Source organism: Xiphophorus hellerii, chromosome 2 (assembly GCF_003331165.1).
Source record: "Xiphophorus hellerii strain 12219 chromosome 2, Xiphophorus_hellerii-4.1, whole genome shotgun sequence".
NCBI lineage: Eukaryota > Metazoa > Chordata > Actinopteri > Cyprinodontiformes > Poeciliidae > Xiphophorus > Xiphophorus hellerii.
The window spans coordinates 4,718,176-4,935,314 of NC_045673.1; the positions used below are offsets into that span (position 1 = coordinate 4,718,176).

General features: G+C 38.6%; 15 protein-coding genes, 2 long non-coding RNA genes and 2 other non-coding genes across 25 annotated transcripts; 9 read left to right on the forward strand and 10 right to left on the reverse strand.

Moving 5' to 3' along the window:
• Positions 1 to 8,600: 8,600 nt before the first annotated feature.
• c2h15orf40 (chromosome 2 C15orf40 homolog) lies at positions 8,601 to 14,020 on the forward strand. The gene is made up of 4 exons (XM_032549307.1): positions 8,601 to 8,912; positions 11,916 to 12,051; positions 12,130 to 12,257; positions 13,340 to 14,020. Exons 1-4 carry the CDS (start codon positions 8,601 to 8,603, stop codon positions 13,427 to 13,429), a joined length of 666 nt encoding a protein of 221 aa, XP_032405198.1. The 3' UTR covers positions 13,430 to 14,020.
• A 6,267-nt stretch (positions 14,021 to 20,287) lies between these two features.
• On the forward strand, positions 20,288 to 24,317 carry cart2 (cocaine- and amphetamine-regulated transcript 2). The gene is made up of 3 exons (XM_032581107.1): positions 20,288 to 20,532; positions 21,268 to 21,351; positions 23,611 to 24,317. The coding sequence occupies exons 1-3, from the start codon at positions 20,416 to 20,418 to the stop codon at positions 23,716 to 23,718; spliced, it is 309 nt and encodes a 102-aa protein (XP_032436998.1). The 5' UTR covers positions 20,288 to 20,415; the 3' UTR covers positions 23,719 to 24,317.
• Positions 24,318 to 24,621: 304 nt separating this feature from the next.
• Positions 24,622 to 29,204, reverse strand: zgc:114188 (40S ribosomal protein S17-like). The gene is made up of 5 exons (XM_032581106.1): positions 29,123 to 29,204; positions 28,014 to 28,165; positions 27,819 to 27,924; positions 25,714 to 25,779; positions 24,622 to 24,823 (listed from the first exon to the last, which is right to left on the reverse strand). Exons 1-5 carry the CDS (start codon positions 29,123 to 29,125, stop codon positions 24,746 to 24,748), a joined length of 405 nt encoding a protein of 134 aa, XP_032436997.1. The 5' UTR covers positions 29,126 to 29,204; the 3' UTR covers positions 24,622 to 24,745.
• Positions 24,898 to 25,026, reverse strand: LOC116713176 (small nucleolar RNA SNORA71). Its single transcript, XR_004337812.1, has one exon. It is a non-coding gene; the product is annotated as a small nucleolar RNA SNORA71 (small nucleolar RNA).
• LOC116713171 (small nucleolar RNA SNORA71) lies at positions 26,555 to 26,681 on the reverse strand. Its single transcript, XR_004337811.1, has one exon. It is a non-coding gene; the product is annotated as a small nucleolar RNA SNORA71 (small nucleolar RNA).
• A 627-nt stretch (positions 29,205 to 29,831) lies between the features above and the next one.
• sh3gl3b (SH3-domain GRB2-like 3b) lies at positions 29,832 to 39,717 on the reverse strand. Of its 2 annotated transcripts, XM_032581083.1 has the most exons (10): positions 39,178 to 39,717; positions 37,814 to 37,882; positions 36,750 to 36,822; positions 35,729 to 35,872; positions 34,867 to 35,000; positions 34,586 to 34,744; positions 33,571 to 33,674; positions 32,803 to 32,927; positions 32,269 to 32,322; positions 29,832 to 32,081 (listed from the first exon to the last, which is right to left on the reverse strand). In XM_032581083.1, exons 1-10 carry the CDS (start codon positions 39,220 to 39,222, stop codon positions 31,870 to 31,872), a joined length of 1,119 nt encoding a protein of 372 aa, XP_032436974.1. In that variant the 5' UTR covers positions 39,223 to 39,717; the 3' UTR covers positions 29,832 to 31,869. The 2 variants fall into 2 exon arrangements, with proteins under 2 accessions (XP_032436974.1, XP_032436981.1); XM_032581090.1 differs by lacking the exon at positions 39,178 to 39,717 and having other exon boundaries at positions 36,750 to 36,886.
• A 679-nt stretch (positions 39,718 to 40,396) lies between these two features.
• Positions 40,397 to 45,122, forward strand: commd9 (COMM domain containing 9). The gene is made up of 6 exons (XM_032581105.1): positions 40,397 to 40,508; positions 41,520 to 41,636; positions 42,925 to 43,064; positions 43,874 to 43,908; positions 44,553 to 44,656; positions 44,742 to 45,122. Exons 1-6 carry the CDS (start codon positions 40,455 to 40,457, stop codon positions 44,877 to 44,879), a joined length of 588 nt encoding a protein of 195 aa, XP_032436996.1. The 5' UTR covers positions 40,397 to 40,454; the 3' UTR covers positions 44,880 to 45,122.
• On the reverse strand, positions 44,557 to 45,819 carry LOC116731385 (uncharacterized). The gene is made up of 2 exons (XR_004341581.1): positions 45,760 to 45,819; positions 44,557 to 44,691 (listed from the first exon to the last, which is right to left on the reverse strand). It is a non-coding gene; the product is annotated as an uncharacterized LOC116731385 (long non-coding RNA).
• On the forward strand, positions 45,813 to 52,510 carry sycp3 (synaptonemal complex protein 3). The gene is made up of 8 exons (XM_032581103.1): positions 45,813 to 47,482; positions 47,609 to 47,690; positions 47,978 to 48,012; positions 48,342 to 48,459; positions 49,730 to 49,829; positions 50,098 to 50,196; positions 51,116 to 51,220; positions 52,193 to 52,510. Exons 1-8 carry the CDS (start codon positions 47,359 to 47,361, stop codon positions 52,244 to 52,246), a joined length of 717 nt encoding a protein of 238 aa, XP_032436994.1. The 5' UTR covers positions 45,813 to 47,358; the 3' UTR covers positions 52,247 to 52,510.
• Positions 52,511 to 53,929: 1,419 nt separating this feature from the next.
• LOC116731419 (E3 ubiquitin-protein ligase RLIM) lies at positions 53,930 to 61,236 on the forward strand. Its single transcript, XM_032581150.1, is given in 11 exon segments — positions 53,930 to 54,051; positions 54,324 to 54,548; positions 55,361 to 55,418; positions 56,424 to 56,793; positions 57,377 to 57,541; positions 57,544 to 57,641; positions 58,782 to 58,857; positions 59,360 to 59,451; positions 60,212 to 60,330; positions 60,415 to 60,514; positions 61,055 to 61,236. Coding segments are annotated over 10 exon segments (1,284 nt in total). The 5' UTR covers positions 53,930 to 54,051; positions 54,324 to 54,414; the 3' UTR covers positions 61,127 to 61,236.
• Positions 60,530 to 62,886, reverse strand: lyrm5b (LYR motif containing 5b). Of its 2 annotated transcripts, none has more exons than XM_032581192.1 (3): positions 62,720 to 62,886; positions 62,389 to 62,444; positions 60,530 to 61,524 (listed from the first exon to the last, which is right to left on the reverse strand). In XM_032581192.1, the coding sequence occupies exons 2-3, from the start codon at positions 62,434 to 62,436 to the stop codon at positions 61,318 to 61,320; spliced, it is 255 nt and encodes an 84-aa protein (XP_032437083.1). In that variant the 5' UTR covers positions 62,437 to 62,444; positions 62,720 to 62,886; the 3' UTR covers positions 60,530 to 61,317. The 2 variants fall into 2 exon arrangements, with proteins under 2 accessions (XP_032437083.1, XP_032437091.1); XM_032581200.1 differs by having other exon boundaries at positions 62,389 to 62,494.
• A 630-nt stretch (positions 62,887 to 63,516) lies between these two features.
• On the reverse strand, positions 63,517 to 74,554 carry nedd1 (NEDD1 gamma-tubulin ring complex targeting factor). 3 transcript variants are annotated; one of them, XM_032581127.1, is made up of 16 exons: positions 74,435 to 74,554; positions 73,431 to 73,574; positions 71,858 to 71,952; positions 71,367 to 71,483; positions 71,141 to 71,281; positions 69,505 to 69,734; positions 69,204 to 69,405; positions 68,126 to 68,246; positions 67,156 to 67,284; positions 66,739 to 66,795; positions 66,583 to 66,657; positions 65,792 to 65,961; positions 64,971 to 65,145; positions 64,753 to 64,900; positions 64,061 to 64,127; positions 63,517 to 63,955 (listed from the first exon to the last, which is right to left on the reverse strand). In XM_032581127.1, the coding sequence occupies exons 2-16, from the start codon at positions 73,564 to 73,566 to the stop codon at positions 63,851 to 63,853; spliced, it is 1,968 nt and encodes a 655-aa protein (XP_032437018.1). In that variant the 5' UTR covers positions 73,567 to 73,574; positions 74,435 to 74,554; the 3' UTR covers positions 63,517 to 63,850. The 3 variants fall into 3 exon arrangements, with proteins under 3 accessions (XP_032437018.1, XP_032437009.1, XP_032437026.1); XM_032581118.1 differs by having other exon boundaries at positions 67,156 to 67,287; XM_032581135.1 differs by lacking the exons at positions 73,431 to 73,574; positions 74,435 to 74,554 and having other exon boundaries at positions 67,156 to 67,287; positions 71,854 to 71,952.
• A 471-nt stretch (positions 74,555 to 75,025) lies between these two features.
• pclaf (PCNA clamp associated factor) lies at positions 75,026 to 78,216 on the forward strand. The gene is made up of 4 exons (XM_032581181.1): positions 75,026 to 75,190; positions 76,326 to 76,412; positions 76,491 to 76,668; positions 77,982 to 78,216. Exons 1-4 carry the CDS (start codon positions 75,145 to 75,147, stop codon positions 78,022 to 78,024), a joined length of 354 nt encoding a protein of 117 aa, XP_032437072.1. The 5' UTR covers positions 75,026 to 75,144; the 3' UTR covers positions 78,025 to 78,216.
• Positions 78,217 to 78,616: 400 nt separating this feature from the next.
• fcsk (fucose kinase) lies at positions 78,617 to 94,248 on the forward strand. Its single transcript, XM_032581108.1, has 23 exons — positions 78,617 to 78,987; positions 79,802 to 79,953; positions 81,032 to 81,082; positions 81,156 to 81,281; positions 81,364 to 81,436; positions 81,998 to 82,095; positions 82,177 to 82,257; positions 82,339 to 82,458; positions 83,425 to 83,596; positions 83,672 to 83,781; positions 84,021 to 84,122; positions 84,644 to 84,817; positions 85,682 to 85,755; positions 85,867 to 86,222; positions 87,028 to 87,262; positions 87,332 to 87,498; positions 87,769 to 87,996; positions 89,020 to 89,163; positions 90,087 to 90,206; positions 90,276 to 90,463; positions 92,446 to 92,545; positions 92,952 to 93,175; positions 93,797 to 94,248. The coding sequence occupies exons 1-23, from the start codon at positions 78,906 to 78,908 to the stop codon at positions 93,887 to 93,889; spliced, it is 3,270 nt and encodes a 1,089-aa protein (XP_032436999.1). The 5' UTR covers positions 78,617 to 78,905; the 3' UTR covers positions 93,890 to 94,248.
• Positions 94,249 to 94,638: 390 nt separating this feature from the next.
• actr6 (actin related protein 6) lies at positions 94,639 to 101,100 on the reverse strand. 2 transcript variants are annotated; one of them, XM_032581163.1, is made up of 11 exons: positions 100,921 to 101,100; positions 100,047 to 100,164; positions 99,897 to 99,965; positions 99,676 to 99,799; positions 99,212 to 99,347; positions 99,065 to 99,121; positions 97,952 to 98,050; positions 97,786 to 97,864; positions 96,780 to 96,951; positions 95,262 to 95,400; positions 94,639 to 95,015 (listed from the first exon to the last, which is right to left on the reverse strand). In XM_032581163.1, the coding sequence occupies exons 1-11, from the start codon at positions 100,986 to 100,988 to the stop codon at positions 94,886 to 94,888; spliced, it is 1,191 nt and encodes a 396-aa protein (XP_032437054.1). In that variant the 5' UTR covers positions 100,989 to 101,100; the 3' UTR covers positions 94,639 to 94,885. The 2 variants fall into 2 exon arrangements, with proteins under 2 accessions (XP_032437054.1, XP_032437063.1); XM_032581172.1 differs by having other exon boundaries at positions 99,897 to 99,972.
• A 19,463-nt stretch (positions 101,101 to 120,563) lies between these two features.
• Positions 120,564 to 138,192, reverse strand: rbl2 (retinoblastoma-like 2 (p130)). 2 transcript variants are annotated; one of them, XM_032549152.1, is made up of 22 exons: positions 137,879 to 138,192; positions 136,658 to 136,788; positions 136,376 to 136,576; positions 135,467 to 135,531; positions 135,114 to 135,242; positions 132,010 to 132,170; positions 131,555 to 131,619; positions 130,474 to 130,645; positions 130,239 to 130,402; positions 129,440 to 129,552; positions 129,257 to 129,360; positions 127,885 to 128,022; positions 127,191 to 127,349; positions 127,002 to 127,110; positions 125,995 to 126,252; positions 125,213 to 125,397; positions 124,322 to 124,498; positions 123,694 to 123,765; positions 123,493 to 123,583; positions 122,660 to 122,880; positions 121,920 to 122,090; positions 120,564 to 120,969 (listed from the first exon to the last, which is right to left on the reverse strand). In XM_032549152.1, exons 1-22 carry the CDS (start codon positions 138,014 to 138,016, stop codon positions 120,802 to 120,804), a joined length of 3,192 nt encoding a protein of 1,063 aa, XP_032405043.1. In that variant the 5' UTR covers positions 138,017 to 138,192; the 3' UTR covers positions 120,564 to 120,801. The 2 variants fall into 2 exon arrangements, with proteins under 2 accessions (XP_032405043.1, XP_032405033.1); XM_032549142.1 differs by having other exon boundaries at positions 122,660 to 122,883.
• A 12,084-nt stretch (positions 138,193 to 150,276) lies between these two features.
• LOC116729681 (iroquois-class homeodomain protein IRX-5-like) lies at positions 150,277 to 156,577 on the reverse strand. The gene is made up of 3 exons (XM_032578361.1): positions 155,404 to 156,577; positions 154,058 to 154,463; positions 150,277 to 150,947 (listed from the first exon to the last, which is right to left on the reverse strand). The coding sequence occupies exons 1-3, from the start codon at positions 155,602 to 155,604 to the stop codon at positions 150,415 to 150,417; spliced, it is 1,140 nt and encodes a 379-aa protein (XP_032434252.1). The 5' UTR covers positions 155,605 to 156,577; the 3' UTR covers positions 150,277 to 150,414.
• Positions 156,578 to 165,730: 9,153 nt separating this feature from the next.
• Positions 165,731 to 181,322, forward strand: LOC116710951 (uncharacterized). Its single transcript, XR_004337144.1, has 4 exons — positions 165,731 to 165,845; positions 171,088 to 171,270; positions 180,201 to 180,245; positions 180,912 to 181,322. It is a non-coding gene; the product is annotated as an uncharacterized LOC116710951 (long non-coding RNA).
• A 2,187-nt stretch (positions 181,323 to 183,509) lies between these two features.
• LOC116730036 (ankyrin repeat domain-containing protein SOWAHC) lies at positions 183,510 to 202,932 on the forward strand. Its single transcript, XM_032578986.1, has 5 exons — positions 183,510 to 184,609; positions 193,688 to 193,774; positions 198,169 to 198,241; positions 201,975 to 202,070; positions 202,408 to 202,932. Exons 1-5 carry the CDS (start codon positions 184,556 to 184,558, stop codon positions 202,554 to 202,556), a joined length of 459 nt encoding a protein of 152 aa, XP_032434877.1. The 5' UTR covers positions 183,510 to 184,555; the 3' UTR covers positions 202,557 to 202,932.
• Positions 202,933 to 217,139: the final 14,207 nt, after the last annotated feature.

Sequence of the window (217,139 nt, forward strand, 5' to 3'; positions counted from 1 at the left end):
TGAAGCAACCCAAATCGGATTTCTTTTTCTTAATACAACCTGACTCGGATCTTTTCATGCCAGTCTGAACAACACAGATCGGATATTTTTAATGTGACCCAGGCCAGTTGGATATCCGATACATATCTAATCTTCTCAAATATGACCCCCATCTGTACAGCGAGGTCACATTCATCCGACCTGAACGTCACTGATACTCGACAAACGTCCCTATTCTGCGTCCTGATACAAGCAAATGGGAAGAAAAACAACAACTATGGAACCATAATGAGGATTAAGTTGTTAATGTGCTGGCTCCGGTCGGACAACAACTTCAAAATCGTAAAAAATGCTTCACCATTTGCATCCATGATTACTTCCACAAACACTGAGCACTACTGCTACTACTACTTATTTTTTTATATGGCGGTTGGTAAAACGCTGCTGCGACAGACTGGCGACCTGTCCAGGGTGACCCCACCTCTCGCCCAAAACGTTAGCTGGAGATAGACACCAGCACCTCCGGACCCCAGTAGGGACAAGTGTTAGAAAATGAATGAAAATGAATGAATGAATAATAAATAAATAAATAAATAAATAAATAGATGGATGGATGGATGGATGGATGGATGGATGGATGGATGGATGGATGGATGGATGGATGGATGGATGGATGGATGGATGGATGGATGGATGGATGGATGGATGGATGGATGGATGGATGGATGGATGGATGGATGGATGGATGGATGGATGGATGGAAAAACACTGAGCACGCTCTCTATCTGTGACGTTATTGCGCCCTTTACTGCGCATGCTGGATATTTTTAGGTGGTTTGCTGTTCACATATAGGTGGCATATATTTGGAAGTGTGAACAACCACGGCAAAAAAAAAAAAAAATCCGATTTGACAAAAAAATCGGAATGGAGTCACTTCAGGCTGCAGTGTGAACGTAGCCATTTCATCACTTGACTCGAGGCGCCATGATGGACATCAGAATTGATTAACAGAGAAACTTTAATCAGTTTCCCAAGTTGTTTTTCTCAGTTTAGTCGTGGCTTCTACTTGTTCTACTAAAGCTAATTTGTCTGTGAACGTAACACCTTGGAATATTTATAAAAGTTTTAAATAGCTAGCTTAGAAACCGACCTGTACCACAGGAGGGAGGAAGTACAGGAAGTGCAGGTACTTGAGGGGGAAAAGGCCATTTCTTTACCTGAATTTCTTTCAGGTAAAGAAATTGTCGACTTTACCTGAATTCACACCACATGATTTATGTCACTATGTCATAAGTTTCTCCTTACACCGGAGAGGCCTTAAAAACGTACTGAATTCGAGATGCTTTTTTTCTTCATATACGCTAGGCTACATGATGGTGGGCCATTGTCTCCATGGTTACCAATGATTAGACATGTACCTTCTCCATAATGCGATATTTAATATCCTTCTAGTCACACTTAGTTATACAGAATTAGAAAGTTAATCTTCTTACCTTGTAAAAAGTGTTCGCTGTAAATCCGCGGTTACACCGACGGCTGCCGGTCATGATTGCTATCATTCGCCACCTTATCTTTCCTCATTAAAAGTTATACAATAAAATAACACATTTGGTTTGCATCCTTGCCGACCGCGCAGCACCCTGTGACCACTTTGAAAGTGAAATCAACTAAATAAAAGCGATATTAGGCTCCCAGATGTCTGTTTTTAGACAGGATTTACTGACCTTTACAGGTGGAAGCTGCTGCTCCACCTTATGAACCGATTTTAAGGTGATATTTGCTCTTATTAACATCTCTAGAGCAGCAAATTCCCTTTATGGAAAGTAGAAGTGGTTAATGTTTAGAGATTTTAATGTTAAAGTGACTAAAAACAGCCCAGTTTGTCTCCTCAGATCTTTCCTTTTGGAGTTATAGCAGTTTTCTGACCTTGTATGCATCAAATCATATCAAATCTGAAGGTGAAAAATCTCTGAAGTCTACGTTTGGGGTCTGTATCCTATAAGAGTGATTACAGTCAGAGCGAACCCTCCTTCCTAACAGCAGGCCATGTGGAGCCGCTCCGCTGGGCTCATCATGCTGATGCTGTTTTCACCTTCAGGTGGAGGAAAAGGTGTCAAAAAGGAGGAACAGGCTTATTATTAAAAATTAAAAACAAATCAATGCAGGGTGAGAAAGAAACACTACATGAATGAAAAACAAGAACGAAAGACTGAACAGCGTACAGTAAATTCACAGCAAAATAAAAATACCCAGTTATTAAATAATAGCATACTCAGATATAAAAAAATATAACAGTGAAGTAATTTAGTGAAAAAATGTCTAAGAAGTGCATATATCAAAAAGCTAGCTAGTTATCTAGACAGATGGATAACTAGGTTCAATATATACTAATTTCTGAGATTGTTGGAAGCAGTGATATTACTGCTGGGTGGAAGGATCTGTTCTAACACTCATTAGTGCACTTAGGATACATCTAGGACTAATGAGGATCACTTAAGGAACCAAACGTAGTGATTTTAACTATTTAAAATATGTTTTATTATTATTATTATTTACTTATTACTCAAAAATTGAATCCACACCCTGGACATTAAAATTCCGTGATCCAGATTTGATCCTGGAAAAGGTTAAAGTTCATCATACAGTTTGGTTCACTGACCTCCCCTCTAGTAAAAGCAGTTGGTTTGGACCAGCTGACCCTAATCCTTTCACTCCCATCGGAGGGAATCTCTCTGCGGTCAGACTACCAACTGCGGACATTCAAACACACAACCAGGCGATGGGGAACATCCATAATCCCAGCGCCACACTTCAGCAGGGATTACACGGCGAATCGCTGCTCTTGTGTCACATGTGACCTCACAGGATTTCAGTTGTAAACCTCAGTGTCACTGCAGGTCAGAGGGATGCAACTCCACTCCTCGAGTGCAACTGTTGATTGCCTACCTGCTCCGGCGCACCTGAATCAAAAAGGCTGAATTACCTCTTTGGCATGTAAGTGAGTTTGCAAAGACTTGGTCATTAACCATTAATTTGATTCATCCAAAAGCTGCAGGACAGTGGCACTCAAGGACTGGAGATACAGATACTCCTGACATCATTAAAGGTGACCCTCTATGCTTCCTTGAACAACCTAGGATAGAGCTATGATCTTTAAAAAACGTTTTTTGGGGCGTGCCGTGGTGGTGTAGGGGTTAGCGCGACCCGTATTTGGAGGCCTTGAGTCCTCGACGCGGCCGTCGCGGGTTCGACTCCCGGACCCGACGACATTTCCCGCATGTCTTCCCCCCTCTCCTTCCCTGTTTCCTGTCAGCCCACTATCACATAAGGGACACTAGAGCCCACAAAAGACCCCCTGGAGGGGTAAAAAAAAAAAAAAACGTTTTTTGCACAAAGTCATTCTTAGGTTTGGCCATTTCTGCCTACTTTAAACACCTTCCAGCTGTTTTAGGGCGTCTTGTCCCTTTAAATCCAAATAAGCTGCTGCTGTCCCCCAACTCTACGTTTACACTCCCATGTGAAAATGGCTGGAAATTATACAACCATACATCTTTGAAAAGCATTAGTAGAGCCTCCTGCACATTCAACAAGAATGCAGCAAGTAGTCTCTGGATGATAAGTCAACAACAAAACACTTGTCTTTTCCAGCAGCCATTGTACAGCGCACACAGCAGTAAAACCAGCTGACCAAACATACTGGAGTTCTGCTGGGGTTGCTAGGTAACAGGCAATGTCTGCTGATTTGTGATGTTATATTCTGTAGGCTTTTGAAACGGCTCATTTTCCGTACACCAAAAAAAAACATGATTTTATTCCCAAAAAACAGCTGGGTGGGTTTTTTTTTTTAGAAGCAGTTGAAACCGAAACTGAAGTATAAAACGTATAAAATGAAGTTTGCATAACTGGTCCTTTTAAATTATGTCTGAACACATAAACACTCTCTCATTATCACAGGGAATGCAGATGCTTTACTTTTCTGTTGTATCCGCAGCTGAACCGAAAGCTTCCAGGCTCCTATAGTTAATTAGTGAAGCTTAATTAGTGAGCTAAAAAAAAACTGAGTTTCTTGACTTTAGCAACAGCCTTAATCCATGACTCTGGACATTAGTTCTTGTCATGGATCCAGAAAGCTGGAATTTCTCAGACTGATCTCCCTGATTTGGCTTGTCTCAGCACATTAGATTGGATTGGACCGGTCCGCCAAGCGATTCTGCAGCCCGAGCAGACGGCAGCGAACGCTGATCAATGAGCAGGATGCTGATTAAAATACAACCCCTCCCTTTTTCTGCTGGAACAATCCCGGCTGGCTGCTTTCCTTCGGCCTTCGGATCATGCATCAGGTCTCCCCTCAACCAGGGGAACCACACAGAAAACCAGAATTCAAGTACAAGTTTGCTCACATTTTGTTATTCTTCATCTGAATTCTGTTATTTTACTTTTTCTTGGTCTAAATGGGCAGAAATTGAGCAGATATTCTAATAAAAACATAAAAGTGCTTGATGTGAACTTGTATCTGTTTGCTTGAACCCTCCTCTGGTGCCAAACATCACTTTCTTGCAGATGGATCATAAAACCCACATTTACCGTCCTCTTTCTTTCCTCTCACAGCCACTTTCCTCCCCTCCTCCGCCTTCATCTTTTCTTCTGATTACGCCCCCCGTCTGTTTCCTCTCCATGCATTATAAATCAGGCCGAGCCCAAACAGCGCTCTCTGCAGCCCCCCGTCCTGTCGGCTCACTCCTCAGAAAACTCAGGCATTAATTGAGGAGTGCAGATTCAGAGAAGCGGGATTCCTTTAAAACAATCCATGACGTGTTAAAAATCCTTTTAGCCTAACTGCAGATTAAAAGAGATTGCTGCACAAACCCAAACTAGTTTCTTAAAGGTAAAGTATCACCTGACTGCAGTTTTGAAAGCACAAATTAAAGAGATGGCATAAAAAAAATGGAGCAAATGGGAAGACTGTGAAACTCAGAAGATCCTATTTTATTTTTAGTGACCAACCTTAATAAAACATGGCCACGCTCTAATAATAGTTTCTGTGTTTTTAATTATTTGTTTGCATTTCTTACTATTTATTTATTTTTGTATTATTATATTTTTCATCCCGATCGTTTTAACGGTTGTTTTTGTGACTACATGCTTTGTAAAATTTGCTTTCTTGGGAATCAAGAAAGGCAAAAAAATAGAGCCAGGCTATTAATTCAAGCTTGAATAATTAATGCAATGATAATAAAGCTGTTTGAAAACCAAGAACAACCCTCAGTCTTTGGTAAAAAGCCAACAAAACTCAAGGTTTTTAAGAACTTTACGTTCTTAAAATCAAAATATTTTATTTTATACATATATCTGCTGAAGTTATTTATTATTAGTAGTATATGTATTATTTTATTTGATATTATGATTAAATTAGATTTTTATGTGAAGCACTTATTTTTTATTTATTTTAAATAAAGATCTGTATTATTTTTAAATGCATTTATTTCGTTCACATATGATATAAACAAAAGTGTTGAATGAAAAAAGCTGTAAGAAAATAATTCTTACATATTTATTCCTTCATGGATGTGACCACAAATTGCAACCACTTTAATAAAACGTACAATTTTTTACCAAACTCTGCTTTGTCTGCAAATGTAAAAGAAGATTACAAAAAAAAGATTTAAATCAAAAACAAATATATATATGGATATATTTAGAAGTAAAGTAAAATCATGAGTTAGCATTTCCAATTTTTATGTAACTGTCTAAGCTTTAACTGGTTTTAAATTATTTTAACACTTTCCTATGAACAGCAACTGTTTTTAGTACGAACAACATGGCTCTCTGCCCATTTATTTATCATAAATTTAGATTTGGAAGTTTCTCAAAATGCACCAAGGAAGAAAATATACAGACAAGAGCCAAAAAACACCAAAAGAACATTCATTATCTATTGAAAAGAGTGACATTTTTTACATTAAATTGTTTTATCACCCCTTAAAAAGCTTCTGGAAATAAGATTTTTTTAAATCATATAATAAAATTTGTGTCTCTTACTGAGCAAATGATTCATAGAAATCCATTCAAAGTCCACAGAAAGTGCAGCTACTTCAATTCTAATATCGGCCATCTATAAACATCTCAAGCTGCTGTTACTGCCTGCAGATTAGTGAGAATGGAGCCTAAAAATGGCCCTGACAGTCGGCATTATTTGTGTTTTAGTACAGATGTGGAGCAGCAGAACAGCTGTTCTTTATTCCACGCAAATGAGCAAAAACGCCACGTTACGTAACAGCTGGAAGACGCATCTTAAAAACACGTTTGGTTTCTCCTGATGCATCACTGCAGCGAGTTCCAAGGAAAGAACTTCATCCAAACTAAATGTGGATTTAAAGCAGCCGAACGCGGCAGTTCCCAAAGAAAAATTAAATATTAATATTTAAATGAGTGAGAGCCGCAGAGCGGGGATGAAAAATGACAGAGAGGTCGATTACTTGCCTTGTTTTAGTGCAGGACGGGGAGAAGAGGATTTCCCTCAGTTTCCTCCCTCTGCTCCTGCCTGGATGAAGGAGATCCCAATGCATCGATGGAGAGAGAAGCAGGAGGAGGAGGAGGAGGAAGAGGAGAGGGAGGCATTTCTGTCCTGATGCAGTCTAGACAAGGTCTGAATACTTATCAGCTCCCTGGGTTTCCTGCTCGCTCCACCTCATTCTGCACAGCAGCGCAGCTTTAAACCAGCTGCTTCTGAGAATTCATTATAATCTCTTATTTATTCAAGCTACCTGCAGACAAAGTTTGATATTTTGAGGAATATTTAAATGCCATTCTGGACCCGACCTTGAGGGATGCTCAGTCAGTGCCTCAACCAAACCAATTTTTAATGTGATTTTAAAAGAACTTTTAGAAGAAATTCATATTTTTAAAAGGGATCTATTATACAAAAATCACATTTTTATACTTCCGTTTGGGTCTCAGATGCTTCTAAAAACAGCCCAAGTGCTTAAAAATAAACAAAATCTCCCACCCGGTTTTTTGGCAATAAGCTAATATTTTTTAGTTTCTGGAAAATGAGTCATTTCAAAAACCTGCAGGTACTGCACCATTACCTAGCATATTTATAAAAAATACTAGTTCCACTGGCAAATTATTTCACTTACAACAAAACATTTTTCCCATGTTATGAGTGAAAGAATCTAACAACAGAACCTATGCTTTTTAAAATCCATATTAATGAATTATTGACTTAAGACAAGCTTCTGTGTCTTGCTGAAAAGTTATTTGTAAATTAGTTTTGTTTTATTTCAAGTGAACTAAGATATTTGCACTTGAAACTAGACCAAAAATACTTGGTAAGATTTTGTGTTTTTACAGTGTGGGAGAACTGAGCTCATCACGAGGTTTGCAAAGGTCAAAGCTCGTTGATTAAAAGCATCTAGGCTCACATTTAGATGTATTATAGCATGGTGAATTATCAATCAATCAGCTCACAGACTTTTGTAAAAGCAAAATGTGAAGGAATCTTCGTCTTCTTGAGTTAGCGATGCTTACCTCCAAGAGAGGCAGGAAGTTCGTCTTTAACATGGCCTCTCATGCAGAAACTGCTGCTTAGCTGCAGAGGTCAGGATGTCAACGATGATCTAAAATGCAATACAAATAGTAAAATACAATATTTATTAGAATGTGAAGTAGACAGGAAATCGCATTTGATCAGATTTCAAGCAAAAATCTGGAAGATTTTCTGTTTTATGTCAAATTAATAAGTCGGGAAAGTCTGAGTTATACAATTACTCTTCCTTATGCTTTAATAGGATAAACTGCTTTTATATCATAGTAAAGTTAAAAGTCAGGGGGAGGGAAGATTAAAGTCATTTTCCTGAAAGGTTTTCAAATTTCACTTTTGAAGCAGTTTCCTTTTTGTCCACAAGGCGTTGCTAAAACTCAAGACATGTACAGCCTGATTCAGAGAACATCGATGATTAAAGTTACTAAATAAAACGGAGTTTACTAGTTTATTTAATGTTCAATAAATGAGAACATTTACTAAATAAATGGGAGAGATCTGTGGTCTTTTACACAGACTTATATCTTGTTAGAGAACAGAAAAACCCAGGAGCAAACTTAAAAACTAAACAAACGTAAATCAAATCAGTCAAAAAGAAGAAACATTTCAAGGAGAATAAGACCAGCTAAATGATAAACAGATAAAAATCAACCAGTTCCTGAATCTGAAAGACAAACTAAATATGAAAAAAAGATTTGAGAGACCAGAAAAGAATGAACAGGAAGAATAACACAATCTGACAAACAAAGATTCAGGTTGTAGATTATTCTGAACAAGAAAAAATGTTGGTTTGATTATCAAAACCAAAATGCTTCTCCGCAGGTTTAAACGTTTTCCTAAACCGCTCTGACATAGTGCTGCAAAATAAGTGAGGAAGATGAAGAAACTGTTAACAAAAGCTTCATTTTATCCAATATTTACTGGTCAGAAAAAGATTCAGGCTTCAAGAAACTCATAAATCTTTGTAGAATAAACGGCAGATCCTTATTTCTTACATAATCTAATATTTAATATCCAAACTATCTTTAAATCTGTTATAATGTATTTGTATGTTAGCATCTAGTTTAGATAAACTAGATGTTACTTACACCTTTGGTTCGGTTACAAACCGAAACGGTTCTGGGCTGGCATCTATCCGGATCTCCTCCCAGAGCGAGCCTGTTCAGTTCTCCTCCAGTCCAGCAGAGGGCGCTACGCGAAGAGGCTCTCGGTCTCCTGGAGGAGATGTTTCCCCGGTTCGGCGGTGGTTTGATTAGGTGTTTCAAGCAGATTCGGTTCGAACCTCTAACCGGTGTTCCTGCAGCTGACTTCGTCGCGGTGTTTAGCTGCTCATCTTGGTCCACCCGCCGGTCCTCCAGAACCACAGCGATGCCCCGGAAGCAGAAAGAGGTTAGTCAGAATCTGAGTCTGAACTTCAAGCGTGGATGGTCCGGTGTTTCTGTCAGGATCTTTAACTGATCCTCGTTTAATTCCCCATTGTCATTAAAGGGTTATTTAACCATTTTCGTTGAATCCGAACCGAATCTGATTAAGCATGAACTGTGCCTTTCTACGCCGAATGAACAGAAAAGATGCTTGCAGCTCCATGTTGCATTCAAATGCACCTCCTGCAGTAGAAAGCTATTCTAATTATTAAATATGTGTTTTAAAATGAGACACTGCGCGTTTCAGTGGCGTAGGAAGATGCAAAGACATAAATAAAATAAAAATAACTGTCCAGCACCCCTCCTTCCTATTCATCTGAAACTAAAGCGTGCACATTTTAACTCTAGCTCAACCAGACTCCCACAGACTACTTCCAGTTGTTTAACACACACACACAGCATATATGCAGTGATAAATGTGTCACTCCAGCAGAATCAGCACAAGTTCTACTTAGATGTTGCAGTCAAGACCCAGTAACTGCATTACTTTACTACATACTAACCAATGCACATGCACTGTCTGCACCAGAGGTGGGGACTCGAGTCACATGACTTGGACTCGAGTCAGACTCGAGTCGTTAAAATCACGACTTGAGACTTGACTTGAAAAAATGCTCAAAGACTCGGACTTGACTTTGACTTTCATGCCATTGACTTGGGACTTGACTCGACTTGAAGCTGTTTACTTGAAAAGACTTGATATTTTTTTACTCAAAGTCTTAAAATTTAAAACACATTATTTATAAAGTGGCGTCATTAATTAATGTCACTCATTCCGTATCAATATGCGCAGACCGTCACTATGTTTTTCCTCTCTCCTTATGTATGTATGTGTACGTAGCTGCAGCACAACCAATCAAATTAACAGGATTCGGACGTTTAAAAAAACGCGGCAAAGCTACAGAGCTCAGGAACGAAATACGAAATAACCGCTCGAATATGCTTCCGCGAGTAATTTCTTTAGGCTACGTAGGTTATGAACTTTCGACTAAAAAACGAACTGCAACTTGTAAAACATGCAAGAAGAGAATATCGGATGGAGATGCCACGACGTCCAACTTTGTCCGGCATTTGAAGCTTCACAAAGATCGGTAGGTGGCACTTTTCTTTTGCTGTAAGATAGTTGACTCTAGCTAACTTCGTGTTAGCATGTGTACTCCGGGTTAAATTGGTGATGATTTACCATAAATCCGGTCCTTCAAATGCCTCCACAAATAATGTGCACCGTGTTAGCTCAGGAAGCCGGTGGATAGTGAGCGGGGCTCCGGAACAGAAAGCAGATTCTGGACCTGAACACAGGGAACAGAGTCTCTCTGTCCCATCATGATGATGAGCCGGGTCTAGTATCATCTAAGGATGGTTGGTGTATTTGAAGACATCTACGTTGGAAAATTATATTGACAATATATTGTTTACTGCAGTCAGTGCATTAAGTCAACTGTTTTTGACTTAATGCACTGACCGGCGTGACTGTCACATGTCGCACAGAACCCATTTCCAAGTAGTATAGCTTTGCTGGGAAAAAAAAAAAAAAAGACCAAATACAGTGACTGTCCCAAATAAATTTTGTGTTTAGAATATCTGTCCCATATTTACGGAGGACTGAAACTAACATACTTAGAAATAAAAGCAGAAAAATAAATGCACCAGACCTTCCTGAGTTTACTTGTGATAACTTCATTTATACTTATTTCATTTTTTGAAAACTATGATTGTTGTAGTGTTGATGTTTATTTATGAATAGAAGGAGTAAACTGAAGTCAAATGTAATTCATGAAAGGCTGTAATTTATTTTCTGACATCTGTTTACTTCTGACAGATTTGAAGAATACCAGATGAATAAGAGGATCACAAATGAACCTCAAATACATATTTTAAAAAGAACAAATGGTCTAATATTTGAATTTTATGTATAATTGCAAATTATTAAAAAAAAATAAAAAAAAACGACTCGAAATGACTTGAAATTAAAGATTCCTGACTTGAGACTTGACTCGACTTTGCCTGTCTTTACTTGAGACTTGACTCGGACTTGAGGACAGAGACTTGAGACTTACTTGAGACTTGCAACACAGTGACTTGGTCACACCTCTGGTCTGCACTGATGAAAATTTCCTCTTTTTATGCAAATGATCAAACTAATGACAGCCTCACATGTTTCCTGACTAATCAATATTAAATAATCTGAGTAAAAAATAATAATAAAGATTCTAAAATGGTATGACACACAGATAAATTAAAATTCAACAAGCTAACCAAAACAAGAGAAAATAAAACAAATGTAGCCAAAAGAAGTTAGGCTAATATGTAGAAAATCAAAATAAACTAAAATAAGCTAAGATGGGACAAACTATACAAAGGTATGGTAAACTGCATTAAGATCAGCTAAAGTACACCAAGCTAATGGCAGGATAAAAACAAAGAAATGCTTAGCTGCATAACTTCCGATATAGGAAGATAAAATAAGCTACACTAAGACAAATGAAGTTAAAATGAAAACAAATAAACTATGATAATGTAAGCTACAGTGAATAAGCTAAACCACACAACACTAATAAGGAAAACAAGTGACTCAAAATATGGGATGCTAGAATAAGGTAGCATATGCTAAGCTATAATAAGATAATGAAAAATTAATTATGCAGAGCTAACCTTAAGCAAGTTAAAGTATAACAAATGTACATAAAACATATTAAGCTACATTATCGGAGGCTTAAATGCAAACTGAACTAAAAGATAAGTTGGGCGAATGTTATGGTATTAAGGTATTCCAAAATAAGCTTAAATTCTCGAGGATAATCAAGACTAAAATAGTCTTTAATTTACATTAAAAATTAAACTGTGCTTCAGGAGGATGAGATCAATTTAACGACACAAAGAAAAGCCAATCCAGTCACACAGTGAGGGTATTACCAACGTGGTGATCGATATAATAAAACTATCCAGTAACCTCTGTGCTGTTAAACAGATGAAAGGACAGGTGAAGGCGGCTGTAGGTGGAACCGCAGAGACACCGGATTCTGGTCCGGTAACCCGTGACAAGAGCGGATCGGTATCCATCACAGTGCACGCGAAGCCGGGCTCCAAACACAGCAGCATCACAGGTCGGCCTCACGTTGCATTAAACATTTTATCTGTTGTTACTAAAACAGAGCTCACACTTTGTTCTGCCTCTCTTCCAGATGTTTCCACTCAGGCTGTTGGCGTCTCCATTGCAGCACCACCTACAGACGGAGAAGCAAACACAGAGCTTGTCCGCTACCTTGCAGAAGTCCTGGAGCTGAAGAAGAGCCAAATTTCACTGGACAAGGTTTCTGAAACTCCTACATCTGTTTTTGTTTTAATGTGTTTATTCAGCAATCATTGGAGTCTAACATTTCAAGGGATACGAGTGAACAAAAACACTTCAAAAGATTACAGGACAGATTAAAAACTAATGGTGGGACTCAACTGAGTCATTAATTAATTTACATTTTTGCAGCTAAACTATTGAACAGACATGAGTTCAGCAACAAATATATTTACCTTTGTCAATCTGTTTAAGTTAATCAACTTTTAATTAAAAACATTATGCCAAAAAAACAAACATTTAATTTAAAACATCCTTTTTATTGCTAAACTATTGGAAAAAAAATGTATATATGAACTCAAAATATAGATTTTTATTATTTAAGTTATTCAACCGTCAGATCGGTGTAACGTACTTTTATACTTCACCTCAAAACCCATTCAGTTTTGAAGTGTTTCAGGAATGCCTGATTATTCATGTAACTTTCTTTTAAAAAAATAAATAAAAAAAAACATGTTTATAAATGTGGACGCCAACATTGGCGTTGGGGGCGGCTCTGCTGCTGCTACATGGTTAGCATAAATGCTACTTTAGGCTTGAATAGCTTTGCTGATAGGCTAACTACTTTTAGCATAACTTCAACACAACAAAAGTATTTTCCAGCGTCACATCAGATATTTTTTGAAGCAGAAATTTACCCTTACTGGTCCAAAAAAAGCTGCTTTATCTTCCATTACTGTTCGCAGATTCCGCTTGTGCGTCAGATTTACGGGTGTACCAGAAACACGCAGCAAAGGTTCCGGCTCGGGACTTTTGCATTAAAAGAAAAAATACAAACAACAAATGTGATTAATTGAGTTAATTTTTTTAATTCGTTAAAGTCACAGCCATATTTAAAACGTAAAGACATATAGATACAGTTAGGAGTTTATCTTCATAAAATTCAGCATAACTAATATTTACTGGATAGCTTTTCAGTCAGCAGCTCCTTAAGCTACAGTTAATGCCTTGTCATTTGGATTAACTCTTTTTTCCTTGTTTAGATTTTTTCTTTTTAACTTGTGAATTTTATTCTAATGGATCAACAACATTTCACCCTGTAGGGTTCTAGATCCAGAGACAAAGTCATCAAGGTGGACTCCTCGTTGGATCCAGAGGAGGTGCTAAAGAGGCTCCGGCAGGCAGCCGGCTGATCGGCAAAGACTGGGTGGAAGAAGGGTTTTAGTTATTTTCTGAACAGTCAGATGGACCAGTAATGGATCTGTGGGACTGGAACTTCTCCCACATTGAGATCAATATCATCTTTCCATCCTTCAATTTTCTAAATAACAGATTCTTCCGAGGATGGAGCTGGAAAAACATGAAGTGAGAAGAAAAAACGACTTGAAAACTACTGTCAGGTCTCTGAAGTGGCAACATGACGCTGGTTAGAGCTTTTCCACAGAGTCATGTGGAAAGGGTTGTGTGTAATCATGGAAAACAGGTGGATTTCCATCCTTAAAAACAGAACCTATTATACAAAGTTCACATTTCTGTACTTCCGTTTGGATCTCTGATGCTTCTAAAAATGCCCAGATGTTTTTTGGTAATAAGTTCATATATTTTGGTGTCTAGAAAATGAGCCATTTTCAAAAACTTTCTGAATGCAACATCTCAAATCAGCAGGCACTGACCTTCACCTAGTGACCCCTAGTTCCAGCAGAGTTCTGCCCATCACCTAGCAACCCAAGCTGAGCTCCAGTATGAAATAAGTCATTTTCAAATAAAGACTTAACTGAGCTCCAGGTTCATGACTTATTTTTGTTGTAAGATTTTAAGTTTTTTAATCACTTGCGTGCTTCAAAACTTAATTCTGAAGGTTATTAGGTCTGACACATGATAGCTTTTACAAATCCAATCCAGTAGGTGGCGGTAATGCACTGCTAGTATACAACCAAAGAAAATCCTCAACCAGCACCTTTCACTGCTTTTTAAAATTTCTGTTCACATTATAAAAGGTAAGTTTTGTTGGAAAATAGACCTATTTTAATTTATAAATAATGTAAGTGTGAAATAAAATTCCTTTAGATTACTTCAAACTCCAGTTGTTTGATTTATTTTAAGTTTAAGCTACAGCAAATTGATTATATAACTAAATAAATATAAATTTTTTAAAACATTAAATGTATCTTTCTGTTCTTTCACAAACTCAATTAATTCTGTTTTACTGAATATATTCACATATTTGCTTTGACATGATTTCCAATTGACATAGCTTTGTGTTTTATTAATTCTAAATACTAATATGCTAATTAAAAGTAGTTGAACCTATTTATCTGGCACCAGGTTAATTCCTTACAGGAAATTGTGGTTGTTTTGAAGCAATTTGATTAGCTGACAGATTTTAGCTTTGTGCTACTTTGACAGCATCTCCACTTTCATCAAATTGGAGAAATCCCTGGATTTTTGTAATATTTTTGTTTTTTCATATTATTTCCAATTAATATTGGTAGCCTTCACTGTACCAAGGCATACATGCAACATCCTGGAATATAAAGGCATCTGTTTTTCTCCAGATAGATACTTTTATACTAGGAATGCACCATCCCTGTTTTCCACTTCCGACACCTAATGTTTAGTATTGGCCAATACTGATCTAATACAGAAAAACAATCCTGAATTTCATAAATGTCTTCAATTACAAAATTTGATGACTCTGCACCAGTACAGCACACTTAAATACACAGATAGCTTCACAAGTTTGGTCAAGCGTACAAAAACAGCACGACTTTAATTTGTCTGGTCAAACTGACAAAAATAAACTGCAACAAATCTTCTTTCAAATGGTTCAGAAAGTGCAATTAGGAATTATAAATATGATGTAAAATAAATAAAGCATCAAGTGGAGCACAAAGCATAGAATTGGACTGAATAGATTGGCCCATATGGCTGAGGCACATTGGCACTGATACCCAATATAGATTTTTTTCAATATTGATACTCAAGCATTAATATCAGATCTGTGCATCTCTACTAATGTTCAGATTTTCTATAATTTCTCTGCAAAACTATTTTTAAAGGATGTTAATAAGCAAATTTTAAAAAAGGAATGCTGCCTGCCAACACAGCTGTGGTTTATTTCTGGTTCTTCAAATTCACTGTTGTAAAATCCAGACGACTAAATGCTGCAACTAAAGGCGTTTCAGAAACATTTTTTGTTTAAAGTTGTGAACGCTTATGCAACCATGTTATTATAGCTTTCTAATTACTTATACATTCCTTCAGTGAGTTTCAGCTGAACAGCAGACATGCCTAGATGAAACCTTCACTAAGTGACTGCAGAGATGATCCACGGTCCAGCAGCAGCCGATGAGGAGCTTCTGAGCACATAAGCTTCTGAATCCTTTACATTTGGGAGGAAAAATGTTTGTTCAGTCATTTGAGGCTTAGCGCAGAGTCTGAAACCCTTCGTCACCCTGACAGTCGCAGACGTAAAGCAGCTGATCCTGGATCAGCAGAGGAAGACAGACACTGAGGAAAAACTAACTCTGAGGTGGTTCTTATGTAATCCTGCAGCTTCCTAAACCAAGCAGAAAGTTTGTTTGCAGAGCTGGCTGCAGAAAGAAAGTCAGCAGACCTTTGATATTCGGTCCTTATCTGCTAGGCCTTTCATGTCGCGCTATCTGAAGCCTTTTAGTTTGAACAGGAACAATCTGAGCCTCATTACTGCTTCACTAATTCACAGCTCTCTGATTCAGAGGCTGATGACTTGATGCTGATCAGACATGCCTGCAACGAGGAGGCGTTCAAGTCCTCGGAAACCCCAGGAGTCCCGGAGAAGCCAAAGTTAAACCCTCTGCAGCGTCTGATGAACATTTCTCCATGTAACGCTTCTTTTTAAACTCTTATGAAACATGGAATCATCACATGTTGTAGGAGTTTGTAGTAGTTTATTTATGCAGCACCATATTATAAGACTGCAAGATCAAATTCATATCTATGCATCAAACTCCATAAAGATTCAAACTCATTAATTTTCTGCTACACACTGCAAAAACACAAGATCGTACCAAATGTGTTTGTCTACTTTCTTGGGCAAATATCAATTGAAATATAATTTCAAGTAAATTAGCAAAATATAGGACTTTGAAGTAAATAATTACTGAATTTGGATTTTTAAAAAGTGCCAGTTCCACTGGCAGATTATTCAGACATTTTTCTGGAGATGCAAATCTTTAAGTGTCGAGCGATTCGATTCAGAAACGATCTTTCTACTCAAATGGTCTGGAGATTTTGCTTAAATTATGTGACTGACAAGAAAATACAGTGATTTAGCAAATCCAGAGGATTTGGATGAAACTACTACAAACAGTAAATAAGTTGGCCACATGTCTTTCAAAAAGCAGTTTACAAAAAATGCTCTAATTTACCAGCATTTTACGGCGCTTGTGAAATTTAACTGAAATGGTTTCATGTCTGGTGTAGGATGTGACCTTTTAAACTCTACAGGTTTATAAGCCAGGATTTTTGAAAACCTTGAAGTTTCTCCAAACTGATGGGTCACTGGTTAAATGCAATTAAAAGATAGCAAGAGGTTATTAGCTGCCCATGCAGATAGGACTGAATGAGACGATTAGGATGAAAATGAGGAAGTTGATCAGTAAGCGCCGACAGTCTGATGGATTTAGATAATGTTAGAATGTTTCAAACTTTAAATTTCACTCAAGGAAAACTGCAAGTTTGATTTCCAACATTTTCCATGTGAAAAGAACATAATGGGCTCAAAAACTGTTATGGTGCCAGTTTGTCAGAATTGTGAAGTTAAATAACCTAAGCTTGAACCCTTTCCAGATTGTGCCAAAATAGATTTCAGTCAAACAGATCAGCTCTGCAGGATGGAGCCAAAATGCACCAGTTTAAGTTTCCATTTTGGATTTAACTCTGACCAAGAATTTGTCCCAGAACTGATTTAACACTGAACTTGATTTTCCAGTTAAAGTCCCCATTAAGATCAGCCTGTGTTCCAAGCTGGACCTGTAAGTGCAAAGGGTTTAACTGGAATATCCAGTTTTGAGGCATGCAATGAAACCCAAAACATCCGGATCAATTTGTACTCAGATTAAAGTAAAAACAATTGAAAGATTTAAAGTGTGGAAGTCGATAGCATACAGGAATGTCTAAGACCTCAAAACCCAACTGATGTTCAACTAAGGCAGACTTTTATCTGCCTTAGTTCCCCAGCAGATAAAAATTCACCAAGAGTGATAGCAGGCATTTAAGAATTTGTTTAATGTTTTGACACGTTGTGGGAGGCGTCGCTTAAAATTTCCATTTCATTTGCATTAAGTTGTGCTGCAGACAATAATTTTGCTTCGTTACCAAATTTGCATCATTTCGTAATATGACTAATGCAACGTTGGTACTTTACTTTCAAGGCACGTTCGCATTAAAGTGCCATTTCTCAAATGACACTTCATGAGAACAGTCAGGCATTCATAAAGACTCCTTCACATCCATGAGAGGAGTTTTGTCAATCTTATGCACACCCCATCAGAGTGTTATCGAATGAGTACTAATTTTAGTTAGGATATTTTAACAAATTCCCAAGCACCTTCCTAAGAACATCACTGACAAAACTCTAATTTTTCTCACCTTTTCCAAACCACAAGGCCATAACACAAAGGAGCCGGCTCCACAGAAACACGCTGAATGTTCAGCTGAATGTTAAACCTCAATCTGCAGGAGCCACAGCTGTGGCTCATCACCTCTAATTTCAGCAAATACCACAGCAATATTACGACCAACTACTTAAAGGAGGGGTAAAGCACTAATAAGTAGTTTGCTAACCACCATTATATAACACAAGAAGAAGACGAAGAAGAAGAGTATTTTCAATTTAGGTTCACATATTTTTTATATTTTTATGAATGCGTGTAAAACATGAACTAAATATTTTGGGGGAAGAGAAAGAGGAAATAGAGAAAAAATATTTGGCCAAAATATTTAAAAAGAGTATTTTCTGAAAAGTCATATTATTCTCACTTATACAGTAGGACTGGTTTAAATCTCATTGTTTCTTTTTTGTGGGTTTGTTGGCATCTGACAGACAAAAGGGAGATTTTACATTCCTTCTTTCAACACCTCTCCTTCGGGAGAAAAGTGTGTAACAGGGTTTTATTTTAATAATATTATAGATCTGAAGCTTGTCGAAATTTATTCATTAATTCTTGCTGCTCTTGATGGTTGGTGGTTACCATAGCAACCAGTAACGGACAGCTCCTTCCCCTTTTTCTGTTGACGTCCGTACCTGCAGCATTCATTAGGATCAACTCTGTGTTTTCTTTACAAAAATTATAGTTTGACATTTTAAATTTGAATTTAATCACTGTATGTAACTTTTCCATGGTTTGTGCATTATTTTACTTTTGTCATAATGTGTTTTGCAATTTAACTGTTTAATTTTACAGTTACCTTGAACTGTTCATACTTCTCATCTGACACAATTTCACACTTCGGGGAACTTTGCATCTGACAGCCATCTTGGTTGGTAACTGTAACTAACTGTCATTTCGGTTACAATGGAATTGCTATGACAACAATAAAAAAGTCACAAGCTTAGAATTAGCTTTCGTCTGGGTCGTATCTAACTTATAAACAATATTAACATTTTATTTTTTCCTTATACTTTCTTTTTGTTGGTCTCAAAGCCATGGTTCATCTATGCTTTGTACTGCACTTGCCTACCAACATGGCGGTTCAGTGGAGCGGATCACTGAACCGCTCTGTTGCTCTGTAGCTTATTTAGGGCTATTTATTGTATTTTATTTAATGCATGGCAGAAACTGCTGGACAGATGTTGATTTTCTGTCTTATTTGAATAAACACAGTGAATCTGAAAGTGTCTGTCGTGAAGTCAAACTGGACTTGAGATAAACAAAGAAACGTTGCAAATGCACAACTTATCTAGAAGTTAAGTTAAATTTTGAATGTTTTTGTCCTGTAAAGCTAATTGTCGTCACGCTGTGACAGTGATGAATGAGGTGCGATCAACAGACTGACACATCCTCCAGTTTCTGGTTTGTTTACGGTGTGAGAGGCGAGGATTTTCAGATGCAGCTCCTCTGACTGTCAGAAGGGTTTAAGTTGTGTTCAGATGAATGGCGCCGACAGTAATACCTTTATCCCAGCAAACTGATGGGAAATATAAATAGAAGTGCTGCAGCCAGAAAGTGACTGGCACGTCGTCTCTTACACTGTTTCAAAGTTTGTTATATAAGGAGGGAGTTGAATATGTTTGTTTCATCGCAGAAAGTGTCTGAGAAGTAATGTGTGTAAATTTCTCAAAGCTGACTGGTTCATCCGTAAACAAGCTGCTTCTTCAGAGGATCAGTCTGATGCTAATCAGGGAGGAAAACATGTTGCTGCACCAAAGATATCAGCTTTTTTTTTCCATTTGTGTGCAGCAGCTATGAACAATTAGTTTTCCCTGACTGATGCAAATTAAGTTAATTAATTTGAAACAAATTAAAAGCATTCACAATTATTAGAAGCATTTTAGGACAGACATTAACTTCTGCACAGCTCCCATTAGCAGCATGTGAACTTTGATTAGGTCTTTGCAACACCTGGGTTATTTTCTTTTATCTTAGTTTGTGATTCTTTTTACCTTAAACTGTATTTCCCCACTGTGGGACAGTAAATTATAGTTCTATTCTTTTCTGTTCTGCTCTAAGTGCTTATTCCTGTCCATCTTGGTATTGCTGTGTCACACAACCACCTGACTCTGCAAGCTTGTCACATCATTTATAAGTGAAATAATCCTAAGGATTATATCTGGATTTCTGTCTTTCTGGAGAATATCTACACCCAGATTATTTCCCTGAAGCTCATCTTCATTCTGTTTCTTCTCCTGTATTTTCTACTGAGAGGTTTTCTAATAAAAAAAACAACTAGTGCTTAGATTTAGGCACAAGTCAAAGTGTTTGATTTAATGCAACAAAAACAACACAAAAAAACGGCCTCTGCGTCACGTCGATGACGTCATCAGGGGGTCCAAAGATGCCCCGCGGTGCGGAGCGCGCGGCATTCAGTGCGTGAGACACCAGGTAGAGGAAGGTGAAGTCAACTCGCGATCTGACCTTAAACTTTCCCGCACTTTGCTTGTTTGTTTGTTTGCTTGTTTATTTGTTGTTTTGTCGGCATGTGGGCGCGTGCTGTGTTGTGCGCGGCGCTACTGTCGGTTCTGTGTCCGGCCGGCTCGACGGAAGCCGAGAGGGACGAGAGAGAAGTGCAGGACTACAGCAACTCCAACAGACTGGTGAGCCCCTCCTAAAAACTAGATGCATTAAAACAAAACTTAAGAGACGCATATAGAAGTTTAATCTCTTTAAAATTAAATCTCAGCATTTGCATAGACTAATATTATACATTTTAAAACTATATAAATTGCCTTTTTATAGTCATTTTTAGATTATATTATTATATTTTATGTCTCAAAACTATAAAAAATATTTTTCTTTGACTAATAATTCTTTATTGATAGGAAATAAGATAAGCATCTCTCAAAAGATTATGTACATTAACGAAAAAGGACTATAGAATTAAAATAGTTTTAATAATTTGCTTTTATTAATGTTTTGCTCCCTACACAGATTATCTACATGGGCCACTTCTTTATAAAATATTATTTTTACTTCCAATCATAAGAATTTTGTATGTATTAATTAATGTTTTATTTTTTAATGATGGTTCTATTTGTTTAAATTTCTTAAATTCTTAATTTAAAAAGCAAAAAGCATTGACATATATTTTAAAATGCATTAAATAAATAAATTAAAGTATTTAAAGAGCAAGTGTAATAGTAAACATTTAAATTGTATTTATTTGGAAATATGTTTAAATTTCTTTCAAATACGTTATAAACTGGAGAATAATAAAATTTTATTTTATGACTCCAAGAAAGAAGTATCTTTCTAATCAAAAACTCTTCTGAGCCAAGTATTTATTGCCTTAATGCTTCTGCAGTTTCACTTTTCTTGTCTTTTCTTGTCAGCTCGGAGCGCTGCATGAAGTTCTGGAGAAGCTGCAGACAAAGAGGATCAATCCCTGGGAGAAGAAATACGGACAGGTTCCTTCTGTGAGTCTCTGCAGATCCTTTTTCTCAACTTGAAAAATATTCAGAAATTTTCAGTGTACAACTAAAACTGAGACATTGTTGACAAAAGAATCCAGAACATCGCATCAGATTTATTATTAAAAGCAATCTGGGGGAAAAAAACAACAAAATTGTTTCAACCAGTTGCAATGGCGCAATTTTGCCAGTAGATGGCGTAAAAGCAGAATTTTACAATTAAAACCAATAATATTAGGTTTAAATAGTGTTGTGTTTTTATGAATATATCAGTCACTTTCATGAAGGCAAAATTATTTGAATAATTATTTAATACCTCAGGTTATGTCCAGGTTTCCCTGCTCTGTTTACTTCTAATGTGTAAAGTTATAGACTTTATGTGTTAAAGCTGCACATGATCAGCATAAATATTATTAATTTTTGTCTTTTAATGAGAATCGTTCTTTTTCCAAAGCGGAATGACTGCATAACATAGCAATATTTTTTAAAGACAAAAGCTGAGTGCACAATTTATGGATTTGATCAAATCCAGTCGGTGTTAAAATTATCCAAACTTTCGCTAGCTAATAAAATAGCTTCATTCTGGGTGGATATTTGACCTCTGCTCTTGGTGTGATGGTTAGAGTTCACCTAAACTAGTTAATTAACCGTAATTCATCAGTTTTCAACAGAGTTGAGTGCTTCAGGAAGCTAACACTTAAGCTAAATGTTAGCTCTACTTTATTCAGTCTTAAGCCAGCTTGGGATCATTGCCTTGTTGCAACATCCACCTCTGTCCAAGGTTGAACTAACTGTAGATTAGAGGTCAGGTGAAGACTTTGCACTATGAAATGCACCAGTACCATTGGTAGTGAAACAGACCCACAGGATGATGCAGCCACCAGGTGGCTTGAGGTTCTTAGGTTCGAGTATAATCAGCTCAAATTTTTGTCTCGTCAGACCCTAAAACTTTCCCCCTGAAGTCATCAAGCTTGACCAACTGGACAGCAGAAAGCTTTGAATTTAGAGCAGATACTACTAATTGTGCCATTCAATCTGATTTATGCTATTAATTTTTTTCATCTGTAACGTAAGTGTTTGAGCTCCATGCAAAAAATGGACACTGGTGTTCCAGTTGTTTTCAGACTTGGCCATCCTGTCCAAATTCCCAAGTATTATATAAAACAACCTGAAATTGATTTAAAATTGGCTACAAAAATATTCTCAATTCATCTAATCAACAGTTCTCCCTCTGCGGTATTCATTAAGTTCCTTGGACCATCTGATTGTTAACATTGCGAAACAAAATGGCCGACCCCGTTCAGAACAGGGTTTCTTCAGGTTTCACCAAGTCAATTTTAAACCTTTTTAAGACCATTACAAATGAAATCTAACACCTATATAACTACTGAAATATTCAAGAGAAATGTTTTATAACGGTAGTGCCAGGTTTTTAGCACAGAATGCACCTAGCAACATGTGAGTTGGCAACAGAAGTGGTCTAATGGGGAAGACAAACGTTGTTTAGCCGACTGCCAATAGATTTACATCAGAGATACAATAAAGTACAGAAGCGTATTGATGTCACGGAGGAAGATACTTTTTGAACACTATTAAACAATATAATTATCACGTTACAACGTAACTGCGTTCGAAAAAGTATTTTCCTCCGTTACAGCAAAAGCCAGCTAGCTAGCAGCTAGTTAGCGGAAGCCTGAAACACAAAACGTAATGAAAATGATTGCAGGTGACTTAAACTTTCGCCTGACAGAAAAGTTGCACAATAAAAAAAAATTACATATTATGCGAGATTAAATAGTCCTGCTATGACAAAATTTTAAAATTGTGATTATTTAAGGTCAACTTATATTTGTCTAATAAATGTAAGATATTTTAAGGTCTTAATTTTAGATACAGGAATTTAAGACACCCTGCAAAAAATAAACGGTAACGATGTTTTTCCCTTATCGAACCACTACGGTTTTTCTCTGACCAACATCAGCTTATACCAAAGTTAATGTAGATATATTAACTTTGGTATATTGCGCATCCTTAATGTGGATTAGATTTTTAAGAAATCCCCCCAAACTCAAACTTGAGCACCTAATTCTTGTCTTCTAAAATAATTTCAGTTGAATGCTTTATTATTCCACCGTGAAAAATGAATGTCTTACATTCCCTCTGATCATTAGTGCTCACATCTGTATGATAAATCAGATACATCAACTGTCATTATTCAGGTGTTCAACACGCGACCTGACTCTTTATTTCTTCTTCTGTGTTCAGTGTGACCTCGGGGAGCACTGCGCCATCAGGAAAGGATCTCGGATCGGGAAGATGTGCGATTGTCCCAGAGGAGCTTTCTGCAACTTCTTCCTGCTGAAGTGCTTATGAGCCAAAACACGTCATCAAGAGTGTGTTGTAAAGCTGTAAATTTTCCATTAGAAAGACAAACATCCAGGCTGCATGTAAGGAGCCTTCAGTGTGGAATCAATGTGTGTTGTGCATTAAAGATGTTTTTGCTTTAAACTGAAACTCTGCTTCATTTTATAATCCACATGAACTGGATAAAAATAGAAATTTAACTGGTTATTAGGGCTGGGCGATATGGTTTCAAAATAAACTGATTTTTACATACCAGATGCATTTTTTTCCTCACTTGTTTTAATAAGACAGAAAATATTTTCAAAAGTTAAGTATTTCTATCAAATAGTATCTGTAAAACGTATACCAAAGTGTAACTTTACAAGATTCTCAATATTCCTCATTTTAATTTTTTTATTTTTCATGTTGGAGTTTTTGTAAAATTACACTTTATTCTAATACTACATCTTTATTCTCATGTTATTTCAACTGTATTTTTGAAAATTTTTGTAACTTTTTTTCTTGTAATTAAAAAAAAATAATTGTAGCCTGGCCCTGATATTCTGTTGTAAAGTTAACCTGAATTCAAAGTCCAAACAGAAGTTGTAATAAACGCTTGTGAAACAAGATGGCGGTTCTGGGCGTGTTGACATCGCTGAACTACGGAAACCCCGAGGAGTTCATTGGTGAAAAAACAAGATTTAATCTTCAAAAGATAAAAGTACAATCAATAAAATCAATTTATCACCCACCCAGCCTTACTGGCTACATTAAAAAACAAACAAGTTTGGTTAAAAGTTTTAATAAAACATACTGAATAAGAAGATTTATTTGTCATTGTCATCGACAGATTACAACGAGATTGGGATTTGCTCTGTATATGTATAGAATATAGCTGAAGACGTCAATTCGAAGATCTTAGAAGTGACAGGATTCGAACTCCATCTAAATTTATTCCAGTGAAACATAATTTAACACATCAGAAATCAGAAGTCCCGCACAGCCAAGGCTTTTTTTGTCCCAAACGGATTTTATTAGGAATAAAGTTTACAGACGTCTAGACCCCTCGGGGCTGCTTGAAGTTCATGCCGACAGGTGGCTGGGTGACCTGCAGGTTGGACAGACTGCCGAAGTCCTGCAGGAAGACAGAGAGAAGACGTGGACACGTGTGAGAAATGGACAGGTGAGCGGTTTTCCTGGGACAGGATTTGTCAGAGAGCGTCAGGGTCTGACAGGAACGAGTGATCCTTCAAACACGGGAAAGCTCTCTGTTTGATCTGCCTGTAGTAATAAATGACAGCAGCTACGAAGACGCTGCCACCACCTTTCGATACAGGCGGACAAAACAAACACAAATTCACTAGACGTAATCTGCTCCTAATCTCATTTTAGATCATTACTGAACCACATTTGCAGCTGAAATCAGAAGAGACAAACACATTTTCTCAAGAGATGCAACAAACCGATATTAATATCTGTACCGGTTCGATATTGGACAAAAATTCTAGATTGGATATTGATGAGTTATAAGGGCGGATATATTCAGTCTAATTCTATGCTTTGTGCTCTGAGCGACATAATGCTTTATTTATTTTATAGTCGAGGATTAATTAAGTTTCTCTTCCTTAATCTCACAACTTCAGCCTTTCTGAATGCGTCTAACTGGGAGCTAACTGGATCCAGTAGGTTTTTCCCAGTCAAAAACAAGAGAAAATCTGTTCTCTCTATAACCACGGCAACAGCCATTAGACAACCAGTAATAAAACATCCGGGGTCGTTATCTCCAAGCGGACTTCACAGAATGTTCTCCGAGGTTCTGATGTCTGATCCAAACCCTCGACTTTCCGTCTGCGACGTCGCTAATGAGCGCAGAAACGACCAGACGATCGCTCAGCGCCGCCAAACGCCAACTTCTTACAGAGGCACCTTTAATCTTCTGGGAGTTTTTTTTAAATTTTATTTCCTTTTAACTCATCCGGTCCAGAACCAACAGAGATCCAGGAAAGGACGAGCGTGGAAACTTACCAGCAGCTTCAGCATCTCCTTGGTGTCGGGGTCAACCTCGATGAGCTCCTGGTCCAGAGCAGACACCTGCACAGGTAAACGGAAAGCAGATGGTCACAACGCAGATCTGCAGGATCTGAAGCCTTAAAACCGGCGATAAACAGTGAAACGCTTCACACAGGGCTGAAACGATTAATCGTGATTAACTAATTATTTAAAAATCGTCAACTAATTTGTTAATTGATAAATCATTAACTGGATTTTACAATTCAACAATTGACAAAAAACTAAATATTCAGAGCATAAATTAAGCCAAAACTGTTCAAAAATGTAAACAATTTGCATTTAAAAAGAAAAAAAAAATCATTTTCTGTAAATATGGTCTATCCAGAGCTTTCAAGCTGAAGTTTTATTTTCGCAATTCTGTAAAAATGTACATGTATATAAAAAAATCTATTAAGCACCTTTTGCTATCCAATTATTACTTGGTTAATTTAATTAATCGATAAATAACAGATCATCTCTACAGTACTGATATTAATTCAAGCAGAAAGGTCTGAGATGTCAGAAGTATTTTTTAACTGCAGATGCATCCTTTGTTACAAGTAATAAAGTATTTACTGAAGTAATGCTGTGAAAATGTTTATTTTTTTCATTTAAAATAGGAATTTATTTGCGTATTTTAATGCATTTCTAGGATATATACATAAAAGTTACGTAGTTAAAAAAATATGCAGAATATTAATTTTTAAAATCCGATTAATCGTGGTGATTAAATAATCATTAGTTTCATTATTTAAAATCCTCAGAAAGTAAAAATGCCGCATTTCTCAGCAGTTTTAAACGTTGATAGTTAAAATGTTGTCTGGAAGCGCCAGGGTTCAAGAGGAACAGGAAGTCCTTCAAACACGGGAAATGCTCCCAGGTTTATGTACCTGTAGTATCAATGACCTGGCAACAAACACGCCATGATCACTTTCGATACAGGAGCCCCTTGTCAGCAGGAGCAGAAATACCAGACAGAAACCAGCAGGATAAATATAAAGGAATGGATTTACAGGGAATCAGGCCGACATTAAACAGAACTTCAGGAAAAGGCTCCACTGTTTATGTTGATACAAAGTTTTATTTCACAAAGAGTGAAAAGTTTTAATGACAGGATGCAAATACAGTCTTTTTTGTTTTTTAAATAAAACGTGTTTGGGCCAAACTCTGAACTAAAAACTACAAATTATCTGCAAGTCGAGATTTTTCATGCAAAATAGTCCAGACTTTTACAATTCTCAGTCCTTTACATATATTAATAAAATAAAACACTGAAGTTTTCTCCATTGACTTGTGGAAAACATTTCTACAAAAATGACAAGACATCTAAAACAGGGATGCGGAAAAGAAAAACATAAGATTGAAGGAAAGAAAGAATAGAGAAAGGAAGGAAAGTAGTAGATGCTAAAGGAGGGAAAGTAAGAACATGAAAGACGGAATGAGTTTCAAAAAGAAGGGAGGGGACAAAGGACAAAAGGCATGGAGGTAAGACAGAAGGAGAAAACAGAGTAAAGGAAAGGAGGACACAAGGAAGGAAGTAAAAGGACAAGGAAGAAGGAAGGGAAAGAAATAAATGACAGAAGGACGTAAAGACGAGCCATGAGGGAACAAGAAAGAAAGGAGACAAGGAAGGAAGGAAAGGACGCAAATTCCCCCCTAATTATCCAGAACTGGAATACACAGAAATCAAATTTCACACTTTTCCAAACCAATTTTAAAAACAAAGCAAAGTTCACAATGTTTTTTCTTCAATATGAAATAAAACTATGGCCTTGTTCTTCTCCATTTTGTTATGAAAATAATTTTAGAAAACTAACTTAGACAACAGGACAGAGATTTCAGTCTGGAAACTCTTGATGTCTTTCCATACATTCAGACTTTTTCTGTCATATTAACTAATGGAAGATACTGAAAGCAAACAGTCTACAAGATTTTTAAAAAGTTGTAAAATCAGCAGGTCAAATCCAAGTCCAGACATTTCAAATGTAGACTTCTATCAGTGAAAAAAAAATCCAGAACAGCTCCAACAAAAACAAAACGCCCGAATCACCAGCGACATTTCTAACGATGCATTCACTGACCTCTGGAACGTAGTTGTCCCTCCTCTCTCTCTCCTCCTCCTGCAGCTTGATGGAGATTCCTCTGACGGGACCGCGTTGGATCCTCTTCATCAGATGTGTCACATACCTGCAGGAGCAAACATACTCTGGTTTTTAGCTCCTCCTGTCCGCCGCCGCGCTGCGATCTGACCGTCGTGCTACGATCCGCTGACTCACCCGGCAATCTTGTTGCGGAGCTTCTTGCTCGGGATGATGGCGATCTCCTCACACACCCTCTTGTTGGTGTGGAAGTCGTTTCCCAGCCGGGTGTAGTATTTCTCGATGATGACCCTGGCGGCCTTTTTCACCGTCTTGGTCCTGACTCGTCCCTGCAGGTGCAAAGATTTCAGATTCGGTGATTAGGAAGACATGTTGGAAAACACTCCTGCGTTATTCCTTCACATTTTTAATTAAATGCATGTTCAGGTCACTAAAGAGTAACAGAACCAGCACATCATGTAGTATTCTCAGAATCAGTTGACCTCAGAACATTTCTCCCTGCAGACTATAGATAATAATACTGCCCCCTACAGGTTAAACTGTTGGCACAAAGCATGATGGGAGCATCTCTTCCTGGTACTTCAATCAATCCGAAATAATGCTTCCGAGTTTCTAATCCAGTTTGTTTCTAGATTTTTTTTTAATGACAGCATGTTATTCCGCCTTTTAAACGTCATAAACTCTGTAATTTTCAAAAAATTAGCTGCATGTAAACCGTATCTTGCTGTAATCTGCAAGGTTGCATCAGGAAAACCATAAAAAAGCTCAGTTTTAAGTAAAACAGCTTCAAATCTTCAAATAAATTTCTGACAGCTTTAATACCAGTGCAGTACCTTTTATCTAACCTGACAAGATATAGGACGTTTAAACACGGCACGTTTTATACTTTTTCACGTGAAACCAGGAGACTTCCTCCGCAGCACAGCTCCAGGTCTGATCCGCCCTCCGGCTACTCTGTCCGGGGTACCGAGTCCACTGTCTCCGCGGCAGACCGAAACACTCCCGCAACTTTGATTTAACCACATTACGAGCCGGTGTTAAACACAAAAGTAAGAACCTGATACCTGCGGCCTCGTCTACGTCTGAACCCGAGGCTCATTCAGACTAACGTCGGCTAGGTTTAACTGACAATAATCTGCTTAAATTATATAATCTAATGTCAATAATGCGGTGAATCGCAAGCTTCAGCATTCCGGCGTTTATCAATATGACTATCAGGATGAATAAAGAGATAAAACGGAAGGATTGACGTGGATAAAACAGAAAGACGTGAAATTATCACCCACCATGTTGGATCGGCCTGGTAGAAGAGACCGAGAAGACTTCCGGTGGAAGTTTAAAACCGACGGAGGTTTAACTGCAGTGACACCCTATGGCTAAAAGCTGAAACTACAAAAACAAAAGCGATATAACCCTTAAAAATATTAAATCACACTTCAGAGTGATTTAATTTCAATCAGTGGTACTTTTAGTATGAAGAAGAAAATTCCCTACTGTAGGAAATAAAATATTATTTTCAAACAAATCATGATCAGGTATTCTAATATCTAGAATTCTTACAGGACTTCACATAAAAAATAACCCTTTTTATCAATTAGGCAGTCCTTCAGTTTGATCCCTTCTCCCATGAAATATGCAAAACCCTTAATACTGCAAAGCCAGAATGTAAATTAGATGATTTGAGGGGCTTTCACTTACTTGTTTGGCATTTATAAAATAATTAGGCAGGTTTGTTAGTATCAGGGAATGCTATAGTATTACAATGATTCCAGTGCACATATACCTTGATGTTCCTGTGCAAGTGGCAAACTGTATGTCATTTTTTATCCAGAAAGTACCTTGTTTTTCTGCTTAAATGGTAATAATGATTGTAGTTTGGCTACAACCATTGTCCTATTTTCCTTATCAATTTCTAACAGTTTACTGTTTAGATTTATGAGGAACTCTTTCAAAGTACAAAAAACATATGAATAAAAATGCACCACAATAATCCGATAGTCATGTGATCTCATTTATTTAGTGTAAAATAAATCTACAAAACATGTACACAACAATACTGCTTATTATATTAGCCAACATACATTCAGTAGCTTTCTATTAAAGGGAAAGTCCAACATTTCAGCGACTATACTCAGGATTATTGCATGATTTACAGTTTCTGGCTCAAAGTGATCATTTGGACCTTATTCAGTGTTTAAATGAAAATAAAATAATTGAACAGATCTGAGATTTAGTTTCCTTTACAATAAACCAAACCACATATTTCCCTGATTTTGGCCTCTGCAGAACTCAACAGTTTTTAAACCTCATGCATTGTTCTTGTAATGTGTGCTTTTACCTTTATAACACCTTATTGGAAGTCACACAAATTAAACAAAAAAAGCGTAGCAATTCATCTAGATAATGTGACAGCAATGGAGTCTAAGTATAAAACAGAGAGAAAATACAAGAAAAACAGAACTCATTAAACATTGTTTGTTTGATTTTTTGGAAAAATACATGCAAATAACACAAAATGGACCAATAAGAGTTATGTTTGAAGGGCTCATTGGGATTTTTCAGTGATTCGACTTCCTAAGAGCAAAAGTTGATTTATTTACTTTACAAACCATTCTTTAGTTGGTTTTGTCCAACTGCTTCCTCCATTTAGGCTTTACTGTTGGTCTAATTCTATCAGGATTTCCCTGAGCTCTCCTTGAAAGAGCCCCACTCTTGCTGCTTTGAGTTTTCAGAAGGAAAAATAAAGCCATCAGATGTACTGATTTACCGGTAGCCATCAGTGTAAGTACTAAAAGAAAGACTGTTGGCAGTTTCTTTGCTATGAACCTCATGGGTGCGTTTTAATACAGTACCAAGACAGAAAGACATCAGCATGATTTTAGAGAAACAACTGCTGCTGCCCATGAAAGAGTTACGAGGTCATCTACAGATTATTTACAGATTAAAGTCAATCATTCTACATGGAGAAAGATTGATCAAAACAAAAAGCTGCCCATCTTTTAAGAAGTGGAAAACCCACCAAATTCATCATAAGGACCAGGATCTGGCCACCTTGCAGTTACCAAGGCAACCATTAACTCCTCCGTATACAAAGGTGTGTGAAGCCACCTGTCCAACAACTGAAGTTTGGTCATCAACATGGAAATAACTTCAAACACAGCAGCAAATCTAAGACAGCATCAATGTGTAGGTCTGGCCTACTCAAAGCCCAGACCTCAACTTGATTGAAATGCTGTGATGAGACCTTCAAAGAAGTACAGGAAAGTAAAAAAAAATCCTGCTGAAAGCTTTTCCTGCTGGATGTGGCTCTACCAGCTGATGGATCCTGTGGTGAACTAAGTGTTTCACACATAGTTTCTAAATTTTTGCTCACTTTTTTGATCGTTTTTTTTTTTTGTTTGAGCTACTTTTGACCCACTGTAGGCCAAACTATACTTACCAAGTATTTTTTTGTCAAGTTTCTAGCTCGAAAATCTTAGTACACTTGCAAGTAACAATATAGATGAAAAAGAACTTGTTCCACTGGCATTTTTTTCAATTAAAAACTTGTTATAAGTTGAATAATCTGCCAGTGGAACTAGTACTCTTTCATCAACATTTATTTAAAATAAGCTCCTATATCTTGGTAAAAAGTTACTTGTGGGTTGTCTTATTTCAAGTGTACTAGGATATTTGCACTAGAAACTAGATCAAACAATATTTGGTAAGAAGAAGAGTGTTTTCAGTGTAAGAGATAAAACCTTGGTACTTGTAGAAGTTGTACCTCTGAAGACCAAAAGCTGAGCATTAAGTCAGGTTCAGTGGGAACTCAACAGACTATGTGAAGCTTTTTTTTCTTTGTGTTTTCATAAACTAAGATTTATAAAAAAAAAGAACAAAAACGCAGTGAGAAGGATTCTCCTGAAGGCACCCGTCGACCCTGTTTCTCTTTATAACTGATTCACTTATAGAAAAGTGCAAACAGAAGCGTCAGAACTTGCATATTATCAGAAGTCGGACCCGACATCCAGCTCCAGAGTTCGATGAGACGTTGTCACGGTAACGGTAGAGGCACCAGCACCTCCACGTAGCTGATGGGTAGAAGCCCGGATCGCTCCCCGAGCGTTCCCTCGTACCAGTCGCCGTCAACCTGGCCGGTGAGGATGATGACCTCTCCCTCGCTGAAGTCCAGCTCGTCGTCGCGTTTTGACGTGAAGGAGAAAATCGCCCGGCAACACGGCTGATTCAGGAGCAGCTTACAGTCAGCTGAGAGGAAATCAGAGGGAAAAAGAGAGAAAAATGCAGTTAAACTTCAGATGTTTTGATCGCTGATGCTGGACTCAGGTTGAAAACTCTGAAACTTCTTAGACAAAAAAATAAGATGAGTGGAAGACGCTGGAATCTCACTGGGGTAACTGGTCTCTGCTAAAACAGCCAGAAGATGTTTTCTCACCAAAGTTGGAGATGAAGCTGTCTGGGCTGGATGTTATCGCCGAGCTCTCTTCTCCTGAGACCAGATTAGATGAAAACAAAAGTAAGTTTTACAAGACATTTGCAGATCAGCCTTAAAGGCCAGTATTATGCGTTTTCCAAGCACATAGAATGATTTTATAGCTCACCTAAGTCCTATAAAACTGCGACCTTCAGTTGTTATTCACTCCACACCATTGTTTTTTTATTTGTGGCAAAACATTTAACTGCTGCTGCGCCAGTTACTCAACAGGTTGTTGCTAGGTAACCAAAGAATGAGTGAGTTGCTAGGTAACCAAAGAATGAGTGAGTTGCTAGGTAACCAAAGAGTGCTTTGTAATTCCCCCAGAATTTGTGTCATTCTGGATCAAACAGCTCAGTGAAATTATTGATGATGTTGTTCCAGAACCTGAACCAGAACCTGAGTAATTGATGTTTTGTTTTTGTTCAGGTTCAGAAAGTTGACCTCTAAACACCTTTAAAAAGGTTCAACATGGAGGAAGTATCTGGAACAGACCTGAGGACCGAGGAGCCGCAGCTGACAGCTGGTGGTAAAACCCGACAGTACTGCTGGGGTCGGCTCCGACAGGAATCTTCTCGGATCTGAAGTGGAGCGCTGGTTTGTTACTGGCAGCAGTCAACCTGATGTAAGGGAGAGGTCAAAGGTTATGTGGAGACAGATTTAACACTTTAATTCTGATGGTTCTGATAATTAAACGTGGAAGAGGATATCAATAAACATTTGGTTTTGTCTCACTACTATAGAAACGCATCGATCCAATATCAATATCTGTATCGGAAACGAAAATGAAAACAATTCTAGATTGGCATTGGTGACGATGTATCCAATCCATAAGGGCAGATCATGCTTCATGATTTCTCTTACACTATATTTAAAATTTGTAATTACACTTTCTCAACCATTTGAAAGAAAGTTTGTAGCAGTTTATTTTTACATGTTTGACCAAAGTAGCCAACTTGTTGTTTTTGTCTGTTTCAGTTTCTTTTATTATTTATTTTACATTGGCTGGTTTACTCCCAATTGCTCTGACTGAACAAATTAAAGTTGATTTGTTTTTACACGTTTGACCAAACTTGTGAAGTTATTTGTGTTTTTAAGTCTGTTGTTATTCAGTACATTTATGTCTGGTTTTTTTTAAAAAAGAAATGTTTGAAGTCACTGTTTCTCTCAATCACATCGGTATCAACTGATACCAAACCTCAGATATCGGTATTGCAAGTGAAAAATGTGGACCAGTGCATTCCTACATGAAGCCAAACTCACCTGGCCTGCAGGTCGCTTTGCAGGTCCAGCAACATGCGTTGGGCGTTGCGGTGGAAATCGAGCAGGGAGGCGATCAGAGCAGCCAGCGGGCGGATCAGATCCACCTGCAGGAGAAACACCAGAGCGGATCGGTAGCACCGCTTCCTGACTCCATGCATGAATCAAGTCCAACTCATCATTTCTAAGGATTTTCTCCTTTGAGTCATCTCTGCTAATCAGACAGACAAACTGATTTTCTTTCCTAGTTTGATGTGGACATTTGGGACATTCTCAATGTTTTCAATAATTGGAGCACATGTGAAGAAATGCAACTAATGATTATTTTATTTATTTAAATTAATTTTATTTTGTTGCCCTTTGAGATCTAAAGATATAAATGGCATTATAAATAAAACCCATTATTACTATTATTGTTATTATTATTATTTATATTATTGTAACTGACTGAATCCTTCTGCATGATCTTTTTTGTCTAAATTGAATTGACTAAGGCTTTAAGAGCTTATAATGTGGTTACAATTGGTGAAAATGGGGCGTGCTGTGGTGGCGCAGGGTTTGGAGGCCTTAGTCCTCGACGCGGACGTTGTGGGTTCGACTCCCAGTCCCGGCGACCTTTGCCGCATGTTCTCTCCTCGCCCTCTTTCCTGTCTGCCTACTGTCGCAAAAAATACGCGCCAGTAGCGCCGCAAAAACTCTTCGGAGAAAAAATAAATAAAAAATTGGTGAAAATAAATTTTCATGAAGGATTGGAGCGTTTCAAATTCCTACTCGATAAAACCTTTTTTAAATTTTATTTTGAAAATTAGAGAAGAATCAAAATGGCTGGACATTTTGGGGGATTTAAAGTGCAGAAAAGACCTGGTTTGTCTTTCCGGAAACCAGGTCATGAAGATTTTTTTTTTTTTGGTAATTAGTCCCAAACTTTCTTTAGACTTGTCTTACGGTTTCCTACAGTACAGGTTGAACAAAATGAAACAGAAATAGTAAAAGAATAAACATCTGGTTTCCAACTCACATCACTGTCCAGCAGGACAAACATGCTCTTCTCTGCCAACTCTTTGGACGTCATAAACTTATCCCACGCCAGCCGAACACTTTCCGTTGACACTTTTCCTCTTCGTCTCTTCTTATAGTCAAAATCGAGCCGTTGGCCGTTCACCTTCTTTAGCTGGTACTGAGGAACCAATCAAACAAGCTTCAGACCTCCTGCTGGTCTAGATTCTAGCACCAATAACAAATGAGTTCATATAATTCAGTTCGAAAAAAGATTCGAGGTGGGATTTAGTGGCGGCTCACCTTGATCTGCTTCATTTCTGACTGCTGCAGCCCCTGCAGAGGGTCAATGAACGTCCGCTTGATGCCGACGTCCAGAACGTCTTTGGCCTGGCCGACCTTCTGCAGAGCTCCGCCCACATCCGTCAGAGCGCCGCCTGATCAGGAGGCGAGGAAGAGGACAACCGCAGAAAAACAGCAGGAGAGTCAGGACTAGCAGAGTTCACACACAACAAATCTGCAGGTGCCCCATTAACAGAGTTTGGTACTAACTAGTTACATTAACCTGTGTAACTTTTTTGAAAATATTTACTTTTAGGAATATTTCTACTAAGCTGTACTTTTTACCTTTACTTCAGTAATTTTATTATGAAGTATCTCTACTCTTACTTGAGTAAAATTTCTAACTTTTTACCCACTGAATAAAAAAAAACATGTTTTAACCAAAAATTAATCAGACATAGACACACACCTGCAGTTTTTGTAAAAGTTTCATTTTCAGTTTTTGTATTGAAAGAAACTGATTTGGAAACATTTATATATATAAGTAATAAAAAAAAATAAAATAAATTAGGCCAGAGAAAATGTCATTTTGGTCCTTAAAATACCAAAATTTCCACTGAACTTTATGTTTTGGTCCGTCTGATGATGTAATTTTTAAATATTAAATGATTGATAATTTGATCAATTACTTAGTACTTGAGTAGACTTTTTACCAAATACTTTTTTACTCTTGAGTAATTTCTTGGATGGTTACCTTTTACTTTTACTTAACCACTACTTCATATATGTTGAAGTAGTGCTACCCTTACTTGAGTACAATTTTTAGGTACTCTATCCACATGTGCTCATTAATTTGTTTAAATTTATTTTAATTTGTGTGTACCAAATTCAGAAGCCGGTCCGAGCTCCTGGCCGTAGAACAACATGCACTTCCCCAGCATTCCCTCCGTCTGCGGGTATCCCACCGTCCGCGCCTGTCCTCGGATCCTGGACACTGTGCTGAGCATGCTCAGTTTAGCTCTGTAGGCTGCAGACACAAAGACACATTTCAATTTACATTTTTATTCATTTTAATTTGTCTCATCAATTTCATTTCTGACCGCAAGACTTTCAAGAAAAAGAAGTTTTGCCACTGAGGATAAGGGTGGGCTTTATTGTGCATTTTAGCGATATAAATCCCACTTTTTTAAATAAGTGACATCCTGAAGAAGCTTATTATTTCAAATGGGAATATTTTCCCAAGAATTATATTTCTGTATGTGGCTTTGTAAATGTCATGCAATGTAGTTACATTTCTCCATTAAATTCCTCCATATTCCTTCAAATCTGAAGTATAATTAGTAATATTCTGATCTATGGAGAAACATCCAAATTTCTTCTGATCCTTCAATAATAAACTTTTTTCTCACACATTTTTGGTGCTAATTTGGAGATTTTCTGCTTTTCATGCATAGAGACTTGGACCGAAATCATTATTCAGCTTGGCTTTCATATTGAAATTATGAAATTTATTCCTCATGTCTACACCTCACAACCTTCCAAATATTAACTTTTTTTAAGCTAATTTCTGTCAGAATCTGTAATAAGCAGAACTTTGTCTTTTTAATTAGGGATGCACAACATTTATGCATCAACATTGGTATTTATTGATGATGTGTTTGGACAGTGTAGGAGAAGAAATGGGTGATTTTTCTCCACTTTGAAAGGATAGAAAAATATATAAAATATCAATTGAATATCAGTAGGTATCACTAATTAGTCATAATATCAATATGAAATACTGATATTGGCTAAGATTTTTCATATTGGTGCATCTCCATTATTCATGTAATTATGTAAAAATGTGTTACAGGTTCTGTTTTGGTTCAGATGTTGGTTGGACTGTGAGTTAAATCATCTGGTACCTGGGTTTGGCTGGAGTAGCTCTGTGGTTCTGGACATCAGCTCACCCAGAAGAACATTCATCACTGCGACAGTCTGATGAAAAACACACAGAGGGAAGAAGTTCAATCGGGTTTTTATCTTCAATCTCTGAGGTACACTGCAAAAACACCAAATTACACCACGCATTTTTGGTCTAGTTTCCATTGCAAATATCTTGGTAAACTTGAAATAAGAAAAAAACTAACTTAAAACTAACTTTTTAGGAGATATGAGATATTAAGATATGAGCTTGTTTTAGATCAATTAGTCAATTGATTTTAAAAACGGTACTAGTTCCACTGGCAGATTCACCTATAATATGGAAAAAATGTCTGCCAGTTGACCCATCCATTCATTTTCTGTACATGGATGGTCAGGAGGGGTGCTGGTGCCTCTCCAGCTACGTTCCGGGCGAGAGGCGGGCTCACCTTGGACAGGTCGCCAGCCTGTCGCAGGGCAACACAGAAACAGACAGAACAAACAACCATGCACACACACACTCACACCCAAGGAGAATTTAGAGAGACCAATTAACCTAAAAGTTATGTTTTTGGATTGTGGGAGGAAGCCAGAGTACCCAGAGAGAACCCACGCATGCACAAAGAGAACATGCAAACTCCATGCAGAAAGACCCCAGGCTGGGAATCGAACCCAGGACCTTCTTGCTGCAAGGCAACAGCTCTACCAACTGCGCCACTGTGCAGCCCTTCTAGTTGACCCAGTACTTTTTAATCAATATTAAGAAATTACTGGCGTAAAATAAGATCTCCTATATCTTGCTGAAAAGTTACTTGAAAGCTAGTTTTGTATTATTTCATGTATACTAAGATATTTACACTAGGAGCTACACAAAGAATAAGATTAGTAAGACGTGTGTTTTTACAGTGAAGGCTTTCAGGGTTAATGGTTCGTGTAACATGACCATGTAAATATACTTTACTGCTGTTCTTTTGTTTGCTTTTGTGCTAAATTTATTTTCTTTGTATATATTTTTTTTAATTATTTTATTACACTTTGCTCAATAAAGACAAACTCAAACATTCACCTTCTCCATCTTCAGGAAATCTTCATCCAGTCTGGTTCCCTCAGCTCCCATCAGGCGCTCGTTCAAAAGCTGCCAACAGAAATCAGGTTAAAACACATCAGAGCTCCAGAAAACTAGTCAGTTTTCAGAAATCAATCAAAAACTAAATTCCTGAAACTTTCATTCTCTGAAAGTCCCGAAAGATGGAAAATCTTCTCAAATTTAGATTGATAACTGCTCCAGCTTGACACAAACTGTATGAACTACTGCATTGTAAAGCGTTTGATCACTCAGCTTTGAACTGATCCAGATAAACTGGAAATGGCAGTCTGATGAAGCCAACAGAACCACATTCCTTCAACTAGGGCTACATAGGGCTACAGTTTTCTTGTCGAGCGTCGATTAACGATCTTTAAAAAGGCTGACTGGCCAATGCCAATTTTTTTGTCTGAAATGTTGTTAAATATAGCAAGAAAATCGCTGAGTTGGTAACAGTGGGGGTGACTGTTGTTAACTGCAAACGTGCAGACATGACCTGTCTGTCAGTCAAACCTCTCCCACTGCAGAGCAGAAGAGGAGAGCGGCTGATTTTTAGAGGTAGAAAAGATCAACTTCACATGGAAGTATCACCGATCTTCCAAAATTAAGAAAAGCTGCGCCAATAAATCGGCTGGCCGATAAATCGCTGCACCGCAACACTCAACACCTCAGCTGCATCAAGAAAATTTGTCCACAAAGGTTATGGACAGAATTGGTGACAAAAGGCAACTTTGTCACCAGAAACAAGCATGACTTACTTATTTGAAGCATTGAAGGATAAATTAAGAAAAGAAGAGGAAGAAGTATAAACAGAGTGCCCATTAAAGTGTTTATCTCAGACTTTTGTTCACATTTTTTGTTAGAATTTGGAAAACTTTTAAGTTTTTAATATCTTATTTATTTCAGGAGTAAATCTGCAACTTACAAGAGCCACTGTGACATTGAAGCTCAGGAGAATTTTTTTTTACTTGTAGTCAGATTGTGATATTTTAGTGACAAAGTTCACAGGAAAAGTTTGCATGGCCTTGTTAAATCAAAATCAGAGCTTAAAATAATCTTTCCCTCCACCTTTTGGAGCGGATAAACGCATAATCTCTTTCTGATAATTAATGTTTAACCTATAATTACAACCCTAACAAAGTGCAAAGTGCAGCCTGCATCATACTCTGATGTACCGGGAATAAAAACCTTAATAAACATAAACAAGGCGGACCCTCATCCTGCATCTTTCCTGGGGAGATCGGTACCAGGCCCTGTGTCGCAGTGGAGCCTCGAAACACGACGGCCTACATCTTGAATCTCCACTCGTTTTAACCTGGTTCTGTTCGGCTCGGTTCGGCTCTTACCTGGCTGGCTTTGTGGAACTGCTTCTTCATTCCGGAGACGGACATCTTGACGGCTCCAAGCGGCGGACCTGCTGCTGCTACCGCCGGGGTCCGGACAGCCTTCAGCCCGTCTACGATGCTTTATCCCCCCGCAGGGAGTTTCTGCAGGGACCTGCCCACACCTCCGCAACCACAACGAGGTCAGGACCGGAAATTTGGACCGGAAACAACTCCGTTTAACACTTCCTACCACGAAGAAGTGGACAGAAAAAGTTCTGCAGCTTGTAACAGTCTATTTAATTTCATTTTGTATGCTGTAGTTTGAAGTTTGCCAGATGTTTCATATTTATTATTTTTTCTGTGTCAAATCTGTTTACTTGCTTTTCATTTAAAGTTAGCCAATCTTTCCAATAATTTATCTTGCTGATCTTCTATTAAACTTCAATTATTTCATAAATCAGCTTAAAACAACTACATAATTTATGTATTTTATAAAGCACAGTAGGTGTGATTAGTTTGATTTTCAATTTCCTGTCCTTGTGCATGAAAAATGAGATAACATCATATAATATAATGAAATTATATAAAATAACCTATGACATAGTAGGATTCAAAATAATATAATAAAACATAATATTTTACAACTTTTTCTCACTTGTTTTTTTTTGTCTTTCAGTCCAAATAAAGTTATTAAAATCAGCAAAAAACTGTACTGAATTAGATATTACATAGTAATATTATACTTCTTATAATAACATAGAATTACTTTTATATCCTTAATTATGTTATTATTTTTTATTATGGTATTTATGTTGTGTTGTTTTTAATTTGTTTATCAGAGGTCTGTCAATAAAGTTTGATAAAGTTCGCATTTTATTGAAATATTGTCGAGCTTAATCTTTTTTCTGCCTAATATGCTTAACATTAGTTATTTTAATAGACGTTTTAATTTTGTTTTATTTTTAGGTTTAATTTGTATTTTTTTATTATTATTATTATTGTCTGTTGTTTTGACCAAAATTATTTTTGGTAAGTCAATGTATAATTTTTGTTGAAATTATTAGTATAATTACAAAATAAACTGTAAAATGTGGGATGTAACACATGGACATTTGCATCCACACCAGTTGTGGTTAATAGTTTTATTGATTTGTTTTTTATATTTTATTTAATTAATTTTCTTTCTCTGCTAAACGAGATGTTTTCCTGATTCTTAGTTGACCTACATCTTGGTTAAAACTTCATTTCCCATCAGTCATAGCGCCAGCGTTGCGTCACATGACTCTTCTCTTGTCAACATGGCTGCTGCGCTAAACAGTGAAGATTTCACCAACTTGCAGCTCCTTCTAAAGGTAATGAACGTTGTTTTTGATTGTTTTTAACTGAGACTTGATGGAAAACGTGTAATTGTCTTCTGAGTATTTTAGAAAACATGGTTAAAATAGGTATATCGGTTATCTGCTTACTTTAATCTGCTCTAAGCACTTTATCTGCGGTTTTTTGTATTGAAAACAAGACTTGTTTTTATGAGGAGGGTTATTTCACAAAACCAGGATAGCGGATTAACCCTGGATTTTCCGGTTGAATTAAGCCTCGACTCGGTTTCATAAACGCAGTAGCTCATACGTTACCATGGCGATTTATCCTCTTCAGCTAGCCTGTTGAAGAAGCTAGCTGAAACGTTGGAACTTCATTTGTTCATTCAGATCGATCATATTTAAAACATATTCTTATTTACGTCATAAACATACCTTGTGCCTCTATCAAGAAGCTTGTTTTTAACAAGATGCATTTTAAGCTCTTTTACAAGTTATCTTGTCTTTAGATTTCCGGTAAGCTCCATTTGCGGTAACAGTTAACAGGAAGTTGTCCCTTCAACATAAAAGCATGGCAACTCAAGCAGGAAGTTAAATATAAGTAAAATTATTTAAGGATCTTAGTCATTAGTACATGTTCATTTTTACATTGTATTTTTACTAGGTACTGAAAATTGTTCTTATGTTGAACCTTGACCTATTGTCATGTTAGTTCTTTATAAATATTGATAAGATGTGGAACAAAAACAGAGTAACATGAATAAATTTGCTGTCGTTTTAATATTTACTACTTCTGTTCATTTTTTATTTCAAATTTTTTCATTTGAGCAAATGACGGTATGTATATGATGTTTTTAAGTTTTGTAGCTGCACCCCCTGATACTGGTTTGGTCTTTCAGAAACAGGTAAAGCCACAACCAACTGATCACCTTATGTCAAGGCTGGTTTTATCTCACCTCCTGGATTTCTGAATTGTGGTTTTAGTGAAAGAGTCCTTTGAAGGCCATGTTTATTTTCTGATTATTTTCTTTTGTGTGTGTGTTTCAGGCTCCATCTAAAGACGCAGTGAGAGATGTCTGTGTTCAGAGCCACAGAACCCCGAACTGGAGGCTGACAGAAAACACTGCAGCCACCTTCAGCATCCCTGCAGCACAAGCAGCTCAGGTAACACGCACATGCCCGCACACACACACACACACACCCACGCACACACGCACACACAACATGCAGTTTACTCAGCTGCACTGTAAGAATTGAAGTTAGCAGTAGCATTAATAGCATTAATAGTGCATTAACTGCTCTATAAATTAATAAGGATGGTTGCTTTTAATGTTTTAATTAATTGTTAATATGTTATAATTGAACTTAATTAGTTATTTTTGCTTGAGATTTTTAGATCCACATCCATCATCTCTTATATCGTAGTTTGCACACTAATAGGCCTGCCTCCATAACAAATTTTACTGGAGAAGAAATTGTCCCAGAAATTATCGTGTTTATTGATAATCTAATTTTTAGACCATTTTCAATTAGCATAATAATATTAAAGGCAAGTACTCCCTCTGGAAGATCAGTGGTGAAGAACATTTAACACTGGAAATTAAAATCATGTAAAATATCCAAAATAAATAAAACAATGTAAACAACAATAGTTAAAATGAATTATGAAGTGTCTATAGCTGAAATTGTGTTTTAAAAAATGTTCATTATTCACTTTAGACAAGGAAAACAGCCAAATGAGTTAGGCACAAAAAAAAAGGAAAAATGAAAATACTTGGAGTCAAACGATTTTCAAAATGACGGCTTTTCACCAATATTAAAGGGGAACATCTCTTTAACAATTGTTGTCCGAATGGAAATTATCAAGCTAATTTTGACTTGAAGTGACTTTTATTAAACTAGCAGAGAATTTTTAACAATCAGTGTCCAGATTTCTCCACTCATTCATTTTTGTCTTTGTGCTCCACCAGGTCCATTAACCAGTTTCAGGACCCAACCAGAACCCCTAAGTGTAAATTACCTTGAGAAATAATGAGATGTGGTTCTATATAAAAGCAGGCTTTAATGCCGAAAAATGATAAAATGTTACAAGCCATACATGTCATACAAACAGAACAGAGTTACATTCACCGTCGCATCGCTGGGCCACATTTAGCTCACCTTATGGATGAAACCAAGTGAGGCAAAGACTGTAGCGCATGTTTAGCTTTTTATTCTTTTCTGCAATCTGTACCCTCCAAGGGTTGTCTAATCAGTTTCAGTCTGTTTATGTTTGCCTGGCGACAGTCATACAAAAACACGGTTGTGTAAGCTGTGGCGTGTGCATGTCAGCAGATTAAAAAGGCGGCTAAAAGAGATAGAGAAAAAGATAGAATCTACAACAATAGAAAAATGTAAACATAATTTAATTTGGATTTTTAATCTGAATCTGCGCCATCCATCTGTCGTTTAGCTGGTCCAGTCCCTCCACACTCTGTCTCACCACGTCCTCTTCTACAACCTGACGTCTCCGGATCAGATCCTTGCAGTTTTCCCAGAGTCTTTCCACTCCAATCTGAAGAACCTAATCACTAAGATCCTGCTGGAGAACAGGTCAGACTTACTGAAACTTTAAGAAGTATACAAACTGATTTGATTATTTTCCAAGTCTGATAAGGATGAGAAAAAAAATGTCATTTGATTATTTTTAGACTTTTTTTCCATTTCCATATCCTATTTTTCTAAAACACAAAACTCTGACAATCGTTTCAAGTAAATATAGTGGTTTTCACATTGATTTATATTAATTTGACGTGCTTGCATTTGCTAAATCACTCAGTATCCATATTTTGGATTTTGTGTTACTTAATTAATGTACGCTGATTTACAAGGTCTTTGTAGATTACTTTAAATTCAGGTTTAACTTGAATTTAAAGAAATCCAATTTTTAAATTAGGTCAAAATGCCATTTTTAATTAATTCAATATAATTAATTAAAACTGATTTGAGTTAGTTCAGATACAAAAAAAGCAGTAAAAATGATTCTGTCACAGTCAAAAGCATTTTTGTTGTTGTGTTGTTTCTTGTTTTTTGATAAAGCAACAGAAAATGTAACTAAATTTTCAGAATGTTATAAAGGTGTTGTAAAGGTTTGGCACAATGAGAAAGTGTGGGATAAAAGCAAACAAGGTTATGAAATGCACAAATTTTGATACAACCCTAAAAAATCTCATCCTACTGCAAAAACTAACATCGAAAAATGTGAGTTTTTTGGCATGTTTCCTTTGAGCAAATTTATTTTTGAAATGTCAAATTGCACAATTCCAAGGTTAATGGAAATGCAGTTAGTGTCTCAGACATCTCGGTTATCTTCGACTGATCAGGAATTAAATTTTTGGTTGACATCGAGTTTGTTTTTTCAGTCCGGCGTGGAGGACAGAAGCTCTCAGCCATCAGGGTGAGTAAACACCATGCTTTTCTTTTCCGTCTTTGTGAGGACAAACACTTCAGGAAATGTTCTGGCGCTTGTTTATTTAACCTTTCATTAGAAGCAGCAGTGTTACCTCTAATTTAAGGTTCAGTAAATGACTGCTTGTGTTCAGAAGTGGGTAGAGTACCCAAAAACTGTACTCTCTTAAAAGTAGCACTACTTAAACATATTTTCACTAAAGTAAAAGTAAAAAGTAACTGTCCAAGAAATTACTCAAGAGTAAAAAAGTATTTGGTAAAATGTCCACTTAAGTATTGAATAACTGATCAAAACAATCATTTAATATTAAAAAATTACATCATCAGACGGAACAAAAATAATTCATGGAAATCACTCAGTATTTTTCAAATCAGTTTCTGTCAATATAAAAGTTATTTTAAAAAACTGCTGGTGTGTCTGGTGAATTTTTGATTAAAACATGCTTGTTTTTCATTCAGCGGGTAGAAAATCCAGAAACTTTACTCAAGTAAAAGTAGACACTTCATAATAAAATCACTCAAATAAAAGTAAAACAAACAGCATAGCAAAAATACTCATAAAAGTAAATTTTTTCCAAGTAGTTCCTCAAGTAAATGTAACTAGTTACTACCAAACGCTGCCCTTGTTTTCAGTCTCCCTCCCTCAGCTGAAGGAACTGGACTGGAGAGTGGACCTGGTGACCGGTTCTGACTCGGTCAGTCGGATGGCGGTGCCGACCTGCCTGGTCCAGCTGAAGGTGAGAACCTGACCTCTGGAGAGGTCGTGACCTTCCTGATGACGCAATACATGAAAATGAATCTCGATATGCAAAACCTTTTCAGATGGAGGATCCGTGTCCATCAACAGGCGGGGAGCCGGTTTCCACGGTTACAGTGGAGCTGAGCAGGGAGTCACTGGACACTATACTGGACGGACTGGGACGGATCAGGGACCAACTGGCTGTGGTGGCAGGGAAGTGAGAACAAGGACTCCAGATTTCATCCATAAATGGTTTACACTTTAAAATGTGCATAAAGTTCTACATTTTCATCAAAAACCTGGTGGGGTCTCATTTATCCGGCGATTGGAAAGTTGAACTTTTTAACACGTGTTGAATATGATAATGTTTATACATTTAATATTAATTATTCTACTCAACCCTCATTTATGTGTAAAAGTATTGTTTCCATTTCTACTAAAATAAACTGATCAGTCAGATTCTATTTCGTGGTGCATCTTTTCTATTCTTTCCTATTTTAATCCATCTTGATGCAGTTTAGGTTTCACTGAACTGCATCAGGTTCAGGGATGCAGTTCCCTGAACCTGATGCAGATGCAGGGATAGTTTAAATGTATAGTCTAAACTATACATTTAAACTAAATGTATAGTTTACTATATGTAAACTATACATTTACGTATAGTAAATGTATAGTTTATATATATAGTAAACTATACATTTAAACTAAATGTATAGTTTACTATATGTAAACTATACATTTACGTATAGTAAATGTATAGTTTATATATATAGTAAACTATACATTTAAACTATAGGCCTAGTCCACACCTAGCTCCGTGTGGACTAGGCCTGGATTTTCACAAGACAATAAAAATTCAAACTGAATTAAAAATACTTTATTGATCCCAAAGGAAAATCAAATAATGCAGCAATGCGAAAACACTTCGTGGTACAGGGCTTATTTAAAGCTTATTCAGATCCAGAGTAGTTCATTTTCTAACCTGCAGTCCTACATTTGCCTTAACATTTGTTCAACACAATATACGTTTAACCTAACGTTAAAGTAATTTAAGACAATAATGCTAGAGAATTTTATAAAATAAAGCAGAACTCAACTTACTTTCACCTTTTGGTCGATCGCGGTGAGCAGCAAGCAGATAGCTCAGCTCCAGCAGAAACAAACACAGGTTGGCTTATGAAAACGTGCTGCTCAGCAAGAGTGCTGCTGATTGGTTAGTTTATGGTCACATGCAGCCTTAGCCAATCAGAGTTTGGCTAAACTCTTAGCCAATCAGGTGGCTCGGGTTCATGTCCCGCCACCTACTGTACATTATCGTGTGACCTCACAGCCTCAGAACGAAAAGCTTTTAAAGATAAAAGTTAAAAATAATAATTGCATCAATTAAACAATGATACTGAAAATGTAAAACAATTGATAAAATTCATTAAAATGTAATGTTAAAAATCACATACACAATAAATAAGTAGTGTACATAATAAAAGAAATATGTGTTCATATATGAAAAAATACTCGTGCACCTGTTTTGGATGTTTAAACCATAATTCTCAAATGAATTTCCAAATTCTTCATTCAAGTTAACAGTATTAAAGTCAATTCGTTTAGCTATGATTCAGCTATGATAAATTATCCAGCTATTATTCTAAAAGGACCGTCTTTCATTATAAATAGCTGAGACTTTACAGAAAATTTAATAAGAAGTAGATGACAAACTCTTCAATATTCTTTTTTTCTATCTTGAGAGGAAACCATTTATTAAAAAATAATATATCTCTTTAAAGAAAATCAGAATCAAATATCTTCTTTCCACTTCCTTAAAAAGTAAAATAAATTAATGTCAAATGTATGTATGTTTAACCTTATTAGAACTTTTTGCAAAAGAAAATAAAAATAGATACCAACTCTAGTGTGCTTTGAGACAACATTTCTATTGCAAGTTCGATGTTTTTGTAAGGATTTTCAAAATTGGATCTTGTATTAGAAATATTTTCAACATTTTAATATGATAAAGGTTGGTCTTCTATGAAACGACTGTAGTAACAATTTAATCCTTCTGGCTATTTTCATTCACAAGTGCCATTTTTTAAAAAAATTCAAGATTTAAAAGTAAAATTACTTTATTTTACGAAGCACTTGATAAACGTTGCTTCGACACAAAAGCGCAATCTTTATACAAATATTTTAAAAACTCAATTAAGGTTTGAAATTCACTCTTACCATGGTAATATTTTCTGTTTATTTTTCCCCATTGTTTGTTTTGTATTTTAATAGACTGCTGTTATTTAGGTAATTTTCTTTTTTGTAGAGAATGCCTAATCTTTAATAAAGATAAAAACAAACAGGAGAAGATAGCAGCTCCCCCCGCTGGACGAAATGCGTACAGCACCTGGTATTTCCATCCGGGTTCCCGTACAGTGCGTGGTGCGCGCTCCCCTCTGAAGGCCCTGTTGTGGCGGGAAAATCGATAAGAGTTGAAGCTAGATACGTTGCTTAAGTTTATGTTAGTTTACTTCGCTTTGTTTGCTCATAAACATCAATCTGAAGAGATTATAAAGTTCCGTCTAATATAATTTTATAATTCAGCTCCTTAGTAAACTCTTAACTCGACATTAGACTATTTTTTGTTGACGCTTAGCATTAGCATTTTTTCGTTAACATTTCGTTGTCTTTTTTTTTTTTAGCAGTCAGAGGTTTTCAAAAATGGCAGCAAGAAAACAAATGAAGAAAAAGGTACTAGAAGAGAAAACAGAGAAAAATGTTTATGATTTTCCCGCAGGAGACGATAAAAAGGAGCTCAGCGGCTCAGAGGATGATATCAGGGAAGGTAAGGTAGCTGATTTCTGAAGATGGCGTCTTTTTTCACAGCTCTGAAAATTTACCAGTGCGTAAGATCAAAATGGGAGAAAATTAAACCTTTCACACGTTTTTTAAACCCCTTTTTTGTTCCAAGATGAAACGCCAATTCTGGACAAGCTGTCAAAGAAAAGGCCTGCACCTGATTTTGATGAGGAGGGAACAGCATGTGCCGTGGGGTATATATCTCTTACATTATTCCTCTTCGCATATAAACTTTAGGTATTTAAAAATGATTGGTATCACATTTTATTTCTTTAAAAACAGTGTGAAGTGACAATATCAATAAATGATTACATAGATTCTCAAGACAGCAAATATTTCATATTATTAGTGTCTGACAAAGAAAAAAAAACCTAATTAGATTCAGTTCAATAGAGTTTCCAGCATTTATGCTGAATAATTGTACATGCTGAGTGTTTTCACTGGTTCATTTGACTTTCCCCCCTCCTTTTTACTTGTTTAGAAATGAAGTCCAGTCTATGTTGGAGAAATTTGGAGGTAAGCAGTTGGGTTTTTGGTCATTTCTTGTTTACATTGATTAGATACCCTAAACTGGAGGGTTGTCCAGGTATCCGTCTGAGTATTTTGCTTAAAAATACTCAGGTTCATTTTCCTAAATGGGTCACAGAGAACAAACAACTGAGACTGTGTTGTAAAATCCATTTTTTTGCCCTTGTGTTACTTTGTCATGTGTCTTTCTTTTTGTCTTAATCAAGTTTAACTTCTGTTGTAGAATGGAGCTGCAGCTTTGTTAGTGCATTATGGCTTAGATAGAAACACTTTGTGACTGAATAAAAATGCTTCTCTGTCTTTTTCTTTACTTGTAGCTGATATAAGTAAAGTGATGCAGGCCAAGAAGAAACGCCTGGAGTGTCTGACAAAAAATTACATGAAGGGAAGCCAGCACAAGCTGGAGCAGCTGTGGACCAACTACCATGGACAGAGGTTCTTCTTTCTGTAACTTTAAGAAAACTCAGAGAAGAACTGCAGAAGCACCAACTGCTTCTCACCGAGTAGTTCTCCAGACCTGCTGATAGGTCTTTTAAAGATGTTCTCTTTTTTTTTCTGTTAGATGATCTTACAATGATTTATTAACATTCAGCTCCAGGTTCTGATGTGTCTTTTTTTCCATTTTGGATTTATACTTTGAGATTAGAATAATTATTGACCCAAATAATTCATATATCAGCAATTGTAGGACAAAATATTCATTGGAAACTAACCAGCTGCAAGAAGTTTTACGAAACAACAGCAAAAACCCAAATAAAAACACAAAGGGACTTGTAGAAAGACTGGAGAACTGTTCATAGAGGCTGCAAGAAATAGGAAGAAAAGATGAACTGAATCAGGAATTTACTTTACATCTAAAGTATAAATATGTTAAAGCAGTGAAAACATGAATTTATATTAAAGTTAGAATAGCTGTTGTGCTTTTTTCCAGATCTGTTTGTGTATTCGGGTGCAACTAACGATTATTTTACTAATCAATTATTCTGTTAATTAATCGGATGAAAAATAATGAGCACATTCTGCAGATTTGTCATTAAGCTACTTAAGCTTTTTTCAGATATTAAGAACACATCAAAAGATAAAAATAAACTAGTACATTTTTTCTTAAATAAGCAAATCAATATTTTATTAACTAAAATACAGCAACGTATCATTCCTTTAGTTTATGTTTGATCACTTGTAGCAAAGGATGCATCTGCAACTAAAAAAATACTTCTAACATCAAAATCTGAAAATCTGCTCTGTCTGCTTGACCTAACATCAATACAGTGTAGGGCTGATCTAGTGATTAGGTTATGGATCAATTGATTAATAATTGGATATCAAAAAGAACATGTTTTGTACAGTTTTGGCTTAATTACTGTTCTGAGTATGTTGTTCTTTCTGCAAATTGCCTTTTAAGTCTCTATTCTCCAGTTAACGATTAATCAATTACTAAATTAGTTGATGATTATTTCAATAATCGATTAATCTGATTAATTGTTTCAGCCCTAGTTAGTATTGATGAGTTGATGTGGATCAGGTGACTAGTACTTGCCACTCTGAATATTTTTTTTTCAGAGAATGATCTTTTTGAGTCTTTATGCTCCAATTAACAATTAATTGATCACTAAATTAGTTGATGATTATTTCAATAATTGATTAATCACAATTAATTGTTTCAACCCAACTTTATATGTTCTATTATATTGTATTTTCTGTAAAGGAAGAAGATGACCCAGCAGTACCATCAGCAGGTTTCTTCTGCGCTGCAGATGTGGGAGGTTGAAGCTCAGCGAACCGAGGAGCAGGAGGAGAAACTCAATGTCAGTTTATCCGCTTTATCTACATTATGCCGCACTACAGACTGCAAAAACACGATGTGACCAGTGTTTGCATTGACTTTTTTCATTGCAAGAAGGATGGTGTGACGGTTGTTTTCTGTTAGCTTTCTTGATCTGTGAGCATTTTGTGTTTACTGACTGCACAGATATTTTAAAAAGTCCCAGATACCATTCACAGCAAGTACCAAAGATGGTTTGATTCAACAAAAACACGATGTTGATGGTTATTCTTTGTCCTTTGTGTTCACAGAATTTGTTTCGGCAGCAGCTGAAAGTCCTGCAGCAGGCCCGAGTCGTTCAGAACCAGAAGCTGAAAGCCGTCAGAGAGCTGTATGAGCAGTTCATGAAGGTGAGCCAATCTATACTTACTGAGTGATTCCTAATTCAATGATGTCATCTTTCTTGCTACATGTGACTGGATTTTAACATTCGCTTGAATTATTACATTAAAAACCCTTTAACTGTGCCGTCTTTTAGAGAGGTCAGCTCAAAAATGACTATGACTGTAATTTAGTAATTAAGCAACTGTGACAATTAATCATATAAACATTTGGCATATTTAGCCTTTTTCTGTACAATATTAGAAATGCATTAAAAGACTCAAACAAATAATTCAATAAATTTTTTTGAACAAGCAATTTTGTTGCCTAAAATGCAATAACTCAGCATTATATTTTTGTAGTGTCTGCAGCTAAAATATACTTATAACATCAAAATGTGAAAAGCTCAGTTCTTTCTGCTTGACTTAACTTCAACGCAGTGTACAGCTGATTTAAAAAAAAATATTTTTCAGAATAACCAATCAATAATTGAATAGAAAAAGGTGCTTTATAGGAGTTTTTTTTTAACTGAATGAATGAATTTGAACTGTGTACTGAATTACTTGATGATTACTTCAATAATCATCATAATTTGTTAATTTGGTTGTTTCAGCCTAAAAAAAATGTTATACCCAAAATTAATTCAATATATTTAAGGACGTACCAGGTAAGTGTGGGAATGTGGTGTTGGAGTATTTCACATGGTCCCCAGAAGTCAAAAAAAGACAAAACCAGTCAGAAATAACAACACTTAAATTACTGATATTCAATATATAGCAGGTTGTTGACTTATGGACGGTAGTTTAACACATTGTTATTGTGTGACAGGACTGAACGTGCAGTTGCAGAAAGAAAATATTCTGATTTATTGAGAAAATATTTATATTTTAGTCGTGACATCTTGTTTAAGTGAAACAATAACCTGAAGTTTTTGCTGTTTCCCTCCAGAACATGGAGGACATGGAGAAAAACCACGAGATGTTCCTGCAAGGAACGCAGCAGGAACTGAGGAAGGAGATGGCCACCCTGCAGAAGAAGATTCTCATGGACACGGTGAGATTTAGGCTGCATTCATACCCAGTCTGTTTTAATCAAACTCAAGTTTGTTTGTCTAGAAAGTCCAGTTTGTTTTGTAGAGGTGTGAATACGCAACCAAACTCTGATTCGGTCTATAAAAAGGAATCCCCGTCCGTCTACAAACCTTGATCTCGGTTCAGTTGAAGTGAACTCTGGTGTGGTTTGAATGCCTATGTGAACGCCAAGCAGACCACAAACCGCTCCAAAAGAAGGAATCAGACTATAGCACAGAGCATTCTGGGTAAATATAACCAAAACAAACGCAAGCGTCTAGGAGGAGAAATGCCTCGTGGAGAAATCCTACATTTCTTGAAGAAGGAAGCTGCGCTCAGTGTGTTTTTCAGAGGTTTTTGTGTCGTTTCCTTCAGTGGTTCTTGGAGCAGCGCCACCACAAGTGTGGAGGGGAACAGATTTTTCAAATTAAATGTAACAAATGTTGCAACTTTTGTCCCCAATCAGGTGTGATTAACACACTACAGTTTCATATGCGCAAATATACTGGGCAAAATATTACAACTTCTGGCACCTACCAGGTGACCAGGTGTGACCAGATCCCAGAACAACTTGGATGCATTTCTAAGTTTCTCAGGATTTCTTGGTTTGGCCTCAGAATCGGCATATTTGATGTCACTCCAACAGGTTTCTGTTGGATTAAGATCCAGGGTTTGGGCTGGTCACTTCTTAACTTTCATCTTGTAGGTCTGGAGCCATGGTGGTGATTACTTACCTGCTTGTTTGGGATATCATCAGGTTCAAACTTCAGTTTTAAGGTCATATTCTTTTCCAGCACAAAGCAAAATGGCCGTCTGGTAGACAATCTGTACCAAAAACAATTGTTGTTAGTGTGGACTGTTTTATTTTCCTTTTCGTGTGTGTTGAGGGTTGTAAATCAAATAAGATGCTTTCTCCGTTCGGTTTCTGACGACATATTGTCATGTGTTTCCACAGCAACAGCAGGAGATGGCCACAGTCCGCAAGTCGCTACAGTCCATGCTCTTCTAACCTGCTGTTACCATGGCGACTGTTCCAGCGTTTGAGTTTGTTGTTCCTTAATGCAGCAACATTTCGGTTACTGAACCACATTGATGTTTATTTTAAAAAATTCAGATTTTTAAAAGATGATGCAGTTTGTTTCAGCCGCTCTCACTCTGCTTTGTTTTTATCGCCAGCAGGTGGCGCTGTGTTTATATCTGAAGTCACTTTATAAAGATGAGCTCTGTTGAGTGCCTGTTAAATCTAACAATAAAAATTGAATGTTTAAGTGTTTTTGATGCTTTTGTTTTTAATAGCATTTGATTTGTCACCAGAGTAAAAAAATAAATCTATATTTCTAGTTATTTGAGATCCAGAAGTGTCTGAAAAGTCCCTACAGGGAGAGGCTCACTGAGGTCGGCCATTTTGTAAGGAACACCAGTGTCAGTCAGACACAACAGACCAACCTCAGCTTAGTGAACCCACCTGTGTGGAGTCATATATGTGCTGTTCAATATTTTATAGCTTTATCTTTGACATTTTTCATTAAAAATTACTTATTTATTGATTTTCTTTACAGTGGAGAAAATGCTAAAATTGACCATTCTTGCAATACTTTCAATTTTGGATAAATGTATCAGGTTATGCCTCTGGATGTGACGGTTTCCCTCCATTCTTCCTGCTAAGTTGTTCCATCTCTGTCAGGTTTCATGGGGATCCGCTATGAACAGGTCTGGGCTTTGACTAGTCCACTCCAAAACATACACCTTGTAGTTTTTAAACAATTTCTGTGTCGCTTAAGCTGGATGCTTCAGGTAATTGTCCTGTTGGAAGTTAAATATTTACTCCAGTCATATTGCCTTCTATCTTTAGTAGTACCAGAATAAAGTAATAATCATACGGGATTAAAGTCAAATTCAGGTGACAACCATTCCACTCATTGTGAGACTACTGGCACCAGTTGGCTGGACCTTTGTTGAATTAGGTCAATCATTTTAAAAAAGGTGAATATTGTATGCAATTACTTATTGTATGTTAAATATGTCTATCAGTTGTCACTATTTTATAGCAACCAGGCTTCATTTGACATTTAAGATACTTTTGTAATTTCTTTTACCAAAAAAACAAATTTTATTGATCAAAAGCATATCAGCATGTCATTCCGAATTTAAGCTCCACAATTCTTCAACAAACAAAAGCGCATTCATGTTGTCTGGTGTAAAAAAAAAAATTATAAATTAGATCATTTTGTGTCTCAAACTCCAGGCCTCGAGGGCCGCTGGCCTACAGTTTTTAGATGTGCCACAGGTACAAAACGCTGGAATGAAATGGCTTAATTACCTCCTTGTGTAGATCAGTTCTGCGAGCCTTAATGACCTAATTATTCTGTTCAGGTGTGGTGCAGCAAAGGCACATCTAAAAGTTGCAGGACTGCGGCCCTCGAGGACTGGAGTTTGAGACCCCTGGAAACGCTGAAAATGAATCAAGAACATTAAATACAAAAAAAGATTTTAAAAAAATGCAGTTGCTTTTCATACCAAAGGGAATTTTTTTGTCTTAAACTTTTGAGAAAAAATAATTGGGTCCTTTGTTTCAGTCTGAATTCGGTGGGATCTTTACTAATAAATAAATCTATAAATTTCTTTCTTCTTTCTTATGTGTCATATTGAAACCGACAGTCTTTTATTGTGAAGGGGGATTTTTCGGTACTTTCTCCATAGAGTGCTACCGGAAGTAGCTCACCTTATTTTGAAAAGGACTTTCTGTTGTGAGCTAAGCGGCGGTTCTCTGGCTGTATGTCCGTTAAGAAACCGAAAAGAAGGCAGACATTGAAGGTAAACTCGTTTTTAATCTTATCATGTTTCCCGCTCTAGCGAAGGCAGTGAAGTTTAATTAATCTCTGATGCTTTAATTGTCTTGTTTGTCTTTAAAACGCTTATTAATTAGCCTGTTGCAGCTAACTGAGCTAGCTATCACTGAAACTACTCTCAATTTAAAATGAATTATTTTCTCTGTTTTTAAAACAAATTTCACTGCAATATTTGAGGTATCAGTACGGCAGGTATTTCGGGTTTTATACCGGTTTAAATCTGGTTGTCTGCTACAGGCGACCTGCTCTTTATCCTCGTCTCCATGCCGTTGATATGAGACTGAACCGCAGGTGATTGGTCAGTTTGGAGACAGGTTTGTGAAACGCGATGGCTGAGAGGTTCCCTGCCAGCCCTGGTTCTTCAGAACCGGACAGTCCCGGAGGTCTGAACCGAGGATGTCTGCTGGACCCCACAGAGGCCCTGTTCAGTGATCTGTCCGTCATTGTTCCAGAAACCCCCAGGTTCAGACACACGGTTGTTTTTGTTTCACTAAACATGGGGATCCGCTATGAACAGGTCTGGGCTTTGACCTGTTCATAGCTTTAGACCAGAGTCGGTTCGGTTTGTTGATTCTGGGTCACAAATTTTAGTTTAGTTCAGAGTTTTGTCCATTTTGTCAACAGACAGCTGTCACAAAATATACACTGCTTACTTTTTTGAGTCTAATCTGTTAAAATTTAAAGATGGCACAGTCTGACAGATGGAATATGGAAAGTAGATGTGGGCGATACAGACTCAGAATTTTATCGCGATATTGTGTGGTACTATTGTGATAATGAAAATGATTTAAAAATGCTATTTATTACTTACTTCTTTTAGGTAACAGTATGTCTGACACAAATATATGTGCCCCAAACCCAAATATTGTTCTTTCAAAACAATCCCATTTGAAACTGGGTCCTTCAGGAGACCTTCTATTTTTATTTTTTTTTTTAATAGTGTGATTTTATATTACTGAGCTGCACAAAGTAACTGCATTTAGTCATATTTTAAAATTTACTGATATTTTTCATGGTCTTGTGAAACAAACAGTGGGCGGAGAAAATGCCAAATGTAGCATTTCCAATCAATCTGTAAGTGTTTTGTTTCTTAAGGTTGATAACTGAAATTCGTCATAACATCGATTTTTATCATAAGAAATTTTTCACGATAAATGATAACAATAAATGCTCAAACATGAGTTTTCCTCCATGTTGGTCAGTTTTAGACTGCAACTGAAGGCCACAGAAATGTGAAGCTCACAGCTATTTGGTTCTGACTCTTTTTCTTTCAGCCCACAGCTCGGCAAACGGAGGAGACACCGCCGTACCACGGAGGATCTTTCCAGCCCCGTGAGTCCCGTTCTGGCTGAACATGATGTTTTATCACAATATTTGCAGTGATATTATGATGGTCATGGAAGTGACAAAAACTATTAATTACATCTTTTTAGGTAACTGTATGGCTAACACAACAAACACAAATACTTCTGTTGAAAAACATTCCTTTTGTGATACGCGTCTTTAGGACACCAGTCATGTAAATAAGTGTGATTTGTATCACTAACCTGCTCACACATTTTCAAATTTATTGGTATTTATAAAAGAAAATGTTGAGAAAATAGAAACACTAACATTTCTAACAATATGGACATTTTTTGGGGGGGGAGGACAGGAGGTTATGCATCATAATTAAAAATGATGCATAAAACAATAAATCAAAATTCTTATTATGATAACAAATTTGTCATGATAAATGATTTGTATAGCACATTTCAGTAACAAGGCAGTTCAAAGTGCTTTACATCATAAAAACACCAAAAATATAAAATATTTGAAACAATTGAAACTTTACATTTTGCTAAATGCCATCATTACACATCAAAATGTTCATTTATGTTTCATTTATTATGTTTCAAAAGCAACTCTAACCAGGTGGGCTTTTAGTTTTGATTTAAAGGAACTAAATGTTTCGGCTGTTTTGCAGTTTTCTGGAAGTTTGTTCCAGATTTGTGGTGCATAGAAGCTGAATGCTGCTTCTCCATGTTTGGTTCTGGTTCTGGTCTTCTAGTTCCAGAACTAGAAGACCTGAGAGGTTCTGGAAGGTTGCTATGACAACAGCAGATCTTTAATGTGTTGTGGTGCTGAGCCGTTCAGTGATTTATAAACTAACAACAGTATTTTAAAGTCTATCCTCTGAGCTGCAGGGAGCCTGTGTAGAACTGGGTGATGTGCTCCATCTTCCTGGTTTTAGTCAGAACAGCAGCAGCAGCGTTCTGGATCAGCTGATTAGTTTTTTAAGCAGACCTGTGAAGAAGAATGATAAATGCTCAGTCAGCGTTCTCTCTCTTTGTTTAGGGACCTCAGGTGGCGGCCGGCGGCTCTGCAGGACCAGAGAAGTCCATGGGGGGCGGCGAAGGTTTTTCACGTAAATTTAAGCGCCGGCGACTGGTCGACCCGAGCGTCGGCTTCGTTCCAGCGTCATCTCTCAGGAGTTTTCCTCCGGGCGGCTGGCTGGAAGCCCCGTCCTCCTCATCCTCCTCGTCTTCGTCGTCTTCCTCCTCCTCCGTCTCCTACCTCACTCCAGAGTCAGTCCTCAGGTCAAAACGTATCGATGCATCAGCTTCGGCGTTTACCCCTGCAGCAGCTTCCTCATCCAGCTCGCTGTCCTTCCTCACCGATGAGGAGAGGAAATGGCTGAACGAAGGACAAGGAGACGCCACTCTAGGTCAGGACACAGCGGAGCTCAGCGATGGGGCTTAGAAATAAAACCCTCATGTATTCGTACCAGATTTAATCAATTTATTTTTTCTCACTTTCTTTTCTAAAATATATGACAAAAAATATGTTCAAAAAATGGCTTTTATTTTAGTAATCCCTTCTATGAGAAGCATTAGGGAGTTTTAGAGTCTTAAAAAAAAGATAATTTTCTGAAAGAACAAAAATATTCAGAGCAGAAATTAAGCCAAAACTGTACAAAAAATATTTGCATTTAATTGTTCCTACGGCTGGACAATAAATCAGTTTATTGAATTTTTGGATTTTGAAGATTAATTTTTTTGCAAATCTGGATTTTCTTTCCACCAATGCACTCATTTAGTTTCCATAGTTTAGCGTCAAACACGATGGCCGCCCTGTGCTGATATCATTCTGAACTATGGAAACCAAAGAGGCGCATTGGTGGAAAAAAATCCAGATTTTCCAAATATTAAAATTTCAAAAATCCAATAAATCAATAAGATCGATTTGTCTCCCGGTCATAGATCACAGTTTGGACATTACGTAGCTTCATCTGTCTGTTTGTGCTGCAGACATGGTGGAGCAGATCGTCATCAGCGACGACGAGGAGGCGACGGTTCGCTCGTTACAGATGAAGGAAGACGAGGCGCTGGCGCGGAGCCTGCAGGTGGGACTAACTTCCTGCTGCAGACTCAGCAGCTCACCTGAACAGGTGGAACCAACTTTCTGTTTTGGTTTTGTTTGTTTCAGGCTCAGTTCGACCAAGAGGGGTCGTTCAGCACACATTATCATCACAGCCATCATCATCATCTTCATCATCAGCACAGTCCGCAAAGGGTGAGGAGAACAATTTATCAAAAATAAAATGTCTGCATATTTAAACCTGATTTATTTATTTAGTGTTGGTTGTAGAGCAGGGGTGTGCAATGTGCGGCCCGGGGCCGTTTGTGGCCGTTGGACTGATTTTGTGCGGCCTCCGACTGCAGTTCAAAGATGATGCACTTATAGTTGACGCGGATGGAGACTTTTTTTATTGGTAATTAACTTTTTTATTGGTCGTATTTAACAATGGAAAATGTTAAATACGTCATCAAGTATTGGTATTTTTATAACCAACATTTTATAATAAGTGGAATAGAGTCTATCCGGAGACTTTGTCAACTTTGTAGCGTCCAGATCAGCTTTTATTTATGTTATTAAACTTTACTAAATGTTGCGAGTGTTTTGAAAGGAAGTGACACAAATCCTGTTCTTATAACTGAAAATAAAAATTTGTCCAACCGACTTCAAAAAAATTTGGAAACTAGATGTTTCTTTCAATACAGCAAATGTGCAAAAGAAATGTAACACATACGTGGTAAAACAGAAAATTTTTAATTTCAGAGTCAGAGTTTCCCCCAGTGTATTATAAGCCTGGCGGGCAATCAGGCTTTTTGTGCCCCCTGCCAGGCTTAGTGTTTATTTACTTTAAATACAGTACAGACCAAAAGTTTGGACACACAGTTGTGTCCAAACTTTTGGTCTGTACTGTATTTCTTTATACACCACTAACAGTGACAGCAAAGATGGATTAAGTTGGGTTTATATATAACAAGACATCTGTAATCTTTAGCAGACAATTATCTATTTAAAAATCTGATGGCATGTGATTATACAAACATAATTTATAGAAAAACTAGTTTTGTTTAGGTCAGTGCTGTATTTCCTTTGCTGTTTGTTTTATTGTTAACTTTTAACATGTTTCAACAAATAGTTTTAACCTGAAATATATTCTGCTTATTAATGCAGTGATGACCAAAGTGGAGCGTTAGTCGAGTTTATCTTTACAGGCAAAATATCAGTGAATATTAATGTGACAAGTTTCATATTTACTGAACTGTTACTTTTGGTCCAGTTGGATCTTTGACACTCAGCTCCTGCTGTTTGGTTTAACCCGGTTCTGGTTCTGGTGTTGACGGTGCTTCTCTCTGTGTGCAGTGTTTATCCTACATGCAGCCCAGCTGGATGTCTCAGGTGTTGGCCGCCGTCTCTCCTCTAGTTGGATTCGAAGATGGTATGATCAGAAAGTTGTTGGACTAATTTCCGCTTTGTTTACATCATTAGCTGCGTTTCCATTACAAATGAGCGCAAGATTTTGTTGATATTCTGCTAAAGTAAAAAAAACCAACAAAACACCACAATTTTGCTATTGCTTTGTTTCCATTTAATTAGAAATGCAATAAAATAACATGTTAATAAGCTTGTTTACACAATAAGTCATTAACAAACATGCAAGGTTTACATCTTAAATGCTAAATGTGTGTTTTTTGTACAGTTTTGTCTTAATTACAGCTCTGAGTGTGTTATTTCAGTAATGATCTATTTTAGAGTCTGTACACTTCAATTAACAATTAAGTACTACATTAGTTGACTATTTCAATAATTGATTAATTTGATAAATCGTTTCAGGACACTGAAACGTTTTGAAAGTAATCATATTACACGTCATAGAGATGATATAAACTAGCATTTGATTTGTTTATTTTTTAACCAATGCACCTGGTGTGTTTCCATAGATCTGATTGGTCAGCACAGGCGGCGTGGGCGGGGCCGAAGGAGGAGCCGGTTACCCAACTACGCAGAAGATCTTCAGGGGAACGACTACGAGGTGAGAAAACGACGTCGTCTCCGAACCTCAGACGGCGTTTTTTTGTCTTTCTGTAAAGTTCCAGAAGGTTTCCCCCAGAGCAGGGAGCCATGGAAACTAGAGGTGTGCCGATCGATCGGACGATTTCCGTGAAAAATGTATAATCGGTGATCACCGATCACGGTCTCTTGTTGCCGATCACCAAAACAAATCACATTTATCTCACTTCGCAGCCACAGCTAATCTCTTCTTTCCTTCACACTGCTGAGGCGCGCAGCAACAAATCCTGTCGTGTGGAACTTTAACGCTCTGAGACTGAATGGGACGTTTGCGTGTTGCAGCGGAAAATTACCTCAGTCTGAGGGTAATTTTTGTTAAAATGCATCAACAAAGCAAATCTAATGTGATATTTAAAAAACAAGCACTTGACGGAGTTTGGCTGCGTCGAGGCTTAATGCAGGAACAAAAGAACATCCGGAGCGGCCAGATAGCAGGTAAAGCAACGCACAACTACCAACACTCACCTGGATTAGCATCACAATCAGAAAGCTAAAAAAAATGACCCGAAAAATAATGAAAGTCTTCAAGCTGGCGGTTCTGCTCTCGCTCTTGGACCACTGCTACACGCTACTAGTAGTAATGTTTCAGATCAGCCTCATGAATGATCGGTATCGGAATCAGCAGCAAAAAACCTGATCGGAGCATCCCTAATGGAAACGCCTGGTTTCCGTGGTAACCGGAGTAAGCGGTCTCAGTCTGGATTCCTTTCTTTTCCTCTCAGGCTCTCCTGGAGTTCGAAGAGCGGCAGGGCGCCGTTGTGTCAAAGAAAATGAGTCGCAGGGAAATCCAGAGGTTTCCAACCAAAACCTTCTGCTCTGCGACCAACAGCGGGAACACCCAGTGAGTCCAGAACCCGGTCTGGGCCAACTCGACCCGATCTCAACCGGAAGATTTGACCCGCCTCTCTGTTTGACCCGTCCGCAGGTGCCAGATATGTTTCTGCGAATATGCTGACAAGGAGAAGCTGAGGATGCTGCCCTGTTTCCATGACTACCACGTCCAATGCATCGACAGATGGTTAAAGGTACAGGCACAGAGAAAACCAACATCCAAGTTTTTATTGTCAAGTTGCTAAATTATCTCCAAACTCTTAAAATATATGATGTGTAACGGTTATTTTAGTAATCAATTATTTTATCAACTGTAATGACGATTAATTGCACATTCTCCAGAGTTTTCATTTTAACACTTGAGCCTTTTTTTATACAATATTATAAATGCATTAGAAAGTGTGAATAAACAATTCAGTTTTGAGTTGAAGCAGCAGTCACTTGCACTCAATGATTTTGACCAATTTTGCAAAAAATGTCAGTACAATCAGAGAAAATGTGGAGATTTGTTGGTTTTGTGTGAATTTTGCAGATTTATGAAAAACTGGATGAACTTATTGATGTAATCTGGAGTCTAGAGGGCCACATAAAAAGCTACGGTGGGCCAGATTTGGCCCCTGGGCCTTGAGTTTTGACGCATATGCTTTAGATAAACCCTGCTGATTTTCTGACAGAGTGAGATGTCTGTCTGTGATGAACATCTCTGTATTAACCTGCCTGTTTCCTCCTGACAGGACAACACCACCTGTCCGATCTGCAGGGCCAACCTGGCTGATGAAGACTCTCTAGCGCCCCCTACGCTGTGACCAGAAACTCCTCCCCGTTTTGTAAAGAATAACAGATCAACTTGATTATTTTTCGACTTTCATTCCCATTGTGTTTTTTTTTTTTATATTAAACTCTGCAGGGTCAGTTGAAGCTGCTGCTGTTTGATCTGTTCTTCAATAAAAATGTTTCTATTTTCTTTATTTTCTATGTGAGTCTTTGCAGAGCGTCTTCACTCCTCGTAGTAACGCTTCTTCATCGCCCGGTACTTCCTCAGGTAGTAGAGCGCCTCCAGCTCCCGCGCCACGTACTCCCCCCGGGCGATCATGGCCTTGATCTGCTCCGGGTCCTGGACCGACTTGTTCTTAATAAACGCCGCTCTCAGACGGTCCCTGAAGTAGTCGCTGCCTTTCGGGTATTCCCGGCCGAGGTAGAGGAGCTGAAGAGGAAGATTGGTGAATTAAATTTAAAGGGGACCCATCACGCAAAATTCATATTTTGCATGTTTTTGTACTTCCATTCTGGTCTCAACTACTTCTAAAAACGCCCAGCTGTTTTTGGCAATAAGTTAATTTTTTTTGATGTCTGGAAATTGAGCCATTAAAAAAAAAAAATAAAAATCTAGCAACCCTAGCAAAACTCTGCTCGGTACCTAGCAACCCCAGCTTAGTTCCAGCATGTTTGGTCAGCTGGTTTTACCGCTGTATGCACTGTACAATGGCTGCTGGAAAAGATAAGTGCTTTGTTTCTGACTTACCATCCACAAACTACTTGCTAAATTCTTGTTGGCTGCGCAGGAGGCTCTATTTCTGCTTTTCAAAGATGTACGGCTGTATAACTGTTTATCTGTTTTCAGCCATTTTCACATGTCGGTGCAAAACGCTTAGTTAGCCGTGTAGCCAGCAGCAACTTATTTGGATTTAAATTTACAAGAGCTCTAAACCAGCTCAAAATAAGCAGACTAACGAGACCTAACATGTTCAAAGTAGCATATCGGGTCACCTGTAAACTGCTTTTATCTTTGTGTTGTCTCAGGTTGTTTTTATTAGAACTAGAATAAGAAGTCATATGCTTGATGATCATGAGAAAACAGTTGAAGTGCAACAGAACCGTCACATTTGGACCTCTGATTCACTCTGAGCTTATTTGATGTCCTAACATGTTCACAGATGTGACTCTAAACTCCCCATTTATCAGAGGAATAGAATCACAGGAACCCATTGGATGTTCTGCTGCTTCACCTTAGTGACTTCACTGATAATCTGTCAACTGGTTGGTTAATAATTAGGAACTGAAAACCCACGTTCTTGTAGAGCCGAACCACCTCAGGCCGCAGAGGGTTTGCCATCATCCAAAGAGCTGCGAAACAAAACAGCGTGAATATATCTGAAGCTTCTGTTGACGAACAGCTGAAATGGACCAGAAAATAAGTCAATATTTTTGCATTTCTACACATTTTTTCTGCATAGTAGTGAGACAGAATTCGGTTCGCTCGGATTACATGTAAAAGGATAATTTTGTACTACAGTGAAGGTTAAACGGCTCTTCCAGCAGGAAGTTCACAGTTGGACTCAGGATAGTTACAAAATGACAACTAACTCCCCTCTGTCCAGTTAAAACCAGCAGCTTCTCACCTGTCCAGGTGACCTCCGGACTCTCCGGTGAACCGAAGGCGAAACCTGGAAAATGGTTCGGTTCGGCCTCAGTTTGCAACAGTTTGTGTGGAAAATAAATTTGGAGCGAACCGCTCAGACAGGCTGATTTAAAGACCAAACTTTTTTCTGTAAGCCTGAACCTTGAAAACGAGAGTAAACAACCAACCAAAGAGTAGCGAACATCAAGATGGTAACCTCCTGAAACGGACACAAAAAGGCCGACGACGATAAAACTGACAGTTTAGAATCAAAGAGCCGCGAAGGTTGGATGGTAATCTTCCAAACACTGACAAAACGTCTAAAAATCTAAATATGGCGAACGTGAAGCTGATAAAGCGTAATAAGGGTAACTAATTACATTACCTTCTTCGAGTAGTTTTAGTAGTTATACCATACGTTTTAATTTTTCTTGAGTAGTGTTTTAAAGTATGTAGTGCTAGGACTCAATTACATTTTTTAACCGAAATTAATCGCATGAAAATCCAGACGTTCAGGACAATGAATGGTAATCCTCCAAACTCTGACCAAAACTGAAATTGAATTGAAATAAAAGCGTTAAATGTACACTTCTGATTCTGAATATTAATAAACACATATCAGATTCTCATTATTGTGGCATTTAACAAATACAAATAACATTGGTAATTCTAACTGACCTAAAACAAGAGAAGTTTGCTTTAATTTAACTTCAGAGAGGAAAAACAGTTGGATGTCTTGGTTCGGTGTATGTAAACTCCTAGTTTTAGTTCATTACAAGTGATATATGACTCTCCAGATTGTTTTTAAATAAGAGTCAATTTATTTGAGGTTCATATTAAGAAACTTCCTAACAAATTTAATTTGTAGTGAAAAACAGCTTCTCTTTTACAATTCTCTATTTTTCACCCAAGATGTTCCTTGATAAAAACACAAACACAGACGAACCGCTCACAATTTCATGCATCAACAGACAAAATATTAAATTACAACAACATAACACGTTGAGTCAAAATGCTTGTTTCTGTCGGTCATTTGCTGAATTTGATGCAGACAAACAGAACAACCAGTTTGGGATAAAGGCACTGCAGCCTGTCAGACGAGACTCGGGGCTAAAGACTCGATGGCAGCGGCTCAGTAGTTCGCTCTGAGCCGGCGGTTTTCCTCCCGCAGCTTCTCGATCTCCTCCACCAGAGACTCGTTGACAGAATATTTCTCGATCAGACCGTGGATCTCCGTCTGGAACACAACATGTCAAACAAACGTCACCGGTTTTAGCTAAATAAAAGGACCAAATTGTACGTAAATCCTGAAGTCCTCAGAATGAAAAACAGAAGTTTTTACCAGCTGGATGTAAAACTGCCGGATCATTTCCACCTGCAGGTTGAGGATGTCCTTGTGACAGGCAGTCCTAATGACAGAGGGGAAAAAACAACCTTTAAATTCAGCATTTCCCAGTTTTCTGTTCAGGTGAGGAAGCTTTTCAACTAATGTTGGTCAAAGTGAGGAGCGGGGGCCATTTACGGCTCCTGGACTGATTTATTTGCAGCCCTCTAACCACAATTCAAGAAAAAATTAGGACAAAACTACGACTTTTAAATGAAAATCTACTAACAAAAATGTTAGATGCAACATAAAGCAATCAACTTTTCCAAACTTTCTGGTTTCCTTCTGTTGTCATGGCGACTAGGACCATATCTACTCATTGACTTAAACTCTAAAGTAAACCTTGGTGAACCACAGTCTGCTTTTAATTGCTGCGTTAAGACTTGGCTAAATACAGCAGGTGTTTTCAGATGGGGACTGAACTAGATTCTGCTTTTATTGCTGAGAACAGAAAATATTTCTCAGGATTCTTCAAAAATAACTGGATGCCTTTCATTAAAGAAGGAAAACATGCAACAATTTTGTATCTACAACCCCATTCCTACAAAAAATGTGTTTAAGATAGTTAATTTATTTAAAATATGTTGTTTTTTTAATCTTAGTTTGGCCCGCTAATAGTTTCGAGTCCAAATGATAAAACGTTTGGACACCTGAACTCCTCCAGCGTTTCGTGGATCATGTTCTGGATGAAGTGGATCTGCAGGGACGTGAGCGGAGCGGCGCCGTCCTGTCCGACCACGTCTGCGATGTTCTGGGACAGAGACGAGCACGCCGCTGCCATTGCAGCTGAACCTGAAGCTTAACGCAGAAATCAGGGTATTAGAAACAGACCCAGACTGATGCCGTAACCATGGAAACCAAGCTGTACCTGCTGCGGCGGCAGGTGAGTTGTAACTGAGCTGAGTCTGAATGCCGTTGGTTCTACGAAGGTTCGGTTCTGGAGTGAAAATAGGCGGCACCGCCTGACTCTGATTGGCCTGCTGGGTTGTGGTGGGCGGAGTCTGAGGCCTCTCTTCCTGGCTGGAGCCGCTGCTCCTCTCAGGCTGAAACAAGAGGGGTCAGAGGTCAGACCTTTGCTTCAGACTAGAGTCTATCAAAGTGTGGGGCCACCAGGGGGCGTCTCAGAAAGTTGGAGAGAAAATGAGAATAAACATGCAAAAAAAAAAAAAACTTTTATTTTTAAATTTATCATAATTTTTGTTTTTCAATAACATTTTCAAAATAAAAGTTAAAATAATTATTTCTGATGCTCATTTTCTGATTGGCTGCCAGCAAAATTAATTGCTAGTTTTGCTCCTCAAACTAACGTAGAAATCAAAAAACGGAAAAGATTCAGACAAGAAAGAGACCAGAAGAATTGGAAGAATAAAATAAAATCTTATGTATCTAATGTGAAATATTACATGTTTTCTTTTAATCAAAAAAGGGAATTGCATTGAAGAATTGTATTATTTGGTAATAAAGTCATAATATATTATCTCATGATCAAATTTTCCGTCAGAGAACACATGACCATCTAAAAATCAGCATTTATGCTAAATTAATGTAATAATTATTGAATAATGAATAAAAACACTATAAAAGCTGATGTTTGTTTACATTTTGTAGCGTTTTTCCTTGTTGAGGAAAAAGTTTTGCAATCCTCCTACTTCAGTCAGCAGCAGCGATACGAGCCCCTGACTAACTGACCTTCCTGTCAGACGGCTCAATGGCGGCGGCGGCGGCGTTGGTCGGCTCCTCCTCTTTGATCGTCTGCGGGGACTGGAAGACGGACAGCGGGCTGTAGGACCGGCCCCCGGCGGCACTCCGGTGGGTCCCCAGAGGCGTCCGGCGCTGTGAGCCGCCACCCGACTGAGAGTCTGACAGCAGCCAGAGAGGTCATCGCCATGGCAACAAACACAAAGTTAAAATGAGATCAATGATTTCCTTTCTGATTATTAATATTTATTATTATAATGAGGGCAGCTTTGTTTACAAACACTTTATAATCAATTTAGTGGTTTTTATTTCTGTTCCAGTGTGGAGAGTTTATTAAAAAAAATTTAGTTTATTGGTGTTTTTGAGAGGGAAAACTTACACTATTTGCCATTATCATTTGAAAATCATCACAATAATTACTGAGACAATTTATCGTCCAGTAAAATTTGTTTTCGTGACACAACAACGAACAGCGGTGTGAAAAAGTGCCACTTCCTGACTTCTTTTGTGCTTATTTTTCAGATTTAAATGTTTAAAAACTTCAAACCAATTTAAATATTAGTTAAAAGAAACAAAAGTTTTTAAACAGAGGTGTTTATTGTATAACGTGTTGTCATTGGCTCGATGTTCTTAAACCCTTAAATGTGACAAATATGCAAAAAACAGGAAATCAAGAAATTTTTTCACATCACTGTAGATTTATCGCCATGGCAACAGGCAAACACATGTAGATGAATCTGCTAAAAATCGCATCAGAACAGGATTTTCAGTAAAACTCTGACCTTCTCTGACCGGAGAGAAGATGTCCAGGCTGGCCCGTCCCACCAGCTCCTGACCTTCGCCCTCCAAACCGGTAACTATGGAAACACAGACAAGGCGTTAATCCAGAACCAGACGATTTATGAGGAGGTGGAAGGAAGTGACGTGTTCTGCGGTACCCTGTGATCTTCCAAAGGCAGCGTCTCCTCCAACCCCCTGAGTCCCCGGGTCTGGACCTGCAGCAGCAGCAGAGAAACCAAATTAAACACATCTGTCTGCAGCTGGGATGGAGCATAAAAATTTAGATTTAAAAGTTAAACAGAGAAAGAAAATGTGAAACAGCTTCATAACTACTAGCAGCAGAACAAACCACTATTGTGCTGTGATGACCCTTTAACATACTGATAATGAAAATTGTAAAATTTTCCCAAATTTACAAAACATAAGTTCAGTAAAGGTTTGAGTCGCCCTCTGCTGGCCGTTGCATAGAAGGCTATCTTAATAAAGTTCCGTACTGATTTCATATTTTCTGTTTTATTAAAGTAAATCTAAGTTCAGGAAAAAAAATTTAATTTATAAAACTTAGATTTTTGGACCTTCACGAGTAGGAGAGAAGATGTCCAGACTGTTCCGTCCCACGATCCCGAACTTCTCCCCTTGAGGACGTTGCTCTGCCCCCTGCTGGCCTTCACCCTCACGACACATCACCTCCGCACTGGCGCCCCCTGCTGGACAGAACACTCCAATCACTGTCTGGATTTCCTCCACAGAACAGGGTGACACGTTTCAAATGGGAAAACCCTCACAGAACCAGAACTTTCCAAACAAGTGTTTTGAGAAGCGTTAAATTTCTCAAGACTGCCCTCTGTTGAGGTTGCATTAATAGTTTTTATTTTGTACCCTAATTGCCATTTTTTAAGCATTTTGCTCATTGTTATACCTTTTATTTCTTTGGTTTATTCTTCTGTTTGTTATGCTGAACAGGATTCAAGATAAATCCCATTCAAACAAACAGGAGCTTAAAATTTGAGAAAAGAAAATTCCAACACAAATCTGATGTTCAGGTTGGAAACATCATTTAAAGAGTTTTGAGCCTTAACATTTGTTTTTAAAAATGGCAGTAGATCAAATTCCTGTGAAAATTATTGGAGTAAAATTTCAAGTTTTTTATTCCTTCAGTTCAGAAATGATTGGACTTTATTCCAGTAAGAGACGAAAAACAGGAAACTTTAACACACAGATTGTTTATTTTTCCACTTCGTCCAGACGCAGAAAATGGTCTCCAGTTAAAATTGGATTATTATTTTATGTATTGAATAGAGTTGCTTATAGTTTTGTTATATTTTTCTAAAACAAATCTTTGCAGCAGAGTCTGCAGACACGCTCAAAAGAAAACAATCATAATCAAACCTCATTGAATTTGCTTAACAAATGATTTATATACTTTTTTAAATTTAAAGAGGGAAAAACAGTTTTAACTTCTTACTCACATGAACCCCTCTAACTGAAGCGTTTAGGTCAGACAGCAGGGAAGCACCTAAACTGTGAAGGACAGTTGTGGGTTACCTGTGCAGGTGACCTGTCTCTGGGGGGCGGGGCCTGTGCTGGGGGCGGGGTCAGGCTGGCTGCCCAGTTTGGAACTGGATCTCTTTGAACTGGAAATCTTGGCAGACCCAAGTTTACTGGACTGAAGCAGGACAGAGAGAAAGAATCAGGTCATGAGTGTAAATGTTTTCACGTTAAATAAATGTCATCTCAGATTCGTCAACTAGGGATGCAAGTTGGCGATTAATGAGTTAATTGACTGACTTGATCAGGAGCCATTTTCTTAAAAACTTGAGTTTTCTCTTACAACTGAATTTCCATAACATGAAGGGCTACATTTTTTGTTACAGGCTAAATTTAAAAAAGAGAAAACATCAATAAATTTAGACGTTATTTTGAGTCAGTTGTAATAAATACTGACTGCATGAACAGAAGCATGTTTTTCCTCACATTATTAAAATTAGACAAATTTATAAAATATAACAAAACGGGAACCTTTTGGGTTGAATAGAAAAATAATATGTGAAACACTTGAAACGGAGATACGTTAATAAATAAATACCGTCTGTAGTTGCTTTGAAAGAAAGTTAAAACTTCCCTCCATGAAGTAGATTAACTCAGGAAAGTCTTAAAAATGATTGGTATCATGTTTTTTTCGATCATGTTATAATTTTCCTGTGTTTCTCTCATCAAGTCCTCCTGGCCTCCGTAGCACATCAGTAAATTTTAGGACATTATCGCTGCTCCGTTAAGTATCTCGGCCGAATGAGCGACATTAAAATGAAACTTAACTTATCGAGTGGTTATATTTAGAACTGAGCCTCATAAAGTGAATTTCTATCCCACACCGGACTCTATTTGGACCGTTTTTCTTTCCAGTTCTTGTTTGGCCGCCATCTTTGTTTCTGTATCAAAGGATCTGCGTATTACGTGTGAGCAGCGGCGCCCTCTGCTGGATGGCGGCCAAACAAATCAAATAAGGCCTAATCAGACATTTTCATTGGAACCAATTTTAATCTAATAAAACATTAATCGACAATTTATTGTAAGTTGATTAATTGTTTGCATCCCTACTCTGATAATCCAGGTTTTACTGCACCTTGTGTCTGCTGGCGTTACTCTGGAAGCGCAGGCAGGTGACGGAGGTTTTGTGGGCCACTGTGATTCTGGTGGGGCTGCTGGAGTTCCTCAGGTCGTACTGGTAGATTTTCCCCTGAGTGGACCCGACCACCAGGCCGGTGCCATCCAGCGCGAAGTCCACCGAGGTCAGAGGGCCGTCCACACGGATCGCCCGCAGGATTCTGCAGGGCGATCAATTCAACATAGACATGTTTCAGATCTTATTGCGTCAGCGTGAAATATCAGAACTGGACCGATGCCTCAAAGCGAGCAGAACTCACAGCTTGCTGGCCGTGTCGTAGCAGACGATCTTCTTATCGAGGCCGACGCTGACGACGAGCAGGTCGCTGGTCGGGGAGAAAGCCAAACCCGAGCCGGGCGCCTTGTGGGCGCCGTCGAACACCTGCAGCTCCCTCTGAGTGTTGGCGTCCCACAGCACCATGGTGCCGCTGTCAGACACGCTTCCCAGCAGCGAGCGCTTCACCGTGGACAGCCGCAGGTCGTGGATGGGCTGGAGAGGAAGAATAGGGAAGGGTGGGCATTTATTGTATAGTTTATTATTTATCGTTATAAATTATGTATCAAGATAAGATTTTTTATTTATCGTTTTCACAATATATTCCAATTAATGACATTTAAAATCCACAAAACTGTCCGTATATTGTTGGAATTGCTATTTTCTCTGCCGATGGTTAAAGAGATCAATAAATTAAAAAATATGATTAAATGCTATGTGGAGTTTAGTGGCACAAATCACACTTCTTTATGTGACTGGTGTCCTAAAGAAGCCCATTATAAATGTGAAAGTTTATCAAGAGCATTGCTCATGTTGGCTATGAATGGTGTGCAAATCTAATTTTACTTGTGATTAGGGCTGCAACTAACAATTATTTTAGGAGGCGTCCAGGAGGCATCCTGACCAGATGCCCGAGCCTCAACTGGCTCCTCTTGATGTGAAGGAGCAGCGGCTCTACTCTGAGTCCCTCCCGGATGACTGAGCGTCTCACCCTATCTCTAAGGGAGAGCCCAGCCACCCTACGGAGAAAACCCATTTCGGCCGCTTGTATCCGCGATCTCGTTCTTTCGGTCATGACCCAAAGCTCATGACCATAGATGAGGGTGGGAACGTAGATCGACCGGTAAATCGAGAGCTTTGCTTTTTGGCTCAGCTCTCTCTTCACCACGACGGACCGGTACAGCGCCCGCTTGACGGCAGACGCTGCGCCAATCCGCCTGTCGACCTCCCGCTCCCTTCTTCCCCCATTCGTGAACAAGATCCCGAGATACTTAAACTCCACCACTTGGGGCAGGACACCCCCCCCGACCCGGAGAAGGCACTCTACCCTTTTCCGGCTCAAGACCATGGCCTCGGATTTGGAGGCACTGATCCTCATCCTGGCCGCTTCACACTGGGCTGCGAACCGCTCCAGCGAGAGCTGTAGATCATGACCTGATGAAGCCAAAAGAACCACATCGTCCGCAAAAAGCAGAGATGAGATCCTAAGGCCACCAAATCGGATCCCCTCAACACCTTGGCTGCGCCTAGAAATTCTGTCCATGAAAGTGATGAACAGAATAGGTGACAAAGGGCAACCCTGGCGGAGTCCAACTCTCACCGGAAACGAGCCCAACTTACTGCCGGCAATGCGGACCAGACTCTGAAGAACCCTTTCTCCTGATATTTGAAAGTGAATATGACAGCTAGACTATCCTTCAGGAAAATATTTTCCTGAACTTTAAATCAGGAAAATGTCAGTTATTGTTTTGTTTTTTATCTTAAATGCAAAATGTATACATTTTTGTACAGTTTTGGCTTAATTAATAGTTAGCTTAATAGTTGATGATTATTTGAATAATTGTTTAATCACAATTAATAATTACTTGTGATTGAATTCAAACTCCTAATATCTCTCTCACCTGGTTGCTGCCGTGGCCGAAGGCTCTGCTGGACAGGTTGGTGGTCAGGCTGTGCAGGACCAGGTCGCCGCTGGTGGAGCCAGAGACGATGCAGCTGTCGTTAGCGTTGAAGGACACGCAGGTGACCTCTTCTTTGTGGTCCTGAGAGACAGAAACAGGAAGCATCAGCAGCTCAGACTCCCAGCTGGTGGGTCGGGTGGGTTTCTGTGCGGTCAGGTCTTCTTACTTTGAGGGAGCGGTGCAGCCTCTTGCTCTTCAGGTCCCACATGTGGACGCAGTGGTCCAGACCGCCACTGATCAGAAACTGAGATGAGGAACTCAGACACACCCGGGTCTGTTTTTTCTGCATCAGAAACAAGAATGTGGAAAAAATGTGAACAAAAAACTTATAATAATCACACTAAACATTTTAAACTGCTGACAGCGTTTCCCACAGTGTTTGATAAGCCTGGCGGACCACCAGGCTTGACTTGCGCCCCCACCAGGCTAGATAAAAAACACTTGAATTAGGATGAAACCACTGATATTTATGTTAATTGTGCTTTTATGTTTGCCTTTTTTAATGTTTTATTTTTTAGTTGGTGTTAGATGTTTTTTACCCAAAAACGCGTTGGGCCGCTGGCTGACAGCCCTGGCGCCCCCTACCGGCAGGCTCAGTGATTTTTCTTCTGGTTTTAAATTTAGCTCAAAGATGAAACAACCAGAGAGAGGACTCACCCCATCAGCCAGTTCAACCACTGGAACAGGAGCCGACTTGAGGCTGGAAACCACCAGCTTGTCTCCGCTGCTGCTGGCGCTCACCAGGTACTGGTCTGAGGGAACTGGGTCAAGGATGGAGACGTTTTTAACTTGGTCGGCTAAGAATAAAAATAAAACACTGAAGTAAAAAAAAAAAAACATTAATATGAGGAGCAACACTGGTTCTGGCTTCCTCCCACATTTCGAAAACACAACTGTTAGATTCTCTCATTTGTGACAGTGTGTGTGTTCGTTTTGTCCTGTGATGGACTAGCAACCTCTCCAGAGTGTATAAGATTTATATGCTTTCCAGTCATATAATCCCATTTTACAGCACAATCAAGTAACTATGTTGCCTTCTGTTCTTAATAAAAATGCTGCATATCAAATCTGCCTTAAATTAAATTTGACTTTGTCACTTAAAGCCTTAAAATTGGGCCTCTGTCTCTTTAAAGACTTCTGCTCTTTCTGAAACTCTGCCTTCAGGAAATAAGCACAACATCGAACCTCTACTGACCCTTCAGCATAATTTTTACCAGCATTTCACTGAGAAGAGGCTCATATAAAGAGCTCAGCAATGTGCAGTTCAACCAGGTGTTTGCTAATTGCTGCAGGCTAGTCTGAAGGAGCCGAGTTGCAGGGGAGGGTTGCTCTGTGAAGCTCTGAAGCTTTTAAAATGCAGCTCAGGGGAGGAGCTGCACCTGGAATGAGGGGCTAGATCCACCCAGACGTTTTGTACAGTTGCCATGGAAATTAAAGGACTTCCCAAACATTCACAGAAGACTTAAAGCAACACTCCAGATTTGTTTTGGATGAGGGAATAACATTACAACATGATGTAAAGCTAAAAAAAGTTGATTTTACATTAATAGTGTCCCTTTAAAACAGGGGTGGGCAACTCCAGGCCTCGAGGGCCAGAGTCCCGCAACCTTTACATGCGTCTCTACTTCAACACACCTGAATCTAACAATGAGGTCATTAGCAGGACTGTGGAGAACCTGACTGCACTTACGAGGTGATTCAACAATTTGATTGAAGCGTGTTGAACCCGAAGACATCTAAGAGTTGCAGGACACCAGCCCTCGATTGCCCACCCCTGCTTTAAAGAGAAGTAGCAAAAGCAAATGAGCCGGATCAGCAATGTTTGTCAACAACTGATGGTATCAACCCGGACATGTTAGTGTGGAATATAATCTATGCTGGACGGATATTGAGCTGTCATACAATCTTCAGTCAGAGGCCTCTTCAGGCTCGTTGAGAGACTGACTGCTACTGGAGCTCCTTCCTGCCCACAGCATCACCATCCACAATGCATCTTTGAGGAAACTTGGATGATACACGTTTCGACAATATTTAACTTCCCTTTGGGATAAACAAACTATTAATTCCAATGCTTTTGATGTGTTGCTGCAAATTTAATTTAAAAAATAAATGAATAAAATTTGAATAAATATATATGAGGAGATAGAAACACTTTCCCCCCCCCCCTTGAAGCGTTAGATTATCCATTTTCTACCATCCAGATCTCAGCTGCAACCATTCATCAGGATACTGTTGGAGCTCCAGCAGGCCTGAGCTACGGGATGGCTGCCGCTGTGGGGGTTAAACTGCTCCAGGGTCGCCATGGAAACCGCATCCCAGATCTTCACACAGTCTCCGGTTGACACCAGGCGCGTCACCTCCTCCATGGCAGCAGCTGGAGGTTAAAACAAACACACCTCAATGTGGTTACAAATCAAAAAACCCATGAACTTTCCACATTAAAAACTAATCCTGCATCTGAGGTGGTAACATATTACAGAAAGGTTTGGATGGGGTAATTTACAGCAAATATAGCGGCAACAATTTTAGAAATCATGACGTTCAGAAGTTGAACTATAATCCTCACTTGTACCTAAAGCAGCCGAGTCTCTGAAGAGCAAAGATGAACAGCGGATCTCTTTGACAACAGATGTGCACATTCATCACTGAATTCATTAAAAACAGAGTTTCTGGAGAACTTCTCCGTTTTTTTCTCTATTGAGCAGAATTTCATGTCTAAAACTCCCCAAAAACGTTGAAAAGCTGGAAAATAAATTCATTGAAAGTTTAAATTGAAACCACTCATAAGTCTTTTTATGTATTGTCTTTTATGTATGCTTTATTTAAAGCATGTTTATTTTGTAAGCACTCTAAGTCACTCTGTGTATGAATGGTGTATTATAATCAGGTTTTATTGTAGTTTCCAGATTCTTTGTGAGGATATAAAAACTCAGGTGTTTTTTGTTGTTGTTTGTATCACAATCAAACTAAATTTGCTGACAAAATCATTTAAATGCTAGCAAATATAAGAAATCTCCCCGCAGCAAACATCAGTTTTTTTTAACCATTACACTAAAAGTTTGTTGGTTAACATTGACCAACCTGACCAACCCAGCTACAACTAGTCAACGTTAACTAGCTAACGTCTGTGAGCTACTGGAGGTTTAAAGTTCCCGAGAAGCCAGAAAAGTGCCGTGAACAACATGAAAGTTTTCCGGAATCTTAAAGGATTTTGGATAAGAAAGTTATACAAACCCTGTAAGTAAAGAGGATCCGCAAAAACTGATGAATATGTTTAGTTTTCGATCCTCCTGCAGCCGCTAACCGCCACTACGGAACACCAGGAGGTATAAAACACACAACAGGCGCCTGTCTCAGCTGCAGTAACACGTCAGCGAGGCCGCCATCTTGGAAGGGGAAACTACACCGAACGCGCAGACCCTCCAGTCCATCGGAAGATGACATTTTTTAAATTAAATATATGTCCTCCTTCCATTTCATCTTTCCGTAATCATTTACATGCTGTTAGGATGGTCTTTATTTCTAAACAGAACTTTTGGTCACGTAAGATTTGTAAGTTTTATATGGAATAAATGTTTGTCGTCGTGGTAGTTCACCTGTTAACCAAACTATTTGCATTTCTGTGTGCAAATAGTTTGTAAAAGAAAGCACCACAAAGATAGTGTATAGATACAGCGAAGATTGACATAAGGCTGTTTGGTGTGAGAGAAAAAAAACGTTTAAAGAACTATTTCTACCGCTTAGACTCTAAGAGCTGCTGTAGCACATCTCCACCGCTAGGGCGCAGACTCGCGTCATGTTGAATCTTAATGTTCCATTAACGGAAGAGAAGAATAAATCTCCCGCCCCATCCGCAGATGGGTTTAAACGGAGGCGGGACGTTTTTCTTTACTTGCTGTAATTTCATCTGAATTATCGATTTACTGTACAGGGTCGCCGCCAACATGGTGAGGACTAAAGCCGACAGTGTTCCTGCATCATACAGAAAAGGTAAAAGTAACGACATTTATTTAAATTCTACCAAGGCATGTTTTTTTATTTCGTATTGTTTAAAAATCTTGATTTTTGTATTGAATCTGGTGACCTGGAATCTGTCAGACACGCTTCATAAACCGACATAAAGAAGACGTCTTATATTTTTTTAGATTAAGTTTGTACTAGATGTATTTTATTTCCTCCCACATGTGATTAGTGTAACTCTCAATGAGTTAAATCATCGGCTGGTGATGCATCTTTAAACAACCTCCCGCCAACAGGACACCGGTTCCGCACTTTTCGACTCATACTGAATAAAACATATTAAAACACTTTAAAGGTCGTTGTAGATGTAAAAGAATGTTTATTACAACAGATTCGGACTTATCTGACACCTTGTCAGCTGACAAAAATGTTTATCTTGTTTCGTTTTCAGCTTTGTGCCAAACTGGCGCCAGTTTTTAGCGCCTAAGAGCGTCTCTGTGTGAATGTTCCACCAAACTCCATTCAGAAGTTTCATAATTACATCTGTTCACGCTAATAACAAGAGATAGATTAATGATGAAATATGATGAACTCGATATTTCTATTTTATTAAATGTTTTTGCAAATTCGGCGTAGAAGTAAATCACATTTTCACTTCTTTAGTATGTTTAAGCTGTATAATTTGATCAGTACCTTTTATAAATGCCGATATTTACAGAGCTGTTGCGCATAAATGCTCAGGCTTTAGTTATGGTTACATTTTTCACAAAAGTATGGAAATTGCTTGAAGGATTTTCCTGGTCTGGAACTATAGAAACAAGAAATTAAATGATGGAAAAGCAACTATGTTACCTTATATTTGAGTGAAACGTAACTCTTAGTTCTTCGGTTAATTGGTTAATAATCACCAGTTTTTGGATGCACTTCAGTAATGCAGATTCTGTACCAAGAATCTAGTAAATATTCTTGAAAGTTAGAAAATGCACAAACGTGCTGATGAAATCCTAAAAATATCTAAATGGTTTAAAATATTTCAATTTTCTAGAATACAAACGTATCCGTTTGCACTTTTTGCATCATAATCAAGACAAATACATGAGTCGGTTCTTCTAAGTGTGTGTTTCTCTCTCTCTCTCTCATCAGTCTGTTGCATCTTATTTTCCAGCTGTTGCGGCGTCTGCGCCTCGTAAGTCACTGGGGTCCAGTTTGGCCAACGCGTCGTCGTCGTCCAGCGGCCACTCGTCCACTCTGGGTGAGTCCAAGTTCACCCACAGTCACAGCTGAACGCCGACTGTACATGATGCAACTGACACTGAAGTTTGTTCCACAGCAAAGAACAAATACGCCGGCGGGAACGCCGTGTGTCCCCGCCCGACCCCCACCTGGCAGAAAGGCATTGGGGATTTCTTCGGCGGGCCGCCCAGAAAGCCCGAGAAGGAGAACCAGAAACCCACAGAATCTGATGAAGAAGAGGCCGGCGGCAGCGGCATGTCAAAGGCCAGCAGGAAGTATGTTTGATGAAACCGCAGATTGACATCTGGTCAGATTTCTGAGAGTTGGCAGTTAAAGACGATGTTGAATTGACTCTGATTTTATCCTGATTGTTTAAAAACAGTAAGATGTGATATAAGTGCAGTTAGAGGCGTGTTTGATATCGACTACAGATTTTAACACTTTGACACTAAACTGCAGAGCTTTTTTGTAAAGTTTGAGCATTCATTTATTCATTTGAGATGTTTACTTCAGGTAAAATGGTTTGTGCGCTCCAGGGTTCATACAGGTGATTGAAATCCTTGAAAATGCTTGCATTTCAATTTGGTGTTTGGAAGGAGCTTTTTAAAAATCGTCCATAAAACTACAATCAGTGCAACCCTAAAACCTAAAACTAGACATCATCTACAGTTGAGTAGACATGTTTATGCATCTAATAAAAAGCCAAACCTTTTCTGTTTCTGTCTGAAGTTAAATCGCAGTAAACTTATCCTGTTTTAGGCCAGGTAGAATTACCAAAACTATATGCGAGACATACAATTTTCTTCTATTTTAGTTACTGCAGAAAGTCAGATGCCATCACAAGATGTTATTAATAACAGTAATAAATGATATAATAGTGAATTGAATCTATTTTTTTTAGTTCAATTGTATTATTTTTATCTCAAATGTGTGGTGGGAAACTTAAACTGCTTAAATGTAATTTTAATAAAAGTACAAACCCTTGTGTTAATCAGGTTTGATTTGATGAGGATTGTGTTTTTGTTTGGATTCCAACTGTTTTATTTATATTTTTAAAAAAAAAAGCTTTAACCTCTGCTATGAGTTGGGATGCACAATATAGTGCTGTTAACATCGGTAAAGGCAGATGTTAGAGATTTTTTGACACATCTGTCATTCAGATAGGTAAAATTGGGCCGATATTTATTTATTTTGGGCCTGTGTTTATTTTGGTTTTTTCCCATTTTATATTGATGCAACCCAGGATTTTGGATTTTTAAAGCAGAAGCAATGTCAGTGATGTGGTCACTTTTTTCACTGAGAAATCTGTGAATTAGTCTGGAAAGCCTCAACTTCTGGATGTTTTTTTAATTATTTTTTTCCCCTAATTTCCTTTATGAGCAAATGTTCTTTTTCCACACGTTTTTCTAACATGTGGGGGAAAAAAGATTATTTTTCTTTATTTGTAGCCTTGATCTCCATCTTTCCAGCACATTTGATTATTCTCTTTTCAGATGATTGTGGAATCTTTCTCACAGAGTGAAACTCTCCAGCAGGTGGGTTTTGGTCTCGTTCTCAGTTTAATCTCATACGTCTTTGTTTTGTTCAGGTCCAGACCTCTGCCTGCCGAGGATGAGGAGGAAGATGACTGAGAACGCCTGACGTCTCTACCCAGGAGGGAATTTTAATGTACATCTGTATATAAATCCTACTGAATTTTGTTGTATAGCTCATCAAACATTAATTGTTTTTACTGTTTATTTTTACGTCCTGCAGTCAGGATTATGATTTGTGGCTTGACTTCTGCTCAGCTGTTTTCTATTAAAGATTAACTGAATGTCTGATCAGTAGTCTCAAATTTTTACGAATGTGGGATTTTCTCAGACATGCCGGATAATCTGTGGACCTAATCCAGATTGACACGTTTGTCTGTTCAGTTCTTGGGCTTGATTCCAGAAGAATAACCTGAAATCAAGTGAGATTTTAGGTTGCTTATGCTATTAAAGATGCTTTAATTTTTTTTTTCACTTAATATCCATTATAAACTAGTCAAAGTGTGAAAAGAAGCTGTTTTGTGTGCAGAATTTAATTAAATGACTAGATTATCCTGCAAATACAAAACTTTAAGGAAATAGATGTCTCATTAATTTGATTAAATTTTCCCCATTAAGCAGAACTGAAGGCGCTTTTTTTACTTTGATACACCGCCCCAACAGATGGGCGGGTAGTAGAAAACAAACGCCTACGGAAGCCCGCGCAGTCATATTATTCCGATAAACATGGGCAAGGGTTAAACAGACGCCATGGATTAGATTTATACGCTTTTAAAGACTAACTACATTTCAAAAAATATCTAAAAATGAACGAGTTTAATGCTGACAGGTTTTGGTTTTACTTTATTCCGCCTGAAGATCCTCTAACCCGCCCCGCTTTTGCTAGTTTCGTTAACTAGTCGCTGATGCTCGTTCGTGCGCAGTATTAGTAGTTAAACCAGTCAAACAACTTCTGTTGTGTCCATTTTAACCGGGGGAAGATGTCGCAGAACGGCGACTTTCCGTGGACGGTGGTCGTCCTCTCCTGCCAACACAAAGACAGCGTGTACGCTTTCCAGAGAGGTGAGAAGCATCTGTTCAATTTACGATCTAAAAGGAATCTTACTGTGCAGTTGCATCAGTCGGCCTGAGGGTGTCGCTGATGTACGGAATGAATTACAGTGAGAAGAATCAGCTTTATTCAAGAAATTTGACTTGGGTTCCACTTTCAATGAAGACATTTTAAATCTGACTATATATAAAAATATATATTATTTTGTTAATCGTAACGATGTGATGGTTTTACAAAAGACAAAGACGAGATTAAATTAGTGCCAAGGGTGAAACTAGAGCGTCACTCTAGTTTGAGGTATTTTTTAGTTAGTTATTAAGTGATTGAATTAAAATAGTAAGCCAAATAAGATAAACTTTTTTTACAACTTTAACTGTGATTAACTACAGCGAGTTTTTATTTATACAGTCAACAAATATAATCCCAATTTTTGGATTAATTGGTTAATGTTTGTTCAATGGGAGATTTTTTTATGTACAGAATTTAAGCCAGGTGAAGCTAAGACTATACCACTTGAGTTCTGGGTAGAACATATTTACGAAGACTTTCTTAGTCCTAAAGGCAAAATGTGTATATTTTTTTTATACAGTTTTTACTAAATTACTGCTCTAAAAATGTTTTTTCTTACTGGACAATGCCATTTTTTAGTCTGTACTCCAGTTAACGATTAATCGGCTATTAAATTAGTTGTTGATTACTTCAATAATCACGTTAAACTGATTTAACTTTTTCAGCGCTAATACAAAGTAAAATGATAAAGCAGATGCATTAACTAATTCACAGTATCCAGAGGGTTTCCAATATTTTGTGCTCTTGTGTGTGAAGAGTTGGAGTTGCGGCAGAAACGCGGCACCTTAGCTGGGGATGCGTTGCTTCTGACCGTGAGGGACCGCCAGGAGCCGCTGGGCAGCGGAGGGGCGACGCTGAACGCCTTGCTGGTCGCTGCTGAACACCTGAGCAGCAGAGCTGGATACACGGTGAGTCACAGCTAGCTTAGCTTCATAGAGAGTCCCAACTCTCGACTAGTTAGAAACGATGGCTAACGTTTGCCTGTGACGCGCCAGTTCGATGTTAGCTTACCGGAAATTGCCGACTTTGTAAATAAATAGCCACTCCCCACTGTAAATAGAGAACTGCTAAGCTAGGACAAGATGGCAGTTAATGTTAATTCAATATTTGGAAGTTTGGCCACCACGCACTGAGCGGCTATGTTCACGTCTCCGCTGCTATTGTTAAAACTACAGAGACTACAATTCTAACGCGCCGCAGGAAATCGACGTCATCGTCACGACTTCTTCTGCTCACTGATTGGCCCAATAGAAATTATACCGGAGAAATACATTTCAATGGAAGAAAACCGAGACGGGGCGACGAAAAAAGGAGGGATAGATTTCCGCCAAAAAAAAAACTCAGAAATTTTGAGATTAGTCTCAGACGTTTTGTAGAAAAAACAAGAAAATTTCTGAGCTCCAAAAGTTGAAATAGCTACAAAATTTTCTTTGTAGCAGATTAATCTAAACATTTTTCCATTAAAAAAACATGGAAATTTCCGAATTTTAAAAGTAAAATTTTTTTAGGAAAAATAAGTCGAAAATTTTTCACTCTAACTCCGAAATTTCCAAGTTTTCTTTGGAGAAAATTTATGAGTATACGCTGTCCTTTTTTTTTTTTTTATCTACAATGACCCTATAAGCAGTCATAATGGCCATGTATAAAATCATAAGTAAAAACATTACACTTAAAATAATGTAAAATGTATTATTTTAGCATAAAATAAGCACAAAAATTAAAATATATTTCATGTATTATAAGTGTACATAAAGTTGTTCCATTTTAGCACATAAAAGTAAATGAACTTTAAATTAAATTTTAATTGTATTGAAATTCAGCTAAAGTACAAAACAAATTGTTTCAAAATAGAGCTTTTACTATAATATCTCAAATATATTTAGTATATTAGATTTTAGAAAACTTAAGTGTAAATATTTTTCAAATTTTTTCCAAAAACTTGTTATTGGAGCTAATCTGCCTCCTTTATTTTTTGTTTGTTTGCAGGTGGTGACCGCCGACGTCCTGGATGACGCTCACATCCTCATCCTGCACACAGTGAGTCCAGAACTGAGTTCGGTTCTGTTCTGGTGTTTCCTTGCTGTAGATTTTAATTTTTTTCCTCTCCCAGGGTCGGGATTTTCCCTGGAGCTCCTGTAGCCGAGCCTTCTGTTGGCTTCCCGAAGAGAAACCCGGGCAGAAGGTCCAGGCGCCGGTTTGTGTTCTGGATCTGCTGCTGGACCGGCTCAGCACCCAGGTCTGCTCAGTGAAACAGAAGAATCAGAAACAGACTGGTACTGCAGAGTTCTGTACCATCATTCATCCTGTTTGGCTTTCAGATCTGTCCGGGTTCTCCTCCTGGAGTTTGGGTCTGCAGCACCGACATGATCCTCTCCGTCCCGACACACTGTGGTGAGTTTGTCTTCACTGACGCTGCAGAATCTGGTTCTGATCCAGATTAGGCCTGTCACAATAATGAATTTTGCTAAACAATAAATTGTCCCAGAAATTATTGCAACATTTTGTTGTTTTGAGACCATTTTCAAGTAATATAACAGTAATAGCATAGTAATAATAACACATTCTCAAAGATCAGTAAGCTTTAAATTCCAATCAACATTTATCACTGGAACTGGAAGACATTTTAAATATCCAAAATAGATCAACGAAACAACAGAAACAACAAGTAATATAAATTATGAAGTCTCTGTAAACAAAATTGTCCTTCAAGTAAAGAGCTAGTTGAGACTGAAGCACCAGACTAAACACTTTGATCATCCAGTTTTTTTAAAAAAGAAAAATAATTAATCATGCAAATTAAAATTATTACGTTTGTTTTAACTTATCATGCGATTAATTGATTTATTGGTTATTGTAACAGACCTTGGCTGGATCAGGAAAAAGTCACAGTTTATAATTTGTTCAGTTGCATCAGTCACCAGTTTTCTGATGGTTAAATGATTTTGTGATCAGTTTTATCCTGGGAAGGGTTCTCTGGAGTTCGGGTTCTGGCGGTACCGGGCGATGTCTTGTACGCAGCCGATCATGGAGTCTACCTGAGCGACTCGCAGGTGCCCACCATGTGGAAACCTTCTGTGTGATTTCTCTGGCTGCTGGGGTCAGCTGATGATGTCAGGGGTCGTTGTCTCCAGGGTCGGGTCCGCGACATTATCTACAGAGGAACCAGGGAGGAGATCCAACGAGCCCTGATGCCTGATGGGAAAGTCCCGCTGGTGCGTCCTCGAATGTTTATAGACGCACCACCATAGGCAGCAGCAGCAGCAACTTAAACAAATCCTGTGAAATCCCTGCAGGTGTCAGGCCCGGTCTTCTTCTGCAGGTCCGTCTCAGAGAAGCTGCTGCAGACTCACGTCAGTCCTCCCCTGGACGGCTGCACCTACCTGGGCGTGGACTCTGGAGCTCCACCCCTCCAGGTAGCTTCCTTCATCAGATCACATCATTAACTGAAAATGATTTAAGCGTTTCATATCAGTAGATATCGATAACTGTAGATTCATTTTTGGTTTTAATGATCTGGAATACTGCCAAACTGATGTCCTGACCAGTTGAGTGAATTGGAGTTACTCAACAAAACTCCAGTTTAGAAGCTGAGTAATCATTATTTGGTTACCTAGCGACATACTTTAGTTTCCTAGCAACAACTTGTTGAGTAACTTGCGCAGCAGCAGGTAAAGGTTTCGCCACCGGGCCTCATAAATGTTTAAAAATTAAACAAAGGCATGGAGTGAAAACTATGGATGAAACGGGAAAAGTCACAGCGCAAGTTTGGCAGTTTTTCAGGTATTTAAAAAAAACAACTAATAAATAATTGTCCAAAATAATGCTTTTTTGTTGTTTTTAAAATCTATTGTTTGGTTGTTGTTTTTTTAAAACAAACAACAAATCAATAATTTTCGACATTATGTTTAAAAATTAAACAAAGGCATGAAGTGAGTTCACTCCATGCCTTTGTTTAGGTTTAAAGTAGTTATGAGGCACAATATCAATAATTATTGATATTTGTTTTGTTTTAAATATCTGAAATACTGGCACCATGACATTTCCTGTTTTATCCAGTTTTTACTCCATGCCTTTAATTTTTAAGCAGTTATTAGGCACAGTGGCAAAACCTTAAACTGCTGCTGCACAGTTTACTCATCAAGTTGTTGCTAGGTATCCAAAGAATAAGTGAGTTGCTAGGTAACCAAAGAGTGAGTGAGAAGTTGATGCCACCACTTTGCTTAGCGACATGGTGACAGTTTCAACAAATATTCTGCAACTTTAAGTTGTTGACTAATAATCTATTAATTAATGATGTTCAGCTGATTATTGGCTCAAATTAAAGCTTGAATGTTAACAGATTTTTTTGTTTGAAAACAGCTTTCCGTCTCTGTCCACAGATCTCCCTCTTCTTGGACTTGTTGAAGTGTCTCTGCTCAGATCTGACCCAGGATCAGTTTGTGAATGAGGGGAGAGCAGGCTGCAGTCCCACAGACGGTCTCCAGGGGGCGACAGTGAGGGCAGGCAGGGCGGAGCTGTGGAGGATCCTGAGAGGAGCTCCGCTCTCACTGGGTCAGCATCAGATGTTGCTTAAATCTGCAGGTAGCTGGTCTGAGTTTAAACATATCCTGTTTGTCGTTCTCACAGTGTACGTCCCCGGCGGTCGCTATGACTACCTGACTCTGTCCGGGAAGCAGCATGTCGACCGTCTGACCTCTGATTGGACGGTTGGAAACACTCTGTCTCACATTCAGGTGGCACATCTCACTCTTCTTCATCAACATCATCCACAATTAAAACTGAATTGAAAGCAGGTCTAGATCATACCAAAAGGGCCAACAACTGATCCCTGCGGGACACCACCAGACTTTAAACAAAGAAAATCATTTCTTCAAATCATTTGAAGAAATGATTTGTTGAATTTTAGAAAAATCACTAATAATTCATATTGATCATGATGGCGGCTCATAGTTTTAATCTGCTTTAATCCCTCCAGAATGAGAACCTGCTCAGTGAAGGAGCTCGGATCATCAACAGCATTCTGGATGGAGACGTTGCCGTGGCGACCCGGGCAGTGGTGCAACACTGCCACCTACAGGTCAGAAAGAGTCTTAACTCAGTCTTTTCAAGGAAACACTGGGTGGAAATACAATGTGAAGTGGAAAAACTGGACAAAAAATTTAATAATTACCCCCAAAAAGTGAGAAATATGGTCTCAGAATCAGTAGTTTTTTTTATAGATCTGTAAATAACAAGCACAGATCTTTGATCTTGCAATTTCTGACAACTTTATTGAAACTTTACTCTCATCTGAAGATATCTGTAAATATTTTACATCTTTGAATGACATGCTGATATTGTAGTGTTCAAATTTGCAAGATAAAAACAACAATAAGAGACAAGATCCAAGATATTAAAGGTCACCTTGAACAGGTTGGATAGGCCTATGGCTCCATGTCAAGCAAATTGGCATTTACCTCCTAAGTGATGCTGAAATTATTTTTATATTAAAACGCAGTAAATTAAAAAGTAAATCAGTGAATCTGAATGTGAAACTAATTAATTTGAATACAGCAGGTTTGTCTTGTGGTTCATATTCTATCCTCTGGCGTCCCTCAGGGTCCTCTGGACGTCCCGTCTGGTTGTTTGCTCTCAGGTGTAGACGTCTCGGCGTCAGCTTGCCTCAGGCGGCTCACTCTCAGCAGTGACATCATCATCCAGGGACATCGGATTCAGCTGGGGGAGCTGAAGCTAAACATGTACACGGTGACCGGCTCTCACGACGACCTGCAGGTAAAAACGCAGCAGGTCTGTTTCATCTGAAGCCCTCAGGTGATTCTCATGGTTGTCATGGAGACACTGTGATGCTGAGGGAAGCAGACCGTGGCTTAGTTTTTTATAAACTTAACTTAAGGAAAGTAAACTCTTTCTTTCAGAAGCCCAGGGGGTTTCAAGTCTATATTCATGTCTATATTCACAATGAATGTTCTTAAAGGGCCAGAATATATTGATTAAACACATTAACAAACTGCTGAATAAATATCTGTCTCTGAATTTGATAAGCACTTCATTAAATTAAATAATATTGAACATCATTTCACACTGATAAGTCCCTCCACATTTCATGACTGTTTTCTTTTGTTGTTTTTTTTTAGCTAATAGACTCACTGATTTTGTGGAGTTAATTTGGAAATATTTACATGATATTTGCACTTATGTATGATGGTAAATGTAACTTTTTGTTACTTTCAATTTTGACCATGGACTATTGCCATCAATAGAGGCTAAAGGCAGCAATTAGTAAAAATAAGAAATACTGCCACCTGCAGGTGGGAGTTATCATCACTTTGCAAAAATGCAAAAAAAAAAAAAAAAAAAAACAGAAAAAAAAGAAAAATTGCAATAAACTCAGAATTATGCATTTGTGAGAAAAAGTGCAGAGATCTGTCGATGTAATTTGCCAATATTCAGATAAAAAATGCTTTAATTTGATTGATACCCAGCTGTTATAATGAAGGTCATAGATAGATAGATAGATAGATAGATAGATAGATAGATAGATAGATAGATAGATAGATAGATAGATAGATAGATAGATCATGTGCTTTACATGACCACAGTCTTCCTCCTCCATCTTCTTCTCCTCCTCCCCCTCAGGTTCCCTTTAATGACAGCGGCGCCTCCTTCCTCAACCAGACCTGGACTGTTTTCTTCAGCTCCTCAGGAATAAAGTAAGATCCAAATCTTTCCACTCTGATTTTGTTTTATGTCTTTTTCTTTATAAACAACAGATTATCCCTGTATGTTGTTTTATTCGTTTTCTCCTCCTCTCTCCTCCTCAGGCCGGAGGAGCTGTGGGTGAAAGGAGAACATTGCTCCCTCCTGGAGGCTCGACTTTTCCCGGTCCTCCACCCCAGAGGGGGCACTGTGGGCCTTGAGGAAGGAGTGGGCTGGCTGCTGGGGGGTCCAGGCTGCCTGCAGAGGTGGAGGGAGGCGTGGAGAGTCTCCCTGAGGGAGGTGCTGTCACTCACCCATCAGGAGGCGGAGCTCCAGTGGAGGGAGGAGCTGCTGTTCCTGGCAGGGAGGAGGAGAACCGCTGACGCCCTGCGGAGTCGCACCGACGTCTGTCTGCTGCCTTGCTTCAGGGCGGCAGTGCAGGGAGGGCAGCAGGGGGCGCTACTGGAGACTCTGGACAGCAGTGAGTTACAAGCTGCTTTCATGATACGAGGCAGTCTGCCATTTTGTTTTCACACCTGATAGTGCAGTAGATTTGGTTCGATTTGGGACCAAAACTGCAACATTTGTTACGTTTTCAGCTGCTGCGGTTCTTTTTCACACTGTCAAACAATCCAAACTCTCAGAAAAACCTGTTCCCCTGTGTAGAGGTTTTTTCACCTCTGGATTTTTTAAATTGACGCCTACATGAAAGCCCACTGGTCATCAGATGTTTAAATGGGCTTTACTGAAGAACTGTAGTTTACAACGGTGCATATATCATGAAGCAGTTTCTGAAAACACAGAAATAAGAAATAAAAAAAGAAGTTCTGACTTACTACTGTAATAAAGTAAATCTAAAAATTAATACAAGTGAGTAAATAGACCTAAGCATCAGCATTAATTCCCTCTATCAAAAGTGCTGTTTAAATTTGAATAATGCAGAATAGTACCTGGAGTCATAAAAACACTTGTTTAGTATTTTTAACCAATAAATCCTAAGGTAGTTTTAATCCTAAATCACAACCATATTAACAGTAAAAACAGACATTAAAAAACTCTAGAAGTATATTAAGCAACGCTGTCAGAAGTGATAATTAACATCCACCTATTTATGTCACATGACTAATATCTTTACTCACATCATCAATGACTGCCGCACCGCTCTAAACAGTAAACAGATCAGTTTATAGTTCCCTCATTACGTCACCGCTGTGCTAACCCTAAAACACTAACCAAGCCATTTTTACGTCAGAAGAGGATCAAGTGAATAAAACGTTGTGTTTTAGTTGCTGCTGGAAGTGTCGAGTCGGGGGCGGAGCCGGGAGCACAGGTGGGCGTGGCTGCCCGCTGTCTCTCCTGTATCGCTGACGTTCTGGTGTGCATGGCCAGGGGTAAAGGGGGCCTGAGGAGCGGTCCAGCTGCTAACGAAGCCTGGAGCTCCGCCTACTTCCTGTTGGAGGAGGGAAACTTGAGGGGAGGAGTTTATGCTCTTGCTGCACAGCGGCAGCTCTGGCTGAGCAGGTTAGCGTCTCGCTGTCTTTTTCCACTGCTTGTTGAATCAGTTTTGACCTTCTTTACTGCCCCCTGCAGGCCAGACCTGCTTGTACGGGCGGCTCGGCACTACGAGGGCGCCGGCCAGGTGCTGCTGCGGCAGGCTGTGATGTCATCCCAGAGATTCATCTCCATTGGACAGGGGGAAGCCCCGCCTATCGGGGAGTGGCAGGAAGTAGAGTGTTCAGCCAGACTGGACCTGGCAGGTGAGGAACAGGTGTAACTTTTCTGTTAAAGGTGACCTATTATGTTTCCTTGAACAGGTTAGGATAAGTTTATGTCCTATACAAAACATATTTATGACAGTTTTTTGAAACCGTTCTTAGACGCAGAGATTTTAGTCTGGTCGGTTCTGCTTATTTTGAGCTCCTTTCAAAATGAGCTGGGGATTTTTAGCAGCAGCATAAAAGGCCGCCTTTAAATCACACGTTGTGGAAACCATTTTCAGCTTTTGAGCTACAGTGTTTGTGTTTCAGGGGGCTGGAGTGACACGCCACCGATCGCCTTCGAGCACGGTGGGTCGGTGACGAACGTCGCTGTGAAGGTCGACGGGAAACGTCCAATCGGAGCCAGAGCCCGTCGCATTGTGAAACCCCACATCCTGTTGGTCAGCTGCAGCGGTGGGCCGGGCAGCGGGGCGTCCACAGAGATAGTGTGTGAGAGCCTGGATGATCTGAGGGACTACAGCCAGCCTCACGCTCCGGGTACAACACCATCAGGGTTCCTGAAGAATGATATTTAAGATCTGTATCACGACAGAAATGTACAAAACAAAATGTTGTATTTTTTATAATCGTAGTGTTAAACATTTTTGCACTGAATTAATGTTGCATTGAGCTAACTGGTAATAAATATACACTTATCATAGGTGCAAAATGCTAGCTAGTTAGCTACAGTTTCACAAAAATTTACTATACTACTTTGACATATTTTAATTCAAGTAAAAGTAAAAAGAAATTACTCAAGTAAGGGTAAAAAAGTATTTGGTAAAACCTCTACTCAAGTACTGAGCAACTGATCAAAACATCAATCATTTAGTATTTAAAAATTACATTATGAGATGGACCAAAACATAAAGTTATGTGTTGAAATGTTGGCATTTTAAATACAAATAACATAATTGCAAAATAACAAAATCAGGGAAAAGCAAAAAAAAAAAAAAAGACATGCTCCAAATCAGTTTCTTTCAACAAAAGAAAATTATGAAACTTTAACAAATCCTGCAGGTGTGTCTGTGTACGTTAAATTTTTGGTTCAATCATGTTTGTTTTTCATTCAGTGGGTTTAAAATCCAGAAATTTTACTCAAGAGCATAAAAAAATTACTCAAGTAAAAGTAAAAAGTTCAGCGTAGTAAAAAAATACTCTTAAAGCTACATTTTTCCCCCCAAAAACAATTACTCAAGTAAATGTAACTAGTTATTACCCAACTCTGCTAGCTAGCAAGAATATGTTAGCAGCTAGTTAGCGTTAGCCTCAACTACTTTGAGTCACAGAAAGCAACTAGTCAGCGTTTGCCTGACAGAAAAATCCCACAAGAAGAGCAAACTACTGGTACTACTGGTACTGGTACAAACTACTGGTACTTCTCTCGTGAGAAACTGGTGTTGCTACCATAAAATTTAATACCTTTGATTAACATATTTTAGGCCAACTTAATTTTTTTCTAACAAATATAAGGCATCTTAATGCCACTGAATACTCATTGTTGAGGTGTTTGTGTTGCAGGAGCTCTGTTGAAGGCAGTCTGTGTGTGCAGTGGTCTGGTGTCTCTGTCCTCCCAGCATCCTCTGGGGCAACAGCTGATGCAGAGCTGGGGTGGAGGAGTGGAGCTGCACAGCTGGTCGGACCTGCCGACCGGATCCGGTCTGGGTGAGCAATGCTAAAACACGTCGGGCGGAGCAGCTGCCACATAAAACCTGAGGTGACCTGTTATGCTTCCTTGAACGGTTAGTACAGGTCTGTGATCTATACGAAACATTTTCTCACAAAATCGTTCTTAGATTCTGAGATTTTAGTCTGGTCAGTTCTGCCCATTTTGAGCTCCTTTCAGAATAAACTCAATGTTTACACTCGCACATGAAAATGGTGGCAAACAGATTAATTATACAACCGTACATCTTTGAAAAGCAGAAGTCGAGCCTAAAGTACAATCAACAAGAATGCAGCAGGTGGTTTCTGGATCATAAGTCATCATCAAAACACTCATCTTTTTCAGCAGCCATTGTACAGCGCATACAATGGTAAAACCAGCTGACCAAATATGCTGAGCTCAGGTTGGGTGCTAGGTAACAAGCTGGGCTGGGGTTGCTAGGTAACAGCCCACATCCCCTCCAATGTGACTTAATAGCAGGAGGATTTTGAATTCATGTTCAATTCAAATTCAAAAATACTTTATTGATCCCAAAGAGAAATTAAATGTTGCTGTAATTTATATTAATTCAAAAGTTAGTTATTGTAGATAATGATGGCTGTGGGAAGGAAAGATCTACAGTAGCAGTCCGTATTACAGTGAATTTGAAGAAGCCTCTGACCGAAGACACTCTGTTTTTAGAAAAACATGAAAAAACAGGAATGCAAATACTCATTGTCCAGATGCCAACAAACTTAAATTATTACCAAAAAATGGCTGCTCATTTAGTTGTTTTTAGTTTTTAAGTGTTTTGTCTGTTTTTAGAAGCAGTTGAGACCCAAATGGAAGCAAAAAAATACCCAAAATGTGAATTTATCATAATAGGTCCCCTTTAATGCTTTGGTAAACCTGCAGGTGATGAAATAGTGTCAATTTCCTGCAGGTACCAGCAGCATCCTGGCGGGGGCGCTGTTGGCAGCAGTCTACAGATGTACAGGCCGGACGTACGACACCGACTCCCTGATCCATGCGGTCCTGTACCTGGAGCAGATTCTCACCACAGGTCCCCGTCTCCCTCCGCTCTGATATCCTTCCTCTTCATCTCTCTAATCACTTCCTGCTGCTCCACCAGGTGGCGGCTGGCAGGACCAGGTGGGCGGTCTGGTGGGCGGAGTCAAGGTGGGTCGTTCCAGAGCATCTCTCCCCCTGCAGGTGGAGGTGGAGCGTCTGAGTCCTCCGCAGGAGTTCCTGATATCTCTGGAGCAGCACCTCCTGCTGGTCTACACCGGAAAGACGCGTCTGGCTCGAAACCTGCTGCAGGTCAGCGGAGAAGGACCTCGCTGCAGCAAACAGAAAGGGGCAGACCGCTGTCAGTCTCATACCTTATTTGGAAATGGGACCATTGCACTCCAGAAGTGAAGGGGGCGCTATTTCCTATATTATCCACGACCTCCTGTTTTTATTTTCTTTTGAAATCTGTGACATATATTCATCTTTAGGAAAGAGTTTAACTCTCAACATTTATTTGAACTTCTCTCTCTTATTTACTTCAGCGCAGCTCACAGTTTTTAAACTTCTGTAGCTTTCTGTGTACTTCTAAATCTGCTCCTCAGTTGCATCTTTTCGGGCCTGATACTGCCTCTAGTGGCGTGGGGGTGGTAACACAATTAATATAATTACAATACTAAATCAGAATACCACAAAGTCTTTATTATTTATTATTAATTTTGGCGTTACTGGAACTGTAAAAGATAAAGTCCCAGAAAAACACCATACATTTTCATTTCCTTTAGGAAGTAGAGCTAATTAAATGAGATAAACAAAACCTGAAAGGGATTCCAGTTTCACTCGATGGCCAACCTGTTGAAACTGTGGTAAATGTTAAATACTTTGGGTCATTCCTGGACAGTCAGCTCAGTTTTGCTGAAAACACTATCTATATTTTTAAGAAAAGTTTTCAGAGACCCTTTTTAGAAGACCCAGTGATCTTGGGGTCACCCAACTAGAAGTTGTGTACAACCTTTAGTTAGGTAAAGGTTGTTGAGTTAAAATGTTAAAACTTAACATTTTAACTTGAGTTCCAACTCATGACTAGTTTTAACTGTTGAGGGTTTTAACTTTTCATCTTTTCAGCTGGTTTGGTCACATGAACTGCAGACTAACAAACAATCTTATTCTTATCCAAACTAAATGATAGCATTTATCTATAGCATCCAAAGTGTTTTACTCGATGCATATTGTGATTCTATGAATGAGTTTTATTTTATCGTTTTAGAGTCGAAGAAAAATTTCCACCTTGGAAGATTAAATAGTTCAACCATATTTTTTCCTATATATAAGACTCTACCAACAAAAAGTCTCAGAATAAGATGGCACAGTAAAAATAAAAATGTGAATGAATCCTTGTATCTGTTTAACAACCCTGGTTATTCGTCTGTGAACCTAATTAATTTGTTCGTTATTGACTTTTGCTCAATTCTTATGTATACATTTTAAATGGTATTTTTATTATAGTTGATCATGTTTTTCATGTCTTATTTCTTCTGTTCCTCCTATAATTGATGGAGATATATAGATATTATTTATAATGTATAAAGGTATTGTTTATGTCACCTAATTAGCTTTACATCCTTAAGAAAATTGAAAAATATGGTGTTTTAGAAGATAATTTATCTTTTATGTTGCCAATAATGGCAAAATTAATAGTAAATAAAGACTTTGTGGTATTCTCGTTTAGTGACGTAATTATATTAGTTGTGTTACCACCCCCACGCCACTAGAGGCAGCAGATTTAGAAGTACAACCAAAGCTATGAAATTTGTTAAAAACTGTGAGCTGCGCTGAAGTAAATAAAGAGAAGTTCAAATACATGCTGAGAGTGAAACTCCTTCCTAAACGTGAAGATGTCACAGATTTCAAAAGAAAATAAAAACAGGAGACCGCGGATAATATAGTAAATAGCACCCAGTTCAGTGGGAAGAAGTGCAAATGGGCATGATTGACAGCGCTAAGACCCACCTCCTGGCTCTGATTGGTTGTTTCTAGTTAGCACTGGGAGAAGCCAGAGGAGATCATCTTTCACAAAATGGTGACAGTTTCAACAAATATATAAAAATTATATTTCTTATAAAAGACACATACTGCAGTTTTAGTGGCAGGGCCTGTAATTAATTACTTAATCAAAAATCATATAGTGACAAAATAAGCAATTTTTCAATTCAAAATTGGACCCCAATTTTGGACCCCGTTTGGGTCCAGTCTGCTTCAAAATGGCGCTCGCTGTGTGTGTGTGTTCTGTACAGGATGTGGTCCGCAGCTGGTACAGCCGACTTCCGGCGATGGTTGAGAACGCCCAGCAGCTGGTGTCCAACTCTGAGGAATGCGCCAAATCCTGTTCAGAAGGTGAATTTCAGGAAATGCGTAATCCAAGTACACATTCATCTCAGTCAGTCAAGTTTTTGTATAGCATATTTCAGCAAGAAGGCATTTCAAAGTGATTTACTTTATAAAAACACAAAAATACAAAGTCATAGAAGAAACCACAGTGAACGATTGAATTTAATTTTTTGTCATGGGGCCCCTGAACACATGGATGAGTTTCTCTAGATAATACTGGGACATTAATCCTCTAGTCCTGGAAATGGTCTTCAGGTGATAAAAGCCGACTTTGTGAATGTCTTAATATTCACATGCCAGAACCTTCTGGCTCTGAAGGTTCAGGCCAGATCGTTCCTCTTTAGGTCCAAAGATAATAAACTAAACTAAGTCATTAAATGACTCAACCTGGTTGGTAATGCTTCCCTCCCAGGTTCTCTGCCCCGGCTGGGTCGGTGTTTGGACCGCTCGTGGCAGCAGAAGAAGCTGATGGCTCCAGGATGCGAGCCGGCCTCCGTCAGAACCATGATGGAAGCTCTGAGGCCGCTGGTTCTGGGTCAGAGCCTGGCAGGAGCCGGAGGCGGCGGCTTCCTGTACCTGCTGACCAAGGAGCCCCGACAGCAGGAGGCGGTTCTGAAGACCCTCAGGAACACGCCGGTGAGACGTCTGCAGACATACACAACCGGGCTGAAATAAAGGTCATACAAGCAAAGGTGATTTTTTGTTAAAAATCACTCATCAGTAGCAGAGTCCAAACATCCCGATTACAGTGAGCCTCAGAGCTTCAGTAGCCCTTCGGTCCTGGATGGTTAGGATGTTTCTCAGGATGGGGAAACACTGGCGGCTGGAGGACAACTGGTTCTGTTGGGGTGAAACTGGCCGGTTGCTGAGGGGAACCAGCTGCTGTCACAGAGGCTCAAATCAGTAAGATGCTCACTCTGATAAAATAACAGAAATGTTAAAAGATTCTGGGTATTTTAAGCGTTTTAAGACATAGAGAGTATTTATTCTGTTTAACAGATGTAAGCGTCAAACTTTTAATCCGTGAGTTTGAGAACCTCCTGGTTGGAAACTGGAGCTTGAGTTGAAATATAAAAGGAGTTTGTTTGTCTCCAAACAGGACTGACCACCAACTGGTTGCAGTTTTAATGAGTACAGATCAAGATTCTGATTTTAATTTGTCCTTTGTATCTCTTTTGTCTCCCTCCACTCCTGCATTATTCATTGATTTTTCCCTGATCTTAACTTTGGGTCCACCTCCTCATTTCTGTGTTTCAGGGTTTGGGAGATTTCAGCGTTCACTCAGTGGAGCTGGACATGGAGGGAATCGCAATCCGGCCGCCGTCCGTCACACAACCGGCAGAAAAATGAAGATTTTTCGCTCAATTTGGCATCACTTAAAATAATGACTCTTATTTTTGATTTCATTCAGACTCTTTACAGTCTGTCATGGATGGTAGATTTGTTGGAATTGAAACAATCATTGATTGTCCTCACCTGTTGAAACTAACTGAACATTAGCATTTCATTATATAAATAACTTTTTTTTGCATATTTTAGAGGTCTATTTGCTCCAAATGATTGAAAAAATACTAATACCACCCACAGTTTTCACTTTTTCAATATTTACTTTAGCACCTTTAAAAGGAATGCATTAAGTTTGGGTTGTTTTCTCATATTATTCTGTTTTCTCAGGATTTTTGCTCCTAATAAAAGAAAATTAAACAATGTGTTGGTTTCATATTTGTAAGCTACACCAAATCTTAAACATAATTTTGCTGAGACGTAGCTTCAAACCATGACCAGACCGCCGTCATCTGAGAAGAAATTACAACGTCTTTGTATTTAGTGAACAATTACAAGATTCCCCAAAGGATGATAATTTAAATTCCAGGGTCAAGACTTTGTTTTTTTTCTTTATTATTCAGAGATCTCACTGTTTGTCTTCCACATAAATCATAAAAAAGGAACCAAAGTTTAAAAAAAGACTATCAGAGTCTGGATGACAGTAAGGATGTTTACCAAAAAAAAAAAAATACATAAAACAACAAAGAGGAAGATTTACTGAAGTCTTTATCAGGTAGAAAGCGTCCAAAAATCTAAATAAAACAGACGTCCTGTTGATTTGTGAAGTCACTTTATAACCCAAATCGTTGGTTAATACACTCAGCAGATAGCAGTACAAAACGGATTGAAAAAGGAAAACAGGAGACAGTTTGTATTTTTTAATTAGTCAGTAAATAAAAACATTTTTGGAAATGTGTGCATCCGCCCCTCTTCTGATGCAGTGAAATGTGTTTGAAATCCGTCTGAAGATGGTTTCCGTCGCTGATCAGAGACGACCTCCGTCTGAAAATCAGTTTTTACTCAAATATCAAACTTCTCCTCACAGACGATGTGTCCGTTCTCTTCGTAGTCCTCCCGCATCACCACCATCTCGTCGTAGTCCGGACTGTGAGCCAGCAGCTTCCCTCCTTCCCAGGAATAACAGACGGGACTGGAGAACAGGAACACAGCCACAGACTTTAGGATCAGAACCAAAGACGCTCAGCAGATGGTTCCATGATTCACACTCTTGAGTTCCTCCACTTTTTTCCACTTTACCCCCAATTCCAACTCCAATCCAACCCTAATTTCTGTTTTGAACTTTGTACCTGGACCTTATTTGTTAGGTTTTAATGGCAGCTCAGCATTATAAGCCTCGTTCTGTTCGGACCTTCTGGAAAACTCTGAGGCGTCTTACTTTTCAGGCAGGAACACGTTCACTGGCAGGTGGGCGGGGACAAGCGACCGAAGCTCCGCCTCCAAACGCTCTCTAAAACCAGGAAACAGTGAGTTTCCTCCAGTCAGGACGATGTTCTGGTAGAAGTGGGGGTGCATCTCTAACAAACAAATCAATCAATCAATCAATCAATCAAGTTTATCTGTACAGCACATTTCAGCAACACGGCAGTTCAAAATGCTTTACATCACAGGTGTCAAACTCCAGACCTCCAGGGCCGCAGTCCTGCAGTTCTTAGATGTGCCACAGGTACAAAACACTGGAATGAAATGGCTTAATTACCTCCTCCTTGTGTAGATCAGTTCTCCAGAGCCTTAATGACCTAATTATTCTGTTCAGGTGTGGCGCAGCAGAGACACATCTAAAAGTTGCAGGACAGCGGGCCTGGAGGTCTGGAGTTTGACGCCCCTGCTTTACATCATAAACATCATCTAGTCAACATTTTTAAAGTCATCAATACAGATAACATATCGGTCAGCGGTCCAGTGATTATGTTTCTAAAACAACTCTAACCAGGTGGGATTTAAGTCTAGATTTAAAGGAACTCATTGTTTCGGCTGTTTTGCAGTTTTCTGGAGGTTTCTTCCAGATTTGTGGTGCATAGAAGCTGAATGCTGCTTCTCTAGATCTGTGGTGTGCAAATGGGTGGTAAAATAGGTCAGAATCCCAAAGTGGAAAGTATTCAGTAGTCATATTGTTTTTCCAACTTAAAACATAAAATAATTTTCTTGTGAATTTTGCAATATTTTGAATGAAATAAAGTGATTTTTTTCTCTTTGTTTTAATAAAAGGTGGAAAGTTTTTAAACTTTTTTGTAATTTTTTTTCTCACTTTTTTGGTCTAGAAAATCTTTTAGTTTATTTATCAGCTACAAAAACGACAAATAATAAATCCTTCTATAAACCAGATCTAATGATGGATGAGCTCTGGTCTTTTTTTATTAAGTCGCTGGATGTTTATAACTCTGCTTAATATGAAACTAAAATTAAAAGAAATATCTTTCCACACTTTCCATTAAAGAAAGTATTTTACCTCCGTTTAGTTTTGTCTGCTCTAGGGATTTGTTTTGTTTGCGAGTTAAAATTTACTAAAATTTTATTGATATACTTTGTACCGTATTTTTTATATATATTGCTAATAATCAATAAAAATACATTTGGCATTTAAATTAGTCACTGAATGAAAGAATGAAATTCAAACAAATAACAAAAGAAAAGACCAAATTGGTAAGATTTTGAACTGCAGTTGGGGGCCACACAAAATTGTTCCAAGGGCCACAAATGGCCCCCAGGCCACACTTTGGACACCCCTGCTCTAGATATTGCAAATCTTTTAATCCTGGAAATGTTCTTCAGGTGATTAAAGGCTGACTTTGTAACCGTCTTTATGTGACTCTGGAGGTTCACAGACACGTTTATGTTAAAGTTTAACTGGATTTGAATTTATTTTCAGATCTGACATCGAATTTGAACCACAAACCTTCTGGCAGCGACTGGACCGAGTCAGCGATGGTCTCCGGGATTCCCATCTCCTGGATACCGATGTCCGACGGATGGAAGAGCATCTCGGGGACCGCGAACCGCTCGTTGGCCAACTGCAGTGTCTGCTCGCCTGTCTTGTACTTTCCGCTGAAGACCATTTCCTCCCGCGGCTGCAGGGCGGAGAAAACGTGGAATCAGACCTGAACTGCTCTCACAGAAACATCAGAACTCCCCACAGAGAGAAAAGAACCAAAACCAACTGGTTTAAAGGAAAGACAGGTCCAAACAATTTGTTCTTGCTATCAAAATACATTAGAAATTTTAAACATTTCTACATTTTAAAGTAGAGGAATCCTAGATTTTTAGATCAGCTCAAAGAGGATGAAATGTGGCAGTTTGCTGCCCTGAGTCAAAACAGAAATGTATGGAGCTAAATTGGGGCCATAAAGTTTGCTTAAAATTTATTTTTCTTTAAACTGAAAAATAAGTTTGAAATTGAAAAAAACAAAGTTCAAAACTACTTTTTAGAATCAAAGTTTTCTTCAGTTTCTAATATTTTCTCTGAAGACAAGGCTTCATAACTGACAAAAATATTTCCCGCTGTTGCATTCAGGAACCGTGGGAAATGGAAATGTCTTTAAAACATTATCGATATTCTGTTCATGTGTTTTGAAAATTAAATGTAATAAAAACTGAATTAAAAAAATACTTTTTAAATCTTTTTTTTCAATTTCAAATATATATTTTTTTCAGTTTTTAAATCTGAAACTGAAATTTTCAGTTTCAAAGGGATTTAAGTCATTTTTAAATTTTTTGGCCTCAGGCTTTCTAAATTCAGGTATGAAATCATTTGTCTGACAACTGAAGCTTGGTTCCAACTGGTTCACCAACAGAGCAAAAAATCTACAACAAAATGACTAAAAAAAATTAAGAAATCAAGTGAAAAAGGTCATTCTTATAAAATACTTAAAAAATATTAGGATGTTTCTGGAGATCAGTCTCACCTTACAGAAACCTTTTTTGATGGCGCTGAAATCTGGGAGAACGTAATCCCTCATTACAGTATTTTCTTCCCCTTTCATCCTGAAAAACAGAACAACAGAAAGTGAGACGGATCGAGACATTACAGGTTTTTCCAGTAAAATGTGGAGCAGCATCGCTGTGCCTCACTGTGCGATCTCCATGTCCTTGTAGAACTGCTGAGAGACGTAGCAAACGTCTTCCTTCACCTGGTTGATCACATACGTTTCATCCATCACGTGTAACTGACTGCAAAATTAAGAGAACACACATGACTATGGAGATCATAGGGGCCGAAAAGTTCATTCATGGCCTAAATTTAGCTCCATACTATTGAGCTAAAATTAGCTCAATACAGAGGAGATAAAATGTAGTAATCTTTCTTTTTTAAACTGGAACAAAATGATATGAAATTGAAAGAATAGTTTGGAACTTTGGACGTTTGAAACTGAAAACAACTGTTGAATTTCAAAAGTAGTTTTGAAGTTTTTTGTTTCTAAATTTTTTTTGTTAAAAAAAAATGCAACAAACTTTACGGCACCAATTTGACTCCATACATTTTTGTAGTGTAATGTGTAATTTTTCAAAACCAATTCAATAGTTTCGCCCACTCCATCTCATCTGGGTCCCTCCTCCAATCCAAATATGGAAAGATATTTGTAAATTAAGAACAACATCTTGAATCTGAAAAGTACTTTTGAACATTTTTTGTTTCAAAATTTTTCAGTTTCGTACATTTGGTGCCAATCTAGTGCCATACTTTTTCTATTCTGTCATCATTTTTCCAAACCAGTTCCACAGCAGTTTTGAACCTTTTTCAGTTTTTTTTAGTGTAAAAATATTTTTGCGATTTCAAATCCTTTTTTTTTTTTACAGTTAAATTTTTTTCAGTTAATTTTTCTTTACAATTTTATACCCTTTTATTTTAACCAACTTTATGGTGCCAATTTAGCTCCATTTTTTTGTCATTGCATGTTGTCATATTTCAAAACTAATTCCACGGTAGTTTTGAACTTTTTTTCAGTGTTTCTATGTAAAAATAACTTTTCAGCTTCAGATCTTTTTTTGCAGTTTAGATTTTTTTTTCCATTTCAAATATATATATATATATATATATATTTTCAACTTTATATCTTTTGTTTCCCAACCTCAAAAGTTATTTACTTATTTATTGTGTTTTACAGATTTCTGACCCCAATTTAGCGCCATACTTAACACTTAATCAACACAAAGAGTTGCTGCTGTAAGAATCCCTCTCCGTACCGATATGAGATTATCTCCTTCAAGTGATTTGTGAGCAGTTTCCCTCCCACATTGATCCTGAAAGGTGAAACAAAGAAACAAGCTCCTGTTAGCGCCCCCTGGTGCTGCTCTCCGTGTCATTTCCTCTAAAGGTTGCTGCTCTCTGACCTGCGGATGCCCTCCTTCAGCTTCTTACTGCGGCAGTAGGGGACAATGTGGGTGAAGGAGAATCCCGAGTCGACTACCAGGCAGCAGAGCTCCGATGGCTTCGTGGTGAAGTAGCGATGAGCGCCGAGCGACCCGGCTGGAGGACAGCAAGGAGTTTTTAGCCAAAATGTTACACATACAAACCATAAAACAACTAAATTAGAAAGAATATGTAATTTTGATCACAACCATCAGAATAACAAGCTGCTAGGCTTTTTAACAAATACTTTTTCACTCTTACTTGAGTAATTTCTTGGACTTTTTTACTTTTACTTAAGTAAAAATACATTAAAGCAGTTCTACTCCTACTTAAGTGCAATTTTTGGGTACTCTACCCTCCACTGTCAATGATTAATCAATTACTATATTAGTTGACGATCATTTCAATAATCGATTATAGCGACCGGCCTCTGCCTGAGACTCACCGTTGATCCGCAGAGCCGACTGGAACTGGTATTCCTCAAACAGGATCTCGTTCATGGACTCCTGAATGGAGGAGAAGTTGAAGTACGGCTCTGTGATGATGATGCTCGTGTCTGGAAACTCCACCTGCTCAGAGAAAACACTCTCAGCTACAGCTTCTAAAAAACAGAAATCATTCAGAGATTTTCTCTGTGTGGGTGAAAACAAAGCAGCATAAACAAACCTTAAACATCTCCTTTCCAAACAGGTGATCCCACACTTTCCTCTGGACATCCCAGTTGACCAAGTAACCCTGCAGACTCAGAGAACATATTACCTCCATTTTGATATTTTTTTTCTGAGTAGCGGCAGATATTTTCAGATTTATGCTCACCTTCTGAAAGGGCAGGATGTAAAAGAGACCTGAGGGATCTTTGATCTCATCCAGCTGGTTGGCTGTGAAAGTTTTTAATCTGGATGTCTTCGAGCGAAACTGACAGTTTGGGATTACGCTGAGAGGAAGGGAAAGAAGTCAGGATTATAACTGCTACATGAAACAAACATCCTTTTTATTACTTAGAAATCTGATGAAGCAAAGATCACATGCAGGGTTTATCAGGGCTACATGCTTGAGTTACTTTTATTCAATATGTAAAGTTCAGGTAATGAAGTAGAATGTCATCTCTATGTTGATGATTGACATCCTTTTAGATCTGGGTCACCACATGACCACAGATATTCCTCCAGATTAATTCTTTATTCAGTTTTAATTCAATTCCATTTATTTAGGTAGCACCAACTGACAACAAATGTACTTTACAGAAAAATCATTTCAACTGAATTGATCCTAGTTAACAAACAGGACAGCATGCTCTTGTTAGTTGAGTTTAGGTCTGGGCTTTGACTAGGCCCTTCTAACAACCGTTCCATGGTAGCTCTGAATGGATGTTCAGGGCTGTTCTCTAAAAAACGGAATGAAACTGACTTTAATTTGTTTTTATTTTCATTCATTTACCCAAGGCTAAAATTACGATTCGGACATTCCCAGAAGTAGTTGAACTTAACATTTCAACTACTTAACATTTGATTAATGATTATTGTACATAAGGATTTTCGATCTGTTTAAAAACATCGTAAAGCGCTGGGCAGACACGTTTATTCAATAACGGAGTATAATAATAATTTCCTGCATTTTATACCGCCATAATCACTTATTACAGGTTACACTCGCCCATAGGGAATGTTTTGGTTTGTAGCCATGTGCTCACCTGACTTTGTCCTGACTGTAACCGATCTTCGCCCAGTAAGCTCCGTTATCCAGAACCAGCGTAGCCATCCCGGAGCCTTTGATTCAATAAATCATCACTTTATTTTTATTTATCCCCCAATTTACTAACCGCGACGCATTTTGGGATCTCCGCTAAAAAACAAGTCCGGAAGGAAACACGACTCTCTGTTGGTTCCACTTCTCTATTTTTCTGCAGCATGATCTTTTTTTCCCCACCGGAGGCGCAAATGGTTGAGGCACTCGATTCATTGCCTAAGTTACATTAATAAATATTACTTAGGCTTTATTTGTTGTTGTTTTTTTTTACCTTGCTTGAATATGATTGACGCTGGACAAGTTGTTCTGTGTTGCCCCGAAATTCCATCTCGGGGCAACACAGAACCATGAGCACACCTAATGCTCTATCTCAACAATAAGTGTAATAATAATCACCAAAAAAAAAAACACGGGAAATATTAGGGTCAGCTAAATTGTTGTTGCGGGACCTAAATAGGACCCCACGAACTGACTCTGTTGTCATGGTTACCTAGAGACGGACACTACGCAGCCGCAGTGAGCTGCTATCAACCCGCGTCTTTTTAAAATGGCCACCCGATAAAACACCGTCCTTAAAGTAAAACCTCTGGCAAAAATACAGACGGTGGTGGGAAAACACAGGCTAAACAATCACAGTGACGTTTAATAGGGACATTAAAATAAATGTGTCGGTGACATTTAGTGGCACCCAGTGGGTTTGATATCAGACAGAATGGATCACGAGAGGAACCGCAGACCCATCAGAACCTAAAGAACCAGACATCAGTCTCTTCATCCCTCAATCATTTCCTGAGACCGTAAAATTATATAGATGGCCATTTAAAGAACAAATCATACAAATAAATTAATAGTAAATAAATAAATGTTGAGAAGAGAACATTAAAAACGTTTGTTAGGATTGTGTAGGAAAAACGTTGATATCTTTTATAAATACAGTGTTTTGTAGTCAATATTTCACCATTTTATTCATGTGGGTTGCCAGTTTGGATCAGGTTTCCTATCAAGCTATAAGAATGATAGAAAACATGCTAACAAAAAGCCTCAGACCTGCAGCCCACAGGCGGTTTGAGACACAGGCTAACAGAAGAGGCTCTTTGGCTCACTTGTACAAGTTTATGTCCGGGGTTGGGGGGATGGGGATGAGATGTTCGCATCCACCTCAAAAATATGTAATTGCGCCCCTGTCGAGGGCATGACTTTTTTTTTTTAATCACTCCGCAAGGGGTCTTTTTGTGGGCTCTGGTGTCCCTTTTTCAAAGTAGGCTGACAGGAAAGGGGGGAAGACATGCGGTAAACGTCGTCGGGTCCGGGAGTCGAACCCGCGACAGCCTCGTCGAGGCCACGTTGCCTCTGAATGTGGGTCTACATGCTCAAGATTGTTGTTTTGCTCCATGCTAAAAAGCCTGTGCACTCATGGCAGACTCAGTTGTGGTGAACCAGTTATAACACAGCAGAGAACACAAACATGATTGACAACACTAAAACCCTCCTCCTGGCTCTGATTGGTTGTTTCTAACCGGGAGCTGTGAATTTCTGTAGATGCCAGGTGGACCACAAGGAGGCAGCAAAGGAACTGTGACACTATGGTGACAGTTTTAACAATAAGTAAATACTTTTGGTCCACTTTATTTTGCTTTTCTTGTCTGCTGGGCAGAACACTGGCTGTCCAGTAGATGGCAGTGTATCAGACATAGGAGCTTGTTTTAAGTCAGTAATTAAGTCCTGACATAACTAATATAGATTAGTTATGTCCAATAATTATTTACTTAAAACAACTTCCTGTAATCTTGCTGAAAACTTATGTGTAAGTTAGTTTTGTTTTTTTCAAGTGCACTAAGATATTTTCACAAGTAACTAGACAGAAATACATGGTAAGCTTCTTTTTCAGTTGCTACACACAAGAAAACCTGTCTTATTGGCAAATTTGAAAAAAAACAAACTAAAATTATATCAGTTTGTGTTTTGTCTGATGCAAGGGTAGTGGGTTGAGAAAAAAAAATACACCCCCTATTTTTTCAATCAGAATTGGTCTTGTCTTTTGTCCGTTTTTTTTCTTCTGTATATAGACGTGTTTGTTGTGAGCATGTATCTTCTTGCCAGTGGGGGCGCTCTCGTGCCGCTGTGGGTCTAACGAGGAGAACGAGTTTCCTGGCTCTGCGCATGCGCGGCTCAGAATAAACGCGCTCTGCCAGAGTAACTTTTGAGCTCGCTTACTCTGTGATCCACAGGTAGGATGAAAGGCAACTTGCATAAGCCATTTAAAATGTTTTGTACATACATAAAGATTAGTTTTGGAGTCTATTGTATAACTTAGATGTGTAATTTGCACAGTTTTATATGACCGTTTGTCTGTGTCAGCATATATCTTGCTTTTCGTTGTTGGAGCCTTGGGAGTTTGAAATTTATTTATATCGCTTGATCAGTCAACATGGTGTTTATATTTGGGTAGCATTATAATATTTTTATTTCTCATAAAAGTGTATTTATTTGTCTCTTGATCTCCTTTGTAGCCGCTGTGACGGTTGCAACTGCCAACGTTCAAACAGTTGTAACTGACAAACGTTGGTGTTTGCTGTGTGTTGTAGATGGAGTGTTTTGTTCAGTTTGGTTATGTTAATTTAGTTAATTTGTTTTGCTATTATCCTATTTGAGGATTTTATTTTATTTTATTTCTTTGTGGAAACTCCGGATGTTGTTGACTGAATTTGAATTGTATTGTAATTGTATTTATTTAATTCAGAATAAACGAGCTCTGCCAGAGTAACTTTGTTTCAACTCGCTTCCTCTGTGATCCACAGATATTGGTCGCACAGGATTCAGTGCCTGTGCACCACTTGGTACTGGCTCAGATTCCCCTAGGTCTGGTGCCAGTAACACAATAAGAATAAATATAATAGGATTTATTTTCTTTTCACTTCTTATTTAGGAAATATTTTTGTGCTGTTGCAATAGCAGCATCCATTTTAATTCACAGCTGCTATGGCTGCCGAAGCAGGTGTCAATCACAGCGGGCCAACTCACCCAAAGCCTCGAGTGGCTGGAACTCATTAGAAAAAGCTGACCGTGTTTTGGTGCTGTCATAGTTTGTTCATCCAGAGACCCAATATGAGACATTCCTCGGGGCGGAGAGAGGTTAATCAGAGGTTAATCTGTGTAAATCGGCAGTAGCCATGTTTGGAGGCATTTTATGTAGTTTCTACAAGTGTGTGTCCATAATACAATATATTTTGTGTTTTAGAAAGATAATTTGTGTATTTTGTAACTCTGAACATTTTTTGTTTTCTCACTTTGTAAAAGCTATGGTTAAACTAAGCTAAGTTTTCGGTTAAACTAGTGATTTTTATCATGTTGCTATCTTTTACCTTAATTAACATTACAAGTAACTGAAACACAAGACTGGAGTAATGGGAAGAATGTTACCCAATATGGCTTAGGCTTAGTAAAGCCTTTTGGGTGTAGAAGACAAGAATGTGACTAATATGTTATGTAGCCTGTTAATATGATGTATACTTTGGATTGTAATTTGTATTATGTTTGTTTACTTTGTTTTGTAGAACCACACACACATACTCAAACCCTCCTAAATCTACCAAGATTTACCTAAATCTGCCAATTAAAGAACCAGACAATGTTCTGTCCTTGTCACTTTGGTCATTAAATTTCAATGACAATTTTATTTATTCTTAATAGGAAATGTTAAGCACAAAGTATTTTTCTTATAATTTTAATTTCATTGTGAGCAGAGCTATAGACATCTATAGACATTTTTGACTCAAACTCATGTATTTGTTTTATTTTAGAACATTTATGATTTTTTTTCTAGCAACTTTTGGACTTTTCAAATTCAGCGATTTTGAAAAGTCATGTTTTGTTATCTTGCATCCTGCATCCAGGCACTGTGGCATTTTGATTCATCTTAGTTTCTTCTCTTATTTTGAAAAACTGAAGGCATGTGGAGACAGATTTGTTAGCACACCTGGTGAAGACGTGTAAAAAGCCACTTTATGTGTTGGAATCAACCAGTCGTTTATTGCAGCAGCAACGTCTCACTCTGCACTGCAAAAACTTCTTACCAAGTATTTTTGTTTAGGTTCTAGTGCAAATATCTTAGTTTTATCTTATTTCAAGTGCACCAACTTACAAGTAACAGAGGCGGGTCCTTACGCGGAGGCAGGTCCTGACTCGGAGCCCGGTCCTGACTCGGAGGCAGGTCCTGACTCTGAGCCCGGTCCTGACTCGGAGGCAGGTCCTGACTCGGAGCCTGGTCCTGACTCGGAGACAGGTCCTGACTCTGAGCCCGGTCCTGACTCGGAGGCAGGTCCTGACTCTGAGCCCGGTCCGGACTCGGAGGCAGGTCCTGACTCTGAGACAGGTCCTGACTCGGAGCCTGGTCCTGACTCGGAGCCTGGTCCTGACTCGGAGCCTGGTCCCGACTCTGAGGCAGGTCCTGACTCTGAGACAGGTCCTGACTCTGAGGCAGGTCCTGACTCTGAGACAGGTCCTGACTCTGAGGCAGGTCCCGACTCGGAGCCTGGTCCTGACTCAGAGACAGGTCCTGACTCGGAGGCAGGACGAGGCTCAATGTTTGGTTCCCTCTGAGACGGTTTTTGCCTCTGATAATCATCTGAATCCTCTGAATCGTCTCCACAACAGACAACATATTGAAAGCCCTTCCATGCTTTTCTAAGATAGTCTTTGCGAAGGTTAACTTTCCTGGGACGTGCCAGGGTTCTTCTGAAACATTGTATGACCTTGTAAATAACTATTGGGTTGTCACTTCTTGTCATTTTGAATAGCAGTTCTCGAACTACATCATCATTGCCACAGAGAAGTTGAAAAATGTCTTGGCAGTGTTTCCTTTCCATCTCGTCAAAAAAACAAAATCGATGTCCATTACTGCTTCCCAGAGTCTTGGAGCAAGCTTTCTTTGGACCGGTTCTGTGTGCTTCCTTTTGTAATGTCCATAACTTGATCTATAACTAGACTTGTAAATCAATCTCCAAAGAATTTTTTGTACCTTATATCTTCTTTCTTCTTCGGTGCCACGTTTGAAACCCATCTTCTTGGCATCCCTCAAAAACTCTTCAGGGTTCATGTCTGCCTTAGTATAATCCTCACTCAGGCACTTTTCATCCGAGTACAAGTCCTCTGTAGGGAAAAAAGTCTTAATGAACTTTTCCTTTGTAAATGCAAACCTTTTCTTTGGAGGAACAGGATTCTCCAGGTGACATTTGAAATTTTCCACAATAACTTCATGTCCCTCTGGGTAATCAAGTAGTGCAATGAAATGCAGCCCAGAAGCAAAGTGGAAAGAATCACTAGCAATACTTTGAAAAATTCGTTCACTGAGTTCTTCCAACACCTCAGAGAGCACGTCCACATTTAACTCTCCGGTTCTTTTCAAAAGCAAGAGCAAAATTCTCCTATGTTCTTTCTGAAATATTTCCTTGACAAGATGCAGAGTTGGTCCGTCCGCAGATTTTTTGATCACTTTCCAAAGCAGTTGGCTGAGAAAATCTTTCTTCCTGTAATCGGAGCTTCTTGGACAAGGATGGACTCTTCTGGAGAAGGTTTTTTTGATTTTCGTCCAGAAAGAGTCCTTAGGTCTCAAATTAACCTGACTCTGTGCGCTTTCTTCAGTCATCTTTGTTGAGGTGAGGTAAGACCAAATGAATTTTGTTTACTGACCAGAGAATTAGCTGATCAGCTGGTCGTGTCACGGATCCTATGACATCACAGAGTCATCCTTAGAAGGTCCTCCTGACACAGACATCATTTGAAGTCATGCTGATGACATCATTGTCAGCAGCATGGCAACTGTTGCTAGGGGTAATAATAGCACGCAGTGAGCATTATTATGAAATAAAAGAGAATCTGTGGGCACTAAATCATTATTCCCACAAGTCTGAACTGGAAGTGATCCGCTGGAACCATTGGTCCCTCCACTTTACCGCCCGACCCATTTTTATTTGTTATTTGGGTTCTATCTCCTAACAGGTATAGGGCAAGTGTCAATGGGACCACTACATCCAACCAGTTACTCAGCAAATCCACCACTTTAACCCAGAAGAGTTTGACCATTTTGTAGTCCAATATTCAGTGTAAAACTTTTCATCTGCTCCCCTGCAGGAATCCGCTGCTAATGAACTGTAGATGTTTGCTCGGTTCGGTTTGATCGCAGTCACGAGGTCATATTTATATATTTTTCTGTATATTTTACAAAGTGCTTCTCTGCCACCTAGTCATCCAGGCGAAGTCGTGAAAATGTATATTTTCTCATGGTGACTCACTAGTCTCAACACCTTAGGCGCTTTCAACGCCACGCAGGCGCACAGCAGATCGGACAGCGACACCAATCGAGTCTATCAACGTCAGCTCAGGTCCTGGGAGTAGATCTAATTTTTAATACAGATTTTATAGTTAGAGGAACTTAAAACAAAAATTCAGCATCAATGTAAAATTCCAAATATATTGAAGGGGTCATGAAATGTTTTTTTAAAAATTTACTACCAAGTCAAATTGTATTGGTTACCTTTTACTACCTGGTCTTAATTTGAGCTAATTTAATTTACTACCTTTTACCCAGAAACCCTGTTACATGAGGCAAGAAGCTTCTGACCCACTGTAAAAGTTTATAAACCATTGATCTACTTTAACACGCCTGATTAGCGCACCATTCTGTCCTAACATGCATCAAATTTAACGCTGGCGGAAACACAAGCTAAAATGAAACAAAACCAAAATAAAAAAAGAAACAAAGGAGTAAAGCGATGTTGGGGAGGTCGGGGGATCTGTAAATAGAGTTTTTTATCCCCCTCGCCCCCTCTTACTATTTTCCCATAAATATTCCCCCAGTCCAACAGTCATGTCTCCCCCCAACCCCCGTGCCCTCTCGTCCCCTGGTGGTCAAACCCAAAATTACAGATGTCTAGGCCTGTCGCGATAAACGATAAATCAATTAATTGTATGATAAATTAAAACGATCGACGTCATTTTAATTATCGGCATTATCTTCTCTTCTGACCTTTTTCTCTTTCTGTTAATGACACTGAATGAAAAAAGGCTCAACTCCAGTGCTCTCCACTGACTCCTCCCTTCCTCATTTCCTTAATGTAAAGCCCAGCGCACACGACACGATCTTAGAGCTGTCGGCCGATTGTCGGCCCATTTTCAAAACCTGACAGACCACACATTAGCCGACAGAAATCCTAGGTATAACGGTTCGATCGGGTTCGTTCCTGCAGTGTGGTGTCCAACAATGGGAACAAAATAATGGCTACAAGTTCAGTTAACTAATTTTAAAACCAGGCATTAATCAATGCTTTACTACAATCTACCTGCAATGCATGTGGCTAGTGTCAGCGTAAAGTCCTGACCAAATGAAAATCATTATAACCTATTTACGTCACGTTAACGAAGAACAGCTGAAAAGTTACCGGGTTTATCAACTGCGGTAGCAATTTCGCTCCAACTCCTCCCCTTGTCATTTCTATATTCTTTGCATGTTGAATAAACATTAATGTTGTTTCCACGTATCATCTCCGATGTCCCCTGGACTTCGGGTTGCGTCGTGTCAGCTGTTTGGGATTCCCCTCCGTAATTTCCCCTCAGAAAACACTGAGGAGAATCCGCGCTTTCTGATTGGCTACCTGTCACATTCAACAGGCTGCGTTAAGATCCCAGTCGGAGAAAAACCTCTGATTTGGATCGGAGCGGCAACGACGATCTACCGTAACACACCACATAATCTTAGGAAGAAAAACGTTCTAAGATTGTTGTAAGGGGAAAAATAGGAGCAAAAAATCATGTAGTGTGAACTATTGCATCAGGTAGTCGATGTGCCCATCTTCTCTATTTAAATCTAATTATTACTGAAGGGCAACATAATATACAGACTTCATAATCTGCACTCTTTTGGTTGAATGCAGTATTTATTTCCACTTTGGCTTTATGTTGTTTAGTTTTTTTTCCAGTACATTTTTTGTTAATGGAGACTGAGAATCCATTTTATTTTTGGTTGTTTTGTTTATTTTGCTTATCAGTTCCAGTGTTTAATGTTCTTTTGAAAATAAAGTGTATCTATCTTTGGCAAGAAATCGCATGCATTATTAAGTCATTTTCAGTGTAAAAAGGTCTTCAAACAATATTATCGTTTATCGCAATAATTTTTGAGACAATTAATCGTTCAGCTAAATTTGCTATCGTGACAGGCCTAGGTTATATTAAACAATTGAATTTAATTTACTTGACAAATTGTGCTCTACTCCTTCCCCTTTGTCTTTAAAAAAAAAAATTCAACAGCCATGTTGTAGCAACACCAAAGCACTTTGTCAGAGGAACCTAATAAACATTTTAAATAACCATAAAAATAAATATCAATCATGTTCTAAATAAATTATATTAATAAAATCATATTCACATTGAAACTTTATCGTCTTTTTACTTACCATGTCTTATTTCAAAGTAGAGGAGAAATCCGATAAGCAACGTTCACAGTCTTGTTGAAAATGGAGGCTTGTGAAGAGGGGCGTGGCTTCTTCCAAGTTTGGTCTTTAACCCAACCACTGACCCAACACAGGTATTCAAGCTGTAGAGTTCCAGTACATTTCTGACCCAACTCTTGAGTTATGAATTTTGACCCAAGATTTGGTCAAACTAACCCAACCTATGACCCAACAGCTTCTACCCAGAAATTGGGTTATGAAAATAACCAGCATTTTTTACTGTGTACTAAAACATGTCAGGAGCTCATTATTGGACCAAAATAATCCACTGAAATGCAAAATCTCCAAAGCGCTGATCATTTATTGACTGGGGTTTTTTTCATCAAAAACGGATATCGGGCTACAAGATTCAAGTTTTAGCTAATAATTGGTGTTTTCCATGAAGTTGTGATTAATGAGACCAAATACATGAGTATATATATAAACATAAATATATATATGTGTGAAAATTTTAAATGTACTTAGTCATGTAGTCAGGAAAACTTCTGTTACCTTGTTTTTGCACTGGACCTGTTGGACGTGTTGTATACTGTTCCCCTTTCTGCTTTGAGATGATCTCTCTCCTAATTTGCATTTGATGTAAGTCAGTGATGACAGTGATACAACAATAAATATCTTGAAGTAAGCTTTGTGCTGCTTGTCTTTTCTTCTTTTATACGTTGCACCAGAAGAACAAATGTTTTTCTGATACGGTTAGAAATTCCACAAATCACAATTTCAGCTAAAACTCAAAATAAACCACACCAGCGTTCTCTGGCATTGGGTTCTGCTGTCTGACGGCCACATTTACCATGGCTGCTGAAGGTTTTTGTTGTTCACAGGTTGTCCCGAGGGTCACTGACAAAGACACGCATTTTTGCACACATACTTAAGATCAATTTCTATCTGTTGTATCCCACTAGCCTGGAAAAAACCAGTTCCTTGATTTACGCTTTGCTTCATACACGGGGTCTAGACCCTCGGCTACTGAGAAATGATTGTCTAATGGAGGTGTGAACTTCAAGTTTCAAAGAGTTAGATTACGATACCCGATTGCTAGCGTTTGGCCGTGACGTATAAAATGTGCCAGCTCAATCATGAAGCCTACCGGAAAATGCAAACCATCCAAAATAGAAATGCCAAGCCAAATGGCATCTTTACAAGGAATAAAATGTCTTGAACATTCTTCTTGGTCTGACTTTAATTTCTCAATGCTAGGAGAAATGGCCAACACAGACTGAAAGACTTTGTTCACTGCAGAGTCAGCGAACAAAGCTACAAGCAGATTATAACACTAAAGGAGCCCAGAAAATCGATATCATCGTTCACAACTTCACCTTCTGTTCGCCGATTGGCCTGGTTGAAATCCTACTGGAGAAACCCAGGTCAATGGGAGAAATCTTAGACAGAGTACTGAAGGGAGATGAGAATCAAGCTGAATTGCATGGAAAGGCATTTGCCCAGCTAGTCTTTCACATTAGGCTGATGGGGTAACAGGTCCAGAAAGGAACCACAGACATCCCTCCCAGGTCAGACTAGACACATAGACCATCTTCATCAGTCCCTTTTAAATCCTGCATCGTATTCAAAAACAATCTAAATATTATTAATAATAATGTCACCAAAAGCTGCTAATGCTGGTCATCTGACAGAGACATAAGAGAGAAGCTACTATTCTTTTAAAAACAGATATAAACATTTATTTACCAGTTTGTTTAATAGTTAAAATACAAGAAAAGTGAAAAACCACCAGACTCATAACCAGTTTACAGGAGAGCATAGAAATGTACTTATTTATCTCCTTCCCGGCTATCAGCAATGTGGGCTGCTGTTGGTGTCAAGCTCTCAATTACACAGAAAAAGCTGGAAGACATTACATTCTGTCTATTACTTACATTTCCGCACCATACAGAACAAATGTGTTCGAGTGGGTTGTTTACAACCCATCAAATATGGAGCGGCAGCATAATTTCTTTGGGATCATTCTTTATTCTATATTTAGAATATATATCTGTCTTTTGCAAAGATTTTTAAAATGGAAAAGCTCTTAATAGCCACCATGTTTTTTCCCTTGTCTTTTGGCATCGGATACTTGATAACGACTGGAGTGAGAAAAGTTGTCAACACACTATTTCCTGGTGTTGAATTTGATACGAGTCACTCTGAAGACGAGAGCATGGACTATGATGTTTAACTTTTTAATGCTTCTCTGGCTGGAAAGCAAAATTCACAGCATGGAGAAAACTCAGAGCAAACAGAGTTTTCAGAAGAGGATACACTTGAAGAAACTTCCCCAGCTGGGGAAATTTGTGGTGAAAAGACAGTTGAGTCTAAAGAGTCAACCTCTGCTTTAACAAAAGCAGCTTTAGAAGACTGGACCCATGAAGAGAAATCTGTCCCAGGGAACAATTTCTCTGTGCCCAAAGAAGAAACTTCCCTGGCTGGGGAAGTTTACAGTGAAAAGAAGCAAACTTCAGAGGTTGAGTCCAAAGACTCAACCGCTGATCTAACGAAAGCGCCATTAAAAGACATGACCCATGTCGTAAGAGACAATTACCGCAAATCTCCCAAGGTCCAAAGACCTATCTTACCCGGTTGCAACATTTGCAACGAGGTGGAAAGACGTCGCGCAGAAATGAGAAAACGTTCGCGCAGACGTCACACAGAAAAATCTTGTTGCACCGCATTTTGAATGACACCATGTTACATCTGTCACGCTCCTCCTGATTTCGTCTTGGTCCAGTCTGTTGTCCAGATGAACACCGAGGTGTTCATATTGTTCAACAACCATCACTTCTTCTCCCATCTATAAACTCAACCTCTGCTTTAACAAAAGCAGCTTTAGAAGACTGGACCCATGAAGAGAAATCTGTCCCAGGGAACAATTTCTCTGATCCCAAAGAAGAAATTTCCCCGGCTGGGGAAGTTTACAGTGGAAATAAGCAAACTTCAGAGGTTGAGTCCAAAGACTCAACCTCTTTAACTAAAGCAGAGGTTGAGTTTTTAGATGGGAGAAGAAGTGATGGTTGTTGAACAATATGAACACCTCAATGTTCGTCTGGACAACAGACTGGACCAAGATAGGTCTTTGGACCTTGGGAGATTTGATGGAAATTGCGTTTGATTTAATCTTGTTCCTCCTGAAATCAGCAATCATCTCCTTTGTTCTCTGGTGCTCAACCTCTGCTTTGTGATTGCACTGTTGCCTCGCAGCAAATAAAGTTTTAGGTTTGAATCCCGGCCTGGTTCTTTATGCATGGGGTTTGCATGTTCTCCATGTGCATTAATGGGTTCTCTCCGGGTGCTCCGGCTTCCTCCCACAGTATAAAAAGACTTTGTGCACACTAGATAATAAATGGATGATGGAATTTTTTTTTTAAATTAAATTACATTTTATTAAGTTGTTTTTCCAATTAAATTCTTGATTAATATGGGTTGTTGCTATGTTGTTGTACGGTGTTTTAAGATCTTGATCAATGTTCACTTTTTTTTAACTTTGAGCCCCTGCCCCTCCAAAGGTCTCTGCACGGCCCTGGTCTGCACCTGTTTATATCTATATTCAGAGTGATAGCTGCAGCATGAACCATGATATGCTAACTTTTGGGAGTCATGACAGAAAAAAACACCCCCTAATGTTTTATCCTACAGTCGCAAGCGTAAACAGGCGACGTTTGCTCTACTCTGCTGGTACTTTAACTAGAAATGTGCTTTAATTGGGAAAGACTCATGTCTTCCTTATGTAACCCACAAGAAAGGTTACTTTAAATTCACCTGATAATAATAAATGGCAGATAAATTAATTTACTTCAATGACTAATACCAATTCTATACAATTACAAAGAAAGTTGGGCTGAATCAGAAGATTTTAAATTCTAGGGAGCTTGGGTGTGAGTAACAACAGGCTCACAGGCTATTCTTTATTTGTTTATAAGAAAGAATAGAATTTAATATAATAACAATTGTGGATCCAAATTTATAAACAAATCAAAATTGCGCGCTTTTTAAAGAGAAAATAAAATAAAATACAGTCTTTTCCAATGTGTCCGTCAATTCAATGTTTCACAGCTAGTGACCAGTCGGTCACTGTCTACCGGTTCTCTTGATTGTCTGGACTGGGGCTCGCCATCCAAGTTCAGATGAGGATGATCATCGGGTCTCTGGGCACCACAGGCCAAAAATTGCACCATAACATGGAAAAAATAAAGACCTGACCTGGAACAAGGCCAAAGTAAAACATCTTAGGATATAAAATGCCAATATCAATAAAGTTTAAGCTATAATTAAAGAGATCTTTCATACTTTCTCAGGTTTTTTCATGTTGTACAATATCCAAGTCATCAGAATACAATGTTATCAACACATCAGCAAAACTAAAAGAAAATTAGCTTATATGTGGTAAAGGAAAATAATAATAATAATATATTTCAATCTAAAAGTGCCAATGAAGAACATCTACAACACTAGAAGTTCCCTGCAATGCTAACGGAAAAGCACTGACAAAGCAGTTAACTGTTGAAATACCAGAACATGTACTAATAGAAAACAAGTACATCTACACAGAGAAAAATACAACACCCACAATAATAATAATACAAAATCTTACAATAAAAAATAATTTTTAATAAATTTGATCAGATATTACGTATTTTAGCTCATTTTCACCGAGTTTACTGAGCCAACTGCCGAGCGCGTGCGGTGACTCACCGATGCTACCAACGGCTTTTTCCGGGCTTCAGTCGCTCACAAAGGAAAACCCTCCGAGATCTAACAAAAACGGATTTACTATTTTGAATTATATATTTTGCGAATTTATATTAATATTGTTTTTCTTGCCGATTTCCAGATTCATCAAATTTCGACAAGCTCTTCACGGAAACAACCGTCACCTGTTAGCTCTCAAGCGTGTCTGTCGCGTTCCGAGTAGTGATGTGTCGGTCGCGAACGATCCGGCTCTAAGAGCCGGCTCTTTGAAGTGAACGATTGGAACCGGCTCCACAATGGGAGCCGTTTTAGGATCCTATTTGGGAGCCGGGTTTTTTTCTACAGTATATCGCTGTCTCTCCGCCTCCCTGTCGTTGTGCTTGTGCTCTGCAAGTGCCAGAGCCGATAGTTTTTCCCCACATCGTTTTTTTTTTTGTCCTGCGGTGCCTCGCTGTCTCTCCTCCCCCTTCTCCCTCTCCTTGCTCATTTTGCTCTTCTGCCAGTGCTAGAGCTGAGAGTTTTTTCCCTCGGTCGGTCCACTGCCCTCATGTCAAGCGTGTGCTCCACACATCTGACCAATCACACACAGTTTCAATTAATAATGTGGCGGGAAAACACTGAAAGAAAAGTTTATCTCCACTTTTTTTGTGGAAACGGCAGGCAATTGGCCAAGCTGTATAGCGTTCGTCGGCAGGTGTTTATGTACAGACTCTCACTCAGCGGTCAAGAAGCACAGAAAGAAGGGGATCAGTGTGAGAACTGAATAGGTGAAAATAAATAAGTGACAGAAAACAGAGCAAGATTTAGACTCATTTTAATGCTACATCAAGCTCCAGGGCAGAGTGCAGACTGTGCAAAGTCAGCATTTCCTATCGTGCAGGCTGACAAACAACCTGCACAGGCACATGCGGACATCACACGCATCGGTATTGCTATAGCATTGTTATGCGGCATTTTTACTCATCATAAGTGCTTAACAATGTCAATAATGAAACAAAATATTATAAAATTAGGTTTAAGCTATTAATTAATTAATAATGTCAAAAATATATATGGGGAGCCGTTTGAGAGCCGAAAGAGCCGGCTCTCCACAGTAAGAGCCATTAGAGCCGCATCTCGAAAAGGAGCCGAAAATCCCATCACTATTCCTCAGGTTTGACATAGATTGCTTCGACGTGGACAAGTTCTTGATAGCCGGCAAACACTTCTTGCACTGCACGGTTAAATTTGAGCCGTTTTCACATATGTAAATGAAATGCTCCTTATATTTCCAGTGCTGGAAGGCTGTCATTTTTGATGCGCTGCTTGAGCTGAAATGGAACCGTCCGCTCGCTTCCTGTTCCTCCAGGAGGCTCCGCCAGCACAGGATGGAGCATCAGTGGCATTGCGGCTGGTAAATATGATAGAGACAAGGAGCCGCAGCGGGAAACGGCGATATAGGGCGCAAAGCAATAAAAATATCATTACATATTTCACAAAGGTTTTTGTTCTTATTTTTTTAAAAATGTAACTAAATTTGTAATTCTTAATATTTTCGGAAGTAACTGTAACTGAATTACATATTTTCTCATTGTAACTGTAACTGAATTAGTTACTCTTTTTTTGTAATTAAATTACGTAACGTCGTTACATGTAATCCGTTACTACCCAACACTGCTTACAACCTTCTGGTCACAAGACGACCACTCTACCCACTGAGCCACAGTCGCACTAAAAAAGCCACTGCATGATCCTTTTGCTAATCTTCTTTAAAATACAGATTTAAACAGTTTAAAAGCTACAATTCAGTGCAATTTAATATAAAAAGTGAGTAGAAACGGTAAACTAAAGGACAAACCATAAAAGCACAAGTACAGTGGAAATAAACAGAAATCATTACTATCAAAAGAAGAAATTTTAACTCTTAAATCAATACGTTGCTATAAAAATTGAGCCCAGTGTTGCTGCGGCGCTAAAACAGCGAAGGGAAAAGTGCTAACGTACGGCTAATTCAATTAATTTTAAAGTTTAACAATAAAGCTGCACATGTTTGGGGTTTCTTCAAATCTTTGGGGGCAATTTGCAGTGACCAACTGACCTGACCTACATGTTTTAGGAGATGTGGGGGGAACCGGAGCACCCGGAGAAAACCCATTCAAACACGGGGAGAACATGCAAACTCCACACAGATGGTCTCTGTGAAGACGCAGCGCTAACCGCTGCACCACCGTGCTGCCCACGTTTTTTCCAATTGGGTTGGGAAGGGATCTATTTTCTAGTTTGTCAATGGGGGATAAAACTTTAACGTTTTAAAATTTAAATTTGACGGAGCGTGGCCTGGCGCCCCGTACACAGAGGCTACAACCTCCGTGAGTTTGATTCCTCTTTTCCTCTCTTGCTCGTCTTTCTCCTTCTCTGAAAATCAAAATCCAGGACATTAGACATGTTCTTGACTGTCTTCACTCTTTAGTTTTGTCTTTTTTGGCTTCTGCCATCGCAGAGTCTTCCGTACTCTTTTCCAAAATGAAAATTTAGATCTTTTCTTCTTACCGTCCTGCATGGCTTTAATTTCCGGATTGTCCAAATCCTCCAGGACGGTTTCTCCAGCGATCTCTGTCTCTTTTGTGGATTCCGGATCCGTGGAAGAACCTGATAAAGTTTCTCCTGAGATTTTCTCCTCTGAATCAACCTCTTGACTAAAGATTTTAACCGGGTCCACTTGGCTCTGTGAATCTTCCTCCTCTTGGGAATCTGTGATGTCTTTTTCTTGTATATCTTCTTCCTCAGGTCTCAGAGTGTCGAGCAGCAGGAGATCCTCTTTCGCTCTTTCCAAATCGTTTTTCACACTCCTGATCTCCTGCTGGTATTTCTCTGCTTGCTGTTTAAATGCAGTGACTTCATTTTTATACCGACAGTTGAGCTCTTGGTACAAACCGTTGACCTTCTCCAGCTCAGCCTGGGCACTGCTTTCCTTGTCTTGAAGGAATTTAATTTCTGTTGCTGCGTTTTGTTGGAGGACGGCAAACTCAGCTCTCATTGTGTCCAGACTCGCCTTGTCCTTCTCTGATTTCTCTAGATGTGCTTTTCTCTCTTGCTGTATTTGCTTCTGGTAGGTTTCAACCTGCTGCTTTAAATCCATATTGTCTGTTTGAAACCTACCTTTTAGCTCCTTGTGCGAAACATGAACCTGATCCAATTTCTTTAGCATCTGCTTCTCTCTCTTTCTCAGAATTATGATTTCTCTTCCCATTTTCTGGAAGAGCTCCTCCTTCTCAGCTCTCAGGTTGTTGACTAGCTTCAGACTCTCTTTCTATGTTGGCGTCTTTCTCACGTTTCACCTCCTGCCTCACCAGAGAAATATCTGCTTCATATTTACAGTGCAGCTCCTTGTAGGAAGTCTGGAGTTGGTCCAGTTCTTCTTGGACAGCCTCAGTTTTCTTTCTCTCAGCCTGTATTCCAGTTACAAATGCTTCCCGGCTGAGGAGGTGGGCCACCTTTAACTCCTCAAACTCTTGCTGCAAGGTCTTCTCCTTCATGTTTTTCACACTGTTATAAAATTTGGAAGCAATGTCTGCAGCGTAAAGTTCTGCTGGATCACTGGACATCTCTTCCCTCTCTTCTCTCTCTAGTCTCTCCAGTTCCCTCTGTGCCTCTTCGGCCTCGTTGATAAGAGTTTCTCTGAGAGCTTCCTGCTGTTTTAGTCTGAGTTCCATCTCTTCCAGTTTGGCCTCCAGCTCGGCCGGGTTTTGGTCGTCTTCTAACCTCCCCTTGCAACAAGACTTCAAATCCTCAAAGTCTTGTTGCAAAGGCTTCTCCTTCATGTCTTTCACATTGTTATGAACCTTGGAAGCAGTGACTGCAGCGTAAAGTTCTGCTGGTTCACTGGACATCTCTTCTCTCTCTAGTTCTCTCTTTGCCTCTTTGACCTCATTAATAAATCTTTCTCTGAGATCTTCCTGCTGTTTTAGCCGGAGTTCCATCTCTTCCAGCTCCGCCTCCAGGTCGGCCATGTTTTGGTTGTCTTCTGACCTAGCGCTCTCCATTTCCAGACTGGAGTCCAGTCTGTGGGTTTCCTCATCTAAGATATCCAGATGTCCATACCTTACTGTACCATCCCAACATTTGTACAGTGTTCCTCTTCAATTCGCACCTGTATAGTCCTATCTACAGTGGCTCTGCACATAAATGCATTTCCCTAGGGGTAATTTATTTATTCTGCTGCACATATCTATCAACCATCTTTCCTTACCCTAGCTGTGAATAACTGCATTTTATCTCTAAATACTGCATGCTGTACAATCTGCACACGTTGCACTTGATTAGATGCCAAACTGCATTTCATTACTTCATACATGTGCAATGACAATGAAGTGCTCTAGTTTAGTAATAAATAAGCAAAGTAAGACTTTTACATCACATTTTATTTTTCTTGATTTTTTCTTTCTAATTTTACTTGCTTGTAAAATTAAACACGGCACAATACAGTGCATCAAGAATTAAGATGGACGATGGGTCCCGAGTATCAGATGGACTAAACGTGCCTTTCAGAAGAACGCCTGGATGCTTCCTCTGAAAAGAGGGAGAGAAAAAAGATAGAAGAAAAATATACTATAATTAATAATTATATGTTCAAAGTAGCATTAATTGGGGCCTGCCCATAGCAATGCATAAGGAGAGTAGTGACTGACTTGCGAAGCAAGTTATAAAATTCCACAAGCTAATGACTACTATTTAGCTAAGCTTAGCATTGATGCTAATTTCTAGCATCAGAACCCTGGGTCCAAACCGACGGGCACACTTTGGCAGGCCCCGTTAAATTTCTTCAGGAATTTTCTAGTTTACTTTACGTTCATCATGAAAACCATAACACTAGCACATTGCATACAATGTCTCATGGGAAAGAATAGATTCCAACGTTTGTCATGCATCAACACCAAACAGTCAAATATTCGTAAAACAATACGCTTCGTCTATCAGTGAGTTGCACTTACCTCTAAATGTTTCCTCACTGAGCAAAATCTCAGCACAGCAGCTGAAAGGGGCGGGACAATCAACCTCATTGGCTGATGTGAAATCAGACTGTGCCAGCTATTGGTTGTTTAACCCGTCACTAACAGTGATCACTAAAGGCATATTTCACAGCTTTTAAAGATTTTTTTTTTAGCACTTTTAACCTATATTTATGAACATATTTATTAACTTATTTTTTAACTTTGCTACTTTTTAACTCTTAATTTTTACTTGTGTTTTTAACACTGGGTTACACTTAGACCTGGTATTAACTCGCATTCTGACTGATCTAATTATAAGAAAATCACCATAACAATTAAATTCCACAGGTCTGCTGATGTTTCTGAAATACTGCAGAAACTTTAAATCAATTATTATTATTATTGCAACATCAGCTTGGCCATCAGTAATCAGAGTTGGATTTATATGCTGTTAGCTTAATTGCTGAAACAAAGAATGACTATGTGGAAAATAAAATGGCTGCTGTTAAATACAGTAGAGAATCTGTGATGCTGTGGGCCCACGTCATATCATGAAGTCTTTGATATATCAGGACATGTTAAGTAGTTACATAAAAATCTGGTGGAGTCAGGTGGGTTGGAACTTTTTATTGAACTATTTTTTGTTGAACACTTCAAAAAACTTGCAGTATCTAAAAGAAGGTACTTACTTTACATCACCTCCTTTAAATAGTTTTTCTTCTCTTATGTACAGAATATTTACATAATCTTTCTCACACTTAGCGGAGGTGATGGTAAGCTGGTTACACAGACAAAAAGATGTAAGCAGAAACTAAATCTCGAGTTATACTTAATGCAGAAAATAGTTTGTTCTACCTGTAAACTTTAAGTTACATAGAACAACATGATATTATGCTATTGTTGCTAATGATCTAGTAACGGATGTCTAATAAAATGAAATGAAAAAGAAATGAAGAAAAGATAAATGGATGGAACATGGATATAAACTGGTGTTCTTCACTCAGACAAATTAATACATGTTCAAATGGTTTTAATACATAATTTAAAATAAAACAAACTAAAAAGAAAGATGTTTTTACAAATATTATTTACAAAAAATCCAGACCAAAACAAATGAAGTAGTTCAGATGGACAAGGTTCATTATGAAGTTTGCTTTTACAGAAAAACGTATCTGTGGCAGTCAGTAATAATCATCCATCCATCCATTTTCTGTACACCCTCGTCCCTAGTGGGGTCGGGAGGTGCTGGCCTATCTCCGGCTAACGTTCCGGGCGAGAGGCGGGGTCACCCTGGACAGGTCACCAGTCTGTCGCAGGGCAGCACAGAGACAGACAGGACAAACAACCATGAACACACACACACACACACACACACCTAGGGAGAATTTAGAAAGACCAATGAACCTAACAGTCATGTTTTATTATTATTATTATTATTATTATTATTATTATTATTATTATTATTATTATAATCAATAAAACCTAAAAAATTTAAAAACTAAAACTGCTGAGAATATTTTCTGGTCAGATCAGAAACTGGAACAGTTCAGTTCAGAGAAAAAGAGAAAGTGGTAATATCTCTTCAAACTCCCACATTTAGAACATCTGCCGTTGAACATCCGGAGGTTCTCGATCGATTAAAACCGTCTGCTCGTTGCCATGGCGACGCCGTCAGTGGGAGGAGCTGCGATCGTTGGCGATGTCCTGGAGGCGGCGCAGCAGGGTGGTGTGGCTGTCGGGACAAACCCGTTTCGGGGACGCCTCCTCCTCCAGGGGGATGCTGCGCTTCCTGCTGGGAGTCTCTCCAGTCCGGATCATGCTGTTGATTTCCTGGAGGCGCTGCGAAGAACGGACACAAATGAGACGGAGACAGCGGAATATTTACTGTATTTAACCGGCCGGTATGGTTTTAAATCGACAGAAAAAGCCAATGCGCGGGACACAGTTTTTTTTTTTTTTTTTGCCTTAATGCGACCGATATCTGAACTTTTTTTTTTTTTTTCCTTTTTTTTTTCTCTGATGAGTTTTTGCGGCGCTAGTGGCTCGCATTTTTTGTACAGTAGGCAGACAAGAAGGAGGGTGAGGAGAGGGGGGAAGACATGCGGCAAAGGTCGTCGGGACCGGGAGTCGAACCCGCGACGTCCGCGTCGAGGACCAAGGCCTCCAAACGTGGGGCGCGCTAACCCCCTGCGCCACCACAGCACGCCCCCGGTATCTGATCTTTTTATAACAGAACAAAACAAATCGGATTTTTTTGGAATGCGACCCAGGCTACTTTGGATATGTGGTTCTAAATCCAACCTGAATCAGAACGGCCAGGTCGCATTCAGCTAACCTGAACGTCATTGATACTACGAGCAAGTGGAAAGAAAAAACAACAACCGTGGCGGACCATAAAGAGGATTAAGTTGTTAATGTGCTGGCCCCGGTCGGACAACAACTTCAAAATTGTAAGATATGCTCTGCTGTTAGCATCCATGTTTACTTCCACTGAGCATCTTCTTCTTTTTTTATGCCAGCGGGCAAAACACTGATCAGGCTGGCTGTGTGTGACCCCATCGCGCCCTGTACTGCGCATGCAGGACACGTTCAGGTCGTTTCACAGGAGATCACTGGAAGTATGGAAGCCCGTTCCCGCCACTCTGAAAAAATAATTTTTTTTATTAAACTATAACAATGAGATCTGTTGTCCATCAGTTAAAAATGACGGAAAATAAAAACGTCTGGCGCAACCTCTGGACGGAGAACGTGTGAGTGGTGACTCTGTGATGGTATCTGTGGAGTCTTACGTTGGGGGGGCTGGTGCAGATGTAGTAGGAAATGCGGTCCCGGTGGGTCGGCAAGGGGGAGGAGCCTGTCCTGTGAGGCGAGATGTAAATGGAGTGTTTGCTGGACAGCAGCATCCGACGAGGGGAGCCTGTCCTCAGGGTGGGGTACGGACACAGAGGGGGAGTCTCCACCTGCAGACAAGATGAACAGCACAGGTAAGACACAAGCCAGGAGGGATCAAACGGATGCCACCTTTGGTTGACTTTTGACCTTTGCAGCTAGCTTAATTTACTGTTTTCTGGTGCTAGCAATGGTTACCTCCAATGACAGGCTGGCGATGTGGCTTAACATAAATACAGTGTATGTCTGATCTGCAGATTTTTTCGATCAACCAATAAATAACCGAATAGCAAAAGGTGCTTAAAAATAAGTTTTCATATTTGTTAAAACTGTCACCATGTTGTGGCAGTTGTATATGAGATAGGTGACCAAAAATAACCAATCAGAGCCAGGAGGAGGGCCTTAACTTTGTCAATCATCCTTGTGAACATGCTGCTAAATGCACTAATAGCAGAGAAACAAGAGATAAAGTCTCTCTTTGCTTCTAAAAAACTGAAACTCACATTTAGGCATCAATTTTTCCGTTTTAACATTAAAACCTCAGCATTTTCTAAACAAAGGGTTCTGAAAACTGAAAATTTTAGCTAATTCTTCATGGTTTCATTGATTACTACAGATAAACCAATGAGGAAACACGTACCCCAGCAGACGGAGAGCTCGGCGAGTATCTCAGAGCAAAGCTTCTCATGTGTTTGATGTAGACGTTATTGTAGAAGAGAATCAGATCTCCTCGTTCGTCCTCACCCACGGAGGAGGGGAAGTTTCTGTCGGAGGCGCTGGTCGGAGTGGAGGCAGCGCTGTCGGGCTGCGGGGCCGACAAGGTGCTGCTGGAGTGGATAGGAACTGGGCTGATGTCGCCACCTGCTGGGGGAACGTCAGAGGGACACTAAGTTAAGAGAAATTCAAATTTAAAAAGACAGTTTCATAGTTTTTTACCCTTTGATCAAAGTTGCAACATTTGTTAGATTTTCATCTGTAACAGTTCTCTTTCACACTGCACTGTGTCAAACAATTCAAACCTTTAAAAAACCTGTTCCCCTCCTCACCTGTAGGGGCGCTGCACCAAGAACCACTGAAGGAAATGACATAAAAACCTCTGAAGAAGACACTGACAGCTACTTCCTTCATCACAAAGTGTAAACAATAATGGAGTAGCGTCAGATTTTAGCGATTGTTGGATTTCTCTTTTGTCTTTGATAAAAGCCATTTCTCCTGACAGCATTTTATTTACCCAGAATCCCCTGCGCTGTAGTCTACTTCCTGTTCTTGGAGCGGCCTCCAGTCCTCTTGGTGTTCACACATGCATTCAAACTGCACCAGACTTCACTTCAACCAAACCGAGACTGAGGATTTTAGGCGGACCAAAGTTCACTTTTTTAGTTCACATCAGATTTTGATTACGAGTTCAATTAAAGCGCACTGAACAAGGCTGGTGTGAAAGGATCTTTAAAAACATGCTGGTCTGTTTCCCACCTGGATCCTGGCTGCTATCAGCCGCTGCGCTCCGTTTGTTGGCGTCAGAGGCTTGCCTTTTCCTGCCTGAAATCAACACGCTCCTGTACACCTGGAAAACCACACAGAAGTCAATCTGTGCAGAAGCAGACTGTTGTCCTCTGAGTTTGGACGTGAACAGAAGCGTAATATGGAATCCTGACTCAAAGCGTGGGATCTTACGTTGCTGCTGGCCTGAGGCTGAGTGCGGTAACACTTCATGATGTTCTGGAAGGACCGGTCTTCTTTGGTCACCTGATAGAAACAAATTGTTACTTCATGTTTGTCCACAAGATGACATGACAACTGCTAAGTGCTGGATTAAGACTTTTGTAAAAGACTTTTAGTTAAAAATCTCAAACTAGAAATAATATTAGATATTACAGTTTCCAAATGAGAAAACAGTCATTAACTCCTGGATCCTGGCTGCTAGGTATACTCAGATATTTGCACTATTTCAAAAATACTTGGTCAGATTTTGTGTTTTTGCAGTGTGGGAAAGTGTTTTGCTGCCATTCAGAAACCACGTGTTGCATTTTTGAAGGTTGTGCAGGCGACTCTACTGCTGCTTTTCATAGATGTTCAGTTGTATAATTGCGCATCTGTTAGCAGCCATTTTCTCATGCGAGTGTAAACGTTGAGTTTATACTCATTCTGCACTGACCAGACAGAAATTATCTTCATTTTTATCTCATTATCTAAGGAGGATTTTGTGCAAAACATGTTTTGTGTAGCCTATAGATCTATCCTGACCTGTTCAAGGAACCACCTTTAAAACCTTCATTTGTGTGTGTGAACTGTAATCGCACACCTTAGCCATGACGTAAACAGCACACATGAGCAGCTGGTCCACGTGACGGTCCTTCATCATGTCGGTGCAGTGAACCACGGAATATTCGAAACACGTCCAGATCCTCCTCCTCAGCTCCGATGAGATGTCCAGTTTGGCACAGAGGTCCCTGAGACGAACGCTGGCCATGTGATACACCTGAGACAGGACAGGTCACTCAGTCAGCACTGAAAAAACACAAAATCTTACCAAGGATTCTTGGTTTCTATTGCAGATATTTTATTTCAGGGCTTCCTAAACTCTTCCATGCGATGGCCTCCCCAAAGAGCATTAACCTCTGACCAGTGACCCCCTTTGAAAGTCCCCATGAAACGCAACAAAATATGAAACATCAACTTTTAGAATGTTTTTTCATTCATAAATGCTGCTGATTTTAGATGGCCATGAGTTCTCTTAAATTTATCTGGGAATATATTATGACTTTATTACCAGATAATAAAATTTTTCTGCATAATTCCCTCTTTTGATTTATTTTTATTTCCCTCCAACTTTCTGAGTCCCCACAGCGCCTCCTGGCGGCCCCCACGTCTTATACATGAAATAAGAAAACCAACATACATCTTTTTAAAAAAATATATGAGTAAATAATTTCTTAATATTGATTAAAAAGATTAGTTCCACTGGCAGATTATTTAATTTATAACGTAGGAAAAATGTCTTGTTAAAAGTGAAATAATCTGCCACCAGAACCAGTAATTTCTCATCAATATTAAGGAATTATTGATTTAAAAAAAGCTCCTATTGCCTGCTGAAAATGTACTTATGCTAGTTTTGTCTTATTTGAAATGTGCTAAGATATTTGCACTAGAAACCAGACAATAAACAGTGAGCGTGTGCAGAAAGGAGCGTTACCTTCCTGAAGAACAGAGACAGAGAGCCTTTCCTTAGTGAGCTGCTAGCTGCTTTAGCGGCCGGTTTGGTGACGGGTGACTGGATGGTGAGGGTGCCAGTCAGAGTCTGAGCTGAGAGTGGCTGCAGTGTGGCTCCACCCATCTGCACAGGAATCAAAGTGATGCTTCCGCTCTCATTGGCTATACCTGCAAAAAGTTCAAAGGTCAATCAATCAATCAAGCAAGTTTATTTGTATAGCATATATCAGCAGTTTAAAGTGCTTTACATCATAAAAACACAAAAATACAAGGTCACAGAACACACAGTCAATAATTCAAACATTACATTTAGTCAAGTGCTGTCGCTAAATTTTTCAGAAGACTTGAGAGGTTCTGGAAGGTTGCTATGACAACAGTAGAATTTTAATGTGTTGTGGTGCTGATCCGTTCAGTGATTTATAAACTAACAACAGTATTTTAAAGTCTATTCACTGAAGGACTTTAGAACTGGGTGATGTGCTCTAACTTCCTGGTTTTAGTCAGAACGCCAGCAGCAGCGTTCTGGATCTGATTGATTTTTTTAGGCAGATCTGTGAAGACCCTGTTGCAGTAATCAATGCGACTAAAGATGAAAACAAGGATGAGTTTCCATAGATCTCACTGAGACATTAATCCTCTAATCCTGGAAATGTTCTTCAGGTGAAAGAAGGCCGACTTTATAACTGTCTTTATGTGGCTTTGACGGTTCAGGCCAGAGTCCAGATTTCTCCCCTGTCTGGTAAAATCCCGCTCTGAGTTTCTCACCCTGTAAAGGAATGGTCATGGTCTGGCCATTGTTGGTGGTGACAGTGAACACAGTCTGTCCAGCTGGGATGGTGGTGACGATGCTGGACGGACCCGTCTTTGGGATGGGGGTCTGTGGAGGGCTGGTGAGAGCGCTGGAGCCGGTGGAGGTGACGCTGGGCTCGCCTTCCACCGGGTCAACAAACAGACGCCGACGAAACCCACCAGTAGGGGGGGAGCTGTACCTGTCCTGCAGGCTGGTGGGGGACGGAGACACACCTGTAGCAACAAAGATAAGTAGTAACTAGTTACATTTACTCAATTACATTCACGTGAGTAACTTTTTTGAAAAAAATTTACTTTTAGGAATATTTTTACTGCGCTGAACTTTTTACTTTTACCGCAGTAATTTTATTATGAAGCATCTCTACTCTCACTTGAGTAAAATTTCTGGATTCTCTACAAACTGAATGCAGAACAAACATGTTTTAACCAAAAATTCAGACACATACCTCCAGTTTTGTTAGTTTGATACATTTTATTCTGAAAGAAACTGATATAGAAATTTTCTCTTTTGCCTGTTTTTGTTATTTTTTGTTACTTATGAATTATTGTCATTTTCGTTCTTAAAATACCAAAATTTCCACTTGCCTTTATATTCTGGTCTGTCTGATAATGGAATTCTTAAATATTAAATGATTGATAATTTGATCAGTTACTCAGTACTTGAGTAGACTTTTTGCCAAATACTTTGCTCGGACACAACTGGACTTTCAACATGGCGATGACCCCAATCTGTGCTTAACGCTGCAGTATGTACCTTTTATAAAGAATGTTTTTTTTACATTTGACTCGTACTTGAGTAATTTCTTGGTTAGATTCTTTTTACCTTTACTTGAGTATTACTGCTAAATTCTGCCCACATTAATTGGTTCTTTATTACTTTTTGCCAAAGGTATTAACTGGAGGGTCCAATGAGCCTCAGTTTTCAGAACCCTGAGTAATTGTGGAAAGACGGAAAGTGTCACCTTTGACGATGCTGTTCGCTCTCAGATCAGGTCCAGACTTGACGGGCGTGAGGGGAATGCTCCCGTTGTTGGTTTCCTCGCTTTGCTCCAGATACTGAGGAGGCATCACCTGAAACGTTGATTAATGGTTAATTTGGAAGAATTATGTCTGTGCGGTTTTTATACGTTTTTGTTCTGCTGCCTGCTGACCTCCTGACATGAAGGCACTTTGGCTGAACGGAGGCTCTGCCACAGTGGGGAGTCGCTGGTCCAAGCCAGACTCTCCAAAACCTGCTCTTCCACCTGGTTCAGGTGCTTCACCACCTCCCGAAACAGACCCTGCTCTGAGCGCACCAGCACCTCAATCACCTGCATATGCACACAGGTAGGTTTAATTAGAGAAATATAAGTATTATTTTTATATCTGCACATCAGCATGTTGGTTTGTTTTTGATTAAGCTTAACCAAACTCACAACTCAACTCCTTTTTAATAGGTTGAAAATGTTTTTCAGTTTAAAGGTTTTACCAAAAGTAAACTAACCAAGAATATGTAGATAAAATGAGTAAAATACTATAATATATTAAGACAAATAAGTTAAATAAACCAGTGGTATGCAAAGATATGGGAATGTGGAATAAATTAAGTCAAGAAAAAAAACCCCATTAATTTAAAATAAGCCAAATGCTTTAGTTAGATGATGCTAGCATAAGCTAAAGTTAGTTTTAGCAAGGGGAAGTTTAAATAAAAAACATTCAGGTTTTATCTAGGTTACACTAATATGAGTTAAATCTAAATCTAAATTCAACATAATCTTATTATGCTCATATTGCTAAACTATTAGATTTTATCATTTGCCCGTATTTTTTTACCAGTTGTTCTTCATCTGTTTTACACGTTGTTACCTTGTAGAAATGATAAGCAGGGAGTTGGAAGATGTTGATCACATTGGGGAAATCTCCTGGAGGCCTGTAGGAGAACGTGACGATCTCCAGGCAGCAGGCCAGCAGAGAGCGGTGAAAGATGTCCTGCTCCAGAATACACTGCGACACACAAAATAAAGGCAGTTAACTCCAGTCATTAAGGCTCTTATCCTCTTTCCTGTTAAAACTGGAATTAAACAAGAAGAAACAACAGGATATTCATAATTTATTTACGTCTGGCTTCCAATGATCAGATGCAACTACATGAAAAATGAGGGGTAAAATAGCAAATGTCCAAAAACCCCTAAAATTCAATAGGAAAGTCTGTGGAAGTTGACCAGGGGTTGATCAAAAAAATCTGTATCAGTTTATTCACTTTACTGTCATTTTACTATCCAGTTAAAATAAGCCCTGGTCAGGTTTCAAGTTTTTTTGCATGGTTAAGATTTTTTATTTGCATCCCCCTCTTCAAAGTATACCCTCCCTCCTGGTTCTTAAATAAATATTGGATATTTTCTGGTAATTGTCTTTTGCTTGCCTATTGCATAATAACTGCTGTCTGGTAAGATACAATATCAGTACGTTTCAGTAATTTTGACTGTTTAAAAAGTGAATCAGTATGTTCCAAACAGCTGACTGTGTGTACAGTCCTTATTGTTCTTTTTTACAGAATGATAAATGACTGCAGTGAAGTTTTACAAGTATTTCCCCAAAACTGCACAGTAATTTAAATACGGCAGAACAAGAGAACAGTAAGTTCTACCTAATGAAATTTGATCTAATAGTTGTCCCTGCATTCAATAATACTCCTTGAAATGAATAATGCTGAACATTGTTTCAAGCCGATCAGTCCTTCCAGGGCTTTGTGGTGTTTCTGCAATAAAATTCAAAGATTTTGTGGTGCTAATTTAAAAATATTTTCAATATTTTTCCTATATTTACGCTTATAAATGACATTAAATGTGACTTTTTGTTACTCTTCAAATCGGACTATAACTTGACATCAAGAAAGGCCGAGGCAGCAATGTAGTAGAAGTAAAAAATACTGCCACCTGCAGGTGGGAGTTGGCAACACTTAGACCTGTAGATTTCACAATTTTTGCTGAAATTTGCAATAAAATTGGCATAAAAAAAGTGTAGTAATTTGTTAATTTTGGGTGCATTTCTGAAAACACAAAATTGTGAAAATCTAGGGGGGCTAACTGGTGTAATTTGGCAGAATGCAGATAAAAACTGCTTTGATTTAATTCATGAAACAATATGTAAGCAGACATGTGTTATCTTATGGGTTCTATTTATGCGTTTCTCTGGATTCTTGAACTTGGAGCAACGATCCGGTTAGAGCTGCACTCACAGACAGGTCAGCGTCTCCCAGGATCATCTTCTCTCGCTCTATGATGGACTCCAGGATCTTGTAGTAGAGCGCCTCCGCCAGGTGGAAATACTTCACTGCCAACTCTGTCAGGAGAAACTTTATTAACACAAACGGGCAGAACGAGTGAGCGAGGCGTTGACTGGCGAGGAATCATGTTTCCACCTTTCTCCATCACTTTGGTTTCAGCGCCGCTGTCTTCATAATGCTGCGAGTAAACGTCAAACATCTCCTTCAGGCGCTGGCTGATGACATCACTGGGGTCTCTGGCGCAGCCTCTGGGGGTCAAAGTGCACAGGGTGAAAAACATCGAGATTCAAACCTTTGACAGTATCGGGGTCGGGCTAAGATTTTAGTTTTCTTAAATTGTGAACATAAAGTCATAATATTACCAGAATAATACCACAGAGAAAGTGACAAAATTATGATAAAAATTTTTTGTTTTATTGCGATAAAAGCTTCGATAGAGTTTTTAAGGTCTGATGTAACCAGCTGGGTTTAAACAAGTTGTTTAAACAATCGTTTCAAAGTCCTGCTACTGATAATAATGTTTATTTGATGCTGACGGGTTGAATGATTAAGTATTTTCTTATTTGTCAAACCGACACCAAAGTATAAATTCCTCATTTTAATTAAAAAAAAAAAAAAATTATGTAGGAGGTTTCATGAAATTATTACTTCATTCTCCTAACATTACAACTTTATTATGATAATATTATTACTTTATTCTATGTATTATAGTGACTAATTTCCCATGTTATTATGACTTTATTCTGGCATTATTACGTCGTCTCGTATCATTATTTTATTGTCGTATTATCATAACTTTGTGGTACGAGTCTTTTATGTTATATGAGTTCAAATTCTCCCTACTAAAGTTTGATTTACTGAAAGTGGTTTAACAGCCTCGCAGCGCCTCCTGCTGTCACACGGTCGCCGCACAGAAAGCGTTGGGGTGCGTTACCTCAGAGTCTCGGTCAGCTTGGCGCTCGGCCCGTGTTTGGTCCCTGACAGCAGCGTGTGAAGACGGCCCACGCTCTTCATGGCGTACGAGAGCGGAGACGACATTCGGACCTCCTGGATGTACTTCCTCCCCGTCAGCGGAGTGGAGACCTTCAGAGCCGAGGCCTGGAGCGAGCGGAGACGTTTATTTACAAGACAAGAGCAGAGGAGACAGGATGAGCAGGAGGGAGTCTTACAGTCAGGTTAGTGCTCAGCCTGTAGGTGGCGCTGTCCTGGCTCTCCATCCCGTCACAGAGGCAAGGCCCGGGCGTCCCGATGTTCTCATTCGCTCCCTCTCCAGTGAAGATCCTCTCATCCAGACTGCCGGTAGCCAGAACGTGTTCCTCATAGAGCCGGCTGAGCGACAGTCTGAGGAGGCGAGCAGGGGGAACATGTTTTATCTTCTATCGTCTCCTTTTCAAACAAATTCTGTAAAATTTAGTGCTTTCAATGTTGACTTGTTAATTTTACATAATGTAGATTAATTGACCAACATCTTTTGACCTAAAAGCCTCTCTACGGTGGGGGATTTCCTACAGCAGCACGTTATGGCAGCAACAGCGAACAAAAGCAACAAAAGTTTAGACATTTTCAACTTTCCTGTGTTGCGTCGCATGTGCACATCAACGTGTTTGAGCTCAAAATTTTACACGCTCGTATTATGGCGGCGGCTCGGCTGGATGAGGACAAGCGACTGTCGCCTCAGTCAGATCCACAGGAAATGACTGGAGAGTTTCTAAACTAAAAAAAAATGGCTTCCGTTAAACCTTCCAGAATATAAAAACCTGGAGGACTGGGAATCTTCAGACATGTTTAGCTTTAGACAAAAAACATTTACTTGAAAATTTGTACATTGTGGCGGTCTTTAATGTGGGCAGTTGCCCAGGGCGACATAAGAAGGGGGCGACGCACACAAGAACAAAAAAGTATATCTATATTTTAACTGTCAGTTGTCCCTTGAACAACTTGGCTACTGTGTATTGGAGTAAGTTTCAGTTAGTTGCTGTTGAATACTGGGAGACTAGATTTCCTGCATTCTGCTGCAAAAAAAATAAAATTAATAATTGTTTCCATTTTAGTTGGTTGGAGTGCAACAAATGGAGTGATTTATCTGATTACATTTTTAATCAATTAACAGCACTGGAATAAAATTACATGTCAACTGGAATGACTATTTGTCTTCTTGTGTTTTTCTGTTTTTACTTTTTATTGTCTGTTTGAAATGAATAAAATCAAACTATTTAGTGCACACTGTGACTTCTGCATGAGGAAACTCACAAACTGTCTCCAAAGTTCATAGGATCCAGAAAACCAGTCAGACTGTCTTCCTTTCCTCTGAGAATCTGCAGAGAAAAAGAAGAAATCAGACTTTCAGAGTCAGATAAATACACAAGAAACAAGAACATTTGGTTTGATTTACCTTCAGACAGTGAAAAAAACAAAATTTATCTGTCTTTTTATTATCTTTAAATATCTAATTTCAACTGTTAACATTTCCAAATTTAGGCTTTTAATTAAACATTAGATTTTCCTTTAGTACTTTTTCAGGTGATTTCAAGCACCTGATTGATAAAATATATGGATGTCAGTTTAGTTTTTTCAGATACGGCAGTTTTTTCTTTCCGGACTTTTTCTGTGGATGATGTTCAGTGGATCTGATTCCCAAACGAGGCTCACAGAGCAAACAAAGTCTCATTAAACCTTTCCAAAGGTAAAGCAGAGCTGGGACCGACCCGCTTGTGGAAGAGCTTCCGGATGAACGGTTTCCAGAAATGCTCTTTGACTCCTTTGGCCTCCAGCACCAGGCCGTCATGCAGCTCACACAGCTGCTGGATGAAACAGAACGGGCCTGCAGACGGCCTGTAGTCCTTGTTGTTGAAGTCTTCTGGGAGACCTGAAGGATGCAGGAGACACAGATCTAAACAACCAGCACACCATGACATTTCAGACGTTCTGGATCGCCTCCGAATGGCCTCTTTGTTTGTTAACCACCTACACTGTAAAAATACTAAAGTATTTTAGGTCCAGTCTCTAGTGCAAACATCTTATTACATTTGAAATAAGGCAAAACTAACTTACAAAACACTTTTCAGCAAGAAATAGGAGCTTGTTTTAAGTCAATAATTCATCAATATTGATTAAAAAGTACTAGCTTTTGGACATGTTTCCCATGTTATAAATGAAATAATCAAATTCTTCAAAGAGTTGTTTTGTTTGGTTTCATAAATGTGGGTATTGGGCTGCTTGACCTCTGAAAGCTTTTTTTTATTAATAGCGGCACAAACTAAAAGTTTTGCTGCACAAACGCTTGGCACCAATTTTAAAAAAATTAATTAATTCAAGTTTAAAGGTCAAAAGGTCACCATGTACTCCCACTTTACCCAAATCAAACAAAGTTGGTGTCAAATGTTTGTGCAGAAACATTTATTTGTTTGTGCTGCTATTATTTTAAACATTTTAATAAAAATGTTTCCAGAGGTCATTAAAGGTCAACCAACCTCCCAACACATTTACCAAATTAAACAAAATTGGTGTCAATCAACTATACTCCGTTTGTGCAGCAAAAATTTCCATTTGTGCTGCTTTTGGTTTTTAGGATATTACTGAAACTTTGGTTTTCTTGGAAGTCTGGTGAAACTAGATTTAAAATTAGTTGGTAAGATTTTGTGTTTTTGCAGTATAACTGACCTCTTATTCATCCAGGAAGAAAATGCTCTAAAACCCAAGTGTTGGGTCGACACCTTGGGGTCACAAAGACAATATTTGCTCTAATTTCTTTAGTTGAATCTCAAACAAATCTGAAAAATGACAGCTAATTAATGTTACAGCTCATAAAACACTTTAAAATGTTTGTTTGGGATTACTCAACAGTCCAAGGAAAACCGCAGCCCATCGGTCAGTTTGTCAGACTGACTGACTTATTTTTCTGTATTTGCTGCAAAGGGTGGAGCTGTTTCCACGCTTTGGTTCAGGCGTACAATAAACTCTGGGTACAGAGGCGGAGGGTCTGCAGGCTGCAGGAAACACAGGAGTCAACAGGAAGTGAGGGCAAAGCTGATAGACTACGCTGCAGGATTTTCGCTGGAATCCTTTCACTTTTGATTTATTTAGGTGTTAAACTGAACCTGAGCCGATAAGCAGACTTCCTTCACCAAAACACAAATTTAAGTTTATGAGCCGTTAAAGTCATATTTCACGACTCGGAGAGAAAACCATTCAGAACTCTGAGAGCAGTAATGGTTTTTTGGTCTTAAAATGATGAAATACTCAAATATTCGCAGTAAGTTAATAACATAAATCAGCAAAATGTTTGGCGATACTTTCCAGATACATTTCACAGGACCGGAGTCGATGGCTGCATTTCCATTGACCTTATAAATGAGCAAACTGGAATTACAAAAATAAATTTGCCTAACAGAATTACGCCAATTTTGAAAAACCTTGTTCTTTGATAAAAGGTTTTTGCGCCACGATGAGCTGGTTTTTCAACCACATTGAAATTATACTGATAAACACACAATCTTATTTTTTGTCTAGTTTATAGCACAAATATCTTACTACACTTGAATTAAGACAAAACTAACTGAAAAGTAACTTATCATAAAGATACAGACGCTTGTTTTAAGTAAATTATTGCCTAATATTGATGAAAAAGTTCTAGATTATTTCACTAATAACATGGGGATTATCTGCCAATGGACCTGGTAATTTTTCATTAATATTAATGCATTTTTTACTTAAAACAAGCGTCTGTATCTTTCTGAAAAGATTTGTAAGTTAGTTTTGTCTTATTTCAAATGTAATAAGATATATGCACTAGACATGAGACAAAAAATACTTGGTAAGATTTTATGATTTTGCAGTGTATTTATTTATTTTTTTTTTGCAAAACCACAATGGAAACACTTTTTTTGCATCACACAAGTCACATAACCAACAACCAGATGTTGATATTGGCAAAAAGAACAGCCTTTTTAAATGGCGTATTCATGTGTGATTTTAATTGCGCTTCTTATTCAATGGAAACACTGGGATTGTGAAATTGTGTTTTTCAACATTAGTGGAATATAGACACCATTTTTGTGCTGCCCCCACTTACTGCAGAGTGACTGGTGTTTTCGCATGTTGTCGCCAAAGTCTCCAGTGACAGAAAAAAGTTTCTAGATTTGTCACCAGTTGATTATTTTATTGATTTTTCTAAAAGCAGACCAAAAAGTCACTAAACATAGTAATAGTGGATAAAATGGCAACAGTGTTTCTTATCTTATCCAGTATTGCCATCACAATTTAACCTCCTCTGTTCAGCCCCATGTTTGGCCACGCCCCTAAGTATCTTGGCTCCACCCACTTTAGCTGAATTATTCAATAAAGCATGACAGTCTTCTTACAAAATATCACATTTAGATTTTTTTTTTCTAGGATGTATTTATTGAATTGGTTGAAATTAATTTTGATGTTTTTCTGCACAATATCAGTAAAAGGCATCCTGATTCTCATTCTGATCCTGATTGTATCTACCTAACCAAGAATGCTGCTTTATAAGTGATGAAAAATCTTTTTTTTCTTTATTAGTTTTTAATGAACACACGTGTATCTCAAGGTTCGGGTCTTGGAACAGTTCTTTTTAGTTCAAATGATTCATGTAATTGCAGTATTGTTGATAATACAAGTCTAAACAGCCATCATAATATGTACTTGTATACATGATGGTTTGAAAAGTTGCGTATATTTGAGTTTGCTTTTGGATATGTTCATTAATTATTTGAAGATGTAAAAAATGCATCTAAGCTAGCAGCCAAAGTTTCTCCTTTGATACTTTTTATCCCCTGTACATTACCTTTAAAGTCAGGGTTGAGCAGGTCTTTCCTGGCGTTGCACAGCAGTGCGTTGGTGAGGACGAGGTCGAAGGCACACAGCAGCAGGTGATACGAGTTCACCAGGTCGTCGCTGATCATGGGGAAGTTCCCTGAACAGGAAACAAGCAACAACACGACCGCACATGAAGGGAAAAAAATCATGTCTGCAGGCTAAGTTGGCACGGCTGACCATCACAGAAACACGGCCAAGCCTGAATGGACACGCTCAGACTCGTCTCTGGAGGGAAACAGGAGAAGTGTGGAGGCAGTTTCCACTCCAGATTTTAGTTTCCACTTTACAACAGCAACTGCAAAGGCTTAAGACTTTCCTTACCTTTAGCATGGACAAACAGCACCCAGCAGAAGTTGAAGACTTCGCTCACAGTGCATGGATGGCGTCTGTTAAATAGAAATGTAAGAAAATTAAATGTAATGCTATAAAAAATCTGAAAGTCTTTACTGGAACACCTTCAGAGGGATTGATGGAGGCAGTTTGTTTTACAATAATCAGCACAAAAACGTCTCAGTGTTTATTCAATGAACAACAGACAGATTCTTAAAAAAACTGAGATTAATACATTTAAACAAACTTTTGCAAAGATTATTCATTGTCCTTTTGGGTGGAAAAACAATCATTAAGACAAAGTAACTGTCAGTCAATGAGTTTAATGCACCAGTTTTAAGTTGAAAAGTGAAATTCAGAGCTGAAATATAATAGGAATGAATCATAATTTGGCTTTGGGTCAATTTTAATTTAGTAGTTTTAAAAAGCAGTTGAAGAGTTTTTCTTTTAAATTTAGTTTTAGTTGGATTGGATAATATTGCTTTCTATTTAACTTTCCATTATTTTTTTAATCTTTCAATTAGTTTTTACTTTTATATTATAATTTAATGCACTGTAGTAAGGTTAAAATAAATCAAGATATCTACATTTGAATGTGCAGACTACAAATAGAGATCATTAAAAAAAACAACTTTAGAATTAAAATTAAGCTCTGATTGTGTGAAAGCTTTAAGTGGTAATAAAATGCCAATTCAGTCAATTAAAGTCCAGCTTGGAAAAAAACCAGCAGTTTTGTTTCTGCTGGAATTATTAATAAAAGGGAAATACATTTTACAAAAAAAGTTTTACATGTCACTACCAAAACTAATAACTCACTATCCATGAATGATTTGCACATTTTTATGTATATTTTAGTTTGTGTCACAACGGAGAGTGAGGTCAGAGGTCACAGGCTCCCACCTCTGCTTGCGGCTGCGGTGAACCCGCGGCGGCTCCTCCGAAGGAGCCTTGAAGATGGATCTGAAGATGGGGACGTACTTCTTGAAGATGACGGCCGACACGGTGAAGTTGCGCTCCAACTTGTCCGTGCTCTGACGGAAATCCTGCGGCAGGTTGGCCATGTCCTGCCACTTCTTCATCTTACTGAAGAACTCGATCAGACTGGAGGAGAATAATTGATCGGATCCAAGCAGCTGCGTTTTGATTTACTACTCAGAAACAAAACTCACAAACAAAACCAACCTCATTTCTGAGCAGCGGAGGATCCTGGTCAGAGAGACGTAGTTCCCCTCAGCGGTGCCCTTCCCCACCGTCGGCACTGAGGACCTGCAGGCCACGTACAGAGCGCAGGCCAACCAGTGCAGCTCGCTGCCCTGCAGCCAGGCAACATTTATTGATTAATTGAAAAGATGAAAAGAAGCTTCTGCAGCTGGGACATTTGAACAGAGATGTGACAGTGTCCACATCAAGAACTCAACTGGTCCAGTTTCTGCTCAAAACTGATTTTAGAAGACAGCTTTGGGTTTTCTTGTGGTTTTTGTCATCTACTTCACATAACACAGGTTTTATACAATACATAGTGAATGATTAAAAAAATAAATAAATACAATTTCTCAAACAAAACTAGGTGAGGGCATACCAACAGAGGAGATCTCTATAATTACATGAATCATCAAAATATATAATTTATATATGTGTTGTTTATTATTATTTGTAATAAAAATTATATTCAGAGGATTTGTCACTGTTGTAAATATCATTTTCAAAGAAAATTTAAGGTCATTTTATCATTTAGAATTTATCGTAATATTTATCGTGATAAATTCTTATCATTATAAAAAATTAATGATGTTTAAAACACCCCCAAAACTGTCCGTATTGTTGGGTTTGTTAGTTTTACTAGTTTCTGAGCTGGTTGTTCAAAGAGAGTAACAATAAATATCACTACTTTTGAAAATATGATTAAATGCAGATGGTGTGTGCAGTTTACTGATACAAATTACACTCCTTTAATGACTGGTGTCCTAAAGAAGCATGTTACACATAGGTATGTTTTTTAAGAGCACTACTTGTGCTGTGGGACTATGTTTGCTGAGTCATGGAGTCACAGCCATATAGTAACCTAAAAATGGTCACTTTTACCGTTATAACAATGGAACTACAACATATCTTTATAAAACGTTCACTCCATATCGTCCACCTCTACACTGTGTACATGTAAATGATTTTGTCGTAAATATAAGGATTATTAAGAGAAGATATATTAGTATGTATAAAACATCTAAACGTGTTGAAAATAAACTTCAGAGCTTTCCAGGTTTGGAAAACTCAGATTTTAGTAAACCTGTCACTGGTTTCCTGCCACTCACAATATGGCGGACTTTGTGACAGCCCCTGTAGCTCGGTGCTAGTGGTCTGCGGGTCGAAAAAAAATGTTCACCTGCTGTGTCTGAGAATGCTTACCTCCAGAGTAAAGTTCCTGCTCATGCTCTCGTAGCTCCTCCAAGCCTCGGTACTCGCTTCTTCGTCCATGTTAAGGGCTCGGCAGAGATCATCGAACCTGGTTCGGGCTTTTTGCATTAAGTCTTCTTCGTCGCTCATTTTTAAAGCTCTACGGACAAACTGAACGTCTTTCGCGCAGAGAGACGGTGCCGAGTGCGGACCGAGGCGCTGTTTGTAGAGCTGTTTGCCTTAATAAATGCGTTATTACGGAGCTCCGCGGCTTCACGGTGTGGCTATTTAAATGTCCTCTCACACAAACAGAAGCCCAAACGCTGCCGGCGTACCCGACTGCCGCACATAGAGGGAAACGTCACATTTGTGCGTATGTCAGTTGGAGAATAGCGTGAACAGCGTATCTCACCCCAGCCCACTAAAATTACGTAAAAAAAGCCGACTACTACAACTTCCGGTTGTTTTTGTTGTCTCTTTCGTCTGCTTTTCCGGAAATCCCTTTAAAAAGTGTTAATTTTTTGTTCTTAAAGCATAAAGTCATCAGTTATTTGACTATTTCGGCTTTATTAACGATCAAATGGAAGCGCTGGCTTAAGCTCTGATTACGGCTGAGGTTCAACACTAAAATATCCACTTTAGTTCATAAAACTAAAACAGCAGAAACAGAAGGAAACTAAACATCGGTTATTTCCGTTATCCAATGTTTGACAAAAACTCTCGGATTTATTTTTAGCTACAATGTTTAGTTTGACACAGTTCTGGTTTCAGAGTCGTACTTTCTATCTTTTACCCTGAAAAACAAAATAAGGTGGAAAAACAGCATAATGTGGGCTATTTTGTAAGCCCAACCAGAGTTGGGTTGTGGGAGTGATCCAGCAACCTAACTTAGGTTTATAAACTAAAAAAACTGCTGAAAGTGAATAAAAAATGTATACCATAATGACTGAACTATTAATGTCTTGGTTAAAATGAATGATTAAGCTTATAGAGGAAATCTCGGTACACAGTTTTATACATTTTTATAATAGTATCAACACAACAATTGCATACATTCCTCATACATTCCATATACAGAATAGATTATGTTACCTCTGATCACCAGTTAAAATGATCTAAGATGTAAAAAAACAAAACAATGCAATTTAGTCTTTAACTGTTTTTTTTAAAGGTGGAGATCAATTTTCATCCTTTTAAGCTTTTGTTGAGTTTGTTCCAAATATGTAACCCCATCCAAACAAAACTTCGACTAGTGATTTTCAGAGATGATGTTTATTTATAGTTTTATAAGTATGCCGTGGACCACTGATTGGAACAAGCTCAGTCAGTCTATTATTAGGTTTGTTTGCAATTTGGAACATCATACAGGCGTTTTTGGTTTTGGTACACATTTATTACTGCTAGCCGAAGGAGACCAAAGTGACGGAATAGATGGAGATTATACTTGAACCATTGTTAAAAGTGTGGATAACAATGCTTAATTTAAAAAACAGGCCAACATATTTAGATAATGTGAAGTTAAAAATGTAAGCACTCATTTATAAGCACCACCAGGAACTTTGCAAAACATGTTCTCATTAATTTCTCATTTTTAATTTAGAGATTTATGTAATCAAATATTGATTATATAAACAGAATAAAATTAGTTTTGCTGATATTAAGAGATATCCTGTTACAGTTGAAGAAGGTATTTATTTTATGTAATTCTGCATTTACTATTTCCTCCAGTTCCAAAGCACTTGTCTGTGGAAAAACTGGTTTGTATCAGCAGCAAAAATAACTTTATGACATATTTTTTTAAAAGACCTTAGGAAGCCATTAATAAATTATGAAAAGTAATGGTCCCAAGATTGTTATAAAGAGAAAATTTCTTGTTATGAGATAACTTTCTCTCTTCCTGAGTCAGAAAATAATTCTGAATCTGAGCAGATACCTTATTCTAAAAAACAACTGCTTTCTATGCCAAAACCTAAGAGACAAGTGCTTTGTAAAGTTAGGATGTATATATGAACAGAAAATGTCTGAACGTTGAATATGAACCTAACTGACATAATTCAGCAAGTTTTGGTTGTTTCGGTGGTATTTTCTTCTCGGTGATGCAGAATCCAGCCTGCAGCTGGAAGGATGCTGCTCTTTAATGGTGGAGATTCAACCAGCAGAGGCGTCTACAGCGCGGAGGCTCCCTGGCCTGCAGGGGGCGTCGCTCCATGCACAGTTGACAGCTAAAGTTCTCCAGGATGTCTGGGAGCTCCTGCTGAACTCAAAGTGTCTGTGGCACATTTTGCCTGTAGCTTTTTCTTCAAGTTTGATAAGTTGGATTACTTTATCATCATGTGGTGTGTGATGATCGATACCCAAGCACTGGATCCAGTTAATATGAGGCATATGCACAGTTTTCAGGGGAACACAGCTCATATGCACATCTTCTCGAAAATATGCCAAATAGAGAGGAAATATGAAAGAGGCCAAATATGAAAATACACCCTCAGCACCAACAAACTGCATAATTCAAAACTGAAACTCAGCAGATTCACTTTAAGGTGACCTATTTGCTTCCTTGAACAAGTTAGGATAGATCTATGGTCTATACAAAACATGTTCTTTACAGTTTTTGCACAAATTCATTCTTAGAAAATGAAATTTTGCCTATTTTGAGCTCCTTTTAGAATTAGCTTTTTTAGGACCTCTTGTCACTTTAAACTGCTGCTGGCCACGCCCCCAAACTCAACGTTTACACTGAAACCAATGTGCAATTATACAACCATACGCCTTTGAAAAGGAAAAGTGGAGCCTCCTGCACAATCAACAAGAATCCAGCAAGTGGCTTCTGGATGGTAAGTCAACAAAAAAAACACTTTTCTTTTCCAGCAGCCATTGTACAGCACAGACCCAGCTCTGCTGGGGTCGCCAGGCAATAGGCTGGGCTTCCCTGATTTGTGACATGAAGATTGTTTTTGAAATGGCTCATTTTCCAGACACCAAAAATCATTAATTTATTGCCAAAAATAATAGCTGGGTGTTTATATTAAGTACTTGGGCTGTTTTGAGAAGCACTAAAAACCCAAATGGAAGTATAAAAACATGCAAACACACAATATAAAATTTGTGTAAACCAGTTTTCCACAGCATAGACTGTGTATCCGTAGCTGAATGGATGTGGGATGATGTGCAGATATGATCACAAAGCATAACAACCCACAGAGCTGCTTCCTGCTGTCTAATGTTCAGCAGTAAGGGTCACCATTTGTCAGCTGCCTGCAGGATGATCCACCTTCATTCGTACCTTCAGGCCGACACCAGACAGTCATTCTGAACTGGGATACCAGCAAGCGACACTTTGAATCCTCGTTTGTTCCCCTCGATCACTGCATGGGTCCACAAATCATTAAATGTGTGAAGATCTCAGAGGTTCTCCTGCATCATTCCAGAAGAAAACTCTTTGAAAATGACATGAGATCGGATGTTGCACATATTGTTGGTCCTAAATTGCTTCCTGTTTTTATTTTTAAGAAAATATGATCATAATTAACTGATAAGTTTTATTTTTTGCAGAAAATCTTTCCTCCATTTTCTAGATGCTTCACTTTCATGGAATATTTCTGCCTGTGTCCTAATAATTATTAAAATTAAAACAAGCATTTCTGAAAGTATATGTTCCAAATTGGATAAAAAAAATAACAACGAACAACACCTTCATTTTTAATTTTTTTTTAAAGATTAGATATTTTCTCACATTTTTACAAATTGGTGTGTTTTAGAAAACATTCAGACATGTTTGACCACTTATAAAAGAACCTGAAAATAATAATAATAAAGAAACAAAGCAAAGAAACATAGTTTGAGCCAAATTAACAGGTTTTTGGACTAAACTAAACTAAACTAAACTAAACTAAACTAAACTAAACTAAACTAAACTAAACTAATACTTAGAAAGTATTGAAAAAAAGACAAAAAAATTCAGAATCTGTAATATAAATGTAGATGAAACTACATGTTTTGATGTTGTGATAGTTCAGAAATGAACAATTAGACAATAATATTTTTTGAGAAAAATGGATATACATTATTATATAATGATGTAAATCACTTTAAATATTGGTGTGGTAGATATTAAAAAACATTCTCCATGCTGGAGAGCAAATACAAATTGAGGATGAAATAATTTCAGTGTTTAAAAAGCAACAACGGGACAGAATCTTTTTATATTGTTTTTATTAAATAATGAAATAACAGCAACAAAAATTTAAATTTAGGAATAACGTTGAACCAGTTCATCATTGGCAGTAAGATCTAGTAAATGTGTTCAGTTGTAAAGTTTAATTGTAATTTTTGAGCCATTGCTGTATTATTTATTCATTCTGTCACACATGAAAGTCAGATAAGAGAACAGTTTGAAGATTAGCAGTGCTTGTAACTTAGCCACCAGCAGGGGGCGATCAAAGCAAAGCAGAATCCAAACCTGGCCTCCTTATTTAAATATAAAAATGAGATTTAAAAAGTTCTGGTCATCATCTCCTGTTGTTCTTTTTTAACTCAAGAATAAAAAGGGTTTTGCTGTATTTATATAGTTTAAAATGTTCTATTAGAGAAATATGATCTGCTTTTCTTTCTGCTACTCAATAACTTTAACATGAAAAAAGAAAAAGGAGAATCTTATGTAACTGTTGGACATTATTAGCATTGAATGGAAAGAGACAGAATGCAACTTTCTCTCTTTCTTTCTTTGTTTTCATGTTGAAGAAAAAACTTCGGATCTGCAGTATCCACTCTGGATTTCAGCTCCAACTAATTCATATTGGTTCTGGAAAACAGGAATTTCTGATCTCCAAATCAGTTTATTTTGAAAATAATTACACTTTTTGCTTTTAAATTACTAAACAATCAAGGCCATTCTTACCTATCTGGCCTCATATTCTATTGAAAAAAACACAAGGTCCAGATCAAACTGATTCCCAGGTCTAAACTTAAAATCTCAAGGTCACGGCATCTTCTCTGCTGAAGGTCCACAGATTCTGGAAGTGGTTTGCCTCTAAATATTAGATCTGCACAAACACTGGAACATTTTATATCTCTGGTGAAGAAACATGACGATGGCCTGACTGTTGACCTAAACATTTTTGTTTTTATTGTTTTGTGTTTCAATTCTCAATTACATTTTATTCCATTCACGGTCATAAATTTTATTTTTGTTGCATCTTAGTTTGTGAAGCACTTTGTGCACCATGAATTATTGGAAATGCATGATATAAATAAACTTAAACTTTACCAGAACTAGCAAATAAAATAATTAACTAGAAGTACATAAACAACAAAAAGGCTGTAATGTTTTCTGTTGTGGTGAAGTCTACTGATTAATAAATGCTTCGCAAACAAATAATGAGTTTAATTGATTTCTCACAGCTTTATGATTTCACTATTTTGTACATTTGATTATAAACACTCGTGATGTCTTCTTTAATAAACTTCAAAACTTAAATAGGCTTCTTTTATGAGAAACTGCAAATTAAAATATTAATCTTTTAATAATTATTGATTTATAAATAACTGATTTCTGTCAGTTCTATAAAAGTGACACAATTAAAGGAAAAATAAAAAAATATAGCAGTGGCACATTTGCACATTTCTTTGGTGCAACGTGAAAGAAAATTTGCACACGAAACTTCAAAAATTCACATTACTGCATGACTTCTGACTTCAATTTCCATATTTATTTACATTCAGAGGCTCTGATTTGCGACCAGACTGCAGTGAACAGAGGGTCAAACAGTGGGGATGGGAAGCAGAGCAGACTGGTTTGCTGCAGCAGTCACTGGGGACACTGGTGTATATTTAGGGCCAGCATGTTGCGAGAAGCCGCCCGCTGGTTGGCGCGCCTGTACAGCTGCCGGAGGAGCCGCATGGCGGGAGGGTTGAGTGGCATCACCACCAGACGTCTGTCGGTCCTGGGGGTTAGACGGCCCACGGCGGGGCCCCTTGCTGGCTCGCCAAGATGCTCGCTGTCGTTTGACGGCATTTAGGTCGCTGTAAACACGCAGCTGGAAGTAAGAAGAAGTAGGGAGGCAGTATGGAGCCACTCAGGGGAGTGTTAGAGAAAGTTTGAGACGCTTACACGAGTCCCCCAGTTAGCGTCCAGTATTTACGGACGCTAATTGGGGGAGAAGTTTTATGTTCACGTACAAGACACCTGGAATCAGCTGTAGTTGTCATGCCAGGCCACTATATGGCGCTGTGGTTTTAGCACGTGATTGAACGCGCATGCGTTTTTGACCCCTAGCTTCCACCGCACAAACTTCCACCCAACAAAGTACGTGCTGCTAAGTAAGATTAGCACTACGTCAACATGTTTTTACTCAAGAAAAAGTAAAAATTTTCCATCTAAGAAATGACTCAAGAGTAAAAACGTATGGTAAAAAGTCTACTCAAGTACTGATCAAATTCCATCCATCCATCCATCCATCTTCTTCCGCTTATCCGAGGTCGGGTCGCGGGGGTAGCAGCTTCAGAAGGGAGGCCCAGACTTCCCTCTCCCCAGCCACTTCTTCTAGCTCCTCCGGGGGAATCCCGAGGCGTTCCCAGGCCAGCCGAGAGACATAGTCCCTCCAGCGTGTCCTGGGTCTTCCCCGGGGCCTCCTCCCGGTGGGACGTGCCCGGAGCACCTCACCAGGGAGGCGTCCAGGAGGCATCCTGACCAGATGCCCGAGCCACCTCAACTGGCTCCTCTCGATGTGAAGGAGCAGCGGCTCTACTCTGAGTCCCTCCCGGATGACTGAGCTTCTCACCCTATCTCTATCCCTACTGATCAAATTATCGATCTTTTAATATTTAAAAAATTACATAATCACACAGACCAAAATATAAAGGTAAGTGGAAATGTTGGTATTTTAAGGACAAAAATGACAATAATTCATATAAAGAACAAAGAATAATAAATTTGGAAAATTATATTTTTTCCAAATCAGTTTCTTTCAATATAAAACTTATGAAACTTTAACAAAAAGTGCAGGTGTCTGTGTTTGGTGAGTTTTTGGTTACAACATGTTTGTTCTTCATTCAGTGTAGTCACAGAGGATGGAGTATAAAGACATTTTACTAAAGTAACAATAGCAATACTTCATAATAAAAGGACTCGAGTAAAAGTAATAAGTACAGCAGAGTAAAAACACTCCTACTCAAGTAAATATAGCTGATTAAATGTAACTATTAACTACCCAACTCTGATCAACAGTAACCCGTCTCCCGTGAAAGAATTGCTCATGTACGAATTGAATAGTCAATATTCAATATATATTGAGTATTCACTGATCTACGATTCAGAACAGCCCAGCATTATGGGAGATGTAGTCTTAGGAAATGCTTTAACCTATCAAGCTAGGTTGGTGGAATCAACTAACTCACTCGCTCTTTGGTTACCTAGCAACTTACTCGCCCTTTGGTTACCTAGCAACAGCCCCTTGAGTAACTTGTGCAGCAGCAGTTGAAAAGTTTTGCTGCCGTGCCTTTTAAAAATAAACGGTATGGAGTAAAAACTGTGGATAAAAGAGGAAAGGTCCTGCCACCAGTTTGGCAGTATTTCATTTATTTAAAACAAAAAGCTAATCAGTAATTATTGATATTGGCTGATATGAAACGCTTATATTGGGATTCAGCTAATATCTTATAGCCCTATACATTTACATAATCTTACAACAGATATTTACTATCAAGAATTATTAATGTTCTTTTTACAACAGGCATTGTTATATATGTGGCTCTAATTACAGTTTATCTATCTGGACTGAGAGAGAAAATGTCTCTGGATTGTAAAGACGCGCTTTAAAAGCTAAGCGGTCTGAAACAGTATGGCTCTCGCTGTTTGTTGGATGAGGAAGTGGGCATTCAAGACTATTTGCTGTCAAAGATGTAAGAAAAAAATATATAAAAAATTCAGCGTTTGTATTTTTTCTGAAGACAGAAGGTTGCGGCTTCACTCTGAAACTTTACACTGTGATGGACAGCACTGTGTTAAATATATTTTCTATTCACCAGGAAATTCTGGATCCTGTCAGTGAATGAAATCAGTCAAAATCTGATCAGAGAGGTTAAAATGTGAGTGGATCTCATCCACCTTGAAGAACTAAACTGTTTTATACTAATTACGGCAATCAGTCAAGTATTTATTCCACCTTCTCCGAGTTGTGCTGATGTGGAGCAGATTTATTTTCTGTGAGGCTTGTTTTGTTTGTGTTACTGAACAAATCATTTAACATGTATACCAGAGGAGATTTTCATGAGCGCAGCTCGACTGTTAAAGCTGCGTTCAAAGCTCCCGGGAGGATCTTCTCGACCTTCACACCTCGGTTTGGTTTTAACGGATCGATACCTTCGGTTTCCTCTGATCAGTGCCTGCGTTGCTCATGGATTATTTACTGATGTTGGTCTTACCTGCAGCCAGTCAATAATTCAGACTGAAAACCTCAGTCCTGCTGAGGATTCCTGGATTATTATTATTTACTGGTAAACTAAATTAATGCTAAAAGAGGAAATATGAAAACTTTGATTTGTAAAACTGCATGAACCCAGATGCGACACATGGCTATGGAAAATTGATTTCACAATTTGTGTGAAACCATTAAAACTGCAAAAAACCATCAGATTAAAATCTGATTTGATTTATTTAACAGCTGAACAATAACTGACTGAAAACAACTGTTTATCAACTCAATCTCAGATGGGTTCAGAATTAGGATTCTGTTCAGAATCTATACGTTTTTGAAATCTAGAACTTTTTGAGAATCAGGATCCTGTTCAGAGTCGGGAATGTGGTCGACATCCGAAATCTCTCAGGAAAGAGTTCAAATTATGACATATTTTCAGAATCAGGACTGAGTTTAAAACCAGAAATCAAGAATCTGAATTTAGATTCAAGAATGTTTTGAGAATATAAAATTTATTCAGTCAGGATCTAGAAACTATTCAAAATCAAGCAACTTGTTGAGAATCCGGAATCTGTTCAAAATATCAAATTTGTTCTGAATCCTGAATCTATTGAGGATCTAGAGACTTGTCAGGACCAGGAACCTGTTCAGGGTTAAGACAAAAGGCCCAAAACACAAAATATTACCGAGTATTTTTGTTTAGATTTTAGTTCAAATACCGTCAGTACTCCTGAAATAAGACAAAACTAACTTACAAGTAACATTTGAGCAAGATATAGTCTGGTTTTAAGGCAATAATTTTGTAATATTGATGTAAAGGTTTTGGTTCCAGTGACTTATAACATGAGAAAAGTATCTTTTTATAAGTGAAATAATCTGCCAGTGGAACCAGAACTTTTTCATTGATATTAAGGAATAACTGACTTAAAACGAGCTCCTATATCTTGCTGATATGGTCATTGTAAGTTAGTTTTGTCTTTCAAGTGTAATGAGATATTTTCACCAAAAATAGTTGGTGTGCTAAATTTTGTGTTTTTGCAGTGTTTCTGGAATCTATTCCGAATCAACAGTCTGAGAATCAGGAATCTGTTCGGAATCTGAATAGAGCGATTGATCTGTTCATTCAATCTTTTCAGAATCAAGAATCAGAGTTCGGCATCAATCCAGATCAGATTAAATCTAGATTAAAACTGGAACAAAAATTATAGAAAAATCTGTTTCAAGGGAAGAAAAATGTGAGAAATGAAGGTTTTATTTTAAATTATGGCCCAATGTTCAGTAAACATTTTGAGTCTACTGAACAGAGCTGCACAATTAGACCTGCAGATGTTTGTTAAACAGCCGGTAGTTGAAGGTAACACTGCAAAAACAGAAAATCTTGCCAGGTATTTTGGTCTAGTTTCTAGTGCAAATATCTTAGCACACCTGAAATAAGACAAAACTAACTTAAAAGTAACTTTCTAGGCAAGATATAGAGCTTGTTTTAAGTAAATAAATCCTTAATATTGAAGAAAAATACTTGTTCCATTGGCAGATAAATTAATTTATAACCATGGAAAAATGTCTTGTTATAAGTGAAATAATCTGTCAACAGAACTAGTATTTTTTTGAATCAGTATTAAGGAATTATCTACTTACACATATTTCTAAAAGGTTACTTTTACATTACTTTATTTCAAGTGTACTAAGATATTTTCACTATAAACTCGACCCAAAACTACTTGGTAAGATTTTCTGTTTTTGCAGTGAACAAAACATATCAGCTCAGTTCAAAATCAAATTTGGATGGATGGATTTTTATCCGTCAGCCGATGATGCTGAGTCTGAACTGGCATTGAGTAACCCTCTCCCTCGCAGTGAGCAACACGTTTCACCACACAGAGACACCTTTGGTGTTTCACATTTAAAACCACTCTGTGTTGAGCCACAGCAATTCAACACCTAGAGACAAGTTTTCATCCAGTTTGAAGCAAATGTTATTTTCCAGAAAACTGAAGTAGATCATCTTTTTCTTTGAGGTTTAAAACTCTTAAAAGGAAAAATTCTGTAAAAACCAATAAATATTTAGTTTTGTGCTTTGTTTTGGGTCCAGTCGTTGGTTTTAAATGTACGCTCTGTTGAGAAAACTGAATTAGATTTTTTATTTCGAAGCCTTCTCAACCTGTCCTCCGTGAGTAGAAATAGCTGCTCAATTTGTTAAAACATTATTGATTTTCTGTGTTTTTAAATCAAGTTTATATAGTTGAAGTAATATTCAGACTATAAAATCATCCCCTGTCAGACAGAAAACTTTACTTTACTTTAAAACTTTGATGCAGCAGGATCTCTCACCTGTGCTCGAATCTAACAGATTGCCTGAATTGTAACATAAAAGGTTCAGTTTTGCAGATTTTTAAAATTTGATCCATTAAACAAATTTTTGAATTTTAAAGATTTTGGAAAATCTGGATTTTTTTTCACCAATACTTTGATTTCCATAATTCAGAGTGATGTCAGCGCGCCCAGAGCCGCCATCTTGTTTGACAATCGTTTTTTTTACAGCTTCTGCTTATTTGGACTTTGAATTCGGGTTAACTCTACGACAAAGTAGCAGTAGCAAATTTTTAAATTATGAGGATAAAGTCGGAATATTAGGAGAAGGAAGTAGTAATTTTATGAGAACTCTTGCACAAAAATACCAAAAAATCAAAATGAGGAATGTTGAACATCTTGTAAAGTTATACTATAGTATTGATTTCACAAATAAGAAAATACTTCATCTTTTAACAGATGAATCAGCAAAAGTCCTGCTACTGATAGCATCAAATTATTATCAGTGTTGCAGGACTTTGAAACAGCTGCCACATTAGATCTCAATAACTTTATAAAAGCAATTTTCTAATTAAGGCGACTTTTTCTCTTCTAATTTTCAGACTTTTTTTATTTTTGCGTCTGTAATCTGCAACATCATAGTCACTAAAATTTTTTTAGAAGTTTTGTAGCCTGATTGTAATACTCCATTGTACAAGTCACGGGATGATTGAAATAAAACCAACTTTTTGAGAATATTTTCTTTCATTTGTATCGTTTTAATTTTACCAATACTTCTTTAATATTGATGAAAATGATCTAGTTCCACCAGCAGATTATTTTACTTAAAACATGGGAAAATATCTTGTTACAAGTAGAATAATCTGCCAGTGGAACATAGGATGTTTTTTTTTATTTTATCAATATTAAAGAATTATTTACTTAAAATAAGCTCCTATATCTTGCTGAAAAGTTACTTGTAAGTTAGTTTTGTCTTATATCAAGTGTATTCAGACATTTGCCAAGAATCTAGACACAAAGTACTTGGTAATATTTTCTGTTTTTAATTGTATTGCCCAGCAATACTTTATATTTATTAATATTTATCCGTCTTGTGTATTTTTTAATATTTCAGAAAACACAAACTCCAATAATGGCACACTAGTAACCCACAGCACTGATGCGTCGTTTTGGCCCTTTTGAAACTGATCTTTGCTTTAAAGAAGCAGCTTAATAAACTCGAATGATAAAAAAAATAATATGTGATCTACTCTGCACTGCAAAATCGCACCAAATATTTTTGGTCTAGTTTCTTGTGCAAATACTTCACTAAACATGAAACAAGACAAAAGTAATGTACAAGTAACTATTCAGCAAGAGAGAGTTTATCTTAAGTAAATGATTCTTTAATATTGATGGAAAAGTGCTAGCTCCACTGGCAGATTATTTTACTTATAACATGGGAAAATATCTTGTTACAAGTAGAATAATCTGCAAGAGGAACTAGAACTTAGGAATTATTTACGTAAAATAAGCTCCTATATTTTGCTGAAAAGCTAATTGTAAATTAGTTTTGTCTTAATTTAAGTACACTAAGATATTTGCACTAGAAACCAGATAAAAATATTTGGTATGGTTTTGTGTTTTTCTGTTTTTGCAGTGCGGCTGCGGGAACCTTCTGCCAACAAACGCAGGCGCTCACTTTCATCTTAATAAAACTATTTTTTAATCAATGATATGTCATGTTGGGTGCAGAAACGCACTACAAAGGTTACATCTGATCAACATAGAAAAGCTGTGAAACTGTCTCTGGGGGGTCAAAGTTCAGCAGGATTCTCTGAGCAGCTACACGTTCGTCATGCCTCTCTTTAGCTCCTGCAGCTCTGTCTGGCTCTGGCTGCGCAGTCGGCAGTCCCTGGCTGCGGCCTCGGCCCGCTGCAGCATCTTCTGCTGTAATCCGTTAATGTGTGAGCCGCCCTGCAGGGGCCCCAGCGGCCTGAAGCTGGAGTATCCAGGGATGAACGGGGAGGCGTAGTACAGGTGCCTTGGCAGGGCGGGGCCGTGGCTCAGAGAGCTCCGCCCCCTGCTCTGCGGCGAGTCGCTACTTCCTGTGTTTTTGTCCACAGACGTGGCAATTTCTGCCAGGGACCACAATTTGGGCTTCGGGGCCGGGTTCGGCCCCTGGGTGGCGCCGCAAGAATCCAAGGAGCTCGGTGATGACGTACGCTTGGTTTCAGAGGCTCTGAGGGCCTCCAGGGGCCCGCTGTGAGGAGGGGCCGCAACATGGGGCAACCTCTGGTCCAAAGGGGCCCGGTCGATGCCGGGGTCCTCCCGGAACGCCAACCGGCTGGAATCTGAGGCGGAGGGGTGATGGACGCCTGTGGAGAGAAGAGAAATGGATCAGAACAAGAAAAAATAAAATAAACAAAACAGAATCGATCAGAAACAGAAAAATCTGGATCAGAACCAGGGAGGCAAATAATTAATCGACTTATTAACAAATATAGCTGTATGGATATCTTACAGGAGACTTTAGATAGTAAGCAACTTAACAATAAATTAATTTAATAGATATAATTTGTAAAGAGCAGAAATTGTGACATGAGATGTGTAAATATGTGAAATATTTGGATGAGACAATTATGGGTATGATTTAATAAGTTTGCCTTTTTTACTATTTTTTCTGTGACATTTTACTTTTTCTAAGTAAAGATTTTATTTCATTTCAAAGTTAGTTCCAATCGATTAACTAATAACGTCCGCTTAGGCCTTCTTTTAGTGCCGTATTTTGGCCGCCATCCTGTAGAGGGCGCCGCTGGTTATTAAGCGGAGCCGTTGATACAGAAACAAAGATGGCGGCGGCTTCTCAGCACGAAAAAGAAAAACGATACAGACAGAGTCCGGTTTGGGATGGAAAATGCAATTTATGCGGTGTTGCTTACACCCGACAAGTTAAGTTTTACTTTAGTATCTTTCAGCTGAGCTGCATGACGAAGCAAACCAAAAATAATTGATGTGGTGCGAAGACGAGCGTGTGAAGAAAAAGAGCGGAAGAGAAAACAGAAAATGTGATTGATTGATTGATAATGGAAAATAAACCGTGATGTCAGCAAGCACTTCTGAGTTAAAGCTCTTCACAGAGTTTTAGCTTTCTTTTAATAACCACAAATAGTACTTTGAATATCTCTTTTCTTTCAGGATTGATTGTCTTCTTTTATTTGTTTAATCAGCAACCTAAGTTCCTGTTATGTTATATTTTATAAACATGTCTCAGTGTAATAACTTGAGAAAACCACAATTATCTGCTTATTCAGTCAGTATTTAAGACAGCTGCAAAAACGCTCAAATGTAATGTTTTTTTTATAATTCAGCGTACTATGAAAACGTCCTTAAGACATTCTCCCCTGTTGATATGAGAAAACTCCGTTTTTTAAGAAAACAGCTACTTATCATTTATGATCAGATTAATCAACTGTAGATAAAAACACTAATCAATAACTTTCATCCTGATCAGAACAGAACAGTCCAAGCTGAAACAAAACAAACTGGGCCCAAACTGACAAGTTAGTACAATAACAAATTAATTAGAGCAGGTCCAGTCTAAGCAAACTGGGTCAGTCAGTATCAGTGATACCAATACCGATATGATACTTTTTTATTGACATATCATCAAACTTACGACTTTTAGGTGATTTTGTAGTTTTTCCCTTTGAATTATTTTGTTAAAACTTCGGACAGAACTTTAATGACGTTTACATGTATCTACAAAATACCTCAATAACGTATTAATATAATAAACAAAAATAATAGAACAGAACAATTTTGTGTGGGATTTTTCAGAACTAAAGTGCAAAAAATTTATTTTTTTTATTTGAGAGCAAATCAAAACTAAACCTTTTTGAGAAACTGCAGTACAAACGTGAGGATAAATTAAATAGAAATTCAGTATGATATATTTTGAAGCTGAAGTATTAATCTTGCTACGCTAATTATCGATTCGATACTGATATGGTGTCAATATTATGGATTGATCTGCTCACCTCTATAGAATAGAATAAAATGTTCCGGGCCAATAAATGGGGATATTTTTTCTAATTTTAATACAAACAGACAAAAAAAACCCTAAATAAATAAGGAAACAGAATTCTGGCTGTCTGTTGGTCAGAACCAGTCAATCTGTAAACTTTTTAAAATTCTGGATATTCATTTTTACTTTTGGAGATAAAGAAATTAATCAGAAATTCCTGCAGCATGAAATTAAAAACCAACAAATACACAAGATGAACTGAGAAAGTTGTTAAAATCAGAAATCCTGATGATCAGATTTTTGGTTTCAGTCTCGTTGAAACGTCAGGAAAATCAGATTCTCATCCAGGATTCAGTCGGATCGAAAATTAAACCTCAGAATAGATTCACCTCATCTATTTATCTGAACCTGTCGGACTTTCTATGAACAGAGCAGATCGGAAAAACATGGGAATAAAAGATTATCTGTTATTTATCCTAATATCAAAGTTTCTTTCAGCAGACTGAATAAAAAATCCTCTTCAAATATTAAAAATGATGAAGCTGTCAGATTTTAAAGACAAAAATGATTTAAACTCAGACAAATCTGATTATTTTAGTTTTTTTCTATTTATCTGCACATTTTTCCAGATTTTTCTTGTAAAATGCAGCATCCAATCTATGGAAAACAGATTTTTATACTGTTGGAAATTTGCAGAAAATAAAAGCTTCAGATGAAATAAACGTCCTGCTTCCTTCTCGTCGTCTCTGGGAATCTGGATCTGTTTCTGCAGCTGCAGCCTCCAGCTCCATCCTCTCTGCTTTCTCTCTTCCAGGTGTGAAAATCCTCCACAGTCCAATTCATCTTGACGTGTGCTTCGGTCTAAGGCTGCAACTACCGATTAATTTAGTTAGTGATTAATCAATTATTCTGGCAATTAATTGCATAAACATAACTGCCACATTCTGTAGATTTTTTTTTATCTAAGCCTTTTTATGCAATTTTAGAAATACATTAAAAGATGCAAGTAAATAATTTCCTTTTAAAATAAGAAAATAAACATTTTATTGCTCAAAATCCGATAACATTGCTTCAGTTGACGCCAAATCTTTCGCATAAAACCCCCAAAATGTAAGTATTTTATGTGCAGTTTTGGCTTCATTTCTGCCCTGAGTGTGTTCTTTCAGCAAATGGTCTTTTATTGGAGTCTTTGTACTCCAGTTAATGATTAATCAATTACTGAATTAGTTGACGATTATTTCACTAATCAATTAATCACGATTAATCAATTATTTTACATAACTCTCTGAGTTACCTAAAATAACTCTTTGAAGAATTTTGAATGTATAAGAGTTACAGAATTTATTTTTCTTTGGGATCAATAAAATATATGTGAATTTGAATTTAAAACAGAAGTGATCAGTTAATTGATGATTGAGTAATCGATTAATCGGTGCAGCTGATCCTCCTGTAACCGCTCACCGCTGTCGCTCCGCAGCTCCGTCTCCTCCTCGGTCAGCTTCAGTGGCTCGTCGTCTTCCTCGGTGCGCTCCAGGTCGATGGCGTCCTCCTCCTCCTCGTCCTCGCTCCGGTTCCGCGGCGTCCACGTCATCTTGTTCTCCTTCTTCAGCCGCCGCCGAGCGTTGGCGAACCAGGTGGAGACCTGCGTCAGCGTCATCTTGGTGATGATGGCCAGCATGATCTTCTCCCCCTTGGTGGGGTACGGGTTCTTCCGATGCTCGTTCAGCCAGGCCTTGAGCGTGGCCGTGGCGTCCCGCGTGGCGTTCTTCCTGTAGGTCGGGTCTCCGTACGGGTAGGCCCCCAGGGGCCCGAAGGCATGGTAGTCCAAGGATCCGGAGACGCCGGAGGACGGATCGTAGCCCGGGTTCTGCAACATTAAAAACTCACTTTAGTCTGGGGAGACGCTGAAGCAGATTCCTAATCTGGATGGGATTATTTCAGTGAGGAAAACAGAAGGAATTTAATCTGATCTGTGCCCAAGGCAGTGAAGGTGCAGAAACAACCTACAGATGACCAGCACTTCAGTTTTTCATCATTCACAATATTATTGTCAAATTCAACAAACAAAATTTAAAAAAGAAAAAAAAAGAAGACATATGGTTGCTGAGTCAAACAAAAACACTTAAAGGTAAAAATACAATATGTGAGGAGCGATTAAAGATTACAGACTGGAATTATGGCTGGACATTCAAATTTATTCACTTTTAAATGTATAAATTTATATAACTTCACCTTCCTAAAGTCAGGTTTTGCCAAATGTTATTTTCTTTTTGCCTAAAACAACTGAATTTCGAAAAGAAAGAGGTTGTGATTTTTTTAGCCAAAAAATGATTTGGACCATTATTTTATAAAAGCAATGATAATGTATGGCTTTTATCTATGTCTGCTTAGTTTACTGTCATTTTTACAAGTTGAGCAATTTTTTACTGTGCTTTGTTGTCTGACATCTATCTATCTATCTATCTATCTATCTATCTATCTATCTATCTATCTATCTATCTATCTATCTATCTATCTATCTATCTATCTATCTATCTATCTATCTATCTATCTATCTATCTATCTATCTATCTATCTATCTATCTATCTATCTATCTACAGCTTTGATTTATCTAAATAGTTCATATAGAAGTTGGAGCAAATATTTATGTTTTACATTTCTTACTTTAAATCTTCAAAACATTCTCTAAAGTCAGTTTTTACGGACACATTTCTAATTTTCAGCTCCTGTGAGACTTTTCTTTCACTTTCTGTCCCGCACCTGAACGCAGAAAGCAGAACCCCCGCAGCTCGGACCAGACACTCACCATGAAGGAGCTGATGGTGGCAGCGGCCCGCGGCTCTCCTCCGTACGGCGAGTGGGAGCTGAATCCGGGGGAGGAGGTCGCGGATGAGGAGTACGGAGCGAAGGCTGAGCCCTCGGTCCTCTGACCCAGGATGATCCCGGAGCTGAAGGGCAGAGCCAGGGACACGGGGGGCTGGAAGAGGAACCCCTGAGGATAAGCCATGACGGAGCCGGACACTTTTACGCACAGACGAGCTCACATCGGAGAGTTTCCCCGCTCAGAAGGAGGAGAGCGCGGACAGGCGCATCCAGGAGCATCGCAGGTGCGTTCAGGTGCAGGCTGAGTTTCTGCAACCGCTTCTCCACTCCGGCTGCCGCGGAACCCACGGACACACTGAAGACACGCAAAGGGAGGAGAGGCTGAGCTCCTCCTCCTCCTCAGACACGCACCTCCTTCACTTCCTGACGCTCCCGCCTCAGCAGACCCATGCACTTAGGAGAACACCTGAGTCCCGGACAAAGCTTTGTGGTTCCCAACCTGAGGTTCGGGGACTCTGGGTTTAGCTCCTAGCAGGGAAGGAGGTCAATTTCTTTCTTTCAAACTTTCAAAAGAAAGTTTTTCAAAACTTTCCTTTGAAAATAAAAATCTGTTTCATAATTAAAAAGTGTTATGAGCTAAACCCACAGCTATCACTATACATCAATTCAATTAAAAATATATTTTACTTATAAGTGCTGAAAAAGTTAATTTATAATGTCATCAAACACAGAATATGGAAAGAGTGACAACAGAGTGATGCAGATAAAGGAAAAGAGCTACTGTCACAAGTTTCTGTGATGCAAATGGTGCATTCAGTGAACATGGAAAAAAGAATGTTGCTTTCACTGTCACAATGGAACAAAATGCTCCACTCACTTTTCTTACTTAATTCACTGAACTCACTGTAGTTGCTGGTAAGAAAGATGCTGCATTCACAGTCTTTATTGGACAAAATGCTGATTGTCATCATTGAGCATAATTATATTTTCACTGTTTTTGCCAAACAAAATGCAACGTTTACTGTCATCAGGGAAAAAATGCTACAGCCATTACCATCTAGATGTTAACATGGAAGACAATGCTGTAGTTAATATAATTGTTTAACAAAATAATGTGTTTTTAACAAATGAATGTATTCAACCAAACAACATGTTCACTGTCACTGACAAATTGCATTTAACTATTAGATTTCTTTGTTTTAGTGTTGTCTTTTTGACCGTTCTGTCTTGTTAGAAGTTATGCAAAAAGGTAAAAAAAATTTTAAAGTACAATTTCTAAACAAAATAGATTATTTGTGGCCTATTAGATGGTAAAATACAGTAAAAACAAATCCATGCTGAACTTTGCAAAGTTGTAATCAGCTTTTTGTAAAGATGTTTTGAATTTATTCTTTCCAAAACAATAAAACCAGGAATAGTGATCAGAGTGACGGTTATATTTCTGTCTGTTGCATTTTAATCTAGAATATTTGATTATTAATGTCACCAGCTGAAATGTTCAGAGTGACACCAGGAGTCTGATTCCCTGCGGGGTGTGTTCAAATGAACGTGACTCTTTGTGCTCATTGAAGTCGTAGAGTAAAAGATCTGAGTGTTAATCTGATTTGTAGACTATAATTAGCAGAGCAGAAGGCTTTTCTCTCAGCAGGAAGAGAGTGAAAGGTCCGTCCGTCACTGCTCCTCAGTGGTGTGTTCGCTGTCAGGAAGAGAAGTGGGTTTCCTCTGTTTGGATGAGCAGCATCAAGCCAGACTTTTCACATCTACAGGCGAGAGTTCAGTTGGAGGGCCAAGCTCTATATTTCTCACCTGGTGAGTCTGATTACACCTCAGCAGATCCCTAACTGTCTGCTCTATGTTCAGTCCATACAGGCTGATAAATACTCTTTGGAGTAACTATGGAGAGATGAATCCATTTATGAGTTTTTTTAAAAGATGGAAGCCACCTTTTCCTGTCTTTGCTACAGTAGAGACCAACAACGAAGCTTTTGTCTTTGTTTCTGCATGAAGAAAATCCTAAAAAGTTTCAGTTCATTGTTAGGAATGAAGAAAAGTTCAACCTGATGCTGGTGTAGATAAAGTTCAGGGGCGTATTGAAATGACTTTAATAGTTGACACAAGATTTAATTGAAAGCAAGAGTTGGAGGTTTGGTGTGTTCAGGGTTTTGGACATTTTGGAGCCTTTCAAGCGCTTTAGTGAATTACCCAAACAAGACATTGTAGCAGTTATTCAGAAAAGAGATTGTGAAAGTAGTTTCAATAAAAGTTTATTTTGTTTTTATTGTGTTCAGTGTTGAAGAAGGACACCAAAACTAAAGATCTCAGAGGACAGGCAGAGAAGCCTTTCCAGGAAGCTCGTATAGGGAATATCAGTTTTCCTGATGATCTGCAGACATCCAGGCTTTGATGTCCTACAACATAGTTTAGCAAAGAGTGCAAAGGTTTTGGTTATGATATAGATTTATGTTTAGGTATTTTATCAATGAAACTGCAGAGCATTGTGGAAAATAATTTGAAAAAGGTGAATCATGTAAATAAAAGAAAGGTAGTGGACTGAGTACACGGCCCTGAGGTACTCCATGTTTGACTGACAGGCTTTTAAACAACTGGGAAGGTGAGTGAGTGACAAGAAAACCAGGTTTAATTAATTAGTGTAATCCAGTGCAATTGAGGAAGAATGTCAGCAGGGAAGGTAACATTAAAAAACAAACATGAAGGAACAAAACAGGTCAAAAGCAACTAAAAATATCAACACAAATGAATGAACAAATTACAAAACATCAATGGAACAAAAACCAGAAACTCAAAATAACCAATTTTAGTTGTTTTCAACAAACAACAAAACTCTTGTCTTTTCCAGCATCCATTGTACAGCGCATGCAGCAGAAAAAACAGCTGACCACATGTGCAGGAGCTCAGCTTGGGTTGCTAGGTAACAGGCTGAACCCAGCTGGGGTTGTTGGGTAACGGGTTGGGCTTCGTTGGAGTAATGAAGCTTTTTGAATCGGCTCATTTTTCAGACACCAAAACACATTAACTTACAGTAGAGATACAAATGGAAGTACAAAAACATGCAAAATGGGAATTTTGCATTCTAAGTGCCCTTTAATTAATTTTGGTACTTATATATTGTCAGTATTACATATTATTTGGACTGATTTAAAACATGAAAAAACCCTAAAATAGCAGTGGACATCTGCTATTTTGAAGGCAAATTAAATCAATACTTTTTACCAAAAAAATATTAGCTCCACACCAAATATCAGAAGATGCAGTTCAAGTCGACCAGAAGTCGGTGTCATGACTGAGATGATAATCTGTTCACCAGCAGGAATGCCCGGCTCAGTTTTCCTGCTGAATCAGCTGAAAGTCTCTCTGTTTAAAGCATGAAAACATCTCGGTGCCGAACGAAGGTTGATTCGACCCAATGAAGCCAGAGTAATATGCGGAGCTCCTCACCAGCCTGGCTGCATTGATTGGTGAAATGATGTGAGCTGCTCCTCTGCAGCAGCAGCAGCAGATTGAATGGTATTTTCACGCTTCTTTAAGCACCTTTCATTAGAACCCTCAGTGGCAGGACAGGTGAACAATCTTCTTCTTCTACTTCTGCTTCTCCTGCAGGAGGAAGCAGTGGCTCAGAAAAAGGTCTAATTACTCTTTCATCATTGCAGAGTGGAGACCCCAGCAGGCCTGATATAACTCTGTGGTGCAGCTTTATCTTAACAAAAAGTTATGTCCACAATTTGCATGAACAAAGTTGAATATTCAGGGGAAATGTGCAGCTATTCTCAGAGGTACTTTGTGAGGGTTTTCACATGAAAGGAGCTTGGTTTGTTTTCCTGCAGCAGCTCATAAATGAGCTCAGCCCGCGGGGCAAATGTCCAGAGGTTACATAAAGACAGTGTGTTTAATTAATTGGAAAACACTCTTCTTTAATAGTTATTATTCAAGTCTGAAATGTGCTCCTTGTTATCTGAGCTCAGACATAATTACCACCCCTGGGACTCCTCTGCTAAGTGTTAGCAGCGAGATTCTGCACAGAGCACATAACAATTTCAGTGATGTAAAGGTCTCCTGTTAGTTTACGCGCTGCAGTTCTCTGAATTTTCTCTGTCATTGAACAAACAGGGAAACTTCTGAGAAACAGGAACCACAAGATCTATTAATGTGTGCTTCTGATTACATCAACCATCATGTCTCGATTTTAAGTTTTTCTCTCTCAATTGTTCGGCTTAGTTAACAAAAGATGGCCGGAGGCCCATAGACTCATACATTTAGTTACCTTCTTGCTGCATCTTGCTCAGGTGATCTGCTCTCGATGTATCCAGATGTTTTTAACCGCTTTATTAGAGTAAGTTAAGTTACTCTGCGCAATCGCTCTACAGCTGCATCTCTACATTAATTATTTTTACACAAATCTTTGTATATATTCTGCTAATGTTAGAAAACCCCCCCCCCACACAATTTCACTTGACGTCACACTTCTGGTAACTTTGTAACCGACCGCCACCTTAGCAGGCAGTTGCTGTGGAGTTGCTATGACAACAGTAAACAAGCTAAAGCTTAGGACTCGCTCTGGCCTTGTTTCAATCTAACTTATGAACAATATAAGTACATTAAAACTGTTACTCGATTACAGTTTTTTCAGTACTCTACCCACCTCTGTGTAAAACTAAGATAAATATCTGTGATATTTACTGTAATACTTACTGCGGAACTAGCAAAATTAGCATATAGCTTTCATCTACAAGCTAAGACAGACATGCAGTCTATTACACGTACTTATTCTGCCAGTTGCCATAACCTTATTCACGTAACTATTTCGTACGTCCTTTTCAAATGCGTATAAACATTGATTGTATGCCTCCATAGATTTTAGGCCGTGAAGCTCCTCCATGATGTACGCGCTCTTCCTATTTCCTAGGTAGTGAAGCATATGAGAGATCGGAGGCAGCTTGTCCACATCGTCTGACATGTTTTCTTTCTCCGACTCTTACGGGTCGACCCCGACAGCAGCCACATTGTTCTCTTTTTCTCTCGCGCATTGGTTAAGAGTGTTTACATATTTTTTTGTCGGTCTGGAAGCCATGGGTCTGCTATGCATTGCGCATGCGCTGGTCTACTAAGATGTTGCGGATCACTTCCAGTTCAGAGTTGTGGGGACTTTAAATTGCTGTAAGGAACTGAATTAAAATCACATCTGAATAAGTTTGTTCACGAGATAAATCATTAGAAAACATGGCATGTCATCATCCATCATCCTCCTATCTCTTCCTCTTGTGTTTGTCTTTTCCGCCAGTAAGATCTGCTACCTGACAGTGTTTTAGTCCCGTTCTCAGTTTTTACACTTTTAGGAGTATAAGTTCCACCTTCCTAATCTGTGTCGGGTGAATAATGCAACTTTGTGAAGTTTTATTAGCCATTTTGCTCAGTGAATTTCTGCCTCTGTGTCTCCCCTCAGAGTTCATCTAAAATGGAAGATGTCTCTAAGCCTCCGTCACCTTCAGCTGCAGAGGCTCAGTATGACCAAGAACTGATGCCAGACCAGAATCCAAAGAGTCTTGGAGATGATCAGGACCAGAAATGTTGGCTGGTAAATCCAGAGGAAGATGATATTTCTGACAAAGTGCTTGAAGAGCATGATCCTCATCTGGATCATGAACCAGAGGTCCAGACAGAAGACAGATTTCCAACACAGACTTATGAAAAAAACTCATCAGGACAGTCAGAGTTCAGTCCAGTTGCAGAGGAGAAGATCCAGGACTGTATGGACGAAGGTGAGCAGAAACTGTAAAGCTTCACTGCAGTCACTGAGTAAATGACATAGTTTGGTTTGCAGGAGAGTTGGGTCAGACTTCCTGGCCCAGTACTCAAATCTTACCTAAAGAACAGGGACTTCTTTGTGTCAATAGGTAACTTCTCATTGGACAGAAATCACGTGTGGTTGAACCCCAAGGTTCAATCCTGGGACACCTCCTCTTCAATATGCTCCCATCAGCTCAAGTTAACATAGGAAGTAAGATTAGCCATCATTACTATACAGATGTTACAAAACTTGGCAATATAATGTCACCAGATTCAAATGCTTTGGACAAATCAATGTGTGGATGTGCTATAACCTTTTCCAGCTGAACAGAAACAAAACTGAAGTTATTATCTTTGTACCTCAAGAGAAACAATTTAGAGTCAGCCCACAGCTTCAGTTATTGCAGCTAGAAATTAGTGATCAGGCCCAAAATCTGTAATGGTGGACTTAGACCTGAACCTTCAGAGACACATAAAGACAGTTACAAAGTCGGCCTTCTGTCACCTGTAGAACATTTCATTTACAGGAGTAAAGGACTAATGTCCCAACAACCATAATTGGTTGCTGTGTCATATATTTAAAATGTAAAGCAATTTGATCTGCCTTGTTGCTGAAAAGGTGTATAAAAATAACTTTGAAATAAGCTTGACTTTTTGGCTCAAGACCCTACAGGCCTTAGGCCTTGGTTAGCATGTTGAATTTTAAAATTCATGAAAAGACAGAGTATGGCTGAAATGCATGATTTGTTTGTTAGGATTAAAAGAGAAAACATATTTTTCCTTCCTAAAACGCATAAAAGTTTCAACTGAACACACCTTATACCAACTGTTAAGCATTGTGTTGGGGCTTAATGGTCTGGGCTTCACCTCCTCCATATGACCTGGAATCAAATGTGAGGCTGAAGCTCGACAGCCTCTAGCTAATAATAATAATAACTGGATTATTAATAAGACGATGGTCCTGAAAACAACAGCAAATCTATAATGGTCAAAATGGTATAAAGTACAGAATAAAGATCTAGTCAAAGTCCAAACCATTCCTGGATTGAAGTGCTCCACTGGGACCTTCAGAAAGCTGTGCAGAAACATGTGCAAAGTTCAATAAACTCACATGGTGTCTGCGTGTCCAAAAATGCCTGACATTTGTTTCACTAAAAATATTTTTAATTCATTTAAAAACCTATTTAGTTCACTTTAATTGAAATCTAGTCTTTCTAGACAAACTGAACTGTCTAGAAAGTTCAGTTTGTTTGGGGAGGTGTGAACGCGTACTCGAACTCTGATGCAGAACAAAAAAAGCAGGAAGTGGACTACAGCATAGGGTATTCTGGGTAAATAAAACCAAAACAAACGCAAGGGTCTAGTGTTAGACGGAGAAATTGCTTGTGGTCTTTTGCCAAAGAAAAAAGAGAAATTCTGCAATTGCTCAAATCTGATGCTATTCCATTTGTGTTTACATTTTGTGAAGAAAAAAGTTGCAGTCAGAATTTTCTCCAGAGGTTTTTGTGTCGATTTGTTCAGTGGTTCTTGGTGCAGCGCCACCACAGGTGAGCGGGGGAACAATTTTTTAAAGGGTTTGGTTTGTTTGACACAGTGCAGTGTGAAAGTGAACCGCAGCAGCTGAAAATGTAACAAATATGACAATTTTGTTACCCAATCAAACCAAGTCGACCAAACTATAAAGTGTGAAAACTATAACATCTGTAGAGAGCATTGCAAAATATGCCATCTTCTGTAAATTTCTCTTGTTATACAAGTCTTAAATTTCAATCTTAATGTTTTTTTAAAAGTCTTTGAAAGTCGTAGATTTGAATTGGCGTGGTCCTGCTCAATCAACACTTTAAAAAAGAGTGGGATGAAATTCCTGCTGTGAGAGACAGATGAATTCAGACAGAACGCCACCAGTTGTTGCAGCAAAGTTTTGATTTTCTCTACTTTGGTGATGACACCTGATGTGTGTTTTTTATAAGTGAACTTTCCGAAGACCAGTTCAGTTTACGTCTTCTAAACCCCAAAGCAACACATTAAAACTTTCCCCGTGCCGGAGACGAACCTGCCTTCTCAAATTAAATGAGAGGTTGAAGTTTTTAGATAGTTCCTGTGGAAATAAAGCATTAATTCACAGTTTAGACTGTTTCTGCAGAGAGTTGAGCACTGAGAGCCTGGGAGGTGCGAGTCTGCAGTCGGTCAAAGTGCACCAGGAGAACCATGGCAGGAAGCTGGTTGAAGCGTGATAACACCTTTATTCTGGGAGGCATGTGCTCTTCTGCACTGTGAGCGCTGCGGCTTTAACACGAAGACCTGAGAGCCGAAACAAACGGCGAAGAGGCCTCAGAAACAAACAGAAACAGCTCAGAAAGTCGCAGCTTCACCGCAGTCACTGCTGCTCTGTTTGATGTGACAGTACCTTGCTTCAGGATCGAACATTACAAAGCTGCTGATTCAGGAACGAGAAATGAGAATCTGTGGGTCTGCCGTCAACCTGAAAGAGACAAACAAAGGCTCTGAATCCGCAACAAACATTTCTAAAAGATGCAGCCTGACCTTTGTCTCCATTCATAGGATTCTTTAAATCCAACAACATGAAGAAGTGACATAAAGTACCACGAGGATCTTTAACGGTTTCTGCTTTCTAGTATTTTTTCCTAATAAAAACATTTTGTGCATCAGTTTGGTTCCAACTGTGAAAACTATTTATATGACAACAAATTTGTGTGCATTTTTTTCTAAATAAATAGCAAAGAATATATAATTTGAGAGCAAATCAAGGCAAAAGTTTTTATTACGGTAGAGTTGAGAACTGAAATTACAAAAATTAAATTAAATTTCAAGGGTTTAAATCTGAAACTTAAATACTGATCCAGACCTGGTATTGATATTATCAATATTTTGGATCAATTTGCTCACTTCTATCAGAGACAGCAAGAACAAATGTTTTATACTGGTCGCTATGATGTTTGTAGTTTTAGTTTTCACTGGTTCAGGTCTTTCTGCTGGTGAACTTTTCCTTAAACAAGAGTAATATGCTTCCTCGAAAAGGTCAGGATAGGCCTATGGGCTAAACATGAAACACGATATTGACATTTTTTGCACATTTTTAAATAATCAAATTTCAGTCTGCTAAGTTCTGCCTATTTTGAGCTCCTTTAAGGACCTCTTGCCACTTTAAATGTGAATAAGCTGCTGCTGGCCACACCCTCAGCTCTATGTTTAAGCTCGAATGTAAAAATGCCTGAAAACCGATGCGCAATTATATAACCATACATCTTTGAAAAGCAGAAGTAGAGAATCCTGCACAACCAACAAGAATGCAGCAAGTGATTTCCGCTAGCAGCCATTGTACAGCAGTAAAACCAGCTGTCAAAGCTGGAGTGCTGCTTTGGTTGCTAGGTTACTGCATTGTTCTGTCCGTTGTGACTCAACATTCAGGAAGTTTTTTAAACGGCTCATTTTCCAGACACCAAAAAACATTAACTTATTACCAATAAATAAATGGGTGTTTTTTTTATTTTTTATGTTTGGACTATTTTTAGAAGCAGTAGAAACCTAAATAGAAGAAAAAAGTGCAATATGTGAATTTGGCCTAAGAGGTCTACTTTAAACTTTGTTTCTGCCCAGTTGATTTGAGATTACTGCTTCTCATTTTTATTCTAAATTCAGATGTATGGGCGTGCCGTGGTGGCGTAGTGGTTAGCGCGACCCGTATTTGGAGGCCTTGAGTCCTCGACGCGGGTTCGACTCCCGGACCCGACGACATTTGCCGCATGTCTTCCCCCCTCTCCTTCCCTGTTTCCTGTCAGCCCATTGTCATATAAGGGACACTAGAGCCCACAAAAGACCCCCTGGAGGGTTAAAAAAATTCAGATGTATTTCTTTTTTTCAATGTGAAGCAGCTTGCAGTTCTTTTTTGTTGTTGTTATTGCTTAAAACAGCGCCCCCTAGAGTCTCTTTGCACTTTGCATGAGCTTATGAAAACAAAATCTCTCTCAAAGTGTCATTTTTTCCCTCCCCCTCCAGTCAACCTCTGGTGTTCTTGGGTTGCTAAGTAACGGGTTGGGCCCAGCTGGGGTTGCTAAGTAACGACACAGTTCCCTTCCATTGTGGCTCAACATTCCAAAGGTTTGTGAAAAGGCTCATTTTCCAGACACCAAATAACATCGACTTGTTGCCAAAAAACTCCTGAATGTTATTTTTAAAAATTTTTTTAAATGGTTGGACTGTTTTTGTAAGCAGTAAAAACACAAATGGAAAAAAAAATTGTGAAATGTGAATTCTGCCTAAAAGGTCCACCTTAAAACTTTGATTCTGCCCAGTTGATTAGAGATTACTGCTTCTCATTTTTATTCTAGATTCAGATTTCTTTTTATAATGTGAAACAGCTTGCAGTTTGTTTTTTATTATGCTTAAAACAGCGCCTCTTAGAGGTTCTTTGCACTTTGCTTGAGCTTATGAAAACTAAATCACACAATATTTCTCTAAAAGTGTCTTTTCCCCCACCAATCAGCCATTGGTGTGTATCAGAACCGATCAGGACCGGACCTGACGGCTGCTCCGACCAATCAGGATGAAGCTGGGGAGTCAGGTGGCGGCGTGGCGGCGCTGGTGGTCACTGAGGCGGATCAGGTGAGTCCAGAGACAGAAACGGTCTTTATTCATGAGCTGAGGGCCTCTGTTTGTTCTCAGCTCCATGTTGAGCTTTCCTCCTGCCTTTAAACGGCGTCTCTGATCAAAGCCCAGCCCTCCTGACAGCCTTTCGCTTTCTTCTTCAAAAACACTTTTCTGCTCACTTTTTATTACCTCTTCTCAGAGTCTGTTGGTTTAGGATGTAATTATACCTGTGTGCTTGTCACACAGTAGATATAAGAGACGTTGAATGTTTTCAAAACTCTTTTTTTTTTGCCTGTGAACTCTTTATCGTATTTTTTTATTTCATTCTGAGTCGCGCATCCTTTCATCACCAACCCGAAGCTCGGTTCATCCTGACACTTTTATTCCTGTTTTCATCATCGTCTGTGTTAACTGCTCATCATCTGCAAACACTCACATTCAAAGCTTTATTGTAGATGACAGCAGCCATGAAATCCAGATCAGCACTTCATTCAGTGAGACACACTTCCTCCTGAACATATGGGGACATAAAACAACAATAATATAAAAAATATCACTGTTTGAGACATTCTCAGTTCTTTGTTGGTTCTGAAATTGGACGGTTTTAACCCAGATGTTTAACAGTTTAATGATTCCGGTTTCAGAGATTAAAAATTATGTTTTAATATATAAATTAGCAGATTTTTTTGTTGTTGTTTTAGGACAGATGCAATTTCTGTTTTCAGATTTTTTTTTTTTTTTACATTTATGTCACTCCTATTTCTGTTTAAACTAGTCTTCCAGTTTAACCCAGTGCTGTTCTAGATTAAACCAGTGATATTCTGGATTAAACCAGATTCCCTCCTGATTAAACCAGTGCTGTTCCATCTTAAACCACTGCCTTAATATGCGTTTAGCAAAATTTTTACTTTATGTAAAACTCATAGGCCCAAATTAGGTGAGTTGTATTAATATTTTGGGATTTTTATAAATATAAATTATAGGGCAGTAGCCCAGGGCTACAATGTTTTGGGGAGGCCCAAAGGTTTTTATTGTTAATTTTAATGAATGCGTTGTTGTTGTTTTTTAAAAATTGCACTTTATGTAAAACTTATAGGCTCAGACTAGGTGAGTTGCATTAGTATTTTGGGATTTTTATGAATATAAATAATATTCAAGTGTTTGAGAAATTATGTAGTTGTAGTTGATTTCTTTGAAACAAATGTGGAGTTATTGGCTTGAGGACGTATTAAACCTTTATTTATCAGTTTGTACCTGCTGAAGTATATGATTACCTATTAATGTGCTCTAATTTGCATTAGTAAAATAATTTTTCCTCAGTAGTTGGGACACCCAAACTGTCTCCAGTCCAGGGTCCCACATCCTTGTGAATCCAGCCCTGCACTGAACCAATGGATCCGTTCATCTCTCCATATCAAAAACACAAAATCTTACCAAGTATTTTTGTTTAGTTATTTTATATTAGTAATTTTTTAACATGTCGGTATCAATCCGGTAAAAAAAAAACAGGCAATCAATATTTGTTTTCATCTTCTTGTCATTTGTCTCATTTTCTTTCCGAATGTATCGAAACAGTAGAGAAATATATATAATATTGGTAATAAATATTGATATCTGCCATATGTTTTATATCAGTGCATCCCCAGTTAATTATATGAATTACTGCCATTTGCATCCTTAAAATACCAACATTTCCATGTAACTTTATATTTTGGTCCATCTGATGATGTAATTTCTAAATATAATAATTATTAATTCTAACAATGATTGATCATTTCATCAGTTACTCAGTACTTTCAGTAGACTTCTTACCAAATACTTTTACTCTTCAATATTTCTTAGACGAAGTAGTGACACTCTGACTTGAGTTCAATGTTTATAAACACCTCTGGCCTTATTTCAAGTCAACTAAGATATTTGGACCTAAGTACTTGGTATTTGCAGTTTGGAGTCCTGGATGGTTTCCTGCAGAGGGAGTAAAAGTTTGTTTTGGTGACTGGGCGCAGGCCCAGAAGCAGGTTTATCCCTTTGTGGACCTGATAGGGACAGACCTGCAGCATTTCCTCCGCTGCTGAATCGCTGCGCTGAGTGGAAGGAAGTGGTCGGCACCGCCTCTGATGGAGGAGGGAAGGAAGACGTGTGAGAGAGTTTCTAATATACTTCCACGCTTCCTCGCTGAAGTGAAGCACCTCCAAATAAGTTTCCTCTGCAGCTCGGTGGCACACGGCGCAGGAGCACTTCAACCAAATTGACTTTACTGATGTGAATTATGAAGATACTGATATCATGCATAAAGTTATTTCGCCCTCAGTAGAATTCAAATAAGTCCTCCCTGAGATGGTGATATGGGAACTAATATGAATGCAAATAGGATTAGGCTCCTGCATTAGTGTCTGATAAACAATTTACAGGCTTGAATGTTCACTGGGGGTTCGCTTTCTCTGCTGTTTGGGGAAAGAGGCAAGGAGGGAGGGGCCCTCATCACCTTATCAGGGTTAACCCTCCATCATCTGCTGCTGTTAGCCTTCACCATGCTGCCGCTGCTGCAGCTGCAGGCGCAGGAAAATAATGAAGACAAATCTAAATGCAGCCAATTATTGGAGAGGTCTTCACAGGCCGCATGAAGCTGGATTCTTCCCGTTTAAATCAGTTTTAATCTGTCCTGAAGGGGGGGGGGACGCTGACAGAGGACGAGTTGAAAAATGAAATAAAAACATCACTGCGAGGAAACAGACGTCATAACAAAGGACTGCAAGCAGGGTTTGAACAACATGTGAATCTGCAGCAGGTCTCTTTCTGATCAAACAGCGACAGGAAGCGAACAGAATGACATCAAGGATGGCTCACCAGCTGCAGACAAACTGAAGGGGCTGTGGTCGTATTAAACCCCTTTTTATCGTCACCTCTGCTTCCTGTTTGTCTGCAGAGTCAATATGTCGCGCCACACCATGCTTTCTTCCTATTTCTGAGGTTTTATGTATGAAGACAAACAAAAGGATCAGTCAAGCATCAACAGGAAATTTCAACCATCACTGCAAAAACAAAATCTTACAAAGTATTTTTGGTCTAGTTTCTAGTGCAAATATCTAGAAACTAACTTAGAAAACTAACTTAGAAGTAACATGTCTGCAAGATACAGGATCTTGCTGTAAGTGAATAATTCCACAATGTTGATGAAAAGTACTAGCTATATGGGAAATAATCCATCAGTTTGTAGATAGGAAAGGGCAGTAAATTTCCGTCAAAAAATACTCACGAGTTATGAGATTAATCTCAGAAATTTTTTAGAAAAAAGACTTGACATTTTCTGAGTTTCCAAAGTCCGAAAATCTTTTACTTTGAAACTCAGAAATTTCCACGTTTCTAGCCACGAGATTAACCACAAATGTGTTTTTTAAGCAAATTTTTGACTTTTGAAAATTCAGAAATTTCCTTGTCTTTAATATAGATTTTCTTAAATTCATTTGAAAATTTCTGAGATTGTTTCCAACCAGTTTTTGACTTCTCAAACCCAGAGATTTCCTTTTTATTTGTTTATTTCTGAGATTAATTTAAAAGGTTTTATTGGGGAAATTTACTCCTCCTTTTTTGTCTATCTACAATGACCCTGACATGCTGTAAATAATATTGCATAAGAAAGGGTAACATGACAAATCTGCATTACGTACCATTTTTTAAATCAAAATCGATAACTAAAATAATTGTTAGTTGAAGACACTGTATGGCGCATTGATTTCTCCTCATTTCTGGTTCAAATCAAATCAAGTTAAGGTTCAGTTTATGAAGCACACAGAGATAAACTTGTTTTTCTCATGGATGTCTGACATTGCTAGTAGCCCCACTATTTATGCCGCTAAGTAGAGTTTCCTCACATACCAGAACGTTGTTTAGGAAGCGGCTGAAGCTGCACCGAGTCCGGATTAAAAATCTTATTTGAAATGCAAAGTAGTGTCATTACTGTTTACAGTAACCGCCATGTAAACCTGGAAGTAATTAGCTGGAATCAGAATGATAGGTGCGATGTTTCTTTTCTCGGGCCTTCCCGGTGAGGCTCTGTGGACCTGAGTGGGAGTTTGTGTGATAATTAGCCCCCCTGGGACTGCCGTCCTCAACAGTTAAAGGACAATCACAGCTTTGTGAGATGTTAAACTGCAGCTGCTGGCGTTTGCTGCCGACTGAGGCCTAATTGGACCGAACAGGCCTCGGCCTCCTGTGATGGTGAGCGCCGCGTTCTGTCACAGGCACGCGGACATTTTGTGGAGCACCAGACACGCTAATATGCTAATATGCTAATCTTAAAGCTACTTGAGAGACGGACTATGAAGGTTCTGTGTCACCGACGTTCAACACGTAAAATATTACTTTTTGTAAATAATGCACTCTGTCATTCCTCCAGATGACTGTATTCAGATTTTAGTGATTTAAAATCTGTTATAGTTAAAGTTAAAGGAAAATAAAGGACCGTTTGAAACTGATTATTATGAAGCTAGCAATGCCAAAGCTGCACAATATTTTTGCGGAGTTGGATAGTAACTAGTTACATTTACTTTTAGTAGTATTTCTACTGCGCCGTATTTTTTACGTTTACTTGAGTAATATTATTACGAAGTATCGTTACTCTTGAGTAAAATTTCCGGATACTTTTCCCACTGAGTTACTGAACTTGATTTAACCAAAAATTCACCAGACCTGCAGTTTTTGTCAGTTTCTTAAGTTTTATATAAAAATAAATAGATTTGGATTTTTTTGGCAATTATATTATTTATATTTATATTCCCTCATAATTTTATATTTTGGTCCATTTGACATAATTTTTAAATATTAAATGATTGATGTTTTGATCTGTTACTCAGTACTTGAGTCCCCTTTTTACCGAATACTTTTCTTCACTCTTTATTGAGTAATTCCTCAATAAATTAAAGAGTGGATGGCTACTCTTTACTTGTACCTGAGGAGATAAATGTTGACATATTGCTACTCTTACTTGAGTAAATTTTTTGGGTACTCTACCCATCTCTGATTGTTAACATGTTTGTCTGACTGAGTCTGAGGTTGGGTTAGGTCGGTTCACCTTACACACGCCAGAAAAACCTCCAGCTTTGGGTCTAAACCTTCAGAATGCAGCAGAAAATTCCACTGGTTCCTTGAAAAGACGCCTTTAGTGGAAACAAACCCTCATTTTACACATTGATGTTAATCAGAACTAGTTAATCATTTTACAGTGTAGCTCTGACATGAATCTGTCTCATTTCTCCAGGCTCGTCGATCAGCAGCAGTTCCTCAGAGAGCAGCAAGGCCTCCGGACCTGGTGATCCCTGCAGCCATTAGTGTGAGCAATCTGATCTCTGGCAGCGATGGAGGAGACGCAAACTTCTCTGACCTCCCGTCTCCAAGGAGCGATTCTTGCTCTGTGACCAGCGAGCTGAACATCTCCAGGAGGGTGAGTGGAGTAAAACGGCATCAATCACATGTTCATATGAGAGTGCGTGTCTATCATTGCCCCGATATGTCCAGCTGTAACTTCTAAATCGAGTTGGAAAACCCTGTAAATCGATTAGATCCCCTGGCCAGTGGGTTCGCACCATGGTGAACAACATTTTCAAGAGAGCTGAAAATTATGGTGTTTATCCAGGTCATTGAATGCAGCTTTTTACGTGCAATGGCGTTCAATGCAGCATTCGATGACTCAGATAAACGGCATGATTCTCAGTGTTGAGAATGTATTCTTATAAAGGCATAAAAAGCGCCATTTTGACAGAATTTTCACCATATTTTGTGGAGTCCTAAGCCATAAACCAGCGTTTTTTGTGTGACGTTTTATCTAAATCCATGGTAAAAATGGTGATTTATGGCACAGTTGATTCTGCTTGGACTCAGATTTGAAGTTGCTTTCTTCTTCTTGAGTTTATTGGCGATTGGCAAACAACTATTTCATGAACATTATCTGACCTACTGGTGAGAAATGTAGGTCAGAACAGCAATATTGTGTAAATATGCTTAAAAATTATGCGAAAATGATGCATGTTGTCTTTTTTTCACAAGAAAAATAGAATTATTGACATACTACACTTTGCATCAGTTTTAATACAACACTATCATGTTTTAAATTTGTACTCTATTAGTGTTATCGTGCTTTTATTTTCAGATATTTTGCTGCTCAAAATATGAACGCATAGCACCATGACTTTTCATATTGGTAGAAAAAAAATATATATAGTTATACATAAATTTATTAATAGGTTTCCCAATTAATTATGTACCTACTACTTATTACTAAATCAGTATGGAAGTATTTAAATCAACATTGAATCAAATATCACACCACCATTTACAATTCCTAACTCCACCTTCTGAACCAATGAGAAGGAAGCAAAGTCACACCATTAGTTTTTAGACGATATGTGATGCTGGAAAATATGCCATTAATGTACAAAACAGCTTTCCATAGACCTATCCATTAGGTTTATTCTGCATCAGAATCTCCAGGGAGATGCGACCTTATTCATGTCTGAACAGACGCCTCAGATGTTAACGGGTCAAACTTATGGATCGAGGACAAATAAAAAAAAGAAGCTGAATCATCTCCATTATAGTCCTGTAATTTTCCCCTCAGTTTCATTTATTGGTTTGTGAACGACCCTCTCTGTTGGTGTCAGCAAACACGTGTTGAGTTCAGGCTGAGTTTGAATCTCCAGCTGATTTACATGTGAATCTCATCCTGCCGGGTATCAGAGACCTAAACGGGCCCCGCCGTGTCGAGACGAACCTCTGAACTGAACAACGGCTGCCGTCCCTCTCAACAAAACGCTCATGTTCCACTTTTATCACCGTCTCCGCGGAGGGGTCACCGGGGCAACGACGAGCCCGCCGAATGACGCTGTACCGTAATCATAATTCCTTTGACCCCCTCCACCCCCCGAAGTCTCTGACAACGAGGGCCACGCTGCAGAACAGAAGGCGGCGGTGGCTCCAAAATGGCTTTTTCATCAGAAACAATCAAGCGGCGGCGGCGGAGAATGAGAGAGCAGATTACATAAGGCCGGGCTCCCCATCGACAGATAAGACGCTGCAGCGCTGTGGGTATCAGTCTCATTAAAACTGCCTCACTCACACTCGCCGCCTCTCAATCCGTCCATTAGCAAAACACGATTGTTGGGAAATCTCAATTAATATGATAATGAGGGGAGAGATTTCATCACTGGAAGGGAGCTGCTGGTTTTACTGGTTCCAGTTTCGTGTGATGCTCAGAGTCCTGCTGTAAGGACCGAAGTTTGAGCTTTTCCAGCTCAAGATCTTCAAGAGTTTATAGCTCCACGTGGACAGGGATTATTCTGGGAAGCAATAGTTGTTATTTACAATATGTAGTTGTGTTCATAAATGTTCTTATTCAGAATAATAAGTGGCATTAAAGCTGCAGGATGTAAATTTTATAAAACTTTTTTTTTTTTTTTACATATTTCTTGACGCTGTCACCATGTCATGATACTTTGGTATGAGACAGATAATCTGGAAAAAAAATCTAACTCCTCTGCAGCTCAGGTGGAAGGTAGAGGAGATTGATCTTTTCACAGATTATTTGTCTCATACTGTCATGACATGGTGACAGTTTTAACAAATATATAAAAATAAAAAAAATATTTTATTTAAAAGTTGCATACTGCAGCTTTAATACATAAAGGTAAAGTAGAAAGCTTAGAACAGTTCTGCAACTAACAGTTATTTTAGTAATTGATTTATTATATGAATTATTCTGACAATTAATTGATTAATCAAATAAAAAAAAAATTCTGTTTCTGCAGCTTCACTCTTCAGCTCCCTCCTCTAAGCTTTATTGCTTCCAGGTCTGGATATCCTTGAATTCATTTTCATGTGTGCTTCGGTCTAGGGCTGCGACTAATGATTATTTTAGCTATTGATTAATCAATTAATCATATAAAATCGTATAAAATAACTGCTACATTCTGCAGATTGTTCATTTAGATGTGGCTGTCAGGTGAGTTACTTCTTTTAAAGCTGACAGCTGAATCCTGTGGATATGATTTCTCAAAGTTTAAAGCACATGAGCATTTCTTTGCTGCGCTAACAGCTTGATCATGCTCTGTGGCCTCCACCACTTTTGGCGCCTTCACTTCCCAGCATGCCTCAGTCTCAGGTTAAAACTCCACACATGCTGCTGTTTTTTCCCTCGCTCGAAGACGCTGACATGGGAGGAGTTGTCTTCTCTGATCACTGAGGAAACAGACGTGAACGGAGACAGCTGCGTTCCTGCTGCACTCTATGAAGTAAAGAAGCAGAGTTAAAGATCCTGCAGAGGTCATGGAGGAGATCAGCAGCTCAAACTGTCAGCAGGGACTCAGCTGCAATGAAAGAGAGGCAGAGACAGAGGAAGACAAGCCTTCAAGAGAAGTAAAGGCACAAACCTTGAAAATGAGTCACTTCTCATTTCTTTATACTCCAAATGAAACAGTTTGACAGACATGAAATGATGTCTTAACACCATAAAGCAGCAGTGTCCAAACTTTTTGTCACATGGGTCAAAATGATCAAGTCAAAAGAAATATTTTAGACAAGCATAAGCAGACAATTCTAATTGAACAAGAGGAAACGGACTTACAGAAGTCTGTTTTTTTGTTATGAAAGGGAAATCATTGTAGATCCAAAACTTAAAAGGAGTTCCACGTCATTAAAAGACAGACATCCAGATTGCAAAATAAAGGAAAAATGCAGCTTACTCCCAGCAATATAGATATGATGTGGGTCACTCTCTTGTGAAAAATGTTTGCTGTATTAACTGAGGGTCAAAGGTGACCTGTGATACTTCCTTGAACAGGTTAGAATATGTCTGTGGAATACACAAAACATGTTCTTTACATATTATTTTTGCACAAAGTAATTCTTAGATAATGAGATTTTAATCTAGTCAGTTCTACATATTTTGAGATCAATTCAGAATGAGCTGTTTTAGGGCATCTGATCACTTTAAATCCAAATAAACTGCTGCTGGCCAAACCCCCTCACCTCAATGTTTACTCTACTATGTGAAAATGGCTGCAAACGGAGGTGCAATTATACAATCAAATATCTTTGAAAAGCTGAAGCAGAGCCTCCTGCACAATCAACAAAAATGCAACAAGTGATTTCTGGATGGTAAATCAACAACAAAACACTTGTCTTTTCTAGTAGCCATTGTACAGCGCGTAGAGCAGTAAAATCAGCTGACCAAATGGGCTGGACTTGACTGGGGTTGCTAGGTAACGGCGCTGTGTGACTTAACAATTGGGAGGTTTTTGTAACGGCTCTTTTCCATACACCAAAAAACATAAACATTTTGTCAAAAGCAGCTCAAAAAGCAGGTGTTTTGTTTTTAAGTGCTACGGTTGTTTTTAGAAGCAGTAGAAACCTATACAGAAATATATATTATATATATATATTATATATATTATTCAAAAAGTGAATTTTGCATAATAGATCCCCTTTAAAAATCAGAATTTCCTACATACCGTAGTTTCCCCACTCGTATAATTTTTTAAAATCAGTTTTCCATTCTTTATTCAATCTTTACAATAATCAGAGACCTGAAATCTGCACCTCATTTTTCTGTGCATCATAAGAAGAGTCTGGAGATCCTCAGATGATACAGTCACGACTAATATACCTTCAGATGTCTGCGCCAACATCTCTATGTTTAAGAAGTTTGATTTAACCTCCTCAAACTTCACTTTCACTAAACGATGGGTGAAACTCCACCTTCCCCGCTCCTAATGACCTTCAGGGATGTGGGATTATGGAGTTTCTTCAAGTCATAAAGCTTAGTCCTGTGTCAGTGGAGCGAACTTCATCGGAGGCTTTAATATGTTTTGATCCGGCTCTCTGGACTGTGGAGGAACGTCTCAGTTCCAGACCCGCTGAGTTGTGAAAAAACGTGAATTAATGACGAATGTCCGGCAACGAGCTTCTCCTCATCATCAAGATGAGATGAGTCTGCCTCTGGTGGTGGTGCAGGATTGAACGTCATCTGGGGATTTGATGAGCGGACTCAGGTTGTTGCAGGATGATTTTAAGCCTTTCTAACAGGAAGGATCAACAAGTTCAGCGCTAATTATTATCTATTTAGGGTAATTATGAGTGTTTACATTTAGATCTGTGGAAGTTTTCATAGAAAGCATCAAAACAAACCAACTACAGCAAACAAGCTCAAATATTTAACACAAATTAAAGGTTTATTAAATATAAATCTAAAATATTTAATAATAACATATTTTATTTGTAATGTCCTTTTAATCTTGAGATCTTAAAGGGCTAAAAATAACACAAGCAATTACATTTGATAGAAAATAAGAGGTTAAAATAAACATCTAAGAAGGTGAAACATATTTGCTAAAATGTTTTTGTTTCATAAGACCCGCCTTAAAACAGTTTTAGTACACCTGAAAAAAGACATATATATTATATATATTATAGTAATTCAACAATTAAAAAAAATTGGACCCTGGTCGTAATACTCCAAACACACAACTCAGAAGAAGTGATAGAAATAAAAACCTTTTTTTGAACATATTTCCCGACATTTGTAATTTCTGTTTTAGGAAAGAAAGCGAGAAACAAAAAAGATTGAAAATGGAAATCTGAAATTGTATTTTTAAACCATATACTGCAAAAACAGTATTTTTTGTCTAGTTTTTAGTAAAAATATTTTACTATACTTGAAATAAGACAAATCTAACTTACATCTAACTTTCCAGCAAGATACAGTCAATTGTTTTAAGTCAATATAGTGTTTATAGCATTAAAAGGTTCAAGTTCAATGGGAAAAATGTCTTGCTGTAAGTGAAAATGTCTGCAGGTGAAAATAGTACTTTCTACCAATATTTAAGAATTATTGACTCAAAACAAGTTACTACTTCTTCCTGAAATTGTAAATTAAATTTGTCTCATTTCTAGTCTGAGATATTTGCACTAGAAACTAGACCAAAATACTTGGGAAATTTTTTTGTTTTTGCAGTGTAGTCATGTGTCTTTATTCAGAGAAAACAAGTAAAAACAAAACTTTAAAGGTCATGTCAGCCTAAAATGGAAACATCGTCAGATAAAACTCTCCCTTCTAAATGTTGCGTCTCATCCTCCATCGTTTTGCACCTCGACCCCTCAGGTTTTACCTCCCTTTGCTCTTTGCCTCCTTTTCCTGCTCTGCAGGGCTTCAGCGCCCGGCAGCACCTTGTAAACGCCAACAATTAGGACAGGCTATTGGCATACAAGAGAGCAACTCCTGGATGGTGATGAAGAGGAGGCAGCAGGGGGGTCTGACAGAAGATCTGAGGAGGGGGGAGGAGAAACCAGCCGGCTGTGTTTTGACAGGATGAATAGACGGAGGAGTGGAAGTGGCTGGGAAAAGCTTTTGTTATGCAAAACGGAGGAAAAACTGGAGATGATTCCTGTCTCCTCCGAACTGACGGAGCTGAATTTAACATGGAGTAAGATCTGCGGGAGCTACCATGCCTCGTGAGGGGACTCTCACCAACCACAGCAGCTGACTGCACACGGTTTACTCTACTGAGTGTGAAGAAGCACATTTAGGGGGCGTTCACACGAGCACTGTTTAGTCCGCTTTAATCAAACGCTACTTGGTTTTTCTAGAACGTCTGGTTTGTTCAGGAAGGTCTGAATCCGCAATCAAACTCTGATGTGGACCAAAAAAAGTGAACTCTTGACTATCGGGTGTGAAAAAATCCCCTAAAGGCTCGGTTCGATTGGACCGAGCCTAGCAACATTTGCTACATTTTCAGCTGCTGTAGTTCACTTTCACACTGCTCTGTGTCAAACAATCCCAATCCTTTGAAAAACCTGTTCCCCTCCTCGCCTGTGGGGGCACTGCACCAAGAACCACTGAAGGAAACGACAGAAAAACTTCAGAAGAAGACACTGAGCGCAACTTCCTTCTTCTCAAAATGTAACAAAAATGGAACGATGTCATATTTTAGCGGTTGTAGAAAACCACAAATCATTTCTCCTGCCAGCGCTAGACTTGCAGATTTGTGTTGTTGTATTTACCCAGAATGCCATGCGCTATAGTTTGATTCCTGCTTTTGAAGCAACCTCAGATCTACTTGGCGTTCACATGCATTCAAACTGATCTACAGTTCACTTTAATCGAACCAAGGCTGAGTATTGCAGGCCAAAGTTCACTTTTTTGGTCAGCAATAGAGTTGAATTGCATATTCACACCTACTCAGACAAACCGGACTCTCTAAACAAACAAGCTGGAGGTCAGTTTAGACTAGGGCTGGGTGATAAATTGATCTTTTCTATTAATTGAATTATTAGTTTTTGAAGATTTAATTCCTACTTCTGTGAATGTTTTCCCCAAATAAAACCACATAAATCATCTCTTTCTTCAGATAAAAACTTATAAACTGAAATCTTCTCAGCAAGCATTAATTCAGCAACTGTGGACGTCCAAATTCTTGTTTTCTTACCTTTAGTTCACCTCTTAAACGAGCCACAATCATTTAGTGAGACACCTCACTGAGACTGTGTTGAATTACTAATGAGGTAGAAGAAGAGCAGCTTCCTCCTCCTCCTCCTCTTCGTCTCCTGGGACTCCCTCCTCAGCAACACACCAACACAGTTAACGTCCATCATATCACCGGGACGCTGCAGGAAAGAGGCGATTGTTTCCCCCAACAATCCTCTTAGGGATTCTGTTCCAGATATTCATGTTTCACATCATCATCATCAACACCAAAAATAAGAGGCTTCAGCTCATATCTTAAAACCAACCCAAGCAATGAGAAGAACAGCGAGTACGAGTCATTATTCTGGATCAAATCAACAATTGAAAATAACAAAAGAACAATTAAACCAATAAAACTGAACAAAATCACCTAAAACTAGACAGACACTTCCTAAATGTTTTAACTAAATTTATAACTGAAACCAATTCTAATCTAGACTGGAAACTAGTCTAAATCCAGATGTTAACAAAAACTGTGCCATGGTGGACTCAAAATGACAAACCAAAAATTAAAACCCGTCCAAAACTAATCCTGGTTCAAAATGAAAACCAAGAAGACCAACACCCATGTTACAAACCAGTACCAAACATCCATAAAACTTCATCACCGACTTTTAGAATTTGCCTCAAACAGGAATATAAATCTGAACAAAATTACCCACATTTTCCAAAACAGTAGAAAGACAAATTTGGGTTCAAAACAGTTTGAGTTATGTCCAAAAGTTTATTCCCAGTATCACAAATTGGTAGTAAACTCCATAAAACAAACGCAACAACAAACCATGTCAAACCAAACCATAAGCTGCTCCAAAATCAGTTCCCACTCAAATTTTTAAACCTGTACAAAAAACAATAAAAGAATGTAATGAAAGATTTGTTCAGAATGTGTACAAATATGTACAGCAGTACTAAACATCAATAACTTTCACCCCAAAGCAATCCGAGTTGAAACCTCACAAAAAAAGTCCCAAAATTTAAACCAGTGAAATAAAAACAAATACCATATTACAGCCCAAAATCAGTTAAAGAACTCATGAAAGCAGTCAAAATTTTAAAAAGATATTTTTTTAAAATAATTTAAAATAAACCGAAACAAAACCATTGTACAAGAATATATACTTATATTTGTTATTGTTTTTGAACCAAAATATTTTATTGAATGATGAGAAATTTGAGCATTTTAGGGAAAAACTTCTAAATTTGAAAAGCAGAGGAACTTATTCAATTTCTGTTGGTTTTATTTTGTCATCAATGTTTTGCTACTGCTCTGGAGAAAATCAGGAAAAGATTTTTAAGAAAAATTCATAACATTGAAAAACAGTTTGAACATTTAAATTTCATCCTGGTATTCTGCATTGTTGTCAGCTCAAAGGCCTCCGCACCAGCAGGGGGCCCCCAAGCACACTAGTAATCACAAAAATTTGGTTTATAGATGTACGATTAGGTCAGTATCACTTGAAGGAAAAATGAACCTTGTTTGACATTTTTATCCTCATTTAAAAACTTATTTTTACATGAGTTTGTTATTCCAAGTGTTGTACATCAACAGCCATCTGTTTTATATTATGTTGTAATCTTTCACATAATAATAATTATAATTATTATAATAATCTCAGATGTATAATGCACATTTATTTCATTTATGGATGAAATAGCCGATATTAACTGAGCTGTGTTGATCAATCATAGGTCGTGTAACGTAGATTCGGCTCTGGTTTAATGTATTTATTGACAGTAAAATGTCAAAAACCAGTTCAAAACCGGTTTAAAAACAAACTGTCAATGTGTAAAATGTCACCGTGTTTTTAAAGAAAGCCATGAATCAGATTAAATGTTTTGGTGGGGTTGATGTTTTGCAGAGTGAAGAGGACGATACGAGGAGTGTCACTGCTTCGTCTGTCATGGTGAGTTTAAGAGAAACAGTGTGTGTTTGTGTGTGTGTTTGCAATCATTTAAATGATCTATTTACAGTCTTTTCTGGTATGTTCAACAATCTCCTGAAGACAAAAACCTCACATAATCAATCGGTTTTCTGTGTTACTAAGATAATACTTTATCTCCGTATTTGTATACTAAGATGTAAATATCTTAGCATATTTGAAAGTCTGTTTTTGAGTGAAAACATGTTTGTGCCACAATTAATTATGAAATCAAGGTAAAAGTCAAAAACAGAGAAAGCTATCTAAAGAAAAATTCTTGGTGTTATTAACATTTTCCATTTAAAAAGATGTAAACTTGCCACATAAAAGCTCATCCTAAAAAATTTACAGAAAATGTTAGTACCAATTAGTACCATTCTAACTGTGGTTTGGGGCCAAACAAAATTAATTCAAGGACCACAAATGGCCCCTGCACCTCACTTTGGAGAGCCGTTGGTTAGGTATGGGACTAAGACGTAAAGTGAGTTTAGGTTTATGGTGAGGCATGTTAATGTTAATTGTTAGGTACAGAGAATAGTAAAGGTTATTGAAATGAATGAATGAATTGAAACAATGCAGAGTCTTTGTAAAGATAGAAAGATGTAATGTGTGTGTGTTTGTGTGTGTGGGGGTGTGTGTGCGTGTGTGTAGGGGTGAACCCTGCAGTGTAAATGTTTGCTGAGCATCGTTTAGCCGCCGGCTTCCAAACAAGCTGCCCCCAAACCGTTCCCATGACGATACCCCGTAATCACCGGCGTCTGGGACGCAGGCCGGCTGCTCATTGGCTGCGACAGCCTCCCACTGCTGTCAGACTGGAACCAGCAGGGTAACTGGAAATGAGCGGAGGTCGGCTCTGGAACCTGCTGCTGTTCAGTCAGAGAGCTGACTGCTTCTGTTACCTCACTGCAAAAACACAAAGTATTACCAAGTATTTTCATATAGCTTATACTGCAATATTCCTTAGTTTTGTCTTATTTCAAGTATACTACCTTATTTCCAGCAAGAATAGGAGCTCTTTAAGTCAATAATTCATTAATACTGATGAAAAAGTATTAGTTCCACTGGCAGAGCTAAATAGCTAAATAATCTGCCAATGAAACCAGGCTTTTACTTAAAACAAGCCTCGATATTTTACTGAAAAGGTACTTGTAAGTTAGTTTTGTTTTATTTCAACTGTACTAAGATATTTGCACTAGAAATACCTGAAACCAAAGAGAGATCCTTACCTTCACAAATATATTCTGATGTTATTTAGCTTTGTAAAATCAGTTTCAGTGTTTTTGTAAAAGTGTGCCAGCAGCGAGCGTTTGGCCCGGAGCCGCGCTGCGCTGTCGGGCTGAAGGACGGCCTCCCTCTGAGCTGCTCAGCCGCTCTAATTAACACGGAGGTATCAGGTAAACAGTGCCGCCGGCCCCACAGGCCGCTGATTAAACACCACTAATGACATCGTGACCCTTCCTCGGACCGAGGCCCCCGCCGGGGCTAAAGGGCAACCAGGGCGAGTTTGTCTTTTCTACACTGTCCTTTGCAGAGAAACAAATCTGCTAAAGACACTGCTGCTAAAACACAAACGTGTCTTAATTCACAACTTGCTGCCTTTGAAAGTTGTAAATGAATCACAGCAGAAAAACGAAGGCTCCCCCAGACGATGCTTGTAAGTTTCCTTCATCCATCCATCCATCCATCCATCTTCTTCCGCTTATCCGAGGTCGGGTCGCGGGGGTAGCAGCTTCAGAAGGGAGGCCCAGACTTCCCTCTCCCCAGCCACTTCTTCTAGCTCCTCCGGGGGAATCCCGAGGCGTTCCCAGGCCAGCCGAGAGACATAGTCCCTCCAGCGTGTCCTGGGTCTTCCCCGGGGCCTCCTCCCGGTGGGACGTGCCCGGAACACCTCACCAGGGAGGCGTCTAGGAGGCATCCTGACCAGATGCCCGAGCCACCTCAACTGGCTCCTCTCGATGTGAAGGAGCAGCGGCTCTACTCTGAGTCCCTCCCGGATGACTGAGCTTCTCACCCCATCTCTAAGGGAGAGCCCAGCCACCCTACGGAGAAAACCCATTTCGGCCGCTTGTATCCGCGATCTCGTTCTTTCGGTCATGACCCAAAGCTCATGACCATAGATGAGGGTGGGAACGTAGATCGACCGGTAAATCGAGAGCTTCGCTTTTTGGCTCAGCTCTCTCTTCACCACGACGGACCGGTACAGCGCCCGCTTGACAGCAGACGCTGCGCCAATCCGCCTGTCGATCTCCCGCTCCCTTCTTCCCCCATTCGTGAACAAGATCCCGAGATACTTAAACTCCTCCACTTGGGGCAGGACACCCCCCCTGACCCGGAGAAGGCACTCTACCCTTTTCCGGCTCAAGACCATGGCCTCGGATTTGGAGGCACTGATCCTCATCCCGGCCGCGTCACACTCGGCTGCGAACCGCTCCAGCGAGAGCTGCAGATCACGATCTGATGAAGCCAAAAGGACCACATCGTCTGCAAAAAGCAGAGATGAGATCCTAAGGCCACCAAATCGGATCCCCTCAACACCTTGGCTGCGCCTAGAAATTCTGTCCATGAAAGTGATGAACAGAATCGGTGACAAAGGGCAGCCCTGGCGGAGTCCAACTCTCACCGGAAACGAGCCCGACTTACTGCCGGCAATGCGGACCAGACTCTGACACCGGTCATACAGGGACCTGACAGCCCGTATCAAAGGGCCCGGTACCCCATACTCCCGGAGAACCCCCCACAGGGCTCCCCGAGGGACACGGTCGAACGCCTTCTCCAGGTCCACAAAACACATGTAGACTGGTTGGGCGAACTCCCATGCACCCTCCAGGACCCTGCCGAGGGTGTAGAGCTGGTCCAGCGTTCCACGACCAGGACGAAAACCACACTGCTCTTCCTGAATCCGAGGTTCGACTATCCGACGGACCCTCCTCTCCAGGACCCCTGAATAGACCTTGCCAGGGAGGCTTAAGAGTGTGACCCCTCTATAATTGGAGCACACCCTCCGGTCCCCCTTTTTGAACAGGGGGACCACCACCCCAGTCTGCCAATCCAGGGGAACTGCCCCCGATGTCCATGCGACATTGCAGAGTCGCGTCAACCAACACAACCCTACAACATCCAGAGCCTTAAGAAACTCCGGGCGGATCTCATCCACCCCCGGGGCCCTGCCACCGAGGAGCTTTTTAACCACCTCGGCGACCTCGTCCCCAGAGATTGGAGAGCCCAACCCAGAGTCCCCACTCCTTCATCATTGAGGAAATTATGTCACACTAGTGGAGCATGCTAATGCTAATGCTGCGTTCCAGTTTTACTGAGAATTGGAAAATTCTGACTTCCCATTCAGAAAACCAACTGGAACGCCCTCGGAAGTCAGATTTCCCACTGAGAAAATGGGAGCAACTGTTGCGGGATGTAAAAAAGTTAGCAATGCAAAAAAATATCACATTTTTGAGAAAAAAAATCAATGTTGCTGTAAAAATTTCTACCAAAACAGACTAAACTGTTAAGTTAAAGGTGACCTATTATGCTTCCTTGAACAGGTTTGGATAGGTTTATGGGCGACACAAAACATGTCCATTACATTTCTGCAAAAAATTATTCTTAGATAATGAGATTTTAGTCTGTCTGTTCTGACTATTTTGAACTGTTTTAGGGTGTCTTGTCACTTTAAATCAAAATCACCTGCTGCTGGCCACGCCCCCCAACTCAATGTTTACACTGGCTTGTGAAAATGGCTGCAAAGAGATGCACAATTATACAGCAGTACATCTTTGAAAAGCAGAAGTAGAGAAGTGATTTCCAAATGGTAAGTCAAAACCAGCTCAGTAGAAGTGCTGGAACTCTGCTTGGGTTGCTAGGTGACGGGCGGAACTCTGCTGGGGTTGCTAAGTGACTGGCCGAATTCTGCTGGGGTTGCTAGGTATCGGGTTGAGCTTGGCAGGGGTCACTAGGTCAGGGGCAGTTCCTTCTGATGTGTGACTTTACATTCTAAAGGTATTTCAAATGACGCACCAAAAAACATGAAGTGGTTGCCTAAAATGGCTGGGTTGTTTTTCTAGGTGTTTGGTCTGTTTTTGGAAGCAGTAGAAGCCCCAAATGGAAGTATAAAAACTTGCAAAATGTGAATTTTCCATTATACGTCCATTTTTTTTAATCTGCTCTCTGAACTTCCTCAACATCTCCGGGTTTCATCCTCCTGTTGAGCTGAAGAACATCTTCTCTCCCAGTCTCTGTTCCACAGGGTTCAGCTGGATCCGCTGGAGAAGGACTGGCTGAGGAGTTCAGCTGTGGGAAACATGGCCGCTCAGCGCCTGCTGCTCGCTCAGGACCCCGGCCTCGTGTTGAAGAAGGTCAGCTTCTGAAACTGAACATGAACCAGGAGGAACTACTCAGTAATTGAGTAACATTTTTACCAAACACTTTTTTACTTGCGTAATTTCTTGGAGTGCTACGTTTTACTTTTACTTGAGTAAAAATATGTTGAAGTAGTGCTACTCTTACTGAAGTACAATTTTTAGGTTCTCTACATTCCTCTGGCCAAATCTAGTTCTTATAACTGAAAGTATATGTTCAATCGAGCTTAAAATAATTTAAAATCTAGATGCCTTTCTTTTGACTAAATACAGTAACTTTCTTCAAAATCCATCTAAAGTTTTGGATCTATAATGACTAACATCCATTTTGTACATCAAAAACCCAGATCTGACATCATTTGCTTGATTTTAGTATTTTTTCTTTTCACTCAACAAGTTTGGCCCATGTGACAAAAAGTTTGGACAGCCCTGCTCATCTTCGAAAATGTATTTAATGTGGAAAAAGTCTTTTTCCATCCCCAATTTAACCCGTATTGTGTTTGTTTCCTCTCTGCTCCCATAAGGACTTCGTCACTGTGAGTAAAACATAAACCCTAAAATCAGTTTGTTTTAAAATAATGACAGCTGGTGTTTTAAAGCTGAAGTATGTAACTTTTATGAATTTTTTTTGTACATATTTGCTAAAACTATCACTATGTCATGAGACAGATAATCTGAAACGATAAATCTCATCTACTTCCTCCCTGAGCTATTATTGCAATCTGAAGAAATGCATCGTTCTCGACCAAAAACAACCAAAACAGCCAGGAGGAGGGCTTTAGCGCTGTCAGTCATCCTCGTTTATGCGCTGCTAAATGTACTAATGGTGGAGAAAGAACTTACCATTACAGGAAAACCTTTTAGCCCCTGTTATCAGTGCCTATGCTAACTAGCCTTAGCATTCACAACAGGATCCGTTGACAGGGAAAAGCTGTAGCGTAGCAAAGAATGAGGGAGCGGCGCGCACACTGGTAGGCCTGTCACAATAACAAAATTTACTGGGAAAAATTGTCCCATAAGTTATTGTGATACACAATAATATTTTCAAGTAATATAGTAGTTAGTGGCATAATAATGCAAGAACACATTCTCAAAGATCAATAAACTTAAATTGTAGTGAACATTTAACATTGGAACTGGAAGACATTTTAAATATTGTAAATAAATAAACAAATCAACAGAAACAACAAATACAACTAATAATAAAGTCTCTGTAAGCAAAATTGTCCTTTAAAAAAAAGGGTTAGTTGAAACCAAAGTGACAGACTGAAGACTTTTGCCGTCCAGTTTTTGGTAGAAAAAGAAAAAAACAATAAATTTAAATGGAAATTATTTTGTTTGTTGAAATTAAGTTTGTTTTAATTTATCCAATGATTAGTTGCTTATTGCAACAGGCCTACACACAGGTATGATTGACAGCGCTAAGATCCGCCTCCTGGTTTTTCTACTGTCGCGATATAGTGACAGCTTCAACAAATATGTAAAAAACATATTTTTAATAAGAGTACCATACTGCAGCTTTAAGTAGAAATTCAACAACTGACTGCAGTAAACATGTGAAACATCCCTTATAGTGGGTCAGCTTCCTGTTACCGTGCAACCAGGCAGTGAAACTGGAAAGCTGAGCGCTTTGAGAGAATAATTGGCTTAAAGGAAATGAAATGTTCAAAGAGCCGTAAACACGTCGGTAATCTGCTTATTGGAGTGAATGGAGGAGAATGTGGCGCTGCAGAGTGACGATCCTATTAGTGTGGATAAGACGCTGCTGAGAGTCAGACAGCAGGTGAGGATGAGGAGGAGATAAAGAGGAATCTCATCAGGAGGTCAGGATGCTATTCCATCACCAGAGAGCTTAAATAAAAACAGAACCAGGAAAGAATTTTGAACTTTTTATGTTTTTATTCAAACCACGCTGTTCAGCGTTTAGGTGGTTAACAAAACTGGTTCATATCCAGCTCATCTTTTCTTCCTCCTGGCATCCAGACTATTCTCTAAGTTTAAAGTCTTACTGAACAGTTGTCCAGGATTTCTAGAAGCTTTTCAGAGTTTTACTTTCTTCTAAGGTTGTGTAGTAACTAGTTACATTTATGTGAGTAACTTTTTTTTTTTAAATGTACTTTTAGGAGTATTTTTACTACTCTGCCCTTTTTTGCTTTTACTTCAATAATTTTTTTATGAAGTATTTCTACTCTTACTTGAGTAAAATGTCTGGATTTTCTACCCACTGAATGAAAAACAAACATGTTTTAACCAAAAATCCACACCTACAGTTTTTGTTAAAGTTTAGTAAGTTTTATATTTAAAAAGAAAATGATTTGGAAAAATTTTCTTTTGCCTGATTTTATTTTACTTAAGTAAAAGTAAGTAATTTTTGGATACTCTGCTTGTACCTTTTTTCCACCCAATTTGTTGCATCAGCATTTTTCAGATCTTGAGCAGATTTCTGAGTTTGGATTTCCAGCTTTGAAGTTGAACAGTTTCTATGATTCTGAACTCATTCCTGATTCCTGACTCTATTCAAAGTGATCTGGATCAGTAGTTCTTCAGGCTTTCTGACTGTCTTTCACAGTTTGACATTTAACAGTTTTCCAACTCTTACCAGTTTTCTAATTTGGAACAAGTTTCTAAATCTAAACAGATTCCTGAATCTGAACAGATGAGACTAAATTTCTTGTTTCTGACTTTCTCTGTTGGCCTCATGGGATGGCAACCTGGATATTCATGAAGGGGGTGAGTTGATTTTTACTGGCTGCTTTAAGAGAATCCGTCTGCTGGAAATGACTGAACTTAGATTTCTTTTGTGCTGCGGGCAAAACATTGACTGCTCAAGCATCACCTTAAGGGTGTTTTCACACCTGGTAGACTTGGTTTAATCGGTGGAGAAAGATCTCAGCACTTGTTACATTTTCAGCTGCTGTTCATAATGCACCGTGTCAAACAATCCAAACTGATAGAAAGACATGTTCCCCTCCTCGCCTGTGGTGGCGCTGCATCAAGAACCACTGAAGGAAAGAACACAAAAACCTCCAAGACACTGAGCGCAACTTCCTTCTTCACGAAATAGAAACAAAAATGGAGTAGCTTCAGATTTTAACGATTGTAGGATTTCTCTTTTGTCTTGGATAAAACACCACAAGTCATTTCTCCTGCTAGCGCTAAACTCTCACGTTTGTTTTGGTTGTATTTACCCACAATGCCCTGCTTTTGCTTTTGGAACAGTGTCTAGTTCATTTGGCATTCACATATGTATTAAAACCATGTTACAGTTCACTTCAACCAACCAAGATTGAGGTTTGTAGGCGGAGCGAAGTTAGCTTTTTTGGTTTAATTTTAGAGGGAGCCACTTCTCAGCGTTGGACTGAGAAGTGGCTCAGCAGATGCTCAGTACCACCAGGTGTTTGCTAATTGCTGGTGGCTAGTCTGAAGGACCTGACTGGGGGAATCACTGGAGAAGGGGCTCTGTGAGGCAGACGCTTAAAATGAAACAAGACAAAACTTTAAAATATTGAGTTAATTAGTTACTAGTTATCAAATTAAGTTTATACATGTAAATATATTAAGCGTAATAAGTCTTAATTCAATAACATGTAACAAATTATCTTTTTTTTAAAGTTGGAGCTCCATTCTCTTTTTTTTCAGAGTAGGAAGGTGAGCTGTGAGGTGGAGCTTCGTCCTCAAAGGCGGGGCTAGGCCCCCCAAGGCATTTTGGTTGTCATGGAAATGAAAGGGTTTCTCAAACATGAATGAATGAATTAAAGCAACACTCCAGGCATTATTTTGATGAGGGAATAACATGATAACATGATCTAAAGCTCAATAAAGTCAATTTTACATAATACTGCTCCTTCAAAATCTGAGATTTTATTCTTAAATCGTATTGCCGAGCCCTAATTAAGATGAAACTCGGAGGAGCATTTCGATGCTCTGGAGCAGAAATTACAGCATCGGTGGCGTAATCCTCGTACCACTTGAGAGCATTAGGCTCCTTTTCACGCCTGGCTGGATCAAGACAGAGGGAGTGAAATTTTCTCCTTTTCAATGGTCTCCTTCCTGCTGCGCCTCATCCTGCCCGTCACTCTGGATCCAACAGATGCTGCTGCAGGCAGGCGGTTGGCAGCTTGAGCCGGGTCACCGCCGGCAGTCCTCCCTCCTCAGAGAGTCTGATGGTGGGCCGGACTTCCTGCTGAGCCTGACGGGTGTCTGTCATCTTTCACAAACATGTGAACGTTTGACACGGAGCGTCTTTAGCTTTTATGCAAAAGCTGCAACTGACTGATGGATCTGACGTAAATTACTGTTTAAAAATCCAGGTAATACACTGTAAAAACACAGAATCTCACAAAGTATCTTCATTTTTTTAGTTTAGTTTCTAGTGGTAATACCTTAGTACACTTATTAGTTTTCAGCAAGATATAGGAGATTGTTTTAGTCAATAATTCCTTAATATTGATAAGGAATTGTTTCATTTATAACCAGAAAAGTTAGATAATCTGACAGTAGAACTGTGAACTTTTTCATCAATATTAAGGAATTCTTGACTAAAAGAAGCTCCTATATCTTGCTGAAAACTTTTTTATTATTATTATTTGAATATTGAAAAATATACAAAGTACTAGTTCCACTGGCAGATTGTTTCACGTGTAACAGGAAAATGTCTTGTTAAAAGTGAAATAATCTGCCAGTAGAACTAGTACTTTTTTTATTAATATTAAAACAAATAGTGACAAAAGAAGCTCTTAATTCTTGCTGAAAAGTTACTTGTAAGATAATTTTGTCTTATTACAAGTGTACTAAGATATTACCACTAGGAACCAGACTAAAAATAATTTGTGTTTTTCCAATGTAACGTTTCAGCAAGATTTGGGGGCATATTTTAGTCAATAATTTCTTAATATTGATGGAAAAGTTCAAATTTTATAAGCAGATGTTTTACTTACAATGGTTTCTGGCAAAATATGACTTAGGCTATTGTTTTAGGAAGGCAAAGATACAGTAAATAAAATGGTGTATTGACATTGTAGTGAAATAATCTTCCAAATGAAATGATACTTTTTCATCACTATTAAGGAATTATTTACCTAAAACAAGCTCCTATTTCGTGCTGAAAGTTACTTATAAGTTAGTCTTTTTCTTACTTTAAATGCACCAGAAACTAAACCAATAATACTTGATGAAATTTTGTGTTTTTACTGTGACTGCTGTGTTTAAAAACCATAAAACCCGTAGAACTGATCCAGAATTGTTTGGAAGGAAAACATGCTGAATCAGGAGATTTATCAGCATAACGTGTCACCATCGGTAATAATTACAGCAAACAGAAATGCCCACTTTAAGGGAAGATAACCTGTGAGGTTGTAATTTAGGTGCGTTGAGGGTTTTGTGTTTGGGTCTCAGGTGGAGACACAGACTGATGCCGGGTTCGGTTAGCACCTGCTAATGAAATCTCCACCCGCTGCCTCGCCTGGCCTGTCCAGCCTCAGCAGTCGCTCTGCGTCGGGCCGCCATCACAGGACAAAACAAACCTCAATTGACCTTCCTGCAGGCAACCGCGGGCTGCACCCGTTTTAGCCGAAGATCAGCACGTAGGAAATAAATGGCTAAAAATATCAGCAGACTATAGTGTTTGGATTGTTTGATTCGCTGCAGCAGCATGAAAGGAAGAAAGTAACAAACTGTCAGAGATTGTAATTAAATTAGGAATAAAGGGTTTTTGGATTTTTCAGAGATGACAGAAAATAAACCTTATGTGGTTTATTCTGAAAACACTGGATGGGTAAGGATTAAATATTTAGGCTACAAACTAAATATTTAGCTAGCTCAGAGCTAAATATTTAGTTTGGAGCTACATATTTAGCTAGCTAGCTCAGAGCTAAATATTTAGTTTGGAGACACATATTTAGCTCCTAACTAAATATTTATTTAGTTTGAAGCTAAATAAATATTTAGCTCCACTAAATATTTAGTTAGCTTTATTTAGATAGAACTAACTAAATATTTAGATAACTCAGAACTAAATATTTACTGTAGTTTGGAGCTAAATATTTAGCTTGTTCACTAAAGCAAAATCGTGAACAAGCTTGTTCATATTTTGCACTCAATATTAGCACAATATTCAGCGCTAAATATTCAGCACTGAATATTTAGTGCTGAATATTTAGTTTGAAACTAAATATTTAGCTTGTTAACTAAAAATGTAGTTTATAAGCTAAATATTTATTATGGAGCCAAATGTTTAGTTTATAAACTAAACATCTAGGTTGCTAACTAAACATTTAGTTTGGAGATTAATATTTAGTGTGTTAATTAAAATTTAGCTTGCTAGCTAAACATTTAGTTTGCCAAAGAAACTTGCCAACAGAAAAGTTTGGTTTGATTAAACTTGTCAAGAATAAATTTATAGTTAAACTGTTTGTTTCTTTTCTACTTTCCTTTGGATTCACCCAGTTTGTAAGTTTAAGATTCTGAATTTGTTTTTTTCTCCTGTTATTTTGCGTCTTGTTGTGGATTTAGTGTGTAGAAATTGTTGGGATTTAGAATTAATAGAACATCATTAAAAACTATCGACAAGTTTGATCCTGATATCTAAACAAAAAAATTTTGTTTATCTTGAGATTTGTACCTTCTGGATGTACTGAGCAGAAAACAATAACTTAGATAGCATTTTAATTTAAAGTACAGTTTTATTTGAAATCATAAAGGAGTTCGTGGTTTCTCATTTGTGTCAGCTTTATTTTACTTTGTAACTAAATGTAAGTATATTTAGGATAACAAAACTGTGTAGTTAATTTGGTAAAAGTAAACCAGAATCCAAAAAACACAAATTAATAATATCCTTATTTCTGTTTTGAAGTGTGTTTTAATAAAATGTATTTGGATTTTCAGGAAATTAAAAGGAAACTGTATGCTCTCTGTTGATGTTTACCAAAACACGCAGCAGTTTTCAGGTTTATTAACTAATCAGTGCTGATGAAGGGAAAATTAGTTGACAGATTGATCAGCGATCAGAAACTTCTCTGTTTTATAAAAATTGTTTCAAACGTTTTTGTTCTTTCGCCTACCTACGGGACATTAAATTAATTTAATTTCTCCGTTTATTGCAGCCGTCTGACAGTTTCAGTTATTCCTCTGGAAGTTTCCCTTAGCTTGAAATGCACAGTACATCTTTCAGTGCTTCTGCTGACACAAGGAAAGCTTTCAGATTGACTATTTGTTTTATCATTTTCTGCTCCTTTCTGCTCGTCTCACAGTTTCTAAAAATCGTTTCCTTCTTTCTAAATGTGTTTCAGATGTAGGTGATTTCTTTGTGTCCTTCACAGTCGTGCTCACACAGATTGATTAGGGGACATTAACAAACACGATTAGCAACACATTTCCATTCAGCACAATGGTGATGGGATAACCGTCCTTGAATGTGGCTCTTTAGTCGAGAATTAAATCCCACTGGGCTGAATTAAAGCTCACATTACTGCAAAGCAGTTTGTCTGTCGCAGCCAAAGCTGTTTAAACTAATTAACCATGAATTCACTTCAAAGCGGGACTTTATTGAACGAGCCGCGTTTCTCTGTCTGTCTGACACAAAGGCTGAAGCTGGAAAACGTCTTAACGGAGAAGATTGGTTCAAAGCTGAATGCAGCGGGGAGAAAAAGGCAACATTCCTGCAGCGCAGAGACGAATATTCCCATGAAGATCTGAGGAATACAAAAACTAATCTACATCTTTCAGGCAGTTTATTTACTGGTTTATTGATTTAAAAATCATTTAGCAGAATTAAAACCATTTTATTTGATTGACTTAATTGCTTTAACTATCATAAGAAGCTACACATCTGCGGTCTATGGTTCTCAAAGCTGCATCTGTAGTTGTTTTATTTTGAAGGGCATATATTATAATTTTTTACTCTTTCTTCACTCAATTCTGTTTAACATCATAGCTCACTTTAATTATATTTACCTTCTTGACAAAATTATTTTATAACGTTAAGAAAAAGAGAGAAATCAGCTGAACACATGAAAGTGAAGCTAATAGCAATCACGAAGTGTACAGCTTGAATTTGGTTAAATAAAGTAAAGATTTTATCAGTGAAGAGTGTCAGGAGAGTTGCAGCTCGGAGACCTAACCATCCGGCATCTAGCTCAGTGATTAAAAAGCTCTGTGTGGTGAGACCAGTCTGCGTGTAATTTACCACGGTGTTTATAATGACAAAAATTAAACGTATTGCAGCATTCACATAGGTGTTATGATTTCTGCTCCAGTTCTGACCTCCATTTTTACCTTGATGTGCCTTTCAAGAGCCAACATTCACTGCTTGGTAAAAATAATTGTTTATGCACATGAATCTTATAGGCAGTCCCTCCAGATTTTTTTCTTTCTTTTTTTCAATCAAAATCACTGATTTTGTGGTGCTACTTTAGAAATATTTGTAAGGCTCTTTTAAAATTACATTATGGAGGTCAGAACTGGAGCACATAGATCTACCTGAATGCTTCAAGTTTGTTTTTGAATAAAAAATTTTGTACGGGGTACAAAATAATTTTACCCCTCTCTCATGGAGAATTTGCACTTATATGTGATGGTAAATGTGACTTTCTTTGAAAATAATGCAGGAATCTGCTGATTTTCGCGTGAATTTCAACAATTGTGGAATCACAAAAAACTGGAGGGACTGTCTAGATAATTCAAATTGTGGTAAAACAGAGGATTAAACTTGTCAAACAGGATGCCTTTTAGTTTTTTAGGTGACACTGGCTTCTTGATTGTGAATCTGTTGACCCAACTTCTGCTGCTGGGCGCCCCCTGCTGCCCTGGAGGCCTTTAGCAGCTTCTTAATTTGTGTTTCTGCTCAGTTTAACTTAAAAACAGCGACACCAATTATGCTGCCATTTTACTCTCTGTATGTCTATCAGATATATAGTGTTACAGGTGTGTGTTTTAGCTGTCATTCAGGTGTGTGTGGTTGTGTTTCAGGTGTGTGTGATTGTGTTACAGGTGTGTGTTTTAGTTGACATTCAGGTGTGTGTGATTGTGTTACAGGTGTGTGTTTTAGTTGACATTCAGGTGTGTGTGGTTGTGTTTCAGACGGCACTCCACTGGGCAGCAAAGCAAGGCCGTCAGGAGGCCGTGGACATGATGGTTCACTCTGGAGCCGATGTCAACGTCCGATCGGTGAGGATGTGTGAGCAGGTGGGATGGATGGATGGATGGATGGACGGACGGGGGTCAATGGATGAATAAATTAAATCCTGAAGGATTTAACACAGGATCTGCTGGATCTCACTCCTCTTCCTCCTCCGCTCCTCTTCCTCTGCTGATGAAGATGTGCCTGTAGGAGATAATGTTTTCTCTCGGCGGATTAAACCATAGCAGACAAGTCACTTATTGGCTCCATAACTACATAATTAACTTTCTGTCTCTGATCGTTAAGGCTGTAATGGCTCTGATCGAAATAGCCTCTGTTGGAGTCACAGATAAATCAAAAATCAATAATCCAGAAAACAGCAAGAAGACGAGAAAAACGTTTGGGATTTACTGGAGGGTTTCAACAGGACGGATTTTCCTGGTCTGTATTCGTCCGAAGAGTCGCCTGAATGTGGGGAAAAAAGAGAACAAATCCGGAAAAACTAACGGATTTAGTTTAAAATAATAAAGAAAAGCTCTGAGATTTCCTTTGATTCATTACTGAGAAGAATTAACAATTGATGATGGATGGATGGATAAACGGATGGATGGAAATGAAAGTTTGATATTTCTTATTTCAATTATCTTTTCTTTCTCTCCGCTGGTCTGACAGCATGTGAGTTTCTGATCTTTTTCATTTCTTAAATCTCAGATCCGTGTTGAAAATGAAACATATTTTAAATGATCAGAGCCAAAACATTTCCTGATGTTTTCTGATTCTCTGTTTCTCTCCACTCCTCGCTGAAGGGGGTGAGTCATCTTCCAGTGTCTCCTTACATTTATGAAAACTAAATTTGTGTTTTAGCTGTCGGTAGGTAGAGACTGTTCATTTGGATTTAACACAATTAATAGACATGTGGATATTTGGAATGCAAATCAGTAGCTGCGTTTCCATTGATTGTATAACAGCGAAAGCTGGAATTATAGAAATAAATTTGCTCAATGGAAACACTTCAATTTCAACTCATTGTTCAATAAGGATAAGGTTGTTTTGTCGGTGTAATCAAAATTACTGTATTTTACAAAATTGCAATGGAAGCACTTTTTGCGTCGCCTGAGTCATGTGATCAACAATCGGATGTTGCTACTGGTGGAAACTACGAAGAGGACGACAAGAAGTGGTCAGATGATGATGGCGCACCATCATCATGTTTTTTAATGACTTATCGCCTGAACAAACTTATTCACATGCGTTTCTTATTTAATGGAAGCATCACATTTGCAAAATTGTGGGGATTTTTTTTACATTTTTTGGGCACATTTATAATGGAGACGAAGCTACTGACATTTTGTGCAGCCAAAGTCTGAAGCTGATTTTTACTCAGCAAATTCACCAACTTTCTTTTACGTAAAAGCCTGAAACAAAGTCTTGTGATCTTCTAGTATTTGTGCTTTAGTTCTTTTTATTGCTTCTTTTCTCATCCTTTCTTGGGTTCATTATTACTATTTAGGTTAGCTATATTTAGTTTTTATCTGAATCCATTATAGTTTAAAAATTGTTGCCATATTAGTCCATTCCTTTGTGTTTTGTTTTTTAGTTTATTTTTGTTTGTTCTTTCTGCAGTTGAATTTAGTTTCCTTAGATCAGTGTTGGCGTTCTTTTGATCGACAAAGTTCTTCATAAAAATAAATATATCTGCCACATCGTTTAAAATATATGGGAATTTCATCCAACACAGACTGAATGACTTTGTTCACCTCCTCTGCTGCTGTTACTGAAACTACAATTTTAAAATAGTGCAGAAAATCAACGCCATCGTTCACAACTTCTTTTCATCGATTTCAAATTCAACTGGAGAAATCCAGCTCAATGGGAGAAATCCCAGACAGAGCACTGAAGGGAGATGAGAATCAACTGGAGGGCAATGGCCAGGCTAGCCTCTCAGCTAGCCTACTGATGATCTGCCGCAGAATCCAACAAATTTCTGATTGTTTTTGCAAAAAATCTGAGATTTAATGTTGTTGAATGGAGAACAGATCAGACCAGTTTGTGCTCCAGGTGGATGTTTCCTTTTCGGCTCGCCGTCTGGCCTTGATGTGGCTCCCAGAACCCCCTGCTGCTGTGGCCTTTAGAGCTGATATTAGACTCAAAGAGCGTCTGAAAACATGAAAGCAGCTCAACGTTTGAGGGAAATGTCAGATATTTACGTCTTCATGCTGCCTGTCTTCCTTTGACATCCAGACCCTTGAAAGTGGCATCTAACAGTCGGCCTTCTGTAGCAGCTGTTCGTCCGGGAAAACAAAATCCGTGTTTTAAAAGGCGAAAATGACTCTGTATCCTCTGATCCGGAGTCGGCTGGTTGTCTCGCTGCTGCTGGGACAGCAGGAAGAGTGTGACAGTGAGGAGGAGTCTTTGTGTTTCCACATCAAACGTCCTCCAGGGCCAAGGCTGTGATGAGAGTTTACCGTGTAATCTACAGACTCGTCTTCCTAATGAACGCAGACTTCCACCTCTGCTTTGAGTCTTCTGTCACCGGAGTCGGGTTTAAACGGCTTTCTGACAGCGAGGAGAGCTTCTGCTCGTCTCAGACGCTGACAGCAGCTCCAGGTGATGAGCAGCAGGCCGTCAAAAACTACAAACGACTCGCGTTTAACACGATACCGGCTCTGAGTCGACGAGTTTCTGACAGCAGCGAAGGAAACAAATGGACACAAAGAACAGGAAGTGATCAAATCTGAATCCTGCAGAGTAAAATAACTTCCAGTTGTTTACACTTTCTTTAAATCTGATTGGTTTATTTGATGCAATCAGCCAATCATTTTGTTGCTATCCATTTATTTAGTTTCTTTATTTTGCATATCTTTGCAGGTAGGGCTGGAAAAAACGATTATTTTAGTTATCGATTAATCTGTCAATACACTGACGATTAATCAGATAAAAAAAAATTGGCACATCTTGCAGATTTTTTGTTTAAGAAACACATTAACAGATGCAAACAAACAAATAATTAATTTCTGAGTAAGACAAACATTCAAACAATTGTTGTGCAAAAACTATATTTTATCAAGTATTTTATTGTTTAGTTTCTAGTGTAAATATCTTAGTTCACTTAAAATAAGACAAAACTAACTTACAAGCAACTTTTCTGCAAGATATAGGAGTTTGTTTGGTCAATAATTTCTTAATATTAGTAATAAAAAAAAGTGCTAGTTCTACTGGCAAATTATTCCACATATAAAAGACATTTTCCCATAAGTGAAACAATCTGCCGGTAAAACTAATACTTTGTATATTTGTTAATATTCAAGATTTATTGTCTTAAAACAAGCTCATATTTCTTGCTAAAAAGTTATTTGTAGTTTAGTTTAGTTTTATTTCAGGAGTACTAATATATTCGCACTAGAAAAAATACTTGGTAAGATTTTGTGTTTCTGCAGTTCTGCTAAGAAAATACTTGTAACATGTAAAGCTCAGCTGTTTCTGCTTGACTTCACATCAATACAGTGCAGAGCTGATCTGTTGGTTTATTTTTTGGGATAACCAGTTTATAATTGGGTGACAAAATCTGCTTGATTGGATAATTCATTAAAGAATTTGAACGAGTTAAAGCTAAAATTATACCACTTCAGCAGATTTATTTATATATTTTTTTATCATCAGTGCAAAATGTATATATATTTTTGCATAGTTTTGGCTTAATTACTCCTCTCAAAATTATGTTGTTTTTTTTAGCAAATGGCCTTTTTTGAGTCTGTACTCTCCAATTAACAATTATTCAAATATGAAATTAGTACTGGTGATTATTTCAATCATCGATTAATCTAATTGATGGCTTCAGCCCTTTATGAGATCATTTCCAGTATTTGTTGAAATTTTTCTCTCCCTAATTTATTAGAAGAATAGTAAGACATATTAATTAATTAAGACATATCATTAATTTCACTTCCACTTCTGAAGGTAAAGGTTAACCAGCGTGTTTGTCCCTGAATGGAAATGATTTGCTATAAAACTTACATGAGAATCATTTTCCTTTAGGCAGTTTTCTGCTCATTTCTGCACCATTTAAGGCCATGAACTGAGGTTGAAAGTCCCTGCTTGGTTAACAAAATGTTTTCCAGAGTCTGCAGGTATTTTTTGTGCAGGAAGCATCTAGTTTGCATATTAATAAGTACATTTGAAAGTTATATTTCTATTACTGCTGCAAATATAGAGCTTTGTGCAACCCCCCCCACCCCCCAAAAAAAAATAGTTTGACAGAAAATCAATCAACAGACCAATCAGAAACAGACTTTTTTTATCCTGCTGTAAAGGAAGAGTGATTTATTTTACTTGGTACAGTTTTGATTCACTTTAAAATATTTTTTTTAGTTTGTTTTTGTAATTCTTGATGTAAATAGAAGATGTTGGGAGTGCCCAGCTTGTCTTGTGTCATTATTTTCAGGGTTACACCGCTCTTCATCTCGCCTCCATTCACGGACATCAGGAGGTTGTTCAGACCCTCATCAGCACATACAGTGAGTCACACCCAAAGAAACACATTTTGTATTATTTACACAAGTTTGACTCAGTTTTAATCTGAATAAAGGCCCTTTGGATGGGCAAACTGACATTTTCTGCTCCTGTAAACTCCACATGTGCTGCTTCTGTGCAGACTAGACATTCAAAGAAATTTTAAGAAACAATCGCAATGTCAGGAGAATATTTTTTTTCTCTGCTGTCAGTCTGTTTTCCAGGCAGGTTTTCTTTATATGCACATTTCGAATTGATATTCAGACAGCGAGCGTCAGTCAGCGAGGGATTCTTCATCTTTACGCCTCACAGACTCACCGGCCAGAAGAAAGCACTGATGCAAGGCGTTGCTGCCAACAAAGAGCTCAGATTGACAGTTGAACCTCCTCCAGCTCCATTCCTCCGTGCTCCGGTCTCCAGCTGCCTCCATGACGGACCTGGACCACAACCCATGGATCCTCGTGGATTTATGTGGATAGATTGGTCCAAAATTTATATATCTGGACATCAGAAGAGTGGATGTGTTCAACCAAACCAAATGTAGCATTGCTGGAACGCCAGCTGTGAAGCCTGGAGGTAGATGTGTCATGGTTTCAGATGTTTTGCTGCAGCAGAACCAAAACGAAATTGAGGAATAATTGAGACCATCTGTATGCAATCTAAAGGTGCTCTATTAGGCTTCCTTGAACAGGTCAGGATAAATCTGTGTTACTTATGTTGTTGTTTTTTTTACAAAGTCATTCTTAGATAATGAGATTCTATTTTGAGAGGTTTTAGGGCGTCTTGTCACTTTAAATTTAAATAAGCAGCTACTGACCACGCCCCCTCAGCTCAACGTTTAGACTCACAGGTGAAAATGGCTGCTAACAGATACGGAATTATGCGACCATACATCTTTGAAAAGCATTAGTAGAGCCTCCTGCACAATCAACAAAAATGCAGCAAGTGGTTTCTGGATGGCAAGTCAACAAAACACTTGTCTTTTCCAGCAGCCATTATAGTGTGGTAAAACCAGCTGACCAAACATGCTGGAGCTCTACTGGGGCTGCTAGGCGACGGGGCTGGGCTTTGCTAGAGTGCCTACTGATTTGTGACGTTACATTCTGAAGGTTTTTGAAACGGCTTATTTTCCAGACACCAAATAAAATTATAAAAATAATGCATTTCATTTATAAAGCGACACTCATAGTCCAGTTATAAAGATTAAAATTAGCAACAGTAACAACGAGCACTAAACATTAACTTTTTGCCAGAAAGTGGCTTTTGGTTTTTTTAAGCATTTGGGCTGCTTTAGAAGCAGTAGAAACCCAAATTGAAGTATGAAAATATGCAAAATGTACATTTTCGCCTTTAACACATTCAGTGTTTTGCGATAATGAAAACAAAGCCAATGGAATCGTCAAGTCAAATTAGGTTTTAAAATGCCAATAAATCCTAGACTATTGTTCACAAACTTTGTAGGATACCTGATACCTGTACCTGTACCTGATACCTGATTAGAGGGATATTTTTTGGACACACAGATTACTGATACTGTATTCAGATGGAAAACCAGATTCTTAATCTTCACTGTAAAGCTCTGGTTGTTTCATCATTTCGCTGTGTTTCCATCTCAGCTGTAGGCGGATCTGTTGTTTAACTTCGAGAGTTTTGTGAAGAAAAACCAGGACGCATGCGGCTCGTGTTGATGTCCCACCTGAGGAGGCTGGAGGCTGAGCGGAGTGGCTAATGGTTACCAACGGTAACCGACCCTCGTCATTACCGACACTTTAACTCCCACCCTCGTCCTCCCACCAGCGTTAAACACAGTTTCTGCTGCGACTGTAGCGAAATCCAAGCTGCTCTCCGCAGCAGAGAGAGAAGGACGCGCGTCGCTTAAACACACTTTACATGAAACGGGATCTTTAAACTCCAGCTGAGGGAAACTAAACTCTCCACTCCTGCAGTTTGTGTTTTATTTCAGGAAAATTACACCCACCGCTAAAAAGTTAGGAGGAACTCCTCACTTTCAGCTGTGAGATGTTTCAGGGGTTTCTTGCTTTCACATCCAGTTTCAAGTCACCCAACAGCATCTCAATGACATCAGGTTTGACTTTCTCAATCATCATCCAGCTTTGGTATGTTTTCATTTATTATAGCTCAGCTTTAGCCTTAAAGGAGACCTATTATGCAAAAATCACATTTTATGCTTTTTTAATGTTTCCATTTGGGTCTCTGATTCTTCTAAAAAAACAGCCCAAGCACTTAAAAAAAAACTCACCAAGCCGTTTTTTGTCAATATCTTCATGTTTTTTAGTCTCTGGAAAATGAGCCATTTCTAAATCCTTCAGAATGTAACGTCACAAATCAGCAGGCACTGCCCCGTTACCTAGCAACGCCTGCGGAGCCCAGCCCGTTACCTAGCAACACCAGGGAAGTTCCAGCATGTTTGCTTATTCTCACTTGTTTTTTAATCTTTATTACCGTACAGCGTCTTTGAGTGTCTTGAAAAGTTCTTTATAAATAAAAACTATTATTTTTATTAAAATTATTGTTTTTTTATTTTGGTGTCTGGAAAATTTGTCGTTTCAAAAGCCTTCCGAATGTAACGTCACAAATCAGCAGGTACCGTAGCAACCATAACGAAGCCGAGCTGGAATCTGCTGGAAAAGACGGTGTTTTGTTGTTGACTCACCATCCAGAAACCAGTTGCTGCACTCTTGTTGGTTGTTCTGGAGGCTCCACTTCTGCTTTTCAAAGATGTACGGTTGTGTAATTGCACATCTGTTGGCAGCCATTTTCACGTGCGAGTGTAAACGTTGAGTTGGGGGGTGTGGAACTCATTTGCATTTAAAGTGACAATAGTCTTTAAAACGGCTCAGTATGAAAGAAGCAGACTAAAATCTGGTTATTGAAGAATGATTTTGTGCGTCAAATGTAAAGAAAATGTTTTGTATCGCCCATAGATCTGTCTTAACCTGTTCCAGGAAGCATAATTGGTCACCTTTAAAACTGACCTGGTGCACGCTTTTCAGTTTATTCACAGACATCCTCTGTGTTTATTTCCAGTTTGAAGTTTCCTGGAAGTTTGGTGCTTCAGATAAGCGGACCAGCAGGTGTGGCTCTGCTGGAGTGAAGCTGGATGTTGTTGCTGTGTTATTCATCCTGAGAAGCTGCCGTCTCTCCTCAGTCAGAGGAAGGTGTTGACCTCCTCAGCTTCACGTTTTATCTGTAATTACTCGCCGTGTCTGTGTGGTCTCTGAGCTTTTCTCTGAGCCTGTTTGTGGAGGTTGAAGAGTTTTAAAGTGGTTTCTCAGGCACAGGTCTAACCGTTTGTTAATGAAGGTCAGCTGCAGGCTTCATTATTTGATTGGTTTCAGCTTTAATGACCCCACAGGTCTGTCTGCACATCATGCAGTGACATGAAGATGGACTTTAGGATCGCTAAGTCACTACTCTATCCAAACAGAGCATCCCGCTGTTTCCAGCTTCTCTATAAAAGTAGGAATAAATACTGGCTATTTTGTGCTAAACTCCTAATTCAGTCCTAACTTTTTTCCTTTATGTCAGCCAGATCTCCATGTAATCTCTTACTTCTTCATCTGTTTGCTTTCCAGTCCTTGTTCACTGGCCAAAGAATCTGAGGAAAGTGGACAAATGGAGGATAAAAGATCTAAAAGTCTAAAAACAATAAAATCAACTGTGTAAATAAAAATCTACATAATCAGACACTTTGAGGTGTGTTTTTCTCTTCACCAGATGCTAAAACGAACATCAGAGATTACCATGGGAAGACAGCGGTTCAGTACTGGAGCGGCTCCACGGACATCTTCAGCAAAGCAGATCCTCACACAAGTGAGCGAATGATGCTAACTGCTAAGCAAAATTTATGTTTTGGTGTTAATTTGAATTTACTTTTGATCCAAAAATGTATGTGAAAATTCACTTTTTAGTTCATTTGTCTGAAGAAAGATTTTGATTTATTTTTTATCTTTTTACTTTTTGGATGGAGGGGAATCACTGGCCTAGTTGGAGTGTTATTGAAATGACGCTTGGTGTGTTGTGGAAGAGTTGTTGTGTCGTGTTGGCACATTGTGTTGTTTCTGATAGTGTGATGTTGATGTGTTGCTGTTGTGTTGTCTCTCTGTGACGCCCGTGTGATTCTGATGTTGTCTGTCGGCCATGTTTGCAGGCAGGACGTTTTGCCCCGGTCGCCGGACGCAGCGCTTTGCTCTACCCTCACTGCGTCTTTCTCGTTCTCGCAGTCAAGGACAGCTCCACCTGGAGTTTGGGGCGGTGCATCAGTCAGCGTCCTATGAAGCATTGGACCTCCATGTTTGACTTCCTGCTGGGGTTTTGTTAAAAGTCACCTGAGAACTGTGTGCAGTTTCTGTACATGCAGTGATGAATTCTCAACTAGAAAGATATGGTACCTAAATACAATACTTTTTTTTAATTTTAAAATCTTAATTTTACATTTAGTTGCAATTTTCATTCTCTTTCAACTTTCTTATTTTAAATACTTAAATGGTATTACCCTCATTAAGCTCCATAGAAAATTTTACATAACTTGTTGTGTACATCCGCTTGAAAATAAAGAGTTAGAGACAAATATAATGCAATGTTTCAAGTGACTATGCCAAGTTTGAGTAAAAACTTGTTAAAAAACATGTGTCAACGTCTTTCTTTCACACTCATGAATGTCTTCATTAACTTGCTCATCATCCAGTGGAATAAAATTTGTTATCTGCTTTAATAAGACAGATCGGTGCCATTTGTGGAAATGGTAGCAAAAGAAAGAGTGAGCTGAGAATGAAGAGAGAAAAAATCCAGTCAAAACGACAAAATAAATGAGAAGATCCATATAACAACCCAGAGATGTTAACCTTATTTTGCTCAGTGTCCTCTAATCTCTAATATCATGAATTGAATTAAAAGGACTCTGATTTAGCTGTTCTGGGTTAAACTCTGTATAAATCAAGAGCAGAGAAAACCCAACAGCCTCCCAGAGTTTCTGCAGCCGATGTTTGCTCCTTCTTGTCTTCTGTTGGTTAAAACCAAATAAACTTCCAGATCGTCTTTGTTTTCTGTGGACTCTGAACGCAGCTCAGCAGAGCATGTTATTGCAAAGCATGCCAACCCTGCTGATAAATGTCCCCGTCCAATTACAAGATGTAATAATTCTGCACTCGGCCTGGTAATGAGGTCTAATGCCGGGCCCCTGTTATAATTCCCGGCCGGATGCCAGCCTGATCAGATGTTGAGCTTTGTAATTAGACTGGCAGAAAATCATTATTTGGTGTTCAAATCGAAAATGAGGTTGGTGAAAGTCAATTTGGCTCGGCTCTGTGAAGCGTAGACAAGAATTTAATGATTTAATTACGGCTCTAAGCTGCTTGGATGAGAGTCGAGCTGAGACTTTAGCCAGTCGGTTGCATCCTGGCGGCCGCGGCTGAACTAGCGGATTTCTACAGGTTCAGGGATGTCACCGAGGTCAGACTGCGGACCCATCTGCCGCTCACAGTTTTAACATCTGTTTCCCGACTGGTTAAAAATAAAGCATTTTTGTTTATTTGTGTTGTCTCTTCTGCTGGTGGTCAGAAAAAACACTAAAATATTTGAGTGGATTAAGGCCCGTTCCATCTAACGTATAGAAAAGATTTGGGTGTCATGGTGAATTATGACCACTGACAGGAAACCTGCTAATGAATCATTATTTGATTCAGGTGTGGAACCAGAAATAACTGAAACTTTGGACACCAACATTAAGTCGTTGACATAGGCTCCTGATTTCCACCCAGTTAATCATTTGCTGGGTGTTCAGGACAAACATGTGCAATTAGCACTTAAAGGATCTTCAGCTGACCCAGAAACCTCAGCAGAACTTCAGAGGTCCACAGGAGATTAGGAACATTTGATTGAATTCTTAAGTTTGCTAAAAGAATACCCAATTAAAAAAAGAAACATTTATTCCAGATGTAAAACAATTCAATAAAAACTCAGTAAGGCTGTTTAGTTTACATGAATAATAATAAAAAACCAAACTGTTATAAAGAAGTGCGTAAACAACATGGCTGGCGGTCGCTAGGTGCTAATGACGATATCTCAGTCCAGCCAGAACAGTAATTTTTGCGCAATAAGTAACGTTCAGTCATGTCAATTTAAACTGAAGCGTGTTGAAATATGAAGCGAAATGAGGAAATAACCAATAAAGAGGAGAGATTTGGTCTAAAAATCTGTTATTTATGCTTCTGGTGCTTGGAAATGCTAACCTGACTGTATACAGTCCAGTTTTTAACTCAAGCTGTTTACGATAAGCATCCGGATCAAAACCTTTTCTCTAATGTATTAGAACAGTGTGCTAAAAAGACTTAAAGCTGCTTCATTGCCACTTTAAACATCCATTACCTATTTCTCAATTTGTTTTGATTTAGCATTAGCTCCTGCTAATTGTGTTAGCTCTAGCTAGTGTAGTAAACATCAGATCACATCACGTCTATTTCTTTCAACAGATAAATTGTGTAGAACAGCATACACATTTTTTTTTCACCTACACATGTTTTTTAGGCAGAAAATATAATAAGCATACAATTTCTGAAGTAATTATGAGTTTTTACATATCACAATGTTTTTAGGTTAATAGGACTGGAGGTCATAATTTGAACAGGAAGTGCAGAACTAATGTTGTTTCAAGGCAGCTTCATGCTTCAATCAGAGCGTAATTAGTGAAATGAGAAGAATGGTCTTCTCATTTTTCTGCTGATGAATCAGTTTATGTGCACATTTGTTTGGCTTTATGAGATGTAAAGATGTAATTTAGTGCCAGTTTTCATATTAAAACAGGCTGTCGGGATTCCCACACCTCCTATCCATCCAACCTTCTTAGGCTTTCCAAGGCCAGTTATGGATTTACCTGCTGAGAAAAACAGCTGTTGTTGCCTCAGCTTTCTTATTCATGTGGAAGTTGAGCAGCAGAGAACAATCTGGGATTGCGAAGGAGAGGAGAAGGCCATGAAATATTCACCCTGACAATAAACATTCCCAGGACAGACACGAACAGGAGAGAATGAAAGAAGATAGCTTTTGTTTTCCATGGAAGAACAAAGAAAAACCATGTTGGAGTTCACTGTAAAATCAGCCGGTAAACAGAAGTTTATCGACTGCAAGACAAGTCCAGCAAAACAACAGCCACTGATGAAATGTTGGATGGTGTAGAAAATGTTTCACCCTGACTGATTTCCAGTAAGAGAACAAAGCTGAAGATGTTCAGGTTGGATGATTTAATACCGTATCTTCCAGCTCTGAAAACTGATTTATGTCCTGTAATATAAATAATCAACAAGTTTTCCAGGCTCATGTAGCTGCAACCACTGTTAGAGGAGTTCAATGTCGGCCCGGCTGTCGACCTCCCTGCCCACTGCAGCCTCTCTGAGTTGACCTTCCAAACTTCATTCCTGGATCCAGCCGTTATCAGGCTGTCCATCAGTTCATCTGGCTTTATGACCTTCAGATGTTCCTAGTGGAGCTGGCATACACAGGGTCACCCTCCTAATATTCCTAGCCAGATTCTGCATCCACCACATCACTCTACAATCCTCGTTGAATTCTCCTAGTCACCCTCCAGAAACTGTTCTTTGGCTCTGATGCCCTCCTGGTTGTTAGCCAGAATCTTTTTCTTGGGTCTGAGCCAGCAGAGATTCACTGTTGGCTCAGACAGTCTTCTGGTTAGCCGTTAGAAACTCTTTGTTGGGACTGGATTCCTCTCACTCTCCAGAGCCTCCCTGTTGATGCTGAAGCCATTCTGATCTTTTTACATAAAGTTTTCTTTGGGTCCGGCCTCCTCAGGATCACCCAGACTGACTGTTGGGTATAGTACCTTACCCATTGTTCTCCAGAAACTATTGGGTCTGGTCTTTCCTGTGTCACCCTTCAGTAACTTCCTACTGGAAGTTCCCATTGGAAGTTTCTGAACGTCCAATGCAGCCTCTTCTGGATCACCTTGCAGAAACTTCCCTTTGCCTTTGGTCTTTCTGTTCTCTTTTCAGAAATCATTTATTGGATCTGGTCTCCTTTGCTCACCCTGCAGTTGCCCTTTGCTCTTTCAATTTCTTGTTATTGGGTTGAGCCTCTTCTGTGTTGCCCTTCAGAAACTTCTCATTGGTGTCAGCCTCTTCTGTAACACCATCTAGAAACTCCCTTCAGCGCTCTCCTGATTTCTTTTGAGAAATTCTTTATTGGATCTGGGCTTCTCTGGATTACACCGCAAGACTTGCCATTGGGTATGGTTTTCTTCCAATTGCTCTTTTTTGGGGTCCAGCCTCCTCTGTGTCACCCTTAAGAAACTTCCCACTGGTACCAGCCTCTGGTGGATCATTTTCAGAAACTTCCCTATACCTTTGGCGCCCTCCTGGTGTCTTTTCAGAAATTCTTCACTGAGTTCTGCCTCCTGTGGGTCACCCACTGAAGATGCTGTTGGGTATGGTCCACTTCTGATTGCACCCCAGAAACTCTTCATTGGACCGGCCACTTCTGGGTCGCCATTGAAAGACTTGCTGCTGTCTCCCATCAAGAAGCAGTTGGAGAAATCATGGTACCAAGAGAAAATACACAGAAGGATACTGTGCAAACTCCATACAGAAGGTCCTTCCTTGCCTATAAGGCAAAGAGAAACATCAGTCTCAGATTAAATTTAAACTAAACATCAGAGTTCTGCTTCAGTGCATTGAGGAAACATGATTGACAGATCCTATCCAAAGTTAAAATTGGAAGAAGAAAAGAAATGCAGCTTCTGGACATTCATTGTAAGAAAGCCTTGCTCTGAAATGCTTCTCCTTTTGATCAGAGAATGATTATACAACAGACTGGTAGTGAAGATAAAGGCAAACAGAGAAGACTAACAGTGATCTCTGAGGATCTTGTTTTCAGAGACTGATTCAGTAATATGATGATGAGCCTTAGGCTGCCGCTGCAAGTTTGCATTTAAACCACTGATATTGTTAAACTACAGTCACCTGAGGACTGGCAGCTTCAGGCTTCTTGCTCCTCCGCTAGTATAAATGTAATGAAATTCACTCAGCATTTTGTATATAATGATGAAAAACTGCACATCAGAGTTGACTAGTCTGCAGTGTTACTATTTCTAAAAGGTGCTGTGTTCCTTGCAGCATATTTGCACAGAGACCCACTGAGGCTCCTCTCCACTGCTGCAGCTAATTAATCAAAGAAAACAATGAAGACAGTGTGAAACATGGCTGTCACACGGCTCTCCAGCACAAATACCAAACACAAAAAGAGTCTTCAGCCGCCTGTCACCTCTTCTCTCTCTATCACAGCCAAACGCTCGTCAGGGGCCATTTACTTCTTTATCTAACAGAAATAAAGCCCCAGTCTGCATCTCATTCCTGTGCTGGCAGCATGTGAAGGTCTCAGGGGCTTCCCAAGAGAAACCAAAGGCATGATGGTCTCGGTGTTTGTCTCAGAATGATGGCCGGCTTGCTGCTTATCGGAGCTCTGTTAAATGACAGTCTCAGCCTGAATGAGGTCGTTATCACTGAAAGGCAGAGCTGAGAGCCACAGTCTGACAAAGCCCAGCATCTCCAGCTTCGATTTGCTGATGGAGGAGAGTAAAAGAGGAAGTTATTCATTATATTAATGAGTTCAAAGAACTGTATTCTTGCTGCTTTGGCCATCTCTTCTGATTCTAGCAACAGCTTCCATGAAAAACCACAAATATCTTCAACCAAAGTCACTAGATTGAGCTGTTGATCAGCACAAACATTGTTTCTTGGAAAGATGTGTAGCAAAAATATCACGAATGTAGGCGCAGCTCAGATCATTTTTATTTATCTAAACAAATGTACATCTTAAAGCAGGATCAGCCAAAAAAATGCCTAAGAAGAGGCAAAGAAACACATTTTCAACAGTAATGTCATCCTAGAAGTCCGTAACCCAAAACCTGGAGCACACACACCTCCAAATTGTAGCTACTCTCACAGCAATTTGCTCCACAAAGCCTGGATAAAATCTAAAGAGTGCACTCCTCCAAAGTGTACCTAGGTCTTGAGAAACAAACTTTTGTGAGAGAGACAAGTGATTTGCGATTCCAGTCCACGAGGGTTGGTACCCTGCAACTTTTAGATATTTCTCTGCTTTAGTACACCTGAGTCAAATAATCAGGTGATTAGCATGACTGTGGAGAGCTTGACTGCATACTGGGGTGATTCAGCTATTTGACAGCCAAGGGACATCTTAAAGTTTGAGGATGCTGGTCTTTGAGAGGTGGAGTTTCAGAGTCCTGAATTAGAAAGGAAAACCTTGGCACTGGATTCATTTAAGATGGCACACTTGTTGTTTTTGAGCTTTGCACAGAAAACACCTTCACCCGTTTCTTCCCCTGCTGCCTAATGTAACAGAGAGAAAAGTGTGTATGTATGTATATGTGAATTTTACCCAAAATAATAATAATAATAACATGTATTTATAATGAAATTTTTAACCCATTTGTTTAGAGCCACCTAGTGGTGTGATGAGTGACCAGGATCTTGAGGAACTGCTGGTGGAGAGACGCAGCTCCTCACTATTGTTTTTACTTAGGGTCATATTTTTCTAGTTCAACAATTAACGAAATACTGTAAGATCATTTAACATTTAGAAATATAATTTATAAAGTTTTCTTGTGGTTGGGCTGGAAAAATATGACTCTATGAGTGGGAGCTGCTCCAGTTGGTGTTTGTGGCTGACCGCTCGGTCATGACGCTAACTGTGTCTTTAGTTTTCCAGCTGTTGGGTCACTGGCGTGCAGTCAGTCACATTGTGAGAGTTTCATTTTGTATCGCACTAGGTGACAAACAACCAAACAAGGAAGGCTACGCTGGTGCCGTGACAAACGAGAAGGGTTACAGTAAGCTGATTAAAATACTGATGTAATCTTCTTGTTCCAGCAAGACGGAAACTTTTTGAAAATTCAGAGAAACAAATGAGAAGTGATACCAGCAGTTCAGTTTTTCCAGCATGTCAGGTTCTGATACAAGGATTTCCACAATGTGGTCGTATGAGATTTTCAGAATGATTTTGTGCTTTTCACCACTGAGGTTTACAGATACAGATTTGGCCTATGAACATTGAAGCACCTCAGGGGAGTGTGCTTGTCACCTTTCCTTTGTCCTCCATACACCTCAGACTTCCAGTCAGAGACCTAGTGGACTTTACACCTTTCCTTCCAACACCCATTATCATTTACAACAACTTTTAGAAGCAACATCCAAAATATTTTTGTTATTGAGTAGAGTTCATTTCATACATGGTCTGCAGGAGAACATCTAACCATTGTAAGAGTAATTGTACTTGGTGATTAAAAGAAGAAATATAGTGTAGTTTCAGCCTTCACTCTGATGGAAAACTTTTTAGAGCCGATCTGTCTTCTGTCAGAAATGTTTTATGCGTCACGAAGAGCAGAATCGACAAACGACGACCACAAATGAAGTACGTTTCAAACCTTTGCCTTGTTTGCACTTACTTCATCTGTGATATATGAGCTTTGGAAACTTGGTAATGACCTCAGTGTGTCTGGGTTATTGTTTGTGTTTTTAACACATTGGTGTCATAACCACAGCATTGTGTTTTATGAACACAGAAAAACCTGCTTTCAGTTCCGTTGTCTATTTGTTTCTTTGTAGGATTAAATTTAGAGCTTTTTATTGTGTTGTCCTTCGACGAGATACTCAAATTACCCTCCAAACATAAATATTTCAGGTTTGCAACAATTCTTCAACAAGATACACAAAGATTAACAAGATGAGAGGTAAACTGGAAAACTGAACTGTATAGGATTCAAAAACAGGCAACCGGACTGGATTTGGAGGATAAGGAAAGATGAAACAGATGGAATGTTTTAATCTGACATTAAAACAAGGAGGAAGATAAAGTCTAACACTAGCATTTGAATATTTAACATGGACATATAAGGCGAGGTCAAATCTACAGGAAACAATAAAATTAATCCATTTCAAATAAAACATGTTGAGACAGAAACCAACCAGAGACCAAACAGGAACTTTACACCCAGCAACAGCGAACACCAAGGCTGACCTGGCTAAACCACGAGATATTTGCAGACCATGACATCACAAACTAAAATTTATTTATTTAGAAAACTGCCGCCAACCAACGCTTCCCATATATATATCAGCTGTATATCACCGCAAACACCTCATGCCAACTGTCAGGCACGGTGGTGGAGGACTGATGGTCTGAGGTTATTCTCAGCTGCCATTGAGCCGACCAAAAAATCCCCTGAATACCAGAGCGTGGTGGAGTCAAAAGGCCGTCTACCTGAGCGCTGAACCTAGGCCCAAACAGAACATCAGTCAACAGAATCCCGAATACAGCAGCATAACCACAACAGAATGGATTAGAAAGGAAAGGATCGAGGTGTTCCAACGGTCCAAAAGGTCGGCCCGCCTTTCGCTTTATTAATTTAATATTCCAGGACTTACAAGACGATCACCAGAAAATTACTACATGTTGAATAACATGAACTGTTTAGCACCACATACATTAAAGATCTGCTGCTGTTGTTTCAACCTTCAGACCTCTCAGGTCTTCTGGTTCTGGTTCTGCTCTTCATCCCCAGAACCAGAACCAAACATGGAGAAGCAACATTTGGCTTCTATGCACCACAAATCTGGAACAAACTTCCAGAAAACTGCAAAACAGCTGAAACACTGAGTTCCTCTGAATCTAGAGCAGGGGTGTCAAACTCAGTTTTGTTTTGGCCCCAATCAAGATCATGAATGCTCTTAAAGGGCCGGTTGTGCATCATGTATTGATGAAACCTGTTCACAAACTGTTAACATATCAACGAATTCTTAAAATTGAATAATATTACTGAACATCTTCTCAGTCCCTCCAGGATTTCAATACTTTTTGTGATTTTTTTGCAATAAAAATCAAAGTGTTTGTGGTACTAGTTTGGAAATATTTGTAATATTTACGCTTATTTATGACGATAAATGCGACTTTTTATTACTCGCTGTATAAATCATGGACTATAATCTGACATCAGTTAAGGCTGAAGCAGCTGTTTACTACAAGAAAGAAAGTTTTGGACAATTTTTGAGAAAAATCTGCAATAAACTCCCAATTATTAGCACAAAAAGGTGTGGGGATTTGTTGATTTTGCATTAATTTCCACAATAATTCTGATTGACATAATTTGGCAGTAAACATATAAAAACTGCATTGATTTGATTGATAACATAATATTTAAACACTCTTAGTGTTTAGTCAAGAATCTAGAGGGCCACATAAAGAGCTATGGCGGGCCGGATTTGGCCCACGGGCCTTGAGTTTGACATGTGATCTAGACTAAAAACCCACCTGGTTATAGTTTCTTTTGATTAATAAATGAAACATTAATCAACAGTCTGATGTGTAATGATGGCAAAATGTAACATTTCAATTGTTGACTGTGTGTTTTATGACTTTGTATTTTTGTTTTTATAATGTGCTGTACAAATAAAGTTTGAATTTGAATTAGCGGCCTTGCTCCAGATCCAGGAGGTTTTCCGGTGAGCTGTTAGCTCACCACATGTCACCATCTCATCTGTTTAATTACTTCTCAGCCTGATAGCCAGTTAATTTTCGGCTTCCCCCCCCAACTCTGAGTAATGTGAGCTGATGGGGTGTACACACCTCTGCACCCTGCAGACCATCCCGACTCGCTCCACCTGCTCCGAGTCTTCACCGCCATTTTTTATTAACCAAGCAGCAGCGTGGTGTTATTGATTTTGGCAGGAAAATACAGAAGAAGAAGAAGAAGAGCTGAGTTGTTCATCTCAGAGAGGAGCTGTCACATCCCACTAATGAAACACTGGATCTGTTTGTTTTCCCTCCACACGCCTCACATGTCACATCCGGCCAAACACAGGCTCCATATTAATGGAGCTAATTAACTCTGCTTCTGTCAGCTATCGGCTGCTAACCGAGGTGACAGCGAGGAGCTGAAGGCTGCTAATAACTCAGGAGGAAAACAATGGCTGACAGCGAGGAGGAGAACGAGAGCTGTCCCATCAAATCCACTTATCTCTCCAAAGGAGGGGAGAGAAACAGCCAATCTGCTCTTTAACGGCGCCTTATTGGCAGCAGCAAGTGGGCCTTTATTCACCACCGCTCAGAGAGGCTCTAATGATGAGGAGCGGCCCTGCGAGGCAGAGGAAGATAAGTCCCCAGAGACCCTGGGAGCCCAGCACCCTGATTCAGGACACATTTATCTGAGCGCTGTCGCTCTGTGGAGTCAGGAGGCCCAGCTGCTGAATCAGGGGCCCGTAATTATCAATCATGGAGGAGATAGAGAGCCGCACGGGAGCCGTTTTCATAAAGAGGTGCTTAGGGCCACGGAGAGGTGGGTGGGATTAAATCAGAACGATATGAATGCTGAGAGATCCACCCTTCACATCTGCTGATGGTTTCTGTTTTTTCTGTTTCTCACCTCGACGTGATTCGCTCAGAGACGACAAACAGCCGAGACTGAACAAGAGAATCTGAACGAGATTAAAGGGGCAGTGTGATGCGTTTTCCAGGCACATTGTGCCATTTTATAGCTCAGCCAAGTAACGATGTCACCTTCACTTATTATGAAAATATTAAAGGTACAGCTCTGGAAAAAAATTAAGCTACCACTGCACTGAACCCCATTGAAAACCTCCTGGTTTTTCCACCAAATATTGATTTCTGAACTCTTCCTGAGTTAAAACATTGATATTGTTGTTTCTAAATGAATATGAACTTGTTTTCTTTGCATTATTTTAGGTCTGAAAGCTCTGCATCTTTTTCCTTATTTTGACCATTTCTCATTTTCTGCAAATAAATACAAAATTTTTGCTTGGAATTTCAGAGACATGTTGTCAGTAGTTCATAGAATAAAAGAAAAATGTTCATTGTACTCAAACATATATCTATAAAAAGTAAAATCAGAGAAACTGATCATTTTACGTGGTCTCCTAATTTTTTCTAGAGCTTTATATATCACATATGACTTAAAATAAATTTGACGTAATTTAATGTCTTGAAATTGGGCCTCTGTCGCTTTAAAAACTCCTGCTCTGGAAACTGAAAATCCGCTTTAACAACATTTTTACGATACGTAGCTTGTATATTGAGCTCAGCAGATGACCAGTTCCACCAGGTATTTGCTAATTACTGCTGACTAGTCTGAAGGAGCTGCTCTGTGAGGTGGCATCGTGGAAACTGCAGCTCTGAGGAGGAGCTGCACCTTGAAGGCGGGGCTAGGTCCACCCAGGCGTTTTGCACAGCTGAATGGTTGCCATGGAGATTAAAGGATATCACAGACATGCATTAAAGAATCAAGCAACACTCCAGATATGTTTCTGATGAGGGAATAACATTATGAAATGATGTAAAGCTCAAAAATGTAAATTTTATATGCCACTGCCCCTTTAAGACTTTAAAGGGTTGAAGTTCTTTAACCCTGAATCAAATGGCTTCATTGCAAAAATACAAAATCTTACCAAGTAATGTCTAGTTTTTAATGCAAATATCTTTGTATATTTGAATTATCTCAAAAATAACATGGCACTGGCATTCACATTCACTGGCAGATTTATATTATTTTTATCATAGTGTGACAAACCTCAACCTGCCTGAGACTTTTTAAAAGGTGCCTCGGCATCAGGAAGTCATTAAAACATCCAGCTACAATTAAAAGTTAAAATATGTCTCTGCTCCAACATGAATAAGAAGATTTAAACGTCTTCTGATTCTCACTTGGAGGAAATTTAGAGTTCAGTCGCAGAAATCGCACCGAAGCCAAATCCTTGAACACTGATCTGATCTCAGCACAACAACGATGTAATCTCAGCTCTCAAAATAAGAGCATCAAGTGTGTGTTTAACTGAGAGTAAACAGCTTTCCCGACTCCTGCAGCTGCATCCAGATGTGACGGATGGGAGAGAGGGGAGAGGAGACGGCTGGCAGCCGGCCTGATTAGGACGAGAGCAGCCGAGTGGAAAACTCATTAAACTGGATATAAGCCTCTTAATCAAATCAATAGCCAAAGTAACTCCAAACTGATAAGCCTTATCAAAGCTGAAGTAAAGCTGCCGCCTTCTCGCATTTTAATTATGATGAGGGAGACTTAAGAGTGAAAAACAGACGAGAATCCAAATGTTTGAAGGAGCCAAAGAGGACAACAAATACTGAGAATGACGTGCAGACTGCTTGAAAAGGAGAAATATTAGTTATACTGAAAAGCACAAAAGTATTTTAGTCTAGTTTCTAATGCAAATATCTTTGTACACTTGAAAAAACCACCAAACTAACTTACAAGTAACTTTTTAGCAAGATACAGGAGCTTGCTTTAAGTCAATAATTTCTTTATATTGATGAATAAGTGCTAGTTCCACTGGCAGATTATTTAATATACAACAAGGGACAAATGTTATGTTATAAGTGAAATAACGTGACATTAAAGAATTACTGACTTAAAACAAGTTTCTATACGTTGACAAATGGTTGCTTGTGAGTTAGTTTTGCCTTATGTCAAATGAACTAAGAGTGAAAACTACAGTGTGGTAAAACTTCTCCAAAAAGTTCAAATTCAGAAATACTTTATTAATCCCAAATGGAAATCAAATGTTGTAACTTATTAATTCAAATTCTTCAAATATTTATTCTAGAAAGTGATAGCTGTTGGCAGGAAAGATCTCCTGTAGCAGTCTGTATTACAGTGAACTTGAAGACGCCTCTGACTGAAGACACTTTGTTTTCCCAAGACGGTCTCATGAAGAGGACGGTCAGGACTGTCCAGGACTTTCTTGACTTTATGAAGAATAATTCTTTGCATTATCATCTTCAGAGGTAAATGTGACTGAGTAAATGCAATGGAAGCTACACCAAAAATAGTTGGTAAGATTTTCTGTTTTTGCAGTGCAAACATCTTAATGCACTTAAAATAAGACAAAATCAACTTACAAGCAATTTTTCAGGAATATATAGGAGCTTGTTTTAAGGACAGTTTTGTTTACAGATTCTTCATTTATTTTATGTGTTGCTTCCATATGTTTTGTTTATTTATTTTGGATATTAAAAACGTCTTCCAGTTCTAGTGTTACATATTCATTATAATGTTTAATTTTCTTTCAGAATGTGTTCTGGCATTATTATGCCATTACAGTTATATTTCCTGAAAATAGTCTCAATACAACAATGTTATTGTTTATCGCAATAACTTCTGGGACAATTTATTGTCCAGTAAAATTGGTTATCATCACAGGACTCACTGCACCATCGTCCTCCGACCACTTCCTGTCGTCTTCTTCGTCATTTCCGCCGGTCGTTGATCATGTGGCTGTTGCGAAAAAAGTGGGATTTCTTTTAATTCGATATCCCCGAAAAAAACCACATCATTATTAGAAAAAGGTGTTTTTTATGATCAATTTCTCCCCCAATTTGGTTTCAAGTAAGCAAATTTATTTTCGTAATTACAATTTGCGTAATTATATAGTCAAAGCAAACGCAGCTATTGTTGGCGGATGAGCTGGTGGAGACATGCAGTCATCTCGCTGCCTGTGCAGATGGGTTTTTTTTTTGTATTTGCTTTTTTCTCGTGAGTATCACACACACCCACACACACACACACACAGCCGCAGCATCTGTCAGCTTCACCTCCATCTTTTCCCGCCGTTCAGAAGCAGCTGCAGCAGCTCGGGGATCCGGAAAGCCCTCTGTGCTGTAATTAATTGAGGGGAGATTACACGCTCCTCCAACCATGTAGTCTGTCATCAGAAGCCATTACACATTGATATTAGACGCTTCTCCACGGTGTCAACAGCAATTTGGAGGGCAGCTCAGGCTGAGTGGGTGTGAAAGTTTAGACCTGATGTGCGCCGGGGCCAATTTCCGGACACGCGTGTGTTGGGATTGAGTCTGCAGGTATTTATAGCAGAGAGGGGTCAGCGTGCTCAAAATGCAGCGGCCACAACAGATGGGTCAGAATAATTCACTCCAGACTAGAGATTAGAGTTTATATTCTGAGTGCATTCGGCCTTTTCTGCTCCGTCAGTCTGGCTCATCTACATGCAAACAGTTCGTTCATATTTTCTATTGTGCATATCTTAATATATATGTGAATAATTATAATAACGATTTTTTTTTTCCATATTTCTGTGTTTATTTTTCTAGAATTTACTTGTTTATTTATTCAATTAGTTAATGTGTATATATTTGTTTAAGCTGAAGTGAACAGGAACTCAAAAAGGTCAAAGTTGAGGGCTGAACAGTGATATGGGAAGACAAAAGTGCCACAAAACTAAGTGCAAAATTAGAAAATAAATGTAAGCAAAACTTGATAATAGTATAGTAAATCAAAAAAACAACAATAAATTAAACACAAAAATAAATTGATTAGTCAACTATTTAGTTGGATAAATAACCTACTACCAATCAGATCAGTACATTGTGTCAAAACTAGATAAAAACATAAATAATTTAACAGTTTTGAGAAATAAATATATAAACAAACTCATTATTTAAGTTTTTAAATAAGTAAATAAATAGATTTGCTAAGATTAGTAAGATAATAAATAGATTATCTTACTTATTAGTTAGCTAATCTAGCTAATAAATATCTAGTTGAGTTAGGTAGATAACTGTTAAGTAAATAAACTCATAAACTTTTTAAATAAATAAATAAATACATTAGCTAACTATTTAACAAATAAATAGATTATTTAACTGTTTGATAAATAAATAAGTAAATAAAATAATTATCTAACTTTATAATTAAATAGATCAGCTAACCATTTAAACATATCTTCTCTATACAGAGCACTAAACGTCTGCACATCAAGATTTGTTGAACTAAATGCTTACATGTTTGAAATTATGAGAGCCACTGAAAAAAATAAT

What these genes read in the sequence shown, in the direction of transcription:
- c2h15orf40 (XM_032549307.1), top strand. Translation starts at nt 8,601, where the DNA reads ATGTTACTTACACCTTTGGTTCGGTTACAAACCGAAACGGTTCTGGGC. An exon ending in TGCCCCGGAAGCAGAAAGAG is followed by an intron (nt 8,913 to 11,915) that starts GTTAGTCAGAAT and finishes GCTGTTAAACAG; the next exon opens with ATGAAAGGACAGGTGAAGGC. An exon ending in GCCAAATTTCACTGGACAAG is followed by an intron (nt 12,258 to 13,339) that starts GTTTCTGAAACT and finishes TTCACCCTGTAG; the next exon opens with GGTTCTAGATCCAGAGACAA.
- cart2 (XM_032581107.1), top strand. Translation starts at nt 20,416, where the DNA reads ATGTGGGCGCGTGCTGTGTTGTGCGCGGCGCTACTGTCGGTTCTGTGT. An exon ending in ACAGCAACTCCAACAGACTG is followed by an intron (nt 20,533 to 21,267) that starts GTGAGCCCCTCC and finishes TTTTCTTGTCAG; the next exon opens with CTCGGAGCGCTGCATGAAGT. An exon ending in AATACGGACAGGTTCCTTCT is followed by an intron (nt 21,352 to 23,610) that starts GTGAGTCTCTGC and finishes TTCTGTGTTCAG; the next exon opens with TGTGACCTCGGGGAGCACTG.
- zgc:114188 (XM_032581106.1), bottom strand. An exon ending in GGGACAACTACGTTCCAGAG is followed by an intron (nt 25,780 to 27,818) that starts GTCAGTGAATGC and finishes TTACCTGTGCAG; the next exon opens with GTGTCTGCTCTGGACCAGGA. An exon ending in AGGAGATGCTGAAGCTGCTG is followed by an intron (nt 24,824 to 25,713) that starts GTAAGTTTCCAC and finishes GTCTTCCTGCAG; the next exon opens with GACTTCGGCAGTCTGTCCAA.
- sh3gl3b (XM_032581083.1), bottom strand. Translation starts at nt 39,222, where the DNA reads ATGTCCGTCTCCGGAATGAAGAAGCAGTTCCACAAAGCCAGCCAG. An exon ending in ATTTCCTGAAGATGGAGAAG is followed by an intron (nt 36,823 to 37,813) that starts GTGAATGTTTGA and finishes GTTTTTCATCAG; the next exon opens with ACTGTCGCAGTGATGAATGT. An exon ending in CAGCTTCATCTCCAACTTTG is followed by an intron (nt 32,082 to 32,268) that starts GTGAGAAAACAT and finishes ATTTCCTCTCAG; the next exon opens with CTGACTGTAAGCTGCTCCTG.
- commd9 (XM_032581105.1), top strand. Translation starts at nt 40,455, where the DNA reads ATGGCTGCTGCGCTAAACAGTGAAGATTTCACCAACTTGCAGCTCCTT. An exon ending in ACTTGCAGCTCCTTCTAAAG is followed by an intron (nt 40,509 to 41,519) that starts GTAATGAACGTT and finishes TGTGTGTTTCAG; the next exon opens with GCTCCATCTAAAGACGCAGT. An exon ending in AGAAGCTCTCAGCCATCAGG is followed by an intron (nt 43,909 to 44,552) that starts GTGAGTAAACAC and finishes CCTTGTTTTCAG; the next exon opens with TCTCCCTCCCTCAGCTGAAG.
- sycp3 (XM_032581103.1), top strand. Translation starts at nt 47,359, where the DNA reads ATGGCAGCAAGAAAACAAATGAAGAAAAAGGTACTAGAAGAGAAAACA. An exon ending in AGAGGATGATATCAGGGAAG is followed by an intron (nt 47,483 to 47,608) that starts GTAAGGTAGCTG and finishes TTTTGTTCCAAG; the next exon opens with ATGAAACGCCAATTCTGGAC. An exon ending in ACCAACTACCATGGACAGAG is followed by an intron (nt 48,460 to 49,729) that starts GTTCTTCTTTCT and finishes TTTTCTGTAAAG; the next exon opens with GAAGAAGATGACCCAGCAGT.
- lyrm5b (XM_032581192.1), bottom strand. Translation starts at nt 62,436, where the DNA reads ATGATGGCAAACCCTCTGCGGCCTGAGGTGGTTCGGCTCTACAAGAAC. An exon ending in TGGTTCGGCTCTACAAGAAC is followed by an intron (nt 61,525 to 62,388) that starts GTGGGTTTTCAG and finishes CTTCCTCTTCAG; the next exon opens with CTCCTCTACCTCGGCCGGGA.
- nedd1 (XM_032581118.1), bottom strand. Translation starts at nt 73,566, where the DNA reads ATGGAGGAGGTGACGCGCCTGGTGTCAACCGGAGACTGTGTGAAGATC. An exon ending in GGCTGCACCGCTCCCTCAAA is followed by an intron (nt 71,282 to 71,366) that starts GTAAGAAGACCT and finishes TCTGTCTCTCAG; the next exon opens with GACCACAAAGAAGAGGTCAC. An exon ending in GGCAGTTTTACATCCAGCTG is followed by an intron (nt 63,956 to 64,060) that starts GTAAAAACTTCT and finishes GTTGTGTTCCAG; the next exon opens with ACGGAGATCCACGGTCTGAT.
- pclaf (XM_032581181.1), top strand. Translation starts at nt 75,145, where the DNA reads ATGGTGAGGACTAAAGCCGACAGTGTTCCTGCATCATACAGAAAAG. An exon ending in CGGCCACTCGTCCACTCTGG is followed by an intron (nt 76,413 to 76,490) that starts GTGAGTCCAAGT and finishes TTTGTTCCACAG; the next exon opens with CAAAGAACAAATACGCCGGC. An exon ending in ATGTCAAAGGCCAGCAGGAA is followed by an intron (nt 76,669 to 77,981) that starts GTATGTTTGATG and finishes TGTTTTGTTCAG; the next exon opens with GTCCAGACCTCTGCCTGCCG.
- fcsk (XM_032581108.1), top strand. Translation starts at nt 78,906, where the DNA reads ATGTCGCAGAACGGCGACTTTCCGTGGACGGTGGTCGTCCTCTCCTGC. An exon ending in CTCCGTCCCGACACACTGTG is followed by an intron (nt 81,437 to 81,997) that starts GTGAGTTTGTCT and finishes TTTTGTGATCAG; the next exon opens with TTTTATCCTGGGAAGGGTTC. An exon ending in GCCGACCGGATCCGGTCTGG is followed by an intron (nt 89,164 to 90,086) that starts GTGAGCAATGCT and finishes AATTTCCTGCAG; the next exon opens with GTACCAGCAGCATCCTGGCG.
- actr6 (XM_032581163.1), bottom strand. Translation starts at nt 100,988, where the DNA reads ATGGCTACGCTGGTTCTGGATAACGGAGCTTACTGGGCGAAGATCGGT. An exon ending in ACATCCTGCCCTTTCAGAAG is followed by an intron (nt 99,966 to 100,046) that starts GTGAGCATAAAT and finishes CTGAGTCTGCAG; the next exon opens with GGTTACTTGGTCAACTGGGA. An exon ending in AAGGAGATAATCTCATATCG is followed by an intron (nt 98,051 to 99,064) that starts GTACGGAGAGGG and finishes TTAATTTTGCAG; the next exon opens with TCAGTTACACGTGATGGATG.
- rbl2 (XM_032549142.1), bottom strand. Translation starts at nt 138,016, where the DNA reads ATGAGCGACGAAGAAGACTTAATGCAAAAAGCCCGAACCAGGTTCGAT. An exon ending in GCAGGAACTTTACTCTGGAG is followed by an intron (nt 136,789 to 137,878) that starts GTAAGCATTCTC and finishes GCCTGGCTGCAG; the next exon opens with GGCAGCGAGCTGCACTGGTT. An exon ending in GGAAGCTCTTCCACAAGCGG is followed by an intron (nt 131,620 to 132,009) that starts GTCGGTCCCAGC and finishes TTTTCTCTGCAG; the next exon opens with ATTCTCAGAGGAAAGGAAGA.
- LOC116729681 (XM_032578361.1), bottom strand. Translation starts at nt 155,604, where the DNA reads ATGGCTTATCCTCAGGGGTTCCTCTTCCAGCCCCCCGTGTCCCTGGCT. An exon ending in CCACCATCAGCTCCTTCATG is followed by an intron (nt 154,464 to 155,403) that starts GTGAGTGTCTGG and finishes TTAATGTTGCAG; the next exon opens with AACCCGGGCTACGATCCGTC. An exon ending in GGAGCTGCGGAGCGACAGCG is followed by an intron (nt 150,948 to 154,057) that starts GTGAGCGGTTAC and finishes TTCTCTCCACAG; the next exon opens with GCGTCCATCACCCCTCCGCC.
- LOC116730036 (XM_032578986.1), top strand. Translation starts at nt 184,556, where the DNA reads ATGGCCGCTCAGCGCCTGCTGCTCGCTCAGGACCCCGGCCTCGTGTTG. An exon ending in CCGGCCTCGTGTTGAAGAAG is followed by an intron (nt 184,610 to 193,687) that starts GTCAGCTTCTGA and finishes GTTGTGTTTCAG; the next exon opens with ACGGCACTCCACTGGGCAGC. An exon ending in CAAAGCAGATCCTCACACAA is followed by an intron (nt 202,071 to 202,407) that starts GTGAGCGAATGA and finishes CCATGTTTGCAG; the next exon opens with GCAGGACGTTTTGCCCCGGT.